The sequence below is a fragment of the Hermetia illucens genome, chromosome 3 (genome assembly GCF_905115235.1).
Source record: "Hermetia illucens chromosome 3, iHerIll2.2.curated.20191125, whole genome shotgun sequence".
NCBI classification, from domain to species: Eukaryota; Metazoa; Arthropoda; class Insecta; order Diptera; family Stratiomyidae; genus Hermetia; species Hermetia illucens.
The window spans coordinates 19,988,799-20,228,180 of record NC_051851.1 but is presented as its reverse complement, the minus strand read 5'-3'; the positions used below and the strand labels follow the sequence as shown (position 1 = coordinate 20,228,180).

The following is a 239,382-nucleotide window of genomic DNA, read 5'->3' as shown; positions in this document are numbered from 1 at the left end:
TCACTGAGGATAGTAAATTGTCCCTCTGACATTTTGCCACCATCCTTGGAGGAAACTCCCACGGAAGCAGTCAGAACAGAGGCTGCAGCTTGCGCATACGTCCTCTTCCTTCCCGCCTTCGTGTTCGAATTCCTGTGGGAGGGACCAGCTTCATTGAGATCTCTCTTGCTGATTTGATCACCTCGCGGCACACCGGTCCTAATCCCCGCGGGACGCGTGGATATAAGCCCTGGTGCGGAGCACAATAAAGCGTTGGCCACAGCAGATGTGTTGGTCTTACGTTTCTTGCGCGCAATACCGCTGACAGGAGAGTCTGGTGCGTCCAGTGTGGATCTTACCGGGGTTTCCAGTTTATCCCCAACTTCCGCTGGAGATTCCGCTTCCTTGCGTCCGATTTCTCTGGACGTTACCGCGCCTAGTGGTACAGCCACGTCCATGTTTTCATTCCCAAATTGCTTCATCTTTCTTCGCAGTGCTCTCTTCTGCCTTGGGCTTGGGGATTTCCAGGTTCACGGGGTCCGAGCCGCTTGGATCTATTTCCACATACTGGCGTTAAACCAATAGCGTCCACGTCACCAGCTTCTTGTTCTTCCGCTCTTCCCGGTAAGGATGAATGAGAAGGTTCTGACAGGCAGGATTCAGCCTGTAGACACCTAGCTCGATACCGGATCTCTTCAGATGGAGTTCAGTGTTCCTTAGATCGCCATTTGGCGGCATTTGCCAAACTGGGTGAGCAGATAATAGAGCTCTGTGGGTTCATAAAGGACAGGAAGAACATCCACCAAAATATTAGGGCTATGATCAGAGGTATCAGAATGGCGTATGGCAGAGGCCAGGAGGAGAAAGGAGCGTATAAACCAGGCAAGAAAGTCACCTAGGCATCACAGGTGACACCTCCTCTGCAAGGTTACTCGGCGAGAACGCTGAAAAAAGAAGCCGCAAGGGATGGAACCCCAACAGATCTCCAAAAGAATGAAATGCCCTGCTCCAAAGAAACCGGACCAGGCATTGAAACGAGCAAAAGATGTCAAAGAAAAGGCGGTAGCTGTGATGCCTGCAAACAAGGCAGAGCATGAAGGGCGAGGCACGAAGGCATGGAGCAAGGTTGTCTCCAAGAAGAAGATGGAGAGGAGGAGGATGCATCCAGTAGTGATTGTCATTTCCAAAAAGGGGGAAGTAACTTATGCCGACATTCTTAAGCAAGTTAAGTCGGACCCAGAGCTTAGGGATCTAGGAAACAGCGTCAATCGAATTCGGGAGTCGCAGAAGGGAGACCTCATGCTGAAACTAAAGAAGTCGAATGATAAAATAGCGGAAAAATTCCTCGGTCAGGTGGAAAAATCCCTTGGCCAGCAGGCTGAAGTAAGGGCCAGACGGCAGGAGGTAACTCTCGAGTGTAAGGACATCGATGAAGTCACTACGAAGGAGGATGTCCGCGTAGTACTGGAAAAGGTGTTCGAGCTTCCGGAACTACAGGAATTGCCAGTCAAATCGAGGCTTATGGGGGGATGCAGACTGCATTTATCAGCCTGCCAGCAGAGGCAGCGTCCAAAGCACTAGCGGCGGGCAGAGTAAAGATAGGTTGGGTCACCTGTCGATTCAGAGAGCGAGTGGACATGAAAAGATGCTTCAGGTGCCTTGATTTTGGGCACATAGCCGCAGCATACGCCAGCGCCCACGATAGATCAAAGCGGTGCACAAAGTCCGAAGGAGATGGGCATGGAGTGCACAGCTGACTCGAAATGCAGGCTGTGCGAAGGAAAGGAAGACATTGACAACCGACATATTACTGGCAGTAGCAGATGTCCAGTGTTCAGGAGAGCGTTAAATACAAGGCCCAAATGAGATTGATTCAAATCAATCTCAACAACTGTGAGTTATGCAACGAAGGTGGTTTCGTGAGAGCAAAGATGGGCGGAATTCATGTCTACAACTCTTACGCTCCTCCTAGCGCAACACGTGCGCAGTACGAGGCGATGGTGCTGGATGCAAGCAGTCATACCCCGAAAATAATAGCAGGTGACTTCAATGCCTGGACCTGTGAGTGGGGTAGCCGAAGGACAAACGAGAGAGGACGTATCCTACTCGAAACATTTCCCGAGTTGGATGTTGTACTTGCCAATGTTGGGAACTCATTTACGTTCAGAGGGAGATGCCTGGGCTCTACCGTCGACCTCACGTACGTCAGAACCGATTTAGCAAGGGGAACTACCTGGTATGTCAGTGAGCATTACATCCACACCGACTACCAGGCGATTTTTATTAAAGTGGTGGGCCAAGCGGCGGGTCGAAGGCTCGCAGAAAGCGAGTAGGGATGCCGGGCTGGACGACCAGGGCGGTCCAGCAGGATACGTTTTCTGAAGCTCTCGCGGGTTAGGATGACCAGAATGGCATGGCGGCCGAAACCGAGAATCACGCGATCGGAGGCGAAAATTTGCAAGCAAACAGCCAAACTATCGGTGGAATAGCGAAATCGCGGAGCTAAAATCGGCATGCTATCTAGCAAGAAGGAGGCAATGCGTAGACGCAAAATAGATTGCCTTAGGCGACTGTGTGTAGATGCCAACATAAACCCCTGGAGCATGACCTACAGGCTAATTATGAAGAGTTTGCAGGGGCAAAGGTCGCCTCAGGTGACCTGTCCACGGTTTATCCAAAAATATGTAACCACGCTGTTTCCTCACCATACGGGGAGCAAGTATCAAACGGAGGCCCAATTCGAAGTGGATGTAATACGTTGCGTTACCAAGGAGGAACTTCTGGGGGTCTGCGGAAGGATCGGCGATGGCAATGCTCCGGATTTAGATAGCATTCCTAATAAAGCGCTGAAGCTAGTGGTGGAGACCAGACCTGATTGGTTCATAAATACCTTCGAGGCGTGCATGGCGGAAGGCGTATTTCCTCCACAATGGAAAAGGCAAAAACTGGTGTTGTTGTCCAAACCCGGCAAGCTATCGGGGAGACCCAGCATCCTATGGGCCTATCTGTTTGTTGGACACTATGGGGAAGATGTTTGACCGCATCATCTATTATAGATTGCTCCCAATCGTGAAAGACGGGAATGGTCTTACGATGAACAATATGGGTTCGGTGTTGGGCGCTCTGCTCTGGAACGTGATGTATAACGGGGTGCTCTTGCTTCCCGTAACAGAGGACGCCACGTTGGTCGGTTTTGCAAATGACCTGGCCATAGTGATCGTTGCAAAACTCCCGGAGGATGTGGAGATCTACGCCACCGAGTCGGTCATGGCTGTAAGGTCCTGGCTTGAGGGGGCCGGACTGAGCCTAGCGGACGAAAAGACGAAGGCAATCCTCATTACAAATTGTCGGAAAAGGAATACGAATAGTCTGCATATTGGAAGGCATATTATCGTCTCAAAGCTGACCATCAAATACCTTAGCATAACTCTCGATGCCAGGCTTCAAAGTTTCAAAGGGCATATATCGTACGCCTGTGAAAAAGCTGCAGAGGCTACCACGGCCCTTGCCAGGACGATGCCGAACGTACGTGGGCCAAAACAGTGTAGCAGGCTGCTGATAGCTAGGGTCGTGCGGTACATATTGTTGTACGCGTCGCCTGTGTGGGCGGAGGCTTTGGACAACGTACAGAACTGGAGGAAGATAAATTGCCTATCGTCTGATTGAACTGAGGGTATGCAGCGCATTTTGAACTAATTCGGATGACGCGGTGTTCGTTATCGCAGGGATGGTCCCTACTGACCTGTTAACGAGATAGATGCGATGCCTGTATGGACGGAGGCAGGCGGATCCATCAAGAACGGAAGTAGATCACCGGCGAAAGGCAAGAGAGGAGTCGAATACACTCTGACAACGACGGTGGGACGAGTCGTCGAAGTGTCGGTGGACATACAAGCTTATTCCTGTTATTAGGTGTGCATGATTCCCCGAACTGGACAACTAGACTTCGGTCATCCACACAATTGTGCGGATACAAACCCAACTGCTGAAGAAGCACGCGCAAGCAGAGCGCAAAGAAATGGAGAGGATGTACCCCAAAGACAGAATGGAGCTGCTGAAGGAACCAAAGAAGCGGAACACTGCAGAGTTGGAAACATAAAGGCCTACAGAAGGCAAGCCCGCCCCGCGAAGTAATGCCTAAATGGTGGTCTCGTGGGGCAAGGGCAGGAGAGAGGTGGGGGTGCTTTTTTAGTGGGAGCGAATCCTACACTACATCCATAACATTCTAAGATTTTTCAACACCTCTGTGTATTAAAAAAAAAAAAAAGGACTAAAAAACTACTACTGGTCTCATATTTGATATCGGGTGAAGGGAGGAGGTAAAGTATGCAGAAGAAAGAGAAAAGTCCTCCCTCTCTAAGCTCGTTAAAAACTAGTAGCCACCACCTATCCTTAGATAGTTGTTTTGTTGTTAAGGCAGTTATCGACGTGGTTTAGAAGAGGGGAATTGCCGCTCTATCTCCACATCAAAAAGTCTTAAGCCTACTAATGATACGAAAATAGCATGTTTTTGGGGAATTTCAAAATCTATAACTTGATCAGTTCACTTCCTAATTCAAAAATAGCCCCAGTTCTGGCTGATGTTGACTTGTCAGCCAAAACATTATTCTCCTCGATTTTTTTATAGCTTTAATTTATGTCTAATAAGAGACATCCAGTCGTTATACTCGAATTTTATTGCAATCGATGATTTGAATGCAGCAGAATCAAGAAAACCAGGAAAAAATAAGATAAGAAATACAACACGTAAACCAATATGGTCAAAAGTGCGCTACATTTTTAGTCTGCGCTTTCCAAACTTTCTTGTTACCAAAATGTCAACAATGCCTCGGATAGGAACTTACCTCATGACTACAACCGGCTACCGAGAATAGTGTTTGGAATGTGGGCCCGCTCCTCAACGACTGTATCGAAAGCCCCCAGAATGTTTGCTTCCTCAAACTAAAGCGAGAATTCTAGCGAGATAAGGTAGACAGACATTCTGGACCCAAGATGGTAAGATGGTGGGACCATGGCAAATATTCCACCAGAGGCAACTCATCAGATGCTGCCTCACCTTTGCCTTGGGAACAGCGTGACCGTAAGTGGCAACAGATGGAAAACGCTCCTTTATATATTCGCAAAAAATCGGCAAGGGTGCAAATAATATCCCAGTGAAACCGGCAATAGTTTGAGCGTAAGCTAGGCTAAAGCTAAATTATTGTTTAGGATAATAAGGGATCCTAAGTCCACATCCACTTGAAGTTGGACCAGAGCAAACCTGTTCTGGACGAAACCGTTAGTCCCTATTTTTGAATGCTTGGGTACCATGCCCCAAACGAGGGATCCGTGGACCAAAAAACGTGAGAGTAAGTTGCTCTCCATTTGGTCTCGTCCAACATCAAGTGGATGTGAACTTAGGATCCCTCACTATCTTAAACAATTACAAAAACTGTTTCGCGCGAAACGTCTCACCATAGGGTCAAAGCTCTTACTGTACAAGACAGTCCTCATGTATTCCTCGGACACTTGGGTTCTTAGCAAACAAATTTCGAACTCTTGGCCGTGTTCGTGAGAAGAATCCTCCGAAGAATTTTTGACCCCCTACATGAGGATGGACGATTCCGTAGCCTGCATAACACCGAAATCTATGAGCGATACCACGACGGTCTGGTTGTGGATAAAATCTGGCTGAACAGGTTGTGGTGGGCGGGTCACCTAATCCGTATGGATGACGATGATCCAGCCCGGAAAATTATTAAGGTCAATATCAATGGGAGAAAAAGAAGACGAGGCAGACCCTGCCTGAGTTGGAGCGCTGGCGTAGGTCAGGACGCCAGACAGGTTTTAGGGATATTGAATTGGTGGACCTCGGCGCAAAACCGGGATGTCTGGAGTTCCTTACAAAGGCAGGCCTAGACCGAATACCGGTTGTTGCGCTGTTGATGATGATGATGAACCACATTAACCCCCATGTATTTTTTCAAACACCTTGACACCTTGATGATCTTTTTCATGGACTCTTCAAGCCTCAGGTTGCGGACAAATTGCGCTGGTTGATGGGTAGACCAATCCAGCGGCACGTTCTACTACAACGAAATGAAGGTAAGTATATCTGCATCTGTAAAAATGATGTAGAGGTGAAGATACATCGTGGAAATTTTTAAATAAAAAAAAATTAAAGTGGTGCCTAATCACATTTCTCTTCCAAAAAAATTCCAAATGTTCATAAAAAAGTCAAATATTATTTGCGTATGATTTAAACTAAAAAAATGACCATCTTAAGTAGTACAATTGAGAATGAGAACAAAAACTAAAGAAAAAATACCCACATGCTCTGAGGTCTCACAAATAAAGGTAGTCGGTTAAGTGATAATGTTTTTTACTGACTTTTGCTGATTAAATTCGTCACTGCATATATTGTACACGCGCATGTATGTATAGGAATCCTCGCTATACCGCGTCAACTATACTTCACTGATATGACCAATATTGACTGAATAACGCTGATACACTCCCTACAAATATAGAATTAATTTCAAAGTGGTTCATACCCTGATGCTGGTGTCAACGACTTTCAATTTTCAAGGCAACGCTAATTATGTACCACTGACTGAGAAAACTAATATTATTAATCTTTAGATGATTGTAAAAAACAGATATGTGGAATATTTATTTATGCGCAGATAATGCTGGGATTGGAAAAAACTTTTATGTCTAACATTCATTCATAGTTAACGCTTTTTTTTCTAAATCAACTGTAGCTGAATGATAAGGTGGCAGACGTATTTGGAATTCAGTGCGGAATCTGGATGCACTATCTTTCGCATATTTTCAAACTGAGATGAGTATCTTCAGAAAAGAGTTACTGGAAATAATCGGTTCTCTTGTAGAGAATAATCGTGGATTTTTGTATAAACATATGGGAAACATGCTGAACAAGAAATGCTGATGTCTTCGAAAGTTGATTCTGTAGTATCGAACGAAATGGAAATAGGTGTTTTAAGGGGGGAGTACAGTGTGGAGGGTCAAAAACAAATGTTTGTCTTAGAAAAATCTTCATTTCTTCCCGAACAAAACGCGGATAATCCGAGCGCTGAATTCAAAAAATTCCCGCCGCTACAGTCGTTTGTTTGCAAACGCGCCCGTCATCTGCTCTGATCTTTCTGCTTGTCAGCTGGTCCGGAAACTTTTCTGCATGGTGGAGGTTCTACTCCTTTTATAAAGCAAAACTAACCGAACTAGGTGTTCGTGCTATTTATTAAAAGGCTGCTCTTATTGTTCATTGACAACTGTTTGGTTAGGTTGTTTACGTTTGTAAAGTACCTTCGTTTTGGCAAATTTGTATTATTCCGTGAATAATAAAAATGTCCGAAGTTCGTTCGATCGATCAGAAAGGAACTAAAACAAACAATCAACACTCTGGACGCTCCAAAAAAGGAAAATTCTACTGGGATTAACATTCCAAGGACGACGAGAAGGACCACAACCAGCACTATGTCGTCAGCGTAACCCACCACTGTGGTCTCCCTCGAAAGAAGAAGATTAAATACATCGTCATACATGATGTTCCACAGTAGTGGTGCTAATATGGAGCCCTGCGGGACACCCGCGGAAACAACGTCATCAGTGTCATACCAAAGCCTCCTTTCAGTTAAATAACTATCGACGATAGCTGCGAGATAGGCGGGAATACCAACCTTCGCTAGGGATTTGCGTATTAAATTCCAATTGATCGAATTGAATGCATTCTTCACATCCAGGGTGACTACCACGCAATATTTGTTGGTGCTACCCATTCCGTGGATTGTATCTTTGGCCAAGCCAGTAACCAATTTGATGGCATCAATGGCTGAAATGGCTTTACGGAACCCATACTGCCGATCTGAAAGGCCGCCTCGACTCTCAACAACCGGGAGTAATCTATTATCTATAGATTACCCGCTCTAACATTTTCCCCGCAGTGTCCAAAAGACATATGGGTCGGTATGACGATGGTTCACCTGGAGGTTTACTAGGCTTAGGCAGAAGTACCAACTTCTGCCGCTTCCATGCCGCTAGAAATATTCCTTCGGAGATGCACGCTTCGAACAACTCAGTGAATATGTCTCTTATTCTACGCAGATCTCCAGCTGCTCGTCTCTGACGGGCGGAATTGCCGTCACATTTCGAGGTGGTTGGAATGTGTCGGTGCTCTTCTCTTGCTGCTAACGCCTGGATGATTTTCAGCAAGTGATCTGCGGAGATGAACCGCCTCTGAATCGTCCCATCATGATTCTATAAGCACTCCCCCACGGGTTTGGTCCGCTTCTGAGCGCAGCTCCTTAAAGCATTTCCCTGTTGCTTCGCTGGATAGCGAGCTTAAAGGTTTTACGGGCTGTCTTATAGGCGCACTCTTTTTGCCCCTGATCGACTCTACTTATCGCCCTCTCAACCGCACTTCTGGCTCGGTGGCAGGCTGACCGAAAGCCGGTCAGTTCGTCACCAGTAGTTTGGTTTTCTACTGGGGAATGAGCACCTCCTAGGCATGGACGCATCACACGCTTTGGCGATGCATTGAGCCACATGTACGGTTCTTCCCATAGAGGTACGTGCTTTATCAGGTTGATCTAACCATACGTCTATGAGGATCTGCTCATCCAAAGCTTTCGCAGACTAGCCTGAAATCTTTTTCGGTTTCGGGCATATCTCAAAGAAGATTGCCTGGTGATCGCTGTGGGTGTACCGTTCGCTGACGCATCAGGACATACCACGCGCCAACGCAAGACTGACAAAGGTCAAATCTACAACCGAACCTGACCCCCCCTTTCTGAAAAGTGTCTACAGCACCCTCATTAGCCAAAACTATGTCCATCTGTGCAAAAGCTTCTAATAAACTGCGCCCCCTAGCATTTCATTCTCTGCTACTCCACTCTAGAGCCCAAGCGTTGAAATCACCCGCAATCACATTTGGACTTCGTCCCCTTGCGTCGAGAACAAGATTATCAAGACCGTCCATCTGTCTGTCTGTCTGTCCGTCGTACGCATTTATGTCGGAGACTGTTACAGCCATTGACACCAAATTTGGTAGAAAGGTGGGAACTGTGGACACTCATGCATACAGTGAGCTACATCCTCTTACGTCAAAATGAAGGGAGGTCCTCATATATGCAAAAATGGAGGGTGTAAATTTTTTTCCACCAAATATAGTCATGTGGGGTATCAAATGAAAGTACTTTCCGAAGTCGGTCTTACGGTTTCAGCCTGGACAGAGAGACCGCCTTCCTGTGTCCACCGATCTCGAGCTGGAAGAAATGTTCTCCCCGCTCGAGAACGCGGTACGGGCCCTCATATAGAGACTGCAGCGGCTTCCGGACGGCATCCGTCCTGACCAGAACGTGCGTGCACGTGTCCAGTTCCTTGGGCGAACAGGCAGGTGTGGACGAGTGTCGGGTGGGTGGTGTGTCTTTTATGCGTCGGAGATTGTCTCTCAGCAGACGCACCAACCCCGACTCTGTGAGACCCGATCTCTTGTCGAAGACCGGATCGCTTGGGAGTCTCGGGTTCTCCCCGTATACCAGCTCTGCGGGGCTGGCAGCAAATTCCTCTCGTCGGGTTGTACGTAGGCCGAGTAGGACGAGAGGCAAGACTTGGGACCAGGACGGATCGTCACGTGCCATAATGGCGGCTTTCAGCGTCCGGTGTCAACGTTCTAGCATCCCATTGGATTGCGGGTGGTATGCAGTAGTCCGCTGGCGTTTAAAATCAAGGAGTTTGCCTAACTCGGAGAAAAGGGTGGACTCAAATTGCATTCCCTGGTCAGTGATGACCACTGCAGGGACGCCAAAGCGAGGTATCCACTCTCGACAGAGGGCTTCGGCACATGATTGCGCCGTAATGTCTTTCAGAGGTATTGCCTCAGGCCACCGCGTAAACCTGTCGATGATTGTGAGACAGTACCTATAACCGTGCGAGTCTCGCAAAGGCCCTACTATGTCGAGGTGTATTGTGTGGAACCGCTTGGTAGTGCGGGGGAATGAGCCCATTTCTTTCCTTACATGCCTGGAGACTTTACACTTCTGGCATGTGATGCACTCTCTGGCCCAGGAATTGACATCCTTGTTCATAGAGGGCCAGAAGTATTTCTCGGTGACTAGCCGATTTGTTGTCCTGATGCCTGGATGCGCTAAGTCGTGAACTGCGTGGAACACTTCCTTGCGATAGGTGGCCGGAATGTATGGCCGAGGTCCCTTTTCCGAGTCTTCGCAGCAGAGTGAGAGGTTTGAGCCGAAGATGGGCAACTCCCGAAATTTGTATTTGGGGCTGGATTTGAGGCTATGAAGTGCTGCGTCATCCTCCTGCGCCTTGGCAATAGCCGAGAAATCGAGTGAGGCGGGGATGTTAACCTCGGAGACACGAGACAAAGCGTCGGCAACTATGTTGTCCTTGCCGGACACGTGCTGGATGTCTGACGTAAACTGGCTTATAAAGCTCAGATGTCGAAGCTGACGAGGGGACGCTTTGTCGGGCTTCTGTTTCAAAGCATACGTGAGAGGCTTATGGTCCGTGAACACTGTGAACGGCCTGCCTTCTAGGGAGAAACGGAAGTATTTGATGCTCAAATACGCGGCGAGCAGTTCGCGATCGTAGGTACTGTAGTTCCGTTGAGCGGAATTCAACTGCTTCGAGAAGAAGCTCAACGGCTGCCAAACTTGATCCACCTTTTGGTGAAGGGCAGCACCTACTGCGATGTCAGAGGCATCAACAAAAACGACTAGGGGTGCATCTTGCAGAGGGAATGCCAAGAGTGTGGCGTCGGCCAGTTGTTGACGGGATTTGTCAAACGCGCAGATAGCCTCTTCAGACCACACGATCTCTCGTGTGTCCTTAGTTTTGGGGCCAGACCAGTACGCGTTCAAAATGGACTGGTGATGGGCGGTCTTGGGCAGGAAGCGACGGTAGAAGTTCAGCATGCCCAAGAACCTCCTCAACTCCCTCACTGTCTTTGGACGCGGGAAGCTTGTTATCGCTTGCACCTTGTCTGGGTCGGGCTGTATTCCTTCAGGGGAAATGAAATGGCCGAGGAATCTCACCTGTTTTTGGAGAAATTTGCATTTCTCAACGTTTAGGACTAAACCAGCCTCAAGGAGACGTTGAAAAATGCACTCGAGATGGGCTAAGTGCTCAGACTCAGTGGAAGAAGCGACCAAAACATCATCCAAATATACGAAACAGAACTCGAGGTTTCGCAGGACTGAGTGAATGAACCTTTGAAAGGTTTGCGCCGCATTGCACAATCCGAAAGTCATCCGGGTGAACTCGAAGAATCCAAAGGGTGTGCATATTGCCGTCTTTGGAATGTCTTCAGAAGCTACTGGGATTTGGTGATAAGCCTTGGTTAAGTCCAAGGTCGAAAAGATGCGGCAATTCGCGAGATGATGCGCAAAGTCGTGGATGAGTGGAATTGGATATCGGTCAGGAACAGTCTGTGCATTTAGCCTTCTGTAATCCCCACATGGGCGCCATTCGCCGTTTGGCTTAGGGACCATATGCAGTGGGGAAAACCAACAGCTGTTTGAGGGCCTGCAGATACCCTGTTGAACGAGTTGTTCAAACTCTTTCCGTGCAATAGCCAGTTTCTGGGATGGTAGAGGACGCACCTTCGAGAAGATCGGGGAACCAGTAGTGGTAATGTGGTGCTGCACATTGTGCTTCACTGGTTTGGAGAGACTACACTCGGTAGTAATCTGGTTGAACTTTTGGAGAAGTGCCCGAACACGAGAGTCGGTAATGTCTTCTAAAAGAACCGAAAGACTACTGCCTGGGTGAGATACCATTTGTCCCGACGAATTAAGGTTGGTCGTGGGGTCTATAAGGGACTTATTTTGCAAGTCCACCAGCAATTCATAGTGACACAAGAAGTCTGCGCCTAATATGGGGAAGCTGACATCCGCCAGGATGAAACGCCACGAAAACGTCCTACGCAAGCCAAGACTGACGTCCACTTGCCTATACCCGTATGTGTTTATGCGGGAGGAATTTGCTGCCGCAAGTTTGAGCGGTTGTGGAAAAAGTTGATGTTGCCGAGGTACGGGAAGAACCGAAACCTCCGCACCAGTATCGATGAGGTAGCTGCGCCTGCTGAGGAGGTCGAAAATAGTTAGGCGACGTGGCGCTGCGTTCTGGGTGGCCGTCGCCAAGACCCCCCGCGGACCTAGTTTTTTGTGGTAGGCGCGAATCTACACGGTAGCGTACATCTTGTCGCTTTATCCCCGAATCTGCGGTGATACCAGCAAATCCCTCGGTCCGCGGACTGTCCTGACGACCTGCTACCTGATCGCCCTTTTCGGGTGGCAGACCGTGAGCGTGCTCGCGATTTGGCGCCCGAACGCTGAGCATCCAACGTCGCCCGCAACTTGGCCACACTGGCTGTTAAAGCGGGTATCTCGCGCCTCAAGTCACCCACCTTATCCGATGGTGGTTGACCGGCCGCCAAGGTTGGGCGTACGTACACCTCCTGCACCTGGTCGGCCGTCGCTGCCAGTTCCTCCAAGGAACCGGAGACGCAAGCGAGGATCGCCTGGGTGCCCTCCGGGAGCCGTCGCAGCCAGAGCGACTTGATCAGGTCATCGCCAATCTTGCTCCCACCCAATTGCCTCATTTCGCGAAGCAATTGGCTGGGAGTTCGATCACCCAACGTTAAACCCGCCAGCAAGTGGTCTAATTTTGCCGACTCGCTTGCCGACAGGCGCCTGATCAACTCGCTCTTCAGCTGTGTGTACGATGCCGACTTCACTACGTCGGACACCAGAAGAATAGACTCCTCGTCCAGGTCGATACTGCGTAGTTGAAGCGGGTCGCGTCCGATGTGATGCCGGACATTTGGAACTGCGCTTCCAAATGCACGAACCACAGCTCCGGGTTCCGCCGCCAAAACGGAGGAACGCGTACGGCGAGGGCGGTCACTTGCGGGCCCGATGGTCCTGCCGCGTCTTTGCTGTCGAACGACATCTTGAGTAACGAAAAGTACGAGTTTGCAATGAACACGTGGTGAGTTTATAATGAAACGCGGTGAATTTTGCTCCGACACGGCAGGCCGCACCCACAAATGCACGCACGAACACAGAAATGACGACCGAAGCAGACGCTCTCCAGCGCAGACCGAAATCACCACCCAGAAACCCGCCAAGAAAAAGGAGAACCCGCGATGAGAAACACTTCAACGCCGTCTCTTGCAGCGATTTTTAATTATTATTATCTGAACTATGAATATAATATAATAATATATATTAAATATACAAATGCGGAATAAATAGTGTAGAAAACTTCTATGTGGTTTTTATAGTAAAAGGTGTGGTTGTTGTGATGAAGTCAATTGGTTGCCAAATAATCGTTCGTTTTCTAAGTTGCTGCTGCCAATGTTGAAAAGTGGTCGCGCTCGTTGAATTTCTGATGCGGCAATAATGCTGGTGTCAGCTACGTTTGAGATCGTGATGGCTGCGGCTGCGGCGGCAACGATGGTGGCTGCGGCAGTGATGCTGACGTCTGGCGCTGCGGTGTTGGCGTCTGGGGCTGCGGTGCTGATGTTTGGTTAACTTGATAAAACGCGCTCGAGATCAGAGGAACAGAACGAGTCATCTGAGGTATCGGCTGTACAGGTTGTTCAATAGTTATGTTTACAGGTGAGGGTCCAGCCACTCTTTCTTCACTTTGGATACTGATAGTACTAGGGCTTTGTGCTCTTCGGGGTCACCAATTTAACTGTAATAGTCCAATTCTTTGCAAACCACACTTTTTAGGTACACCGGAACATAGACTGGGTTTTTACAATCAATACTCGATAGATTTAACAATTAGACTTTATTAAATAATTTATTTAAAGAATGAAGAAAAAGTGAAGTGACTATTTGCTCGTTAGAGGCAGAAGAGAATTATCTCGCTTCATGTGTTTCTTTTCTGCCCCTAACTCATGGCACACTTTTCTCGCCAGTCCTCCACTCCCGTGGCGAGCTCTGCAAAGTGGATAGTTCCACGCCATCTATTTGTTCGCATTCGCAACATTCAAAATAAATTTCGAATGCTGCGAATCCTGCCGCGCCACAAGACTACCTTATCAGATTTTCCACCGTTAAACGGGTATTTAGCTGTTTTAAGCCTTCTCCTAGAGCTTTTAAATCTTGGGCAGACGAAGAAGACGTGTCCTGCATTTTCGGCTGCACCTTCACACATACGAAAATCGGGCGATTCATCTAGACCGAACCTATAGAGGTAATTCCTGCATCCACCGTCTCCGGTTAGGAACTGAGTCAGATCGTAATTCGTCCAACTGTGGTTTCGCATGGTCCACATACTTATGTCTGGGATAAGCTTGTGCGTCCAACAGCCATTCTCCGCCTGGTCCCACGCTGGTTTTTCATCAAGTATAGTCATTTGGGGTATCAAATGAAAGGTTTCGGTTAGTAGTTTTAAATCGACTTTTCTCAAAATGCCGAATCGATGTAGAGGACGAACAATCTACAGATGGTCTCTTCCTTTTTTTTTTAATCTTTGTTGATGAAGAAACAAGTAAATGTCTTTCTGTTTACATGCGGTGTCCCTGAATTGTTTGGACAAATACATCATCGAAAAGTTTGGTGCAAATCGTGCACTCATCAACAAATACAAATATGGCAAAAATTGCCATGACTGGATAAATGCATACCCAAAAATTATGGTTGCCAGTTGAAACTTGTAGCTTAGAGTATCTGATTAAGTTCTCAGTCGTAACTTAACGAAGTTAAATTTGTCATAGAAATCGGGGAATCGATTGTTCAATTGTTATGCTGCGTTTCAAACAAAAATCAGTTCCTTATTCATTTCATATCAATATTATTGAAAATCAAAGCTTATTAGAAAACGACGAAGGAAGGTCCTGAAAAAACGAATACACAAGTAACTTCCTTTCGGATTCATATCTTACTAATGAGCCATCTTTAATCTCGTGAAATTACCGCAATAAATTCCAAAAATCCAAACACGGACCTATGAAATAATCTATTCCCCATCCTTCTCATCTTCAGAGAGAAATTGCAGCGTAATGGGAACCATGAAGAAATTATTGATTAGCGAAAAAGGTTATCGTCAATTGACAGACTTATCGCTTCTATTCATTTTTGCATATTCTGTTTTGTTGTAATGACTTTTTCATGCACTTTTCACTTTTATATGAACCCAGTGATATTTTCAGGCATTTGACATTGAAAGTAAGTCCCATTAGATTCCACATTTCCGAGTACATTTGAATAATTCATGAAGCTATGCATTATTGAGATATTTAGTTGATAATGACTATTACATAGAGAATAAGTGAATCACAAAATTTGTTGTAAAGAGAAACAATATCGGTGACATAATGCAGTTTTTGGCACAAGTACTATTATATTTTTGCTGCCAGCCCCTACATCTCTGCCTAAATTATTATCGTCATTTTTCTAATTCCTCAATCGATCCTTGATCGAGTTTTCCGAGAACGCATTCGATTCGTCCTCCATTACCAATACGTCGTTGAAGACTACTAAGTCTGTAATCCCGAAAGACTCGTGATCATTTGTCGATTTTTGTTCTCTTCCGGGCGAAGGACAGGGGCTAAGGTTAGGTAGGTATCAGCAGCTGCTCCGAGGAGCCCAAGTAGCGCTCTGGTGCGCCGTTTTAATGCCAAAAATTCCTAAGACCATGACTGGTGTTATGACAACAAAAAGCAAAGAGTCAAGCTGACTGAGATCTCCAGAGCCACAATGGAAAGCAGCTCTCCCACCCTGCAGATAGAGATGGTTTACTTAGAGTCCATAGGGTGGCTGTAGCTCGAGCTGGGCAAGTGCTTGAGGGGTTCTCCCTCCTTCCCGGCTTCGGTAATATGCAGGTATGCCGAATCTGGCGGCATGGTCCCCTACGAGATAATGTCCCATGCAGACCGCCGCCGGGGTTCTGTTACAAGCGAACCAAATCCTCCTTGACTTGGCACAGGTGGTGAGTCTTTGCCATCTGTGGTCCGTGGCTGTTAATTAGTGTGGGTGGATTCCATCTTTTTTTTTGTATGGGTGGAGGTAAAAATCTTAGAAAGACGCTGCTGCGCCCGGTCGATTCTCATCCACTAAAACCACCCCCGCTTCTCCACCAATATCCCCGCGGGACCACTGTGAATTATTAATTCGCGAGGAGAGCTCAGGTTTACACAACTAACTCACGCTTCCGTCGCGCTTTCCAGGCGCGATCCAGTTCCTGTAGCTTTCTAGTATTTAGTATCGCTTACATTTCCCGATGTAAGCACTTCCTGTATCCACCGTGTCCAGTAAGGAACTGCGTTAGGTGGTAATTCAACTCTCTATGTTTCCGCTCGATCCATCTCTCAATACACGGAATCAGTGTATAGGTCCAGCGGCCTTTCTCGGAATTATCCCATCGTTGCTGCCATCTCCTTCCTAATGGCTTTCACTTCGGCCGGATTCGCCGGCCTTTTTCGGTGAAGACAGTGTGCCTGATTCGTTAGAAGATCCAATGGAATGATTCCCGCGATTACACACACTGAACACCAGATACTCTCCTATATGCACTGCACACCCTCAACGCGATTGGCTGGTTTCCCGAACTTACCCTTCTCCGGTTCACTTGTTATCCAGTGCGCACGCCCAGACCGGAGTCACCTATAGCAGGTTTGATTTGACCACCCCTGCGATAAGCAGCCGGCCCTCCAATATTAGGCACCATCTTTGCTAGAGATGAGCTAGCCTTGCCTTTTCGCGGTGCCCCTTGAAGCTGAGCTTGGCATTGATCATTACCACTAGGTATGTTATGATCGGTTTTGAAACAACCTACTGACCACTAATTCGGATTTTGACAGTTTTTTTTCCTGCGATTGGCAATGAGGGCCACCTCCGTCTTATCTTCCGCCAGGTCCAGTTTCACCATTTGGAGCTATGCCTTGATGGCATGAATGGTTTCCCTTCCATACAGTTCCACGTCCTGGGGTGTTTCGCAACTGGAGAACACCTGCTGTCACAACATATTTCATCGGCCCGTCGTCCGTCTAGTACCAAGAAGTCCTTCCGAGAGGGATTCCACCCTTGAAAGTCGCTAGCGAGACTGTACTCGCCGAAAGACTGCCAAGAGTTCCTATAACGGGAATCCAGAGGAGGGCGAACTTGAGCGTGCGCCCAGATTGTTCAGCGCGTTTTTACACAACCTTACCAGCCTTGAGGATGTCGCCGCTGACTACAAACACCCAATAGTCGATTAGCTGTCAATCAGAATAGACTACAATGGCAAAACCTAGGAGAACGTACGACCGGATACATAGTGTATAGTCGAAAAAATCCACACACAGACTCCAGAAACCATCTTTGATTATTCGGTGAAAAATACTTTGTCGTAGCCTTTCAGCACGCTACGCCACCGGTCTTCTACTCGGTCCTGGTTGGAAAGCCCATCGCAAAATTTCTCGTGAAGTTTAGCTTGCGTGTAGCGTAATCCGTGAGGAATGCCCAGATTTCCCGAAGTACTTCGTCTAGGATGTTACTATGGCGGTAGGGCTCGGCTGTCCGCCATTCGGACTCACGTAGTTTGATAGCACTGTACGGCATAACGTATTTTATGTGGAGGTCTAGGGGAATGAGGTGTAGGAGTACATTGAGAGCATCTACCGGGCAGGAGTGGAGTGCCTGGTAACACCTGCACATATGGTTCTTTAAATCCTACTAAGTTTCGTTCTATTGTCCTTTTGGCTCAAAGCCATCCACCATAAAATAGAGCCGTTAAGATGGGTCGCACCACAGCTGTATAATATAAATTCACAAAACCATCCTCGGCGGAGACCTCATTTCTTTGCAAAAATCGTTTTGCAGGCATAAAAAGCTATACAGACCTTTTTAACCCTCAATTCTATGTGCAATCTCTAGTTTAGCTTTGGATCCAGGATTAACCCAGATACTTCACATTGGAGGAAAGAACCAATCTTTGTTCATCCAGTCGCGGTAGGTGGAATTCGGGTTCCCTTGTTTTGAGAGTGAATAACATCAGTTCCGTTTTGACTGACACTAATTTCACTCTGTCGTCGGCATACGCCACCGCCTTGACCAATATTCGCTAAATTTCGTCCATGACTATTATCCTGGTTCTTAGCATGGATATTATCCAATGCGTAAGATACCCCTCCAATCCAATATCGGTTAAGGCTTCCTTGACGATGTAGATATTAACATTGTTAAATTTCAAACTTTACTAGGCTTTCAAACTGGCACTAGGTGTTAGCATACGAGATGAGTTTGTGTGACACACGGTCATAACATCGAGAAATGGAATGTAAAAAGGGTGATGCTTCTCACGGTGTTTCCCTTTGAATAACCGCGCAGCATATATTGCATCAATAGTTCCGCAGTTCTTGACAAGTCCTCATGGTATGAAATAGCAACCGGCTCGGACGGTAATTTGAAAATCCTGTTGAACTACTTTTCTTTTTCCATAATGGAACGGTGGTGCTTTCTAATCGGTGAGATAGTGTTCTTCCCTCCCATATAACCCGAATGAAGAGCTCACTGTGCCACATTGTTGGGTCCCAGCTATTTACTTTCCAGAACTCAGATGCGATGTCGTCAAATCCTGTTGCTTTCCCCAATTTCGTTCGTTTTATTGCTTCCTCGACTTCAATGGCGCTGACGCTCCAAATGTCGGCGGTATTTACAAAAGTAGAGGATGAATAAATTCTTCCGTAGAAATCTGCTCGAAATATTCCCGCCAATTGTATCTCGCGGTAAGCAAAGTACCATTCTTGCCATTATCGCAAAAGAAGTGTTCGATATCCTGTGCGCATTGATGCCGATTTTTGACAAGTCGACACGATCTTTGAAATGGACCACTCGGATAACAGCGATTGCTTTCTTTGCTTCCCGATAGTCATTCTTGTAAATTCGCCATTTGGCCCGAGAGGTAGAGGCGTTTCTTCTTACGGACCTTCATTTGGACACCGTCTTTTCAAAGTATAAAAGTTATAACCTGGCAAGATTAAACATGGTGGGATGCGCATCATGATATGATATAGGAGTTGCCATATACAAAACTCTTAAGTAATCTAACACTAAGTTCATTGCTCTAAGTGACACTTTATTATGTGCATCGTAAATTCAATCTTTCTCCGAATAGCAAAGTTTTGGGTATGGAAATCCTAAAATCGTTCTGGTACCCAATGAATGTTATTATGAACTTCAGCTCATGTCGAAATAAGTTGAGAATGTCCTTATTTCAGTAATTTAACATTTTCTTATCTCCATTTTGATTGATGGCTCTGAAGAATGGAATAAAATATGACAGGGATACGACGAACCATCTGTAATTTTATCATCAATGTGTCAAAAATGTACAGAACAGTGCCATCTTAACGAATTATTATCTCTTCTGTAATTATTCATTGAAATTCACGCCCAAATGATGATTTAATTAAAAAATTGCGCTACATTGTTGCGTTCATTATAATTTTTCTTGATCTGTAACTAAGCACTCCATTTAGGCCAATAGTTTTCACCTGCTCCATTAAAATTTTAGTTTATGCAATACACTTTTTGCATCTAATATTCACTTTCCAGCTACATACATATATACCGTAAAGATTATCATGTTTATTACTCTTAAAAGTAAACACTGACCGATATTTTTAATTGCTATCGGCCCAACAGAAAAATGATCCGTAATTCATTTTTGAAATTCATTCGCTTATTTTGATTTTGACAAGATGGTATCATCAATCATTTTGAATAAATTTTTAAATTTGGCACGTTTTTTGTACTCGTTTTTGTTGCACTTATAATATGTGTTTCAAAATAAGAGATCAATAGTTCGAAGTACTGTTATAGAACGTTATTTTGAATTATTATCTCCGATTTTATTATCAGTAGAGGTTCTCAAGGCACGAGTGCAACACGTCTTAGATGGCATCGCAATATTTACTGAATAAATTTAAGATGATTTATGGATAAATAGATGAGTTTTGGTATCACATAAGCATACGCGATTCTTTGGTCGTCATAAAGCGGAATTAATACATTTGCATTAGATAATAAAATAGTCAACCAACATATATATACCTCTTAGTGAGGTATAGCACGTTAACCATGCCTACCCGCCATCGTTCGCTGTTACTTGAAATACCCTTCAGCTCCTCCTCCCCTCATTGGCCATTGGAGCTTGGCAATGTAATTGTCACCCCTTTTTAATGTGTGACCTATCCACTGCCACTTCCGTCTTTCGATCACACTGCGTACGAGTGACAGTCCTGTGCGCGGATCAAGTTCTTCGTTTGCGGTAGTGTCAGTCCAGCGTATTCCGATGATACGACGCAGACAGGTATTGACGAAAACTTGGAACTTTTGAGTGAGTGGAGTTTACTTTTCCTGTGTTACTCTCATATAGTAACACAGAAAAAGCACTAGCACAAAACAGTTGAGATAACAGCATTTCCAGATTTTAGACAAGGCCAGCGAATCTAACACTGTTAATGTATCGGGCGACATTAAATTCGGAAGCACTTTCAGCAGAAACCACCCATCCTAGATTTACAAATTGATAGACGCCTTCGATGCTCTGGTCATTATTGCAAATAGGGAGAGTACGATGACCCGCCAAACTAAGAACCTTGGTTTTGTTGGTGTTGATTTTCAGTCCAACTTTATTTGCCTCTCTTTCCATATCCAGAGCCATTTGGCCATAGTCTATGCTCCGATGAGAGAGCAAACAGATCTCATCGGTGTAGTTGAGGTGTTTGAGGAAAGATATCATGGTCCACTAAACTCCTCTGGACAAGGCAGCATGAAACATGTCACCCATAACAAAAAGAAATAATATCGGTGATGCAACACTGCCGGAGTCCACTTTGGAGCTCAAATTCCTCTGAGATGTTATTTCGATGCAGCACGTGATATTTTGTGGCAGCATATGTCGGACTGATAATGGCTATTAGTTTCTCCGGAATGCCCTGAATAGAACACGGCAGATACACTTCCTGTCAACGCTGTCGAAAGGCGTCTCTAAATCCGCGCACTGTTTCAAAGTGATCCGTAGAGTGAAGAAAGATCTGGAGCAGAAACCAGCCTGATCTCTGTCGATCAAGCTTTTGAAATATTTTTTATGCACTCCAGGATTATTTTAGCTATTATCTTTGTGGCAGAAGGAAGCACGCAGATACCCCTCCATATGTCATATTCAGAATGGGTATCTTTGACATCTTAGTGATTATCACCTTTTTCCACTCTCTGGGAAAGGTTTCGGATTTCAGTACGAGTGGAAGCAGCAGAGTTACAGTAACTTTAGGTGCAACGATAAATAATTCTGCGGGGAGACCGTCAAGCCTGCATGTTACTTTGGCCGGCATTTCACCCACAAGAAACCTCACGGGATGAAATACGATTAAGAAATGTGGTGAAGTGTTCTTTCCACCTCTTCACTTACTCGTCATCGTGGAAGAGGAGTCAACCGTTACGTCCTTCAAAAGACCATTGAAAGATTCGCGATCACATGTAAGTTTTTTTGTGATGCCGTATACACTTCATTGTATTCTGCAACATCTTCCGCTTTCCTGATCAGCGCAATAGCAAATTCCTTTTGTCACAGCGAATTGAATTTCGAGCGCGTCACGGCCATCATCACTCGCAGGGATCAATAGAGTCTTCAACCTCTTCCGTTCATCAATCTTCTTCCGCGATCTCGTAGTCAGCCAGATCGTATGATACCCCTTCGGGGCATGGTTGATGACATGTGCAGCACGCAAGAAAAGAGCATTTTTGATGGCAACATAATGCTCACCGATATTCTCAGGTGGATCACTTAGTTTATCTGCCGTCCTATCGGCCAGAACGCTCTTTCACTATCGAGTGACAGTGACTGATACAAATGGTCGATATTGAACTTGTGGGTCACAGCATTAGCGGACGCAACAGCAAGCAAACTTAAGCGACTATCAGATGGTGATATCTTTCGAGACCGATGTCAACATCTATCTTACTACGCACATCCAGGAAACGAAGTGGTCAATCTGATTGCACGTGTGGTATTGGTCAGTTATGACCCAACCCACCTTATGTCAGGCTCTGTACTCGAACAATGTGCTATCAATGCCGAAATCCACAAACCTTCCACCATAATCGTTACGGTCATTAAGACTGTATTTCCCCATCAAATATCCAAGAAAGATCTTCTCGAAGCCACCTTGGCATTTAGGTCACCCATCATGACTACAATGTCACTTTTAGTAAGCCTGGCTGGAACTGTGTCGAATTGTTCATAGGAAGCTTCCTTCTACACTATATCGAAAGTCTCCATTGGTGTATAGCGAAGTACAATTGTGATGCTTGCAGTCAGAAGTTTATCAGAAACCGGCTCCCTGATCAAGAGAGCGTGCCTTGCGATAGCCACCAGAAAAAACTCGACACCGGATTCGCATCTGCTATCACTCGGCTTTCCAAAGTACAAAAGCACATTGCCATTAGTGTGGCAAGAGGTAAGGAATTACTCTCCAGAGTTCCGCCATCTTACCTCGCTTAGGAATGTCTAACTTATATCGTTTGAATTCCCACCAGAGTTAGAAAAAGCGAGCATTCTGAGGATTCTTCCAATTGTTGCCGAGGGACGTGTGCATATTTCAGAAACCAATCATGGTCCATCTTCGATACCCATAGGCCTATCCGAGGCCTCAATCTTCTGACAAGCAGGGAATAGTTTGAGTGTATTCTTAAGCCCCAACTCACAGGACTTTTGATTCAAGGACGGCACTTATTTCCTGGAATAAACGTACGCTTTCCGATACCATTTTTGAAAGCTCCTAGGATGTTCATTCTTTTCAGTTAAGATAAAAGTATTGGTACTATAGACTCCAAGCGAAGTAAGGTGATGAAATTCAATATATTCAGCCTTCTTATAAGTTGGAATAGGAATGAGACAAAAAAAAACCCACTTTCTAAGGATGCCCGCCTGCTTCGTGGAACAACTGCAAGATAATACATCACGGAGCGAAGTTAGATCACCCTTGCTTGATTCAATCCTCCTGTGATGCTAGCCCTCTCCGCACCAGCGTTTCTAATACTGGCAAATTTCTGTAGGTTCTTCCTTTCTTCCACGAATTTTGAACAATGAAAGAATATGTATCCTGGTTCCTCTGGAACTTCATCACTATTTGGATAATCGGGTGTGGTGTACAGTTTCTCTGCAGGTACTGACGATCTCCTCCATACCCTGTGAGAAACCGGATACGTTAAGATTATAGTTGATCTCATCATGCCGTCTTTCCATCTACTCCTTGCCGGTAAGGATCTGCCTGTGTGTCCTCCGACCTTTCCACAAACGGGATCAAATTTGACCTTTTTGGGTATTTCTGTATAGGGCAACAATAACAATAGCCTTTGGGCGAATTCGCACTTCGATTTTTCTTTTCATTATTTTGTTGGTAACCATGGTCCATTCAATGTTTTCTGTTCCCTTTGGGGCTGTTGATTCTATTTTTCTGCAAAGAAACAATTGGTAGCAATGTGAGCTGAGCTTCAGAATTCGGTGAAAATGCAAAAGGCGATCAAAGCGAGCAGAGCAAAATTCGAGGAAGATCTGTACTGCAGACCTGAACGCACCGTGCCAGACGCTGTATCTGTATTTTGTGGAATTCAAAAACCTTATTTGGATGGTCAATTTTTCACCTCACACATCGTCCAAATAATGTTTACCTTAACTTTGCGAAACTTTGTTGGAATTGAAGGGAAGCCGACGACGATTCACGACACCGCTTGCATCCGCCTCTCCACAACATCAACGCAACTTCACAGCAGGTGTGCTTCGGCACTAAACTACACTTACCCCGAATCGAAGCCAAGCTCACCCGAAGCTGCAGAATATACAGGGCATCCCCCAATTAAACGCGGTTCGCGTTCCAGTGACAATCTTGCTCCGCCGCGGGCTAAACAGCACAGAGAGAATCGCAGTCTGCACCAACATCAGCTTCGACGTGTGCCGCAGATCAAGCTGACATAACCCTGTGCAAAACTACAAAACATGTGAGGAAAGAGGTAGGAGTGTTCCCTCGGTCCACTAAGCGTTCCCACATAATCCACATCGACATCATTGGCCCTTTGCGAGACTCGCACGGCTTCAGGTATTGCCTCACAATCATCGATAGACTCACGCGGTGGCAATACCTCTGAAAGGCATCACTGCACAATCTTGTGCAGATGCCCAATTATAGTAATCGACCAGGGAATGCTATTTGAGTCCTCCGTTTTCTCAGAGCTGGGCAAACTCCTCGACTTTAAAAGTCACTAGACAAGCGCGTACCACCCACAGTCCAATGGGATGCTCGAAAGGTGGTACAGGACGCTGTAGGTCGCTATAATGCCCCAAGACGACCCTTCTTGGTTGCAAGTCTTGCCTCTCGTTCTACAGGCCACCTTGGGACAACCAACCGCGAAGAATTTGCTGCAAGTCCCGCGGAGCTGGTATACGGGGTGAGTCTGAGACTTCCCAGCGACCCTGTTCCCGACATCAGATAGGCACTCAACGTTACCGGTCTATTGCGTCTGCTCAAGCATGCAATACCAAAATTGAAGCCGCCATCATCCGCCAATCACGCGAAAACCGTCGCTGACGTGATCCTATCCTGTACACATATCCTAATTAATCCGGACGCTCCTCGGAAGCCGCCTTCAAAGTCCTCGTGGATGCCGGCATCATTTTAGCCTCAACGTTGGGCGCACAGTCAAACGGATCTCCTTGGCTCGACTAAAAACCCTTCGTCCAACATGAACGCGAATAAAGCGAGAGGCGCGCAACGCATCTGTTTTGACTTGAGGCAGCCAAATTGATGGAGCCATGCATCTGGTGCCTCGCTGAAAGTCCCCTTTGTTTTCAGCTGGGGGTGGAGTATTGTAGCGGAACGAGCAACTTGCGTGTCGAATGCACGCAAGTGTGAATCGTTACGGCCATGACATCGAAAAAAAATGTTTGATAGCGAAAATTGATTTTTGGTATCAACATTACCAAGCATCATCGTACTACCAAGCCTCATTGCATTACCAAGCATCATTGCATTACCAAGCATCATCGCATTACCAAGCATCATCGCATTACCAAACATCACTGCATTACCAAGTATCATCGAATTACCAAACATAATCTCATTACCGCGTTTCCAAGCATCATCGCATTACAAAAGTGATGTTGTAAAATAACATCACATAACATTAGGACTCTTCGTAGTACAAGTCGCGGCGGCAATTGTCGATGTCGACACCGAGTATCGGGCAGGCTTTGAGCTTGCTTTAGGTTGGCTTCGAGCTAGCTTTTGGCTTTCTTTAGGTTGACTTCGGGCTGGCTTTTGGATTCCGACTGGCTTTCGACTGGCTTTCGACTGTTTTTAGGCTGGCTTTGGGCTTGCTTTAAATTGGCTTCGGGTTGACTTTTGGACTAATTTCGGACTAAAAAATTATTTCGGATTCATGTGCATATGGGGATGCAGATTCATGGCTTTCAGTTAGTAATTTGTAATGTTACGGATTGGAATAAATGTCGGCTGCTGATTTATGTATGTATGTTCGTCTACTTAATATTTCCTAGTATAAGCAGCCGAAGCGACTATCCAGTGCTGATATCGATTATCAGTTGCGAATATTTTCTCTCAGCCAGCTTTGATGTGAAAAAGTGATTTTGATTTTGTGTGTGATAGCCAAACTTTAATTATGACAAGCAAAGATAACATCTAAATAAAGCAATGTTCGTTTGTAAAAATCATGATTTCCATTCTTTGCATGTGGATATATTTATCATTTAGTATCTTATATCCTTATGGGATCTTTTGTTTTTTTTCTTCTCTTGCATGAAGAAGTTTCATTCCTTCTACATTGATACTCATTTGACGCTGTCGTATACTTTCCGTACGTAAATACTTGGTACTATGGGCTAGTATTTTATGTTGATGATTTAACATCATATGTACGGATAAGGTAATGAAAAGTGATGCTTGTGATATTACTTTGTAATAATATCACTTATACTTAGAAAGTAATATCACCTATTTGAAAAAGTGATATGATATTACATTACCTACTAAGGTAATGTTCTAGTTCACTCCTTAATTTGCAAGAATGAGGATGATCAATCCAGAAAGTTTATAGGAGCAATATCTATGGTTGAAGAAGAAGATTTGGCAGACCTTACCGCAGATAGAACGACATCGTAGGCCAGGATTCCAGGTAATTGCTACGGGTATCGAATTAGTGCACCTCGACGCGAAATCGGGATGTTTAGAGTTCCTTATTATGGTAGGCCTTGATCTGACACCGCGCGGGGCCCCAAATCTTGCCAAAACATAGTTCAAAGATAATATTACTCATATTCAAGCTAATCCTTGATTGCCACGAAGTTCTGATCTCAATCATATTGACAATGGACCAAACAACTTTTGGTGGGGTACTGTACATTCCATGCGAGTGATAGTACGTAGAACCAATTAACGTCTTGTGGCCATCACAGTTCGTTTCGATAAAAACAATTTCGAGAAGCAATAAATTTTCAGTGATTGAAAATTCCCCTAAAACCATGGCATATTATTCATTTTATGACTCCAAAGTGTAAAAATTATGAACCAAGTGCCCGAATGGGTCATTTTTTTTCAATTATCACTTTGAACGGTTAATTGGCTAATTCGGAATCGACCTTAACTCCACCAGGCGACACCAATTAAGCGATAATCAAGTCGTCCAGATGATGAAATGACTAAAGTGAGTTACGTGATTTCTTCCAGAGAAGCAAAACAAGTGGAGATGCAAAGCAGCTTCCACCCTCACTATCGGACCAAGTGTCACAGTTCCGTCCATATTTGAAAGTGGACTCGCCAGCGCATGGTCAACGTTCCCAGATGATCCCGCGATTCCAACCAGCTGAATGTTATGACTACGCCTGTCCATAATCGCAATTGAATAACTTCAAAGTCAACTTTCCAGTGCACTGCAAGCACCATGTACTCCACATATGATAATGGAAAAAAGTCAAAGAATTCCGCGATGCTAAAAAGGCGTATCACCAAGAAAAAGCTGAGTTGCTGCACAGCGTGCCTGGTAGCAGGCAAGTAGGACCGAAGCAGTGCAACTGCTAACCAGGCCAGTTGGACTTTGGAAGATCCATTGCTGCTTCATTGGCTGGTTACTGCGATAACTGCTTAGCTAGGAAGCAGAAGCAATCAGCGATGGGCTTACTCCGATCAGTCCGCCCACGATTCCTATATACGCGGCACTATCTAGACACAATTACATAATACGATTCAGACATTAGACTTTGATTTGTTTTTAGAATTTGACATTCAAAATAACTCATGACTTTTGTACAGACGATTTTTGAAAATTTTTTACAGATACGGTTAAAAATAAATTAATTGTCAAAATATTGCCGCGGAAGAGCGATAAATTGGGTCAGCGTGTTACAGAGGAACTTTCGATTTTTTGCCGGGCCCCGGGCAGCAGAAAGGACAAATTTTGAAAAAAAAGATAACTTTGCAAAGGAACACAGCGTCCACTGATGAAAGTTTCAAAATATTGTCGGCATGATGTAAACATTCACTTGATTACTTCATGTTCGCGGTTATGGCGCTTGACCTTCTCTAAATCAGGAAAAATTAGGTGATAACAATCGTTTAATGAAGCGTGGATTGCACAGCAATGAACTACTTAACATGACTAAGTTGGACGTGCGAGAAGGAAGTTGGCAGAAGCAGTTTTAGGAGGAGCCCGAAGCGGGGATCACTGGCCATAATCTGAGGCGTCTATCTATCAGTTAATCAATTTGTTGACTTCTCAAGTTCTGAGTTACATGCATCAGGGTTATTTCAGATAGTATCTTACTTTTATTTTGTACTTTGATTGTCATATTTACTTGGAATGAATTGAACATTCAAAGTGGGGGAGGCAACAAACAACACTGTGGCTCGTGGGTTTAAAAAATGAACTCAAAGGCAATTTCGTTGCTAATCAACCAACCGCATGAATCTGGATTCCATTAAGAAAACTGGATTTTTGGTATTTTCTTTATATTCGCCAAATATAATGGCAAGCGAGTGATAATTGCAAATAATTTCTGTTTGGACATCTGTTTATTTAGTCATCTTTTAGTTTTTGCATCCAGATTTGTGCTGAACGAATACGACCTACCAGAGAAGGGACTTAACTTCAATCAAGTTTGCTTTGCCTGAAAAGCCAAGGACTCTTGTAAATAATGGCGAGGAGCCTGCTGTAGCATCGAATACAGCTATTCATCTAAAGTAAGATAGTAGACTTTGATGAGAACTGTCGAAGTCATTTGCACGAAAGTCGCCTAGATTAAGGCACGAAAAATCAATAAAGTTTCCATACTCATGTTCATTTTTATGTTCAGTAAAGCCTTGGTTAGTTTTCCGTGGAGAATATACATAAATTTATAAAAAAAGTTGACGAAACAACAGGGAAGGAGGAAGTGTGCAGTGATTAGCTAAAGAAGCAGCGAGGGCTGACATACCCGATGTGACACCGGGGCGCCCAAATAAAGAGGAAGCGTTATCAAGTGGCGCGACTGACCGTGCAGAGATGGCAACTCCAATATCTTGTAGTGCCACTGTTCCAAAAGAGACCTCAGTCAGAATCGCTAGTCCTGAGCAGATGAATTCGGACCCAATCCGAGTGCAAGTACAGTCGACTGTCCTAGCTAGAGCCGAAGATGCAGTCGGTCGGCAACGCTCCTTCAGAGGAACGCCAGCAAAGGCGTCAAAAATGGACTGATTGAACGGGAGAAACTATTGGGCCGCATGTCCTTTTATAGGCGAACGTGGAGAGCAGCGAAAGACGATCAGAGAGCAGAAACAGCCGCACTCCCCGCTGAGAACGCTACTTGCGTCAAACGGACCGCAGATAGCCCACTGCAAAGTCAACTGGGAAAAAAGTGGCAAGAAGACGCGGTGCCTGAAGGAGACTTTATCGAAGTAGTTTCCAGGCCCAAAAAAAAAGAAAGCGAAGAAGGAAAAAAGGAAACAACTGACTACGTCGCCAGAGACACTTCAATCCAAAGACAAGGAGGCTGCCAACCAAAACCCAGGAGGAGTAAGACGAGGAAACGAAGAAGGACTAGACCGTCGGCTCTGCTCATTAAGCCGAGAGCCCATGTGCTCTCTAGAAATCCGGGATCTTGACTGTCGCTTTATGCAGACACAGAAGAGCCAAAAAAAGCCTTGCATCTAGAGATATGCTCAGACCTCATCTCAATCGTTTTTCTGGCGGAGTTCCAAAGGTTTGTCGGCCACCGGGGACTTCCGAATACTGTCCGATCCGACCAACTGGATAGGCGTGTTGGAAACTTGTGGGAGGCATGGCTCAAACTGGTATCTGAGTGTGGTAGTTAAATGGTTCAGGAAAGGAATATTTGAAATAATTTAATCGCTAGAAACATCGCAAGATCACACTTAGTATTATTTGGCCTCCTAGGGCAAACTACTTTGGATGGCTAATCGAGGCCTCGTAGGAAGCCTAAACGCTATGTCAAGCGGATGCTATCGGTCACCTATTTTGTATAAGAGGAGTTCTACAAGGCTGTCTGCGCTTGGGAAGTCATATTGAACATCATCATCATCACCAACGGCACATCAACTGGTATTTGATCTAGACCTGCCTTAGTAAGGAACTCTAGACACCCCGGTTTTATGCCGAAGTCCACCAATTCGATATCCCTGAAAGCTATTTGGCATCCTGACCTACGCCATCGCTCCATCTGAGGCAGAGTCTGCCTAGTCTTCTTTTTCTACCATAGACATTGGCCTTATAGACTTTCCGGGCTGGATCATCCTCATCCATACGGACTAAGTGACCCACCCACCGCAATCTGTTGAGCTGGATTTTATGTAGGCCAAGAGTTCACAATTTTTTTTTCTCTAAAAACCCAGGTTTCCGAGGAATTCATAAGGACTGGCAAGATTATAGTTTTGTACACCCTATAGTGAGACGTTTCTCGAGCGAAACAGTTTTTTAAGCTGGAGTAGGTTCTGTTGGTAGCCAACACGGTTGTGATTTGCGACACTAGATAGGAGAAATTTTCAACGGTCTTAAAGTTGTGGTCTCCTATTTTTATTGTTTTCGTTTGGCCAGTGCGATTCGATGTTGTTGGTTCTTTGGTTTTTGGCGCTGACGTTACTACCATATACTTCATCATGCTTTCATTAATGTGCAGTCCGGGATCTCGTGCCGCCTGCTCGATCTTGATGCAGGTTGACTGTACATCTCAGATTGTGCTTCCCATAATGTCAATATCGTCAGGTTAAAGAGGACGCATGATAGAGCATCCCCTTGTCTTAGACCATTGTTGATGTTAAATGGTCTCGAGAGTGATTCTGCCGCTTTTATCTGGCCTCGCACATTAGTCAGGGTCAGCCTAGTCAGTCTAATCAATTTCTCCGGGACACCGAATTCTCTCAACCGTGTACACTTTTACCCTGGCCATGCTGTTATAGGCAGCTTTAAAGCCGAGGAAAATATGGTGCGAATGGCCATATTCGAGCAGTTTTTCCATCGCTTGCCTTCTCTCTGTGGCATTTGATCTGTTGCTGATTTGCCTGGAGTGAAGCCCCTTTGGTATGGGCGAATGATGTTCTGATCGTATGGGGCTATCCGGCCTAGCAAGATGGTGGAAATATCTTATAGATGGTACTCCACCATGTGGTACCTCTATAATTGCTGCACTGCGTGGTATCCCCCTTTTTATGTAGAGGACAGATAATGCTTCGTTGCCAGCCGTCAAGCATTGATTTGCGGCCCCACACTTTAAGCATCAGTTGTTGAACCGCTTTTTGTAGTTTTGGTCGCTTCGTATTTAATTAATTCGACTGTAATTCCATCTGCTCCTGGCGGCTTATGGTCTTCAGTTGGCGGGACCTCCAACTCGCCGATATTGTGATTGTTCAGTAGTTCATCAAAGTACTTAACCCATCGCTCCAATATGACCATTCTGTCGGAAATCAGATCTCCCTCTTTGTCTCGGCAGGATGAACATCGAGGTGTGTAACTGCTGCTGACTTGTTGATAAAACTTGTGCGCCTGGTGCCTGTACCTTTCGAGTTCACAGACCTATTGGTTCTCGCAGGCTTCCTTTTCCGTCTGTGAAGTCGCTACTCCGCTCGCCGGAGTTCGTGATAAATCTCTGCGCGTGCCCGCGTTCTTTGAGAATGCAACATTACTCGGTATGCAGCATTCTTCCGTTCCATTACTAGCTTACATTCATCGTCAAACCAGCCATTTCGACTCTTTTTGCGGCTGGGGCCTAGCATGTTTGTGGCCGTTTTCATGATAACGTTCTTTAGGTGATTGTGAAGATCATTTGTTGATGCTTCATCCCCAAGATCTCTGTTGACTGCGGTTACTGCGGCATCCATTTCTCTCTTATAGATGTTACGGAGTACTGTATTGTGAATGACTTCAGTTAACTCACTCCTGATTGTCAGAGGGGATTCTGGGTGGTGTTGTTATTCTTGTTATTCGAGCCCGGAACACCATGCCAACGAGGTAGTGATATGAGTGTATATTGGCCCCCCTATATGTTCTGACTTTCATCAAGGCTGAGAGGTGGCGGCGTTCAATCAGCATATGGTCAATTTGGTTGAAAGTGGTCCCGTCAGGAGAGGCCCACGTATATTTGTGGACCATTTCCCGTGCAGACCAGGTACTAGGTAACAAACATTTCGTGCGATACTGCTAACTGAATAATTTGCAGTGCATTATTTTTGATATCCCTATATGAGTCGACGTATCACCTGAATACGGGTTCCGTCTCTACTTTACTGTTGAAATCCCCAAGTATGATCTTGAATCATACTTGGGACAGGCCTCGAAGGACCGCTCAACTGCCTCGTAGAAAATATCCTTCTCCGACTCTGCAGTCTCCTGTCTGCAGGGGCGTGAACGTCAATGTGGCTTATATTTCTAAATTTGTTTCGCAAACGGAGACTGCATAGCTTTTCACTTCTATTTTCAAAACCGATAACAGCAAATTTCATTTTTCGACTGACCAAGAAACCTACTCCGAGCACATGGTTTACTGGATGTTCACTGTAATATATGGTGTAGTGGCTCTTCTCTAGGAAACCGGTTTCTGTCCAACGCATCTCTTGCAGTGCTACTACATCAGCCTTATATTGGGACAGGGTATCGGCTAGCTGCTGAGCAGCATTCGGTCTGTACAGGGAGCGCTAATTCCATGATAAAATGCGCAAATCGTTAATCCGTTGTCGTTGCCGGGTTCGTCGTTATAAAGTGCATTCTTTCTCCTTCTCTGGCTTCGTAACGTCGGTTTTCCGTCAACCCTACCCAACCCCTAACTTGGAGGACCAGTTGGTACAATTTGTCTCTTTTTAGGTGCGGGAGACTCGCCCTCATCCTTCTCCGACTGCATTTTTTCATTAAGAAAGAACTCCCAGCGATCACCACGAGGAGGTGGAGATAGGGTTTGGTAGTAGAGCTGTTGGTGTTGGTTCAGCAGGCGTTTCCCAAGTTTTAGGCTCCATCGTGGGTACCAATCCATGTTTCGCCCTGAGATTTATACTACCCTTTGACCGCCATATTGAACAGTCAGTCTTTATTTCCGGTAGTCAAACAGCTATGATTTCCAGATACTGACACGGCACATCTCATTATTCAGAGATCGTCACCGGTCGAGAATGAAGCAGATGGGGGATTGCCTGCCAGAAAACGGTGGCTAAAGGTTCAGGAGCTCTAGAGACAGTTTTGAAAATGATTTGTCTGCGACCATTTAAGACACTGAAAGACCCTTGATCACCAGTTAACCCATGGGGAGTTTGTGATTATCAAGGACCTAAACGTTCATCCCCTAAAATGGGAAAATCGTTCATCTACTGGAAACCCACCCACATCCCAAGAAGGGCATCGTGAGACAATTCCGACTTAAAGCAGCTGCGAAAGAAAACTTGCTCCGAGCTGTACATCAGTTTGTCTCTCTACCACCGGAGGAAGAAAAAGCGGCGGAGAACTCTAATTTCGAAGATGTCTATACTCCGAGGAAAGGACGAATCCCAGCGTTTATAAATACCTTATTGTGCTTGTACGTATTGCTAGGAAACATTTTATTGTGGTATATTGACCCGGTCCTTGAAAGTGAAATAGTCGAAGTAGGAAAAGTGCAAATGAAGGCATTCGAACTTTATCAAAGAACACCCCTGGAAGCCGTTGTCAAGTCAAGAATGAGATCCGAGAGCACTTAAAACTCGCGAATAAGGTGCTAACAGACGACCGACGTAAGTCAACATTTAACCGGCTGTTACCGCGCGAGTGCGATAGAGTTCCTTCCGATCCCACTCAACGGGGCCTTGAAGTTCGGCAAAATTCTCTACAGGAGCTGTAAACTTTTTAGGCTTCAGAGATGTCATAGCTAGGCAAGAGATAGAGGCAGCAAAGCAACAGCAAGTAAAAATTATCTCTATCATGTTAAATATAAAATATAACCGACCTAGAGTGCATCCAGGTGGAAGGACAGATTAACGAACTCATCAGCCAACAATAAATTTCAGTGCTGAAGCAAGAGATTTATGAATTTTCTATGAGGGTTGAAATCGTAATACCATCAATTGCTACTAAATACAAGCAACTTCATGACTTGCAACCTACAGCAGCACTTGCAGAATGCGTCAAACGGGTACGCAAGGGGGTCACTACCCGCACCCTGCCGGACGTAGAATCGCTAGGCATCGTTTTCGAGTTTCATCTAGTTGGTACCTGGTGGGAGAACGATTTAGTTACTTTGGAATATTTGATTTTGCTAGCCTATGAGGATAAATACCAAAAGATGGCGGTTATTTTCACCCCCAATTCCCACCGTATGACCTGGGATTTGACAAACGCGGGCCCATCTTGAGAGAGAAGAGATTCTCCCTGTGTTGTATGGATCCCAGCTGATTAGGATAGGACTATCATGTTTCCAGGAAAAGGCGCCCAGCTCTGTTAGTGGGGTGATGTCCTATATGCGCTGCACATTTTGAGCACGAATAGCCTGTATGCCGAAATCATTCACCTCTGGTTCTTCCGATCAGACAGAAGCCGCGAGATGGATTTCACCATCCCTGCGATAAGCAGCCGGCAACACGGCTTTCGCCTTCCAATATTAGGCATCATCCTTGTTGGTGATGATCTAGCCTTTGCTGCCACGGGAAAAAGCAGTCCAGATGCCCGCACAACTTGGCATCGATCATTACCCCCAGTTATCTAATAGTTGATTTTGAAATGAACTCCTGATTACCAACCCGATTTTGATAGTATTATTTTTTCTGTGGCTGGTAATAAGGACCGCTGCCGTCTTATCGTCCGCCAGGCCCAGTTTAACCATTTATAACCATGCTTTGATGGCATCAATGATTTCGCTTCCATGCAGTTCCACATTCTAGGAGTGTTTCGCAACTACTACTACCTCCAAGTCGCCTGCAAAAACGAATCAACGTTGCCTCCTTTGGCACGCAAAGGCCAAGCACTTCGTGATACATTATGTTGCACAGCAGGGGCTCCAACACGGAGCCTTGGAAAACAACTGCTGTCACAGCATATTCTTTCGACCCGTCAGTCGTCTCTTACCAAAAAAGTGTTCTCGTGAGGTAACTCTCGATTAATCGTGCTAAGTAACCAGGTATACGAAGTTTAGCTAGAGCGGTTTTATTCCAGCCCCAGTTAGCCGAATTAAGAGGCATTCCTGACATCTAGCATCTACAGATCTCTTGTAGTTCCTCCTCGGTCGTCCCGGGGACTGTTGAACCGTCGGCTGAGGTCCACTTTTCTTATTGTGAGAACAGAATTGCGATTATTCTGAACAAGAGTCGCGGGCATGTCATTTGAGGTGATTTTTTCCCACGAATCTGTTCATTAATAATAATAGTAATCGTTGGCGCAACAATCCATATGTTAGACCACTTCATTCAAGACCGTAACGAGAGGCAATGTGGTCAGCATTGCGGTCGTCCGAGATTATTACCCTGATTTGACTCAGGTACTCATTCACAGCTAAGTCGACTGGCATCCGTCGTCAAATCACGATACAAATCGATTTGAACCGCGACCTTCCGTACGATAGCCTTCTGCTCTAACCACTCAACTATCCGGACACTGTTCTGTTCATTACAATTTGTTGTTTCTTTTTCGCTGGTGTAGATATTTATTCTTGCAAATACCGATATTTTGGGAACCACTTGTTCCCTTCATCAGTGGTAACAAGTAGAGAAGGAAACAAGGGGTTCCCGAAATATCGGTATTTGCAACAACAACAAACAACAAGTTTTTTATTATTTTAAGTCTTAATTATTTCAAATAATTTAATCGCTAGAAACCCCGCGAAGTTACACATAGATAAACTCGGGTTTTGGTTTCTTGGAAGCATTTCCCTCCTGTGTCCACATAGCTCAGTGGTTAGAGCACAAGGCTGTCATACGGAAGGTGGCAGTGGGATTTGTATCGTGATTTAATGTCGGATACCAGTCGACTCAGCTATGAATGAGTAGTACCTGAGTTAAATCAAAGTAATAATCTCGGTCCAGCGCAATACTGACCACATTGCCTCCTGCAGTGTACTGTAGTGTACCGTTACGATCTTGAATGAAGTGCTCTAACACACTTCAAGGCCGTGATCCAATATGAATTGTTGCGCCAACGATTATTATTATTTCCCTCTTGCGGGCTGATTTCCGCTGCTGCCCGCTTTCTTGGCTCCGATAATGAAGGCTCAGGTCGGTCCTAAACCTTCTTAAGGTCGTCTCTGGTTTCAGGTCTTCCTTCAGATAGGGCAGATACCATTTAGTACTTGGCTGAGGCCTGTTTCCTTCCTGACATCTGATATGGTGACCTCAGATGTACCCTTGTCTGTCGGATCTTCGTTGGTTGCCGTCTTCGCAATAGGTGAATGTTGGACTTGGCTCCCCTGCTTGACATCGCAACTTCTCGCTTCCTGGATGTAATCACCTGGGTCTCAGGGTTGCGGAGTTGTGCCCCCGCCTGATGGCCCCATGTGCGGTACGGGGTTTCGCTTGTTTGTTTTTTGAGTTTTTGCTCAGTTTTACTGTAGTACTCATATAGTTCCTACGAGTATGGGGTTAGGAGATCTTCCATGCCGTAGCCCCCGTAGCACGGTAAAGTCAGGCATACTCACTGAGGCGACCGTGAAGATCCGTACGAATATAGTCACTTACGCCCAACTGCAAACTATCCAATGAGCACGGTTCACATAACACCCTGGATTGGGAGAGGTGTTTTTCGACCCCTTGGTCTAGATCCGTAGCGTTTTGTTAATAGAAGGGTCAACCCGTAAAGGGTGCGGCTGTCACCATCCACTAACGGTCTTGGTAGACGAGAGACTTGACTCTTTGAGAACCACATATGAATCCCAGAGAGAGATAGGTTGGCTCCCAAAAATCTGTATTCCGCATCAATCTATCCTGTAGTCCACTACTTGACCCACTTCAAGGACCTACTGACGCCCGCCAAGTCCTGGGGAAGCAATAACACTTACATTCCTTACAAATTTCCTTGTTTGTTCTATAACTCTTATCATGCCAATCATCTATTCACCGATTTTTTTCCTTTCTATCATGCCTTTGGGTGCTGAGGGAGTGATATTATATTAATTATTTTAGATATAATATTTGCATGAAATACTGTCAGGATGACTTCAAACTTCTAAATTTAATTAGTGATAAGTCTCGTTTCTCCCTTTCATAAAAAATAATGTATTCAAAGCGGACTCCCCTTGGCAACAATTACGGGAATTCGATAGCGTGGTTTGTTATTTGAGAACTCTACTAGTGTACGGGGTAAATTCTTCTATGGTGGCACGCAGACACCCCAATATTTTTCTACATTGAATTCTTGTTACTACTCATAGTAGAAATTTGCGAAAATATGTTTGTCTTACTAAGCTCTAGTCGTGTACATAGTTATACATACGAGTGGCTTATGTTGTTAGCACGTGAAAACGAAAAGGACCTATTTTGACTGGATATCAACAAAATGCTCGTTACCACACCAACAGTACTTCGATAAAACCTCAAGGGTTTACCTCCTCTTCGACACATCCAGGACACTAAATTGGCTTAAAATGAGTTCAGTTGCTTCTTCGATTACAACCTGAATGGAAGGTGGCCTAGGGACGTTTGAAGTGGTTTTAGTAAAGTGCCTTGAAAGACTCTTCTGTAAAGTTGACTTATTGTGGTGTGATTGAGCCTCCCTTTCTTAAAAAAAAATCCAGTTCTTTAACCGTTGCAACATTCACCTATCACCTTATCTGAGAATCGTGGAAAATGTCACGTGTAAGTAAAAGAAAAGTCGAATAAAGACACCTTTTGCGGGGCTCAAAAAAATTATTGGGTCCAAATCCATAATTACAAGATGACATTATTCAAGCTGAAATTGCTGATAGTCTCCTAGACCTTTTTTTATTGGATTGAATTTTTCTGGATTCTTAAATTTTTTTCTTTGAACTTTTTCTACGGAACATGAATATCAGCTCCTTATCTCAAACGCTGCGTGGAATGAATTCAGCCAAAAAATTGTAAAAAAAAATTATTGGTTGGAAACATCGCCGTAGTCACAATTTCCCATAAAGTGTCCTTGGTAACATTTTTTCATGATGTGGGTGATCCGTCGAGTGGTTTCCTGATATTCCTATAAAATGGATAGTGTGAAATTTGATAGCAAATGGTAAATAAAAAGTTTCGTAGTTTTCTACTGAGTAATCGCAAACCAACCAGAAAAACTTTTCAGATTCTGTTCATTAAGAAAGTGCTGACTGGTTTCCACTGGTAATAGTGTTAATGACTCCGTGCTCCCTATCTGTGTTGAAGGCCATAAATAGTTTGAAAAAAGTATTCACGTAACTTTCTTGATGGTCTCGGTTTTTGAAACTAGAAAGTAGTTTGTATCTCTTACTGAGATATTTGCTCTCAAATTTAGAGAACAAAACACCACCTACCAATTTTAAAGGACGCCAATAAGCAAGTTCTAATCCAAATTCTTTAGGCTATTAATACTTAATAAATTTCAGATACAATACCCCAGCTATACCCGTTCGCTAAAATATGTCCTAGCTCCCTCCAGGATTTTCCGAGAAGCCTACATGGTCGCTTGACGATCCTGTACCATGTAGGATCTGCTATCCGGAGATAGTGAATTCCATTGCATAGCGTTCCAGCAAAAGGGCTTTCTCAACAACTCAAAGTTGAAGACCTATGACTTGATGAAAAAACAAGCCAGTGTCATCGTCGTAGTCGAGGTATTAGAGAGACTTTACCACGATGCAGCTCGTCATATAATAGCTATTAGATTTTCTGGAATGCCTTTACTGCCTAGAGTACTTTAGAAGCACTTCCTGTTGAGAGCTATGAAAACCCTATCAAATTCGACGAAGCAGAGCAATTGCAGAGATTTGAACTCCACACACATCTCTACAATTATCCGAAGGGTATTAAAGTGGTCGGTGCGAGAGAATTCAGTGCCTCTACTCCGATGACCGACCGCTTGACATTCGTCAGTGGGAGAGTTACCTTGCTGCCCGAGAACCTGAGAAATTTTCCAGGTTTTTTTTTTTTATTTTGAAGTAGGGTAGGTGAATGCGTTTACGCACAGAGTGTCGGACTACCAACTAAACACCTCCCTGTGATCGGAGAACTAGCCTGGAACCGTTTGACATATTACTTCGGGCTAGCCCTCCCGCTCTTCCGGCTTTGGGAGCCTTCAAGTCAGGGAATTCCTTTCATCAACGAGAGGGGAGGGGAGGAAGGGAGTTGTCAGTTCAGGGAACTCCTTACCGTCCTCCGTCGGTCGAGTTCAATCTTCTTCGCAATAAGAAGAGCCCAAAACATAATGCGCAATACGATTCCAGCTGCCAGCGCTCTTCAATATCTCTCTGACAATGTTGTCTGGAGAGAGCTCCCCTGTGTCTGCATAAAGCTGCTGACGAAAGCCGTCCCACCTCCCGCAAGAGGAAAAGGTGTGTTCAGTGTCATCCGCCACTCCATTGCAGAACACACAATCAGGAGATCGCGCCTTCCCGATATTGTGCAGGTAAGACTGAAAACTTCCATGCCCACTTACAACTTGGGTAAGCAAGTAATCAATCTCATCGTGCGTTCTGTTCAACCACGGGTCTAATTTGTCGATGAGCCGCGCAGTCCATTTGCCCCTTGGCTCATTTTGCCAAAAAAGTTGCCAATCGGTAAAGGTGTGTTGACGTTCTTCACGAGCAACCACCTCTCTTAAGTTCTCGCCCTTACGACGGTAGATAGCTTGGCGCTCCTTGGCAACCCTTACCCCCCTCCCCTCCCCCAACTCCCGCGGTTCGAAGAAGGTGCGATAAGCAGACGCCACTCGCAAAGCTCCCCGCGCCTGCACTTGAGCAAGGCGTTTACAATGCACCTCCTTGTCAAGGGCATCAGCCCATACCTCCACATAGAGCAGAACCGACTGCGTTGCTATCATAAGGAGACGTCTCCTAGTTGATATAGGGCCCCCGACATTCACCATTAGCCAAGTCAAGGCTGCAACTCCAGCTGCAACCCTGTTCGTTGCTGCTTTGATTTGCTCGAAGAAGCTCATCTTCGAGTCGAGCATTAAACCAAGGTATTTAACCGCTGGTTTTGCCTCTATAGTCAACTCGCCGATCGATAGGGGACGCAGGGTCGGGATTCTCCGTCTGGTCAAGATGACTACTTCGGTTTTTTACAGCACAAGGCTGATACCGTGAGCAGTCATCCATTTGCTTACCCGTCGTATCAATATGCCAAGTCTGCTTTGCGCCTCTTCAACAGTGCGTCTGGCAACAAGTACCGCAACGTCGTTTGCATAACCAACCAGGCGCGACCCTTCGGGCATATTGAGTGTCAGTGGACTATCGTTCCGGCCTTAAGATGGATCTCTGCCCTACTCCCGACATGATTTCCATCCTCCTTTGGCCCTCTAGCGTCTCATAGAGCAGGGAGCCGTCTTTCAGATAATCCCTCAATATCCGCAAGATAGCACGTGAAATGAGTTTTCTAGTGAGCCTAACATATCTGTTCATCTTGCGGAATTGAAGGCATTTCTGACATCAAGCGTTATGGGGAGCACTATCCGTCGAGATCGGCGGCTGTGTGCCACCCAGTCTACTCCTGCTGAGCTTCTCGAGCACTTTCGCGGCCGTGTCAAGCATACATAGCGGTCGGTATGCAGACGGGAGCTCCGGGTCTCCTTTACTGATCAACGCGAGTCTGGCCACTTTCCAGCGACAAGGAAAATGCCCTCCTTCAAGCAAGCGTTGAACACTTCAAGCATCAATTCTGGCCGTTGGCGGAATACTAGTTTGTAAACTTCCGCCAGGATGCCATCAGGGCCTGGAGCCTCCTTGTTTTTCATAGTGAGAACCGCTTCTTCGAGCCCTCTCATTGTGAAAAGAGCGCAATCTGCGACGCTTTCTGCGCTATTTACATCAACCAGTACAGGGTGTCTGGGGAACAATGCCCGCACAATGCGATCCACCTGGTCGTTGTGCAAAACGGTGGAGCTTATGACACTCCCTCCGTAGGTAGGCAATTTCTGCCGTCCACCAGTATATAGAAGGGTTGTCGCGCCTGAGGTCCCTCCGGGGCATGGAAGCCTAACACGCCGTCGTTATCAGGTTTATCACTGAATTCACAACGGTGTCAGCTGCGACACTACCACCCCCCGGAGCGCCCTTCAGTGCAGTCCAAGCTCCAAGAGCTTCGACGAACTTCCCGATGTTCACCCTCGCGACATTCCACACGCAGGGGAGCGTTGCGCTGGGGCTCGCCGGCAAGTAGCGTCAACAACTTCGAACGCGATGTACTGGTGATTACTTGCTGATAAGTCTTCTAGGACTCGCCACCCGCCCACCGATGATGCCAGAGATTCCGACGCAAAACTGATGCCAGGAATGCTTCCTTCACAGCCTGGGCGCCAAAACGTTGACGTGGATCCGGTGTTTAAAACTACGAGCCCGGTTCTCGCCGCCATTTCCATAATCCGTTTCCCTCTGGAGTCTGACTGAGGCGTGCACCATTCACGAGCCCTGACTTTAAAATCACCGCCTACCAGGTAGTTGTATCTTTAACATTCCAAAAAGAGGAATAATTTTGAGTGTGACGATTAAAGGGGTGCCTCCCGGTGTCATAAAGACAATATTTAAAATCTGGAACGCTTCAAAGAATATCCCGAACAGTATGTCGAGTTCAGATATACACTTCTACTGCTCTCGATTTATCGAGGGGGGATCGATCGGGAATATGATAATAAACGCTTGGAAAACTGGCGAAACTTACCTGCCTCCAAACGCAACGGATCGCATAATGGGGTCGAGCAGAAGATCGAAAAGAGCAGAATTTGCCTAGAATGCCAAACTAACTCTGAACGATATGGTTTGGAATCGCGGGGGACTGGTAGATGAAAATTCTGCTGGCGACGAACTGGCGCTGGAGGTATGGACCAGCTTTGGGGGCAGGCTGTCAGACCTCATTATCGAGCATCCCCCTTTTCCTCTTGGCAACAGGGTTAATCTATTGCGGCTTTTATTCTGAGTTAAGAGGATGGATTTTCGGAGGGCGGTCGGAGTATTCCTAGCTAAGGTCAAAGGGAGGAAGAAATAGAAGAGCAAAACGAGTAATAACGAGAAAAGCAGGTACTCTTCCGATGGCGAGTGAGTCCAGTGAGTCCGTCTCAGTTAAGGGAAAATGTCTTGGTTACAAGCACCAGAAATGTCCCAAAGTGGAAGACGTGGAAATTTAATGAGGTGGCCGAGGGCAGCCAGATAACCGCCGAACTTGTTGGAAGAGTATGGAAAAGCAGTGCTTCATCATAAGTAATTGGTGAAGTACCAGGATGGCCGATAAAGTTGCCATGCTTAACGATGAAGTGGAAGGTCTTATGGACGCCAAACGTGGCGATATGATCCCTGACATGGCTGCTCCAGTGGAGGAGCCGCCTCATCGAAAGGTAGCTCCTGCACTGGGAGTTACGGTTCACAGTGTGAACCCATTGAAGTGTGGGGGAAGGGGACCTTTCTCCGAAAACGGGTTGGAGGTGAAGGTGCCTAAGAGGCTTGGGTCACTAGCCATAGTGTCTGACGTACATTGCTTTATTAGTACGGATGAGCTAATACAACAGGTTCTTGAGAACCATTTCGCGAAAGAAGCGATTTAAGAAAGAGGTGAAGATTCTTAACCGCCCAATAAGCTCAGGTTTAGAGGCGACCAGCAATGCTCTCATTTAGGGCACAGCCGCTACGATCGACAAGCTGACGTCCACCAAAAGTGTGTACGTCCAGTAGTTTGGTCATAGAGCCAGGTCACATGACCTGCTGCCTGCTTGCTTTAGGTGTTTAGGATTCGATCACCGAATAAGAGGCTGCTGCGCTAAAGACCATATCTGCGCTCGTTTCGCACAGTAGCCCATGGTCTTGTCTCGTAACAACGAGGTGCGCTGCAACAACTGTGCATTACGGGGACTTCCGGTTGAACATGCGCTTAGGTCGATGCTGTGCCCCATTTACGCACCAAAAGTGGTTGCTCATACTGCTGCGTTTGAGCTAAACTGACGTAATGTACGATTGTTCGACGTTGCTCGTCTGCAGTGAACGAATGGTCATAGTGGCCGTGGTGAACCGCCACCACTTATGTGTTGTCTTGTGATGTCTTATGTGTACGCAGAGTGGCAATTTACTGGTCGAAAAGTTTCGTTGCCATTCTGCGTGCCGGTCTGAGCCCAATTAACTCGTTGAGGAGTGCCATCCTCACATACTCGAAGTAGATCCGAGTTTGCAAGATTTTTGTCACGAAGCCTTACCGGAGGTTACATGTCACGGACATAGTTCATTGTGGAGCTCAAGTACGAAGTTACGCTTCACAACTAGAGCGCCGCACCCCTTAGTTGTGGCAAAGGTGTTAGATAGGCCTCGCATCTACTGATATGTTACTGACCCTGTAGGATTAGGACGAATCATCAGCGTGGTCAAACTGTAGTAAACCGAAAGAGAGAACATGTATATCTCCTTGGCTTATCTGGTTCACAATCAGAAGAATTATAATACAACATCAGCTGCTGAACGAAATTTTCTCGCGAGACCCTGGAGCGTTGCCAGGATAAGAAGGACTGTGAATCGGAACGGCGCTTGGAAGTTATGGACCCCAGTCATTTGAGAATATCAAGTCGGTAATCAGAGAGTTCCGTTTAGAGTAGAGTAGAGATTTAAGGAAATTAAAACCTAACACCGTCTTCGTCGCTAGTAGTGATTTTATTATGCAAATATCGATATATCGGGAACAACTTGTTCCCTTCTTCAGTGCGCGGGTGTATACTGTACTGTAGAGATTTATCGAAACTATATTTCGTTTACACATGTACCACATTTCTGGAGAGGTTACGGCCCAATCAGCTTCGCCTCTTTCGCGTTAAAGACCTTTGAGCACGTCCTAGACATCTACTTAAGGACAATCATGGAGAGGTTACCCTTCTCCAAATTTCATCATGCCTACCTCAAAGGCAAATCCATAGAGGCAGCTTTTCACGAAGTAATTGGTATGGTTAGCAATATTCAACCACTAAAACTATCGAAGAGGTCTCAACCAGAATAGGATTGGAAAGGTGCTTTACACAATGGATAGTATTTATGCCAAAAACCAGGATAATCCGCTCAAACCTGGAAGGTAGCCGCTTGAAAAGAGTTGTGAGTAAAAGGGTGCCCCCTGAAATTAATTGATGAAATTCATTGGAAACTGGGCAGGAGCGGGTGAAAGTAGTGGCGCATAGCGACGACTTAGTGATGTTGGTGTCAGGGAGGGAGATTATGGAGGGCGTGTTGAAAAAGGTGTGGCTGTCAGTTGCAACCAAAACGGAGCTTATTCTGTTTACCTACAAGCCAAAGATGCGTGGCTAAATGGACAGATTATGACTTTTCTCCAAGGTAAAGTATTTGGGTATGATCCCTGATCCTATATTAAATTGAAGGCAGGCCTAGACCGGATACCGGTTGTTGCGCCGTTGATGAGAAATCCTACAGTGGATTTTTCAACCGAGAAAAGTGGAAGACAGATGATGTGTTGCGGGCTTATGACAGAGTAGTAAGGGTATTCTCGGATTCCCAAAGTGAAGTCGAATCGTACAGTTTTGTAAAATATGCCGGGTAATTCCAAGCGGCCGTACTTGCCATACTGCTGGGTCATGACTCCAGCTCCAAACATAACATGCGCATTCTAACCGACAGTTAACCCGCCGTTAGTTCCTTGTATTCCATCAATTCAAGCCTTTTTGCACTTTCGTCCAGTGGCTTTTGGACCCCTGATTTGAGACCTAACCTAACGCGAGAACTCGAAATTTCTAGGTAAGCAAACCTGTATAGGAACAATGAAGTACTCCAGTTCGTAAACTCCAAAACAAAGATCCGGCCTCGACCATGGCTAGAATATGCAGTATGAGCAAGCTGGGGTGGCTTCCGGTTGAGAGTGTTGATGGCCTAAATGGTCTCTTCTGATACACGTATGCTACTATAACTGGACGTTTCATCCACAAAAGGCAGAATTTCACCTTAAGTGACACGGCTAAGAACCGAGGTGAAGCTACTCGTTATCATGGATAGAGTACACCGTTAGAATCCTTCACTGAATCATCGAAAGGTTCGTGACCACATGTAAGTTGTATCGTGGTACGAAATACAGTTCTGAAATCAATGCGATCTGTAGCATCTTTCGCTTGCTTGACCTTTTTGTCACAGGATGCACTACATTGAACATGCTCGAGCACGTCACCCTCGCCATCACTCCCTGTGGTCAATAGAGTCTTTAGTCTCTTCCGTTGATAAGACCGCTTCCACGATACCATAATGAACCGGATGTTGGGTAGGTTATTCAACGTATCTGTTGTCCAGTCAGGCAAGATAACTCCCACTGTCGAACGATAGCTAGGTAATATATACGGCTGCTGGACTTGGGGGGTCTCTACGAGAAGTGGCGGACGCAATTCCCAAACGAACGTCGGCCATCAGAGGGTGATCCCTTCCGAGGCTGACGTCAGCGACTCGCGCATCCTGAAGACAACTTCTAAATCGACTACTGAACGCAAAGTTGAAACCTAACTGACCTTATGGCAAGCTCTGTGCTCGAACAGTATGCCATCAATGACGGAACGATGAAAACTGCAGAAATCCACAGACCTCTCACCATTGAGTTAACTTCTATAAGACCGTTTTTTTCCCATCACATGTCCAAGCAATGTGGTATCAAAGCCCACCTTGTGATTTAGATCACTCTTCCTGATCATAATCACACTTTTAGGAGACCCAACCTGAATTGTATATAATTGCTCGCAGAAAGCATCTTTCTTCACTATATCGGAAATCTCGGTTGGTGCATGGAACTTATTTCACTTAGGCCCAGAATGTGCAGCTCATATTGCTGGAATTCTCCCTCCAGTTGGAGAAAGCGAGCATTCTGGAGATTCTCGATATCATTGCCGACGACATTCCAAAAGCCAATCATAATCCATTCTCGCATTCTCGATAACCAAAGGTCGTAACCTTGAGGTAAGTCCCTATTCAAGGCGTTGTTGACGTTTCGGTACGAGCAAAGTTTCGAAGTCTGCAGGTTGCTAGCCCAAAAATTTCGATCCTTTTTAGCCACCTCTATCAATTTATAGTCCACAAAGTTTATCAGAAGGACATCACTATTATTATAGTCCAACGATTTATTGTTGCAGGTGTGTGTGGAAAATTGTCTCCCCATAGTTAAGAAAATTCCATATGCAAGAATCAAGGGAGCGCCTATCTATGCATTCATATATTAGATATGCTTGTTTACATGGCTGCATGCATTTATCTGATGTACGTCTTGACAAGTATGGAACTTAATGGGTATAACTTGTGGTGAACCCAAGAAACGGTTACATATACGGAATACGTATTGTGGCTAATGTAGCGATACCTTTGAAAGGAGTTGCGTGTTATGGGCAATTATAAGCTCCACAATGGAACCCAGTGAAAACTTAATCATCGTCATTGATTTTAAACATTTATTTTCATGAGGATGAAAGCATCTCGTTTCCAATAATCATTTGCATGTATAAATGCACAGTGGGGGTTGAAATTGAACGACGACGTCCTTTTTACGAATGTTGACAAATGTACATATCTGGAGTGCTTTCAAAACTGTTTTAATATAGTGAACTGTAACTATGAAGCTTGTAATAAATATAGAACCAAAAGATATACCAGCCAGTTGATCCATAACGAGGGTTGCATTTAATCTAAATTTTTAACTAATCAAACCCCCAGGCGGAGATCAGAGTAACCTATGTAATATCCCCCGTTTCACGATTCTCAGCTCCCTAAAGTATCCGATGATTTCATGATATGTGAACTATCTTTTTTGTGTGAAACAAAACCTTATTAGATTCGACTCAATGTCTGTCTGCCCGTCTGTCTATTTGTCTTTTTTTCATCGTCGGAAGGTAGAAAGGTTCAAAAACCTATTGCTGGCTCCTGCCATGCGGTTATATAAGACTCTTACTCATTAAAAGCACCTCCTTCTCTGTCCACTCTCCCCACGGGACTGCTACAAAGTATTGCATCGCGGGGCAGGATCAGTTATTTTCTGCAACCCATTATGGTGCTCTCCCTTTCTTGTTTTCTTCGCAATTCTTCCTGCCTAAGCTAAGGACATTTGGCGCAGAACAGTAGAGGAGGAGCGCGGGCGTCTCGGGTAGTCATGGAGGTGAACTGCGATCGATGGCGCTTAGATGCAGTTGACGCGCTATACCCCACCAAGGGGTAAATGGCTAACAAATAAACTGTTGATGAATATTTTTCAAAAAACTGTTCCGCTCGAAACGTCTCACCATAGGGTCAAAGCTCTTACTGTACAAGACTATGATCTTGCCAGTCCTCATGTATTCCTCAATAGATTCAACAGGTCACGGTGGGCGGGTCACTTAATCCGTATGGATAAGGATGATCCCACCCGGAAAGTCTATAAGGGCAATATCTATGGTAGAAAAAGAAGACGAGGCAGACCCTGCCTAAGATGGAGCGATGGCGTAGGCCAGGACGCCAGACAGCTTTTAGGGATATCGAATTGGTGGGCCTCGGCGCAAAACCGAGATGTCTGGAGTTCCTTATTAAGGCAGGCCTAGACCGGATACCGGTTGTTGCGCCGTTGATGATGATGATGCATATTTTTCAGCTCCTTTACAATTTGTTTCCAAGCCTCCGTTGACTCCAGCGTGAACTCCAAAATATTTTCGGATGTGAAGCACCTGTTTGCGACTACCTCCAATCTAGTTTGGAGCTGATAAACCTGGGGCAATTAAATACAACATGCTCCGCTTTCTCGGTCACGTTACCATACCTTGAGCAGCATTGTGATTCGTCGTGACCAAATCGATGTAGCACGATCATCATCATCATCATCAACGGCGCAATAACCGATATCCGGTCTAGGCTTGCCTTAATAAGGAACTCTAGACATTCCGGTTTTGCGCTAAGCTCCACCAATTCGATATCCCTAAAAGCTGTCTGGCATCCTGACCTACGCCATCGTTACATCTCAGGCAGGGTCTGCCTCGTCTTCTTTTTCTACCATAGATATTGCCCTTATAGACTTTCCGGGCTGGATAATCCTCATCCATACGGATTAAGTGACCCGCCCACCGTAACCTATCGAGCTGGATTTTATCCACAACCAGACGGTCGTGGTATCGCTCATAGATTTCGTCGCTATGTAGCCTACGGAATCGTCTATCCTCATGTAAGAGACCAACAATTTTTCGGAGTATTCTTCTCTCGAACGCGGCCAAGAGTTCGCAGTTTTTTTTACTAAGAACCCAAGCCTCCGAGGAATACATAAGGACTGACAAGATCATTGTCTTGTACTATAAGAGCTTTGACCCTATGGTGAGACGTTTCTAGCGAAACTGTTTTTATAAGCTGAAATAGGCTCTGTTGGCTGCCAACAACCGTGCGCGGATTTCATCGTCGTAGTTATTATCGGTTGTGATTTTCGACCCTAGATAGGAGAAACAGTCTCAAAGTGGTAATTTTCCATCTTCATTGTTTTCGTGTGACCAGTGCGATTCGATGTGGTTCGTTCTTTTGGTTTTCGTGCCGACGTTGCCACCATGTACTTCGTCTTGCTTTCATTAATGTGCAGCCCAAGATCTCGCGCCGCCTGCTCGATCTGGATGAAGGCAGTTTGTACGTCGTTCTTCCCATAATGTCGATATCGTCAGCGTAGGCCAGTAGTTGGGTGGACTTGAAGAGGATGGTGCCTGACGCATTAACATCGGCATCACGTATCACTTTCTCTTGGGCCAGGTTGAAGAGGACCTATGATAGGGCATCCCCTTCTCTTAGACCGTTCTTGATGTTGAATCCTCTCGAGAGTGATTCTGGCCTCGCATATTGCTCAGGGTCAGCCTAGTCAGCCTTATCAATTTCGTCGGGATACCGAATTCTCCCATGGCCGTGTACAGTTTTACCCTGGCTATACTGTCATAGGCGGCTTTAAAGTCAATGAATAGATGGTGCAACTGATGTCCATATTCCAACAGTTTTTCCATCGTTTGCCGCAGAGAGAAAATCTGATCTGTTATTGATTTGCCTGGAGTGAAGCCTCTTTGGTATGGGCCAATGATTTTCTGAGCGTAAGGGGCTATGCGGCCTAGCTAGATACCGGAGAATATCTTATAGATGGTACTTAATCCCTCTCTCCCTTTTATGAAAGGGACATATAATGCCTCTTTGCCAATCGTCAGGCATTGATTCGCTGTCCCACACCTTGAGCACAAGTTGATGAACCACTTGGTGTAATTGGGCGCCTCCATATTTAACTAATTCGGCTGTAATTCCATCGGCTCCTGGCGACTTATGATTTTTAAACCGATGAATTGCACGGACTGTTTCTTCTATGCTTGGTGGTGGCAGCATTTGTCCGTCGTCTTCAGTTGGCGGGACCTCCAACTTGCCAATATTTTGGTTGTTAAACAGTTCATCAAAATACTCAACCCATCGCACCAATATGCCCATTCTGTTGGAAATCAGATTTCTCTCTTTGTCTCGGCAGGACGAGCATCGAGGTGTATAAGGCTTCATCCTCCTGACTTGTTGGTAAAACTTCCACGCCTTGTGCGAGGCCCACGTATGTTTGTGGACCGCTTTCAGCGCAAACCAGGTACTTCCAACAAACATTTCGTGTGATACTGCTAATTGAATAATCCGCAGTCCGTTATCATTGGTATCCCTATGTAAGCTATGGGAGCCAACGTATCACCTGAACACGGGCTCCTTCCCTATTTGGCTGTTAAAATCCCCAAGTATGATTTTGATATCATATCTGGGACAGGCTTCGAGGGTTCGTTCTACTGCCTCGTAGAAGGTATCCTTCTCCGACTCTGCAGTCTCCTCTGTAGGGGGGTGAACGTTTATGAGGCTTATATTTCTAAACTTGCCTCGCAAGCGCAGAGTGCATAGCCGTTCGCTTATGTTTTCAAAGCCGATAACAGCAGGTTTCACTTTTTGGCTGATTAAGAAACCTACTCCGAGCACATGGTTTACTGGATGACCGCTATAGTATATGGCGTAGCGGCTCTTCTTTAGGAAACCGGTCCCTGTCTATCGCCTCTCTTGCAACGCTATTATATCAGCCTTATATTTGGACAGGCTATCGGCTAACTGCTCAGTAGTATTCGGTCTGTACAGGGAGCGCACGTTCCATGAGAAAATGCACAAGTCGTTAATCCGTTGTCGTTTTCGGGTTCGTCGTTGTATTATAAAATCCATCCTGTCCGAGGCTCGTTCCGTGGCTTCGTAACATCGGTTTTCTATGTAGGGTTGTCAGCCCTACCCAACTCCCAATCTGGAAGACCAGTTGGTATATTTTGTCCCGTTTTTGGCCCAGGAGACTCGCCTTCATTGTTCTCCGTCTGCGGTTTTTCATGAAGAAAGGACTCCCAGCGATCACCACGTGGAGGTGTAGATAGGGTTTGATGGTAGAGCTATTGGTGTTGGTTCAGCAGACGTTTGCCAGGTTTTATGCTCATCGTGGGTACCAATCCACGTTTCGCGCTGGAACCTATACTACCCTTTGACTTCAAAATGTATGCCGCGAAAAATGTAACAGGTCTCCTTCTCAGAACGTATCCTATACAAAATCTAGACCTCAAAATACATGCCATTCTGATACCTGTTCAAATAAAATTCATAAATGACCGGTAAGTGCCTCCTACAGGTTCAACACTGGCAGGAGGAAGTGACAATAAAAATAAAAAATAAAAACACGTTAAAGAGGTGCGACAATTCTATTACTGGCTCTGCTATACAGTGGAATCCACTCTTCCAAGATGGCCGACGAGTGAATCGCCCCAAGAGCACTTTACACAGAACAGTATAGGAGGAGTGTGGTCATCTCGTGAAGTCCTTGGGGGAGTCAAAGCACATTTCAGTGGACCGGGTACAATGGTACGTAGGTGTGGTTAAGACGCTATACCGTACCAAGGGATGCATGTCTTATGTTTCTACGCAAAGAAAATGAATTGAAATTACTAAAATAATAATTACACATCCCTGATTGAATTTAATTTTCAATTGGTTGAAAACCGCCTTCATAATTAAATATTCTGAATAAACAAATATCTCTCTATCTTTTCGCTGTTCAAGAATGTCAAAACCTCATAACAATTATGCAAACATATTATTGACAAAATGTTTATCACATTTCGGCATATTTACTATCCAGTCCCAATCCAAATAGAAAATTCACTCCCAGAACTCCTTTCCTACGTTGCCGCGGTTTTCCCCGCGGGAATACAAGAACGACATTCCTATTCGATATATGAAACAATTTGAGTTGTACAAGAAGATGGTGACAGCCTGTACAATGCGTGCAAACTATCATTTATATGCAGACAAAAAATTCAGGAACCGTAAATATTATGCTAACGTAGCACTCGTATATCATAGCCGGAAGGATATCTGTTGTACGATGGATTTCTTCGTACAGTGGCTCTGATTGAATATTTTATTGACTTCGGATTTATACAAATACATGATTCTTATCTTTTTTGCTCTTAATGTCATGTTTCGATGGGAATAGACTACCTAACAGAAAATAAATTATGTTTTGCATGAGATACTTTTGTTAAATGGAGTATTTATTGGTGAAAGAGTTTGAATGTCCAATCCTTTCTTATTATGAAATCGCCGTTGCCGACCAAGAACGGTTCTAATTTTTATATTGATCCCAAACGTCTGCTCTAATGTTCTAGATTTATCTTTAGGATTCATAAGCACGGATAGCAGTTATTTGTAATTTTTCAGAATACCATCACATGAGGCCGGGGGCGGCCAAGAGAGAAGAATTATCCCAGAATCCCAAAAATTTGGCAAAATTGACTGTGAAGGTCCGCCCGCAAATATGGTACTGAAGTTCCACCGAAGTGTTTTGTCGACGAGGACCTTTGACCATTTCAGTCCCTCCCGTGTCATTTATCAAAACTTTACGCGTTCTGAAATCGATGCGAGGGTCCGCACCGGAAACTGAAAAACGAACAAACATGGGACATCGCGGGAACCTATCAAAATACCCTTTGGGTTTTTTCCATCCAACCTTGCCAGCCATAGGCCATTATATTGAAGGTGTGCCTTGTATTTATTGTGAACCTTGCGGGTTAGAGGGAGGTGAAGACGGAGTCCTCACATCAAAACGAATTAGCTCCGATTCATTTTATTATGATTAAAAAAAATCATTCAAAGGCAACAAAAGATTTCATGCAGAAACAACCAAAAAAATTCATGCAACGACAAAAAATGCTCGCTCAGAAATAATAACAAAGAATTCCGCCGTAGCCGGTCCCAAGTCCGGTTGTGCAAGGAGGTGTAGATAGCTTCAGTCTCAGGGGCTAAGTGAAGAAAGTGCAGGAACTTTGTAGTCTTCAAGATTACTCACTGAGGAAGCTATCATCACACCTGACAGTCAGGTATAAAATGCGTCCAATACAGATGGCCGGCCGGAGTTGTCTGACTTGGTGACTGAGTTAGGCTCTCATAATGGACAGCACGGCGTCGAAACCGTTAATTGTGGAGCCGTTCAACATTTAAGCGCCATGATGATCAGGAGCTCCGCCTGCTCCAGGTGTTCCGCCACAATCTGTAATGACCACTTCAGCTTCAGAAGATTGACTTTCGCGTTATTGGTTTGAGTGACCGAAGAGATTCACCGGGGAAAGTTCGCCTGCAATGTCAGCGCAACTCACTAAGGCATTGCTAGGCTGGCTCAAATCAGTACTAGCAATGCCGACAGACGGAAGAAGAACAAAGTGCAGAGGGTTCACCGGAACTGTGCCATCGCTAGTGAGACTGGCGCAAAGGACCAGTTGAGTTCTGTCAGATCACAACAAATCAATTGAGCAATTTCCGGTGACTGAAGCGAAAAAATATTGGGATGGGCTTTTTTGGGTTACCCGTCCACTCCGCTAAGCGTGCTGACTGATTGAAGGCATCCACCATGCACTATCCTAGACATGAATTTTGTGGAAATTACCGAAGAAGACGTTTATCGAGAGGCCCTGGTCTGAATCGGTAGAATTTCTAGTACAAAAAGTTCACCAGTACGCATGGTCGGTTGGTACATGGCGTAAACCAGGTTTTAGTCAACTGGAGGATTTTCCACCTAGAAATTTTGCAAAGAAACCATGCTCGAGCTAATGATTTGAAGGATGTTCTGCTGCCCGAACTCCTACGAGGTCTGAAAGTGGTGCTAAAATGGCATCTCTTGCACTCTATTTGCTATCCCTTCACTGGCATATGTATTTGGAATGTTGCCGTGGTAAAGATCGATCTGAAAAAAGTCCAGCGGCGGATGCGGACTACTATGTATGTCCAAATTCCCAACCTTCCTCGTGACATCGCTAGTTACTTATTTTTACAGCAAGGACCAGGCGAGTCCTTTATATTTTGCTGTTTGTAAAGCCAATTGCAGGCTGAATCCACTTGAATGGAAATCGAAGGCAATGCATGATGGACACGTGAATTGTCTCTGGCAGTCGTTTGTCAATTTGCTTTTTGTCGAACGGATAGCTGTGTGCTGGGGAGCTCTTTCCTGAGACGGAGGGGCTTATGTGTGCCGTTTCGGAGGACTTCCCCCTCCCCTGAAGTCACAAAAAGTTAATAATGAAAGAGCGGTGGAAAACGTGCAATGCAGAATACGGGATTTGGGGTTAAAGACATTGGACCATCTCATTTCTGGCTGCACTGTAATGGCTCCAGGAAAATACACGAACAGACATAATGCTGTATATAATTATTGAGACAGGCAAGTCCTGACTGATCGGCATATACCAGATAACAAGCCTGATGTGCTGTTAGTTGACAAGAAAGGTCGCTAGGCGTATATTATTGATGTTACTATCTCCCATAATAGCAACTTTAAGCGGAAATCCTTAAAGAAGAAGATGAAATATGAGGCTCGGAAAATCACAGAAATTTGACATCTCGAGAAAGTGATTGTAATTCCTATAATGTTGTCAGCTAGGGTTTTTTGTACCACCACCAGAGCCGCTATATATTTTAAGGTAGGTAGGATCGTCCGGGATTGTGACAACTCGAAAAAAAGGAAAGGAAGGAAAATACAAAAACTGAGCCCCCCCCCCCCCCTCCTTCCAGAGCTCATAAAGGAAAGGTTCTTAGAAATATACGGGATCTGTTCTGAAACTAGAAAGACTGGTTTTTACCCGGGCGTATCTTGCCCAGTACTAGAGGACGACGCTGCCTCAGCAACCCTATAACCAAAACTGGGCCACACGAAACTCTTTTCTATTCCCAAGAATAAAATTGACCCCCAAGGGGAAATATCAGGGCTCAGTAGAAGTTGCTTAACAGGCCCCCAGATTTAGGCCCGGCTGTTATATCAAAGATGCAATGCATCAAACTCTTGCTGCTTAGCCTCCGCTCGCCCCCTCCCCCTGCAGTTGGTCCTTTCACGCGCAAAGTCGTTGCTCTCAATCAACATATCACGTCATGCTCCCCGCTCGTAAAATAAAGAGAGATCACTATCGCGATCCAGGAAACTCGCGCCATCGCCAGCAATTTAAAAACCTGTCACGTCTCGGCTTTCTCAACGTGCTGTTCGATTTTTCAACTGCAGCGCTGAAGCGGCAATTTTTTTCGTACTCTTTAATTGTGGGGGAAAAACAATTCTCTTCAAGAATAACCGACGACCTCACTCTTCCAGCATTCAATCACCTATCGCCCTCGGCGTGGAAACTATACGCTTTGGGTGTCAGTAGCGAAACAGTTTCAATCTAACTTACTTCTCTCCCAAAAAAACGCAGGATGATCCTCACCACACACCAGTCTTCAGCTGTTGATCTTGTATCGATCCGGTTTTCCAACCAGACCGGGGTCTAGCTAGATCACAGCATTTGCATCAGCAATATTTCGCTTTAGCCAGAAAGAAACCGTAGAAATGCATTTCGTAATATGCAGTGTGATTAAATCCATGTGTAAAGATCATCAAAAATAGGTTAATGATCGTTTGGGGAATCTTATTCCTACATTAACTATAAAATCTTTGAATGAATTTTAGGGTTTTGTGGAAAGCTAAAATGTGTTATAAAATTGTAAAACTGAAATTTTTGATCATATATTACTATTTTAAAATAAGTGAATGTCGGAATATGGAATTGAAAGGTGATGAAAATGTTAAAGGAAGTTAAGGAGGAACAAAGAAATATGCAGCATACCAGAAAAAAACCTCTGATTTGCTTTTCACAGGACAAAGAGAACTAACTGATGCAGATGCTGGTAAATCATGAATACACGAATACAAAATTGAGAAAGATAAATCGAAGGAATTTGTCTCTTTGCCTGGTTCATTTTTAGCGATGTCAGATTGCTTTTTTTTTCGAATTCTATCTACGAATCCGCAGGTCTTAATATCTAACATGAACATTCTTACCTTGCAGGTACCATACAAAAGCACATTGAACACAAATTTGGGATCACCGACACGAGAAAAGCAAACAGTAGGAAGCAAGAAACCATTCTCACGGCCTTTTAACAAAAGTCGTATTGAGAATAGCACGTCTACACCAAGGATGTCGAGTCCGACATCTGCAGAAACATCAACGCTTCTTCGGCAAAATCAAGAACTGCGTCAACGTCTTCAGGACGAAGCTGGCAGTTACCGGCGCCGAATCGATGCCTACAAACAAGCGCAGCAGAACCAAGCTGCTCTCGTCAGTCGTTTACAGGCGAAAGTTCTGCAATATAAGCAGCGATGCAATGATTTGGAGGGAAAAATTCACGATATAAAACCCATTTCAACATGCTCTCCGAAAAAATCATCAATGGGACCGGTAATGGCAGCTGAAACAATAAAAAAAATTTCACTCTACATTGAAATATTTTCAGTGTCCATCATCTGGAATGCCATTACCACCTCCACCAACTCACCACACCCATCAGCCCACAAGTTTACCTTGCAGCTCTCCACCTTTAGACACACCCCCACCTTGTCGAGATTACGTTCACCATGATCATGATGATATTTGCCGGAATTTAGACGAGGAAAAGCACAGGTAAGGACATGGTTGCTTGCGAACTACATTTGTATCTTACTCAATAAACAGAACAACAATAATCCTGCAATTACTTTACAGATGCGAACAATTGATTGCTCAGAACAACACACTCCGTCAACAATTGATTGAATCAAATCGAACAAACGAGGCTTTGACGAATGACTTACAGAAGCTAACAAATGACTTTGCGAATCTTCGGGATGAGCTCCTCCTCAAAGAAGATGAATTCAAGGAAGAAGAACAGGTAAGGGAAGTCTGGAAGGATAAGCATTAATTGCATATAGAATAAGGAAATCTGCCTTTTTATGGTAGTTAGTCGTCTATAGTTGAGAATTATCAACTCCTATGGTATCTCCACTTTTGCCTGATGGTAGATTTCTCGCAAAGATACGTCCTTACAAGTGGGGGATGCGACTCTAGCTTGTCGGCTTGTCGACATTATCACCACAACCACCTCGAGTCCCACGCCAATGTTAAGTTTCGCAAAATGTTGCGAATGGGACACACTCAACCCCGAGAATCGTGTTTGTCCTAGATTCCTCTGAAACCGGTGCGATCTCCATTCAGCAGCGTTTGGGGCTTATTTTTGCCAACTTTGCTGCTGTGTTAACAGCCGAGCCTTTGTCAATGACCGTTTCGCGTCGCTGATCTCATCAGCACTTGACCCGACATTTTCAAATGCAGAAAAGAGCTTTTGCCTAACAAGGTCGTCCGGCTGCACTGGTCATGTTTCAAGCTCAGGCATGGTTGCATTTACCAGCCGCTGCCTTTAATCCTCGTGTACCGAACATTCATATAGCACGGAAAGTGCCGTTTCCTGAGCTCCGCAGTCACAGCAACTCCTTGTGCTGAGCTGGAATTGCGTAAAATTGAAGTCACCGTGTCCTGTAAGGAATTGACTTATTGGCTATCATCCACATCGTTTTCATCCTCCTCGCAATGTCTGGGAAGAATACCCTTGTCAATTGCCCCGTTTGACTGTTTGGCAGCCGTTGAGCTTTTTCTCTAAACAGTTGAACCCCGCTCAATAGAACGACAGCAGCTACGATCGAGAACTGCGCGCCGGGTACTTGAGCATTAAATGCTTCCATTTTCCCCTAGATGGCAGGCCATTCACAGTGTTCACAGACCATAAGCCTCTCACGTATGCTTTAAAACAAAAGCTCGACAAAGCCTCCCCTCGTCAGCTTCGACACCTGAGCTTTATAAGCCAATTCACGTCCGACATACAGCACGTTTCCGGCAAGGACAACATAGTTGCTGACGCTTTGTCATTCGACTTCTTGGCTATCGCCCAGGCGCAGGAGGATGACGCAGTGCTTCAGAGCCTCAAATCCAATCCCAAATACAAATTTCGGGAGTTGGCCATTTTCGGCTCGAAGCTCTCTCTCTGTTGCGAGTACTCGGAAAAGGGACCCCGGCCACCTTTCGCAAGGGAGTGTTCCGCGCGGTTCACGACTTAGCGCATCCAGGCATCAGGACGACAAATCGGCTAGTCACCGAAAAATACTTCTGGCCCTCCATGAACGTCAATTCCTGGGCCAGAGAGTGCATCGCATGCCAGAAGTGTAAGGTCACCAGGTATATGCCTGAAAAGAAGTGGGCTTATTCCCACGCAGTACCAAGCGATTCCGCACAATAAACCTCAACATCGTAGGCCCTTTACGAGACTCGCACGGTTTCAAGTATTGCCTCACAATCATCGACAGGTTTACGCGGTGGCCTGAGGCAATACCTCTGAAAGACATTACGGCGCAATCTTGTGCCGAAGTCTTCTGTCGAGAGTGGATCCCTCACTTTGGTGTCCCTGCAGTGATTATCACTAACCAGGGGATGCAATTTAAGTCCACCCTTTTGTCGGAGTTAGGCAAACTCCTGGGATTCAAACGCCAGCGAACTACGGCTTACCACTCGCAATCCAATGGGATGCTAGAGCGTTGGCACCAGACGCTGAAATCCGCCATTATGGCCCGCGACGATCCGTCTTGGACTCAGGTCTTTCCTCTCGTCCTACTTGGCCTTCGAACAACCCGCCGAGAGGAATTTGCTGCTAGCCTCGCGGAGCTGGTATACGGGAGAGCCCAAGACTCCCAAGTGATCGGGTCTCACAGACTCTGTATTGCTGCATACTGCCCTAACCTATTACAACCGCCTATATTCCAAACATCGGTCAACACTGGTTTATTCAGTCGCTTAATACAATAATTCACTCTTTAGAAAGGTAACTTCCCCCAGGGCCCAGATTACAAACTGAACTACGGAACTAGACGTGACCGGAGGTTTTTCACGACTTTCCTTTGTATTTTGTTCAGATAATATTTTGTTGCGTTTAGAAATATAAGCCTCATAAACGTTCAGGCCCCTACAGAGGAGGTTGCAGAGTCGGAGGAGGATACCTTCTACGAGGCAGTTGAGCGAACCCTCGAAGCCTGTCCTAAGTATGATATCAAAATCATACTTGGAGATTTCAACAGTCAAGTAGGGACAGAGCCCGTATTCAGGCGATACGTTGGCTCCCATAGCTTACACAGGCATACCAATGATAACGGATTGCGCATTATCCAGTTAGCAGCATCACACGAAATGGTTATTGGAAGTACCTGGTTTGCGCGAAAAACGGTTCACACACATACGTGGGCCTCTCCAGACGGGACCACTTTCAACCAAATCGACAACGTGCTGATTGAACGCCGCCACCTCTCAGTCTTGATGAATGTCAGAACATATAGGGGGGCCAATGTGGACTCGGATCACTATCTCGTCGGAATGGTGCTCCGAACTCGAATTACGACACCACTTACAATCCCCTGTGATAATCAGCTAAGAGTGAATACTGAAACCATCCACAACACAGCCCTCCACGACACCTATAAGAGGGAAATGGATGCCGCAATAACCGCAGTCAACAGAGGTCCTGGAGACGAAGCATCAAAAAATGATCTTCACAATCACCTGAAGAACGTTATCATTGATACGGCCACGAACATACTTAGCCCCAGCCGCAAAAGGAGTCGGAACGGCTGGTTTGACGATGAATGTAAGCTAGCAACGGAATGGAAGAATGCTGCATACCGAGTAATGTTGCATTCTCAAAGAATGCGGGCGCGCGCAGAGACTTATCACGAACTCCGTCGAGCGGAGAAGCGACTTCACAGACGAAAAAAGGAAGCCTGGGAGAACCAACAAGTCTGTGAACTTGAAAAGCACAGGGAGCAACCGCACCAGACGCGCAAGTTTTACCAACAACTAAGCAGGATGAAGCCTTTCACACCTCGATGCTCATCCTGCCGAGATAAAGAGGGAAATCTGATTTCCGACAGAATGAGCATATTGGAGCGATGGGTTGAGTACTTTGATGAATTACTGAACAACCAGAACATCGGCGAGTTGGAGGTCCCGCCAACTATAGACGACGGACAAATACAGCCGAATTAGTTAAATATGGAGGAGACCAGTTACAATAAGTGGTTCATCAACTTGTGCTCAAAGTATGGGACAGCGAATCAATGCCTGACGATTGGCAACGAGGCATTATCTGTCTCATACATTAAAACTGAGATATCACACAGTGCAGCAATTATAGAGGTATCACGTTGCTGAGTACCATCTATAAGATATTCTCCACTATCTTGCTAGGCCGGATAGCCCCATACGCCCAGAACATCATTGGCCCATACCAAAGAGGCTTCACTCCAGGCAAATCGGCAGCAGATCAAATTTTCTGTGTGCGGCAAGCGTTGGAAAAACTTGCAAGAATTACGATCCTCTTTAAGTCCACCCAACTACTGGCCTGCGCTGACGATATCGACATCATGGAAAGAACGACGCGAGACGTACAAACTGCCTTCATCCAGATCGAGCAGGCGGCGCGAGATCTTGGGCTGCAACGTCAGCATGGAAAACCAACCAAACAACAACATCAAACCGCACCGATCAAACAGGAAGAATAAAGATAGGAGACTACAACTTTGAGAATTTTTGGCCCCCTATATGAGGATGGACGATTCCGTAGCCTACATAACGACGAAATCTATGAGCGCTACCACGACCGTCTGGTTGTGGATAAAATCCGGCTCAACAGGTTACGGTGGGCGGGTCACTTAATCCGTGTGGATGAGGATGATCCCGCCCGGAAAGTCTATGGTAGAAAAAGAAAACGAGGCAGACCCTGCCTAAGATGGAGCGATGGCGTAAGTCAGGACGCCAGACAGCTTTTAGGGATATCGAATTGGTGGACCTCGGCACAAAACCGGGATGTCTGGAGTTCCTTATTAAGGTAGGCCTAGACCGGATATCGGTTGTTGCGCCGTCGATGATGATGATGAATGTTTTGTTGACACTTCACATCATTTGCAATATGGCGGCGCATTCCATTTTTATTAAAATCGGTTTACTGTCTGTCTGTCTGTCTTTTTTTTTTTAATTGGATGGAAGTAGAAATCTTAGAAAGGCACTGCCGCGCCAGGTTGCAGCAGCGTATGGGATTCTCACCCACTAAAACCACCCCCATTTTCTCCTTTTTCCTTCCCCGCGGGACCGCCGCAAACCATCACCTCGCGGGGTGGACTGCGCTTTACGCGACCACGCCTTCCGTTCTTCGCGTCCTCCTTGCGCGCTCCGCTCTTCCAAGTTCCTCTTGTATTCGTTTGATTGCGGAGTTCACCGCACACCAGTTTCCCTCCGATTTCAACATTTCCCCGACGATGTTCTGCGGGCTTAGGGTGGTTTTCAGGGAGTCTTCCAGACTCCTCCTTTCTGAGAGAAATCGTGGACAGTGGAACATAACATGCTCCGGGTCCTCAGGTGTGCAACCACATTGAGGACACAAGGGAGAATCATCCAGCCTGAATTGGTGCAGGTACTTCCTTTAACCGCCATGTCCTGACAGGAATTGCGTCAGATGGTAGTTAATCTCACCGTGTCGTCGCTGGATCCATACGGGGAATCAAAGTGTGGATCCAGCGACCCCTCTGCGAGTCGTCCCACCGTTTCTGCCACTTCTCCAACGACTCTCGCCTTGCCGCCTTTCAGTATTCTGCATCCTTTTCAAGAGGATTCATTTTCCTTGCCTCGTACAGGCAGCGTGTCTCAGTTGCCAGAATGTCTATCGGGATCATTCCCGCAATAACACACGCTGCCTCGCCTGATATTGTTCTGAAGGCGCTGCCCACCCTTAGCGCCACTAAGCGGTAAGTCATATTCACCCTCTTATGATTACTCTCACACGCTAATGCTTCCTCCCAAACTGGTGCCGCGTATACTAGTGTGGAGCGAACCACTCCGGCCACAAGTAATCTGCGACTGTACCTTGGACCTCCAATGTTAGGCATCATCCGCGCTAATGATACGATAGTATAATATTTGCCGCTTTCTCACAGGCATAGTCCAGATGTCCCCTGAAATTGATTTTAGCGTCAATCATCACCCCTAGGTATTTGATAACAGGTTTCGAAGTGATGACGTGACCACCAACGCGAATATTAACCGTATTCCTCTTCCTACGATTGGTAATCAAGACCACCTCCGTCTTTTGTTCCGCAAGGTCAAGCTGAACCATCTCCAGCCCCGCTTTTATGGCGCTAATGATTTCATTAGCGTACATTTCAACGTCTTCAGGTTCTTTCGCGACGACAACCACAGCTAGATCATCTGCGAAACCGATTATCGTGGCCTCTTTTGGCACGGAAAGGACAAGGACCCCATTGTACATGACGTTCCACAGGAGAGGACCCAACACTGAGCCCTGTGGTACTCTTGCGGTGACGTACTGCTTGGATCCCTCATCCGTGTCGTACCACAGTGTCCTCTCCGAAAGGTAACTGTTGAGAAGCTTAGTCAAGTAACTAGGAACACCCGTTTTAGCCAGTGAACTTTTTATCCACTCCCAGCTTGCGGAATTGAACGCATTTTTGATGTCCAACGTCACTACGGCACAGCATTTTTTAGACGATATCGTGTCTCGAGCCAGTTTCAAAACAACGTCTACGGCGTCGATCGTTGAGTGGGCTTGACGAAATCCAAATTGTCGCTCCGATAGTCCATCCTTATATTCGATGATAGGGAGCAGTCTGCTGTAGATGACCCTTTCGAGCATCTTTCCTGCCGTGTCGATAAGGCAAATCGGTCGGTATGATGATGGGTGTCCTGGGTGTTTATTCGGCTTCGGGAGCAAAACAAGTTTTTGCCTCTTCCACCGGTCGGGGAAAACTCCTTCTATCATGCATGTTTCAAACACGCTGATAAACCAGTCGGGTCTGGTCTTAACAGCGAATTTAAAGGGGTCTATTGGGAACAGCATCCAGACCGGATGCTTTGTTATCATCAATTCTCCGGCAAATTTGCGTAAGTTCCTCCTCAGTTACCGCAGGTATGGTGTAGACATCCAGTGCTCGCTTGTGTTGTTTGCGCTCCCCTTTATCCGGGAGGAAGAGCGCCGTCACGATATCGAGTAGAAGATGCGGGCAGGTTAATTGTGGTGTTCGCCCTCTCATCTTCTTCATAACTAGCCTGTACGCTGTTCCCCAGGGGCTTTGGTCTGCCTCTGTGCAAAGTTCCTTGAAGCATTCTCGCTTGCTGGTCCGTATAGCCTGCTTAAGCCTACCTCGAAGGTTCACATATGCTAGCCGCTTCTCGTCGAAGTCAGCACAAAACATGCATCCCGTAACACCGTGATCTCTTCATTCCACCAATAGTTTGAGCGCCTTTTTGCGAGAACTCGTCGCCCCGGTTTCCAGTCTTACGGGAACACACATCAACGCATGGCCCATATTCGATCTGGAGGAAAATCGCCTGGTGGTCGCTGTGAGTATAATGCTCACTGCCAAGCCATGTCATCCTCCTCGCCAATGTGGTGCTCACATATGTTAGATCGACTATTGAGCCCGACCCTGTCCCACGAAAAGTGGAAACGTTTCCGTGTTGGCAAGCACCAAATCTAGCTCGGCGAAAGCCTCGAGCAGGATACGGCCCCTGGTGTTCGTAGTGCGACTGCCCCATTCCACAGCGTCTGTCTGTCTGTCCGTCACACGCATTTTTCTCGGAGACGGTTGTAGCGATTGACACCAAATTTGGTAGAAAGGTGGGAACTGTGAACGCTCACGCATACAGTGAATTACATCCTTTTACGTCGAATTTAAGGGGGGGGGGGGGGGGGGAGGGGGTCCCCATACATGCAAAAGGAGGGTGTAAAATTTTTTTTCATCAAATATAGTCATGTGGGGTATCAAATTAAAGGTCTCGATTTACTTTTTAACGCCGATCTTAGTTTTGACATTCGTTGGAAGGGTGGGGAGCGCGGGGGGTTGAAAGTGATCACATCTTTAAGGGAGACATTCTCAGAAACTACCAAACCGAAAAATCTGAAAAAAATCTGGAGGCTGCCACTATATGGTGCCTGGGCTCCGAAATACCTTCCATGCCGATATCTGTTTAAATAAAGTTAATAATAGTATATTACTACAATTTTTTGTAATTGGTTAGAAACCCCCCTTAAGTTCATCCTAGTACCATGAAATTTTGTAGTGATGTAGGCTATAACATAGAACATGATCTTACCAAGTTTGGTGGAAATCGCACTATTACTAACAAAGTTATAATACCTCAAATTTGTTTCTTCTTTGAAAATTGAAGACTATGAATGTCAATATCACCCGAAAGTGGATACTCTCACATAATATATGGATATATTACGTGCTACGTACTAAGAAATACACAAAGCCTTTCGTACCTGAAGCGTCCATCTTCCCGTTTCCCGACTTGTTGGTTGTTACTTTTGAATGTAATTAATTTCAATTAATTCGTTTTGGGAACTGCGGAAAGCATTATTCGCGTTGCAATTGCTAATTATTAATGTGACTTGCATTAGTCCCGTGGCTTCCACTCATAAAAATTGAATTTAAGCCGGAGGTATGTACACTCTTAATGGCATGTAATTGTCTGAATTTCATAACATAAAATATAGGAAGATACGTACACTAATTGCATAAACTTGAAGATTTTGTGTACGGACACGTATGAACGTATTATATATTACGAAATCTCACGTTTTTATTCGGCGCTGTATTGTCGAAATTCCAGTTCCAGTCATGCTCATCAGTAGGATGTCCACCCTATTGAATGCACTGTCAGCCTCTAAAAAGGGAGGTGTGGGTGCAAGCAAGGGCCGTATCAAATTTTCCCTGAAGATACGATGGTGTCCAGGAAATCCATAATTATAATGAGTAAGATATCCAATCAGAATATTACCACGGCGCGAAGCCATGGTAGTGCCATACCTTGCATTGTCTTATTTGAATAATATTTTTGGTTGAGGTCAACGGGATCAGATGTTTCCAATTCTGCCATAATAGTCGTAACAATGGTGTTGGGCTGACAGCTTTCCAGCACCGAAGCGCGAGAATACACCCAATCGTCACTTCCCGTTTTGAACCTGCCGTCTCACTTCAACTCTAGCGTTAAATCTCACTAAAAACACGACATGACTACGAGACATATTCTACATAAATATTTTCCAAGTATTTAATTATTTCTTAATGTTCATGAAAATAATAGTCACACTGATATGTGGAAATAAATCGTTATAATATCGAAAAATTTATTAGAAAGAAAAAAAAGTAGTTTGACAACAATCACGAATAAGTGATTTTATGAAAGGAGATTTGAACACGGTGCATTTACTGTAAACGAAATCAAAAATATATTCTAATTAGCGAGTTGTGAGTCTGGCAAGGCGCCCTGCGGCAAATTTGTGTTCTGAAATGGGAATGACATGAGCCCGATGGAATTGACTAACGAAAGAAAATGTCATTCGCGATTGCCATAAAAATTTAAAGTGGCAGTTTACTTTTAGCATTCTTAGTCCTTGTCATTTCCCGTTGGTATTAGACTTAATTATTACAGATATTCGAAGTGGCAAAAGCGAATATACGTCAGTTTCTTATCTTTCGCAAGTTCTGCTTCAAATTACTAGGGCGAGTTCTAGTAATGGTATGTAATACATTAAAATGCAAAAAAAAACAAATTTTAATGGCGAAATTAGGGAGAAATTTGCATTCAAATCTGACCAATCACTTTTATTTTTGAATGTGAAATTTCGCGCAAGGGGATTTCAAATCCGCCAATGTAATGTTACAATAGAAAGTCCAAATAAATGGAATGTGAAGGAAAAAGTGAAATCCCCTTACACAAAATGAAAAATTAAAAAAATAACTTTAGTGCCAAAAGTTTGTGCAGCTTTTCCGCTCTATTCTAGACGATTCTTGCACTCAAATTTCCATCACAAGAAAGAAAATGTGCGAAATATTTTTCCAAACTAAACAAACATCATTTGAAAAAAAGGTCGAAGATGCTTGGAAGTTCATTTGTCAAAAAGTACCATCGCAGGTTAATTGCCTGAATCCACGCCAAATAACTTTAAAAATTATTTAAAATGCAGTCAAAATTAAAGTACATAAGTTGCAATAGATATAAGGACCGATTTTTTTCAAATAGAAAAGAGATGGCTAGAAGGGTCCTACGTATTTATAATTCAAGGTGGTTGCGGTCGGCCACTATTAGATTTCCAAGCAAATACTGAGGAGGAAAACAGCGCCTTTGCGTGTTGGAAATCACCCGGATGTTTTAGCTTATTATATGCAAATGCAATTGGGGGCGAGCGGTAGAAAATTTGAAGCAGATGTGGTGAAGAAACTAAGGGAAATACTAGGGTTTGCTCAAAAACATATAAAAGATAAATATGCCCAGAAGTCAACATATTTGCTAGTAACTAATGTAATAGAAGGAATGAATGCCCTGGGTCATTCGGAATATATATCGTGCATGCCTAGCACACGCTTATATTCCAATTAAATGGCGGGATGTGAAGGTGTTGTTCATTCCCAAACCAGGAAAACTCACCTACACAGACGCAAAAAGCTTTCGACCGATCAGCCTAACGTCCTTTCTGCTAAAAGGACTAGAAAGACTGGTAGATCGGTTCATAGGGGATACACACATTTCTGAGTGGCCACTTCACCATAGGCAACACGCCTAGCAGAAAGGCAAATCCACGAAGACAGCACTCCATGAACTTAGGGCAAAAATTGAAAAGGCGATGTCCGATAAAGAATACGCTTTAGGCGCATTCATGGACATCGAAGGTGCCTTCAATTATGCCTCATTCGCGGCAATTTGTGATGCGGCAAGACAGCATGGAATCGAACCGCTGCTAATCAGTTGGATTCTTCACATGCTAGAGTGGAGAAAAATCCACATACCGGTTGGCCAGAAGTCTATTGAAGCAGGATGTCTCAGGGGCTGCCCACAGGGAGGGGTTCTCTCTCCACTGTTATGGCTCTTGGTGATGGATACCCTGCTGTGGCTCCCGGAGGACTAAAAAGTCTTCGCGCAAGCATTTGCGGACGACCTAGCCGTAATAATTACCGGCAAGCTTGCGGACACAGTATGTGACCGCTTGAATGCAACTCTGCATGTAATCCACAGCTGATGCCTCCGCAATGGACTCACGGTGAACGCTAGGAAGACTGGACTAGTTATGTTCACGAGGAACGTCAGGTGGGGCAGCTATACGCTACCCACCTTAGCAGGGGCGGAAATCCAGCTGGCACAAACAGTCATGTACTTAGGAGTACATTTCGACTCCAAGTTAACGTGGAAGCATCATATCCAGGAACAATATCAGAAATCCTGCAGATTGCTTTGGTGCTGTAGGAATGCGATAGGTAAGACCTGGGGACTTTCACCTAAATGGATATACTGGATGTATACATCCATGATAAAACCCATTTCGATGTATGCATGCATCGTCTGGTGGCCAAGACTGAACTTTACTAACAGCAGGAAGCTGCTACCGCAAGATTCAGAGCCTTGGTTGCCTAAGTATTACTGGAGCAATGAGTACTACGCCGACTGCGGCACTTGAAGCTATCCTAAATTTACCCCCCATTCACTTAAAGGTGAAACGGAAAGCGGCCAACGACGCATATAGGCTCGATACCATTGGGGCGTGGAAAGGCGGCGGTCGCACCATTCGAATCTGTTCCGACAGTCGGGCGGCATTATCAGCACTAAATGGCAACAACATATCAAGCCAGTTGGTCTGGAGTTGTCATCAGGTGCTGCTGAAACTTGGCCGACTGAACAAAACATTCCTGATGAGGGTGCCGTGGCACTCTAACATCGCCAGTAATGAGGAGGCTGACAGACTGGCTCGCCGAAGGTCTGGATCCACAATGGACATTTTTGTTGTTCCTTAAGAAGTGGGACATGAAAACCCTAGTAGGGCTTTTGACGGGACACTGCCCCTTAAACTACCGTATGGAAAAGATTGGGGTAGTGGTTTCGGCTGTGTGCAGCCAATGTGAGGAGGAGGAGGAGACGGCCCTGCACTTTTTATGCAACTGCCCGGCATCCTCAGACACCTTGGCAAGGTTTTATTCAATGAAGAATCTGCACACTCTCTGCCTCTGGAAAATGTTCTAAGATTCGCTAAAGCCTGCGAACACCGTAGGCGGGAAGCCATTGAATAGGCAACTTACGGGGATAGTACGATGGGCCTAACAATGGCCTGAGTGCTCGGAGCTGCCGCTCTCCCCAGTTAACTAAACTAAACTAAGCTAAAACTGATGTCCTGTCTATGATAATTGAAACTGAATTAACCAAAAAATAATATAACGTAATCCGAAGTTATGCGCAGCAATTATTCCCGCCTTACAAATTTGTCCAAAAAGAAAAATTAAAATGTTACCCAGAAAACATTTCATTAAAAAAAAAGTGAAGCTGAGATACCATTACGATCAATTTTAGACCCTACTTCCTGTCGGCTACTGTCAGCTCAAAAAGATGTTAGTAGAAGTTTAGATCCATCGGATTCTCTAACCCTAATTTCAAAGTGGGTTTCGATGGTAATTTCAGTCATACGCAGTACAAACAAAAATTCGATGCTATTTATGCGGTGCCGTGTCTAAAGATTTTAACAACTAACAACAAATATTATCTAGAATTGTCGATGGCTTCCTGTCATTTGGTATTTCAGTGTTACACTCATGAATAAGAACATTTGAATTTTTACTGCAACTAGCATATAAATTACCGATTAAATCTTGGCGGTCTTGGGGACATTTTGGGTTGACGACATGAACCAGCGGTGTATACCTTTAAGCCAGGCTCTTATTAAAGACAAAATTAGGTCCCTGTTTGACGGCGTTAAAACGAAAGTTAAAAAATCCAAACACCATTCAATTCAAAGCAAGTCGCAACCAACGTTTACCTGAAAGCCGCTGGTGAATATATTTCCACATTTAAGATTTGGTGGACAGTCGAAACTATCTCCCTAACCTAGTTTTCAATGTGAATGAAACAAGGCTGTTTTGAAAAAAAAAAAATTACATTCGCGCACTTTCATTTGTCAAAACGGGCGCAGGCAGGCAGGGCCTTCAAAGCGGCTAAGGATTGGGTAGCCTTTTTTCGTAGGGATGATGAAAGGGGAGCAAATTTAAACCCCTTTTGGACGAGTACTCCGAAAATCAAGGAACCATCTAAATTCAGATTTGCCTTGAGTGGCAAAGAACGTATTTAATGATTGGTACCTGAAACATTCCATCTCAGCTGTAAGAAGTGTTGTGAGTAAAACAGATTAAAGTGTAAAGATGGATTAGTTTTGAGCAATGCGCCCGGACATTATACTGCCTTGAAAAACTTTGAAACTCACTTCCCTGTAAATATTATATTCCCTCCCCCCGATATGATTTCATTGCGTTTATGGGTCAAGAAACAATCGCTGATCCTGAGGTACCTGAAGGCATACAGTGAGGAGTTGCAATCACTGACTAGGAGCTAAATGAATGACATTATGAGGAGTTCGCTTGTGTCCGCCTAAGCGAATGGTTCGTTCTGCCGATTGCTCTCGCCTGTGTTCGGATCAGGCTTTTGTGCTGTTGTCAAGTTCACGAAGATCGTCATTCAGTTGTTTAGCCGTGTTTTGTTTAACGGTAAAACAGTGCCAGTTACAGTTTAAATACACGTGACTTCTCGAAAACAAAGTGAAGTCGATACCAGTTTACACTATCCCCGCCCATGGACTGGGCAATTCCAACATCACCACACAACTCCTCCATTCAGCCGACAAACCCGTTACGGCCGAAGAAATGATTAGTGACGACTGCCCTGCCATAATTATCAGAGCTTCTCTCCTGGGGATCAGCCCGACGGTCGGATCAGTGAAGCAAATTCCAAGACGAATTCAAACTTGCTTCAGGTACGTCTGTCTTCAAACGAAAACAAACGGCATCTTGGACAACGAGGTCCCGGCGAACAAAAACCGCTTTTATCTTCTCTCTGATAATGAGCATCGCCCCGAAGCGACGCATGCAGGGGCACTAGGCCTTGTCATCAAGAACATAGACAAAAATGCCAAATTTGAAATTACCAACCTACCAGCCGACAGGCTCAAAGTTCAGCTAATTTGTCCCAATATCCAAAAGGAGGGGTTCACACGCCTCCAGGGACTGCCCCCGTTCGAATGTAGAATAGAAGACAACACCCAAAATGAGTCGTCGGCGCTCCTCAAATGTGCCAATTCCTCTAAGTGCCCCCGTAGGCTGGAATCAATCCAGCGCAAGGAAAGAGCCTAAAGCATCCCGCACTCCCGATCTGCTTTATTCTTCCCCAACCTTGACAGACCTTCGTCTGTTCGTATCCCTCAGCCTAGCACTCTGCCTCATGCCAACTGGACCCCAACTCTCTCACTGACTCCGTCTTTCACCGCAGTGGCCAGGGGTCGAGCAAGACCCGAAACTCTTAGTCCTTTATCGCCCCCACATTCTATTCCCAGGGTCTTCTTCATGGAAGCCAGGTCCCTATTCAATATGTCATTCTCCTCTCTGTGGAACACAATCTCTGACTTCTATCACAACTATCTCCGTCTCCCCCCTGAAGACAAACCGGAAGCGTACTTACAATTCCTCTTCAAATTGATAGACAACCAAAATGAAGGTGCTCACACTCAGCACTAATTCGCTTATTTCTAACGACAAACGTTTCGCTCTCCACAAGCTCCTCGAGGATTTCGATCCTAACCTCGCTCTCCTAAACGAAACCAGACTGGGGGAAGCCCCCAACGTAAAACTACCTGCTCCTGGTTACAGTACTTTCCGCAACAACGTGGGCAGAGGCACAGCCATACTAGTCAAAGCGGGACTTAAGGCTAATAGCATCTCATAGGCTGCACTGGCATCAAACTGGCTGTTAGCAGTAGTCAAACTTCCTGTTAGGGGTGGTGGCGTCCTCCAAGTCCTAATCCACTCTCTCTACTCCCCGGGCGGCGCAGGTCATCACCTCACTCCCATTCTGGCCAAACTCTGAGAAATTGCGCCCTGTTTCGATGCCTTCATCCTCGGCGGTGACCTCAACTCAAGGCACATATCTTAAGGCGACTCAATTAACAACGAAAACGGCAAAGTGCTCTTCGATTGGTTTCAATCAGGGCCATTCGTTAGTGCCGACATCATTAACGCGAGAGTGCCATCTTTTCCTCGTGGGTTTTCTTTCCTAAATGGCTTTATAACCTCATCCAATCTCTTAGCATGGGTCACTAGCTGCTCCTCTTTGGCAGCCCACTCCGACCATTATGTCCTCAGCATCTCTCTACATCTACAGCAAATTCTCCCTTCACTCCACCATCCCCATAAACGCAGATCCTTCAATTTGACGAACTGGGACAATTTCCAGCGCAACTTAGCCAGTGCGCTGGGCCCTCCACTGGACAAAATAGCGCATCCACTGTAATGTTGAGATAGATACAAACATCCGGAAAGTCAACTCTGCCTTTGAAACTACAATTGACAAACACGCTCCAGTTAAAGAACCTGGTTACTACAAATACGGGTGCCCTTCCCCCTCAATCCTCCTCTTAGTCCGCGATAGAAACAGACTACTGCAGTGCAGAAAACGATTATGTCACCGGTTACGGAACAGATGCAACGCTAACTATCGTCTCCTCTCCGAGATCATCAAAGACCTGTTCAGCAAAATCAATGGAGCTATTCGGTCCGAACTGAATGCATCTTACGAGAAACTCTTCAAATCCCTCAAACCTGGCCCACAATAGTTAATCGATTGGCTGGAAAAAAAATGTTCTATTAACGTCAACCACATCCCGATAAAAATAAGTAACCTCCAGTGTCACTCCCCTGAGAAAAAAATATCCGCTTGCGTATACTATTTCGGCCACTTATTCAGAGCCAAATCGCCAGCGGATGCTATCTGAAACTCGGTGGTCGCCACTACTGTCAGCGGTAAAAGATTGAGCTTGGAAGGGTCTTACCTTTGCTGCGGCTGATATAGTCAGAACAGGTCCGTTCGCCTCCTTCTCTACCCCCTTGAAAAAATCTTCGGGCGCCGACGGCATCTCTAACTTTGTCCTACGGAAGTGTGCGCCTACCATCAGTGAACGTCTCGCCATCCTCTTCAACAACAGCCTGAACAACGGCCACTTCCCGGAATCTTAGAAATTAGCCCTCCTCATAACTATCCCTAAGAAGGGGTGCTCGAGCGATCTCAAAGATATGAGGCCTATCTCACTTCTTTCCAATATTGGGAAAATCTTCAAACGTATCCTACTAAGTCACCTTAATAGGCACTACTTCCCTATCATTCCAATTCGGTTTCGAAAACCTCAGATCCACGGAGCATGGAATCCTGTATCTGCAAGACCGTATCCTCAATCATCTGGAAAATAAGCATTGCGCCTCAGGAATCTATTCTAGGCCCCAAACATTTTAACATCTTCCTCCATTATATTCCAAATTTAAATCAATTCTCCACAACAGGCATTCAATGACTACTACAACAATGAGCACCACCGTCTTCTGAAAATGTGGCGAGAAGTCGTTGCCATGAAACGCTCATTCAAGGATATGCAAACTGCCATGAAATCTGAGCTGAGTCAAATGCGAGTTGATGTAACAGGTGCCAACCGTGAAATTTCCGGAGCTTGCAGCAATGTCCTGTTCAACTTCAAACAGTCCAGCCGAGCAGGAGAAGCTCAACTACAGCAAACCGAGCGAGAGTCCGTGGACCTGAAGAATACAATTCAATCCCTGAAATCAGACTACGACAAAGCTCGTCACGAAATCAACCAAAAGGACGCTCGGCTCCAGGATCTACTCCAACAAGTGAAGGCACTTGAAGAACGTTGTGCTGCCGCAGAGAGCCAAGCCGCCTTAGCGAATCGATTAAACGATGAGATTGAGCGTTTGAATACTGCCCTCCGTGATATCGCTCATGCTGTCGTACAAGATGCCGAAACTAGTCCCGATGGAGAAGAGCACATTGCGCCACCATCCATTCATCATATGCATTTGTCCCAAGGTGGAAGTATTCCAGCTTCCCATTCACTGCCACCGAGATCACCTCGACGAAGTTCGGCTCGAACTTCACAAGCGTTTGCTGAAGGGACCATATCAGCTGTACAGGCGGCTTTGCATAAGTATCAACTATGCCTGCATGACTTCCAAGTGAAAATACAATCAAACAACGATGTCCTTCAGGCGACGAAAAAGCAACTGGAGCAAGCCGAACAGGCTAAGGAGCTGCTAACCAATAAGGTCACACAGCTTACAGATAAGTTGGAAGCTACAAATTGTCAGCTCAGTGAGCTGTTCAAGGAGCGCGAAAGTCTGCAGAAAAGTTTGGACTCGATTCGAAATGATAAACAGAATGTGGAGAGAAGTCGTGCAGAACTGAATAGTGTGGTAAGTTGGACTTGTATCTTTTGACAAGTCTGAATTGTTAATAAATTGTTATTTCAATTCAGGTTGACAATCTCAGTGCTGATTATGAAAAACTACAAACAAACAATGGCAAACTGCAAAAATATATTGATACCCTGGAAGAAGATAAAAAAGCATTAGAACTGGAAATGCAAAGGATTCTTAAGGACAAGGACATTACCGAAATGAATTTGAGGTGAGTTTAAATAAATGAAATGACCTTAGACCCTCTAAATGAAATGACCTTAGACCCTCTAAGGTCATTTGCATCATTTCATTGGTGACTACGAACTTTTCAGCCCACTAGATGGGCTGAAAAGTTCGTAACCTAACATAGAACAAAATTTATTTTTATAGAATTTAATTATATTATTCAATATATAATAGTTGCCTTCGAGGGTGATACAATTACAGTGGTCATACAATTTCTCGAAACCTTTTTTTTTCTTTAGCCTCAAAATAGGCCCCAGTTTCGGCAATCACTTCTTCATCGGCGCTAAATTTCTTTCCAGCGAGCATTCTCTTGAGGTCTAATAACAGGGAAAAGTCCTTGGGCGTCAGATCTGGATCTGGAAAGCAATTCGAAGCCCAACCCATGCAATTTTGCCATCGTTTTCATTGATTTGTGACACGGTGTATTGTCTTGATGAAACAGCACTTTCTTTTTCCTCATATGGGGCCGTTTTTCACGATTTCATCTTTCATTCCAAAATGTAATGTAATAGGTCCCATACACTGTCAAACAAATTGCGCAACGCGGCGATGTGCAACGTTGTATTGTTATCGGAAGGGGTAGGAGGGCAAAGGAGTAGCCTCCTCTGTAGCCTCTCTTCTACATTGAGACGGTAATTACTCTAACGGCTTATTTATCATTCAAAACTAGCCGTAACTTTAACAGAAGTGGAAAGGAGGGACATTTTTTTTCTTCTATATATCCTCTTTTATTCTCCGGGGATGGTTGGCAAACCCAACTTTACCATGATGATATCAAAATACCCTCCATTATACGGAGGGAATTTGAAAGAGAGGACATTCTTTATCACTGCGGGAATAGGGCTCAAAATTAAACCTTATCGTTTAAAGGGATGGTGACCGCCGCTCGCCTTTAACGGAGTTAGAAAAAGAGAACCTTTCTCCCCATTCTGCCCTCCTCGCGGAATAACCTTGAAAATTCTACTTGGTCATGCTGATGTAAATGGAACCCCACTTTAAATGGCCATATCATTGTAAAAGCGAGCGAAGTGTATCGAGCTCCCCTTCCTCCTCCATAAACCTTTCACCCCCTTCGAGGATGAGGATGAAAATTCTACTTTTACGAAAATTATATTTCAGCCGTCGACTGAAAAATATTGGGCATCGAAGCACAATATGCCCATACACAACACATCACGTTGCGCGAACGTCTCCGTTCCGCAAAAGATTTCAATCATGTTTGAAATTCCTTAAACATTTGCGCAACGCATCAAACTTGCCCATACATTAGCAAATTATTGCGCATCAGCCTGCGTTGCGCAATTTGTTTAATAGTGTATGGGTCCTATAATAGTCACTGTTGAAGGTTTTTTCCTTCTCAAGATAATCGATGAATATTAAACTATGCGCATCCCAAAATACTGATGCCATAGCCTCGCCAGCCCACTGTTGCGTCTTTACACGCTTTGAGATGGTTCACCACGTGCACTCCACTTAGGTGACGATCGTTTTAATTCTGATGTGAAATAACATAATGAAGGCATGTTTCGTCCATTGTTAAACACACGACGCTTAAATTCGGGTTTTTATGGAGGAAAAGCTTCAAACACTACTCAGAATCAACTTTTCGATCCATTGTGAGCTCGCATATCCAAACATTCATATACGATATGTCCAACATGATCAACTTCACTTTGCGGTCATCCAAAATTATTTTGTGGACTTTTTTGATGTTTTCGTCGGTTGATTGGTTGATTCTCCTGATGCAAAGTTTATCAAGCTAAGCCTTGGCTTCAACAGTATTTTTTCCGCCAAAAAGTAATGCTTTATTATTACACGAAATTTCTTTTTATCCATTTTCTCCAAACTAATAAAAGTTGCTTCACTCAAAATGCTCTATCCCACAAACTAATATCGGACAGCTGTCAAATTCGTACACGTGTTCTTTGAGGGTACATGTAACAATTTGTTGTTCGGTAATTATTTTAGCTTCTGTTATTCCTTTAGCTTTGTGAAAGTTATGAATAGATGTAATGAAACGTTCAGCGCTATGGAAAAGGGCAAGTGTTTCTCGAAATATCGGTATATGTAATAGGAATAAATATAACTAGCCAAGTTTTTTATTCACCCGCTAAGAACACACAGCTTATCAGCACGTGCAATTTGTGACAACATCGAAAATGGTAAGTTCATTCAAAAGGATGTCTTTTAAGAAAAAGTCCGAATTATTGGCACTTTTAAAAATGATACTTATAAAAAAGAAATATTTCGTATTGTGGGAGTGGTTAAATGGAATTATGATAAAAAGTGAAGAAACTGGCAGCCATGAGAAATGAAAATGATCTCAAGCAAAGAAAACACTAGTCCAATGGGAAGCACATCATTGAAGGTGGTTATGTACGGCGAATGCTTTTAAAACAGCAAGAAAACTCAATATGGATTTGAAATAATAATAAACTTGTTTTTTCTTATTTGCTAGTGTTGATATTTTTATTTTTGCAAATACCGATATTTCGGGAACCACTTGTTTCCTTCATCGTGCTAACAAGTCCATATGGAGTTGTTGGTAACATCCTTACCGAAATCATTTCGCGTTCGTATGCTGCAAAGGACTTCGAACGAAATGGGTCTAAAGTGACGGGAGTCTGCCAGAAATCCAATAATAATAATTATCGTTGGCGCAACAATTCAATTGGATCAACGCCTTGAAGTGTGTTAGAGTACTTCATTTAAGACCATAACGGTACACTACAGGATAACAATAGCCTATAAGAGGCAATGTGGTCAGCATTCAATCAATGCTCACGCAAAAAATGAGGCCTAACCGATAAAAGGTTTTATCATTTTCTTCAGGTCATCCATTAAAGCCAGCAAACGCATTGACATCATTGACGCAGTCCTGGTGCCTACAGCAGAGGAGGTTCTGGAGGACTATGATGATGTCACATTTCAGGGCAATTCTGCCCCTTGCAATCGAGCCAGGGTTGTAAGAACTTTCCACAAAACTTTCAATTTTAGTTCTTCTTATTGAAATATTTTTATGTCCTGTCATTTGAGTTCAAAATTACATGGAAAATTTAGGGGTAAACGTCTTTCTTGGCCCGGGAATAGATCCAATTGAGAGTTTATCGCACATTATTAGCAAAAAAAAAAAAATCGAGAAAAAGAGCCTGTAACTTTAAAAAATCCGGGAGAAACAATTTTTTGAAGTGTGGTATAATGAAGGAAGATAAGAAGACTCCCATAAGGGTCAAAGGAGACGCTACGTCATTTTAACTCTTATTTTATTATAAATCAAACTTAAATTTTCATTTATTTTAGGCATTCCGTATTTTTTTAAATAAAATAAAAACGTTTCAGTTCATATTTTGACCAAAAAAGTTGAAAACTGAGGATTTAATCTGAAATCATGGCATAAGTAGAAATGCCATTTTTCATCGTTTCTAGAGTTTTTTTTGACATTATAATAAGAAAATTTATTTATTTTCATTTTTCAAATAACCTGTAACTGGTGGTTTTGCTATCAAACTTTAATATATGTCACCGGCTCGGAAAACAGAGATCTCATGCCTAAAAAGTACTTCTCGAGAAAAACGCGTTTAAAGTTGAGTAAGACTTTTACAAGACATACCATGACTTTTAAGCGAAGGTGCCTCCAGTCAACAAAATAGCTTTGTTTTGTGACAATACTGTAGGACAGAACAAGAACAATGCAGTCATTCAGTATCTAGCATGGCGTCTTCACATGAAACACAATGAGAAGATTTTCTTAAATTTTCTTTTAGTGGGACACACAAAATTCGCTTTGGGACGAATTTTTTGCTTGACCAAGCAAAAGTCTGCAAAGACGACTGTAGACACCTTCCAAGATCTCATCACATGCGTCATTAAGGCATCACCGAGTGGCAAGTTTTATGAAATGGTTCCTCTGGGACAAATTTTTGGGTCAATATTTTAAACCACTTACTCTGGGACTCTGCGTTCACTGCAAAGAATCTAAGCGGCTGTACAATATTTTACAAACAGTACCAGAATCTGCACTTCTTCCACAAGAAGTTCGCCTAGAAGGATTATCCCTGCAACAGTTGTGGTATTTATTTGAAGAAATCAGACCACTCTGTTCCAATCCGGAAAAAAGAGATGTATTCCTCAAGTAACCGAAGACTGTGTTTCCTCAACAAACAGCCAAACGTACATCGAGAGGCAGCCGAAGAACCTAATAATTGCTTATTTCTATAGGTTTTGTAATGTAGGGGTAGGTAGGTAGGTATCAGTGGTCGCTCCGAAGAGCCCAATTAGCGCTTTGGTGCGCCGTTTTGATGCCACAAACTCCTAAGGCCGTGACTGTTGTTATGGGAGCGGGAGGCAGAGTCCAGCCGGCTCGGATCTTCAAAGCCAGCCCGTAGCATTCGCGAAGGAAAGCAGCTCTCCGACCCTGCAGCTAGAAATCTCTCTTAGGTCCCCAAAGAATGGTTTACCCAGTGTCCGCAGCCTGACTCTAGCCAGAGCTGGGCAATCGCATAGAAAGTGCATGAGGGTTTCCCTTCCTTCTCCGCAGTTTCGGCAATGCAGGTTGTAGGGTATGCCGAGCCTAGCGGCATGGTCCCCTATGGGCCAGTGCCCTGTACAGACCGCCGTAATCTTGAATGCATTTGCACGCGTCTGGCGCAGTAGCTCTCGTGATCGGGCTATCTTATAAGCGGGTCAAATTCTCCTTGACTTGGCAAAGCTTGTAGGCCTTCGCCATCTAAGCCCCCCGGCTGCTAGGTACTGCGAGTAGACTCGGGCCCCTACAGCCGCCAGCGGAACACCGACCGTATTCGCCGAAGGACTGCTAAGAGCATAGCCTTGCCTGGCCAATCCTTCAGCCCGCTCATTCCCCTCTATGTTCCTATGCCCGGGAACCCAGAGTAGAGTGATCTTGAGCGTGCCGCCCAGACGGTTAAGCGCGTCTCTGCATTGCCCCACCAGCCCGGAAGATGTCGCCGTTGAGTACAATGCCTTGATGGCCGCTTGGCTGTCAGTTAGAATGGCTATGTTACGTTTGGGGCTCGAATCACGCTCCAGCCATCGACAGACTTCCAATATCGCCAGTAGTTCCGCCTGGAATACACTGGCGAAACCTGGGAGACCATACGACTTGGATACACCGTGTGTATTCGAGAAAACCCCCGCGCCAACTCCATAGGCCATCTTTGATCCGTCCGTAAAGAATACTGTGTCATAGTCTTGCAACATGCCGCCGGTCTTCCACTTTGTCCTGGTTGGAAGGTCCACAGCAAAGTTTCTCGTGAAGTTCAGCTTGCGTGTGACATAGTCCGTGGGGGATGCCCAGATTTCTCGAGGTATTTCATCTAGGATGTTGCTGTGGCCGTAGGACTTCGCTGCCCAGCATCCGGAGAGCATCTGCCGGGCAGGACTGCAGAGCTCCGCACACGCGATTCTTTGGATCCTATTAGTTCTATTGTATTTTTTCTTCAAAGCCTGCCATCATACAATAGAGCCATACGTTAGGATTGGACGCACTACAGCGGTGTACATCCAGAGAACCATCCTCGGCCGGAGACCCCATTTCTTTGCAAAGGTTCTCTTGCAGGCATAGAAGGCTATACAGACCTTCTTAACACTCAGTTCTATGTTCAACCTCCAATTGTAATGCAAGCTCGTTTTTTTTACAATTTATTACGACTTTTTTAGATTTGCGTTGTTTATTTTCAATCGTTCAAGTCACCAATTTTTTTTTAATCTTACGATGATACGGTATGTGAAAGACGAAACCCTGTAGGTATGAAAAGTGTCGAAACCTGAAAATTGATATTTTAGGCATGAGGGTCCTTTTTTTCGAGCCAGTCACATATGATGAAATTTTTTCCTTAAAAAATTTGTAAAATTTGATATATTCCAAGAACCTCAGTAGTCACATTTTTGTCGTTGGATGTATCTAAGGCATTAGATGTTCGTCTGCTACTTGTAGTCCAGTCTAAAATTAATAGACGGGGGTAGCTTTCTCCAAACTACAATTTTTGGTTTTAGACGTAAATGTATGACTTACCCCCTTCTTCAGTACAAAGCTACTAAAACCAATTGCCATTATAAGGCTTTTCCATACTTATTCACTAATTAATTAATTACTTTTAAAAATTTTAAACTAATTACCTACTAATTACCGCTGTGAGTCTTATTCATTTCGAGGGGCCCTGAATCTGTGTTTAAGAGTCGCCTCGCGTCTTCTCTCAAAATTTCTAAACTTTCCCAAGAGTCCAAGGTTGTCATTCGGTTTACATGACCCAAGAGTTCTAGATTGAATGGTATGACCTTCTTCGGCCTCACGCTGTGCGCTGCAACTGATGATCTTATCCACGACTTTTGTTTCCGGACACTACTTACCGCTTTCTTGATGTGTTCATTAAATCTAGTCGTTATCAGGCGTTTAGTCTGTTCTATATATATCTTATTACAATCGCTGCATGTTATTCGGTAGATTCGGCTATTTTCCTCCGCTGTCAAAGGATCTTTGACGCTTCCCAGAATTAGTGGATAAGAACAAGAGAATTTTATAATCGCAATTGCTTTGTACTGAAGAAAGGGGTCAGTCGCTTCCGAAATATATATTTATGTTTAAAACCAAAAACGTCTATTAACGTTGGATGTTTATTGCGAAAAATTGCGTTTTCCCTTTAAGAAAAAAAACTGGCGTCTTAAACCTAGCAAATAGTGATTTGTCCGATTTAGAAAATTCAAAAAGTTATTTTCTGCGACCGTGACAGGACTCGAACCTGCAATCTTCGGATCCGAAGTCCGACGCCTTATCCATTAGGCCACACGGTCATGTTAAAACGTTTCTTATACGTATATATGAGACAGCAAACCAGTTATTTTATCATTTAATTAAAATTATAATTAAATGAATTTAAAGAAAGTTCAAATAATATCTGAATTTCACTTCTTTTCTTCCATACAATATGAAGTTAAAATAATACAAAATCAATGGAACCCAATATATCACTTTTTCCCCGATACCAAAAGTTAAGTTTATAAATAGAATCGAGAAATTCCTCTCCACTTGCCAAAAATAGCAACAATATAGATAGTAAAACGAGCACCACCGAGTAAGTACGAATGCAGAACGAATTTCAAGTGTCTCTCTCACATTATTTCTCATCTGGAGAAATATTGCTTTTGTGTGGGCTTCGGTAGAATACAACACAAACGAAGACGAACTCACATCTCCCGTTAGCCGTGATCGTCTAGTGGTTAGGACCCTACGTTGTGGCCGTAGTAACCCAGGTTCGAATCCTGGTCACGGCAGTGTTAAAAGCACTGTCACGGAGGGAGAGCTTCTTTTTTGCGGAAAATAACAAAAAATGAACGTAGCAAAGAATTTTTTTTACCAAACCATTAAATAAAATCGTATCTAATCTATCTATCTAAATGAGAAAAACAGCGTAGAATAGCAAGACCGCCCCCATTGCCAATGGGAAATATAATAATAATAATCGTTGGAGCAACAATCCATATTGGATCAGGGCCTTGAAGTGTGTTAGAGTACTTCATTCACTTCAATGAATAATATGATACCGCATAATCTACTTCGAACGTTCTTTTTGCAACTATACATTAAATCGTAACAACCGAGGCGAAAGCATACAAAATTGCAACCCGTAAAGCCGATTATTGTCTTCGCAAAACTGAAAACCATACAATCAACGGATAACGCAAATAAAAAACGTTCTCCAGTAACTAAATTTGAATTTAACCAGAGACTTTGCTGTAGAAAAGTGACATTTGATTGACAGTTGTCTTTCAAATTCAGGCGGTAAAATTGCAAATGGCGAATTTTCGAGAACGAATTTTATGGAAGATTGGTACTTTCAATAAAATAAAGCAGATTATTTATCCGATTGCTCAGTAATCTCAATTAACCTGGAATACTTATTACGAAGAACTGCATTTTTGGTATAAAGATTTTCGTTCCGCAGAATTTTTGTAACAACCTTACGTAGCAGCAACGATTGCTATTAACGCTGTTTTTGTTGAACAAATGGTGATGATGTTTTTTTTTATACCCCGTTCGAACCCAAGCACTGAAGAAGGCCACATGTAGTCCCCGAAATATGCATATTTGCGAAACATAAATTTTAGTAAAGTAAATCCATCAACAGTGTTTTGAATTACTTTAGTTATGTAACTTTACTCAAACGCTCTAATCTAGGTTTTGTTAAAAATGCCGGTGTTTTGAATATACAGTGCGCGCAATTTCTATATACGCACCCCATATATTGCTCGGTGTGACTATATAGAAGCCTTGAGAACTATAAAGTTTATATGGTAGTAAATGTATCTTTATTTAAGTTTAGACTAGCAAAAAAAAATTAGCAAAATACATCTTCATTTTTAAGGTTTTGTGTAAAACAAAACCTTATTAAAATCGATTCAATGTCTGTCTGTCTGTCACACGCATTTTTCTCCAAAACGGCTAAACCGATTCGAACGAAATTTGGTGGACAGATGGGAACTATGAAATCCCACGCATACAGCGAGTGGCATAAATTTAGGTGGAGTTTAAAGGGGGGATTCAAAATTTTTTTTCACCGGATATAGCTGTGTAGGGTATCAAATGAAAGGTCTCGGTTTGTACTTTCCGAAACTGACATTAGTTTCGGCATAAATTGCAAAGTGCGTGAGTAAGGAGTCAAAATGTACGCACTTGAAGTGAGACAGGACTCATTTTCGGAAACTACCCAACCTAAAAGTCCGAGAAAAATCAGGGTGGTGCGTCTAGATGAAATCTAGGCCTCAAAATATGTCCCATTCCGATGTCTGCTCAAATAAACTTGGTAATAGTATATTATCAACTTTTAGAAATTGACTAAAAAACTCCCCTTAAGCTCATCCTAGGTGTACCAAATTTTGCACCGGCATAGAGGACAGTCATACATACACTTGCCAAGTTCCGTGAAAATCCAACTATTAGTGTCAAAGTTATAGAAGTTCAAACTTATCAATTTCGTGCTAATTAACAGCATTCTAAGCCATACAAATAAGATGCTGACGTCATAATTAACGAGAATAATTGAAATTCGAGTGAAATATTAAAATTCCATTCAAGAAGAATCTAATTCTCCCTAGCCCTTTTTTATATTTGATGTTGTTTAAATTGTTGGCATTTGCTAATAATATTAAACTCAGAGTGTGAAGCGTATGAGGTTGACCATTATCAACACAAATGATTTATTTAAATCGCTTTCTAGGGAATAGAGGGCAATCTTTTTCTTTTTCTTCAGCCAATCTTTTTCTTTTTCTTCAGCCTTCAGTTCACAAACGGGGTCGGCTCGTCGTGATCGGTTTCGTCATTTTATTTTATCAAATGCCTCATCAGGATGTAATCTCGAGACCTTTAAGTCCCCATCCAGCGCATCAAGCCACCATTGTTTTGACCGGCTTTTTGGTTGCTTACCATTGCTTTCGATGTTCTGACCAATACTGGTTGTTGAATTCTCGTTAGCGTGAATTACGTGACCAACACCATCGAAAACGCCTCTCTTGCAGTTTTTCCACGATCGGTGCTAACCCATATCGATCGCGGATATTCTCATTTCAGACGTGATCAAAACGTGTCACTCCACCAGTGCAATGCAACATCTTCGTCCCCATTACCGCAAGACGCCGTTCATTGTCCTTTATAGTCAACACTCAAACTATAGAGAGCGACAGACGGACGACATTGCAGTAAATTTTCGATTTGGGACGTGCGCTGATACGTCGATCACAAAGAACACCAGTTGCGGAATGCCACTTCATCCAGGTGGCGTTAATGCTTGAAACATTTCATTACGCAGTTCTCCATTGGCTGGTAGCATTGACTCGAGATATTTAAATCGCTCAGTTCTTTCAATGGCAGTAATCTGCCCCTCCAGATATTTAAATCGCTGAGTTCTGGCAATGGTGGTAACCTGCCCAGAACTGAGCGATTTAAATATCTCGGCTCAATGCTATAAGCCAATGGAGAACTACGTTATGCTCCTCACATAGGGAAACACAAAACCTTTTATACCTGAAGCGTCTAGCTTCCGGTTTCCCGACTTGTTTTTAAATTAACAAAAAATACATTTTTATTGCGCAATTTCTATATACGCACTTGCAGTTTTAAGCCTACTGAAATAAATAAACGCATAGTGATTAGTTACTAATATTTTGTTTTGCCCCCATTGGACCTTATGGCTTCGAAAATTCAACTTGGCGTTGAAGCTATTAAATTTTTAAAGTATTTTCTACGATTTGGTCCCAGCATTCTAAAATTTTTTTCTTTAACTCAAGTACGGAGCCAAATTGGCGTTCATTCGCATAGACTTTCCTTGCAAGTATCCCCCATATATTCTCTATGGGGTTAAGATCAGGACTTCGATGTGACGACTGCAAAATTTTTATTTGTTTGTCATTTAAAAATGATTTCATGTATGCGTCTAATGCGGCGTTGTCATGTTAGAAATTCCAGTCAATGTTATTATTCTCATCTAAATGCGGCATCAAAATAGCATCCAGAAGCTCAGTATAAATTACTGAGTTCATTTTGGTTGATACGATTCCCTGTCGAAGATTACCGGGAAAAGAAAATGCCCCCCAAAACATAACACTGCTGCCTCCAAAGTTGCGACTCATTCGAGGAGCTTCATTTCTTTTAGATCATGCAAAAATGCGCTAAATTCAGCTGAGCCGTAAAGGTTGAATTTCTTCTCATCCGAAAAAATTACTGCCTTCCATGCTTCTTCCCATTTCATCCACGATCTAACAAATTTGAGACGACCCTTATTATATGTCGGTGTTAAATGAGGTGCTTTAGCAAGCTTTTTATATTTAATACTGTTATCAGTATGGAAAATCTGTTGCACTCGTTTCTTTTTAATAGGAAGAAGTAATTTCGACATGATCTGGAACGAACCAAAGTTTATTTCTAGTAGCTTCCGCCTTAATCAGGGCGATTTCTCTTTTCCCGATTTTTTTATTTCCACGCGGATGCTTTGTTGTACCGTATTTTCCCTTTAATCTAAAGAAATTCTGTAAAACTCCGTCGGATCTACCAGTTTCCCTTAACATCGTTCTCATTATGCAGCCGGAATCTTCCATTCTGGCAGGTTGGCCTTTTTCTTCTTCGGTTGACACTTTTCCACGAGGCATCGTTATAATCTAAGCTAAAAAAGTTAAAATTGAGCACTGTTTTACGTAGAACACTACAAAATTTCACGCCACACCTTTCAATTACAAAAAAAAACTTTTATAGAAATTGCGCACTTGCAAATGATTGCTTTCGACCAGAAACGAAATATCATACAACATTTTTCAGCTGAGCTAAATGTCGCTGTCATAACGAATTCTCAGGAAGCCAAGGAACTTATATTCCCTTCAATTGTTTCACACAATCTTCGCATTCTATGCATTTTCTAAGAAAAAGAGAAAAAATGTGACTGCGTATATAGATATTGCGCTCACTGTACAAGTGGATATCATGTTTCATTCGACTGGGGGTTCATTTCTCAAGATTCAATATTACAAAGGACGATCTCAAATTCACATATGGTTCTTATCCACGTAAAATCCTTCTTAACTACGTAAAATCCAATCCTTTTATTAGGGTCATTCTGAGCAGCGAAGATGCGCAAATGCATCTTCGTTTATTATTTAACAACAGGACATGTTGTGAAAGAAAACATTTGACCTGAGTCGGGTATGACGAGATATGGAAAGACCGAAATATTTATGAGGGTCATACGGAGGAAAGAAGATGTGCAGATGCATCTTCGTTTATTATTATTTAGGACCAGCATTTATGCTGGTTGTTAAAAGATGCCGACGGTGCGGACGGTTCCATAACTGAAGCACACCTAGAATTAGCCAGCCAATCCGAGAAACCAGGAAAACTGATACTGGTCCCATTGGCCAGAGCCCAGGAATGTGCGAAAGTCAAAAAAAGGAGTATCAATGACGAAAAAACTAGTGGACCTATTAAGATCCCAACCGCAACCGAATAGGGCAACCAAATACTCCATTGAAACGATACCCAACTACGTCATTAATAAATCGACTGCCCGATTTACAATAGACGAATTAAAACTGCTCAATAAGGTTAGACCTGCACTGCCAATTGAAACTACAATAATGGATATTGAGGGTAAGATAAAATATTTCGAAGCAGAGACAAAATACTACATTAGGAGAGAAGTGGCCAAAGTTTTAAAATCGGTGGCCCAGTCGCTCTTCCAAGGAAATGAAGCTGGTCAAACAACTGAAACAAAAGGACGCATATTATTTAAAAGCGGATAAAGGTAACGCGTTGGAAATCTTGGACAAACAGGAATATGAGAGGCGAGTATTCGCAAAACTAGCCACAGGACCTGACGACATCGCATCTGAGCTCTGCAAAGCGAAGAGCTGGGACCCAACACTGTGGCTCAGTGAATTCTTTAATCGGGTTATTCAGGAAGGAAGAACACCATCTGACTGGCAAGAAAGTACCACTGTTCCAATATGGAAAAAGGAAGGTAGTCCAGCAGAATGTTCAAATTACCGTCCGATCCGGTTACTTTCCCATACCATGAAGATTTTTGAACACATTCTTGACAACCGTATTCGCGAAATCGTTGAAATAACCGTGAATCAAGCCGGATTTGTCAAAAATTACGGAACTACTGAGACAATACACGCTGCGCGGTTACTCATGGAGAAACACCGTGACAAGGATCGCCCTCTTTACATTGCATTTCTGGATCTAGAGAAAGCATTTGATCGTGTGCCTCACGAACTCATCTGGTGCGCTTTACGACAACACTTAGTGTCAGAAGAACTCGTGCGCTGGGTTCAATTGCTCTACCACGATCCGAAAAGTGAAGTTCGAAGTATAGCTTGTGTATCAAAACCGCTCCGTGTCTCCGTTGATGTTCATCAAGGAAGCGCCCTCTCACCACTCCTCTTTGTTCTTATTATGGACACCGTCACATGGAACATACAACGTCCAGCGCCTTACAAACTGCTTTATGCAGATGATGTTTTCCTAGCATCTGATTGGAGAAATGATCTCCAGCAACTTCTCCAAAAATGGAATGATCGCCTCAAGCAACACGGTCTCAGATTGAATCTAAACAAAACTGAATTTTCGACGACCGATCCCCATGAAACAGGCACAATCACTGTCAGCGGCAGGGATCTGCCCAGAACTGAGCGATTTAAATACCTCGGGGCAACGCTATCAGCCAATGGAGAACTGCGTTATGAAATTGCTTCATGCATTAACGCAACCTGGATGAAATGGCGTTCCACAACTGGTGTTCTTTGTGATCGACGTATCAACGAACGTCTCAAATCTAAAATTTACCGCAATGTCGTCCATCCAGTCGCTCTCTATGGTTCTGAGTGTTGGCCGACCATAAAAGACAATGAACGACGTCTTGCGGTAATGGAGACGAAGATGCTATGTTGGACTAGTGGCGTCACACGTTTAGATCACATCCGAAATGAGGATATCCGCGATCGTTATGGGGTTGCACCGATCGTGGAAAAGTTGCGAGAGAGGCGTCTTCGATGGTATGGTCACGCAATTCGTGGAAACGAGAATTCACTTGCAAAGATTGGTCTGAACATCGAAGTCGATGGTAAACGGCCGAAAAAACGGTGGCTTGATACGTTGGATGGGGATTTAAAAGCCTCGAGATTGTATCCAGATCAGGCATTTAATAGCGCGAAATGGCGAAATCGTTTACGATGAGACGACCCCGCTTGTGAACGGGACAAAGGCTGAAGAAAAAGAAGAAGCTTGCGAATCCTGGGGAAAAAATTACAAGGAAGAATTTTTTGAAAAGTTTAGCTCAGAAGCTCTTCAAACCTAATGTTGAACGACGTCTCAGCAAGAACTTGCCATGTAAACTCACTGAAAATATTACGTAGTATCTCGGGAAAAAACGACGACTAGAAGAAGCAGAAACGCAGAACTACCCTGCGAAATTACAATAACAATCCACATAACATTGTTCTCAGAAATAAACATAGAAAAGTCAAAACGGCCTGCACAAAATGCGGGAAACCTGCGTGCAGTGATCATTGCAAAGAGGTGTGCACAAACTGCTTCAGCAATCAAGAGTTTTACCGAAACAACACGTATTAATCATGTTTTCATAATTTAATGATTTAACTGTAAATAAGCGCATAAACAAAAAAAAGCAAGTTTTATTTACTTAATTACTCCTTGGGGTGAGGTATCACCCCATGTTACCTACCCCAGTTAGAAAAATCATGTTACCAGCGGAAGGTTAACTATAAAAAAAACATGGATATAAATTTCAACCTATTGGTATCCGCGGATCATTCGATTCTATACGGTACCAATTAGATGCCAAATAGATATCGAATTGAAACCGAAACATCGTTTCACACTTATTATTTTTTTTGCGAAGTGTGGGGTCCTAAGTCCAGATCAACTTAACGCCGGACCGGACCAAATGGGGAGCAACTTACTCCCTTTTTTTTGTCCACGAACCCCTCTTTTAGGGCTTAACACTCAAACTTTAAAAAAATGTGAGGCGATGACGGTTTTACGGTTTCTTACCAGGGCAGAGGCAAATCGTCAGGCGGCAACGTCTGGTGCTAAGCCCTAAACGAGGGGTCCGTGAACCTCCCAGGGCAGAGGTGAGGCAACGTCTGACGATTTGCCTCTGTCCTGGTAAGAAACCGTAAAGCCGGCATCGCCTGACATTGTTTCACACTTGTCGGCAGCGACCAAAACTGAACCTAAAATAAGTTGAACCGAATGAGACCGTATACTTGTGAAACGAACCCTAACAACTTAGGCAAAAAGAAGTCAGTCGAAGAGCAAAGGAGAGAGTTATGAACACGGAAACAAGAAAAATTCTGATCCTGCCCCGGACTTAATTCCATATGGAACTCCCGCGGGAGAGTGGAAAGAAAACACGTAAGCGTCCCTCAGAACCGACTGGAAGAAGCCAATGGTAGACTTTGAAGCTTTCCATCTTCCATTAAAAAAGGAAGGTTGACGAACCGCTTGTGTTTTACCCAAAACTTCAAAAAGGTCTCCGCCCAGAAAGGCGAAGTTGCTCTATTTTTTAGACCTGTAGAAGGTTATCAGTTTTCCGTTTCTTTGTACATCAAAACAACCATATTCACTCTGAAAAAAATCGTAAAATTAGTGCACCAATCCAGAATGTAAGCGACGAAGGCATTGCTTTTTGCGCCATCGATATCTCAAAGATTTGAAAGGTTTAAAATGTTAACTTGCAATCGACAAATAGAAGCGTAATTATTAGAAATATATAAGTCGAGTCATTAAATTAAATTAAATACAAAATTCATTTTTTCAATGATATCTTTATTAAAAAATAATGTCAAATGAGACAACGATAACCTCTGCAATGCCCAATATTACCTAATTTGTTTCATGCGAATGAGTTTAAATTCAATTCTTATGTGCATTAAGATAACCGACTAAGGTTCATTAAAATCGAAAAACCGCAATCTTCGAGTGATTAGCTTACCACAGAAGTATCACGTGTCAGTTTAATGTTATTGTGTTTTTTGTTAAATATATTTCAGAGCCGAAGAAGAAAGGGGAAGCCGACTAAGGGAAGAAACTATCACTTTGAGGGAGGAGCTAAATAAATTGTATCTTTCGCGGGATTTACTTGAACAACAACGGATGGAATCCGATAATTTAATATCCATACTAGAAAAACAGAAGACCGATCTCCAGTTCGATTTAGAAAAAGTTCTGATGGAAAAGTCAAACCTGCAAAATCGAATAGAGCGTGTTAGCTCTACTTGTGATACCACCTCTGACGAGTTAAAAGCCTTAAAGGAAGGCCTCATGGAATGCGAAAACGAGCGCAATAAACTTCGAGTCCAAACAAATGACCAAGCGGCTGATATTGCCTCTTTGAAAAAGGAGCTGATATCTGCCGAGCAAGTTAGGCTGGAGCTTGAATCAGAACGTGTAAGCCTCACTGAGAAACAAAAATGCATAGAATGTGAAAAAGAAAAGATTGAACAGGAGCTGGCCCATGTTACTCGCGATAGAGCCGATATACACAACCAGTTAACTGCTGTGAGTAGAAAGAAAGAAGCACTCAATGAAGAACTGTTGAGAACCCGGCAGAAATTGGAGCAAGCTAACGAAACAAACAATCGTTTGAACCGAAGCATGGAAGACCTAGTTAAGGACAATGAGGAGCGTCAGGTTATAATTGAAGGCCATTTGAAGGAAATCCAAAGATTGCAGGTAAGTTGGTCAGCTCTCTAGACACGTATGCCACTTTCGGTCAGGCTACTCCCAGGGCAGGGGTGAGACAGCGTCTGAAGAGTTGCCTCTGCCCTGGACGAAACCGTTAGTCCTTGCTTTTTGAACGCTTGGGTGCTATGCTCCAAACGAAGGGTCCGTGGACCAAAAAACGTGGGAGTAAGTTGCTCTCCATTTGGTCCGGTCCAACATCGTGTGGATGTGGACTTAGGATCCTACATATCCAAAAAAAATTACATACGCTATCTTTCACTCAAAATACTTCCCTTTTCCAGGAAATCATTGCTTCCTTACGGAGTGAAAAAGAGAGTCTCGAAGGAGTTCTTTTCGATACAAACACAACACTTGAAGGTACTGAAGAAAGGAGGGCTCAGCTAGAACGTGACTTCCAAGACTTACGTGTAAAGGAAGAAGGCCTTAAAAATCAGGTCAATCGCCTCAACAAAGAACTGGATGCATTAAATCGGCGATCACAAGAGATGAAAACCCAATTGGTTAACGCTGCTCGAGCACAGGAGGAAGAGTTCCAGCAGAAAATGGCACAGATCCAGGGAGCCAATGAGGACAATGTACGCAAGCTTAACGACGAGAAAGAAAACTTACGAGCCGGCTTAGAAAAACGAATGCAACAAGCATTGCAAGCATTGCAAACTAATAAGGACGAAGAAATTGAAAAACTCCAGGAACGTATTGAGGCACTTGAAAATCATTTGGAGAATATTTGTCAGCAACACAAAGAAAACATGATTCGTGCTGAGAGCGAGAAGCAGCAGGCTCTACTCATGGGTAGGCAAATGAATTATTCGTTTTCCAAGGACTAGCATGATCGAGTTTATTTACAGCTCATCAGGATAAACAGGCTGTTGCGGAGAGGCTGGATGGCGTTAGCAGAGAATTGAAGGCAGAAGCTGAAGGCAGTGAACGGCTTCGTCGTGAAGGCGAGGCCAGAGCTGAAAAGGATCGAAATTTGATTTGTCACCTCAAAGACGATTTAGCGAAGCTAAGAATGAAGAGCGAAGAAATAAAGTAAGTTTGAAATATTTTAAGGACCAAAATGAAGACGTATTTCTTTCAACAGAACGCATCTTGAAGAAGAAGTCAGTAAGCTGAATATCCAGATTAATTCTCTAGAAGAAGAAAGGGACAATGCTTGTCGAATGATAGAAGAGTTAAAAATGGAGATTCGGCTGAAAGAAGACCGAGCGGAAAGCCTTAACAACCAATTGCAGGATACTTTAAGAAAGCTTAAAGAAAGTAAGTGATACATATATAATGAAATATCGTTTCTTTTAACTATGCTGAACTTTGAATTCAGGTGAAAATGCAAGTGACGCTGTCCGTAAAGAACTAACAGACACCCGTCGAGTGCTCGGCGACAGCAACATCGAACGCGACAAGTATGCCAATAGCAACAAAGAACTTCGGGACCACATTAAACGTGTAGAAGCATCTAAACGCGAACAGGGTCGTGGAATGGAGGAAGCCTTGCAGAAAATATCAAGTCTTGAAGAGACCCGAAATTGCCTTGAAAATGAGAAAACACGCCTCGAAACACTTTTGAAAGAAACTGAAAATAATTTGGCCAAGGCAACACATGACCTTAATACCACGCGAAATTGTTTGCATAAATCACAGCTGGATTCTACACAAAAAGATGCATGCGAAAAGGAGTTGCAGGCAAGGCTCAATAATGAAATGGAGGAAAGGGAGAGGGTACAGCAGGAGCTGTGTCAAACGAAAAAACAGGTGAGTAGGCTTAATCAATTTAAGTAAGTGATTCTAGGCACTAAGGCGTAAAGTTTCATAAGATACCTTCAAATTAGTTTTGGGTGGAATCTTCTATTCCAAGGAAAGCAGCTCTCCCAGCCTCCAGCTATAAATCTCTCTGGAGTCCCCAAAGAATGGTTTACCCAGTGCCCCGTGCAGACCACCGTAATCTTGAATGCATTTGCATGCATCTGGCGCAGGAGCTCTCGTGATCGGGCTATGTTTTATATAAGCGGGCCAAATTGTCCTTGATTTGGCCAAGCTCGTAAGCCTTCGCTATCTAAGGCCCGAGGCTACTAGGTAATGCGAGTAAACTCCGCCCCTGACAGTCGCCAGCGAAACACTGACTGTATTCACCGAAGGGCTGCCAAGAGCAGAGCCTCGCCTGGGCTATCCGTCAGCCCGCTCATTCCCCTCTATATTCCTATACCCAGAAATCCAGAGGGGGGTGACCTTGATCGTGGCGCCCAGGCGGTTCTCTGCACTGCCCCACCAGCCTGGAAGATTTCGTCGCTGAGTACAAGGCCTTGATGTCTGCTCGACTGCCGGCCGGCTATGTTACGCTTGTGGCTCGAATTTCGCTCCAGCCATCGACAGACTTCCAATATGGCCAGTGCTTCCGCTTGGGATACACTGGCGAAACCTGGGAGACCATACGACTTGGATACATTGTGTGTGTTCGGGAAAACCCCGCGCCGATTCCACAGGCCATCTTTGATCCATCGGGAAAGAATACTGCGTCATAACCTTACAACACGCCACCGGTCTTCCACTTTGCCCTGGTTGGAAAGTCCACAGCATAGTTTGTCGTGAAGTTCAACTTGCGTGTGGCGTAGTCCGTAGGGAATGCCCAGATTTCCGTCAAGCATGTCACTGTGGCCGTAGAACTTTGCTGCTCAGCATCCGGGCTCACGTAATCTGACGGCACTACATGCTGCAACATATTTAATTTGAATGTCTAGAAGGAGGAAATGCAGGAGTACATTGAGAGCATCTGTCGAGCAGGACTGCAGAGCCCCAATAGCACCTGCACACGCGGTTCTTTGAATCCTATTGTATTTTTTGCTCAAAGCCTTCCACCATACAATAGAGCCGTACGTTAGGATCGGACGCAATACACTGGTGTATAACCAGAGAACAATCCTCGGTCGGGGACTGGCATTTCTTTCCAAAGGTTCTCTTGCAAGCATAGAAGGCTATACAGGCCTTCTTAACCCTCAGTTCTATGTTCAATCTCCAATTTAGCTTTGGATCCAAGATTACACCCAGATACTTTACATTAGAGGAAAGAACCAATCTTTGTTCATTCAGCCGTGGTAGGTGGAATTCAGGTATTCTTGTCTTGGTGGTGAATAGCATCAGTTGCGTTTTGGTTGGGTTTATTCCGAGTCCGCATCTTGCGACCCACAGGCCCACCTTTCGCAACGCTCCTTCCATGATGTCGCTCATAATAGACAGAAACATCCCTGACACTAATATCACCAAGTCGTCGGCATACGCCACCACCTTCACCCCGCTGCTGTCCAATGTACGTAAAATTTCGTCCATTACTATTAACCAGAGCACCGGAGAAATGACGCCACCCTGGGGCGTGCCTCTGTTCACAGTTCTGGTCAAGTGGTTGCCTCCCAGATCCGACTGGATTATCCTGGTACTTAGCATGGATATAATCCAATGCGTAAGTACCCCTATGTATGAAAACCACTCGTGCGCGTCTCCAGGACTGTGGTGCGTATCCTAAAGAGATGCAGTTCCGGTAAATCTCAACAAGCCACGGCACAACCCTTTTCTGCTGCTTCTGTAGCATGACTGGCATTATGCCATCTGGGCCTGGAGATTTATATGCGAAAAACCTGTTTATAGCCCAAGCGATCTTATCCTCGGTAATTACCGATTTAATAGTCTCGCACAGCTGGGGTGGCCGCCTCTTGGGGGTCCTGGTGGCCGACTTGTACTTCTTCAGGCAGTCCTTGTATGACTGCCAATATTTATGCTTGTAGCAGATGTTGAAGATTTCTCTGGTCAGCTTCTTGAGACTGGAGAGATCTTCATTCCACGACGATGGCAGTGTCTTTTTGCTTTACTTAGTAGGGCACGAGACTTTAAAGGCGGTATCGAATACCTTTTCCAGAGTCCCGACCTTTGACTCCAGTTCGTCTACCGTGCCAATCTTGTTCTTAATTACTTGATCAAACTTTCTCCAGCTGATCCTCCTGGGGTCTTTGAAGGGTTTGAAGACCTCTGCGGCGAGATCTTGATTGAAAAATATCCAACTGTGATCCGAGAAGGAAGGATTTCAGGTCAGACACTCTCCAGTCCTCCACCCTAAGAATCCCATTGTCGGTTATTAGAGTGATATCAAGGACCTCCTCTCAACGGTCACACTTCTCCGAGCTGGAGGAATGGAAGGTCGGTGTACTGGCCCTGTTACCCACCAATGGGTTTGAAGTAATAATAAAATCAAAGAATGACTCACCTCTCTCGTTGATTTCCGAGTTGCCCCAAAGCGTATGCCTTGCATTGGCGTCGCAGTTTATCAACACGTTGGCATTCTTTGTTGCTATGGTGTTCATCAGATGTTGTAATTCCTTTGGCGGAGCTGGTCGGTCGTGAGCCATGTAAGCCGAGGAAATATACATGTTCTCTGCCCCCGCCTGCTCCAGCTTGACCACGACTAGGTCGCTGGAACTCAGGTCCGGTCACAGAAAAGCGTGCAGACTCTTCCTCGGAAGAATACATGCTCCAGGTCTGTCCTGACCAGCGTCTCCTGTGTTGTGGAATAAATTAAAATATTTGCTTTGCAGCCATTTGATGGTTCGGTCGCCTCCGACCCAGGGCGCCTGTATTAGTGTCATGTCGATGTCTTCCTCTAGGAGGAAGACATCGACAGATTAGCCGGGGCGCACTTCGAGTGCTCCAGATTTATCTGCGTTACCCTCAGCATGATCTGCTTGCGTAGGGGGTTCGTCAGTTCCCGTCGGACCGTCGATCGTCATCTCCTCCAACAGCTCTTTAGCGGCGTCGATTGGATTTAGGTCGTCGTTCGGTTTTGCAGAGCGGAACACTTTTACCTTTGCATTCCTGACTCCGAATCGCACTTTATAGTCGACCTTTTCCAGTGCCTCCAGGCACTCTTCGTTTATACGGAGTAAACAAGATTAGCTGTTTGTCTGGGGTTCCTCCTCCTTGATAACAACCCAGTCGTCCATGGGAATCCTGGGGTTTTGAAGGCCAAGAAATTAGACGAGCTTGTCCTTATCCATGCGGATTTTCGGCAACCAGATGCGAACGACTGGTCTCATGGGAATCTCTCTCCCAGGCGTCGCTGTTCTTAACGACGCACGAACCAAGAAAGTCCCTAGAGAATTGGTCCTTGTAAGCTATAACGTGGAATCCACGGACCGCCTGAGAGGAATCAAAGCAGGGGATGAATCCCATGTGTTTGCCCTCGGTGTCCAGGAGATGCTCAAAGAACATCTCCGACAGCCTGGTCTCAACACTAGTCCTCCGGCGCTAGTTTGCCGCTAGCAGAATTACCATCCGCCAGCGCTACGTCGCTGAAGGGTTTCGCAGTTCGTGGCCCGTCGGCTGACTGTTGCTACGCACTTTTCTTCGGATGTTGCTTAGCGTCTGAGCTCTTACCCACTCTGGTCCGCTTGTGATCTTGCTCGACCTCGTCTTGAAATCAATTGCGTTTCAGACCGATGGTCTTCGCCCTCTGCTCGTCTGCCAGGCGCATGCTATTGTATTCCTTAACAATCGCCTGATATTTAACAAGGTCGTTTTCATCCCGCTCGTCGACAGTACCGACCTCCTTACTCTTAGCAATCTTGCTGAGAATATGCATGGCCTTCTGGTACTGACTCTTGGCAGGACACCAGTGGACCTTCGCTTCTTAGTCGACTTCCAACAACCGACGTTCTTCTCAGTTTTCACTTTCGAAGGACCCCCCGACGTGGAGGGTTTCGGGTTAGGAGTACTATGTCTGGTACTCGCTATACCCAGTTTGACGACAGTGGATTCCAGACTGGAAGCCACTAGTCCGTCTGCCTCCCGGAGCGAGGTCCGTGCGGTTGGTTTCAGCACAGCGGTGCTATGGCTTGCACCGAGTGTATTGCTCTCGATGGCTACTGTCCCCTGGTTCTCACGAGTAGTCTGGGAAGAATGTCCACCCTGGCTGGCCCGGCCCCCAGAGCAAGAGTCTTATTTGAAACTGAAGGTGCCCAAGGTATTCAGAGTTCGCATACTAAAGACCAAGCTCCCCATTGGCCAGGCAGCTCTCCGCGTATGCTGTTCCACCTTGGCTTGGGGTCCTATTAGCACCTTCTCCAGTGCAGGGAGGACGATCCCCGATAGTTGTTAAAAACATTTCTTTCCAAAAACTCATTTTTAATTCTTTACATTTTTTCATCTTTCAGCTTGCAGAGCTCGAAACAAGTTTATGTAACACAAGACAAGAGATGGGTCGTCTTCGCTGTCACCTTAACCAAGAGGAACATCGCTGGCATGATCGTGAACAAGAGCTCTTGGCCCGACTTGAAGATAGTCGTGGTCGTGAAAAACGTCTTGAGGATCAAAAACACAACTTGGAAGTATGCCTAGCTGATGCAACCCAACAAATCCAAGAGCTCAAAGCACGTCTCGGCGGTGCCGAAGGACGGGTTCGGGCGCTCGATGAACAACTCATGAACACTGAAGCGTTGAAAAAGGAATCTGAAAACAAACTAAGCTCCATTGCTCATACTTTGCGTCGAATAGCTGGTATCCAATTCGATGGTTCTGTAAACCTTCCATACCGTCTAATGAGTCCATCGCGGCGATATAGCCCAGTGCGTAGTGGCTGTGGACATGACTACGATAACCGCAGTATGAGTGGTGGTGGTGATGGTCCAGTTGATGTCGATCCGGAGTTGGTACGAAAAGGTATTCGTACTCTAATGCATCAAGTCGCTCAGATCGAACGGGAGAAGGACGATTATAAAGTTCAACTGGCAACTGCTAAGAAGCAGATACACGACGCTTGCGATTTGCAAGAAAGAAGCGATGGTAAGATTGCAAAACTGCAAAATCTTCTACGAGGTTGCCAGGAGGAGAAAAGTACTGTGGAATCACAACTGGATTCGAAGATTTCATCCTTGCACGCTTTAGAAGAAGCATTGAAACAGAAGACGAATGAAGTAATAGCACTGCGGGATAGAGTGGCAAATCTGGAAATGCAACTGGGAACAGGCGTTGAAGAGAAAGGTCAATGCGAGGTAAGTTTTTGTCATATTTTCTGTATCTAAAATTTAGATCCTTAAAAGCCAGTATAATATTTTAAATAGTAGTCCAAAAAGCTTTATCATATTCCTTTGTTTGGTGTACCTAGCGGAGCCACAAATAGTATTCAAAATATTAAATATGGTTCCCATCAAACATACATACACGCTATCGTTGTCGGTTTCTGGCAATGTGCTTCAATTTACTCCGGGATTTTCCGAGCAGCATGCACTTCTCCTCCACTGATCTGTTCTAGGGCGACCCACTTACGGCCGGCTTGAAATAATGGGTTCCATTGCGAGATATAACCCGCAATGGAATTGTCGCTCTTTCTCAATGTGTGACCTGTCTACTGCCACTTTCACCACCGCGCCCGCCAACATCTGGCCGCACGTCGGTGAAATTTTCCGTTTACTGTTGTTTCAAGTCATAGTACTTCGATTGAAAAGTGAATATTACTGGTGAGAGAGGTAGCAGAAAGATAAAATCATCCATAGAACCCCTCCACGTACACTGGGCAAGGCAACTTGAACAATGGTACTGGCAGACCCCGGTTTGGATTTCAAATTGCTCTGAAATTTTACTTCGATGTAGTAGACGTAATTTTACTTCATCGTATGTCGCTCTGATAATATCTATTAGTTTAATAGACCATTAGCTTAATCCCAACTACAATTTTATTTTATTATGTATATATATATTTCGGGAGCAACTTACTCCCTTCATCAGTACAAAGCTTGTACTGATGAAGGGAGTAAGTTGCTCCCGAAATATATATATACATAATAAAATAAAATTGTAGTTGGGATTAAGCTAATGGTCTATTAATTTTGGACTTAACTACAAACTGAAGGCGATATCTAACATGTTATCTATTAGTTTCCCTGCGATACAGAGATCTTGAAATCGATGAAGAGCAAATGGAGTAGTGGTCTAAACTCCCTGCACTACCTGCTCTCTGTCAATCTGCCGACCAATATTTTGAGGTATTTTTTGATACGTTCCGGGATGATTTTAGCTAGGAAGCATACAAGTACCCTTCCAATTATCATATCCAAGACGGGTGACCTTTTTTGGAAACTTAATTTCAAATATTAGGAACTGTGCTAAAAATGTGGCCAACCCTGTACTGGAAATTATTTCTGAAGAGCCAGAATAAAACTGTACACGGCCATTTGTTATCTCGACGAAATTGATAAGACTAATTAGGTTGACCCTGACCAATATGCGTGTCCAGATAAAAAGCAGCAGGATCACTTTCGAGACCATTCAACGTCAACAACAGTCTAAGATAAAGGGATACCCTGTCATGCGTCCTCTTTAACCTGGCCCTGGAAAAAGTGATCCGCAATGCAGATGTTAATGCGAGAGGCACCATCCTCTTCAAGTCCACCCAACTACTAGCCTACACTGATATTGACATTATCATCATCAACGACGCAACAAGCGGTATCCGGTCTAGGCCTGCCTTAATAAGGGACTCCAGACATCCCAGTTTTGCTCCGAGGTCCACCAATTCAATATCGCTAAAAGCTGTTTGGCATCCTGAGGTACGCCATCGCTCCATCTCACGCAGGGTCTGTCTCGTCTCCTTTTTCTTTTGATATTGACATTATGGGAAGAACAACCCGAGATGTACAGTCTACCTTCTTTCAGATTAAGCAGGCGACGCGAGATTTTTTGCTACACATTAATGAAGGCAAGATGAAGTACATAGTGACAACGTCAGTGCCAAAAATCAAAGAACGAACAACATCGAATTCCATTGGCCAAACGAAAACAATGGAGATAGGAGACTACAACTGTAAGACCGTTGATCATTTCTCCTATCTAGGGTCGAAAATCATGACCGATAACAGCTATGACGATGAAATTCGCGCACTCCAACGAAGCATATTTCAGCTTGCAAAAACTATTCCACTCGAAACGTCTCACCATAGGGTCGAAGCTCTTACTACACAAGACTATGATCTTGCCAGTCTTTATGTATTCCTCGGAGACCTGGGTTCTTATCAAGAAAAATTATGAACTCTTAGCCGTGTTCGAGAGAAGAAGCCTCCCAAAAATGTTTGGCCCCTGCATAAATATGGACTGTGTCATCGGCTCCGAAATCCAATTGACCATATCTGTATTAATTGCCATCGTCGTAGTTCTCTGTCGTTATCTGGTACTGTTGCCTGGTAACTGACTACCCTTTTTTCAACATTTAGATCACGGGTACGAACGTTCGAGCTTGCATTATTTTTATGCACGTTGTACTACTTGGTCGTAGTTATGAACTCTCTAAGATCAGGACAGCTATGTAATGGACGGAATTTAGACAGCTCAGATCTCCAGAGACAACCCGTAACATGTATAAAGGATAGCAGCATCGCTATCCTGCAACTAGAGGCTTTATTGAGGTAGTCAAAGAAATGTTTACTTAGCGTCCACAGCCTGACTTTTGTTAGAGCTAGGCAATCGGAAAAAAAGGTTTCTCTCAGTAAGTTCGACAATGCGAATTATAGGGTATACCAAGTCTGCCGACATGGTTCCCTAAAGGTTTGTGTCTCGTTCAAAAGCTCTCCCGATCGAGCCTTGTTATAGGAGGACCATCTAAAACCAGCAGCTATCAAGTAATGCGAATAGATTCCCCTCTTACCAGTCACCACCGGAAGAGAGACTGCGCCCAATAAAGGACTGCAAAAGCAGAGCCCCGCCTAGCCAGTCCGTCAGCCTGTTCATTCCTCTCTAAATTTCATTATGCTGAGTGTAGTGTCACGCTACATAGCGTGGATGTGGTCGTACCTCTAGTTTTCGGTTAGAGCCCTAGAACCCTAGTCCTAATTGGCACCTGGATGTCGGTCAGAATTTTGGGTCTCGGACCATTCTCTCTGCATCGACAACACCACCTCCACAGACAATCTTTCTCTGTTGGTGAAGGATTACATCCTGTACTGTTGGTCCTAACATCAATGAATCTTTTTGCTGATGCATTAAAGGCAACAAACTCGTTAGTCGTTGCATTGAATGCCTGGAGAACCACATGATCTCCATAGGCCCGCAGTTTAGATATTCTTGCAAGTAATCGTTGTAATCTCAAACAGGTTTGGATTGCTTCGTGTCCTCTTTTCGTGCACTTTATATTTCAGAATCACGACCTTACTTAATACTGGTTTGTCTTGAGGTTAGACTTGAATGGGAGCTGCACTTCGAACCTTCTAGTATGCAGTGGCTACTTTATAGTATGCTTTGCACCGTTTTTCTCCTTTTTTGCTAAGCATCCTGCTGGGTACTATCTCTTCCTGTTTTCCAAATTGTGTTGATGATTAGGGCAATGGTGCTAATTTCACACTCCAACCATTTTTCTTTCATAGTTTTTCGATACTTGTTCTCTACATTTCCTGGTTGTGCTTCCAATTCCTGATATGACCGCTGTGGTAGATTCTTTGTTTCAATCTCAATCGATTTGATGCGTTATGTCATGTTATCAAGAAATTCTGCGAGTCTTAAGAAGACTTTGATGACGTTGTACTGCAGGCTAGCGCAAAAGTTTCTAGGTCTAGGTATTTTTTGTATACCATAAAATTTCAATGAAAAGAGGAAGCTATTTTTTATAATTTTATCAGAAACAACACATATTGGGCTACATAAAATGGAATTAATGAGAAACGTGCTGTCCGCCTTTTTTACGCGATCAAAAATTCGCTATCTAAAACTTTCTCCCAAATTTTTCAGATCTTTCGCCAACATTGCTTCTGATTCAGCCCGTATTCGTTCAATCAACGGTTACTTATTTTTGATTCTGGGCTACGTAAACACTCTCTCCTTCAACATGAACCATACATTTTCTATGGGATTTAAATCAGAAGAATTGCAAGGTCAATCTCTCCAAAGAATCACGAAGTTCTTGTAAATCACTTTGTAAGTCTATGCGGCCGAGCTTCATTCTGCTTCGAAATCGCCCCCTTTTCTATCTCCGTTGATGTATCCCTATATGTATTTTCCATTAACAGATGCTGCTTCCTTAACAAAATGTAGTTGACTTTTTCCACGTTTTTCCACTCCGCCAGTTTTTACGTTGAATTTCTGGCCCTACATTGTGGAACCGTTCGCTCTCACTGTTCTATTCGTGAGATACAAATATATCCACTATTCAAGGTCATCCATTTTGAAATTGTTGGATGGTTAAATCTTCTCTTCCGATAACTTTCGCAATGTTTTTGCAGCTTTTTCCCTTCTTCCATAATTTAATAATGATTTTTCTCTCGCTAACAGCAATTTCTTTTCATTCTCTGTCATTCTAAGTTTACAAATCTTATTCCATATTAACACGGCCATTAATTCAACGTGAAAGTTTTTATCACTCTTTCCTTATTTGGAAAGTTTTTCCTTCTTTTGAATGTCGAAATTCATTTAGAAGATTTATCAATATGGAGGGAGTACTATGACGTCTGACGCTATGAAAAATTGGGTGAATGTGTGCTGCGTAGCCGTGATCGTCTAGTGGTTAGGACCCTACGTTGTGGCCGTAGTAACCCAGGTTCGAATCCTGGTCACGGCAGTGTCAAACACTGTCACGGGTGGCACTTTTTTGTTATATTTTATTTAAAAAAGATATACTTGGTACACAATTTCATATGCGAAACTACATTACCAAATGAAAATAATAAATATATTTTGAATTATGATATTAAAACTAAATTCAAGATGTTATCCAATTGAATAATGAATTCCCCGCGTTAGAAAATAACTGTATAGTTTTTACGCCGAAATAGGTCTTTCACCTGACCAACAAGTAACATATCTATTGAAAAAAAAACAAATTCAAATGCTCATTTATTAATTATAATGGTTTGAAAATCGAATTTTTACAAGATGGGAAAGAAAATGCGATGATTGACTGTCACTTCCTGTTATGTCATTGGACGAGTAGTTTGAATCTTAATTACGTCAAAGCATACGGTCCAGCATCTGTTACTTCCGACTTTTGAAGTAATCAATCAGTTTTTAACAAAAAAGAGGGATGGTTACATATAAAGGCAATCCCACAATGTAACTTACGTTTTGGCAGTAATGGTAATTAGCCATATCGAAACTCGTGACTAATATAACGTTCCCTAAAAGAAAAGTATAAAAATGGAAAGGTTTAACGCATATTAATTGCAATAATTAGAATAATAATGTTGTAATGCTGACACCAATATCTGTCTCCAGCAATGGCTTCAAACATATTTTCTATTTTACAAATGTAGAGAAGTTAATTTAATGTGAATCTTCGACATATTGCTACATAATCGATTTGCAGGTCCAAGTGTCAAAGTCATCGAAACAATGTAGTGGGGAGAGTGCAGTTAATGCACAAGGACAACGTTTGCACGGGTTTGATGAAAATAACTCCCGAAAACACGTGCACAAAAAATAGTTGCGCTTACTTTGCGATCAAATGCAGGTTCATTTGTAAAATTTGCAGGCCGATGACAAAAAATGTATTTGCACTGAACGGGATTCGAACCTTCAGCAGGTTGAATATTTTGGGGCATCTCTTTTGCGACTTGATTTGTATTAGGCTCATTTATCTTGCTTTGCAATTTTACAGCTATAGGTCGAATATCCCCAGGGTGATCCGTCTGAGACTTTGGAAGTGGAAAATAAATAACAGTGACACAAATTTCTATATTATCCGTGTTGTTACAATCTGGGCAGATGCCGAATTTTACCTAATATTAGCACTAAGTGCCAAGCATTTAGGCTCGGACGATCCTACCTACTTAAATTATATTATTAAGATTGAAATTTGAGTTTATGGAAAATTAACTCGCATTGAAATGATCCTCACAACAATGTAAAGCTGATTGCAAAGAAACCGGAGTTTGGTGGATGATGGCGATCGATTTCTTACGAATATTTCCTTCGGAACAAGGTTTAGTACTTCACCGTCCTTCTGGTCATTTTCCCTTCGAAATTAACTTTGATACTTGGTATTTTGATGAGCAACTGCCAACTGCTGGTCTACTGAAGATTCTTGACTTGATTGACTTGATTTGAGACGTCAGATAACATGGCACAAGATTTTTAACGCGTTTGAATTTGGCTGAAATTTAAAATATTGATAATTAAAAAACCAGTTGTTTTTTCAAAATAGTCTTTTAGAGTTTTGTTAGTCTGCATTGTAGCAATGATAATCCGTTATTAGTGAAAATAAGGCAGGGAGTCTGTTATAATACGCATTCATTTGTTTTGTTCGTAGTTTTAGTCTCCTTAAAGAAGAACTAACGACTTACTTAGTACTTTTGCCTTCGTAAGCACGCAAATGCTTTAAAAAGTTAAGAAAAATCTTTAAATATTATATGATAAAATAATTTTGAGGTTCCATACATCGGCATAGTTGTACAGAATAAGGGATTCAAATTTCAACTAAATCGGTTAAGGAGGGAAACCAAATTATAAAGCCCTTTTTTCAAGCACTTTTTTGAGATTTTTTAGCGGGAAGAACACTAACTGAAATTCAATTAAATTCGGACATTGAGATTTTTTTGTGACTTACGTAGTTGCCTTTAAGGTATGAAATCTTTTCTCACTCTTAATTACAAAAAAAAATATAGTTACAACAAATACAAGTACGCTCATAGACGGCTACGTCAAGACTGACTCCAAGTATTTATAATATATATACGCTGTTTACATAGCGCTACAAAATTACATGAAGACATAAAGCGACTTCCTCTTGGACCTGCACCCGATAAACGCTAGGTTCTACGCTCAAAAAATCTAAAGGAGCACGGATTTCACCTTTTAATTTTTTGATAACCGATGTTACGTACGCAACAACTATGACCCCACGTTGGGCGCCAACTCTGTTACAATGAGAGTTCATTACCTTGGCACCAGCACGGTCACCAAGGCTGTCGACCAACCAAACTCCCTTAACAGGTTTGCCAGTCGTGAACGCCGACTACGCGAGATAATATATGGAACCGGACGACAGAGCTAACCCGAATGCTAGCAGTTCGGGGAGATGTGTGCCGGGGTTCTTAGTTCTCACATATTATCTCCCTGTCAGAACACAGAGATTTTATCACGTGCCTTGACTCAGGAGTCAACAAAACAAAACCCAACCGGGAACCACTTTATAAGAGACGTGAAGTCTCATCACCGAGGATTACAATCCCAAAGGAGCTAAAATGGCTAACAACCTGATAGGGGAAAGGACTATCTCACAAAAAAAAACACAAGCGAAGAGTAGATGGGGAAGGATCAGCTCTGAGGCGATTCGAACATGTATTCTTTTCTCCTTGATGGGGGGCCATGTGATATGATGACCCTACGGCGTTCCACTCCAACCTAATAAATCTGACTAAAGTCCAACTGATTGCTATGGTGTCCAACCGATAATGTGCTTGCAAAACCTTTACTTAAGCGATCGTTTCCCTTTTTTTTCATTTCCATTAATAGAAACACGCATATGCATAGCTCATACTTCTTCAATAAATATCCTCCCTTATCCTTTGCTTATTTAACAATCATTTTTTAATAATTTAACTATTTTATTGACCTTGGACGCCTTTTTACATTGTGTTCTTATTTTAATAATCTCAGTTTCGCACGCCGCAGATGATCAGCAATACACTGAAATCGTAGGTCGTTCCGAAGCCAGAAACAAAATCGAAACTTTTTTATTAAACCTTCATCAAGATGTTTGTGGCAAATGAAAACTTTGAATCTGTCCAGGGAATTGAAGTGACTGGAATGAACAGAACTGTAATAATCAAATACATGTGCGTGTGATTTGGCCCTGGTGGGCAAGTAAAAAAAACAAACCCAACAATAAAATTAAGATTTGGATCGCGACCTCGCGCTTACCAAAGATGTCAACACACTGTCCACGACCATCGTTCTGTCCCTCCTCCTTTCATCCCAGAACCCAATCTCCCAGTCATATAGCGCAGCAAAGCAGAGAAGGGCAGCCACAGCGATAAACTTCCCTTCCGTGGCTGAAGCATGAAGATTTAAATTTGAAATTTCAAATTTGAAACAATTTAGTGGACATCAACCTCAGACCAAGCATTGTTTAGGAGTTCAAGAAGGTTGGTCGTCTTCCCCATACTCCTTGCTCCCATTCACACACAGCGCTTTGTTGTTTCTGATCGTTTTAAGAGAACCCTTCATCTCTTCGAGTGTAGTGGTGCGGCCGTCCCCCTCCTCTTTTCCTTCCGTCCTCTTTTCCTTCGATGTGCAAAGATTGTGTCGTGGCATTTAGTAGTAAAATAAAGGGTTTTTTTCTCTCTTCATGCCTTCAATGAAATTCTCCGCTCCGAACCTGCAAAATATAGTTTTTCTTCAGCCTTTGTCCCGTTCAAAAGCGTAGTCGACTTGATCGGTTGCGCCATTTTGCTCGGTCAAATATCAGCATCAGCGTATCAAGTCATCGTTATTTCGGCCGTTTTTTTGGTTATTTCTATCAACTTTGATGTTCAGACCAATCTTGGCAAGTGAATTATTGGTATCGCGCATTGCATGTCTATACCGTCGAAGACGCCTTTCTCAGATTTTTTCCACAATCGATGCAGCCCCATATTGATCGCGGGTATCCTCATTTCGGAGGTGTTACGCCACTAATCCAACACATCTTCATCTCGATTACCGCGAGGCGCCGTTCATTGCCTTTTATAGTCGGCTAACACTCAGAACCATAGAGGGCGACAGGGCGAACGACACTCATTAAATTTTGGATTTGAGATCAGTTTATCTAGGTTGCGCTAGTGTGCGAAGCAATTTCATAACTCACTAATAGCGTTGATCCGAGATACTTAAAACGCTAAGTTCTCGGCCAGTCGATGTCACTGGCAATGATAGTGCCTGTTTTATTGGGATCGATCGGCAAAAAATCTATTTTATTCAGATTCAATATGAGATTGCATGAAGCGACCATTCCACTTTTGAATTAGTTGTTCGAGATCGTCTTTGCTGTGAGACGCTAGGAAAAATTAAATTGCATAGACCAGGGGCGCTAGTTGATCGGATGGTTGGATGTCCCATGGAACAGTGTCTATAACAAAAACAAAGAAGAGTGGTGAAAGAGCGCTTCGTTGATAAACATCGAAAGGAACACGAGACGATTTACACACTCACCACGCTTCGAACGTGATAGAGCAATTTACCTAAGCGCACGAGTTCTTCTGACACTAGATGCTGTCGCAGAGCATACCAGAAAATTCCTGTGGCCCACGATCAAACGACTTCTCTAGATCCAGAAATGCAAAATAGAGTTCTGGACTAGTTCTTCATATATACAATCCCCGTTGACCCACAAACTATTCAAATCCTTTGAATATCTGAACTTTACTGAATTTTTATTTATTCAATATTCTAGGATCGCTTGGAAAAGACGCGACAGCATGCAAGCCGTTTGGAGTCCGAAAAACGACAACTACAGGAAGAACTTTCTCGTACCGAAAGTAGACTATCCAAACTCGATCTTCAAAAGGTTGCACTTGAAGGTGATATAACTCGTCTGCAGATGGCTTTAACTGAGAAGGAGAGCACAGTCCGAGCACTACAAGAACGTCTTGAAAACCAGGGACGCAGCTCAACACAACTCGAAGATCGTTGCATGTCCTTAAAGACGACAATCGACCAATTGAAGGAACGCTTGCAAAAGGCTGCGGTACTTGAAACGGAGCTAAGAGGTGAGGTGAATGCACTTCATAAGGAGCGAACCGAACAAGGACACTGTGTGCAGGCCAGTCAAGATAAACTTAAACAAATTCAAAAGGCTCTGTCCAGTTGCGAAAATGAAAAACGGATTCTTGCTGAACGGCTCGATGCGGCTCAGAATAATATTAATGAATTGCGACGCGGCCAACAGGCCCAACAAGATTTGGCCCAACGTCTTCAAGAGCAGGTTGCTGATTTGGAAGTGCAGAAATCCAATGTAGAATCGCAACTACGCATTGCTAAATGGAACCAAGAAAACTCAGATCAGATGAACCTGGGCGGGGGCGACGGTGGTGATGGTGACATGACGCGGCAACTATTAAACGCGCAACGTGAGAAGACAGAGCTCAAAGGAAAGCTGGAAGCACTCAAAGAAAAAGTGAAGCTCCTAGAAAATGAACGTCATGGAAGCAAATTTTCAGGACATGCGGCATTTGATCGCTCGGAGAAAAGTTTGTATGGTGGGGACGGCGGTGAGTTAGATTCGAACCGGATGGAAACGGATGGTTACCTATCGCGTCACGGGCGTGGGAAACCTTTCAACTGTGGTCTTGACCATACCATGATCGAACATGAAAACCGCGACTTACGGCTGAAAGTTCGTCGTTTGGAAACCCTTTTGGCTGAAAAGGAGACCGAACTGGCGCGGGCAAAGGCTCGATTAGTTGAAAGTCAGAAATGTCTTCCAGGCGATTCAGAACGATATCGCAGTGCCCAGTTGCAGGCCGAGAAGTTGTTGGATGCACGTGAACAGGCTCATCGACAACAGGTGACGCGGCTTGAAAATCAGGTTTGTTGGATTTCATTTTTTTCTGCTCAGCTATTTTTTATTAATTTGCATTTGCATTGCAGATCTCGATGTTGCGCGAACAATTGGCTTTGGAAAGTAAACGAAGACAACAGTACATCCTTCGAAGCTCGAGAGCTAACCGAGAAATGCAGCAACTTCGCAATACATTGGGGGATTCACTGCGCCACGTGTCGCAGGATCCGTTTGATACTAATTTGTTGGAGAATGAAACAAGACGGTTTGTTTGCTCTTATCTAAATGCAAAATTTTAGATAATCCTGTTTTGTGATTGCATTCCAGACTTGATACTGCAGTTTCACTTAGTCTACCTCCATCCACATGCCACGACTATGATCGAAGTATGAGCCCGCCATGTAGTCGCAAGTAAAGCGGTTGAAATCGGTAAGAAGTCACCAGTATTACTTGTCCCCTCAGCCATGAATTATGCGTTCCCAATCTATTGTTACAGGTCCACGGGAGCATTTGAAATTATCGAAATTTTTAACGACTGCACGGGGGTGGCACGAGATTGTTTCCTGATAAGAAATTAATAAAAAAAAGCTCAAGGCATCGTATAGGCAAACCGTGCTTCACTCTGTTGTCTTCCCGTCCATCCAATGCAGTCTCAAAGTTTGGTACAAAATTATCTTTTGCTATTTATTTCTATTCGTAAAATAAGCATAAACTATGAATATATGTGTACGTCGAAAACCTAGAAATGAGTCGTAGTTGAAAAGGTAATGGAAAAAGAAAGAAGAAATCAAAAGTAGGAAATGCTTTGAAAGTTATCACTGCCATTTACAATTAGTGTTAGATTTACTCGACTATTTTCGAGAGTCTTTTCTCCTTTTGCACGTCGGAAAGTTCTCCGAAATTTTATCGAAGACGTTTACCTTTTTATGGGTCACGTTTTCAAAGTATATAGCCCTAAGCAGGCAAATAGTAAAGTGAAAATGAAATAAAATGAAATTCTAGTCATCGGGAGTTAACCTAATTCTAGCATACGCTAACTGATTTAAACATTATTTATTCCGTTTATTCCGTTTATACCGCAGATTTTTAATAGTTTATAATTATATAAATATTAGCCCAACCTTCCACATTCCAAAAGTATTCAAAAACCAGTAGACCTGTATTTGATCAACTACTTTTAATCTTTTTATCAACAGAAAAGAGAAAGGCAACATTGTCCTTTCTATTTTCCTTTTTAGAGGCGTTTTAATTTGCATCTATCTAATATTGGAGAACCAAGTTTTTTGTAGGATCTGTAAAGTAGCACATGAAGGATATGATGCGAATAAAGGAAAAGTTACACATTTGAGTGAAAAAGAAATTTTCATATTCGTCCTGGAACGACGTTCGAATGCTCTTCAATATGAATACAGTATACAATAAGAAGAATACTTGGCTTCATATGAAAGGTAAGTTAGTATACTCACTGGTATTATTTATCTGCCACGGAAATCCCTTTAACTTGTTTGTTCTTTTTCTTCAGTCTTTGTCCCGTTCACAAGCGGGGTCGGCTCGTCGTGATCGGTTTCGCCATTTGGCTCTATCAAATGCCTGATGCAATCGAAAGGTTTTTAAGTCCCCATCCAACCATCAAGCCACCGTTGTTTCGGCCAGCATTTTGGTCGCTTACCGTCGACTTTGATGTTCAGACCAATCTTGGCGAGTGAATTCTCGTTAGCGCGAATTACGTGACCATACCATCGAAGACGCCTCTCTCGCAATTTTTCCACGATCGGTACAACTCCATATCGATCGCGGATATCCTCATTTCGAATGTGATCAAAACGTATCACGCCACTGGTCTAACGCAACACCTTCGTCTCCATAACCACAAAGCGCCGTTCATTGTTTTTTATAGTCAGCCAAAACTCAGAACCATGGAGAGCGACGGTACGGACGATATTGCGGTAAATTTTGGATGCTTGCATTAGTGGTCAAAAACATTTTATTTTTGTTTGGACGAGCAATCCGTATCCACATATTGCGGTGACTAGTCATTTCACTCATCAGAGGTGGAACCTCACTAGATGTTATACGGTTGGGAACCGTGGTGAAATGTGTCCTCCACCTCTTAAATTGCTCGTCATCATCGAAGCACTTGCGACCTCTGCAGGTTCTTTCGCGATGCGTTATTCGGTAACGAAATCGTTATTTGAGGCAGTTTCTACCTTCCTGAATAGCGCAATAATAAACTTCCTTCTATCACGGCGGAAGCTACGTTGTATTAGAACTCAAACGTTGATTTTTGCTGCCTTGGCATTCATATCCCTGGTCTCTTGTGATGTCACCTTTAGGAAGCCTCTCCTGAACTGTGAAAATCTTTTTCTCCGCGAGATGTTCCTCATGCTGAACGGTTTCCGGAACGGATACCGGTTTCCAAGACTTGAAGACGCACCTAGCGGATGCGGTAAACATTAATCCGATAATCGGATTAAAACCACTTCCAGCCAGAGCACAATAGCACAGCGCCGCAAGAGGGAGAGGAGTGCTCCCCAGAGTCCCGCAATGTTATCTCCCTTACCCCCAAAATGTCTAACCTAGATCGCTGAATTTGGAGCAAGCAAACTCTCGGGAACCTTTGATACCGCCGCCGTACATTCCAAAATCCAATCATAAACCGCTGGCGAACGCAAAGTATCGTAGCCGAAAGATTGATTCTTATTGAAGGGATGGTATCCATTTCCGAAGCGTTTGGTTTGTGTGGTCGACAACTTGCATTCTACATTGCAACTATCAACCTCTGACCATTTTGTGGATTATTATATCAGTTCTCGTGAAGAGATATCCACGAACTTCAACAGCTGTTACTCTCTTACAAGGTCCCGCTCACTCACAGTACCGGGTCCTCGTCGTCGGCAAGCACTTTTCTGTTGTGTTCTGGCTACAAAACTCATCTTATAATTTGTTGCTATCAATGTCTGCCATAAGACTGGTGTAGCAATCTTTAATGCGTATCTGGTTTACCATATTACTACCAGATATTCATATTGTAGGGTGTAATTGCACAGTAGGTGACTGAGACTATTCGTATGGGAGCAGCCGCCCCTCTCACCCGGATATCGTAAGAAAGTCCAATGTTGAGGCGCAGCTGCATTTCACTAGAGGCAGCCCGATGTTAAGGGATTAAATAGAGTTTCCAAAAAACTACAAACAACATAAGAAGGAAGCCTCAAAGAAGTCCCTTGAAAACTTAAAAAAAGTTGAAGGAGATTCCAAGAGGATCCACAGACATCATCTGAATAAATCTTGGAAAATCTTAAGAGTTCGGGAGCCCGACTACTTTCAGAAGGGCTGCCTTACATAGTCTGTAAGGCCCACGACTCTAGGTAAATTACGGAGGAGGAGTAGACAACCCCAGTAGGACATCAGCCTCTCTGCGCCTGATGACTTCATGATTACGGTCTCAATGTTATGAGTAGAAACCAATGTTAAAAGCTCAGAAAATGAACCAACACCGAGAATCCAACCCACAACCTGCAGAAACTTTCACCATGATTCTCAGTGAATTCTCAACAAGAAGAAAAACGTAAGATTGCCGTTTAAGCAAAAATAGGAAAAACAGGCATATGGCTAATATGACCACGATCTATCATGCTACAATGATGAAGGTCATTGCCATGAGGAAAGTTAATAAGGGGAGGTTGTACTCCCGGTATTATATTGGAGTACCCCAGGGGGAAACAGGTCCCAACTAACGACTCAAAACAATATGTTCTCATCGACCGTAAAGGTAAATCATCATAAAATTATGTCCTGGTAAACAGTGTAATTTCCCGACGCCTCCGACTTGGAGCCAGACAGACAACCCCACAAGACAAATGACAAAGAAAGGAAACTATCCCAATGGATAGGAATAGTAAGACTACTTCGGACATAAGTAATAAGCTCATGATGAAAAGCAGGAAGATGGCAAATTATCAACAAAAAGGAGTGATGATCAGCCATGAACTAAAAAATGCAAGGAGAGTAATGGTGGTAGAGAATACTCTATCTTGCTAAATCGTACGGGATAAAAAAGACCAAAAAATTCGAAAGGTGGTATTTAAGGGAATCACTAGGTATTCATTTTTGCCATACAATGTAGCAGCCACACTCTCACTGAACAACCACCAAGTGTAAGAAGGGGGAATTATTTTATACAAACAGTCATCAGTAACAAGATCTTGGATGCAGGTAGGAGGCAATGTAGTCAGCATTGCGCTCGCCCGAGATTATTACCCTGATTTGACTCAGGTACTCATTCACAGCTGAGTCGACTGGTGTGCGACGTCAAATCACGATGTAAATTCCATTGCCACCAGAGAGATTTGAAATGGTTGTCGAAAATGATAAAAGTGTGAGACACAATTAAAAAAAACATTAAAAATCAGTCGCTTTTAGAATTTATGCACTATTTTTCAATATTTTATTTAAATTCACTTTTTCTTTTATTATATGTATATGGTTGCCCTTCACCTCTTGGTGGGGTATGGCACGTCAACCACACCTACGCGGCATCGCTCGCGGTTACCTGAAATGCCCTTCAGCACTCCCATGACTTCCCGACACTCGCACTCATTCTCTGTTGTTCTGTGCCAAGTGCGCTTAAGGCGACCCACTCATGGGCCATCCTACGAAAGTGGTTTTCACTGCATGGGGTAGCCAGCAATGCGATTTCGCCCCTTTTTAATGTGTCATCTACCGACTGCGACTTCCGTCTTTCTGTCAGAATACGTACGAGTGGCAGGTCTGTACGCCAACCAAGTTCTCCGTTCGAGATAGTATCAGACCAGCGTACTTCGATGATAAGACGCAGACAAATATTGACGAAAGATTGGAGCTTTAGGATAACACTTCACTTTCCAAGTGTTACTCCCACATAGCAACACTGAAAGAACACTAGCACAGAACAGTCTCAACTTGAGCTTGATGAGATAACTGAATTTCTAGATGTTGAACAGGGCAGCGAAAGCGGATCTAGTGCAGCTAATGCTTCGGGCGACATCCGGTTCAGTTCGGTGCCCCCGTCGGCAGAAACCACGCTTCCTAAATATGCAAACTGATCGATGCCTTCGATTCTCTCCCCATTAATGCAGATAGAGAGAGTGCCATGACCCGTCAAACTGAGAACCTTAGTTTTGTTGGTGTTTATCTTCAGTCTAACTTTACTTGCCTCTCATCCCGAATCCAGAGCCATTTGGCCAAGGTCCATGACCCAGTGGGAGAGCAAACAGATGTAATCAGCGCAATCCATTGAGTACATCCACATTCTCCAGACAAAGCAGCATCAATAACGTTATCCATAAAAAGAAGAAACAATATCGTTAACAAGATGCAACGCTGGCGGACTCGGAGAACACTCCCTGTTCTCGAATCCATCCGAAGAATTGACAATGAGCATTCAGTTCAAAGTGTTCCGTGATGCTGAGGTAAATGCAAGAGGTACGATCCTCTTTAAGTCCACCCAATTACTGGCCTATGCTGACATCATGGGAAGAACCACCCGAGACGTACAAACTGCCTTCATCCAGATCGAACAGGCGGCGCGAGATCTCGGGCTGCATATCAATGAAGGTAAGACAAAGTATATGGTGGCAACGTCAGCATCGAAAACCAACCAACCAACAACATCAAACCAACACTGGTCAAACAGGAAGAATAAGGATAGGAGAATACAACTTTGAAACCGTTGATAATTTCTCCTATCTAGGGTCGAAAATCACAACCGATAGCAGCTACGATGATGAAATCCGCGCACGGTTGTTGTCAGCCAGCAGAGCCTATTTCAGCTTACAAAAACTGTTCCGCTCGAAACGTCTCACCAGGTTCAAAGCTCTTACTGTACAAGACTATGATCTTGCCAGTCCTCATGTATTTCTCGGAAACTTGGGTTCTTAACAAGAAAAATTGCGAACAGTGTTCGAGAGAAGAATTCTCCGAAGAATTTTTGGCCCCCTACATGAGGATGGACGATTCCGTAGCCTACACGATGACGAAATCTATGAGCGATACCATGACCGTCCGGTTGTGGATAAAATCCGGCTCAATAGGTTACGGTGGGCGGGTCACTTAATCCGTATGGAAGAGGATGATTCAGCCGGAAAGCCTATAAGGGCAATATCTATGGTAGAAAAAGAAGACGAGCCAGACCCTGCCTAAGATGAAGCGATGGCGTAGGTCAGGACGCCAGACAACTTTTAGGGATATCGAATTGATGGGCCTCGGCGCGAAACCGGGATGTCTGGAGTTCCTTATTAAGGCAGGCCTAGACCAGATACCGGTTGTTGCGCCGTTGATGATGATGATGAAGTCAATGGGAATACAGGGTTTCCCGCTGCCATTAGGGGGAAATTCTCCTCGCCCACTTGGTTTTGATTCGGACGGAAAAGTTGTGAAAAGATACTAGACCCCAATAAAACTGGAACATGAGATGCATGTTCCGTTACGGGGTCCGCCAACTTCTTCCCTTGAAACAACACCTTTACTTGCTGCGGTACCTGTGGAAGGGAACCTTTAGTTATCCGTCTGACTACCAGCGCTTTAGTGCTGACCTCGGAACCATCGTCCAATTTAAGGGTGAGACACAAAACCGCTGATACTTTTCCTGCTGGCACACCACCTACTCCCGAAATTTCGATGTTGCCTTTTTTTCTTTTTTAATCGTTTCTGTACTAGATATTCGGTTATATAGCTGCTCTGACTGCCTCGATCGATCAAACACCGAACTGGAACGGCATGTCCTTCTCTTGCCTCTAGCTTAACGATAGCTGCTGGAAGAACGGTTCCCGACTATTTTTCGTCATGATAAACAGCAGAAAACGGACTATCCCCTTTGCATGGATGCATGGCAGTAAGATGTTGCCCTTCGCATATTTCGCATTGGAGATTCTTGCGTTTATTGCACGCTTCCCCCTGATATATTTGTAGGAGATACAGTAAATGCAAACATGATAGCGGCGAAGTAGTTTCTCCTCGTCGGTACTATCAATGAATTGAGGACACTGGGCTGTGAAGTGCTTCCCCATAAATAAGAAGCATTTAGTCCAGGTTCTCTTTTCACCATCCGGCTTGGAGAGCAAGGTTATCTCCTTCTGGGCTTTTCTCTTATTCCCAAGATCCTCCGCCTTGGATATCCCACTTAGACAATCCCAACCGGGGGATATGACCACATATATATTTTCTAGAAACTGTTCGATGTCATTAATCGTAACGGGCATTCTTGGATCTCGCAACGTTAAGTCGAACTCCCTCCGAGTTTTCATATCCATTTTCCCCGTCAGGACGAATGGAATGAATGGAATACCTTCATCTGCATTGAATCCTGCTTTCCGTAGGTTCTGAACTGCGGAACGCATAGTATCGAATGCTCTTCCCAGCAATCTAGGAAGGAACCAAAATTAGATGTACGCGATTATCTCTCCACGTTGAGTAATTTCGTCTATCTGTACCACAGGCCCCCCACGCCCCTCCGAACGCAACTTCACACCTGCTTGAACTCCTGGGTCGTTGACGTCTAGGCCCAAGTCTCGTTCTAATGACTCTATTTCAACATGTCTTGGGACGCCCCCCCCCCTATTCGAACTTCCCTCACCGAGATCTATATAATTTTGATTCCTTTGCGGGAGCTTAAGGACTTATTCCCTAGCTGGCCCCAAAGGTAACGTGTCGGCCTCTGTTTGCCTCTCCTCAGGAATAAAAGAGGGATGTTCTGCAATGAACTCTGAATAGATCTGCCGGACCTCACTCCACGCGGTTTCAAAGCGCTCCTTAGTTCGCTTCTCCTGCCGCAGTTTGCACAGCGTCTGCCAAACTTCTTCAACTTTTAATACCCGGTTCTGCTGGGCTTCAATGTTCTTCTGGATCTCCATTTTTATTATACCAATCTCTTTCAACTTGCGATCAATTATTTAATTTTAATATTTCCGTTTCGCACGGACAATATATATGAACGGCACACAGAAAACGTGGGAGGCGCAACACTATAAGGACCTTGCCTTGAGTCTGAACTCGCCCACGTATCAACAACAACACAGAATTACACCACCGATATTAGAGGATTTTTATACGTGCCGTTCAAGTGTCGTTTAATATTGTGTAGGCGGAACAGAATCAATACTTTTAATTTGATCACTATATGTTCCCGCACTTTATTTTTCAAGAGAAATTATTTTATAGGATTAATTTGTATAAAAACTTACGTGATGGATCATAGCATCCGGCTCAAAGGACCAGGTGTTTCGGCGATATCCTAGACGACCTCGTCCAGAGGCTATTCTGCTTGTGCGTTGGCCCAGCTCGCGCACTAGCTCCTGGATTTTACTTTGATGGCCGTGGTTGTTCTGGTTCCGCGCTGCCGAAACTTAGCTCCGGAACGATAGGGTATTCGAATTCCTGAAAAGGAAAAGCTAAAAGATTTAATACTAACGTCGTTGCTCAACTCTTGAACCCTTGAACTTATTACAAACACCCGCGTTTCACTTTCAAAAACTTACTTTATTTTCAAAAAAACAATCTTATACTTTGACTGCTCTATTTCTAAATTTCTTATATAATTTTCACTTCTTTCTTACTAAAGTGTTCTCGATTAGAACATTATTTATTGTTCATATTTTCTTTAAGTACAGTTACATATTTATATTTCAGCATGTTTTTCTCTTTTCTGCGTATTGTGCACTTAAGCGTGGTACATCTGTTAGTAATCAAGTTACTCGGAAGCGATTAGGGGTGGGTATTAAAAGAGCTGATTTCCATGATACAGGGAAGTGTCCGTCATGTAGGCAATTGTTGAAGAGGATGGTGAGACGTTTGCTAATGACAGGCGCACACTTCCGCAGGACAAAGTTAGAGATATTATCAGGCCCCATGATTTTTTATTGTTGGACCGGATGATTGCAAGTTGAACTTCTTCTAGGGAGATAAAGAAGGAGGCGAACGGGTCGATTCTGACTATATCAGCCGGGCGGCTGGGGGAAAACGGGCAAAGGCAAGATCCTTCCAAGCTCAACCTTTTATCGTTGACAGTAGTGGCGATCACCGAGTTCCAGATGGAGTCCACGGGCGATTTGGCTCTGAATAAGTTGTTCAGGTGGTATACGCAGGCGGGTATTTTTTCCTCAGAGGAGTGGAACTGGAGGTTACCTATTTTTATCGAGGAGTAGTTGAGAGAAGATTTTTCCTCCCAGCCAATCGGATGCCAGGATGCGTTCAGTTTGGACCTAATAGCTCCATTGATTTTGTGGGACAGATTTTTAGTGATCTCGGAGAGAAGACGGTAGTCGACGTTGCATCTGCTCCATAGCCGGTGAAACAATCGTTTCCTCCGCGGCAGTAGACTGTTTCTGTCGCGGACAAAGAGGAGGGTTGAGGAGGCACCCGTATTTGTAGTAACCAAGCTCTTTAACTGGAGCATGTTTATCGATTGTAGTTTCGAAGGCAGAGTTGAATTTCCAGATAAGTAAGTTTCTAGCTTTTCATTTATGAGGATGGTGGCGGGAGGGTAGAATTTGCTGTAGCTGCAGAGAAAGCGAGAGCATGGTGGTCGGAGTAAGTTACCAAAGAGGCGCAGCTAGTGACACATGCTGAGAGATTGGACGAGACTATAAAGCCGTCTAGGAAGGAAAACATTCGAGGAAAGGATGGTAATGCAGCGTTAATGATGTCCGCGTTAAGGAATATGGAATCGAAGAGCACTTTGCCCTTTTCATTGTTAACTGAGTTGCCCCAAGTTACGTGCCTGGCGTTGAGGTCACCGCCGAGGAGGGAAGCGTCGAAACTGGCCGCGATTACCCAAAGTTCGGACAGAATGAGAGTGAAGTGGCGACCTGTAACGCCCGGGAAGTAGAGAGAGCCGATTTTGACCACTACTAAAATTCAGTTTGGTACAAGTGCAGCCGATGGGATGGTATTTGCTCTAAGTCCCGATCTGACTAGGATGGCTATGCCTCTGCCCGCGTCATTGTGGAAAGTAATGAAATCGGGAACATGTAGTTTTACGTTGGGGCTTCCCCCAGTCTGGTTTCGTTTAGGAAAGCGAGATTGGGATCGGTTTCCTCGAGACGCTTGTGGAAAGCGAAACGTTTGTCGTTAGATATGAGCGAATTAGTGTTGAGTGTGAATACTTTCATTTTGGTTGCCCAGCAATTTGAAGAGTAATTGTATTATACCATAAGTATGCTTCGGGTTTGTCTTCAAGGGGGAGACAGAGGTAGCCGTGGTAGAAGCCAGGGATTGTGTTCCAGAGGGAGGAGAATGAAATGTTGAAAAGGGACCTGGCTTCCATGAAGAAGCCCCTGGGAATGGAAGAATGTGGGACTGATGAAGAGCTGAGGGTTTCGGGTCTTACTCGGCCCCTAGTCACTATGACGAAAGAAGGGGTAAGTGAGGGAAGGGTAGTCCAGTTGGAATGAGGCAGAGGGCCAGGCTGGGAGTCACGAACAGCAGAGAATCTATCTATTAGGTTGTTGCACATGAAATGGCCGATTTGGCAATCAAGTGAAGTTAGTTGCGATTTTGCTGTATGAAGCCACCACCAGTTGGCGCTGTTGGTGTCGGATAATGAAGTATAAATACTCCTACATTTAATCAAGGAGTAATTTCAGTTTTGACCATCGTTGTGATAACAGTGAATAAAAAGGGGAAAAGGATGGAAAAGAGCCAAGAACGTATCCTTCTTCTTTATGAGTTCAAACTCGGTCATAAAGCAGCGGAGGCGGCCAGGAACATTAACAACGCATTTGGAGCTAATATGTACGCTAAGCGAACGAACCACACGGCGGTGCTTCGAAAAATTCCGGTCAGGCGACGTAAACCTTCAAAGTGAGCCACGTGAACATCCAGGACCATTGATTAACAATGACGAGCTGCGTTTGTTAGTCGAATCTGACACACGTCAGTCTGTGAGAGACATTGCAGAGAAACTGGGCGTGCACTATTCGATAGTTTCCCGGCACTTGCAACAACTTGGAAAGGTGAAAGAGCTCGACAAATGGTTTTCGCATGCCCTTACGGAGTTCAGTTGCAGTCCTTTACTCTCCCGCAACAGATGCGATCTCTTTTTGGACAGAATAGTAACATGTGATGAAAAGTGGATACTATACGACAATCGTCACCGATCAGCACAATGGCTAGATGCTGATGAGCCACCGAAGCATATGGCGAAACCGAGCTTCCATCCGAAGAAGGTAATGGTGACTGTTTGGTGGTCTACAGCTGGAGTTATCCACTATTCTTTTTTGGCACCTGGAGAAACGATAAATGCACAGAAATACTGTGCCCAACTCAAGGAAGTATTCAACGGCCGAGATTAGTCAACAGAGATGATGTGATACTCCTTCACAACAATACACGACCTCATGTATCCAGAACAATGGTTCAAAAGTTGACCGAACTGCAGTGTGAGACTCTACCTCATCCACCATATTCACCGGACCTTTCGCCAACCGAATACCACTTTTTTAAGCATTTGCATCATTTTTCGGCGGAAAAACAATGTAGGAATGAAGAGGCCATCAAAATTGCCTTCGACGAGTTTATCAACCCCCACCCGAAAATTGGACTTCTGCGAAACTGGCATAAATGCTCTTTTATTTCGCTGGGAAAAGTGTTTTGAATCGACTGGCATCTACTTTGATTAATTAAATAAATTTTTGTAAACTTTACAGTCGTTTCAAATTTTAGTACCAAATCGGGCATTTCATATGCAACAACCGAATAGTAGGGTGTGATGCTCCTTAATCTGGACCGAAATCTTGCAATTAAAACTCTAACAGAAACCGACTCCCAGGTCAAGAGAGCGCGCCTTGCGGTAGAAGTGAGAAGCAACCCGACACCGGATTCGCGTCTGCTACACACAAATTTCTATCCTTTTTAGTCGCTTCTTACGACAAACAGGGAAGACTTTGAGTCCTAACTCTCGGGGCGGAAGCAAGCTATGTAGGAGTGGAAAAATGTGCATAGAAAGTTCCTCCTCCTCGCTTTCGGTATTCCCACTTGTTTGAGGTCACAGCCACGAACCCGTTTAAGATTCCACAGGATTCTGGCCCGTGTAGAGGCGTCCCTACTCCCTTCCTGGCCAGTTCATTCACTGCATCATTGCCTTCTAATCCGATATGGCCCCATGAAACCCAGAGTATCCACACCTTATTGTGCGAAGCGTATTCAGATCTACCAGGCATTCCCACGCTAGCCAACACATGGATACAACTGAAGTAAAAAAATTACTGCCTCCTTTTGTATATATAGGCAGCCTCTTTTAAACTCCGCGTAAATTCACGAACTAACCAAAAATTTCCTTTGGATCGATGTAGCTTTGTTCCATTTAATTGCGTGTGACATACACAAAGCCAAACTCATGTTGTTTAGCTGATTCATTTTTTTTGTGCTGCTCTATTCCGGTAATTAGGCAAAACGAAGCTCTTAATCGACAACACTCCCCCGTCCCCCTTCCAAAATTCCGGCGCTAAATGTTGGGGAAAGATGGTCTCTACAAGACAGTCTGAAACAGTTTAATATTAGGTTGGGGAAAAAGTAATGTCGTATTTTGTTAATAGATGGCGACACTTAAACATATCTTGTGTTGTACCATGCATCGGGTCATACTATACGGCGATTTGAAGACGACAATCTGGGCTACAGGCGTCTCTTTGTCAGTTTTATGATCGTACGTTTCAGTCTCAAGTTATAGCGCGTCAAAGATGGAATCCACCAAGGAAGAAATTCGTCATATTTTACATTTTCACTACCTGAGAGGTAAAAATGCAACGAAGGCGGCCAAAAAAATTTGTGCAGTTTATGGGTCCGATACTGTAACAATTCGCACAGCACAGCGTTGATTCGATCGATTTCGTTCTGGTGTAGTGGATGTCGAAGATATTCCCCGTACTGGTAGGCCAATCGTCGTAGAAACCGATAAAATCGTCGAAATCATTCAAGTAGACCGGCATGTGAGCATTCGCTCGATTGGCCAGGAACTGGGCAAGGACCATAAAACCGTTTGGAACCATTTGCATAAGATTGGATTCCAAAAAAAGCTGGATTTTTGGGTGCCACACGAGTTGACACAAAAAAAATCTCTTGGACCGAATCAACGCCTGCGATGCACTGCTGAAACGAAACGAATTCGACCCATTTTTCAAGCGGATGGTGACTGGTGATGAAAATCTCAAGCGAAAAAGATCGTGGTCGAGGCCCGGCGAGCCGGCCCAAACCATCGCCAAGCCCGGATTGCCAGCCAGGAAGGTTTTGCTGTGTGTGTGTGGTGGGATTGGAAGGGAGTCATCCACTATGAGCTGCTCAACTATGACAGGACCCTCAATTCGGTCCTCTACTGTGCGCAACTCGACCGTTTGAAGCAGGCGATTGACCAGAAGCGCCCAAGATTGGTCAATAGAAATGGTGTTCTGTTCCACCAGGAAAACGCTCGGCCTCACACATCTTTCATGACCCGCCAGAAACTACGGGAGCTCGGATGGGATGTCCTATCGCACCCACCGTATAGTCCGGACCTGGCACCAAGTGATTACCATCCCTTCCGGTCGATGCAAAACGCTCTTGGTGCTACTAAGTTGGCCTTCTAAATGGCAACAAGTTTGCGAACAAAACGGCACATATTTGACTTAAATCGGACAATTCTAAGTATGTTAAATAAAGCGTTAAAATTCGATCACAAATACGACATTACTTTCTCCCCAACCCAATATTTTCTAAATGTTAGAGCCTCTCAAGTAAAAGATATATCGATTTACTCGGGCTACCCTATTCTTTGCAAGCTTTGTTATTGCCGGATTCGCCCCTTCAAACTTTACCCTCGCGAACCTTTTTGAGTTTTTCTTCGCCATCTATATTCACTTCCTCTTCCGAAATGTTAACAGAAAACACGCCAACATTCCATAATTTAAAAATGCTATATTCATCAATAGTTCAACAAAAAAAAACATTGCATTAATGTACATTAATCTCGTATTTCTCCATGAACTTCCTTCAAATCATATTTCTGAAAATATCCACTAACATCCGTCCACACTTTTGCAACACCAATACTATGCAGAATTACACTATTCAACTTTAACCTAGAGAAAGGACTAATTTCATGCTTTAATCGCGCAATAAATTGGAACTAAGCCGTATTTATCCTCTTTCCTTTAATTGAGTGCGCAAAGTCGGTCGAGTTAGGGTTCACATTGAGCTGAGACGTCTAGTCGAAGGGTGCAATACCAGAAAAGCACCAGGTTAAATGCCGAAAGTAAAATCAAATAAAACTGAAGTTAACTTTTGTCCCTGCTCAATTTGTAACTATTTTCTTAACTCCTTCCTTTAATTCCCAATTCAACCGCCAACACAGCAAACGTAAATGACCTCATTGCACGAAAAATCCAAATTGATGAGATTATGAAGCGTATTTGCCAGTCTATTAAGAATTCTCGTCTCCTTTCTCATATCCAGTAATATTCATCAAATAATGCTAAACGATCACAATTATTTTACTTCTTATTTCCTACATCAACTTCTTGTAGCCACGAACCTTTCAGAATATTTGAATAAACTGTGTTGTCTGGCCATCAAGCCACGACATGTCCTCGGCCACTTTAGCTCGACACATGGGACATGTGGTCTCAGTTCGAAACCATGACCCAATGCAATTCTCGCAGAAGATATGATTGCATTTTAATAGAACGGGAGTGGTGTATGTATCGTGGCAAATTGCGCATTGATCCCCAGTTTTTTCAATATCTTCCTTTGTCGGTATCGATCCATATTTCTGCAAGACAGAACAGAAGAAAGCCATTGTCAGGTACTCTCAAAGGAAACCCATGTTCAAAAGCAGCTGAACAAGCAGAGAAGATTCGAGTCCCACACACTTAAGCATACAAATTAAAAACAACAAATTCCGAATACTTACGACTTTTCGCGGAAACATAACAATAGCGTTTTTCAAGAACTCCAAATGGTGCAAAAGGAATATTGATTTCAGGAAGAAGTAAGTCATTCCGCATAGTATCTGTGAGTAAATGAAAGCTGCATTTACCAACCCGACAACCTCGGAAAATGCCAAAATTTACCTGAACTGCAACTGAATGTCTTGCCGTCAAATATACGACCCACAGCTCCACTGGAGCCAAATATCGATACAGCTGGGAAGCCGACTCAATCAGAATATAGAACCGTCCCTGCAGTACATACCCACTAAATCAAACAACCTCATCATTCCGTCATAGCAACTTACCCGCCTACTGTAAGGTAGAATCCTCGATGGTAGCGCAGCGATTACGTTCTTGATCAGAACTGTAATTATTTTCAGAATGCCATCCGTAATGCAGACTGAATAAAACAGCGTCGAAAACGAAATTGTCCATTTAACATTCTTAATCAACAGCAAATTGTAATAGTCCTTGCGCTCCTTGATCCAATATAACAAACACAGCATCATAATCCCTATATCGCGCAGGCAGATCCATTTTTTCGATTGTGCTTGCCGAGCGACTTGTTTTTGCAACGAAGAGTCCATGAAATAGAATATACTGAAGAGAGTCACCACGTCGGTGACGGCTTCGAAGTGATCAAACACGGATTTTACCAGTAGGAATAAAATGAAAGGAATGTACCGTGTGGCAGCTTTGATAAATCGACGGAACAGGGGATACGGTGCCAGCATTTCTGCAAGAACTCCATCCAAATCAGGGCGACCTGGCCTCCCAACCAAGTCAGGTGGATCGTCTCGAGTGAGCGCTGCAACTCGATCCAAAAACGGATGCTCTGATCTGGATCGTAGCGGTGATGAATTACCTCCTGATGATGTCGAGGTTTCCGCTCGACTCGCAGAGTTACTAATACTACTAGTACTACCACTGGTCCCCGCACTTATCGTAGTTGGAGGAGCAGCATTTTCGTCACTATTCAAACTTATCCTGACAGTCACACCCTCTAAATTACTATTGGAATGATTAGCGTTGCCGTGCAGTATGTGGATTCGATTTGTCGGATCCGGAGGCAATATTCTTGTCGAAACTGCTTCGGTTCGGTTGATGTCGTTATTTGGTATCGCTGCGAGCGGATGGGGAATGAGCGGCGGACGTTGGACCCCCTGAAGCATCGCATCAATCTGTAATCCCCACATTCTAGTTTGGCTGGTTCGTCGTTCTATCTCATTGCGTGCCTGATTTAAGATCGACGAAATGTTCTGTTGAACGGCTCCTGTTGCATTGCGAATCGAATAGAATTCTGATGCAGACACTGGACGCAGATTTGTTGGTAATTGCATTTCATTGTCTTCAATTTGTATGCGCATTTCATGTCCGGGGGTATGAGATGATGGCATTGGACTGTGCTGAGTCGACTGATAGCCGTTGCTTGAGTGAGAAGACGGTCGGTTATTACTAGCCATTTTTTAGGTGTCTGAAAAAGGAAATAGTATTTTTTTTATTTGTTGATCCATTGTATTCTGAATGTGTGTTGAATTTGTCTCGCTGGCTTCCCGCCTACAGCGTTTGCAGGCCTTAGCGAATCTAAGAACACTCTCCAGGGGCAAAGAGTGTGCACATTCTTCATTGAAGAAAACCTTGCCAAGGTGTCTTCGTCTGAGATCTGAGGTTGCCGGCCAGCTGCATAAAAAGTGCTGAGCCGTCTCCTCCTCCTCCTCCTCACATTGGCTGCACATAGCCCAAACCACTACCCCAATCTTTTCCCTATGGTAGTTTAAGGAGCAGTGTCCCGTTAAACGCCCTACTAGCGTGTTCATGTCCCACTTCTTAAGGGACAACAGAAATTCCGCTCTAGTTGCCCTAGGCTCTTTCACAAGGATTTTCGCCTGCCGGCAAGAGTGCAAATTTCTCCACTCGTTTGCGTGAATCCTTGCAATTTCACCCTTCAGAGTAGACTTGACAATAGATGGTCGGATTCCAAGGGCCGGTTCTGGCCCCACCATTGTGGATCCCTCAGACCTTCAGCGAGCCAGTCTGTCAGCCTCCTCATTACGGGCGATGTTAGAGTGCCCCGGCACCCACATCAGGAATGTTTCGTTCAGTCGGCCAAGCTTCAGCAGCACCTAATGACAACTCCATACCAACTGGCTTGATATGTCGTTGTCATTTAGTGCTGATGTCGGAACAGATTCGAATGGTGCGACCCCTCCACTTTTGTCGCAGACATTCTTCTGCTGCCAATGAAATGGCAAGGAACTAGGATTACTCTCATCTTCCTCTGGTGACTTCAAGAGCACAACCACCGTGGCATTTGTCCAGAATGAAGGAAAATAACCCTCCCGTAGACACTCATTCAGACTCTGGATTTCAGGTGGGAAGACCCACGATTGTCTGCCAAAGCGATAGATGAACAGACATTCATGGAGGTGTGGCTAGACTTGCCTAGTAAAGCAGGCACATCCACGGATAGAGCTCTCCATGTCACACAGAGCCTCTCTAAAGCATGTGACGCGTCGATGCCTAGGAGATGCTCATTCCCCACTAGAAGACCCAATTATTGGTGGAATAGTGAACTTGCCAGCCTTCGATCGATTTGCCACAGAGGGCAATAGATAGGGATCGATCAGGGGCAAAAGGAGCATGCCTCTAGGGAAGCTGCCAAAACCTCAACCTCGCCATCCAGCGGAGTAAAAGGAAATGTTTTAAGGAGCTCTGTTCGGAAGCGGACATAAATTCGTGGGGTAGCGCCTATAAAATCGGGACAGGACGATTCAGAGGCCGATCGTCTCCGCAGATCACGTGCCCTATACTCTTGTTGAAAATAATCCAGTGACTATTTCCCCAGCAAGAGGGAGGACTGATACCTTCCAGCGCCCCCTGAATGTGACGCCGATTCCACCAGTCACCAGGGACGAGATGATGGAGCTCTACAGTCGAATACGCAACAGTAAAGCCCCGTGTCTTGACGGCATACCGAATAAGGCCCTCAAACTTGCCGTCAAATGTAGATCGGATATGTTCGCGGAGCTGTTCGAAACGTGCATGTCGGAGGATATCTTTCCTGCACCATGGAAGGGGCAGAAGCTGGTGCTGTTGCCTAAGGCTGGCAAACCTCCGGGAGAACCGTCCTCCTATAGACCCATATGTCTTCTAGACACTATGGGGAAAATGTTGGAGCGGGTCATTTATAATAGATTACTTCCAGTCATCGAGAGCCAAGGGGGCCTTTCAGATAGGCAGTATTGGTTCCGTAAAGCCAGATCAACCATTGATGCCATCAAAATGGTTACTGGCTTGGCCGAAAATGCAATTCACGAAAGGGGTTGTACCAGCAAATATTGCATGGTGGTGACCCTGGATGTAAGGAATGCATTTAACTCGGCCAATTGGAACCTTATACGAAAGTCTCTGGCAACGATTGGTGTTTCCACCTACCTCGCCGCTATTATCGATAGCTACATGAAAGAGCGCACACTCTGGTATGATACCGATGATAGACCCAAAGAGTACGTTGTCTCCGCGGGTGTCCCACAGGGCTCTGCACTGGGCCCACTACTGTGGAACATCATGTATTATGATGTACCCAATCTTCCGATTCCGGAGGAGGCCACGGTGGTGGGTCACGCCGATGATATAGCACTGGTTGTGATCACAAAGCATCTCGACCATGCTGAGTTGTACTCAAGCGAAGCAATCAGTGTTGTTAAGGCTTGGTTCAAGAGTGCTGGACTGGCACTCGCGGAGGAAAAAACGGAAGCGGTCCTTATCACTAAGCGCCGTAAAAGAAATTACGCCTGCATTAGAATCGGCAATCGTATCATCACTTCCGAGCCGGCCATTAAATACTTGGGGGTGATGATAGACGGAGGACTTAATTTTAAGCAGCACATAGAGCATAGTTGTAAAAGAGCATCCACCACAAGTATTGCTCTGGCAAGGATGATGCCAAACGTAGGAGGCCCGCGGCATACTTGCAGGCTGCTTATAGCCAGGGTGGTGACCTCTATCATGCTGAATGCAGTCCCAGTTTGGGGAAAAGCAGTGAAGCTTTTAGGCAATACACATAAACTGAATACGATTTACAGAAGAACATCCCTAAGGGTGTGTTCTGCCTTCAGGATCGCCTCCCGAGATGATTGCCGATTGACATCCTGGCAACCGAAATGATGAACATTTATAACACCAGGTCCAGCTCTCTCTTATCTCAGGTGAAAAAAGCCGAAAGGGAGAGATCCATGAGCAGATGGCAACAGCAATGGGACCAGTCAGAAAAGGGTCGTTGGACTTACAGGTTGATCCGTTCCATCGGGGAGTGGCTGGAGAGAAAGCATGATGAGATCAATTATAATCTCACCCAGTTTCTCACCGGCCATGGAGGATACCATCAATACCTGTACAGGTTTAAATTGGACACCTCGCCTAATTGTCCAAACTGTGGGGTCCCAGAGGATCCAGCGCACGTTTTCTTCCAGTGTCCTAAGTTCGTGGAAGAAAGGAGGAACCCAGAGGAAACTCTAGGTGAAGTGCTAACACCGGAAAATTTTGTCCGGGGAATGGTAGCCTGTCAGGAAGACTGGGATGCGATCAACTCCATGATCGCAATAATCCAGGATAAACTGCGAAAAGCGGAAGAAGTGAGGAAGACGCGGTTACAAACCCCGCGGGTAGACGAAAGGAGACCTAGCTAAAGTAAGCTAACTCCGCCCCGTGATGTAATACCTAAAGGTGGTTCCACGGTGTAGGGGGGAGTCGGGAGTGGTTTTAGTGGGTAAAAATCCCACACTCTGGCGTGCCCAGGCAAGAGTCTTTTGAAGATTTCCATCTCCACAAAAAACAAAAAAAATGAGAAGACCCACAAGATTGTTTGCACATTTCACCAGTCGTCCCATCTCAGCAGATCCGAGACCTGAGCCTCGGTCTCACAACACTGTAAATGAAGAAAGAATTTCTTCCTCTCCCTCCTTCGGCGCGATCACCAGGACACACCAAAGGCTTTGATCTCGGAAACAGTTGACCAAGCAAGGCACAAACGCCATGTCAGCATAGGCTCTTCCTTCGCGTTTCCCCAAGGATCATTGCTATGCTCACCAAGGATTTATGTGGAGTACAGGAAATACCAATAAAGAAGTTGAAAATGCGGCACAACAGCCAATTGCTTCCAATAACAAACACGTAGGCGACAAGCCTATTGTCCTTTTATCAAGGCTATATTGATAGCCAACCTATCAACGTGGAGTCATTGGAAAGAGCTTGCCTTCTATTTACCCGGAAGTATCGTGAGCCATATGAGCTGATAGCTTGCTGGGATTTCAGAGAACAAAGACACACAAAAACATGAAATACCCAACTGTTGAGGAGTGTCCTATCTTTTTGCAGGGCAGTGTAAACGCCAAGTTCACATCGAAGGACCAGTTCCTCCTAACAGTTGAATACGACTTAACTTCCATATTCCTTCCTTCCAAAGACAATAATGTTCTTTAATTTGCCCAACAGGATTTCAAATTCCGACCGCAAAAAGCCTTACTCACCGACTCTGTTGCATCATCGAAATATCGGTTTCGCCATAAAATTTCTGGTTCGTCCTTCTGCAATCAATCGTTCATGCATTACACATGCGGGCGTTCCAACATCAGCGACTCCCTTGCAAAAACGTTCCGTGAGTGTGGCTGTCAATGAACAATCGCTAACTCTAAAGCGCTTCTGGAAATTACAGAGTTTAACAAATGCATACCAAATAGCGAAATACAGCAAAGTAAACTTCCGAACTTTCAACACAAAACACCCTCCCGATAGCAAATAGTTCAACTTGACAAATTTCTTAATTCACAATAGAGACACAGCTGCTTGTCAAATTGCTGATAATGGACTTCGAATGGGATGAAACACAATTTCGAAATATATTTGAATAAGTTTTTAAGGCCTGATAATTTCAGATAAGTTGTAAGCTTTTGCAGAATATAAAAAAAAATCTTTAAAATTCGTGAAGGAAAACATGTTTTTCTATCATGTAGTGTGTAACTTAGCAATGGTAATTTTCGAACTCCCAAGCCTGCATAATCGACGAAACACTATGGAAACCGGTACAACGCCGCCATATTAGAACTTATCGAGCTGCACTGCCTTCAAGCTGATGAGTGCGACTGAAATAGGCGACAGTCAACTTGTAGTGAATTCGCTCGGGAAAAGTACCGAACAATAAACAACAATTTTAATTAAATTACGGCCGCTGCAAGTGCGTGATTGACTGTAAATTGTCGTGAAGTGACCATAGTGTGAAATTAGATAGGCGAGCGTGCGTGAGAATACGAATTTACATTGAATTTGGAAAGTTTCAGCCACGTCATGTTGGCTGAGGGTGAAACTTCGTAGACGCCTTCGGTTGCCCTGCACCCCGCGCGCGGAACGGACTAGTTCACGGCGAATTGAAACAACAAGACGACGAGTGAGACGGCGACACCGCGAGAACGGCGACTTTCCGACTTTCATTGAAATACGGCAACGACTTTGATAGAATCTCCGCTCGTCCTCTGTTCGGCTTCCGTGCAATTTCTAGTGAGTTACGGACATAAAACGACCCGGGACAAAGGCGCCCGTCCGCGAAGCGTCTGGACGCCGTAGTTTTTATATAATTTAGGTCCGCGACGTTCGCCAGCGCCTGCAAGCGAGTCGCAATCGCATTCACTTTCGCTGTGGAAGCAGAGTAAGCTGTCGCCGCACGTACTCGCAATTGGTAAGTTTGCTGGCCGACTGGGCCCGTATTTACACTTGGATCTTTAACCTCTTTTGGCATCCCGTGCAGATCGTTGCAGTGCGCCCAGCTCGCATATTACCGACTGTGATCTCAACCGAAAACCCGGCCATTAGTGTTTTTCCCGCCCGTAGACCTCACATTTATGACTAGAAATGGATGAGACGCAACCGAAAACCCTTTACGTGGGGAACCTCGACCATGTCATCAACGAGGACTTCCTCATTACCCTGTTCAACACTTTAGGTGCTGTTAAGAGCTGTAAGATTATCAGGGAGCCCGGCAACGACCCCTACGCCTTCATCGAGTTCACTTCCCACCAATCGGCCGCTACTGCTCTGACTGCAATGAACAAACGAGTTCTGTCCAACAAAGAAATTAAGGTGAGTTTGAGAAAGTTGGCGTTTTTGCCAAAATATTGACCCGCTCGTGTTCGCAGGTTAACTGGGCCACGAGCCCCGGCAACCAGCCAAAGACAGACACCAGCTCACATCACCACATATTCGTGGGAGACCTAAGTCCCGAAATCGAGACGGAAACCCTTCGCGAGGCATTCGCTCCGTTCGGCGAAATCTCAAATTGCAGAATCGTCCGCGATCCACAGACAATGAAGTCGAAAGGCTACGCGTTCGTGTCATTTGTGAAGAAAGCCGAGGCAGAGAACGCGATCCAGGCCATGAACGGCCAGTGGCTGGGCTCGCGTTCAATCCGAACAAACTGGTCGACACGAAAACCGCCACAACCTCGCGAACAGAACAAATCGGGCCAAAAGCTCGGCCGCCCCACATACGAGGAGGTGTACAATCAAACTAGCCCAACAAATACGACAGTTTACTGCGGCGGCTTCCCGCCGAATGTGATTAGCGAAGATCTTATGCACAAACATTTCGGGCAGTTCGGCACAATCCAGGACGTGCGGGTATTCAAGGACAAGGGATACGCGTTCATCAAGTTCACAACGAAAGAATCGGCTGCTCACGCCATAGAAGTAACACACAATACCGAGGTGCACGGCTATCCAGTGAAGTGCTTTTGGGGCAAGGAAAATGGCGGGGATATGGTAATGGGTGGCAATGCAGGCGGTGCAGCTGCCGGTGTTGTATTCAGCCCAACTGTGCCAAATGCACAGACCATAGGCGGACAAATAATTTCACCCCAAGGTGCCCAGTATCCGTACGCTTATCAGCAAATGGGGTATTGGTACGCTCCGACGGTAAGTTCGATATCGAGCAGAATTCATGGAAGATAGGTCTGATTTAATCAAGTCATTGTTTGCTTCAATTTTCAGGGTTATCCTGCGCAAATGTCGGCACAATATATGCAACAAGGCTACTATCCATACGCCTACGCTGCAGCTCAACAAGGAGCCGGAGGTAATATTGGTAATGTCCCCAGATTTTGTTTTTTTTGCCTTTCAATTTTGATATGAATTTTCTGGACGCGAAACGAGAATTGCATCTGATCTCATAGAAACTAAGTAATCAGAGCTTCAGGTTTGGGTATCAATTCCAACCGACGCCACGTTGGAGTTTGGAACAGTTGCAATATCAACTCTAATTTTTCAAGACAACATTCAATTTTTTTGAAGGAATAGCAGATGAATGAAACCTATCGACTAAGGTCAGAACCTGGTATCAATCTTTTGAGATTCTTCATTTTCAATCTGTTCAGTTCGGCTCTTCTCCCTTCCACTAGAGTAGAGCATTCTCGGTAAATGTGGATGCTTCCATTCAGTCCTTCAAGCGATTCTTCTTTTTCTTTAATCTTTGTCCCGTTCCCAAGGGAGGTCTGTTTATCGTGGTCGGTTTCGCCATTTTGTTTTATCAAAAGGCTGATCTGGATGCAATCACGAGGCTTTCAAGTCCCCATCTGCAGTTACGTCACCGGGGTTAACATGAGTACCTGTCTCGTGGACTTAATCCCACGGTCTTCTTAAGACACGGATGGATTTTGTGACTACAATCAGAGTCCTGCCGCACCAAGCTATGACGGTACCAGTCTATACCGAGTGCATGGCTCAGCACTCATACTGGTGGATGCAAGACCTACCAAAATCTCTACCGAACTAAGGAGTACGGCACCTGTGTTGAAATGCAACACCGCGCTGAGACCCGAAGGTCTCTGTTCGCTTAAACGCAACCACAACGCCAACCCTCATAAAGCTTCCACTAGGGGGCCAACCACAAATAACAGAGCTGAACGCACATACAACAGGAGTTCACCTGAAGTATGTGGATTCAGGGGCTATCTCGGTTCCCATGGTACCAGTATACTCCTGGTAAGGTTTCGTGACTATTGCCACTTCAGATGAGTCCCCGTGCAGACTCGGCTCTGATCGCCCTAATTATGCCTTTGGGGCATTCGCCTACTGCATCACGGCCGGCAAGCCAATGCGATACAGCGTCTTCCGGTGCCACCACTATGGAGGTTCTTCTCGGCGACTTCGTTTTGGTTCAGCCGACAGGATTGCCGCTCCGTCTTGCTCCCCGCCACCTCTGAGCACCAGTCCCCATCTACAGTGTCAAGCCACCGTTGTTGCGGTAAATTTTAGATTTGAAACGTTCGTTGATACGTCGATCACAAAGTACACCAGTTGTAGAACGCCATGTCATCCAGTTTGCATTAATGCATAAAGCAACTTCACAATTCGAGTTCTCCATTGGCTGATAGCATTAACCCGAAATATTTAAATCGCTCAGTTCTGGGCAAGTCTCTGCCATTGACAGTGATTGTTCCTGTTTCATCGGGATCGGTCGTCGAAAATTCAGTTTTATTTAGATTCAATCTGAGACCGTGTTGCATGAAGCGATCATTCAATTTTTGGACAAGTTGCTCAAGATCATTTTTGCTATTAGGCATTAGAAAAAAATCATCGGCGGCAGAAAGCAGTGTTACGACGCTGGATGTTGGATGTCCCGTGTGACAATGTCCTTCAAGTGATTCGAATTTATAAATCCATAGAGTTATTATTGTCTTTAATATTTCATTTATCTCTAGCAAGGACAAGATAATTGCTAAAATTCTCCCTAAGGACATGGGAACACCTTTCGAATACGACGACAAGATGTCCTCTGTTCTAGAACTTAGACGAGATCTATTGTGGGTGGCAATAATTTCGTAGCATTCTTTTGCCAAGTTGACGATTCACTACCACTGTCATTACTCAAAGTGTTGTCCATTGCTTTCCTCTATTTTGTACTATTTTCCTGGCAAAGCATGGATATCTCGAAAGAATTCTTTGTTTTAGATTCGATTAATCAATCAATCTAATTCTTGGTACTTTCCTTGTTATCGAAGTACTTTTCTGTCAAGCCATGCGCCGTGAGACGGAAAAGTGGAAATCAGATGGAGCGATGTTTACTGAATATGCCAGATGAGAAAGAAGTCTCTATTCCAGCATTTCATGTTGATTTTTGCAACATGAAATCTGGTGTTGTGCTGGAGCAAAATCATCTTGTGTTGGTCCTCAAATTGCGAATGCTTTCCCTTTAATTTTCCATTAAAACATCAATTGGCATCTGTAGCAGTCCCGCAACAAGATGGTTGGTTAGGCTCGGTTGGAGCAGCTCATAATAAATTTCGCGCACTTAATCTCACCGCGTATACAGCATGATCCTGACATGAATATTTTACTTGGACGATGCGTAACCGGGCAAGCTCCACGAATTATTTGTCCTTATGGTTTGAGCATTTTTTATTAAGGTTTTTTGTAAAATCGGTTCACTATCTGTCCGTCACACGCATTTTTCTCAGAGACGGTTATAGCGATTGATACCAAATTTGTTAGAAAGGTGGGAACTGTGAACGCTCACGCATATCGAAAAGGTTACGCTACTTTGCAAACTCGTCCATTGATATCTGACATGTTCCCGTGATCAGCCCATGGTTGTATGCAAGTATTTGATGGATAACCTTACATACAGCATTATGTCTGGTAATATATTGCACCGGTGCCATAACAGTACAGCCAGAAATGAGATTGTCCAACGTCTCTAACGCCGAATCACACATTCTACACTGGTCGTTCTCCACCCGTTCCTTCATTATAAGCTCGGGTGGCGGCCACGCCGTCCTGAATGAGACACATGAACCCTCCGTTTCAGGAAAAAGCTGCCCAACACACAGTCACCCCGATTTCACCCCGCTCAGAGGATTGAAAGATCGATCCTTCAAGTTAAGTGGAGTCAGCCTACAGACAGCCGCATGCTGCAAGGGACTCGCCTGCTCTTTACTGTAAAAATAAGCGCGCAGCGAGTCGACTGCCAGGCGTATTGGTATGGCGGTTGGGCGGGTAACCCGCAAAGTCCACCCCAGCATTGTTTCGCTTCCGTTGCCGAAAACTGCACTGTCTGGACGCTCTGTTTGGATTCGTTGAGAGATCTGAAAAAGCTCCGCTGGTTCCTCGCGTATGTTGTATTTTGGACACGTCTGGAATAACTTTCGCCCTACCGTCGTAACCGACTGCATATGACAGAAAGTTTCTTCTTTATTGTGTCTAGAATTTCAACTACGGGTGTCTCACTGGAGTTGGCATAGTTTCTGTAAACTCTCTGCACTTTATTTCTCACTCGTTTACTGGCATTGCCAGTGTTAATCTGAATCAGTCTAGCAATGTCCTGCCTTAGTGAGTCCCGCCGACGTTCCAGACGAATTTTCCATGGTGGATCTCTTCGGTCACACAAACCAATGACACGAAAACGAATCTTCTGACCGTGCAATCTGACAGCCATAACTTCACCACAATACACAAGTGATTGTAGTTGCAGTAGCGGCAAACAAACGAGATGCAATCTCATCATTGATTTGAGATAGAATTCCCCGAGTTTCTGGAGATGCACAGAGCCTGGGAATACCTGGTCTATGCAAAGAATCCATTTCCGAGAATTTTATACACGCCCTGAAACTGTTGCCTGCAGTGCGGCGTGGTGTTGTTGAATACCGCCGCCTCTGCCCCCATCGACCGTCGGTCACCAGTTTCCGCGGTGATCTCAAGTCGAACACGCTCCCTGATGATGGCCAGGATTGTGCCGCTGCGAGTTATAAAGCGGTACTAGTCTGTGACTCGCTGCAGAGTCACGTGCGTGAATTGCGGGAAACGCTGGACGAACCTCTCGTACAACAAGGGGCGGTAAGATGTACCCGGTCCCGCCGTTATTTCGTAGTAAGAGCGGATGATGAAAAGGTTCATTTCTTTAGTCCAGTTCATCCGCTGCCTACGCGACCCTGCTGTAGTGGTCGCCACAGATTTTGGCGAGACAGCTGCAGCACGCGGAGCAATGCTCCTGGTCGTCGTGGCGCCTAGACGTTGAACCGCTTCACAGCGGTTATTAATTTTCTCTCATGGCGAGGTAGTTTTACTCTGACTTTGTTGAATTAGTTGAAAAGATGGTGGGTGTCACAGACCGGTTTTGCCGTATGTGATGAAGCATTCGTATTCTGGTCGTATTTCAAGCAGTGAACGGTTCAAATCATTCAACTGTTGCTAGTAACCAGTAGACTAGTACCAACCGTTACGCAAAGTTTTAAGTGGCCACAATAGGCCATTCCCTTCCAGTTCCAAAAGAACACAGTAAATCGTCGTCCTGCGACAGCGATTCGGTCTTACGATCATGTCAACAGGACGCCTTTTTCTGCATATAACTTTTTTCGCCTGGGACCCTCAAAAAGAATCCACTTTTCATCACCAGTAATGATTCGACGCAAAATCCTATAAGCAAAATTTCACAGGTGGTTTTTCGCCTCCATCTCTCTTGTTCAATTCATATGGTACCTATTTGCGATCTTCTGAATCTTCCTCATCTTTCGTAAACTTTTGATCTTTTAAAAACATCTTGTTGACTTACGGTCGATTGATCTGCGAATTCTTGTGTTTGCGAATCATCTTTGTTCAATAATGTCTGCAATTTAATATCTTCGCATTTTTTTTTTCGCGGTCCTTTTCGAAATCACCACTTTCAAAACGTTTTCTCTCACGTATCTTGCATTTTGAAGTAATTGGTTCCGTTTCCTTTTTGCTTCTGACGAATGCCGAATCATGCCTCCTTTAGTCTGTTTTTCAACTCCCGACTCCTCTTGGCTTAACGCACTCATTCATCGGCCTTTGGTCCATTACTGATTCTCATGCCTTGCGTAAATGTTAGTAAAATAAAGAACCAGAAGAAATATTGCCTTGGAAAATATTTTTCCGTTTTATTGGCTAAAAGTATCTTATTTAAACAAATATGTATTTGGGGAACCAACTGTCCCCTTCTTCAGTGTTTTATCTTCTGAAAAATTTGTTTCCCCCATTTGGGTTTTTCTAGTTGTTCTTGTGATTATGATATGTTAATTAGTCCTCCCTAAAAGTTACACCACGGTAGAAAAATTGTTGCCCATGTCGGCGTTTAACCTGTTCTCCCGGGGAATTTTCGGGATGTGGAGACTCTCGTAGGAATCCCGTCTCCTAATTTCAAGATATTGGCGTTGTCCACCGACATATGTTGTCCCTGCTCTATTATATGCCTGGCAAGCGCGAACCTTATGTGTGGGTTATTCTTATTTTTAGTTGATTCGGCCTTCTTTAAATGTTCTAACACCCGTTTTGTTTGCCCTGCGTAAATTTTGTCGCAGTTTGGGCAGGAGATCTTCTAAATGCCATTTGTTTTGACCGATTGTAAACGGGTCCTATCGTCTGCAGGTCGAGGTGACCCGGAATCCACGTTTATGTAGCCGCCTTTTGATGTTCTGCGTCCGATCCGAGTAGGTTAGTGTTATCCATTGCCTAGATTCTGTGTTCACCTCCTGGAAGAGTGTTGAAAGTTGTTTTCTTGAGGTCTGGGGTAGATTCTTTTTGATCAGCTCTTCGATGAGATTTCCGTTGTATTCGTTTTTCTTGGTTGTTTCCACGATGTAATTCATATCTTTACGCACCATCCTGTGAATCATAAAGTTGTATGCCGCCATCTTATGTTGGAAATCGTGGTTTGAGGTGTATGTGATGGTTCGTTGTGTCTGGGTTGATTTCCTGTAGATGTCGAATTCAAAATCCCTTCTTTCCCGGATTATCTTTGAGTCTAGAAACGGTAACTCCCCTTCCTTTTCGATCTCCATAATAATAATAATAATCGTTGGCGCAACAATCCATGTTGGATCAGGGCTTTGAAGTGTGTTAGAGACTTCATTCAAGACCGTAACGGTACACTAGGAGGCAATGTGGTCAGCATTGCGCTCGAACGATCTCCATGGTGAACGAAAATGTTCCAATATCCCCGGTTGAGTTTCTCTCTGCTTCTTCCCTTTTGATAATTGCTAATACGTCATCCACGTATCTACTCCAGAATCCCGAGAGTGCTCCAGCTTCCTCGAGTTCATCCTCCAGGTTCTCCATAAATACCTCGCATGGCAGCGGTGAGAGGAGGTTGCCCAAAATCAAAGAACCTTCATTGAAGACACAGACTGACACATAAACTTCTCAACGATGACAGAGGATCCACTCATGTGCTCTAGTTAGATTTTCCAAATAAGTTGGTTCGACTTCTCATTGTTGTTCTGCGTAAAAACTCCGACCCATCGTCCCAGGAGGTCATCTTGGCACAGGTCTTCATAGATAGGCTTGCTGGCTTCCAAAGCATTCTTGGGAAGAGCACTAGCGCCTGCAGCTTTTTGTCATTCGAACAACGTGTTCGCGCTGTCATGTATGAGACGTGGTTGCTTAAATCTGCCGGAGATTTCTTTGAGATACCTGGTGTCCCTAGAGTAGTTCTAGCTAGACCTAGATAATCGCAAAGAAGTGCCTGAGGCCTAATCTCTACGAGTCTGACCTCATTTATACGTGCTTGGCCCAAAAACGCTCATGATCAAATTTTGCTGGAGGAAAGATAGAACCTCCTTGACTTAGCGCAGGTGGTAAGCTTTGTCATCTAGAAACAGCAATAGTCAAGCAGTGTAATTCCATCCTTCATAATTGCTAGCGAGGCGCAGATTACGCACATCGAGAGACGGCCAAGATCAGATCACCGGCTGGCCAAACTGCTTGTTCTCTTCTGGACTCATATAACCGGGAACCCAGATAAAACTGTCTAAACCTGCCCCGCAAAATGTTCAACACATCCCTCTACTACTCTCCCAACCTGGAGGATGTCGTCAATGAGTGCAAAGCCTTAATGTGTATTGCTATCGGTCAGAATGACAAGGTTACGCTTAGCTCTCAGATCATGCCCCAGGTATCGGCAGACCATCAATATCGCCAGTACTTCTGCTTGGAATTGACTAGGGTGAAGTTTCCTAGCCATAATCTGAAGACGTCTATTATTTTGAACCTCGAGCGCTGGATGGCGGTGATCGTGTAATAATCGGACTTCTACTAAAAACTTCGATCCAATACAATAAAAGTTCCTCAGCAGAGAGTGTTCACGTTTGTGCACTACCCGGCTGTCTAATGGTTATGGTTAGGTCTACCACTGGGAGGTCGATTTGATTCAGTAATGGACGAGAACCGTTACTGGTTTTCCTGAGTTAAAGGCAATTTGAATTTGATTTTTCATTATTTGATATGCCAAAAAGATACCGTTGAATTCCATGAAGGAAGGTAGGTAGGTAGGTATCAGTGGCCGCTCCGAGGAGCCCAATTAGCGCTTTTGATGCCACAAACTCCTAAAACCGTGACTGTTGTTATAGGAACAGGGAAGCAGAGTCCAGCTGGCTCGGATCTTCAGAGCCAGCCCGTAGCATTCACGAAGGAAAGCAGCTCTCCGACCATGCAGCTAGAAATCTCACTGAGGTCCCCAAAGAATGGTTTACCCAGTGTCTGCAGCCTGACTCGAGCCAGAGCTGGGCAATCGCAGAGAAAGTGCATGAGGGTTTCCATTCCTTCTCCGCAGCTTCGGCAATGCGAGTTGTAGGGTAAGCCGAGCCTAGCGGCATGGTCCCCTATGGGCCAGTGCCCCGTGCAGACCGCCGTAATCTTGAATGCATTTGCACGCGTCTGGCACAGGAGCTCTCGTGACCGGGCTATGTTATAAGCGGGCCAAATTCTCCTTGATTTGGCACAGCTTGTAAGCCTTCGCCATCTCAGGCCCGCGGCTGCTAGGTAGTGCGAGTAGACTCAGCCCCCGACACCGACTGTATTCCCCGAGGGACTGCCAAGAGCAGAGCCTTGCCTGGCCAATCCGTCAGCCCGCTCATTCCCCTCTATGTTCCTATGCCCGGGAACCCAGAGGAGAGTGATCTTGAGCGTGCCGCCCAGATGGTTGAGCGTGTCTCTGCACTGCCCCACCAACCGGGAAGATGTCGTTTTTGAATACAAGGCCTTGATGGCCGCTTGGCTGTCGGTCAGAATGACTATGTTACGCTTAGGGCTCGAATCACGCTCCAGCCATCGAGAGACTTCCAATATCGCCAGTACTTCCGCCTGGAATACACTGGCGAAACCTGGGAGACCATACGACTTGGATACACCGTGTGTATTCGAGAAAACCCCTGCGCCGACTCCATAGGCCATCTTTGATCCGTCCGTAAAGAATACCGTGTCATAGTCTTGCAACACGCCGCCGGTCTTCCCATGAAGGAAGAATACACAAAAAACGCATTCAAAACGTTTTGTATCCTTACACATTTTGTATTTATATTTTCCTTCAAATTCAGCAATTTAATTTGTCCCTTCTCTCCAACAGGATATCGTATGGTACAGCCAAATGTTGCATGGGGTGTACCGGGGGGCGTGCCCGGCGTGACCACCGCAGCTGGAGCTGCAACGAATGGTAGTGCCACACAGCCACAAATGATGTACAGTGCGGCTATGCCGCAATACCAGACACAATGAATTCATCGATAGTCCGCCTAAACCTTACTGATAAAAAAAAATGATTTATAAAACAAAATAAAAAATACACAAGCAAAAGAGAGAGGGTTTAAGATGAAACGTTCCGGAGTAGGGCAAGACCATCATGAAGAGCGCGGCGGGATAACCCCGTACCAACCGACCGAGAGTAAAATATATTTAGAGTTACAAACAATATTGTAAAATATTGATACAGACATAAAATACAATAAAGCGTTTGTAAGAAAAGCATAGGGCGTCATGTGGAAGCGACAAGAGCGAATAATTAGTGAGAAATGTAATTTATATAAAGAAGTTTAACAATTTTACGATGTTAAAGGGAAGAGGAGAGAATAAAACAAATCGTAAAGAGCGTTATTACAGAATATTTTTAATTAATTAGTGATATTTTTTAAGATGTAGCGATTGAAATTATTCCAAATCAAATTCGAAACTCCAACAAAAAGACTTGACATTCGTCCTCGTACACACTCGAGAGATTAAGAAAGATTTTTATAACAAAGAAAACCGTTCGTGATAACTAACTTCTTGTTCGGAAAGAAGGACAAAGCAAAAAGCCGAGCTCTCGATTGCATTTAACAGATGTGGTCCGGGAATTTGAGTGAGCTTGTAGTAAATGTGAGTCTGCAAAATTGACCGATGTGGCAAACACTCATTACTCTCCGTGGTTTTGGAAATTCAAAGAGACGCTCAACGGACAACCGAGCGGAACTGTTGCGATCCAGGCGACAAGTGCAATTTCCAAAATCGCAACATATTCAATGAAACACCAAAAAAGACTTTTCTCTCTCAACTGTTACGAAACGAAAGCAATTTATTAGTAACATTACATTAATTTGAGCTGATATATAAAATCGAGAAAATTATTGTAAGTGAATGGAGAATTTGAATAAGCAAAAGAAAACGGAAGGTAATGAACTATTAAGGAAATTGCAAGATTAGAAGTAACTGCTTGACGTGAGCGCGATTGTATATCTGATTGTGAGCCGAATGCGATTTATTTTTTGTTTTGTTTTATTCTTTTTAGTTTTCTGATTGTGTGATATGATTAACTAATAAAAAACAGAAGCAGACTTGAAAAATGAGATGCTAAGCGGAAGCAAGCAAAACAGCTAAGAGAAAAAATTGACTAAGGAAAGCATAATGTTAACCGGATTTTAAAGAAACAAGAAAAGAACAATTTTTTCCATGAAAAAGGCGAAACCATTGAAGCAAATTTATACATTTGTTGTAAATTAAATGAATTTCTACGCGAAGACAGACAAAATTGTAAGAAAAAGGCCCACACGTGGTTTATATGAAAAAAAAAGAAAAACGATGGAAATGCCATGCAATATAACACTTGATTATTATTAGTCGTGTCATCCGAAAAGTTCTAATGGATCGTCGCCAATCAAATTGATCTTGCGGAAGATACTTTTTAAATCAAATTTCTGCGCTTATACGAGAGAACGTGCTAATATTCCTTTTTCTAGGTCCTTTTCTTTTTGAATGTCTCGGAAAAAATGCAAGTTTCATCGTATATAGTTTAGCATGCGGGGAATTTGAAAGGATGATAATCTTAAATTGAAAACACGAAAGCGGGAAAAGAAAGATGGGAAAGAATTATTGAACAAAAAAGAAAATCATATTTTTTTGTCACATACATAATTATTGATAGGGAATAGTAAAACTATTTGTTGATGGGCATAAAAATGTACCCGAGATTGTATCTATTGAATGAAAGTGAAACGGTTTTAAGATGGAAATCGACAAGAAATAAATTGATTTTTTTTTAAAAGTTGTGTTTCTTTTTCAACTTAAATGATGTTTTTTTTTGTTCTGCGATGGCTTTGGATGTTTCATGTATGTTGTGGTGGAGAAATGGATACCTAAACGTGGCGCCGGAGGAGAATTGAGCCTTTTTAGCCCTCCGTGACGTTACACCATCATCGCTGGCTTCAATTTGTCATGACCACATCCATGGGATGGCCGATCTGGCTGAAGCCTCAGCTTGGAATCTTTGATCTGTTGCGTCGGTTTACAACTCAACCACGGCTATGAAAGATTGTGATTTTCTAAACACGTATAGCACAATGGGCAATGGAACTATCGTTCGTCCTTCAAAAAAACTGTCCGGAGTAGTAGGGATGGTTCTACATGTCGGAACTTTACAAATCCTGCAGACGCCGAACTGATATTAGGAACCCCTGATAGCATTGGCGGGAAGTGGAGTCAGCTAAAAAACGCAGAAAGAAACCATCGGACATGAACCTCGGCGCGAAAGAAATAAATGGTTGAAGGTCGTTAATCGAAGTCGATGGTAAACGACCAAAAGGCAGGCCGAAACAACGATGGCTTGATACGCTGGATAGGGTTTTAAAAGCCTCAAGATTGCACCCAGATCAGGCATTCGATAGAGCCAACTGGCGAAACCGATCACGACGAACCGACCCCGCTTGTGAACGGGAGAAAGGCTGAATAAAAAGAAGAGGTCGTTAATACGAAAAACGTAGTTAATATCTGAGGAATGAAAAAAAAGAAACCTTAGCGAGCAAATGACATAATATAGAGTATCTAAGTGTAATCTGGCGGTGTTTCTAGCGATTAAATAATTTCAAATAATCAATGTAATGAATGTAATGAACTTATAGGAAATAGGAGAATCAGACGATCATCCTAATAGGCCGAGAACGACCTAGAAGAAAGAGCTATCCCAGAAACTTAAAAAATTGGTGAAATTGACTGTGAAGGTCCGCCCGTAAAGGTTGAGCTCCATCAAAGTGCTCGGTTGACACGTTCTTGCACGCCTCTGTGCTAGCCAGGCTCGGAGGGTCCTTTGAGCACTTTGATCCCTCACGTGTCATTAATAATTAGCGTGCCTATACCGATGTGTAGGTCCGCACCGGACTTAAAAATAGTCAACAAACGAGAGAATTCGCGGCGGCCTAGCGAAGAAAAACCAGTGCAACAATCCATATTGGATAAGCGCCTCGAAGTACGTTAGAGCACTTCATTCAAGGCCGTAACTGTACACTATAGGATTGCAGTAACCTATAGAAGAGAAAATGTGGTCAGCATTGCGCTCGCCCGAGGTTATTACCCTGATTTGACTCAGGTACTCATGCAGCTGAATCGACTGGTATCCGACCTCAAAACACGATATAAATCCCACTGCGACTAGTGAGATTTGAACTCCGACCTTCCGTAAGACAGCCTTGTGCTCTAACTAGTCAGCAATCCGGACAGAAAAACCAGAATGCGAGCTAAAACTGGAAAATAAAAAAAAAACGGCTGAACCGCACGCGTGGAGCCGTAAGTCTCCGGACCCGAGTGCCGCGATCGGTAGGGAAGATCCACGACGGATCACAATCCCGATCATGGTTTCTTCTACCTTAGATTGTTATTGAGGCGCAGGTTTCTTTCCTTCCTTGACATCCTTAGGCCATTATTTAGAGGATGTCCCTATTAAAGTTTTGCGGGGTTAAGGAAACTCATTCAATATTCATAAGATCACAAAAAATGTATAAACGAAAAAGGAAAATGAGAAATTAAAAAAAAAAGAAGAGAAAAAATGCAATTAAATAAAAAAGAAATCAAATCGAAATAGAAAAAAAATCAAATCAAAAAAAAAGAAAAGAAATCTAATCAAAATAGAATTCACGCGATGTTTCACTCCGAGGTCGGCTTGGCGTGTAGTTGTGCTTGACTCGTTTGATTCTGTGAATAAAACATTGAGGTAACCACTAATTGCTTTGTTAACTTCCGTTATTCTGAAATTTCATCATGCAGAATGCAAAAATGTATTTAATCTACTTTAAATGGTACCACAGTTTTTCCTCGAATAGCGACTCGGTTGCAATCACCCACAACAAGAAATCCAGCATCCGATCCTCCTACTCCAACGTTAACAAAAACGTTGGTCCAATATTAAAAAATTAGTAAACGTTTTCTCAAATTTTATAACGCAGCAATCCAATCCATCATTGCGCGCCCTTTTCCACAGACTTTCTTTTAGGAAGAAAAAAAAAACGAAACAATCTCGAACACACAATCATTGATTAAGAAATGAAATTAACCATTGGTAAAGTATAAAACCCGTCGAATTCCCCGACAAAACATTTGTGTCAATAAAATTTCATTCCGTGATTGAAACCATGGGTCTCTCGTTTTCCAATCGTACATTTTTTGTTAATCACTGTTAATTACAGCAGTTTTCGACCGTTGTAGCGATAATTTTAAAAAGTTCCTAAACGTAGACCATTTTAATGAATGTAAACTCATTTTTATAATTAAACCTTCTATGAGATTATTAGAACCGTCGAAAATTCACTTGGTTTGCGTTTTAGCCTCTTTTTCCGCAAATAAAGAAACTGCACTATCGGACCGTTAACCGCCTCGAGTGATTTTTCTCCTCGCCAATTAATTTTCCTTCTTTAGAAACTTTTTTAAATATATTTTTATCGCTTTTGGCAAACACACAGCACGACAAAAACCCTGCGAACTCGGGATTTTCAAATTTTGATTGCTCGAATCAAAGGGCGGACGAGATTCACGAATTCATAATACTTCACTTAATTGAACTTTTGGAAACGTTTTAAAAAGGAATCCTTAATCTCCCCGCGATGCCTAGCAATCCTCCTCAAAGGAAACTCCTAAAATCGTTCCCAGTGTCACTTCACGGCTGTTCGCGGTGCCAATCAAAACCTTTCTCCTCATTTCACCGGACGTTGCACAGCTGGAATCGTTTTAAGGTTTTGTGTAAAACAAAACCTTATTAAAATCGATTCAATGTCTGTCTGTCTGTCTGTCTGTCACACGCATTTTTCTCCAAAACGGCTAAACCAATTCGAACGAAATTCGGTGGACAGATGGGAACTATGAAATCCCATGCATACAGTGAGTGGCATAAATTTAGGTGGAGTTTAAAGGGGGACTCCCCATACATGCAAAGGGGGGATTCAAAAATTTTTTTCACCGGATATAGTTGTGTAGGGTATCAAATGAAAGGTCTCGATTTGTACTTTCCGAAACTGATATTAGTTTTGGCATAAATTGCAAAGTGCGTGAGTAATGAGTCAAAATGTACGCACTTGAAGTGAGACAGGACTCATTTTCGGAAACTACCCAACCCAAAAATCCGAAAAAAATCAGGGTGGTGCGCCTAGGTGAAATCTAGGCCTCAAAATATGTCCCATTCCGATATCTGCTCAAATAAACTTAGTAATAGTATATTACTACTTTTTAGAAATTTACTGAAAAACCCCCCTTAGATTCATCCTAGGTCTTCCGAATTTTGTACCAGTATAGGGGACAATATTTCGTATATATGTGCTAAATTTCATGGAAATCAGGCAATTAACGCCAAAGTTATAGCAATTCAAACTTAGCAATTTCGCCGAGTTTACTGCTTCCAAAGCCATGCGAATCAGATGCTGACGTCATAATTACCCGGAATAATTGACATTCGCGTGGAATATTAAAGTCACATTTATGAAGAATATATTTTTCTGCAGCCCCTTTTAAGGTTTTGTGTAAAACACTTATGTGAAATCTAATCTTCGAGAGATGTCCTATTCCGGTATCTGCTCAAAAAATTTACTAATAGTATATTATCAACTTTCAGAAATTGACTAAAAAACTCCCCTTAAGTTCATCCTGAGTGTATTAAATTTTGCACCGACATAGAGGACAGCCTCGTGCATACACATGCCAAGTTTCATGAAAATCCAACTATTAGTGGGAAAGTTATAGCAGTTCAAACTTATCAATTTCGTGCTAATTAACAGCATCCTAAGCCATACAAATAAGATGCTGACGTCATAATTAATGAGAATAATTGAAATTCGAGTGAAATATTAAAATTCCATTCAAGAAGAATCTAATTCTCCCTAGCCCTTTTTTATATTTGATGTTGGTTAAATTGTTGGCATTTGCTAATAATATTAAACTCAGAGTGTGAAGCGTATGAGGTTGACTATTTCAATACAGGGCTTTCCATCAAATGATTATTTAAATTACTTTCTCAAAATAGATGCCAAAAGAATTTTTAACTATGTGACACGGAACTGTCAGGCTCACCGCTCCTCACATCTTTTTCAGCCTTCAGTTCACAAGCGGGGTCGGCTCGTCGTGATCGGTTTCGTCATTTTATTTTATCAAATGCCTGATCAGGATGTAATCGCGAGACCTTCAAATCCCCATCCAGTGTATCATGCGACCATTGTTTTGGCCGGCTTTTTGGTTGCTTACAATTGACTTCGATGTTCGGACCAATACTGGTTGTTGAATTCTCGTTAGCGTGAATTACGTGACCACACCATCGAAAACGCCTCTCTTGCAGTTTTTCCACGATCGGTGCAAACCCATATCGATCGCGGATATTCTCATTTCAGACGTGATCAAAACGTGTCACGCCACCAGTGCAATGCAACATCTTCGTCCCCATTACCGCAAGACGCCGTTCATTGTCCTTTATAGTCAACACTCAAACTATAGAGAGGGACAGACGGACAACATTGCAGTAAATTTTAGATTAGGGACGTGCGCTGATATGTCGATCACAAAGAACACCAGTTGCGGAATGTCACTTCATCCAGGTGGCGTTAATGCTTGAAACATTTCATTACGCAGCTCTCCATTGGCTGGTAGCATTGACTCGAGATATTTAAATCGCTTAGTTGTTTCAATGGCAGTAATCTGCCTCTCCAGATATTTAAATCGCTGAGTTCTGGCAATGGTGGTAACCTGCCCAGAACTGAGCGATTTAAATATCTCAGGTCAATGCTATAAGCCAATGGAGAACTACGTTATGCTCCTCCTTTAGGGAAACACAAAACCTTTTATACCTGAAGCGTCAAGCTTCCGGTTTCCCGACTTGTTCTTACTACTTTGGGTTAACAATCCCGCTCTTAGCGAGCCTTCAAGGCAGGGAATTCCTTTCACCAACGAGAGGGGAGAGGAGAAAAGGAGCTGTTAGTTCAAGAAATCTTCTGTCATCCGACCTCTCCACCGTCGGGCTCTACTTTGCAACAAGAATGACCCGAACGTAATGCAAAACGCGGCTCCGTCTGTCAGCGCTCCTTAATATGTCTCTGACAATGTTGATTGGAGAGAGCTCCTCTGTGTTTGAATAAAGTTGTTGATGAATCCTACCTCTATGTCATCCGCATCGTCCATAACCCCATTGCAAAACACACAGTCAGGAGATAATGCCTTCCCATTCTTGTGAGGTGAGACTGAAAACTTATGTGCTCAATTATGCTTTCGATTCAGCCAGGTACCTTAGTTGCCATTGAACCGTACATTCCATTTGCCCCTTGTCCCGCTTTACGAAAAGGGATCCCACTCATGTACGTTGCCATTCTTCACGAGCAACCAACTACCCTGAATCTTTTCCCTTGTGCTTGTATATGGTTTTGCGCTCCTTAGCAGGAAGGGCAACGGGAATCACTCGTGTGATCACCATCGCGGCCGGTTCAGAGACAGTGCGGTAGGCAGACGAGACCTACAGAACTCCTCGTCAATGTACTTAAACATACGATATATCTCCTTGCCAAAAGTATCAGCTCTTACCTCCACGCCATATTTCAGAACAGACTGTGCTACCCCGACGTGATTTCCATTTTCCTCTAGCCCTCTAGCTTTCAGCATCTCATGAGGGAGGGAGCGGTTTCTCAAATAATCCCTCAATATCCATAAGAAATAACTTGGCACGGGAAATGAATTGTTTAGTGTGCTTAGAATGTCTTTCCATCTTACGGAATTAAAGGCATTTCTGACATCAATTGTTACGAGGAGCAGGAGAGCTGTGCACCTCAGCTTAATGAACCGCATCCACGACTTGCACTGAAATTGCCTGCCCTAAAGCCGAACTCTCTTGGGGATAAGTCTCGGGCAGCACATATCGTTTCAGCAAGTCTACTCCTGATGAGCTTTTCACAGCAGCTCAGGGTCGCATTTGCTTTTCCTAATCAACGTAAGTCTCATCATCTTCTAGTGGGAAAGAAAAATTGCCCTCTTTCAGGCAAGCATTGAATGCATACTGGGATACCATTGGGTTCTTCTTGTTTTTCATAACAAGGACTGCCTCTTCCAACTCAATTATAAAGAATAGATGGCAATCCTCAGCACCTTCTACGCTGCTGTCATCACTCCACGGATGTGCAGTTAAGTCCTTGAGGGTTTAACGTGAGCACCTGTCTTGCGACTTAATCCCATGGTATTCTTAAGACACGGATTGATTTTGTGACCACAATAAGAGCCCCGCTGAGACAAGCAAAAACGTCTATACCAAGTGTATGGCTTAGCATTCATACTGGTGGATGCAAGACATACCTAACCACGGATGTGCAGCGAACAGTGCCCGTACAATAATGTCAATCTGCTCGTCCTTAAGTAAACAGGGTTTCAACAGAGTCCCGATTTTTCGGGTTGCCAGTACTTTTTCCTTAGACTAATGGCTCCTGCAATCGCTTCCTCTATTGTGAGGGACCCGTCAGTATCAGTAATCGAGGTGCCACCTTCTTTTTCGGTTTAGTCAGTTCTCCGCATCGTTGATTCCCTCAGACGTTCTGCAGGGTGATTTTTACGCTTGTATCTGCGCAAACGGCACTCTCTCATCCTCAAGATGAAGAGCAGTTAATCCGATGGGCATGTTGTTGTTCCCAGTGTGATTTTGTCCGGCCAGATTACCGCACCACAGGTGAATCACTGGCCATACTATTGTGACTAATTTTTGGGGTGCACCTATATGCGTATGTAAAATAATTACAAAATATAGTCAAGAATGTTCATCACTTTTTTTATTATGAAACACTTGAAATTTTGTGTACAACTAATATTGAATAACACGAAAACACATTCTTTTTCTAAACAACGCAAAAATACCTAAGTAGGGACTGTTTTAAGTGTATAAATTTGTGTAACGATATCATTTCTGTCCTTAAAACAACTGGAAGTGGAGCATACTTGGCAATATTTATAGATCGCTTAAGTGGCAATTCCCTGCACAAAATACAATGTGATTTTGTTAGTACGTAATATTGTGAATCAATTTCAAGCATTGTCGCGTAATTCAATGACAATGAAGACACTGTACGATGGGCCATGATGTATTTTCGCGTGCAACTTAAACGATTGACTTCAATTTAAAACTTAATCACCTACGCTAAGACTATGAATAAATACATTACAAGGACTAGGCACACAAAAATAATATCGAAGAAAAATTATCTCTCCAGAGTGTTAACAAAACATCATTATTCTATCGCCCCACCCTCCATACTAGCCCCCGTCAACCTAATTTTTCTGTTAACATTCATTTGAAATTTTACTTTACATTCTTGCGCTCACAATCTCGCTCACATTACAATGAATGGATCACATAGCACAGCGACACGACTACACTACAGGAGAAATTAACTTGAGTTATCCGTAATGATTACATATTACAATAGTTATTATTAAATTTTAACTTCTAATTGTTGTTTGTTTTATAAAAGTAGCAAATGTTTCTCTTAAGTTCACTGAACATATTTACCGCATGGAATGTGCATATTTAAAGCAGCAAAACGAATGCAATTTTGTGCTTCGCTTCAAGTCCGTTTCTTAATTAATTCTCAAGATTGATATTTCACAATTTTTCAACTAAAACTACTTAGAAATCAAGTGCAATTTAGGAAGCATTGAAACGTAATGACTATAACTCATCAATAATGGTACCCGAGGTTCGTTGTGTGTGAATGAATACAATCAAAACAACTCAAAAAAAAAAAACATGTGTAACCGTAAAATGACGAAACAAGGTCCATTGAACAATAAAATGCGGCATTAAGCGAGCGCGATAAAAACGGCTTATTTACATTGTAATATCACCATAATCTTGTGACCATTTCTCATAAGATATTAGACTTTGTGGCGCGACTGATCGGCGAATGCGTTTTAATGAATTGTAGAAATCCTGTTCTGTAATACTGCGCACTGCACTCACATCCAAACGCTTAACTTGTTCAACATTCAATTCCCGAATCGGCTCTAAAGCAGCATCTTTGGCTAACGCCGTCAGATCAGAGCCTGAATATCCTTCAGTGGCCATGGCTAAGCGCTTCAATGCTTCCGCCCCCAGTGGGCTTCCCTGTTTTTCTAACAATTTCTTTAATAATAATTCTCGTGTATCCCTGTCAGGTAATGAGACGTATACTCGCTTCGTGAAGCGCCTTAGAGCCGCTTCATCAAGCTCCTGTGGTCGATTTGTCGCTGCCAGCACAACAATACGATCACTGTCCGGATTTCCCGGTAAACCGTCGAATTCGACTAGAAATTCAGTTTTCAAACGACGCGAAGCCTCATGCTCCCCCGTGCTACGCTCCGAAAGCAGCGAGTCGACTTCGTCTATAAATATTATTGAGGGTTGCATTTCTCGAGCAACAGCGAATAATGCCCGAACTAGCTTTTCCCCATCGCCTACATACTTGCTGGTTAACGATGCTGCTGAAATGTTGAAAAACGTTGCACTGCATTCGGTGGCTACAGCGCGAGCAAGCAGTGTTTTTCCGTTGCCTGGTGGACCAAACAGCAGCAAGCCTTTGGCAGGGGCACGTAAACCTGAAAGAAGTAATGATCGAAAAATTACTGAATGAAATGGAAACGTTTTAGCAGAATTCAATAGAGCGCAAGAGATAGTAGAGGATAAAGGATTAACATTACCAACCAGCTCAAATGTTCTTATTGACTCTTGTGATTTAGTATCACAGTCGTAGACGCACACTCAAATTACGAATTAGTTCGGCCAAATAAGGCTAGCAAACTGCAAATCTAAAATATAATTCTACTTCAGAAACGGCTAAGATGCCTCGGAGGCGGACTGATTATTCGACCACTTTTTGCTTTCGTCGTCGGTTTATAATTGAATTTTGCAAGGTACATGTCTCCATTGTTCCAATTCCGGATTAAGGCTTACTGCATCCGTAGACATAATATTAACTGCAAGTCTAATCCAGAATGAGGAACATCTCAATAATTTAGTACTTCCGATACAAAAGAGGAGCGGGCTTGCTGTGATAAACTGAATGCAGTCCAGTAGAGGCTTCGTAAAATTTTGATATTGTAATCATGATGGGTAATCTGAATACCAAGTTAGACTCTGATAGCACCTTGCTCGGAGGTGTGATGAGAAGACACAGTCTTGGGTACCGCAATGGCAAAGTTGAGGATTTTGCGGTTTTCATTTCCACCGGCTCGTCATTGGCGGCAGAGTGTTCTAGCATAGAGCATGCCCAAAAGTCAGTTGGGTTTACCGACCGGTAACATACATCTTATTAGATCCAACGCAACGCAATTAGCGCTAGGTTTAGAAGTTACTTTCTGGTTGTACGAAACAAGAGCTTGAACTACGACACCACGGCAAATTTCGATAAGTGGTGTGTGGCGTGCAACATAACAAAAGCATCACGGAACAGCTCTCAGGTGATTGCAAGCCTTTCAATGGTCCAGTCAGGGACGTTAACGGTAGTTTCCACATCCACGATAACGAGCAGTCTAAGAGGTGAAAGGAGTATGTCACCACGGTTCTCAACATTTGGGTAAGTTCCACCTCTTTTGAATGAAATGACTAATCACCGTAATATGGAGATGCAAACTGCTTCTCCAAAAAGAAGTGCAATTATTTTTGCCACCAACGCATTCAGCAAGGCAAAGCTACTGGACTTGATCGCCTCTCTACGGAACTGTTCCTTGTAGAATCTGCAGTTTCCAAGAATTGATATTTCTTCTCATTCGAAAATTTTGGGAATATAAGATCTTCCCCAATAAGCGAAAGAAGAGGTTGACGGTTAAAACACCAAAAAGTGGCACTCGACATGTGTGCGACAATTGGAGGGGTATTTCTTGACACCACCAAAATCAGTCGACATCAGTCGCCATTGTTGGATAGTAAAGTAATTTCCAGATTGAAGCTTCACCTGCTGTTCACCTATTTTGAGAAGACTTTCATCAGCGTGAACCGGGAGTGTATCTGGAATGCTCTACGCACCAGGGGCATTTCCGAGATACAAATAGTTATTACCAGAGCGGCATCTGATGTAGAACGTGCTACGTCGATTTAAAATTTCAAACGAATTTGAAGTCTAAAGTGCTATCCGCCAGAGATACATAGTGACAAAAATATTAATTCCTCTCATTATCGGTGGCGCTCTTCATCCTGCCGTGCTTGCTCTCTCATAGGGTCATGGGCCTTGGCCAAATGGCTCGGGATTTGGGAAAAGGAATTTGCTTGAAGGTTCATCACACTTCTCTTATCTGCACTGAAGGTTTCGATAAATTTGTCCCATTAACAGCGCTAGATCCCCCTTCGCAGTTTGGCTACAATATGGAAATGCAGAGACATCAATGCTAGCATCTAATGCTACAAGAGATCTTAGTGGAGTCGAAATGAGATCTACACCGGATGCTTTTCAAAAAAGCTCAAAATTTGAGGTCACCACTGAAGGCAACTTTACCCCTAGGCAATTGAGATTCATCGAGGAACTCGGAAAGGAACTTGGAAAGTCCCCGGACTGACATAACTATCGATGCTGTAAAAGGCGATTGTGGAAGGCAGCAAACTGCAACAGCGTTTGTTTCATTGGGGACGCATAAATGAACTCTGTGAGTTCATTAAGGAGAGGCGGAATATCCACCAAAATATCAGGGCTCTGATACGTGGTATTAAGCTGTCCTATATTAGGGCGGTGGAGGATAAAAACGCCCAAGCGTCATGTGGCAGAGTCCCACGGGAGACGCAGGTGACGCCACTTCAGCGTAAGATAGGCGAGAACGCGGGCAAACGGAGTAGAGATGGAATAAGTGAATCTCTTGGTGTCCAACAAGCGGTCAGGAAGAAAAAAGCTTCATCGCCATAGAAAGCTGCACCGGCGAAAGTTCCGGGTAGTTCTTCGATTACGAGTCCAACTGTGACAAAAGGGGAGCAGCCTACAGCTCGTAAACCCGAAGAATGGACAAAGGTGGACGACAAAAAGCTGCACAAGGAGAAAAAGAAGACTCCTCCGGAAGTAGTCATTATTTCCAAGAAAGGAGATATGTCCTACGCCGACATCCTTCGGAAAGTCAAAGCCGATCTGGAACTGACAGACCTGGGTGGCAGTGTGAGCCGTATCAGGCGTACGCAGAAGGGGAATCTGTTGCTGGAACTAAAGAAATCTAGCGAGAAGATAGTGGAAAGCTTTTGCAGCCAGGTGGAGAATGTGCTAGGTGAGCAAGGCAAGCTGACGTGAAAGCTCGGAAGCAACAAATAGTGATCAAGTGCAAAGACCTAGACGAGGTCACATCACCAGAGGATATCTGTGCTGCCCTAAGGGAACAATTCAACCTTAGTGACCTAGAAGACAGTGCCATCAAAAGGATGAAGAAGGCATATGGAGATACACAGACTATTATTAGCTTGCCGGTGGAATCAGGAATTAAACTGATTACCGGGGGCAAGGTAAGAATAGGTTGGGTCATGTGTCGACTTAGGGAGCAGAAATCTCTGAAGAGACGCTTTAGATGCCTCGATTTCGGTCACTTTGCAGCAGCATGTACTAGCGAGTACGATAGGTCGAAAAGGTGCACAAAGTGTGGTGAAGAGGGCCACCTTATGAAAGACTGCACTGAAGATCCGCAATGCATATTATGCAAAGGGAGAACGGAAGTAGATGATCGGCACGTTGCAGGTGGTGACAGGGGCCCGGCGTATAGGAGCGATCTGAACCGTAAGACTTAATGAGGTTGATACAAATCAACCTCAACCATTGCGAGGTAGCTCAAGACTTGCTCTCGCAAACCATTCGAGGGTCGAATGTGGACGTGGCGAAAATATGTGAACCGTACCGAAATTACGCTAGTGCTACGTGGGTGAAAGACTCATTATTTCCCAGCCATTCCAGAAACAATGGCATTCCCGGAAACCGGCTTTGTACGGGCGAAAGACAACGGCGTCCATATCTACAGCTGCTATGCTCCTAGTGCAACATTAGCGCAATATGTCGAGATGCTGGATGGCAATCATTGCCGGCGATTTCAACGCGTGGGCTTTAGACTGGGGAAGTCGAGTGACGAACACTAGGGGCCAAATCTTGCTTCAAACCTTCGCGGAGTTGGACATCGTGCTGACCAACGTTGCATGCGGCAAAGGACTAGGCTCAATTGTGGATCTAACCTACCTCGTTGACGAGAAGGATGGTCTGGTGGGTGAGTGAACACCATACCCACAGTGATGGTCACTGTGGGTATATTGCTGCTGGCCATCTTTCTCAACATCAGGAACGGGGGAGGCGACAGTCGAGTGAGCATCAAAAGTGGAAAAATCAGGATAGCTGGGTAATCCACTGGAGCTTTCAAGGAAGAGATTTTCCTGACGGTATTTAGAAGGAGGTTACGACCCGAAGGGAACGGCGCTGGAAAAAGTGAGCCAGTTATTTCAACGGATAATTGAGGACTGCGACTCTACAATGACGCGACGCAAGTTCCATTACAGTAGGAAACCAAACTACGGGCGGAACCAAAAAATCACGCTACTGAGAGCATCTTGATGCCAAATATTGGAGGACCGAAATCTAATCGCCGGCTGCTTATCGCAGGGGTGGTGAAATCCATCCTGCTATCCCCGGCTTCTGTCTGGGCGTGCGCACTGGATAACACAGTGAACTAGAGAAGGGTAAGCTCGGCATACCGGCCAATCGCGCTGAGGGTGTGCAGTGCAAATAGAACGATATCAGGTGAAGCAGGGTGTGTCATCACGGGAATGATTCCCTTGGATCTTCTGGCAAACGAGACACACTGTCTCTACCGGAGAAGGAGGGTGAATCCGGCCGAAGTGACTGTGGGCTTCCTAAAAGGTACTAGGAAGGAGCTATACAAGAGATTGCAGCAACGGTGAGATAATTGCGAAAAGAGCTGCTGGACGCATACACTGATCCCGTGTATTGAGAGATGGGTTGAGCGCAAGCATGGAGAATTAAATTACCACCACCAGGAACTGCGTTATCCTTGCGGGACACGGTGGAGACAGGAAGTACTTGCATCTCTTCGGATTGGAAGGCTGCCCCGAATGCGCCGCTACACCCGAGGATCCGGAGCATGTTATGTTCCACTGTCCGAGGAGGGGATGCTGAGGTCCGCAGCAAACTGGAGTAATAAGCGGAACAGTAACTGCGATATAAGAGAAGCTGAAGGAACTGGAACGAGCTCGGAAAGCGCGACGGACGCTCGACTTACATGCAAAAGGGGGATGTAAATTTTTTTTTCTCCAAATATAGTCATATTGGGTATCAAATGAAAAGTTTCGATTAGTACTTTCCAAAGCTGGTCTTAGATTTGGCATTTGTTGGGAGGGCGGGGAGTTCGGGGGGTCGAAAGTGATCATTTATTTAACGGGGCCATTCTCAGAAACTGCTTAACCGAAAAATCTGAACAAAATCAAAAGGCCGCCACTATATGGTGGCTAACCTCCGAAATACCTTCCATACCGATATCCCGTCAAATAAAGTTAATAATAGTATATTACTATAATTTTCAGTAATTGACTGCAGGCCTTGTTCAAGACAACGCGTTATCCATCTAATCTTAAAGATGCTGAATATACTTAAAAGAATATGTTTAACTGATGTGGGAGTCCAACTAGGTTTTCAAGAGAAATATTCGCAAACATTTTGTTAAACAAAACAGAGACTAGGCAACGCGAAGTTATTTCTTTTCGCTTGTGAAAATTTCTTCAGAGTGAAGCTCAAGGTTGTTTTGCAACAAAAGAAACTTTTTAGTGGTTTACCCTTTTCTATTTCGCAGGCACATTTTTTCAAATATGACAATATTTGGAGTTCGTTTGTTGATTGCACACTAACCTGTAAATAATTCTGGACGCACCGATGGCAATATAACCATCTCTTGTAACGCCTGTTTAGCTGTTTCCTGGCCTGCAATATCCGACCATTCAACTTTTGCTCCTCCCTCTACAATTTCATCTAGAATGATTTGAACCAACTTCGGCTCAACACCTTTCACATTAATCGACGGAATCGGTGTACCACTAGACGATGTACCAAGCGGAGTTTTCGATCGAGGTGATGTATTTCGACCCGTCTTCAAGGAAAAATATCGGTTAAACCAACGTATATAGTGAAACTTCAATATAAATACCGATAGTTGTCTCCTAACGGCTGGTGGAGTAGCGGCCGTTCTCATTGGTTGTCGTGAGGTTCCATTACTGTTCCCATTTGTAACTGCTTTTGATCCTAAATTACGTGGAAGCGTTTGTGATTTATTGAAAACACCTAAATTACCCGGTCTCTTACTTCCCACGGTGAGTTTGCGACCAGAAGCTAAAATGTAATGTTTTTCGATAATGATATCATTTTAAAAGTCAATGGCGTTTCCAATCGAATCACAGTCGTGCATTTAATGTATGGGTTTTAAGATAAACGAATAATCCAAGAGTTTACGTGAAAGTACAATACATTGCTTGAATTAGATATCTCAAAATTGAACTCCATTTAGCTTAGAATCATTAAAGTGTAGAAATATTAACTGCGAAAACGAAAAGGCAAATCTTTACTTCAAATTCGTGATTTGATTGGAAAAGATAAAACTTATTTCGGGTCGAATCAAGTTACTCAAAGTTAGTTTTGCTAAAATTTCTTACAACTACCAATTATCAAATAAAATTAACATTTGGCGATGACATGCAAGCCTAGTTCGAAAAACTGAAATAATGATACGCAATGGTGAGGCAAATTCATTAAAATATACTCCCACACGCAACAAACTGTTTAAGTACATACATTTCCGTGGCATTAATGTGTACACTAACTATTCTATTCGATTACTTCTATGATGTTGTTCATCATTCCGTCATCCTCAACGAGCCTTACCTGCTTCTTTTTGTTGAGTATTTGTCGTCCGCATTGCACTAACGTTTTTAGACGTTCCTACATTTTTCTGATTGGCACTTGGACTATTATTGCTAACTTTGGTGGTAGACAACATTTGTGTTGGTCTCGACGTGGTGATCGTCATTTTACCATTTGTTTGTTTGTTTGTCTGTATTTTAGTTTTCTTATCATTAACAAGAGGACTCACCGCCTGAACTTTGGTCGTTCTGGGCGATGAAGATTGTTTGCTGAGAATTTCATTTCTCAGATTCCTTGTTGCGGCAGTTTTCGCTCTTGGAGATTCGTATGTACGATTACTATTTATTTCAAGCATTTCTAATCGAGTTGCCTCCATTTTTAGCTCTATAATGTAATATTTAACACCAGGAATATATGAAAACAGGTGGAATAAAAATAAAAAATCATAAATAGAAAATTAAACAGATTCAAATTATAATAAAGTATGTGGCAACACATTCATGTCTAACGAACTCAATTTTTGTACACAAATCGGATGCAAATTTTATATACGACAAATATGTAACACACAATCTAACGTGCTGCGTAACGAATATTGAACTCACCTAAGAAATGCAACCGATCCCGTGCCATAGATAGGTTCGTTTGCATTTTCTCGTGCAAGCGTTGTGCCCGATCCCAAACTTCACCTCGACCGCTCCAACAATCAACAGCTATCCCATCCTCTAATTCTTTAATTCCCTTACGATATAACTCTATTGCTAATTCTTTGTGTCCTGAAAGGAAAGAAAAAATATGATTTATTCACGCAATACTTTAGGCTCTGAAAGCTATTATTAGAGACATGCGGAGAAAGGTTGGAAAAATGTTATATCTTGGCTTCTGGTTAGCTACGTTCGCATTTAAGAAATCAGAACAATCGAGCAATATACGAAACAAACGTCAGAAGACGATGTCTCCTCTCTGTCCCGTGAGGAAGTTCCATGTCGCCATAGTGTCGGCGGAGTGCTGGAGTCATGGAACTAGCACTTCTGTGATCTCTGAACAAAAAAGCCCTGCAGAGATCCTTGGGAAAAGAGGATGTAAGAAACTTCCCTGCTAAGCTGCTTCAGTCACCAAAGATATTGGAAGATAACATCTCGAGAGATTGATAACTCTGGATTCCTCTCGTTAGTTTCTGGCAGCGGAGGTCAGAATTAATCCTTTGGGCAGGCTGAGGTAGTTCATAATGAATGATTCCCTTCTAAGTCCACCAGCAACATAGAATCATCTTCTTGTTCGTCAATTTTGTCTTTGTAATCATTTCTAGAGCTTTATATCGTTCTACCACACGCATTTTCACTCAAAACTGCCGTACTTTACCACTGAAGTACTTTTTTCCTTACATTCACCTCATTGACTTTTCTAAATGAGCATGAATTTTATTTGAAATCCATTTTTCAAGTCAAATAACTTTTAACAGCATAGAAAAAATGCGCATCGAAGGCTCATTCATTAATATAGAATTTGTAATGTCAAGAGCATGCAATCGCAATGGAACGATCACACATTTATGATGCACATAATGAGAAGCCACTGAATTCAACGAACTTAGTGTAAGACGACTTAAGAGTTTATGATATGACTACTGAAAAAAAAAACATTAAAACAGTAAGAAAGAATGACTTTCGCCATCCAATCCACCTCACCTCGTGCAACAAATTTGCTTTCAACCTGCCAAAATAATGTCAAGTCAGACACCGAAGGTTGATTGTGGAAAGCCTTTGTTAATGGGAGATCTCTTTCTCAAGAGGACATTTAGACAGGGTTATGCGGGGGATAGAGTCAGCATGGTTCGGACTCGCCAAGGACTTGAAAAACGTGGGCTGATCTTTGTTTAGGAGACGGAAATTGAAGCTTCCAACAGTGCCCTCAAAAGCGCGGCCCTGGGAGGAAATATAGAAGTCTCTGGATTATTATGTTGTGAGTCTGGATGTTGCACAAAAGACAGGCTGCCTTTGACAGGCCATGTCACATTTACCATCCTTTCCATAATTAAGACATCTCTCGATATTTGGCTTACAGAATTGGGAGGTGTAGCTTAGACCCACACTTGTAGCACTGCCTAGGCTCGGGGACGAAATATTTGACGCGTGTCCGGGTATACCCATGATGTGACATGATGTGTTGCAGCAGTTCAGCTCCAAAGAAAGCCACTTTAACGGTCGTGAAAGGAGGGAAATCCTGTGGATTCTCAGGATTTCTTCTATTTAGGCGCATAACACTAGCAATCTTTAGGTCAGAGATTGCATCCCTGAGGATCTAATCTTCGGTAAAGACCATCGAGGCTCTTTAATAATATCAAAGGATAGATCGTTAATAATACCAAAAGACCCTCGCGAAACCAATCTTTTTGACATCCAGAACTTTAAGACCCCTAATCAACTCGAAAAACTTCTCCGTTCGTCTTCAAGAATAGTTTTACCCGCCAGCCCCAGTTAGTTTTTCCTAGGGGCTTCATCATAGAGAACAGCGTCAGGTTGGTGATTTTCCGGAAGCTTTGGGAACTATACTTTCAATAGTGGGTATTCTTTTTTTGTGCAGATTTTGTTAGGTTGGTCTGCTTATGGATATGAAATATATATATATATATATATATGAACCTCTTATTAATTGATCTGCAGTTCTTTTTGGCCAGCTTACTTTTGAATTTAATGATAACGAAATCGAATTCTAGCGAACTTCCCCGACGAGGGGTCTCGCCTTCCGCGCCCCCCATATCGCCGGTTGTACAGGCTGACAGACTCCGCCGGCTAGAGTCTGTGTGAGCCACGAAGATAAAGGGGACGAAGAGACTCGTGGGAGGCACAGGGAACAAAAAATAGCGCGCAGGAGTGGAGAGACAAAAAACGAATTCTGATATTCAGTGTGATAGGGAAATGTAAAAGTGCGCCGGCAAAATAGCCTAACTACGCAAATATTTAATGAAAAAGCACAAGGAGAAGGTGAAATAAATCAAAAAGAGGACGCGATTTCCGCACAAACTTGTGTTCAAGCATTCCATTATCCTCCACTGACCCACTGGCTTGGTAATAACGAAACACGCTGAAACAGGAACGTACTAGGTCGAATGTTAGACACTCACCAGAAGGGCAATCTTTCAAGACATTCTCAGGAAGCCTTACTTCCAAAATATCCCCCTCAGTATAGGGGATGTGAAAACTCTCAATATCGATCGATAAGATTGGGGCGTTTCCTGGTCTGTGACCGCTGTAGATTTGATGAGACAATTGACCATATCATCTTTCAATGTGATAAGTTCTCGGGACAGAGGCTGCTCTTGATTGAACTAATTCCTACAGTTATTTACAAGAGTTCGCAATTCTTTTTGCTAAGAACCCAAGTCTCCGAGGAATACATGAGGACTGGTAAGATCATTGTCTTGTTCAGTACGAGCTTTGACCCTATGGTGAGACGTTTCGAGCGGAACAGTTTTTGTAAGCTGAAATAGGCTCTGTTGGTTGACAACAACCGTGCGCGAATTTCATCATCGTAGCTGTTATCAGTTGTGATTTTCGACCCTAGATAGGAGAAATTATCAACGGTCTCAAAGTTGTATTCTCCTATCTTTATTCTTCCTGTTTGACCAGCGCGGTTTGATGTGGTTGGTTGGTTGGTTTTCGGTGCTGACGTTGCGACCATATATTTTGTCTTGCCTTCATTGATGTGCAGGCCAAGATCGCGCTGCCTGCTCGATCTGATTGAAGGCAGTTTGTATGTCTCGGGTCGTTCTTCCCATGATGTCGATATCATCAGCACAGGTCAGTAGTTGGGTGGACTTAAAGAGGCTCGTATCCCTTGCATTTACCTCAGCATAACGGATCACTTTCTCGAGGGCCAGGTTAAAGAGGACGCATGATAGGGCATCCCCTTGTCGTAGACCATTGTTGATGTGGAATGGTCTTGAGAGTGATCCTGCTGCTTTTACCTGGCCTTGCACATTGGTCAGGGTCAGCCTAGTCAGTCTAGAATTGCGAACTCTTGGCCGCGTTCGAGAGAAGAATCCTGTGAAGAATTTCTGGCCCTTTACATGAGCATGGACGATTACGTAGCCTACATAAAGACGAAATCTATGAGCGATACCATGACCGTCAGGTTGTGGATAAAATCCGACTCAATAGGTTACGGTAGGCGGGTCACTTAATCCGTATGGAAGAGGATGATCCAGCCCGGAAAGTCTATAAGGGCAATATCTATGGTAGAAAAAGAAGACGAGGCAGAGCGTGCCTAGGATGGAGCGATAGCGTAGGTCAGGACGCCAGACAGCTTTTAGGGATATGGAATTGGTGGACCTCAGCGCAAAACCGGGATGTCTGGAGTTCCTTATTAAGACAGTCCTAGACGGGATACCGGTTGTTGCGCAGTTGATGATGATGAAGCAGTCAACACCTTCTATACCATTTTATCTGATCTTCTTCGTTGTTACGTTCCTCCCTCTCCTAAGTGCTTACCCTCTTACCCCGTCTGGTTCACCACTGAAGTTCACAAAAAACTACGTCGAAAATAGACTACGAAGAAGTTTCTGTCTTTTAGAAACTATGCTGACTTAGTTTTTTTTCAAATCTCTACGTTCCTCGATCAAATCCTTAATATGTAAGTCCAGAAACGGATATTTGACCAGTGTGGAAGATTTACTAAAGCGCGGAAACCTGAAACCTTTCTGGTCCCACATTCGGAACTCCCGCTTTCCTGCCCAGTTATCCCATCCGTCCATTAAATTTTCTAGCTTCTTAGCTAACTCCCCCAACTATCTTGTGATTTACTCTGCCGTTACTTTTCCTCAGTCTATATTCCCTCTCCTTCCTCCGAATCCCTCCCGATAGTGAATTTAGTCTGCCCCGCATCGTCTACCATTCCCCTTCTTACCCCTATCCTTGCCGAGTTGCTCATTGGCCAACTTGATGCCAATGTCGGACTTGGCTACGATGGTCTTCCAAACTTCTTTTTGCTCAAAACTCGTATGTCCATCTCCCTTCTCCTATCTCTTATTTTCAACAAAAGCCTCGAAGAAAATCATTTTCCCGGCTTGTGGAAAGAGGCTCTCATCATCCCGATACACAAACGTGGCGATCGTACGCTTGCCGAGAATTACTGTCACATTTCCCTCCTCTCCTCCTGTTCCAAAATCCTGGAAAGATATGTCACCGACTGGTTGTCCGCCCACTTCGGCCACCACATAGTGAAAGGACAACACGGCTTCGTTAAGCGTAGGTCCACTGCCTCCAACCTGCTTGACTTTACCAACTTTGTCGCCAAATGTCTAAATTGACGGCAAGAAGTACATACCATTTACACTGATTTCGCTGAAGCGTTCGACACTGTAAATCAAAGATATTTCTATCCAAACTCTCGTCTCTAAGCGTTTTTAAACTTTCCTCGGGTCTGATGGACTGCTCCGCCGCTAACGACATCACCTGCCGTCCTTATAACACACGTAGCGCAGACATTTTCAGCATGCCCTTCGCAGAGCTCGAAGTCTACTTTCATTCCCCGATTCCTAGGCTTTTCCGAAATTACCACGCACGTCAGCTTGGGCCTTTTAACTTCTCTACTTCAAGTAGTTTTAAGGATAGGATAAGATTATTGCTTTCTCCTCCTCCTGAGGACAATATGTAATTGGAGTTTACTGTTTGTTGTCCGTTAAATTAAATAAATAAATAAATCTACGTCAGAGTTGGGAAATCATATGAACTCATTATCATTTAACAACTTTTGACCTGGTTCTCAAAGGGACTATTTCTATTCTCAAGGAATATTGAACTATTTAAAATTTCATTAAATATTCTAGACAATATAATTAGAAAATAATGGGGAAAACCCGGCATTCAAACCACGTTAACAATTCATGAGGACCACCTTCATATACTGTTCCTCTTTCTTTTCCTTAAATGAATAAGTTTCCTGCGCTTTTCCTTCGCCCTAATTTATCCACTTTCACTGATGATATCACTCATGTGTCGCGTCAGCCCTTCACATGTTTACTTGCTGATTATCGATTCCCCCCTCAAAAGACCATAAGAACTAGAGCAAAAATCGTTCGCTTGCATTAAGTAGTAAATAATTTTCAGATTGTTTTCCTCTTTCAGATATCAACCAAAAACAAAGAGTGCAATTGCTTTGATAATCAAAAATTATTCATGATGGCGACAGGAGAGCTAGCAAAGAATCAGCGGATAGCAAACACAAAGACCGGTTCTGATTGCTTTTTGTTGTTAACAATGAAACTCTGGAAATGGAAATGATATTCACAAGCCGTTTCTGAGGCAGACAAGTATAGTTGATTTGCAATTGATAAACTTGGCTAAACTATAAAAGTTAAGTGAGATAATTCTCATTCCAGTTTATTTTGTACGCTACGAAATTCATTCATATTTTTGCGGCTTCTTTAGCAGTCACTGCAAGCATAACAGAACGGGCAATGCATATGATTTGAAATATAGCACCAAGCAACCCCCACACGAAGCGAGTTATATAATGTAACAAAACACTATATACGCTTTCCCTTTTCAATTTGGGGATTTCCTTATCTTTTATGAACACAAAAAGCGAATGGAAAGGACTCCTTCACTCCGAGAATACCCTTTCCCACTTTCCCAGCGGAAAGCTTGAACCCCTCTTGAGTGTTTGGACGATGTTTTTATAACAACCATCATCGCCAAACTCAACCCAAATAGAGCTCTTCAATTCACACATTAAAAATTCAGAGATGTGTCTCGACTCGCTCGGTCCATAGATGGGCACTTAAGGAGTTTCCATAACATGAAGATATTTCGCCGTCTTGATTCTTCAATATTGAACTTATAGCCACATTGTCTGCTGTGGATTTGCAGTCATATGGAAATTGTATAAAGTTCACCAACCCCCAATCCACTTGCTGCTAAGTCTTACATGTGCTCATGTATCTATTATTATATGAAAAAACATTGAGTGTCACCCCCTCTCTATCCTACAACATGACACTCACTGCAGAGTCCTTCAGTGAATCACTTGCTGTATTTATGATTGTATATGTATATGCATAGATACAGTCAGTTAGTCCTATTTTGCTTGTTACTTGTTTGCCTGAAAAAAAGACACCAACAATAACAGGAATTGTGGTGGAAATTCCATAATGGTTGCAACAAATCCTTCATTCAGCGGCTGATTCTCCGCCACCAACTCTCCCTGCTTGTTCGAATCTATTTTAGAAAAAAACTGAAAGATTAATTCTTTTCGAGGCACTGAATGCGCTTCGGAGGGAAATGAATGAAGGATATTATTGATTTTTTTCTCGCGAGAATAGTTGCACAGTATGTTAAAGATTGCAGGAATTCATTTAGAACGAAGTAGCTCATAAAATGAATATGCATGACTGTCTTTCTTTAATTTTTTTTACAAGAAGAAAACACGCAACGAGCTCGCGTTTCTAATAAACCTGACCCAATGTCACAAAAGGAGAACAGACAGCCAAGAGCTAAATTTGTGCGGATATCAAATGTTGCTGTGTATACGTACATAGAAGTCGACATTTCTTTTAAGGCAGACAATGGTAAGACGGTGTATGTGATTTCCGACAGAATGGGCATATTGAAGCGATGGGTTGAGTATTTTGGTGAACTGCTCAACAACTAAAATATCGACGAGATGAAGTTCCCTCCAACTGAAGACGACGGACAAATACTGCCACCACCAAGCATAGAAGAAACAGTTCGTGCAATTCATTGGTTTAAAAACCATAAGTCCCCAGGAGCCGATGGAATTACAGCCGAATTGATTAAATATGGAGGCGACCAATTACAAAAAGCGATTCATCAACTGATGCTCAAAGTATGGGACAGCGGATCAATGCCTGACCACTGGCAACGAGGCATTATCTGCCTCATACATAAAAAGGGAGATATCGCGCAGCGCAGCAATTATAGAGGTATCACGCTGTTGAGTACCATCTATAAGACATTTTCCGCTATCTTGAAAGGTCGGATACCCTTAGAATCTCATTGGCCCAAACAAAAGAGGCTTCATTCCAGGCAAATCAAAAACAGACTAGATTTTCTCTCTGCGCCAATTGTTGGAATATGGCCACCAATTGCACCATCTTTTCATCGATTTTAAAGCCGCCTATGATAGCATAGTCAGTGTAAAACTGTACACGGCCAAGAGAGAATTCGGTATCCCAACGAAATTGATAAGACTGACTATGCTGACCCTGACCAATGTGCGAGGCCACATAAAAGCAGCAGGATCATTCTCGAGACCATTCAACATCAACAAAGGTCTAAGACAAGGGAATGCCCTATCATGCGTCCTCTTTAACCTGGCCCTGGAGAAAGTGATTCGCGATGTAGACGTAAATGCGAGATGCACCATCCTCTTCAAGTCCACCCAACTACTGGCCTACGTTGACGATATCGACATCATGGGAAGAAAACCGGAGGTATACAGTCTACCTTCATCCAGATCGAGCAGGCGGCGCCAGATCTTAGGCTGCACATTAATGAAGGTAAGACGAAGTACATGATGGTAACGCCAGCGCTGAAACCAAAACCAGAAGAACGAACATCACCGAATCGCACTGGTCAAACGAAAACAATAAAGATAGATATCTAGGGTCGAACATCACAATCGATAACAGCTATGACGATGAAATCCGCGCACGGTTGTTGGCAGCAAACAGAGCCTATTTCAGCTCACAAAAACTGTTTCACTCGAAACGTCTCACCATAGGGTCAAAACTCTTACTGTACAAGACTATGATCTTCCCAGTCCTTATGTAATCCTCGGAAACTTGGGTTCTTAGCAAGAAAAATTGCGAACTCTTGGCCGCGTTCGAGAGAAGAATCCTCCCAAGGATTTTTGACCCCCTACATGAGGTTGGACGATTCCGTAGCCTACATAACGATGAAATCTATGAGCGATACTACGACCGTCTGGTTATGGATAAAATCCGGTTCAACAGGTTGCGGTGGGCGGGTCACTTAATCCGTATGGATGCGGATGATCCAGTCCGAAAAATCTATAAGGGCAATATCTATGGTAGAAAAAGAAGACGAGGTAGACCCTGCCTGAGATGAAGCGATGGCGTAGGTCAGGACGCCAGACAGCTTTTAGGGATATCGAATTGGTGGTCCTCGGCGCAAAACCGGGGTGTCTGGAGTTCCTTATTAAGGCAGGCCTAGACCTAGATATTAGCTACCGGAGTAATCGATATTGATATTAATATCAGATATTAAGGAAAAAAAAGTCGAGAAGTTCAATTCATCTGTAGAATGCATACTTAGGAACGGGGAGCAAGAACAGCAAGAAAAGAGCTGAGAATTGCATGTTCCCAATATTAAACAAGTCGGGAAACCGGAAGCTGGGGGCTTCAGGTATAAAAGGTTTCGTTTGCTTCTTTTGTGAGTATATTTGAGAGCAGAACTATCCCATCTGTACATAGCCCATTATGTATATGCACTTAGCATGTCACACTACTCTATTTAGTGTGATATTGATATTTAATTGCAGTAAATTTACACGGTAAAGTCGATTCTGAGCTACTGTAACTTTGCTATTAGGTTGTTGCACATGAAATGGCCGATTTGGCTATCAAGTAAAGTTAGTTGCGATTTTGCTGTATCAAACCACCACCAGGTGGCGCTGTTGGTATCGGATAATGAAGTATATAGACTCCTACATTTAATCAAGGAATCATTTCAGTTTTGACCATCGTTGTGATAACAGTGAAAAAAGGAAAAAAGGATGGAAAAGAGCCAAAAAAATATACTTTTTTGGCATGAGTTCAAACGTGATCATAAAGCAGCGGAGGCGACCAGGAACATTAACAGCGCATTTGGAGCTGATTGGGTAAGCGAACGAACCACACGGCGGTGGTTTGGAAAATTCCAGTCAGGCGCCGTAAACCTTCAAAGTGAGCCAATTGGACATTCAGGACCATCGATTGACAACGACGAGCTACGTTTGCTAGTTGAATGTAACACACGTCAGTCTGGGAGAGACATTGCAGAGAAACTGGACATACATTATTCGACAGCTTCCTGGTACTCGCAATAACTTGAAAAGGTGAAAAAGCTCGACAAATGGGTTCCGCATGACCTTACGGAGCAAAACTTCGAATAGAAGTTTGCAGTTCTTTACTCTTCCGCAACAGAAGCGATCCCTTTTTGCAGAATAGTGACATGTGATGAAAAGTGGATATCATACGACAATCGCTGCCGATCAGCACAATGGCTAGATGCCGATAAGCCACCGAAGCATATGCCGAAACCGAGCCTCCATCCGAAGAAGGTAATAGGGACTGTTTGGTGGCCTACAGCTGGAGTTGTCCACTATTCTTTTTTGGCACCTGGCGAAACGATAAATGCACAGAAATGCTGTGCCCAACTCGAGGAAGTGCACCAAAAATTGAGTATACAGCGGCCGAAATTAGTCAACAAAGATGGTGTGATACTCCTTAACGACAACGTTCAAAAGTTGAACGAATTGCAGTATGAGACTCTGCCTAGTCCACCATATTCACCGGACCTTTCGCCAACCGACTACCACTTTTTTAAGCATTTGGATCATTTTTTGGCTCAAAAACAATTTAGGAACGAAGAGGCTGTCAAAATTGCCTTCGACGAATTTATCAACACCCGACAGTTGGACTTCTACGAAACTGGCATACATGCTCTTGAATCTCGCTGGAAGAAGTGTTTTGAATCGATTGGCACCTATTTTGATTAAATATAATTTTTTCTAAGCTTTACAGGCGTTTCAAATTTTAGTATCAAAACGGCCATTTCATCTGCAACAACCTAACAGTAATAGTATGATTTTGGTCAAACTTGGGAATAACATGCTTCATATTATATTCTATACTACTACAAACCCTTATAAATCTAGGATAAAATTAAGGGAGGCTTCTACTCAACTTCCCCAAAAATAAGGTAATATAATATTATTAACTTAATTTGAGTAGATATCAATATGGAGAGTACTTTGAGGCCTGGGCACCATATAGAGGTAGCTTCATATTTTTGTTTTCAGATTTTTTGGTCGGGTACTTTCTGAGAATGGGTCCATTAGAGAAATCATCATTGTCCATCCCTCCCACTCCTCGCCTTGGTTATAAATATCAAGACTAGAACGGATTCGAAAAGTACTAATGGAGACCTTTCATTTGATACACAACATGACTATATTCGGTGTTTTGCAAACAAACCCTTAAAAAACAAATTTTATTTTTTAGATGCAGAACAGTGAGTTTTTTATTGCTCATATTCCGGTATTTCAAGGACCAGTTGTCCTCCTCAATGAGTTTTTATCTGCTGACGGTATATGAGGAATAAACGAAATCACTATTCGGCATTTAAAAAATAAAATTTGTCTTTTTAAGGTTTTGTGTGAAACAAAACTTTATTAGAATCGAGACGGTGTCTGTCTGTCCGTCTGTCTTTCTGTCTGTTTGTCACCCCCGATTTATTCGGAAACGGCTAGACCGATTGCAACGAAAATTGGTGAGAGTATGTAATCTGGTGTTCCCTTTACATGTAGTAAGTGGCACCATCTTGTGTTAAGTTTAAGGCGGGCCCCCATACATGTGAATGGAGGGTGCAACTTTTTTTTTCACACAATGTAGCCATGTGGGGTATCAGATGAAAGGTCTCAATTAGTACTTTTCGAAACTGGTTCAATATTTGATGTTGGGTGCAATATAGGGGAGTGAGGGCTCAAAATATGACCATCAAAAAGTGTAACAGGTCTCGTTCTCAGAACCTATCCTACCGAAAAATCTGAAAAAAATCATAGTGGTGCACATCTACGAAATCTAGTCCTCAAAATATATCCGGTTCCGATATCTGCACAAATAAAGTTAATAATAGTATATTTCCACATTTTAGAACTTTACCCGGCACCCCCCTTATGTTCATCCCAGAAGTATGCATGTAATGAAGAACATAATGCACAGTTTGGTCAAGTTTGAAAAAAATCCAACCATTATTAACAAAGTTATAGGGGGTCAAACTTTACAATTTTTTGTGAATTTCGTGCACTCTACAACCTGCATGACGTCATCATCACATATCAATTCGTCAATACCACAACGAAATGAGTTCTTATGAATTGGGTCGCAGAGAATTATTTTGTTTTTTTTAGTTTTTTAGTTATTTGTCAGCCAGACATGTGTGTATGTAGTGCTAATGAACTTTGCGGGTAGTGCCTAATTCAAATAGATATAAGAAGTAAATCGGAAATATGGGTACGATCAATTTATATACGCATATATGTGTACAGTATTCGGTAATAGGCAGTTTGTTTGTTTAGGGTGAGCGTGATATCTATGGCTGTAATATGTACGTATGTCTCGTAGTTTGGAAAAATATGAAGGATTATGTTGGATTTGTAGCTATATACGGACAGAAAAATGTGCGTTGAAGTTTCTCACATAAGATGAACACAAAATCTTTATACCCGAAGCGCGAGCTTCCGGTATTCCGACTTGTTTCATTATAAAATAAGCCATAACCGGAAAAAAATAAATAAATGATCAAAAAAGTAAAACGAAATGTTTTCCTGCGACATCCTCTTTATGTAATTGATATGTTATGATGACGTCATACACATTTTAGAATGAATCACACAAAATATAAAAATTTCACCTTCTATAACTTTGTTAATAATAGTTGGATTTCCTTCAAACTTCCCATGCTTCCTGTTATCCCTTATGCAAATGCCAAGTTTTGTAGTTCTAACATGAACTTAAGGCAGGTTTCCGGCTAAATTTCTAAAATATGCTAATATCCTATCATTAATTTTATTTGTGGAGATATGGGAACGATTTCGTTTAGATACACAACTTTGAATTTTTTTTCAGATTTTTCGGTTGGATAGGTTCTGAGAACGAGGTCTGTTACACTTTTTGAGGGTCATATGTGATGCATCTATATGAAATCTAGGTCTCAAAATGCATCTCATTCCGATATATGCACAAATAAAGTTAATAATAATATATTACCATGTTTTAGAATTTTACCGGAAAACCCCGCTTAAGTTCATCCCAGAAATACAATACAAATACAATTTGGCAGCAGCATAGCATAGCATAGGTCCGGATAGCTGAGTGGTTAGAGCACAAAGCTATCGTACGGAAGGTTGCGGTTCAAATCTCACTGGTAGCAGTGGGATTTGTATCGTGATTTGACGTCGGATATCAGTCGACTCAGCTGTGAATGAGTCAAATCAGGGTAATAATCTCAGGCGAGCGCAATGCTGACAACATTGCCTCCAACAGTATACTGTAGTGCACCGTTACGATCTTGAATGAAGTCTCCAACACACTTCAAGGCCCAATATGGATTGTTGTGCCAACGATTATTATTATTATTATATGAACGGCGGGGTCCATGGGGAAGTTTTAGTTTTCCTTTTTTGGCTTTTTTTATTTATCTGCATATCAGTGTCAATTAATTGACCGAGACATGTGCGATCAGATTAATCAATTTATTAATCCGGTAATAGACAACATTTGTTGATTTAGGATGAAGACAGTATCTGTGTCTTTGATATGTATGTACATATGTATATCTTAGAGTTTAGAAAAATATTGCGGAATATTTTGTATTCTTAGCTATGTACGAATGGAAAATCGTGCATAGAGAATTGTGTGCATAAGATGAACACAAAACCTTTTACCTGAAGCGCTGAGCTTCCGGTATTCCGACTTGTTTTTTATTGCTACGGAAGATTTATGTTTGAACTTTTTTACTCAACTGCATAATCGGCAATTATGGATTTTTGCCGATTTTAGAATACACAAAATTAAAATAAAAGGCGATTCGAGGAATGAAAAGGTGCCTGTCTTAGTTACTACACTAAATAAGTAGGTCACTAATTGGCTCCAAATCGATTCTAAGGATAGAGTTTTGCTGGATGCATGCTGGAGACTCTATATTATGAAAGGCGTAGCAACTCCAAGGGGTAGGCATGAAGTGCATGATATCTATGCTGGCTCGCTTCGGGAAAGTACTACTGCTACATACCAAAAGTGCCTTTGACGTGAAGTTCATAATCTGGGTCGGCTCGATTGAAAGCATTACATAAAATGTACATTCAAGAAGATTTGTTCCTGTCGACAGTGGCATCGAATTCGGTAGATCACACATTGAACCCTTAAGGGGGTCATCCCGTGTGTCGGGTTGTAGAAATCGGTGCATGAATTGCATTTATATATAGTGGAGAATATGTGGACAAAGAGATTTTTTGATATTCCGAGTCGTTCAGAAATTACAGTGTTAAACAAGTAAGGAGTTTGCAGTCGGGGCTAGAGTACTCGATGAGAAAGAGCATCGAATCTTTTTTTACCTGGTTGTTTTTTACCTGAGCCTTATAAATTCGAACACAGGTATAAATATAAAAAGATGGAAAACCAATCAATTATTTGCTTTTGCTTATTTGCTGTTTGGAATAAAAAGGATAATCCAGTCTAGAGTGAGCACTGAACGGCTTTCAAGCTATACTCAGTTATATTTTGTTGTAAGTATTTTACTGTTTGTGTGTTCAGTGATTTTTTTAAATGGATCGTACGAAGGGAGATCGCTCTAACGTTCAACGTCATGCTCGCACTAAAAAACGAGTATTTCCTGGGAATCGATACTTATCAGAGAAGAAAAAGAAATTCGCATCAACATCAGCAAAGAAACGTTTAGCAAACATGAAAATGGATGTTCCAATTGCGACAAATTTTGTATATTGTATATTGGATTTTGCTGGAGTTCAAATTTCTGCAAATAATAAAATATACGTAGTAGTAAAAAAGGAATGCGTAGGACATGTCGAGAAAAGAATGGGAACGCGGCTTAGAAATGAAAAGAAGAATCATAAAGGCATTGGTGGAAAATAAATGTTCTACAGACGAAAATCCTCAGCATCAAAATTGTCCAGCAGCCGAGGACAGTTGGTGCAAATGGCGCAAAGCGGAAGCTAAAGGAGAACTGGATAGTTTCCACCACGAGAAGGTACCTTTGACTGAAGAAGTTCAAATAGTTATCATACCAATCTACGAAAAGTTGTCACGAGATGATCTCTTGAACAGATGTTTAGGAGCAGAGACCCAAAATAACAATGAGTCGTTAAATGCATTGATCTGGACTTTCGCTCCTAAACACCTTCATTCTGGGGCCAAGGTCGTAGAAATAGCCACTTTTCTGGTTGTAATTATTTTCAATGAAAGATTCAATGGCATTCTCAAAATCCTAGTGACAATGGGATATCAAGTTGGTCACATATGTCAGGTTTATGTCGACCGCCGTAATGAAGCGCGAATTTGGCGGTCCGAACGACGATCGACTGACCTTGCTAAAAGAGCCAGAATTGAAACCAGAGAGCAACAATCGACTTTACAAGACTTTTTTGAAGAAACGGAGGGTGCTCTCTATGGACCAGGTATAGCAGATTAATGGCGAATTAAAATTTTACTGTTGATAATCACATTTAAATTTTCAAATGCGTTTTTCTCGAAACTGCATCTTGAAAATCGGCTGCCACCATAGCTCAAAATCTGTCCAACCAAATTCTTTGAAATTTTCACGACTTCTTTAAAACATATTTCTACGGTCCGCAAACTAGGATAATTGCAATTGGACGGGTCGTTTTTTCTTTATTCATAAAAAAGCCGTAAAAAAAAACACCAAAATCTAAAAAATTAAGTTTAAAAGTCCACCAAAAATTTATCTTTTCATATTTTCTAATTATCCTAGTTTGCGGACAGTGGAATATTGTCCACATTAAAATGCCGTTTAGTTTTTTTTCCTCAGATGAACACAGCGCGCTCCTGCGTGGCGGCAGAAAAACACCTTTTTTTGGAGATGGGTGCATAAATTGACACGTATTCCGAAAATTGGCTACGATATCAAGATGAAATTTATCACATATACTAGAGATATCAATAAACATATGGTGAAAAAATCACGTTTCTATCTTTATTCAGTCCTCCAAAATAAATTTTCCAAAAAAGGCAAAAAACGGCCTTCACACGGGATGACCCCCTTAAACTTTCCAGTAGGCCCGAGACGCGCATGCAGAGGCAAGTTGTGCAAAACAAGATGACACTAAAGAAGGTAGAAGTAAGAGTAAAATTCGTCTTATGCAATGTAACTTACACTGGATTGCTTCTGATGTTTTTCAGTGACGAAAACAAGTGCTCACTAGAGGTCCAGAGACCTTCAATCATTACTGGCGGATATGAGAAGCACCCTCAGTCATTTCGTCCCGCGATTCAAGCAATGGTTTTGTAATGGTGTGTGCCTGCCATACTTAAGGCGACCTGTCCGTTGCACCTGAACAGTTTCCAGTCCATCCGGCCGCCTGTTGGAGTGAAAACATCATACACATACCGGCACCATCAATTCAACTCTCGCCACTCACGTTACCGCCGCTGATTAATTGCAAGCTGTGTAGCAAACATTACAAGCCGACTGTTGCCTTTTATTCGACATTTTTTACGTATTCAATTTCAGCAGGACAATGCCTTCGTCCATCTAAGTCGGAGCACGTGAGATTGGTTTAACGTACAACGAATCGAGATCCCAACTCGATGGAGAACATTTGGTCATTATTATCTGGAGAGAACGCCTTTCTCTAAGTCCCAGCATGCTTACCTCAAAGGTAAATCCACAGAAACCGCCCTCCACGAGGTAATTGGCACGGTTGAGCGGTCGCTGCAGTACAAGCAGTATACCTTGCTGCCTTCTTGGATATAGAGGGACCTTTCAACAACGTCATTACAACGCCATCAAGGAAGCCTTGACCGGTATCGGATTGGAGGGGTATCTCACGCATTGGATTATATCCATGCTGAGTACCAGGATAATCCAGTCCGATCTGAGAGGCAACCATTTCACCAGAGCTGTGAACAAGGATCTCATGGAAGGAGCGTTGCGAAAGGTGTGCCTGTGGGCCGCAAGATGCGGACTCAGCATAAACCCAACCTGAATTCCATCTACCACGGCTGAATGAACAAAGATTGGTTCTTTTCTCTAATGTAAAGTATCTGGGTGTAACCCTGGATCGTAAGCTAAATTGGTGGTTGAACATAGAACTGAGGGTTAAGAAGGCCTGTATAGCCTGTAAGAGAACCTTTGCAAAGAAATGGGGTCTCCGGCCGAGGATGGTTATCTGAATGTACACCGCTGTAGTGCGTCCGATCCTGACGTACGGCTCTATTGTATGGTGGCAGGCTTTGAACAAGAAATCCAATAGAACGAAGGTTAATAGGATTCAAAGAACCGTGTGTGCAGGTGCTACAGGGGCTCTGAAGTCCTGCCCGGCAGGTGCTCTCAATGTACTCCTGCATCTCCTCCCCCTAGACCTCCACATCAAATATGTTGCAGCGTACAGTGCCGTCAGACTACGTGAGTCCGGATGCTGGACAGCGAAGCCCTACGGCCACAGCAACATCCTAGATGAAATACCTCGAGAAATCTGAGCATCCCCCACGGACTATGTCACACGCAAGCTGAACTTCGCGAGAAACTTTGCTGTGGACCTTCCAACCAGGGCAAAGTGGAAGACCGGCGGCGTGTTGCAAGACTATGACATGGTATTCTTTACGGACGAATCAAAGATGGCCTATGGAGTCGGCGCGGGGGTTTTCTCGAATACACACGGTGTATCCAAGTCGTATGGTCTCCCAGGTTTCGCCAGTGTATTCCAGGCGGAAGTACTGGCGATATTGGAAGTCTGTCGATGGCTGGAGCGTGATTCGAACCCCAAGCGTAACATAGCCATTCTGACCGACAGCCAAGCGGCCATCAAGGCCTTGTACTCAACGACGACATCTTCCCGGCTGGTGGGGCACGCTCAAGGTCACTCTCCTCTGGGTTCCCGGGCATAGGAACATAGAGGGGAATGAGCGGGCTGACGGATTGGCCAGGCAAGGTTCTGCTCTTGGCAATCCCTCGGCGAATACAGTCGGTGTTCCGCTGGCGGCTGTCGGGGGCGGAGTATACTCGCACTACCTAGCAGCCGCGGGCCTGAGATGACGAAGGCTTACAAGCTGTGCCAAGTCAAGGAGAATTTGGCCCGCTTATAACATAGCCCGATAACGAGAGCTCCTGTGCCAGACGCGTGCAACTGCATTCAAGATTACGGCGGTCTACACGGGGCACTGGCCCATAGAAGACCATGCCGCTAGGCTCGGCATACCGTACAACTCGCATTGCCGAAGCTGCGGAGAAGAAAGGGAAACCCTCATGCACTTTCTCTGCGATTGCCCAGCTCTGGCTAGAGTCAGGCTGCGGACACTGGGTAAACCATTCTTTGGGGACCTCAGAGAGATTTCTAGCTGCAGGGTCGGAGAGCTGTTTTCCTTTGTGAATGCTACGGGCTGAAGATCCGAGCCGGCTGGACTCTGCTTCCCTGCTCCCATAACAACAGTCACGGTCTTAGGAGTTTGTAGCATCAAAACGGCGGACCAAAGCGCTAATTGGGCTCCTCAGAGCGGCCACTAATACCTACCCTACCCTACCCTACCCATTATCTGTAGTGTATACGCCGATAATATACAATATCGTTCCACGGAAGAGAGTAGCACGAAATCGACAATACAATAGTAAACAACCTTGTAAATTCCATATTCAATCGTATTTTAGATGTGATAAATAGAATGGGGAATCCCATTAATTATTGAAATCACGCTGTTTGTGTTCCTGCTTTAGAAAACTTAATAAAATGTAAATTTTGGCGAGTGGAGTTAAATGCATTGAAACTATCAAAACGATAATTTTGGGCAAACAATGTTTTCTCAGCAATGAGGCTGGTTTGTGGTAGAAATACTTTCTGTTCAGCGTTCTTCCATTGGTTCTTAAGAAATGACCAAAAATGGGGTGGAACTGAAAGCATTTGTAGCATTGTATCCAAGAAACGAACAGTTCTTGGCCATATTCTAGCTAAAAATAATTTCTGTTGACTTCATCCGGATTTTGTATAAATCTACATTTATACTTCTCTATTGTCTGAGAACACGACTGATCATAAAGAACCTAATTTTCAATTCAAAATCGAGCTATAACCCCCAAAAACGGTATTGCAATCCGGTCATTGTGTGAACAGCTGATATCAATCACACTTTCAGCTTTACTTCTCCATAGGAAAGCACTGACAAAATTGCTAAGTACGTCCAGCAATAAGCCACAAAGTGCCAAGGCTAGCAGGTTTCCTTCTTTGTCGAGAGCGAGACCATCCATTGTGCAAAGCATCAGCCGACACCAAGCAAAAAGACATTGGAAAATTTCGTAATTATAATAAATCGCTTACCTTCGTTCTCCTCATCAATTTTCAATGCTTTCGAGATGTACTCGAACGCTCGGCGATGATGGTGTTTCTGCTTGGCTAGTAGCGGATCTCCAGGACCCGGTCCGCTCGATCCAGCTCCCTGTTTGTTCGTGGACATCTCTAATTCCCGATTTTTGTGATGACTGTGATGTCGCACGTACGTACTACGCAACAATTGCTGATGCTGTTGCAAAGTATCAACGTTCCCGACCACAATTTCGAGACTGCAATCACGCTTTTTTGCAGGTCGATAGACAACACGCGTGGTTGCACTGTACAGATAGCGAAAAATGCAAAATAACTGATAGATCAGCGATCGTAAAATGTTAAATAAAAAAATTATGGGGAAGGAGACAACGTAGAGGTTTTGTTTGTGAACGGAACCGCGCGAACGTCCCGAACTTGCATCATCCGTCACGCTCGATTCTTCGCAGCTACTGTCGCTCTTTCGATGCGTTTTTTTAGCTGGTGATTTGCCACTGCTCGAGCTACTTGTGCTGCTACCATTGCCCGACGATTGTGAAGACTGTGCGTTCTTGTTACGCACCATAGACTAGCGATCGTTATGAGCCGGATTTTTCGATTGATTTTCAAGTGCTTTTTATGTAATATCGATATACTATTTTTAACTATTTCAGCTGGAAACGGACTAATTATTTATTTACAACAAAAACACAACACAAAACAAAGACCCCCGACGACGTGAGAACGATGACACTTGACGTCTACTTCGCGAGTGGTATTCTCGTTAGAAAAGCTGACAAGTCCCAATTTGTTGAAACAATTGACTAGGGTCGGCCAAGAGGTATTGTCATTGTGGTTTGCGCACTAGATAGCATGAGGTTGTTTTGAGCTTCTTTGAGCGGTTAAACAAATTAAACACATAAAAGTAGGTATGAGTAAATAATTTCATCAACATAAACTTAGAAGAATTAGAAATATATACTCCAGTCAAGTTTATGTAAAATATTTTGTTTTTGGTTGAAGTTGTCTGTGCAGCTCTTCTCAAAGTACTCCAACGTCAAACCTATTCCATCCAATAAACATAACCTTCCCAAGATAATTTTCTAATTTTTGTTCGTTCCTGCGTGTCGTGAAGTAAAAAACTCTCAAAAATGTCGAAAGCGGCGGGACGATTGAAAACTATGAAGAAGATGACTGACAAAATCGTTCATACGAAGAAACTTCGCACAAATATTCCAGCAGGAATGGCTGCTGCCGGTCCCCCGCTCGGACCACAACTCGGTCAAGTAAGGATTTATAAATTCTCTGTGGATCTCAAAATATTGCTAGGTTGCAATTGGAAGCAGATTTTATTCGTTTCAATTTCTTACTAAACTTTGCTACATTTAACCCATTTCAAGCAATTTATTATTCTTCCCAGCGAGGCATCAACATCGCAGCTTTCTGCAAGGATTTCAACGAACGAACCAAAGACATCAAGGAAGGCATTCCGCTTCCATGTCGCATTTCCGTCAACTCCGATCGATCCTACGAACTAGTCATCCATCAGCCACCTGCAACATTCTTCCTAAAACAAGCAGCTGGGATTCAACGGGCTGCCATGTACCCTGGGAAGGAAACATCGGGAATGATCACTCTCAAGCATCTCTATGAAATAGCGAAAATCAAACATCAAGACCCGCCAAATGCCCTGATGACGCTGGAGGTGAGTTAGATCCCGTGCACTTGACTCAGCTGGTGAATTCAAATTTCTTCTGTTTGCAGCAAATGTGTAACATGTTGATCGGTGTAGCGAGAACTTGTGGGATTAAAATCGTCCGAGAATTGAATGCGGAGGACTACACGCAATTCCTAGACGAGCGCAAAACTGTTGTGGAGGAGCAAAGAAAGGAACTCCAGGAGAAGCGGGAAGCAAAGATGCTGCGTACGGGATAGAAACTCAATCTGTTTGGATAGAATAGGTTTTATTAGACTTAAATATAAAATGAAAAGAATCGTTAGATCCCGGACTTGAATTTCTTCCGGTCCTTGGAGGCATTCTTTTTCCTCCTTTTCTCCAGATGTTTCACCAATCTGCCGGATTTCTTCAGGTCCTCGTATTGTTTTACCAGCTCTGTCAGCTGCCGCTCCTCTACAGATAAAAGATGTCAAGTTACAGAGGAAATTAAACGTGACACAACCTCGGAACTTACTCTTCGTCTTGTACCATGGAGTGCGGCCCTCCTCCTTTGCTTTCTTGATTTCTTCCTTTTCCTCCTTCAGTACTTCCTCTCGTATCTTTCGTTTCTTCTCCTCTCGCATTTGGTTCTGTAATCTTTGCATGACAAGCTTCATTTCCTTCCTCTTCTCCTCATCCTCCACCTTCCTCATCTTCTTTTTCAAACTGTGCACTTCCTTCTCGCGAATGTCGTTCACAAACTCATAGTTGGTTTTGAATATTTTACTATCGTATTCGCCGCAATTCTCGTCGAAACGCGGATCACGGGAACTTGTTTGCTCCGCTCGTTGTCTTTCTTCCCCTCCAAGGAAGGGCACGGGACGTTTGGAGCTCATTTCTCGGGGACGGTTCTTGTTGGCTCGCTTGAAATCAGTTTTGGTTTTCTCACGCGATGATGATTTGGAGCCTTTTCCGAAGATTGCTTCGTTGTAAACTTTTGTTCCAAGCTCTTCTTTCAGCTTCATAAGCTGGACAAAGGACATAGTGCTGAGATCACTTCGAATTTCGTTCTGCAAATAGAAAAGTTCACGGGACTTCCAAGAATATTGTAACAACACAAACCCTTTCCGTATCGTCGGAGCTTTCTTGATTTTGCTCTTCATTACTTTGCTCATCAGCTTCGGAATCATCTGAGTCGTCACTTGTTTCTACATCTCGATCTTCCTTTAAGGATTTTCCCATTTTCACTTTCGCCGACGACATCGCAATGTTTTGATCTTTTTTTGACAATTGACTTCACGTGTTGATAAACTTCTAAATAGATAGGGGAGAAGTATGCAAATTGTCCGGTGTAATGGAAAACATAGGCTAGTACCTTTTCTATTTTCTTTCATATTTCACTAATCTAAAGTACTTTAAAGAATTTTCATTGATTATTCCAACTCTACTGTAATTACGAAAATAACTTTTATCGCTAAAATATACTGTAATGACTTAAAAATTTAATTACATTTTGTGATTAAAATATACGACTTCTAGTACTACAAATACACAGTCGACTACAAACTGCATCATACATAAGTATCCGCATCTCTAGCTTGAGTTGACATTCGTATCAAAACAAACTAAGTGACGACGTCGAGATGGAACCTGCCTTGTTTTTGTGTGGGAATAAAGTTGCGGTTCTAGAGACCAGTTCAACGTTACTAGATGCTATCGAAATTCTAACCAACCAATTCGGAGTCTGTACCTCAGACGTTTACTTCACCAGCAATGGCAAGCTCGTCAACAATGCAACTTCCCCACTGTCCCATAACATCCATGCAAACATTCGCTGCAATGGAGGTAAAGGCGGTTTTGGATCAATGCTCCGTGCTATTGGGGCACAAATTGAAAAGACAACAAATCGTGAAGCCTGCCGGGACCTAAGTGGACGTCGCTTGCGGGATATCAACGAGGAGAAACGCCTGAAAGCGTGGCTGGACAAACAGAAAGATCGAGAAGCTGAAGCGGAGGAGAAAAAGCGAAAGAAGTTGGAAAAACTGATGGCTGTGCCAAAGCATGACTTCAAGGATGCTGAGTATGAAAGTGCCCGCTCTGATCTAACAGAGAAAGTCAGTGAAGCAGTGGAGGAAGGTTTTAAGAAAGCGATGGCCAAGGGTGGCGGCGGCCCGTCTACTGCGGGCGTGAAAAGGAAAGCCGCCGAGGATTTAGCGAAAGAAAAGAAAAAGAAACCAGCACTTTGGATCGATGATGATTTGAGTTCCTCGACCGACACAAGCGATTCAGACGACGACGATGGAGGCAGCAGCCAAAATGAGGGGCGACATGGTTCCAGCGAAGACTCAAACAGAAATTCAGATAAACCAGAGACTTCCAACGCACCACAAAGTATCAAACCCGATGGCAATAAAACAGAAACTACTGAATCGACGGGCCAGAAACTTCCATCAGGGGATCTAGCCGGTAGCAACGGTTCGACCGAATGCAGTGAAAATGAAGCGGACAAATCTGAAGATACTCCTCAGAGCTCCAGTATGGGTGCAGTTGCAAGTGGATAGCTATAGATACACATGTAGATATCAGAGAACATCTAATTAAGTTACATGTTAAATTAAAAATTTAAATAAATACTCTTAGGACGACATATTTTTCGCCTTGTTAATCGTTTTCTAGCCGGTGTAACGAATCCCTGCTCTTTGTTGTAATCTGTTCACTTGCTAGGGTGTTCTTAGGTTTCGTTTTGTTGTTAATTGCAATGCGCACAGGTGGGCAACCTGATTGCCAAACTATGTAAGTTTGGCATGGACCGTGCAACTTCTTTTTCTTCAGCCTTTGTCCCGTTCACAAGCGGGGTCGGCTCGTAAATCCGATCATCATGTTTGTAACGACATTGTATGCATTTTCTTGGTCGACCTGTCGCGGAGCCTGTCACCAAGAGAGATAAGGTAGGATTTAGCATAGTGGAATAACTCCAACTATACTCTATTTATCTCTTTCCTTGATCTCAGCATTTTATTTTTGTTTTACTGAGGATAGTACAGAGTACGTATGTTAATAGCATGGCGGAGTTTGGCATGGACCGTGCAACTAAACTAGCAATTTCATTCTAAGATCGTGTGATGGGACTTTCTAATCTTTGCTTGACTATGCTAAGGTTGGAGACCACTCTACAATCTAAGGTTCCGCTTACAAATATCATTTTTTTAATATTTTGCACCTTGAGCGAGCAACCTCAACTTGTCCATAAACTCGCACATGAAAAGAATATCCCTTCAGTCAGATGATAACATGGAATTACCTAAAACTACCGGAAATGCATTTGTGTTTGGCACTGAAGCTACAGCTATCAAGATGATATCTAGTTGTAGTAACTCCAATAAACCTTATTGAAAGGAAATAAAGACTTCCACGAACTATCTGGCCTTCCCAAAACAACAATTTCGTGAGCTTCTTCGAGTAATCGAACACCCTTTTAACTCAAAAAGTAACCCAATTTCACTAACTTGCCAACAGATTTACTCATCAGTCCTGAGAACACATTCCAAACATTGCCGAAGAGGTGGTTTAAAAAGAGGGAAAAAAATTAAGTTCGGCTGGCTTCACTTTCGTAAAATAAGCAAAAATTTCAACATCGTTGACATCATTGAAATCGAACGTAATGGTTATGGTAGGGCCAGGTATCTTGTCAAATGGCTTTATTCAAACTGCGTTAATCCCGACTACGGGACTGAGGCGCTTCACCATTCAAAGCTTTTATTTAAATTTGGCATAATCAGGGAAATCCCTTGGAATTTTACCGAAAATGAAATCCGGAGAAATTTATTCCCTAGCAAAACATAAAGATAGCCTCTTAGTGAATGCATATTCCTAGCTATTTTTTTTTTCTTGGATACACTAGGGTTCTAGCCGAATACTATCGAGTCACACCCAAGCCACTTAGGTCTAACCAGGCGAACCGTAAATTGTTATAATGAAGCCTTAATAAGGTAAATATGCATGGCTCGCACAATAAGATCTAGAAACTACGGGTTCTAGACTACATTGGGTTAGAAATCAATGAGGCAGCGGATGAGTTGGCCGGAAAAGGAGTAGAGACACTACTATACGGGCCAGAACCTCTGTGAGGAATTAGAACCTTCTTAGGATCATAGTAATTCATCACTCGTAGATCGTGTAGATTAAATTATCACCTGGTGAAGCTGAGGATATTTGCAGATTCTATAAGGGGAGTGACGAAATCTTCTGATATCTTTTGAGGCAGTGTCCGGCACTTGTCCAAATTAGGCTAAGACGCTTGGGAGAAGGCGGGGTGCCAGGCTGAAGTTGCTGGAAGATGGGAGCATATTAAAAACTATGTCGGTTATAGGCTTGATGCGAAAGTATGCACCATTTCAAATGACAAGTCGAAGCAATGCAGCAGTTGCGGAGTTGAAGGCCCTATCAGCAAGGGCTGCCGGACTGATCTAAATTGCTTACTGTGCAAAGTGATGGAGGTTGTGGCCATTGACACATTGCAGGGAGCAGACGTGACCAGAATATGGGAGAGCCTTCAACACAAATCGCAGATTAGGTCGATACAAATCAACCACTGCCAGGCAGGGCAGGACTTACTTTCGCAAACCAGTCACGAGAAAAACATTGATGTGGCTTCAATTAGCCAGCTATATCGAAATCACGGTGGTGGCATGAAGATGAAAAGCCTAAGAGGCTAAGCAGTGTTATGCGCTTGCGGAGAACTGGCCTTCCAGGAAAGAATGGGGCGTCTGGTATATGGATTCGTCAGAACAAAAGTGAAAGAAATCCACATAAATAAGTGCCATGCTCCACCCAACGCTGTACTTGACGAGTACGAGCAGATGCTGAGCACTCTAGATCTGGACGCAAGAGGACAGACATTGGGCGAAAATCTTAGCGGGAGATTTTATCGCGTGGACTCTTGGATGGAGCAGCAGGACAACGAATAGTAGAGGACGTGTTCCTTTCAAACCAGTCGCGGAACTAGACGTGAGACTTGCGAATGCCGGAACCTCATAAACTTTTAGAGTAAGGAGCCTGGGGTCTATAGACTCGACATATGCGAGCGTCGCCTTAACAAGTGGAGTGACCACACACACTGGATGAAGCATTGAACTCGAAAAAGAGTTTTTGCAGAATGGCGGCTGATTTACTTGAGTAGATGGCGAAAGCTTTTGAGGGGGACATATCCCTGGTTGGTACGGTCAGAAAAAAGTCTATTAAATCAACCGATGGGTGACGTATGCACACGATGCTACTATGTCCAGAAGGCAACTACTCCCACAAGAAAACACAAGTTTGCCAGCAGCATACTTTCGGGCAGGGAAGTTTTACCAGAAGCTTAAGGGAAAGCCCGGTAGCGATGGCCTAGAGAAGACAATTACGTGGCCGCTTAAAAGAGGCTGTAATGAAAAGGCTACGAAGATCATCCCATGTGCCCGCGTTTCCGTTTCTTCATCACGAAAACAGCGAATGGCGAATGGTGGTTCAGCTCAATGAGCGCATAATGTGCAGTAACTGAGGAAGAGCTACGGAAAACATGTGGTCGAATCGGTGACAACAAGGCCCCATGTTTCGATAGCAACCCTATTAGAGTTTTAAAGCTGGTAGTAAAGACTACCATCACACGGGATATCCAACGTCCAGCGCCCTACACACTGCTTTATGCAGATGATGTTTTCCTAGCATCTGATAGCAAAAATGATCTCGAACAACTTGTTCAAAAATGGAATGATCGCCTCATGCAACACGGTCTCAGATTGAATTTAAACAAAACTGAATTTTTGACCACCGATCCCCATGAAACAGGCACAATCACTGTCAGCGGCAGTGATCTGCCCAGAACTGAGCGATTTAAATACCTCGGGTCAACGCTATCAGCCAATGGAGAGCTGCGTTATGAAATTGCTTCACGCATTAACGCAACCTGGTTGAAGTGGCGTTCCACAACTGGTGTCCTTTGTGATCAACGTATCAACGAACGTCTCAAATCTAAAATTTACCGCAATTTCGTCCGTCCAGTCGCTCTCTATGGTTCTGAGTGTTGGCCGACCATAAAAGACAATGAACGGCGTCTCGCGGTAATGGAGACGAAGATGCTACGTTGGACTAGTGGCGTCACACGTTTAGATCACATCCGAAATGAGGATATCCGCGATCGTTATGGGGTTGCACCGATCGTGGAAAAGTTGCGAGAGAGGCGTCTTCGATGGTATGGTCACGCAATTCGTGCAAACGAGAATTCACTTGCAAAGATTGGTCTGAACATCGAAGTCGATGGTAAACGACCAAAAGGCAGACCTAAGCAACGGTGGCTTGATACGCTGGATGGGGATTTGAAAGCCTCGAGATTGCACCCAGATCAGGCATTCGATAGAGCCAAATGGCGAAGCCGATCACGACGAGCCGACCCCGCTTGTGAACGGGACAAAGGCTGAAGAAAAAGAAGAAGTAAAGACTAAGCTCAACATTTTCGCTAACACCTACGAAGCGTGTTTAAAAGAATAAATATTCTCTAGTCAGTAGAAAAAGGTTGTTGTTGCCTCCTAAACTCAATAAGCCAACTGGAGATCCAGCATCATATCGTCTGACCTGTCGGTTAGATACAATAGGGAACGTGAAGGAGATTGCTACTCATCGTCGAAAGGATCAATGGATTGCCGGAGCGCCAGTATAGTCTTCAGCGCACCCGTTCTACCTCGAATGCAATAAGTATAATGAAAATCTGGCCAAAGATCTGCTGGTTTCCAGCCGTTGCTGTACTGTGTTGTGAATAATCCGACCGGTGGCGTTAACGTGGATGAAGTGCAATTGTCTGTCAATTCTGATTGTTCTGACAGCCGTTGATCGAATGACAAATGATTCGGCTAACCGGCCAAATATGTTTGTTTAGACTGTGAGCGAGAATTTTAAGGGTATCTTTATCGCCAATGAACATTTTTGATAAATGTTCACACACAAAAATATCTCAAACCCTCGTCTCAATTATTTCCACGTTCAGAATTGAACGAATACCGGTTTGCCGGTACGTGGATGGTGCATTCAGTTCAACTGGTGGGAGGGTGCATTGCGGGCCCTTCCGGCGTAACCGATAGTTCGAACTGTACGTAGATGGCGGGCTTAAGGTCACTGAAATATTGATCCGTACAAGCCCTTTTTGGGGAGAATAGGTGCGTTAGGCCCGCCCCGATCAGTATCTCTTGTGTTGTGGAATAAATTGTAATATTTGCTCTAAAGCGCTTTGATGATTTCTTCTCCTCGGATCTAAGGCAACCGTATTAGTACGATGCCGACATTTTCCTTCTAAAGGAAGACCAGCGGGTTAGCCAAAATGCAACTTGAGGACTACAGACTTATCTGCGCTTAGGCGGACCACCGGTTCCCGTTAGACCGTCGTTTTGCATTTTCTTCAACACCTCATTGGCAAATGGCAGCCATTCATGACCGGAATTCAGGGATCATTAAACCATTGAAATCGATGAAACAAAAATCACATCAGATTTTATATAAAAATAAATTTTATTGCTAAATATTTCTTGTGCATATAAATAAACTAAACAACTTAATGTAAAAATAATAACTAATGAAATGGAAATTTATTTGTTATCCTCGACGTTTAGCATTAAAATACACGTTGGCTTCAATTTAAACATAATCCTAACGAGAATGCAGCATACGAAAACGGATGTTCAAATGAAATTCTCCAATTTGATTAAAAAACATAACTTCCACGTGAAATTTGTTCTCCAAATTGTATTTGTCTTTCGTTTCCAATTGTAATTATGTGTGATAATAAACTTTCTACTTGGATGTATAAGATGACAAGCGAATATACAAGTTCAATAAGAAATTAAACTGAGCTAAACTTAATTTTCTCCCGACAAATTATAATAAACAGTTTTGTCCAATAAAATGAAATTATGACAAAGCATTCAATAAAGCTTTTCACGTTGCTGATCGGAACATTTAACTGAAATTAATGTAGTTTGTAGTGAATAAATTACATTTTACTACCTAAACAAAACTATTTCGTAAACAAAACTTAAAAAATATATAAATCAAGAACTTAACAGATATATGTATGTTTAAGAATATATACGATTCAGGGTGATATTCCGATAGTTGTTGTTCTTCTGGATAAACATTCATTTTATGCCGCCTCAGAAATCATATCGCTTGGATTGAATTTCAAGTTTAGCTCCTTGCACTTCTCCACGACAAACCGTTCAAGAGATGCTCCAGCTCTGTAGAAAACAAAAGAAATAATGTAAAAAGTTTGCGAATAGTTTAATTGATAACGAATTTATTCTATAAATTAAGAAAAGAACTAGGTATTTTTCCTTATACTGTAAATATTTTTATTTTCATCCTGTGCGCAGGATGAAGCCTACAAACCTCGATGTTCACCTTGCCGAGATAAAGAGGGAAATCTGATTTCCGAGAGAATGGGCATATTGGAGCGATGGGTTAAGTACTTTGATGAGCTACTGAACAACCAGAATATCAGCGAGTTGGAAGTTCCGCTAACTGAAGACGACGGGCATATACTGCCACCACCAAGGATAGAAGAAACAATTCGTGCAATTCATCGGCTTAAAAATCATAAACCACCAGGAGCCGATGGAATTATAGCCGAATTGGTTAAATATGGAGGCGACCAATTACACCAAGTGGTTCATCAACTTGTGCTCAAGGTGTGGGACAGCGAATCAATGCCTGACGACTGGCAGAGAGGCATTATCTGTCTCATACACAAAAAGGGAGATATCACACAGTGCAGCAATTGTAGAGGTATCACGTTGCTGAGTACCATCTATAAGATATTCTCCGCTATCTTGCTAGGCCGGATAGCCGCATACGCCCACAACATCATTAGCCCATACTGAAGAGGCTTCGCTCCAGGCAAATCAGCAACAGATCCGGTTTTCTATCTGCGGCAAACGATGGAAAAACTGTTGGAATATGGACATCAGTTGCACCATCTCTTCATCGACTTTAAAGCCGCCTATGATAGCATAGTCAGGGTAAAACTGTACACGGCCAAGAAAGAATTCGGTATCCCAACGAAATTGATAAGACTGACTAGGCTGACCCTGACCAATGTGCGAGGCCACATAAAAGCAGCAAACTCAGTCTCGAGACCATTCAGCATCAACAAAGGTCTAAGACAAGGGAATGTCCTATCATGCGTCCTCTTTAACCTGGCCCTGGAGAAAGTGATTCGCGATGCAGACGTAAATGCGAGATGCACCATCCTCTTCAAGTCCACCCAACTACTGGCCTACGCTGACGATATTGACATCATGGGAAGAAAACCGGAGATATACAGTCTACCTTCATCCAGATCGAGCAGGCGGCGCGAGATCTTAGGCTGCACATTAATGAAGGCAAGACGAAGTACATGATGGCAATGTTAGCGCTAAAACCAAAACCACGGTCATGAAAGAATTCGGTATCCCGACGAAATTGATAAGACTGACTCTGATCAATGTGCGAGGCCAGATAAAAGCAGTAGGATCACTCTCAAGACCATTCGACATCAACAACGGTCTACGACAGGGGGATGCCTATCATGCGTCCTCTTTAACCTGGCCCTCGAGAAAGTGATCCGTGATGCTGAGGTAAATGCAAGAGGTACGATCCTCTTTAAGTCCACCCAACTAGTGGCATATGCTGATGATATCGACATCATGGGAAGACCGACCCGATATGTACAAAATGCCTTCATCTTTCTCATCTGATTTCTTTCGTAAGCCACTTTGCAATTTTATAGGTTAGAGAGTTGGTGTCCGCTATGATTTCTCGTGTCTCATTACCTTGCTTATGGATTTTCGGCTGGATCCTCATTCTCGCTAAAAACGGGTTCGGCATCCTCAGGTCTGCAATGTTTCCTACTTTCGTTGAGCGCCTTGTCTACCCTTTTTATAGAATCGGGAAGAGGATTGTTTTTCGACTTAAAAAAATTCCCATTTTTCAATTTTTTTTCTAGGGCACTGTTGTATTCATTCTTATCCATTATTATAACCTCGTTTCCTTTGTTGGCTCTCGTGTAGAAAACATCCTTTTCTCGTAATTTCTTAACTACCGGGTCATATCGGTATGTTTTTTCACTTGTTCTCTTGTCCAGAATATCCCCCACTTCTTTATGAACGATTTCCTTTGATTCGGAGTCTAGATGCCGTATGACTCCTTCTATGTCGATGACAACGTCTTCAATTCGTGACTTTGTATCGATTGCGAAATTGAACCCGTTGTTGAGTAGTTCCAGCTCGCATTTTGTAAATGTTTCCGATGATTTGTTGATGACAAACTTCGGAATTTTCGAGTAAATCCCGATTTCGCGTTTTTTTCGTATTCAAATGCTCTATCCATTTTAAATATCTTTGGTTCTAGCTGAGTCCCTTCCATTGTTAGATATTTTACTAGCCTCAGGTGTGCATTGTAGGCGACTAGGTTGAATTTGTACAATTTTTTGTACTTTTGACCGATACTATCCTTCAGAAGCAATCGCTCCATTTTGGCTGTTTGAGTCTTTAAGTTATATAATCCTGTGTGTAGTTTTACCCGGTGTGATAGCGGTGTAAGCTTCTCTTTTAAACATTTTTTCAGGAACCTTATTATGTTTATATTTATATACAGGGTGCGGCAGCATAACTTCCTTTTTTAAAATGCACGCCACTCAGTTAGTTGATGTCATAGCGGAGCGCTAGTGGTCTCGTTCAAGAGGGGATACTGTAAAGTTTTGTCCCGACACGGTTCAGTCGCCATCATGCGTTGGAATAATGAGGAGCGTGCCTTTGCCGTTGAGGTTTACTTTTCAAGCGGATGTTCGGTTATTGCAACACAGCGTGCATTTCGGAATCGCTTTAATTTAGCCCCGTTGGCTCCCGTCCCAGACCGCAAATCAATTGTTACATAGGTCACTACATTCAGACAAACTGCAAGTGCGACAAAAGGAAGAACTGGAGTCCCTCGGCCCGTTAGATCACCTGAGAACATTGAAGCAGTGAGAGCGTCGACTATCCGATCGTTCTGTGAGAAGAATTCTTCGTGATGATCTTCATTTTCATCCCTATAAGATGGCGATAGTGCAGGAACTTTCAGAACGTGACTTCAATTCTCGGATGAACGCATGTGAGCTTCTTCTTGATGTCGTTCCCGAGGGTGCTATTGTTTTTTTAGCGATGAAGCCCATTTTCATTTGTGTGGGTCGGTTAACAAACAAAACATGCGCTACTGGGCTGACACCAACCCTCGAGAATTGCATCAAAAGCCTGTGCATTCACCCAAAGTCACAGTGTGGTGTGAAATTTCCTCAGCTGGAATTATTGGTCCCTGGTTTTTTGAGGAAAATGAGGTTACAGTGACAGTGAATTCGGACCGGTATGTAAACATGCTACAGAATTTTTTTTCCCACGGCTAGAAAATTTGGATTTGGGGGACACTTGGTTCCAACAAGACGGTGCAACAGCACACACTTCAAGAGCATCGATGGCTGTTTTGAGGGAACACTTTCCAGAGCGCCTTATCTCAATTAGAGGCGATTTGGAATGGCCGGCACGCTCTCCCGATCTGTCCCCTTGTGATTTTTTTCTATGGGTTTTTTTGGAATCCCGTGTTTATGTGAACCGTCCAAGAACCCTACAAGATTTGGAGACCAACATCCAAGAAGAAAATGCCAACATAACACCTGCTATGCTAACAAGAGTCATGACAAACGCCAGAAATAGGTTTACGCAATGTATGGAGAATGGGGGACGTCACCTAACAGATTTTATCTTCAAAACAATGTAAATAAAAACTTTAGACATGTACCTACATTATAAAAAATTAATAAATATTTTCCAATGCATACAATAGTTTTTATTGAGTTTTGAAAAAAGGAAGTTATGCTGCCGCACCCTGTATTTATTCTCTTAAATGCAGATTTCCTTATAATTTTTAAAAGTAGCTTCATCATATTATAATTAACTTGCTTTTCGAGGTGTTTGAGTTTTCCACGATTCTTTATGGGCACACACCAATTATGTTAACACATTACGGATATAAATAGTTTTCTTATTGAACCTGATGACACGTTTGCCGCATTTGTATGTATTTGTATTTTGCAGATCATTGCTCCCGTACGAGTTTTCGATCTTTATGTCTGAAGCGGAATTGTTATCCAAGTTATCCAAAGGACGTACTTATCGGAATGCTTAACACCCACGACGAGTTCGGCGTTACAGCAACTGTGTTCATACTAGCCATCTTGTAAGCTATCGCGTTTGTCCAGATTATAGAGAAATGGCAGAAATGACGGGAGGATACATTGACAAGACCGAGTAGTCAGTCCATCCTCAACTACTTTTTGCTGGCTGTCGATCCCCATTTTGAACTCCCAACTTTCCTCGTCCTCTAAACTCCCAAAAGGGAATCTAAGCCACTATCGGATTATTTACAGAGACAGATTGGAACAAATTCAGGTTAAACCTAGCCCCTAAACTGAACTGGAAAAAAGCAAGCCGAAACTTGTAACTTGTCGGGCAAAGAAATCAACAAAGCTATTTTGGTTACCGACGCCATCAACGATGGTACCGCATTCCCGTAGGTTATTAATCTTTTCGGCTACGAGCACCGAATTCAAACTAGCGACTTCATGACATTTTCTGCGTTTTTGAGGAAACCAAAGAAAATCTAGTTGTAATAGGCATCCATCAAAATATAAACTTCAATGATCTTTCTGTTAGAGGTTATGTATAGGTGCCGTCAACACAATAAGTAACGTAATCTATAGCAGTGAATATTCTACCTAATCATACCCAATTCATTTACAACTAAACAAAAGCAATACAAAATAGATAACTTACCTGTAAATGTCATTTCCTTGGGTATTATAAGTATCACAATTGCGGAATACTAACTGGATATCGCTCATCACTTCATCGTTCGTCCTATATCGACACATGTTCAATTTTGATTTGATCCTCGCGAAATCCATTGGATTCTTGATTATTGTATGATAATCAGGTACTTCACTTTGTGATACTGGACGCAAGAATGGCCAGGCATCTTCATGTTTCATAACTTGATCGAGAAGATCGTACAGAGCAATTGTGTCCAATTTCAGGAATTCATCGGTACGTCGTATTCGTCTTGAATTGTTATTATTCTTATTAACGTCATCGTTTGATGAAGAAATATTGTTGTCTTTCGCTTTGCTTCGGCGCTGCCGTTTCGCTTTTGGTGCTCGGGTGCTTTCCGTCTCTTCATATTCTTCGTCGTTGCTTGATTCTGATTCTATGAAAAAAAGATACCCAAAAGTAAGATAGCGGCTAGTGCAAGTGTAAAAATTTGTGTATTGCTTACCTGAATCGACGATAACTTTTCGCTTTTTATCTTCTTGAGATTTGCAGGAGGAGCATAGCCAGTTGCCACGAGGCATTCGTCGCAGTCCGGTGCATTCTAAATGATAGCAATCTTTGCAGGAGCAACATGAAAGATCAGTAGCGTCGGTATTACATGTCTTGCAAACGTCTCTGTGTTAACAATCAAATTTAAAATTGATTCCTTTGTTAAAGCAATACTAAACTCACCCATCCGCGTCTGAATCTTCCGATGTGATCTCCTCATTTTCAACGTGGTTTTCTTTGACGGTTTTTTCCTCAATTTTTTTCTGTTCAATTTTTTTCGCATACCCGTTTGTGATTAATGGTAGATTATCCTCTTCATCACTGGTGGTCGAAGTGTTTTTCTCATCTTCACTATCGCTAAATGTCTTGCCCTTAACTTTCCTTTTTTGTCTCTTTTTGTTTGGTTTCTCATAATCACTACCAGATTCAGACTCGTTCTGTTTCTTACATTTTTCATCCTCATCGTCTTCCATCGAAAATATTTTTCGAGCTTTCTTCTTCGGTTTTCCTGGTTTCGATATGCCAAGTTTTAGTTCACAACGGAAACAATACCAATTGCCCTCGGGTATTTTCTGCATAAAAGAATGTAAACGATTAAAAAATATGTTTCAATGTTAAATAGGATTATTTCAGAATCATGTCTGCCAATGATCTTCTTTTGGAATTCAATATATATATATGAATCTACATTTCTGTTGTTGCGTAGTTTTTGTGAAAAGTTTAAGGGGCTATTTAACTATTTTCCAATTCCTCTTCACCACGCTTGAGTCAAACTCGAAACCTTAAGCCCCAATTACACCTATCAAGTACTCGCCCTGGTAAATCCTCGTGTAAGCAGTCCAGACAGTACTCGACCTAGTGAAGAGCGGGTAATTTTGAGCGAGTCAGTGAATCAAACCATATTCTATTTCTCTCTTCTCAGCAGAGTTGTGATCCCCAGCTACTTATCCACTCCGCTAGCGTAATTTTGTTTCTGGATTTCAAAATGTCCAAGCAGTCAAGTGAAATTGACGAATACAGAACCACGGGTGTTTGTGGAATTTCAAATCGGCAGCTTATAGGGACAAGCGCAGACCGGATGCTGCTTATCTTAAGTTGGTTGAAGTAATGAATTTACCCAGCTTCGGTTTTTTCCAACCTCATAAAAAATTTGTATTCTTCGAGGTCTTCGCTTTCAAATTTAAAATAGTTACAGTTCCTTCCTTCATCTCTCTTCTCTGTTCTTTTGTCCATAGCCGTTTTCCTCCTTTGAGAATATCCTATTCAATTTCTTCCAATAATGCAGGTACGAGTTCATTACAATAGCGTTTAAAAACTTTTGACTGTCTCGTCTCAACCCGGCACAAATGTAATCTTCTATCCACCCCATCTAAGTAAAGCGGAAAACATAATTACCATGCGTGCGGAATGCGGACGAGAGAAGCTGCGGACCGCACGCAGTTTCAATGTACAATGAACATTTCAGGTCGGCAAAGTTCGCTCTACACGTCGGCAAGGTTCGTTCTGTTGACAGATTACGCCATTTGCAATTTGCCGGCGCTTAGTGGCATTTAATTGTATGATTTTCATAAAATATGAACGCAGTCTTCAAGTTTATGATCATCCTGTACTTTATGTTACGAAATTCATTAATTAAATGCCACTGAGAGTGCACATACCTCCGGCTTAAAGTCAATTTTAAGAATGGAAGCCACAGGACTAATGCAAGTGATATTAATAATTAGCACTTGCAACACAAATAGTGCCTTCCGCAGCTTTCAAAACCAATTCATTCCAATTAATTAAAAATAAACTTTTGAAATTTATTTCATGATCATTAGCATCAACGGCGCAACAACCGGTATAAGGCCTGCGAGTTTGGGCTGGGGTCTGTCTATTCAATATTTCTAAAAGCTATCTGGCGTCCTGGCCTACGCCATTACATCATCTCTGGCAGAGTCTGCCACATCGTCTTTTTCTACTATAGACTTCTCCGGGCTGGAGCATTCTAATCCATATGAATTAAATTTCATTGTTATATAGGCTACGGAATAGTCCATCTTCATATAAGGGTCAAAAATTCTTCAGAGGATTCTTCTCTCGGAGGGTTCTTTCACAACTCTTGCATCAAAATCACGAAATCCAATATTACACTATTCACATTAATTTACTCGTCCGTATTAGATCAACATAGGTCCAAAAACGTTTCCTTTCTTCCTATCTATTACAATAGTCGTGACACAATCATGTCAGCCCGCTTCTATTGAGAGGACACCTCCAATATGATGGGAACATTTACATACTTGGTGAAAAACAATCCTCTGGTTGTCAAAAACGGTGTCGTTCTAGGCTCGTGACAATTCTGGCAAGAAATATTTCGTCGAATTCTTTGAGACCACAATCCCAAGCGAGGTTCATTATTTTTCAATTGGCTCGAGGACTCCAACTGGTCTTCGTAAGGATTGGCGCAAACACGCATATTCGCTCATTTGGGAGGGTACACGTTTTCCTAGAATCGCTGCACTCTATATTTATATTCGGGCTGAACGCAGTTTCAGTCGCCGTATTTGCATTGACTTCATCTAGCAAGTCCATCGTTTGGAGTACTGACATGCATCGATATTCTCCTCAGCGCAAACGTCTGGGGGAACATCGCAGAATGCAGGCTTCTCAACGGACAACAGAGTCATTTTTCCATAGGCGACTTGATTTGGTTGGATAGCCTTTGAATTGTAGACTTTTTTCAATACCGTTGGCTTTGTGGCATCAATGACCGTTCGAAACAAGGATTTTTCAGTTGCTCTTCGAGCAGTAGTCCCGGTCGGTGATACGATCCGCAGCTTAGATCAGTGAGGGTTATTGGTTTTGTCATTTGACGATTTGCATTAAGCACTTTCTGTTATGTTTGTCTCGTGTACACTACAGAGTAGGGCTATGTCCTGAGAAAACTCCAGGCCTTCACTTAACAAACACTATCTCTAGCATAGCTTAACTACGCTAAACTTAGGAAAAGGCTCCATTCTTCGTAACGTCGTCGATCAGTTCAGTCAGCTTCGCCGCTTGCTGGCAATCGAGATCAGCCAGTTTTTGGCAGCACCCCATTCGGATCTCTCTTCAACTCATACCTAGACGACCTGACCTCGCTTTGTATGGGATGATGATTGCAACATGACGAGCTCGCGTATGACCTGAGTTTCGCGATTATCTTGCCATGGACTCGAGCTTTGTATTCAAGACTTATCTATCAAATCGTCATATTGAGACGCTTCTTAGGCTCCAGATGTTACAAGCTCGCTACTATACGCAGTATGTTTGATTAACCACATTATCTTAAGTCATTTTGAGGATGATATCAACTCTTAGAATAATGGAGAAGTTTATCTTTAAGCCTAGCAGACATAGCTTTAACGATCATCCAACTTTTAGTATGCTTTGAGAGGTCGGCGCATACGCATTTCGGTAAATTACAGAACTTGATATTTTTAGTTAAATGCTCAATATGGGAGATGTCACGTTACCATGAATGGGCGATACTCTGTAGCAAATCAGGTGGATCGTTTATGCACCACAAAGAGATGGCCATTGAAGTGGCGTTCGTGGCTAGGGTTGTGTCCTATCAGGTGTTACGTTTTACTACGTTTCCAACCGGGATACCACAATACAAAGAGTGAGAGGACTCAGTTTCGTGCAAGACATACATTGCGCACTCGAAATTTGGATATTATTTTCATTATGCATATACGAGTATCGCTTCTCCTAGCCAATCCGCGTAGCTCTGAACCCTAGTGTTTTATCTCACGAAAATAAATGATACAAAATGCAATAACAGCAGGTTGAGATGCACATTATTACTGACTGAACTAGATGATCAACACATTAATCCCATTATAGCTACCAGAATTCATTACTTCTAAGAATAAAACAAGTTTCTTACCTTCATAGGAGGTTTCATGCAGAACATATGTGTCCCAGCATTACATTCATCGCAGAGCAGCAGTTTGTCAGCATCGCCCTTTCGTCGACATATAAGACAACTTGATTTCATGCTAGATTTAAACCATTTTACAGCATCTGACAATATGTTCAAGTGAAGGAAAATCTAAAGTCGAAATAACAAAAATCAATTATTTTACCAACTAATCAAATCAAACCAATTTCTTTTGTCACCTGTGAATAGCTAGTTGAATTCATCAATGAAACTTCCCACGCTTGTAGTCGTGCCTTGCCTTGCGCCAATTTAGCCTCCATTTCTTGACGATCTTTCAATTCATTTCGCAGTCCGAATGGTTCTTTCAAAAATTTCTGTTCAATACACTGTTCAATTTGCAAAAGGGCCGTGGCCAAATTCGTCACATTTTGACGTAAAGTGGGCGAATCATGCACTGAAACACATTCATCCGAACTATCCTCAGACTCAATGTCGAGTGTGTCACCCAAGTCATTGCCAGGATCCACAACAACATGTGCATCTTCTCCATTTTTCGTTTCTGCCGGGCCGTATTTTAGCTTTTTACATTGACTATTAAACGAATTTGCGCCAAGGTCACTTCGCCACTTTTCTAAATCGGGAACTTTCATTTTACCCAAGTTACCATCAGTGATTTCGGCTTCAAATTCGAGGATTTGTTGTGTAAGTGTGGTATGCATTACTTCATTTATGTCAGCATTCTCAGGGAAACCGAAATTCGAATTGGCGTATTTTTTCTGTGTTTCTGTAAGCATCTGGGACATGCTTTGTTCACGTTCCATTAAATCAACACTTAAAATCTGTATAGGACACTTTTCCATATGGGGCAGGATATTTTTCTTCATTTTAATCAAGGTTTCTTTCAACTGGCTTTCTCGGATACCGAAGTTATTCAAGGAATCTACCAAGGCATCGAACTCCTCTTTGGTGTTAATAAAAGACCATTTGCATCGAGATGGATGTTTAGGATCGTGTACTATGCAATTTTTCTTGTCCCCAGAACACATATACAAATCCACCGCTGTGTTTGGTTCCTGCCCTACCAAGTTTGTTGTTTTTAAAGATCCATTTAGTTTATTTGCATCCCCGTTCACTAGCACAACCGGTGTGGAAGCAGAGATTTCATTAGTCTTGATAACATTTTCCTTATCATTTTGTTTGTAACGATTCAGGAGGAATGATTTTAATTTTTGTCTTTCTTTCGGAATTAATACCATTTCGTCATCATTTTTAGGTGGATTTTCCATGCACGGCACTTCTTCATCTATTTGATGTTCAATGAACAGTCCAGGCAACGACTCAAAGACGTAGTAATTGCGATAAGCCCGATCCGTACCCAACAGCGTTAAATAATCAAATAATTCGGCATTCATGAGATTGAGCTCGTATTCGAAATTTCCCTTCTCCCTAGCATCCTGCTCCTCTACTTCTTTCAATTTTCGCTGCATTCCTCGTTCTAATTCAGCTTTCTTCTCAGCATCATCTTTGTGTTCAGCGATCTGTGCAAGCGCCTCCGCTTGAATTGTCTTTTTCATATTTTGCACATTCTGCGCACGTTTATTCTCGCGAGCTAACAACATACGTATGTTGAAACGAACTTTGCCTAATTTCTCGTGACGTTCTTCTAGGCAAGTTATAGTTGCGTTGTACGTTAGAATTTGCTCAATCAGGCAGTTCAAAACTTTGAGGATGTCTTTGAATGGTAACTGATAGATTGTATACATTTTCAGAGCTCGGAGAATGTGAGGATACTGGACGCGGAGTAAGAGTCCAGGGTCTTCGGTGACCGAGTAGCCATTGCGGTATTGATACCGGTATGCTTCTGATCTCTCATCGCTTGGAGCGCCAGACGAAAGTAGATGTAGACGAAGAATCTCCGTTAAACTCTGCGCATCGATAGGTAGCTCAAACATGTCAAAAGAAAAATAATTTTTCACATACATGTGGGAAGCCACAGCACTGTTAGCTGCATTCCACAAGAACCCTTCCCTTCTACTTTTCATATATCGCACTGGACAATCGTTATTCTCTTCAATTTGCAGTGTGAATATTGTGCTCAGCAAAACTTGCAAAATATCGCTGAGTGGTCCAGCCACTTCACGAATTAAAAATGCTCGACACATTTGTTGGAAGGAAATGTTTGTACGGAATACGTCAGATGCGGATAGAATTGGAGCAAACGAGTGTAAAAATTCTTGGATCATAAGAAACTCACTGAAGTATTTTGACGCTACCAATGTTTTCACTGGCTTGTAACGGGGCATTGGTTTCTGGTCAACTCGCTCAAGATCGTCAGTTTTCCGCAGAATTAAATTCAAATCTTCCTCTATTTTTGCCATCATTTCGGCACGTTTCCGCTCAATTTCGGCATGCTTTTCTTCCTTTTCGCGACGCATTCGCTCCATTGACTCTTTCAAGGTCTCTAGCTCTTTTTGTGAGCTTTCAGCATCCTTTACTACATAATTTCCCATCGAAGCTTGTACCAAATCTCTTTGAATTTTTCTTCCCGTTTTCCATTTGGGCATGTTGCCCACGTAGACTGATGCGAATGTCAATTTTTTACTTGTTACATATTTCTCATACGCTTCTGGTTTCACGCGAATATATTCATCGGTCATTTGCAGATTCTCTTTTAAGAACGACTTTAGCATCTCTAAAGTCATTACATTTCTACGTCGGTGTGCTTGTGTTATGGTATTCACCCATGTTTCAGATGCATATTGTATTCTTTGAACTTGATATTTCACTGTTTTTGGATCATACACCCCATCTTCGGGCACTTCTTTTGGTGCAATTACTTCCACAACTTTACATGGAACATAATTGTGTTTAGTCCTAGTAGCGACTACTTCTTCACCTTTGAATAGTCGCTCCTTCATAAAACTAAATACTTTGCTTGTGAGAGTAACAAAAGATCTTTGCTGTTGTGCTTCAACAGTCATCAAGGCAATGCCTTTCAAAAATTCCGGTACATTTTCACCAGTTTTTCGTGCTCTACGTTCACTTTTCAATGCTTCACTGTAGGTTAGATTCTGTTTACCAGTTTCGGCGCAAGACCATATTGTGGAGTTCAACAGCATAACACGTTGAAAATAATCCCTGTAAATTCGAAAAATAAATTTGATTATTAGAAGCCAATATTCACTCAAATTGAATTGATTAATTACTAACTGCAGCGCCTTGGTACATGAGAGATCTGCAACATGCATTTATTAAATCTATTTCAAGTTGCAGATTTTACCACATACCATTGAGTGAAAATCGAAGATTATTAAAAAGTAGGACGATAACTGTCATTTACATAACATGCTGCTCCCAAGCTCAGTTAAAGGAGAAAAGTTTGATGCAATGTATTTAGTTCATCCTCAGTAGAATGAAAACAAAATGTTAAGATCTGAGAAAGTGATAAATATACCAGAAGTAACTCCACCATGCTAGATTCTCCCTGATCGCTCTTAGTGGCAGGTCCCCCAACAGGTAGATAAAAAAAGCATTCAATATCGTTACAAAATCTCATCATCACTCAGTCGACGCCGTAGGGCCATCCCCGATCCCAAGAATCAAGAAATGAGCAAGGGTTCTCTGCATGGCCGGTGTCAAGACGTAAGCAAATTAATCCGAGCCACACAAATAGGTGTTTGTACCCGAAATACTGACACCTTTGCTGGATAGATAGAAGATCTTAAGAGTCCTTCGGAAGAATCGAATGGACATCAGTGCAACGGTAAAAATGACTCTGCATGGCCGGTGTCAAGACGTAAGCAAATTAATCCGAGCCACACAAATAGGTGTTTGTACCCGAAATACTGACACCTTTGCTGGATAGATAGAAGATCTTAAGAGTCCTTCGGAAGAATCGAATGGACATCAGTGCAACGGTAAAAATGACTACACCAGTTCCTACTTTGGTAGTGTAGGTAGTCTCTCTCTGCTCTCAGGGTAGAGGTGAGGCAGCGTCTAATGAGTTGAGAGAGAGGAAGTAAGTTGCTTCCCAAGTGGTGCGGTCCATCATCAGGTGGATGCGGACTCAGGACTCCCAACATCCTGAACGAAAAAGTCCACTTCGGTCTGCTTTAGGTTTGAACTTAGGACGGATTTCACTTCAATATAATTCGCACTCATGTCGTGTTTGCGATTATATATAAATGGAACGATTACCAGCGTGCTTCCAGGGCAGAGGTGAGGTAGCGTCTGATGAGTTGCCTCTGCCCTGGACGAAACCGTCAGTTAAGATTTTTTCTTTTCTATTAGTAAGTTTATTTGAGTAGATATCGGAGTGGGACATATTTTGAGGTCTAGATTTGATATAAACGTTATAAGTTATATCTTAGAAGTAGACGTTTCATAAAGGACATTAGTATTTGATGCGAATGTCAGCTATTCTCGCTAATTGTGTCGTCAGCATCTTATTTGCATGGCGTAAGCTGCAGTAAATTTGTGTGAAATTAATATGTTTGGTGGTTCAAAAACAAATTAAATCCCCCCTTTGTATGTATGGGGAGTACCCCTTTAAACTTGATGGTAATTTATGTCACTGAATGCATGGGTTTTCATAGTTCCTATATGACCACCAAGTTTCGTTCAGATCGGATTAGCCGTTTTGGAGAAAAGTGTTGACAGTGAACCGATTTTAACAATTTAGGTTAAGTGAGGGATCCTAAGTCCACAACCACTTGTTGTTAGACCGGACCAAATGGAGAGCAACTTACTCCCACGTCTCTTTGGTCCGCGGATCCCTCATTTGGGGCATGACACCCAACCATTAAAAAATTATAGGACAAACGGTTTCGTCCAGGGCAGAGGCAACTCGTCAGACGAGTTTTCCATCTGATGCCACTCACGGTCACGCTGCTCCCAGGGCAGAGGTGAGGCAGCGTCTGACGAGTTGCCTCAGCACTGGACGAAACTGTTTGTCCTACGATTTTAATAAGTTTTTGTTTTACACAAAAAAATAAGCTTAAAAAAATTAATGAAGTTCAAAAAATACTACTAATACTACAGGGGGCCTAAGTCCCCATGTCGAGGTCTGTTTGCACAGCCCATGAGCTGTCAGAGCTCGTTTCATCTTTACCTCTATATGTTTGTTCCAAAGAAGTTTTTTATCTATAGTGGCTCCCAGAGTTGAAGGGTAGTACCCCTCATCTCAGAGATGCAAAGTCCATCTGAGACCCTTTTGGAAGTACACCACCCGGGAGAACGGGTGAGAGAAGTGGCTGGGCGAGAGTTGACGGTTGTTGCAACTCCTTCAGCACTCAAGTGCTGCAAGGGGAACTGGAACACTACGAAAGCAGATGTGTATTTCTGAGGAACGCATCTCATACATACATACATACAGTCATGCAAATTATTATCTTATTAAATAGACAGATTAGGCAATTTCGACTGAAAATACAAATATCCGTTCCATCGGGGAGACGAGTAATCAGGAGGAAAGTGTGAATGGGATTTTAATTACCCCCGGGAAACCAAGGAGAGTAAGTATAAATAAATCTAAATCCTTGTCCAAGTGTGCATTTTCTGATGAATTTGAAGAGTCAGGAGTAATCGTTGGCTTGATGCCTGTTGAGAAGTTCATCTTTCGGTGTTTTATATTTGATTTCTAGACTTTCGTCCACGTCTTGTATCCCTTATATAGTTCTCCAACCTTAGGTCCTCTCTTGAAACCATGTGTTTATTTAGGACAATATGCTCCGATACCTTTATCTGAAAACAGTCGCTCCTTTTTTCCGACAATTCTGCTTATTTTAGGTATTTGATATTTCCACGTTCCTTCTGGTTTTTCTGAAGACATACATGGATCGGGAGGCCCACTCGTGGACAAAATGATAATATCCATCACATCGGCGAGACGAGTAATCAGGAGGAAAGAATAAAGTTTTAGTTAATCCCGCGATACTAAGGAGAGTAAATATGAATAAATCCAAACCTAAACACTGAGGAAAGCGATTAGTAGTCGCCTAAATATCCGTTTTTTTGCAAATAAATAATTCTAGTGAAGCTAAAGGAGACGCTTTTGGATTTTTTATTTGTATTATAAACCTAAACGCGAGTTTTTTTCTTTTTTTAAAGATTATTATTACCCGATTATGGCTGATTACAATCGTGATCATGAAATTTAAATCATTGATTACAATTCCGACGATAGACATGAGAACAAATGACGTCGCTTATGCGACTGCCAATTATTACTCACTTCGAAGAAAGATGGAAACAAACGAAACGATTCTCGGTATCACCAAGCCCGACAACCGGTTTATAAACCGAAGTACTTGGTTTTGGAATGACGATATCCGTATGGAGGTGAGGTGAGGAGGCCTTCACAAGTTTCTTGCGGATAAAATCATTTTGAATTGGTAAATTTTTAGGAAATGCGAACTGCTAATCAAAGTCTGCTGTCACCCGAACAGCCTAATACAAAAACCTTTAGAATAAACTGAACTCTCGGGATGTCAGGAGGAGTATATACTGACTTATCAAAAGCCGACAGAAGCGCGCACAAGATATGGTACACCGCTAACCGTGACGTACAGGTAATTGGAATATTCTAGATGTGAATGGAAGAACTTACTCAACCAGCATTTCCGCAAGCATTATCGACATTGATGAAATTCCACTTGTCAACGAACGAGAAAAAAAACTTCCTTTTTTAAAATGCACGCCACTCAGTTAGTTGATGTCATAGCGGAGCGCTAGTGGTCTCGTTCAAGAGGGGATACTGTAAAGTTTTCTCCCGACACGGTTCAGTCGCCATCATGCGTTGGAATAGTGAGGAGCGTGCCTTTGCCGTTGAGGTTTACTTTTCAAGCGGATGTTCGGTTATTGCAACACAGCGTGCATTTCGGAATCGCTTTAATTTAGCCCCGTTGGCTCCCGTCCCAGGCCGCAAATCAATTGTTACATGGGTCACTCATTCAGACAAACTGCAAGTGCGACAAAAGGAAGAACTGGAGTCCCTCGGCCCGTTAGATCACCTGAGAACATTGAAGCAGTGAGAGCGTCAATGTTGCGATCGCCAAGGCGTTCTGCTCGCAAACACGCATCTGCCCTTGGACTATCCGATCGTTCTGTGAGAAGAATTCTTCGTGATGATCTTCATTTTCATCCCCATAAGATGGCGATAGTACAGAAACTTTCAGAACGTGATTTCAATTCTCGGATGAACGCGTGTGAGCTTCTTCTTGATGTCGTTCCCGAGGGTGCTATTGTTTTTTTTAGCAATGAAGCCCATTTTCATTTGTGTGGGTCGGTTAACAAACAAAACATGCGCTACTGGGCTGACACCAACCCTCGAGAATTGCATCAAAAGCCTTTGCATTCACCCAAAGTCACAGTGTGGTGTGCAATTTCCTCAGCTGGAATTATTGGTCCCTGGTTTTTTGAGGAAAATGAGGTTACAGTGACAGTGAATTCGGACCGGTATGTAAACATGCTACAGAATTTTTTTTTCCCAAGGCTAGAAAATTTGGATTTGGGTAACACTTGGTTCCAACAAGACGGTGCAACAGCACAAACTTCAAGAGCATCGATGGCTGTTTTGAGGGAACACTTTCCAGAGCGCTTTATCTCAATTAGAGGCGATTTGGAATGGCCGGCACGCTCTGCCGATCTGTCCCCTTGTGATTTTTTTCTATGGGGTTTTTTTTTTGAAATCCCGTGTTTATGTGAACCGTCCAAGAACCCTACAAGATTTGAAGACTAACATCCAAGAAGAAATTGCCAACATAACACCTGCTATGCTAACAAGAGTCATGACAAACGCCAGAAATCGGTTTACGCAATGTATGGAGAATGGGGGACGTCACCTAACAGATTTGATCTTCAAAACAATGTAAATAAAAACTTTAGACATGTACCTACATTATAAAAAATAAATATTTTCCGATGCATACAATAGTTTTTATTGAGTTGAGGAAGTTATGCTGCCGCACCCTGTACCAGAGAAAGTAACAAGTCGGTGTGATATTGCAGTTGAGTTCTCCAAAGGGAAGAGCTGATACCCACTATTCTGACCCAAGCGTTCTTTTATCACATTATTGGAGAGATAAATCACCATGCCACTCACACTTTGAGTTGCACCCATCGTAGAGAAATTACGAGGTGTCGCCGATTGTATGATTATGTAACCCATTTCCTTGAGAACTCACTTGCTAATAATAATCAGCGTTGGCGCAACAATCCATATTGGATCAGGGCCTTAAAGTGTGTTAGAGCACTTCATTCAAGACTGTAACGGTATAAGACATGCGGTTCATGCTGTCTCGAAATCGATGAAGAACAGATGCAGCGAAGATCTAAATTCCGCACACTGTTCCAAAATGATCCATAGGGTATTCATGTAGTCGATGCAGGATCCCGAGCGAAAACCATCCCGCTTTCAAGCCCAAGTAAAAAAAAAAACAAAGCTTTAGGTGAAGCACTATCCTCAGTATAAATAAAAGTAAAATGCTAGAATCAAAAGATTGTAGCCCAAGTACTAAATATGATGTCAGCATTGCCATTTTTTGAAGTTTCCACAACGTCATAGAGAAGTTGATGATGATCACTATTATTCCAACTGATCAAACGAATCATTTCTTTGCTGGTTATATCTCACAAACAGGTCGACCCTTCGCCGAGAAATATGCTTTCTGGAAACTACGTAAAAATACGAATCGTTAAACAAAACAAATGATCGCTGTTGCTTGAGAAGCCCACTACAAGGAACTTAACGATAAGCTGCACTTTCGGAACGAAGAGTACGGTCTATATGAAATTCCAAGGATATTGAATACGTCTATCGACTGACGAGCTACGATGGACAGATGGCAGGAAAACTTTGCATAGATATCAACAGAAGAATTTGCTCATCCACCACCTCTGCAAGCAGTCTACATGTAAAGTTATTTTCATAAGGCAGCGCCACAGAAGTGAAAGTAGCACTCATGGGAAAGAAGCCACGAAACAGAAAGAAGTCCTGAAATTATTGCAGCTAAACTATGGAAAGCAAGAGCTGAGACCCAATACTCTGACTCCGTGGGCTTTGAGGGGAACACCATGTAATTGGCAGCAAAGCACAATCGTTCCAATATGAGAAAAAGACAATTAAGCGGAATGTTCAGATTACTATCCTATTCGGTTGTCATCCCACACTATGAAGATCTTCAGTCGTATTCTAGACAACCGATATCGCGACACCTTTCAAATGGCCCTGAACGAACCCAAACTTGTCAAGAATTGCGAAACTATTTACGCAATGCACAGCACCCGGGTACTCACAGGGAAATATTGTGAACTGCCGCCCGTCCTATACTGCACTCTAGAATCTAGATAAGGCCATCCTACCAAACAAACTTATCTGGTATGCACTGCAACAACACCAGACACCAGAAAAATTCAAGCGACTAGCCAAATTGCTTTTTTCTGTAAAAAAAACTGCAGGATGGTCGTTGGCATCAAGGGGTACATATAATCTCATTGAGTTTTTCCCTAGGCACTGGTTAATGCACCTGGATAGGATTGAATCATGATTTTTTGTCTTATCGATTTTTTTTTGAAATCATGATTTTGTTATTTCGTTTATATTTATAGCAAATTTGTCATAATTAAAAGATAAGTATTTGAATTTTATCTTTATTAATTGCTACTCTCTAAGACAGCATTAGTAACACTCAAATCAACGTTGTAGGCAATGCTTTCGCAACGAAGAGAAAACAAGTCGGGAAACCGGAAGCTGGACGCTTCAGGTACGAAAGGTTTTGTGTATTTCTTAGTACGTAGCACGTAATATATCCATATATTATGTGAGAGTATCCACTTTCGGGTGATATTGACATTCATAGTCTTCAATTTTCAAAGAAGCAACAAATTTGAGGTATTATAACTTTGTTAGTAATAGTGCGATTTCCACCAAACTTGGTAACATCATGCTCTATATTATAGCCTATATCACTACAAAATTTCATGGTACTAGGATGAACTTAAGGGGAGTTTCTAACCAATTACAAAAAAATGTAGTAATATACTATTATTAACTTTATTTAAACAGATATCGGCATGGAAGGTATTTCGGAGCCCAGGTCCCATATAGTGGCAGCCTCCTGATTTTTTCAGATTTTTCGGTTTGGTAGTTTCTGAGAATGGCCCCCTTAAAGAAGTGATCACTTTCAACCCCCCGCGCTTCCCACCCTTCCAACGAATGTCAAAACTAAGATCGGCTTTGAAAAGTACTAATCGAGACCTTTAATTTGATACACCCTCCTTTTGCATGTATGGGGACCCCCCCTTAAATTCGACGTAAAAGGATGTAATTCACTGTATGCGTGAGCGTTCACAGTTCCCACCTTTCTACCAAATTTGGTGTCAATCGCTATAACCGTCTCCGAGAAAAATGCGTGTGACGGACAGACAGACAGTAAACCGATTTTAATAACCTTAAAAAGAAGCAATCAAACGAATGATACCGAGAAAGTAACAGGACAGCCTGATATTACAGCTGAGTTCTTCAAAGGGAAGAGCTGATACCCACTATTCTGACTCAAGCGTTCTTTTATCGCATTATTGGAGAGATAGATCACCATGGCACTCACACTTTGAGTTGCACCCATTGTAGAGGAATTACGTGTCGTCGATTGTCTGATTATGTAATCTATCCCCATGAGAACTCACTTGCTAATAATAGTCATCATTGGCACAATCCATATTGGATCAGGGTCTTAAAGTGTGTTAGAGCACTTCATTCGAGACCGTAACGGTACAAGACAGTACCTTGTAGGAGACCATGTGGTTAGCATTGTGCTCCCACGAAATTATTACGCTGATTTGACTCAGGTTTTCAACATACAATCGCGATTACAAATCCCTCTGCCAGTGAGATTTGAATTGCGATCTACCGCTACGACAGTCCAGGGCTCTAATCACTTGGGCCATGAACTGCTAAGGTGGGCCTAAATATCGAAGTCGATGGGAGACGACCAAAAGGCCGACCGAAACAACGACGAATGTTGATTTAAGAGCCTTCCGAATCTTCTCAGACCAAGCCAACAGCCGAGAAACCAGCTGATCCGATCCCGCTACCGATCGGGAAGAAGGCTAAAGAAGAACTCGGTCTTCAACTGTAACCACCAAAATCATCCGAGAAATATAACGAAGTGTGTAAAAGGCCTTCTACATGCCAAATCCAACAAATGTGACTCGTGGACTACAGCAAGTCAGCTAAGTTGTATCTATTGCTCTTACTTGCTTGGACTAAGTGCCACAAGGCAAGACTTCTGGACAATGTTATTATTCACTACAAAATTCCTCTAAAATACATTGACAGCCATATCCTAAATATTCTTTGTAGTGATACACCAGATCTAGCTTCCTAGGCGTTTACAATACATAAGCTGTAAACCGCGTGCAACTTGCCGTTTTGGCTGAGTACCCAGTGATAGGCGATTTTTTTATAACAATATGCGTCAATTGTTTCTAGAGCCACAGCACGGGAAAGTTTAATCCAATGTCAAAGCGTAATTATCGTAGAACCGGTAAATATATCAAAAACAAAATCTCCCCAAAAATGTGAACATGGTCAAAATCCCATCGAAGTCATTTGAATCTCCCAATTTTGCCTGCAATTTTTATGAATATCTAAAAAATCTTAAAGTGCTTCGATTGGTCACCAGACATTATTATACTTGAGCTGTCAATCATCACATCATCGAGACTAGTTCCTTCCCCATCTTCCCTCAGTTCGATCTATTGCAAAGTCATCATCGTCACCAGAACCTCTTCGACATCAATGACGGTTTCAAACTTTGCGCCAAACGCATTCGGCTGGCATCAGCTCCTACCAGCCGAGATCGTCGACCAACTGACGTCTCGCCCGTGAGAGCTGTCGTCGGAGAGTTCAAAAGCCCTCACCAGCCGCTCGCTGAGCGCGCTACAAAGTCACATTCCAACAAGAAACTTGGATTTTCGACGGCGCAATGTCGTTACAGCATGCCCTGCACGCCGCCAGCCTAGCCAATACCAATAAACGCGGCAAAACATTACTTCAGCATCGAAAACGCTGTAAACCACTCGCACTTACTCATAATTTCGGAAGATTTCCTTGGTCAGTTCACAAAAGAACACTTTCTCGTTGTCCTGAAATTGTTCCACAGGATCGGCCTTTTTGTCCAGGCCAGTGCGCGTACAAATCGGCATCTTGGGGGTTTTCAGGTGATCCGGCTACGGTGACTCCACGTTTGAAATCTCTTCCGGCTCGCAAGCTCAATCAAATCGAAATGCGGCGTTCACGGCCGGTTGTATGATGCTGGGCGGTCGGAAGGTTCGTCTCCGCCGCAAAAGCCTCTTCACACTCGAAATTCACTGGTTCGCGCGCACACCAATCACACAAAATGGGCAAATGTCTGTGCGTCGTCTATGCCGCCAGCAGGACCTTCTGCTCGTCCAGATCCCAATTTGCACTTTGCCTCGCGACCACGGGGCCAGATTCCTGTCCGGCTGACCGTTCAACTTTTTGGAGGGAAACGCGTTCCTTTCGGCACCAGTCTCGAGATTTCTTCTCGTCTAAGCTTCGTCGGATTTTCCTTCGCAGTTGTGGGAACACTTGAAAACGACGACGACGACCCAATGGTTGATCGCAGATTTCCACTTTGTCAAGTATTCGTCGATTGTATACTACTCGAACCTGAACCGTGCATATGTTTCCGCAGAACACAAAACCAATTCACTACTTAACACACTACAGATATTTTTTAACATAATTTTCCGCTTTTGCGGTGTTTTTCCTCAAAAAAAGCGTAAGAAAATTTCTCCGCTAAATCGTCCAAGCACACGGGCCAACTTTTCTGAGAGAATTGTTAAAAGGCGGCTTCGGGTCCACGAACTGAACGAGTCGGATATTGTCGTTTTGTGGAATGTGGGATGTATGAAGAGAAACTTGGTTTGCGAGCGGATGAGCGCTGATGTTTGGAAATTCAACAAATCAGCTGACTTGAAGAAAACTACGTTTTTCGAGAAATTCATTCATTTTTTAAACATAATAATAGCCATAACGAATGAGGCCTTGAAATTAAGGTTATTTGTATCTTTAAATTCAATATAAGAGCGAGAATAAGTTGACAGTATATTTCAAAATGCTGTGGATTGACAGTCGTATGAAAAAAAAATCCGTTGCGCGGGCTTCCTCATCAACAGTCGTACCAATTACTAAGAAGCAAAGTATTTCCACTCTGAATAAAATACGTCGCATATTTTCAAAACCAATTATAAATGATGTCATCTTTGTTAAAAAGATCTGCCGCAAAACTTTGAATAAGCATTTTCCTCAATGTTTGCACAATTTAATTAAAGATTCAATATAATTTACTACTACCAAAACTTTGGTGCCAAGTCTAACCATTGAACGTTCACAAAGCAGGTGTCATATAGCTTATTCCCGCTGACAGTTTTTGGCGGTAAAATTATTGTTTATGCATTGAGTGACGTCTCGTGGTTATCATACATTTCGTCAGTCTGTGTAACAGGTTTGAAGGAGGAAATCTTGCGAATATTTATATTTTTATTGAAACTGCAAAATGAATGACACATGTAAGTTTATGAGTATTTTATGTGGACAATACTTAATCCAGTTGTACCATTTTTCCAGTTGGAGACCAATTCAATACAACGGCGAGCGCCGGACAAGCTCAACCGGAACAAAAGTCGGAGGTGTGTATTGTTATCAGATGAAAAATATAGGACGAATCGCAATATGGCAAGGAAGAATAAATCTTGCTTAAAGTTCACGTTCTGATTCACTGCAATCTGTTCATTTTGCACCCAGCAAAAAAAAAAACCAATTGGCTCCCTTTTGACCTCAGAAACTGCGTTTTTATGATTAGTCTTTTAAGGAGTTATTCTTATACACAGAATGAGCAAAAGTACTGAGCAAGAACGTAACGTACAGTATTTTTTTTGAGAATTGCGGGGTTCTAAGTCTGCATCAACTTGATGCCGGACCGGACCAAATGGGGAGCAACTTACTCCCTCTTTTTTTAGTCCACGGACCCCTTTTTAGGGCTTATCACCCAAACTTTAAAAATATTAGGCGGTGACGGCTTTACGGTTTCTTACCAAGGCAGAGGCAAATCGTCAGACTCTGCCTCACCTCTGCCCTGGAAACAGTGTGATTGAAGCGCTGCTAGGGCAGAGATGAGGTAGCGTCTGACGATTTGCCACTGTCCTGGTAAGAAACCCTAAAGACGTCATCGCCTAATATTTGTAACGGATAGTCTGTTGAATATAATGCAAGCGCAGTTAACGAAAAAGGATAGAATAAAACCCTTGACCGGAGTTAAAAACAAAAGAAACTCGAAACTCGTAATGACACTAAAAACTTAGAAAAGTTACTAGTTAATATTCTGTATGGAGGAGTTTAGCATCATATCCCTTCTTGACGGATTCGACCAAACGTTGGACGTTGGACGGGTAGGATTTGCCTCCAGTATTCGAGAAGATGTTCCATCAAGTACTTTCCCGAAATATGGATCTTTTACGATACATATCGTCAACATAATCCTGCAGGTTTTGAATAATATTATGTTCGAGTAGCTTCCGATAATTGAAAACTACCTCATACGTGTTTTTCACGCTTTAGGTCGGATCACTGTTTTGACAGAAACTGAATGTTTGACAAATACCCGATATCTCTGCGCGAGTCCCAGTCATCCTGGGTAGATAGGTAGGTATCAGTGCCCGCTTCGAGGAGCCTAATTAACGCTGTGGTGTATCGTTTGAGCCCAAAAACTCCAAAGGCCGCCAATGCTGTTATGAGAGCAAGGAGGCAGAATCCAGCCGTCTCAAATTTTCAGAGCCAGCCCATAACATTCACGAAGGAAAGCAGCTCTCCCATCTTGCAGCTAGAAATCTACCTGAGGTCCCCGAAGAATGGTTTGTCCAGTCTTCTTAGCCTGACTTTAGCTAGAGCTGGGCAAGCGCAGACGAAGTGCCTGAGGGTTCCCCCCTTCTCCGCAGCTTCGGCAGTGCGAATTGTAAGGTATGCCGAGCCTAGCGGCATGGTACCCTATGGACCAGTGCCACAGGAGGTCTCATGGTCGCTTATATGTTCTAAGTGGGCCAAATCCTCCTTGACTTAGCACAGGTGGTATGCCTTCGCTATCTAAGGCCCGCGGCTGCTAAGTAGTGCGAGTAGAACCCACCCTTGACAGTCGCTAGTCACCAACGGTACCCGCCGAAGGACTGCCAAAAGCAGAGCCCCTCCTGACCAATCCGTCAGCCCGCTCATTCTGCCTACGTTCCTATCCCCGGGAACTCACAGGAGGGTGACCTTAAGCGTGCCGCCCAGACTGTTCAGTGCGTTTATACACTGGCCCACCAGCCTTAATGGTCGCTTGGTTGTTGGTCGGAATGGCTATGTTACGCTTGGGGCTCGAATCACGTTCGACAGACTCCCAGTGTCGTCAGTACTTCCGCTTGGAATAGACTGGCGAAACCTGGGAGACCATACGGCTTGGATATACTGTGTGTTTCGAGAAAAACCCCGCGCGCCGACTGCACAAATCATCTTTGATCCATCGGTGAAGAATACTGTGTCATAACCTTGCAACATTCCAACGGTTTTCCACTCTGCCCTGGTTGGAAAGTTCACAGGAAAGTTTCTCGTGAAGTTCAGCTTGCGTGTGGCATTATCCCGAGGCAATACCCAGATTTTCAAAGGTATTTCGTCTAGGATGTTACTGTGGCCGTAGGGCTTCGCTGTTCAGTATGGACTCACGTATTCTGACGGCAATGCACGCTACAACGTATTTAAAGTGTAGGTCTAGAGGGGGGGGGGGGGGGGGGGGGGATGCAGGAGTACACTGAGAGCATCTACTGTAGAGCCCCAGTAGCATCTCCACACGCGGTTCTTCCATTCATATATTTTTTTTTCTTAGTCTGGTTTTTGAATGCATTTACGCACACAGTGTTGGACTCCCGATTCGGTACGTCGTCGGACTACCAACTAAACACCTCCCCATCGTCAGAGAGCTAGCCTGGAACCGTTTGTCACATTACTTCGGGCTAGTCCCCGAACTCTCCCGCCTTGGGGAGCCTTCAAAATAAGGGAATTGCTTTCACCAACGGGAGGAGAGAGGATGAAGGGAACTGTCAATTCAAGGAACCCCCTGCCATCCGGCTCCTCCACTGGTCGAGTTCTATCTTCTTAGCAACGAGTAGGGCCCGAACGTAATGGGCAACACGGTTCCACCTGTCAGCAGTCCTCAGCATCTCCTCGACAATGTTGGCTGGAGAGAGATCCCCTGTGTTTAAATAGAGCTGCTGACGAACCCCATCCCACCTTCCACAAGAAAAAAAAGTGTGGTGGGCATCGTCCACAACTCCATTGTAAAACACACAATCCGAAGAACGCGCCTTTCCAATCTTGTGCAGGTAAGACTGAAAACTTCCATGCCCACTTAAAAATTGAGTAAGGAAATAGTCAGTCTCACCATGCTTCTGATTCAGCCACGCACCTAAGTTGGCGATGAGCCGCGCAGTCCATCTGCCTCTAGTTTCATTTTGCCAAGAGAGCTGCCACTCGTCTAGAGTGTGTTGCCGTTCTTCGCGAGCAACTACCTCCCTTGCGCTTGTATATGGCCTGACGCTCCTTAGCAAGGAGGGCAACGGGGATCACTCCTGCGATCACCATCACGGCCGGTTTAGAGACAGTGCGGTACGCAGACGCGACCGTTCTTCGATTCATATTAAGCTTGTTCTATTGTACTTTTTGCTCAAAGATTGAAACCATAAAATAGAGCCATACGTTACACCATAGCAGTGAACATTCAGAGAACCATCCTCGGCCAGAGATCCCATTTCTTTTTAAGATTCTCTTGCAGGCATAGAAGGTTGTACATGCCTTCTTAGACTTCAGTTGTATGCTCAATTTTGTTTTGTTTTCATCCAGGATTACAGCCATTACATTGGAGGAAAGAACCAATCTTTGTCCATTCAACCGTGGTAGGTGGAATTCAGGTACTCTTGTTTCGGTGGTGAATAGCATCAGTTCCGTTTTGGTTGGGTTTATGCCGAGTCTTTGCGGCCTACAGGCACACTTTTCGCAACGCTCCTTCCAGATCAACCAGATTATCCTGGTACTTAGCGTGAATATAATCCAATGTGTGACACCCCTCCAATCCAATATTGGTCAAGGGTGTCTTGATGGCCTTTGTTCTAACGTTGCTGAATGCTCCCTATATATCCAAGAAGGCAGCTAGGGTGTACTGCTTGTACTGCAGTGACTGCTCAACCGTGCCAATTACCTCGTGGAGAGCAGTTTCTGTGGATTTGCCTTTAAGGTAGGCGTGTCGGGACTTAGATAAAGACGTTCTCTCCATAATCACCCTTAAGTGGAAGTCTAGGACGCGTTCTAAGTCCTTCATCACGAAAAAGGTGAGGCTGATTGGTCGAAAGTTCTTTGCGGGCTCATGGCCACGCCTGCCCGCCTTTGGTATGAAAATTAGTCCTGCACGTCTCAAGGACTGTGGTACGTATCCCAAAGAGATATAGCTCCGGCAAATCTCAACAAGCCACGGCACGACCCTTTCCTGCTGCTTCTGTATCATGACTGACATTATGCCATCTGGGCCTGGAATTTATATGCGGAGAAACTGTTTATAGCCCAGTCGATCTTATCCCCGATAATTACTGATTTGATAGTCTCCCACGGCTAGGGTTGCCGCAAACCCTCCAAACAAGGCTTTGACTCACAGTCCTCCTCGCTGGCGGGAAAGTGTGTCTGAGCCAGCACCTCCAAGGGTTTACCAGAAGATTCTGTTGAGGAGCCTTCCCATTTTTTAAGAAAGGATGGACTCTTATGTTCCTTGGACAGAATCTTACTGAGCCTCGCCTCAACCTACCATAGCACTTCTTCCGCTATGCTTTTCACGTATCGCCATTCAGCTAAGTAAGGCGATTTTAGTTTGCTCAGAACTATCTTTTTGAAAATCAAACGTTTTGGGGTAATGTATCCTTTCCCGGCAAATCTAAATTTAATGTATTCTCCAGGTATTATCTGCTTCCTGCGTCGTTTCCGCGAGCAAAGCAAATGGAGTAGCAGATGCTCCATTTTTCCTAGAGCACACTGAAACTGTTGGTAGTCCTTCCGCAGTTTCCTTGCGACGCGTCGGACAAACTACGGCATTAACCAGCCGTAGTTTTGTCATTGTTAGAAACTACCCACATGAAAAATTTGAAAAAAATCATAAAGCTGCCCCTATACGGTGTCCAAGCATCAAAATACTCTTCATATCGATATCTACTCAAATTAAGTTTATCCTATAATCATAAAAATTTGCGGTAATTTAGTATGAAGCATGATATTATCAAGTTACTGATGAAGCTACAGTAGCTCAAAATTAAGCTTACCATGTAAATTTACTGCAACCCAAAATACTAAATATCAATATCATACGAAACACACGACAAGTAGTCTGACATGCTAAATATACATATACATAGTATAGCCATAAGTTCTGTCAGTCGATGCGTATAGCGAGAAACGTTAGGCCGCCGAAACAGGTAACACTGTGCACGGAGAGTACCTAGCCATATCCCACTTCTGTCAGTCTCTCAGGTTTCGAAGGTCGTCAGCAGCGCGTGAACGATAACACGATGAAGTTCGGTAGCTACGAAAAAAGAATCGCGATGATTGCGTTGCACCAATGTGGGAATACGCCGAAAAAGATTCATAGTTTGTTAAAAAAGTTGTCGGTAAACGAACGTTTCGTTTTTAGGATATTAGCTCGATACCGCGAAACAGCTGATGTGGTTGACAGGCGACCGTACATCGCATGAATGTCATGCATGCTGTGCGTGAGAGTGTTCGTCGCAATCCTCTCTGCAAGCAGAAACAAATGACGGCGCAAATGGGCGTTTCAACTCGAAGTATGAGTCGTATTTTACGAAAGTTCTGGGGATTTAACGTGAGTACCTGCCGTGAAGGCTTAATCCCACGGTCCTCTTCGGACACGGATTGATTTTGGGACTACAATCAGAGCCTCGCCATGCAAGCACAGCAGTCCTGGTTTATACTGAGTACAGGCTCAGCATTCATACAAGTGAATGCGAGGCCTATCTAACACCTCTGCCGCAACTAAGGGGTACGGCAGCCGAGTTGTACAGCGCAACTCCACGCTTGAACTCCGAGGAGCTCTGCCCGCGATGTAGGCATAACCACAACCACCATGAAACTCCCACTAGGGGGCCAACCGCAAATAACCGGGCCGAGACCACATCTTCCAGGATTTCTCCTGGAGCATATGCTCTCAGAGGGCCATCCCGGTTCCCATGGTCCCAGATAACCTCCGGTGAGGCTTCGTGGCAGAGCCACTTCAGATGAGTTCCTTGCAGACTCGGGTCTGATCGCCCTCCTCGAGTACGTGGAGTCGTATTTTACGAGAAGATCTCGATCTCGGTGCGTACCGGCGGTGTGTTAGCCATATGTTAACGCCAAAACTGAAGGAAATACGGCGAACGCGGTCTGCTGTTCTTCTGTACCGATTTCTCGGTGAAAAATATCGCAAAATTCTATTTTCTGATGAAAAAATGTTTACCATCTAGGAAAAACCGACAAAATGATCGAGTATATGTTCACAATTGTTATGAAGCTAAAGAAAATGCTCCGCGAATCCAACGTCGTCACGTTGTGTTGGTGTCTCATATCACGGAGTAACTGATATTCATTTCTACGCGGCCGGGGTCAAAACCAATGCAAGCGTGCACGAAAAGATGTAGTCGAGCCATTGAGTGAATTGCTATTCGCTGGAAAGCCGTGGTGCTTCCAACAGGACTCGGCCCCCGCTCACAAAGCCAAGATAATTTAGCAGTGGTTAGCGGTGCGTGTTCCTGACTTCATAACCGCGGATGAATGGGCCTAAGGCAGCTCAGATTTGAATCTGTGGCGCGGCAGGATTCGCGGCATTCGAAATTTATTTCGAATGTTGTGAATGCAAGCGGACAGATGACGCCACCGGCGCTCTCCACTCAGTTTAGAGCTCGCCACAGGAGTGGAGAGCAGAGTGCCATCACTTGACGGCAGGACGTAAAAAAAAGAAAAGAGAGTTTTCTGTCTTCGAGATTGGCCATTGCGGCAATTAATATTAATTTAATTTCATGTTGTATAATAATTGAAGAGCCTCGAGAAATGCCGCTTCATATCGTGTGTGAAGCAATCGATGCATGGCCTCACAGATTTCGGGTCTGTATAGCTGCTAGTAGCGGCCATTTTGAATATTTTTTTCCTTTCGAAAGCTCTGTTTCCCTTTTCTAATGGTGTACTTTTCGATTGATTTGGTTTATTCATTCGTGAGAAATAAAGATTTGTTTGACTGACAGAACTTATGGCTATACTATGTGCACAAGAAATCAAAAAAACCTCTCATACCTGAAGCGTGGAGCTTCGGTTTTCCACTTGTTTAAAATGTCGCTATCGTCCGACTGCAATTTAGCCCCCTATTATGCTGTTACTCATCTTCTATTTCGATTCGAAGTTTAATTTTGAAGTCAACTTGGAGGAAGTTGGAGAATTAAACGAGTTGTCTCCAAACTTAAACTTCAAATCGAAATAGAAGATAAGAAACTCAAGCCATAAAGACTGAATGAAGTAAAAAATCCCCTGCTAACTTGCTCCAACAGAATCTATCGCAGACATCCGGACTAGCATTATCTTGCACTCGTTAAATTCGAATCGCGAGTGCGCGGAAAGTCATGCATTAATATTATATAAAAATAAAACGTATTTAATCAGTAATTCAAGATAGTGAATTATCTACTCGTTGTTCAAGTTCGTATTACTGGGCCCCTTTGTACTATCATTATCCTCATCAGGAGGTGGGCTTGGCATTTATTCCGAGCTGTTTATATAAAGTTCAAGCTATCAACTTTGCTACCTAACGGCAAAAGGCAGACTCTAGTTCTATCAAACAGAATTTGCATTAGCATAGTGTGGCGATGGAGCCCAAGGTGTGGTTATTATTCAAACAGAGACGATAATATAATAATTAGGCAGCCTTTTTGTTATTTCAATTAAATAACAAATGACATAAATCGTACGCTCTTCAAAGCCAAGCGATGCGATGATCCATCGCAGCAGTACAATTTCCATCGAAAGAATATTTCTCAACATATTTTTCTCATTTTTCATAGGGAATTGTTCCAGTTTTCGTTCAACAAGTTATGTGCGCCGAAGAAGGTAACTTCCAAATGTGGGGAATGACTTTCAACATGGTGACTATAGTGGGAATTGTGCGACATATGGAAACTTCTTCAACAAAAATCACATACACCCTGGAAGACCACACGGGCCAGATAGAAGCTCACTACTGGCTTGAGGAAGACAATCCATCTAAGTCGCCTGATGTAATGGTAAATTGCTATGCACGAATTTACGGATCGCTCCGCCAACATAGTGGCAAGAAGACCGTAATGATTTTCCGAATGTTTTCACTTTCTGGAGCCAATGAATTGACGACTCATTTACTAGAAGTCTATACAGCACGCTATAAGGCTGAGCGCTTATCGCAGGTAAAATTCTCAAATAAGCGAATTGAAAGAGTTATACGTGAAATTAAATTGTTTGCAGAAGAGACCTAGTGATTTCATGCCAATGCATCAGGAGCACACTGATAACAGCAATACAGCGGGACTTACTCCGCATCAATCAGCTGTCCTTCAGGCTATTAGGAACTACATGGATACAGAATCTGGTATCAGCATGACACAACTTCACAAGAGCTTGAGTTACATCCCTGGCAATGAATTACGGTAAATTTAAACTATGCGGAATATTTTCACGATGTTTACATGAATGTTTTTTTTTTCAGAGAGATAATCGAGTTTCTGGTAACTGAAGGGATCATCTACACTTCCATTGACGCTGAGCATTTCCTGAGCACATAAACTGATATGGTGATGTTTGAATTGTATTCGACGTCATTAGAGTAAGGCGTTATTAAGTTTGTGCGTTACGTGTAAGTTCTTATTGAATACAGAGAGATATATTACAAGCGAGCATTTTTCAAGTGCTACCAATCCTACATATCCCAATTAGATTGTTCTTTTCAGTTTTTTTTGAAGATTTTAATGTTAAAAATGGGGAAGAGAATTTTCTGTTGAGTTTTCTGATATATTTTACCTTTTGCCAAATATAGATTTTAATGGAATCGCCATCGTTTCGAAGGTGGGAGAAAAGATGTTAAAATGTCTTCTATGGGCTTTCAATTGGTATTTATTCTTTAATGTGAACTGTCCCTTAGGTTGAGGGTTGTATCTACAGGTTTATACTAGTTAATATCCTTTTCAAGCTTTTCAGGCGGGATTTTTATCCTGTCCCATCAGAATTCCTATCTGCTACTAACTACTTCGATGTACAGGCCAAGTATTGGTAGACGTTTTGATTAGCATGTGGAAGTGGTAGATTACGATTACGAGATTAATTGCGGAAACTTCCTTGTCGGCTAGGTAAACACTGAAATCCACTATTCCAGGATGACCGATTAGTGTTTCAGAGCGGTAGAGTAGTGTGAGAATATCTGGAGGGGGCTGAAGCATGTCCTTGGAAACTAACAACGATCACTCTTAGTCTCTGAATAAATTGTACGGTGTAGCATATAGCTGGAGAGATAGCGGCAAGCAAATTGTCAATGTGGGAGAAAAAGCTTCTTCCTAATTCGTCCAGTCCGTTATCAAGTGGAAGCGGATTCAGGACGTCTAAATTCTTAAACCAAATAATATCTTGCTTTGGTCAAATCTTGGTCTGAACAATGCGATTTTCGCCTTATAAGGAAGTTAGAGCCGCAGGAAAAAAATCGGGGCCGAGAAGAAAATTATTGGCCAAACCTTGAAGTGAAAATTCGACTGGCCCCTATTATCCCTTTTTTATTGAAATTTCTATTTAAGTGCTAAGGTTTTTCAAGCTACCCTCCGATTTGGGCTCGACAGACCGTATCGATGTCGCGAAGGTTTCGATAGATAAGGCCTGATAATATTATGGATGGTGTTGTTCTGCCCGTGACCGTTGCCTTCTGCAACAGTAGGGCGGAGTGCATAACTTCCAGTAAGTTTTTGTGGGCGGTCTGAGTATAGGCAACGGTGTCTGTCTTTAAAGTGCCTGGCATCGAGGTAGATAATGAACTGCCAAATCACCAGGTATCGGGAAGTTACCGTAAATTTCGTGTTTCGGGTAGTCTTTCCTTTGAGCCTTCGCCAATTTGACGTTTAAATGCACTATAAATTTGAAGTGTCCGACTTGAGACATTGATTGTTTCTCTAATGGCTGGTTTGGCGCAATGACTGGTAGTGGTGGTTGGAAACTTTTCTACGATATAATATAATCCAGGTAGGTTACTTGCGGTTGGCTGTTGGCGCGGCTGGATCATATGTGTTTGCCCATCAGAGACAATAGCAGCAGTGCGCGGAACACGTAACATTGATGACAGGGGGGGGGGGGAGCTTTGAGCGCTTTGATCCCTCACGTGTCTATACCGATGCGTGGGCCCGCACCGGGTTTCAAAATAGGGACATCCTCTGAAATACTGAGGCTGTAAAGGAAGAGAGGGAACCTCAGGTTCTGAGGCAGAAGAAACCATGATCGGGATTGCGATCCGTCGTGGATCTTTCCTCTCGATCGCGGCACTCGGGTCCGGAGACTTACGGCGGTCGAGGCTATCGTTGTTTCTTGCCCAAGGACGCCCACCGTCAATCAATTTTTAACGCCTTCTTGTCTGCGGCGAAATCTCAAAGACTCCCTTTGAAATGTGTGGTTTTTAGAGGCTGTCCAGGCGATTGAAACTACTAAACAACAACTGATGGATGCTACATTTCTGGCATTCCCTCAGCAATACGCACCCCTAGTCGTATTCGTCGATGCCTCAGACATTGGCGTAGGTGCTGCTCTTCACCAAAAAGTGAATCAAATCTCAATGCCGCTCAACGGAACTACAGCACCTATGATCGTGAGTTACTGACCGCATACTTCGCAAATAAATACTTCCGGTATTCCCTTGAAGGTAGGCTATTCACATTATTTACTAACCATAAGCCACTCACTTTTGCTTTAAAATAAAAGCCCGACGAAGTGTCCCATCGTCAGCTTCGGCACTTGAGCTTTATCATCCAATTCAATTCCAACATTCAACACGTGTCTGGAAAAAATAACGTGTTTGCTGACGGTCAAGATTCCCGCCACCGTCGATTTGCCGGCAATTGGCAAGGCCCAGAAGGACGGCGTAGTTTTCCAGAATTTGAGAACCAACTCCAAATACACATCTAGGGAGTTTCCTCCCTTCGGCTCAACATCCAGCATATACTGCGAGACCTCAGGCAAGGGACCATGGCCATATATTCCGGCTGATTTCCGAAAGGAAGTATTTTATAGCGTTTACGATCTTCGAGCAATGAATTGGCTAGTCACCGCGTAGTATCTCTGACCGTCCATAAGCAAGGTCATTATTTGTTGGGCCAGACGGTGCGTCGCATGCCAGATGTGGAAAGCTACAAAGCGTGTGAAGGGGTGTTCCCTCGGTCCACCAAGCCTTTCCATACAATCCACTTTAACATCATTGGCCCTTTGGGAGGCTCGCACAGTTTCAGATACTGCCTAGCAATCATCGATAGATAGGTGCACGCGATGACTCGAGACGATACCTCTGAAAGACATTACTGCACAATTTGGTGCAGAGGCCCTCTCTTTTTCTCAGAGTTGGGCAAACTTCTCGGCTTTAAGGGCCATAAGACAACCGCGTACCACCCGCAGTCCAATGGGATGCTCGAAAGGTGGCCCAGGATGCTGAAGGCCGCTGCAATGGCGCAAGACGACCCTTCTAGGTCGCAGATGTTGCCACTCGTTCTACTTGGCCTCCGGACAGCCAAAGGAGAAGAGTTTGGTTCGTCTTCCTGTGGCAATCATCCTCCGCCGCGGGCTAACCAGCACAGCAACAATTGCAGTCTGCATCAGCATCAGCTACGACGCTTGGTGCAGATCAAGCTGACATAACTCCACAGAAGTGCGCAACTACAAAATATGTGAGGAAAGATGCAGGTGTGTTCCCTCGGTTCACCAAGCGTTTTCCAACAACCCACCCCGGCATCATTGGTCCTTTGTGAAACTCGCAGGGTTTCAGGTATTGCCTCACAATCATCGATAGGTTCACGCGGGGGCCTGAGGATCACAATCTTGTGCAGAAGCCCAATTATAATCACCGACCAAGGAATGTATAATAGTTTGAGTCCTCCCTTTTCCCAAAGCTAGCAGGGCTCAGACAAACTCCTCGGTTTTAAACGCCACCAGACAACCGTGTACTACCCGCAGCCAATGGGATGCTCGAAATGTGGTACAGGACGCTGTTGGTCGCTATAATGCCCAAGGCGACCCTTCTTGGTCGTAGGTCCTGCCTCTCGTTCTACCCGCCACCTTCGGACAGCCAACTGCGAAGAATTTGCTGCAAGTCTCGCGGAGCTGGTATAGGGCGAGAACCTGAGATTCTCCAGCGACCCTGTTCTCGACATCAGGTTGGGACTAAACGCTACCAGTTTGTTGCGTCTGCTCAAGAACGCAATGCCCTTTCAAGCTAAAAAAGGTACTTCTTGTTAAATGTGCTTGTTCGATGAGAACGATCCTTTCTACACCTATTTATTATGCAATCACCGTCATCCCCCCAAAATAAACACAATTTAAATATTATGAATGCATGTACTCTTCTTTTACATTAAATTTCGTGTATTAATCTTCTGATTACATTAACATTACTGTGTACTTAACGAGTTCCTAGTTTACAAATTAACAAAACGAAATGAATGGAGCGAAAAAAATGAAATCATTTTGAGCGTTCTTTGCAACGCGATCATTTCTCGCGGCCCACAGAACTGAAAACGATGTATGGAGAGTAGATTAAGCACTAGCGAACTTAAATTTATCAGGCTCGTTTGATAATTTGCAGAACTTCGGGTTCATCAAGACCGTTCCCAGTATCCTAACCATCTATTACAGCCGCACTTATAATACCAACTTAATGCAATTTCATAATTTATCCAAATGATTGCTTTCAAATATCTTTTCGTTTTTCATTACTTTCTATCCTCAAATAGTCTATTCATTTCGCATGAGTTCAATGGGAAAATGAAAAGGAAAAGAAGCTTAAAACTGAAAAGAAAAGTTGATGTTAATCTAGAAAACACTTAGGGTAGACAAAAACAGAATCAAGAGAAACGTAAAACGGTAAAATGATGACGGTGTTTAGTTGTATCACCATTTCAGTTACATTCCTCCTAATCACTTTCAGAATCATCGCCGAACTTATTCCGATAGTTCCGGCGGACGCGTGCCACCTTCTGGTGGAATAGTTTTAACGAGAATTTATCGTTATTTGTGGACAAGCTGTTATTGTTGTTGTTGTGATTGATATTGCTACTGCTGTGGTTGTTGTTGCTGTTGGTGGTTTGGCTTGCAACACTTCCCGACGAACTGCATCCAGCTGCGTTATTACTAATTCCACTATCTGGCGTATAATTAAAACTAGCGGTTATCTTACAATTACTAGAATTATTTGGAGTCTTGACTTCATTTATGTCCAATCCTATTGCGGCTGTTGTTGCGTTGTCCTGCGATCGAGTGCCATTCGCACCGCTATTGTTGTTCTTGCTGTTGTTGTTGTTATTATTAGGAACAATTTTTCGTTTTTTCATATAACAGTTTAAGCTCTCGTCGGTACTTGAGTCGTCGCGATCAAGGCAGCTACTGTTTGAAAGTCTTGAGTTTGAGTGGCTTGAATAAACGTCGTAGTCGGCGATTGTGTTTGTGTGATGTCGCCGACGAACGTTCGGAGAATTTGAGTAGCGATCCTCATCCACATCCGACGAGACATGATTTCTTGGTGGTGTTTCAACGTTTGTGTGATTTGTTGCTGCTGTGTTCGCTATGGCAGGTTTATTGTTTCCGTGGAAGCCGTTGATGGGCGTTTTGGGACCATCGCGGGATTGTAGACTAGGTCGCTCGGGTTCATTGTCACTATTGACAGGCGTGTTGTCGTCATCTGAATCAACTTGCTGCTGCCTTAGACAGTATATAATATCTAAAGTGAAGCTCAAGTTAGTTCTACTCAGGCGAAATACCAGACAGTCATACCTTTCCCATTAGATGTGATGCCAGTACTGGTGCTCGGTACTGCAATGGCCGACGATGAAGAAGTTCCACCGTTGCTATTTGCATTGGCCATCCCATCTTCATCTCGTGCGGGTGATACGTCATCGTCGGAAGAGCTCTCAAACCGATCTTCAAGAGAATGCATTGTATGTAGATGTGCCTTAGAGGAAAATCACTAGCTTCAACTTACCTAGTGAACGGTTATTGCGACTGCTTTTCCGTCTCGCCGATCTGAAGTGACTGTGCTGCGCCTTGTGTCTTGTTGGTAATGTGAAACGTCCCATTCGCTTCAAACCAGTCCCGCTACGTGTGGTTCGTGGAACTGAACGATGACTATGTGCTTTCCTTTTCGTACCTTTAAGGGTGCTTTGACGGCGCCGATTCGACTGAGATGCTCCTTTCAATGCCAAACGCCGCAATGTATTACGTTTTGTAGCTATCAAATATGCAATGCGGTTAGCATATTTATTTCTTTGGGGCTTCATAGTATTCAGTTTCAGTCCGCGGCGATGACGATCTATTTAAAAAATAAGTAAATTTAATTATATTACCTCAATCCAATCTCTGAGCACTGAATTCACCTCGAGTATTTACGAAGTAGTTTACTTCATCGGAACTTTCTGTTGAACTTTGTCGTGTGCTGTTTTCCGAGCTACGATTACTCCACTCGTCTGTCTCTGATGAATTATTTGAATTCCAGCCTTCTATCTCCTGTTGAATGAGCGAATCGAAAAATGCCATCATACGCGGGTCCTCTCGTGTGTTTTGATTACTGTAGTCGTGCGTCATGTCATTCCAGTTTAAATGAATCAAAGAATAATAAGCATCATGTGTGAAAACTTCTCTTGGGTTTTCTGGTCCCGTGGCTTCTTCAGTCAGATTTCCAGCCCAATCTTTCTGCTCAAACGGGCTCCACAGCTATAAATATAAAGTAATTCGTCACTCTTTTCCGGTGGAAAATTACCCCTTCTCATAATACCTTCACTATTTTTTCCACACCTGACGATGCCAACAGGCATTTCTGCGGGTTGTATCGCACCTGGTTAACTATCGACCGATGACCGTAAAGAACCATTTGCGTCTGCTCGATCCATTGGTTTGTTATATCGGCTAAACGATAAACGCCTGCTTGAGTCTTACATGAAATCTCTTTATTCCGAATTCAACAACTTACGATGCACATCTCCAACTCGCCACACGTACAGGTTGAAGTCATCTGATCCCGATAGCACAAATTCATCATCCTCGCCCGCAAAACAACAACTTTTCATGGTGCATGAATTATAGTAGTCAGGATGGTAGAATTGGCAAATTGGCTCCTGAGAAAATGTGTTATACAAAATTGGAGGCAGGCGTCGCCTCAAAACTAGAACTTGGCTGCCATGCGTGTTGAAGCGGATACTCATACAGCTTTGTGGGTTTTCTTCTCCGCCGTATTGGATCAGTGGACTGAAAATACATTTTAGACCGAAAAAGAATCGTATTTATGACTGAACTCAACCTACTTTTGAGGTTTGCGAATATCCCAGAATGCTGCGCCTTTCTTTGAATTCGCTGTGACTAAGAAGTTCCCATCTTGGGGGTGAAACTGAACAGCATGAAATGGACCTCGATATTTTCCCAGTGACATCATGACTGCGCTGCTCCGCTGATCGAACAATAAAACGTGACCGTCTTCCCCGGCGGTCGCTAGTATGTTGTCGTTTGTTGAGTCGACCGACAGTCCATAAACTGGTTTTGCATGTAAAAATACGTCAGAAACGGAACCTCTGAAAAACGACAACACATTAACCAACAATAAGGATATCGTTAGACTCCAAAGCTACTTACGTTGCTACATCATGAACTATAACTACATCGTCATTTCCCCCTGAGAAAATTTTCGAGTTGTTATTGTTAAAACTGAGGCAGAATATATTGCTTTGATGTTCCTTCTCCATGGCCACTGGCTGGCTTTTTTTAGCTATTGCTTTTTCGATGTTCCATAGCAAAACGCGTTTGTCATCACCCCCTACAAGATAAAAAGAAAGTTGATGTTCGTACAAGAAACCATTTTAAAATAATAACCCGAAAATCATAAGCTCATTGCTTCAGATATGAAAGGTTTTGTGGATAAAGAAATTCAATTATAGACGGGGTTTCCGTGGCTAGTAATATGTGCGATAATAAAAAATTGACATAGTAGCCGTGCTTCAACAATTTTGCGAAATTGTGTTCTGGTAATTTAGATGTCAACGATGCCTCGATGACCTCGGTCTTAGGGAAAAACAAAGAAAGCGCATTGAATGTGTTCGCTATGCTTTCACTGGTGGTGCCATTTATCCCTTGGAAGGGTATAGCGTGTCAATCACACTTAAGCAGCATCGTTCGCGATTCACTGAAATACGCCCCAGCTCTTCCTCTCCTCCCCAAGGCTTCCGGAGGCGCCCGCACTCCTCTATTATTCGCCAAGTGTTCATCGGGCTACCTACTCGTCGGCCATTTGGAGGGACTGGGTTCCATTGCAAAGGGTAACCATCAATATAATTGCCGACCCTTCTTAGTGTGTGTCCTGTCCATTGCCACTTCCGCCTGGGGCGATGACCGAGTTCTTCGTTTGAAATAATATCAGGCCAGTATACTCCGATGGTACGTGGCAGGCAGGTGTTGATGAAGGGGTGATCACTATACTTCCATAGTGTAACACAGAATACTCTCAATTTGATCTTGGTTTTGTAATAACTGCATTTCCAAATTTTAGGCAAGGCTGTTAATGTCGAGCGACATCCACCTCGAACCACGCTTCCTAGATATACAAATTGATCGACGCTTTCCATGCCCTGCTGATGCTGATTTGGGAAGTGCCATAGCCATTTGGCCAAGATCCTTGACCCGGCAAGAGACCAAGCAGCGTAGTCGTGCTGCTTGAGGAAAGATGTCATCGTCCATTAACTTTCTCCCCGTCCTTCGGACAGGGAAACACAAAGAATATAAGAGTTTAAATCGGTGCAGCACGTGACATTTTGGGCCATCATATACCGCTCCGGTAATAGCTATTAATTTGTCTAGAATACCCCTCCTGGGTAGAGCACTCCAGATATACTCCTTGTTCACACTGCAGGGAGCACGCAAATAACTCACCAATTGTCACACTCAAAACGGATCCCCTTCTTTGAAATCTTGACGGTCATCCCCTTCTTCCATCTCCGGGGACGACCTCGGATTCCTAATGCCCGAGATGATTTCACTTCTGCTTGGAGGAACAGTCCGCGTCCGCATTTTACGATGACTAAACATTTCATCCACAAAAGACAGGACTTGAAGTGAATTTCTCTTCCATCTCTTCAGCTGCTCGTTAATATGGATTAGGAGTCGACCGTTAACGTCCTTCATAGGACCATCGAAAGGTTTGCGATCACATTTATGATGCGTTATACCCTTCTGAAATCATTGCGTTCTGCGGCATCCTCAGCTTCCCTGACTAGCGCAGTAGCAAATTCCCTTTTGTCACTACAACACACTAAATTGAACTTCCAGTTCCGTCATCATGCATAGCGGCGACTGGTACATGTATTACGAATATTGCACACAAATTCTGCCGTGAAACGGATGAATCTGCTTCGTAACATTGAGGGAAAGGACGAGTTTGATGTCGACTCGTGTTACTTTTACAATAAGCAGCAATCGAGTCTTTTGCGGGCTGACCCTACTTAACTTGATAGGAGTTATTTGTAAATCCTCTGAGTGAGCGATTCAGTACGGCGTGGTCGCCATCCGTGTCAATTCACGTCTAGTTGGTTGAATGCTCTTACCAATCCTATTGTTTGGAAGAGCTTTCCCGGTAAGAAATCTTGGGAAAAACCACAACATTTGACATTCATCATCGCAGATGACCTGTTGCTAGGGTGCGACACCAATGCAAGTCATACGCTTTAGGATAGTTTGAAAATCAACGAAAGAGGTAGGTTTTTGGTTTTATTAGTAGCACAAATTTATCGATGCGTAACAATGGCAGTACACCTATCTTTCATTTTCTCAGTTTGGAGAACTATAAAGGTTGGGAGGATGTCCTTGATATTACCCTACTAAACGAAAGTCCAGATCTCGCTGTAAAGGTTTCCAAACCTTCCAGAAACCCTAGAAAGATCTACTGGAGGAAATAGAGAGTGCAGCCTAAAGACCATTTGGCGGACGCCGTAATCCTAGCTGAATTTTTTTCGAGATATTCAACTAGAGCATGTTATTTTCAGAAACTCGAACAGGGCGTCATGATACGAAATTATAACAATTGTCCTGATGGTTGGTATTGTATATTCTTCCTCTGCTTGATATATAAACTGTAATAGATTTGGAAAAAAATTGTGGTGCAGCACACACAGCAAATGCACTCCGAGTATCATATGTAGTATCATATCGTCCGTCGTCCCCAGTTGGAAGACCTTTAACTCGCCGATATTCCATCGCTCCAATATGCCCGGTAAATCGGAGCTCCCTCTTTGTCTCGACAGAATGTGTATCGAAGTGTATCCTGTTAGCTTTGTTGATGAAACTTGGCCACCTGGTGCGATTGCTCCCTGTACTTTTCGAGTTCACAAACTTGTTTGATCCCCCATACTTCCTTTTTTTGTGAAGTTGTTTCTCCACTCGACGAAGTTCGTGATAGATCGCGTGCAGGCGTTCTTTGAAAGGGCAACATTACCCGATATGCAGCATTTTTCCGTTCCGTTGCTCGTTTATATTAATCGTCAAACTAGCCGCTCCGATTTTTTTGCGACTAGGGCCAAGTATGCTTGTGGTCGTATCAACGATAACGTTCTTCAGGTGGTTGTGATTGGTCAATCTCGAGTACATTTTTCAGCGTCTCCTTGAGGCCCGGCTCGTTCTAAACGTTGAAAAATGTAAATTCCTACAGAATCGGCTGAAATTTTTCGGCCACATGCAGGTACTCCCTTTGAGGGTAAGCGTAATATAGCCACTCTGAACGACAGCGAGGCAGCCATTAGGGTATGTATTCAGTGACGTCATTCTCCAGGCTCCGACTGAATAATCCGGGTGGTACGCTCAGAGTAATTCTCTACTAATTCACAGTCATACAAACATAAAGGGGAATGGGAAGGCTGACGTACTTGACAGTTCCTCGGTGGGCGCAGTCTGGAATCTACTTGCGCTACTTAACAGCCGCTGACTTCAGATGGCGAAGGCTCACCATCTGCTCCAAGTCGAGTAGGGTTTGGCCCATCTATAACAAGACCCGATCTCGAGAGCTGTTGGACTAAGCACGCGTAAATGCGAACAAGATGATTGTCTGCACGGGACACTGCCCTATATGGGGACTATGCCGCCGGATTCGGCATATACTACAATTCGCATTGCTGAAGCTGCGGAGAGGAAGTAAAACTGCGGAGGCTAGGGAAACAATTTTTGCATTATCTCAAAGAAATCTCTCGGGCAGGGGAGCAGCTGCTATCCTTCGTGAATGCTATACGTTTTCTCTGAAGATCTGAGCGGGCTGTTCTTTGTTCCTTTTGCTCTTCCCACATCATTAATGGCTTTAGGGAATTTGTGGCATCAAAACGACGCACCACTGTGTTAATTCGACTTCTCGGAGAGACCTCTCATACTTACCTACCAACCATAATTGACCATTCCCAGTGGTATTGGAAATCATGTAACTTGCTATTAGGTTGTTGCACATGAAATGGCCCATTTGGCAATCAAGTGAAGTTAGTTGCGATTTTGGTGTATCAAACCACCACCAGTTAACACTGTTGGTGTCGGATAATGTAGTGTAAATACTCCTACATTTAATCAAGGAGTTTTTTCAGTTTTCACTATCGTTGTGATAACAGTGAATAAAAAGGAAAAAAGGATGGAAAAGAGCCAAGAACGCATACTTTTTCTTTATGAGTTCAAACTCGGTCATAAAGCAGCGAAAGCGACCAGGAACATGAACAGTGCATTTGGAGCTGATATAGTAAGCAAACGAACCACACGGCGGTGGTTCGAAAAATTCCAGTCAGGCGACGTGAACCCTCAAAGTGAGCCACGTAGAATAGCGACATGTGATGAAAAGTGGATATTATACGACAATCATCGCCGATCAGCACAATGGCTAGATGCTGATGAGCCACCGAAGCATATGCCGAAACCGAGTCTCCATCCGAAGAAGATAATGATGACTGTCGAAAATCAACCAGATCCAGACAAGGTTGAAGCGGTCAAATACTTTCATCTGCCAACGAAGGTTTTTGGTCATGTTAAACTTCTATCGTCGTTTTCTGCCCAAGACCGCTCATCACCAAGCGATCCTCAACGTTTACTTGTCTGGGCCGAAAACGAAAGACTACCGCGATGTTGCGTGGTCTACTGAGGCTGTTCACGCGTTTGAAACACTACTGACATTTCCTCGGTCAGATGCATCCCTAGCCGTGTTTGTCGATGTCTTAGACAGAGCGTTAGGCGCTGTTCTTCACTAACGGGTGAAACAAACCTGACAACCGTTGAGCTTCTTTTCGAAACAACTCAATCCAGCTTGACGCCGCGTACCTATCCATTAAATTCTTTCGCTTTACCCCTGAGGGAAAAACAAAAAACAAAAGCCCGAAAAAGCGTCTCCTCGCCAACTTCAGCAACTGAGCTTAAACAGTCAGTTTACTTCCGACATTTAACAAGTGTCTGGAAAAGATAACTTCATTGTGGACACTTTATCATAAATCTCGAAGGTCACAGTCCCCACCACAGGGGAAGCAGAGCCTGAGGGAAAACTTCAAATACAAGTTCCAGGAACTTCCTATCTTCAGCTCGAACACCTACTTACTCTGCGAGACAACAGATAAGGGACCTAGTCCATTTGTTACGGCCGGTTTTCGCAAGGAAGTATTCAACGCAGTACACGATCTTGTGCACCCAGGCATCAAGGCGGCGAACCGGTTAGTCACCGGAAAATACTTCTGTCCGTCTATGAACAAGGCCGCAAAGTCTTGGGCCAGACAGTGCATCGCGTAACAAAAAGGAGGTAGGCGCATTCCCTCGGTCGACCAAGCGCTTCCACAACATTCATCTCGACATCATTGGCCCTTTGCGAGACTCGCACGGATACAAGCATGGCCTCACAACCATCGACAGGTTTACGAGGTGGCCCGAACCAATACCTACGGCAGAATCATGTGCCGGGACCCTTTGTCGAGAATGGATACTCGTAATCATCGCGGACCAGGGAATGCAGTTTGAGTCTACTCATTTGTCAGAGGTAGGCAAGCTCCTTGGTTTCAAATGTCACAGAACTGCTGCATACCATCGGAGAGTCCAATGGGATGCTGGAACGTTGGCACCGGACACTAAAGGCCACGACGAGACCGCCGTAGTCGCAGTCCTTGCCTTTCGGTCTCCTTGTCCTTTGCACAGCCCACCGAGAGGATTTCACGGCTAGCCCCGCGGAGATGGTATACGGAGGGAATTTGCGACTCTCCGCCGACCCTGTGTTGGATATCAGAGCAGGGTTAAGCGACGTCAGAATGATGCGTCTGCCCAAGGACGCGGTTTCGAATGTGCCGACTTCATCTTCCCCACATACGACGCCTCCAGGGACCTCAAGACATGTTCGCAGGTCCTCATTAGGGTGGACGGAAGGTTTTGGAGAGGTCCGGAGCATTCTTCAAGCTCGACGTTCGCGGCGGGCTAAAATGGGTCTCCTTGTCGAGGCTGAATGCCTTCTTCGAACCGGGGGGTGCTTCAAAAAAGCATCCGCGGAGTGTCAGATTGGCTCCCTAACCCCATTGGCGGGATCACGTCCCGGGTTCCTCCGGTGAACCCGCGCGGTTTCAGCTGGGGGCGGAGTGATGTGGCAGTACAACGGAGGCAAGAACCACTGACTGCATTGCCGGCGAAGAAGAACACCTCCGTCGACTCACTGGATTGCCGCCGACACCAGCCGGTGGCACGTATTCCATTTCCACTTTCTTCTGCTTCTGTTCGCCGACGAGTGCGGACGTATTCTTCTTCTACTAGTTGACTGTAATTGTTTAGAATTTTTTTTCCTTTGTTACTCGGAATAGTGGGCTTTTTAAGTGTGCGCATTTGATTGTGATTTTAATCACTAAAAATAAAGAGAAAATTTAAATCAAAATTCATCCATATTTTCACTATCAATTTGGTCATGTCGGCCATATGAACATTTAGCAGCAAAAACGCTAAAATCATCTCCAAGGTCTCTGTTGACTGTGCGCTGGTGTTGTTATTCGAGCTCGGAATACCATGCCAACGAGAGTCTATATTGGCCCTCCTATATGCTCTGACATTCATCAAGGCTGGGAGCTGGCGACGTTCGATCAACACGTGGTCAGTTTAAAAGTGGTCATTTATTTGTGGACTACTTTCCGCGCAAATCAGGTGCTTCCCACAACCATTTCGTGCGACTAATAGAATTATCCACAGCCCGTTATCGTTGATATTTTTATGTAAGCTATGGGAGGCAATGAATCGCCTGAATACGGGCTCCGTGTCTGCTTGGTTGTTGAAATCTCCAAGTATGGTTTTGATGTAATACCTGAGACAGGCTCTGAGGGTTCGTTCTACTGCCTCGAAGAAGGCATCCTTCTTCGACTCTGCAGCCTCTTCTGTATTTGCCTTTCACTTATGTTTTCAAAGTCAAACAGCAGATTTCATTTTTTTGGTTGACTAAGAAACCTACTCAATCCGAGGCTGTATCCTATTGTGAACACGTATCACAAACTAAGGCGATATGCTAAAATCTGCAGACGAGAACAATGAAAATTCAATAAAAGCATAATTTGAACGCTTGCCGACAGCTTATCGAAGAGCAACGTACGAGTAGCATTTAGTATAGTGAAAGAGATGAAGATAGGTTTTAAGCCGCGAACCACCTCTTTAACTTGATTCTTGAATACGTCGTCAGAAAGGTGGCCTGAGTTGATACCAGAAGTACGTTAATGGTAAAATTTGCACAACTGGTGACACGCGCAGACGACGTGGATATTTTTGCCCTATTGATTCTTTATGCGAAGGAAGTTTTCGAGCAGTTTGAGTCTGCGGCGGGTGAAAGTAAGGAACTGGTAGGAAAAAAGGGGCTTAAACGCAACGAGGAAAGTTCAATGCAATATAGTCTCCAAGTTCTTCTCCTCCAAACCTCGGCAAGCGCTTGAAAATTTTGAATGCTTATTTCCCTATAAGCAGATTTGAAGAAAGAACTTATAGCCCTCACATCCATACTCGAACTGAACCGGTTTTACTCCTTTCGTCGTATATATTAACACTGAAGGCAGATTAAGTCCATTTTATTTGCAGCAAGAGTGACATTTCAAAAGTCCTGCACCTCAAACCTCCTGGAATTTCGCAACAATGAGTTAAATCCTTCTCAAAAAAACTGGTGACGGGCAATCTCTGAATCGTCTCTTACAGGATTTCGCCTTCTGAACGACTAAATAGGCTATATCTGTACCACATGCTACACAATGTATATGCAGAGGTCAACAAAAGCAATGAAGCGGAAATTTGACTGGTACTTGGCGATTTAGAAACCAAATTCAAATAAATTGCTCGCGGAAAAATGTCACGTAGTTGATTCGGGCATTTTCTTCTGCTGCATTTGAGGAGTATTCCCATCAAATTCAATTTTTGGGATGCAATGCTGGAATTTTCTGTATCCTAGGAATAATCGCTTTAAAGTTTGCGGTATCAATTCGATACTTTTAAGACTACGTCTGACCAAGGTGGTTATATTCACTTCCCATTCAATTTTATCGAGAGACCCAGAAAACTGAGGTACGTCGTACACTTCCAATACCTTTGGCTCCTAAATTATTTCCATGTTGAGAAGAACGAACACTCCAAACAGCGATCGAACGGCAAATATCCGGGGGCAAGTGTTCAGCAGATTAACATATTTTCTGGATAGTGACGACTGTGTGCCCTCGTGTATGCGTAGAGGATTAACCCAAACTCACTCTGTAGGTACTTTGGGTGCAGGTAACTGCAGCGGGTACTCTGAAAAGGACCCAATCGACGCAGAAACAGCTCGATGTCAACTGCGAAATGGCGTCTCAGGCGAGTGAGAAATGCGTAAGCCGTGAATGTCAAACTTATCCATATTTTCCTTTTTTCCCTTAAATCCCCGAACCCCTGAGTGAAACGAGTTGCCACGACTGATTGCCCTGGAGTTCACCTATAACTGGACAAATACTGATGAATGTCCCGCTGCTCCCCGAGGACACCGGAATATAAATTCTAACACGCTCCAGCCATCACCAGCCCCAAGTTCGAGTTCTTAAAACTTCTCTGACCAATTTTGCAGGACTGGCTACCACGATCAAGGTAACGTCGGAAATTTTCAATCTTGCAAAAATCTCAGAACATGAAAAATTGACCACTCACCTGAGATAAGGAATTCACCTCCATTGGAAAACTCGATGGCATTCACACACCCATAATGCGAGACCAGATCGTATTTGTAAAGATTTCTGGCGATGCGAAACCGTTCACGGAACAAATTCGAACGGAACTTGTTGATGTTGGAGTCGGATTGCCGCTGGAACAGCTGCGGAACCAAGTTGGGGCCCCGCGAGGCGGACATCATCGATTTGTGTTTTTCTAGGCTTTTGTCGTGCGACTGCCAGACCCAGACGTCGTCGGAGCTGTCGTCGCTGTCGATGTCAAATCAATTCCACTGCCTTTGGCCTGGTCGCCGTCTCCCGCACGAAATTTCACTTTTGTAATTGTCCTAGACGCCAAATTGCGTCCGCACCGCGCACTAAAGCCTTTCTAGCACTTTTCCAGTGTTTCTGGCCGCCGTCGTTTTCACTTTTCACAGAAGAACCGTCACCGCCGCCGACATTGAGAAAATCGAAAAACTTCTGACGTTGCGCTCGGTCCCGTCTTCTGGGATTGTCCCTTTCATCTGTCAACCGATCTCAGGTCTGCCTGTGGCTGTTGCACCGTTTCTTCGCTCGTCGCGGCTGGTGCAGGATTATCTGACCCTTCTCACTTTCCTCTTGCGCCGTGTCCTTTGCGAGCTCGCACACACCTCTCGTGAATGATGTTTGAACAGATCCCCGTCTCGAAGACCCACTACCAATCGTGGTTGAACCGAAAGCTAACATTCAACATCGCTCGAGATTGAATGCCTGAGATCTGAGCGCAGAGCGATAATGCGATTGAATAGGTTGCTTGGTGTGGGTGCGTACGTGTGCGGTTTGTTTTCATATTTTATGTGACTGTAGTGGAGGATGCATGCTAATCAGCTGTTTTTAGTTTTGACAGTCGAGTGGACTTGGACAATGCCCAACGCGTAACAACGCCTATTCTCGTATCTCTGTATCAGCTGAGATTGCATAGTAAAAGGAGATAAGATTATTGTACATATACAGTGTCGTTAGAAAGTTGGATTGTATTTCAAAATTCTAAATTTCATGTTATCAAAGGGTTCGGTTCACCCACTCATCACGTCCTGTTCCTTTGTAACCTAGGAAGTTTATTCAACCCTTGTATTGCCATTCAAAGAAACCTACGTTCACCATTTGGGTATCCATGCACGGATTTATTTAAACTATTGTACTGTACCTTAAAATACGTTCATGTATTAGATAGATATTAGCTAATTATGGTTCATGAATGCATTTAATGAATATAATAACGTACGGTCACTTTGGTAATATATTGTTAAATTGCATATAGTGTTTCTAATCCTAAGACAGGTACAATACGCAGGTATTATTTATTGAATTTAACGGACAACAAACAGAATAAACTCCAATTACCTATTGTCTTCAGGAGGAGGAGAAAGCAATAATCTTTTTTTATGCTTAAAACTACTTAAAATAGAGAAGTTAAAAGGGCGAAGCTGTTGTAATTTCGACAAAGCCTAGGAGTCGGGAAATGAAAGTAGATTTCGAGCTCTGCGGAGTGCACGTTGAAAATGTCTGCGTTACGTGTGTTATAAGACGCAGGATGGCAGGTGATGTCGTCAGCGGCGGAGCAGTCCATCAGAGCCGAGGAAAATGTGCATAGATCCAGATAGGATCTACGCTGTTACAGGAAAGGAAGTTTCAAAAAGCGGAAGCGGGAGGAGTAGTCCACACGAGGGAAGCTTTTCTTAAAGAAAAGGGAACGGGTTAATTTACGTTGCACATTTTCGAGAGCAAGACAATCGCAATTACGGGAGGGTGACTAGATTACGGAGCAGTACTCGAGGGAATTGAAGAGAGCTAAGGAGGATTGGATGGAGTCAAAATCAGAGGAGGAGCGAGGTCTTGAGTGGATTTTAAGCAGGATAAGGAATGTCCGGATAGCTGAGTGGTTAGAGCACAAGGCTGTCGTACACAAGGTCGCGGTTCAAATCTCACTGATGGCAGTGGAATCGTAATCGTAACTTGACGTCGGATACCAGCCAACTCAGCTGTGAATGAGTACCTGAGTCAAATCAGGGTAATAATCTTGGGCGAGCGCAACGTTGACGACAGTAGGTCTACTATAGGCAGTACCCACACTGAAATGACCCGACTTTCGAATGCGCTGCAGAAGCTTATCTGTACACATCATAGACGCTAAACAAGGAAAAGGCATAATCTTCGTCAAATCGTATTGGTAAGAGAGAGATCGGTGAGCTTTTGTTATTCTGGTACTACTGCCGTGCTCACCCATGTAGCAAAAAGTTGTTTCACGTATTCACTTACACGTAAGCAAAAACTTGCCGATTTCACCAATCCATTGGCAAGTCCGGGCGGTATGTCGAACACAGCTGATCGGATTTTCGTTATAGCGTTCACACACGGTAAACCAAGTTGGTGACCAAGTTTGCGGGTCGTTTGCCACAGACGCAGCAACCGACCGGCAACTTCATTTCATTGCGAGATCTCGACGAGTGCACATCGTCGCGCCGTAATGGTCATTACGATGCGAAATATCGAACAGTGCATGTCGTTGCGTCGTGAGCTTCGCTATGTTGCGCGCTCTCTTTTAGTGTGGCGAGATATATGTTTTCTTGAAAGTGAAAACGCACGATTTATTTATTAAGATGATTTTATTTCCAATCGTCAAACCCAACTCTAACAACTCAACTGCTCGTTACATGTCTTTTTCGTGTCGCTCTCTGGATTTTTACCAACATTTGATCCAGCGGGGCTCCAATTGATGTTGCTTCTCTGGCTAATTTTAAATGGGTGCTATATGCCTTTAAGTTTTGATTTGCTTATTGCGCGTAGAGACCCGAGATTGTAATATTCAGGGCCTGTAATTCCATGCGTTTTTTGACCTCCCCGGTTATACTACAATTAGATTTTATATGGATTTGATGGGATTTTGGTATTATATTATTATAAAATCGAATCGTAGTATAACCTGGATATATACCCCCTAAACAAGGATGGATTCAATAAAGAAAGAATGTTCATTCTTGATACAGCCATCAAGAATGGTTACACGGTCGAAATAATCAAAAAACTGATTAAGAGAAAGCAAGACCAGATATGGAAGAACCAACATTCAACATTCTTCGAGCAAGAAACCACTCTAGCTGATACAAAATGGGTGAGCATACCATTATCCAAAGACTTTTATAAAATAAAATCCTTCCTAGGAAAATACAATATAAAAGTGGTCGGATCAAGCAAAGACGCAACCCTCAAAAGACAATTAGGGAGCGAAAAGGACCAATTAACGGAAGAGGAAAAAAGTGGGATTTACAAGATCAGCTGCAATGATTGCGATATGGTCTACATTGGCCAAACAAAACGCCTCATCACGACTAGGTTCCAAGAACACCTAAAGGAAGTAGAGAAGGGAGAAAGACAAGGAGCCAACACGGTGTGTTCTTCGGTTGATGCATTGAATGATGGAAATTGAATGATGGATTACTTAACATTCCACACTCACAAGCTATACCTGAATTTTCTGAAGTAGATATGCCCTTTGTTTTTGTGGGGGATGACGCCTTTCCATTATTGAGGAATTTGATGAAACCGTACAGCCGCAATAATCTATCAATAGAAGAAAGGGTATACGATTACAGGGTGTCAAGGGCTAGAAGGATTGTGGAAAATGCTTTTGGAATTGTGGCAACGCGATTCCGCATACTTATAAACCGCATGAATTCGAACCCTAAAAAAGCTAGCATAATAGTTCTAGCATGTTGTTATCTCCACAATTTTTTAAGGACAACCAACCCCTCGGTCTACTTAAGAGGAAGTGTTGATATTGAACATATAAATAATGGTGATATTCAATTGGGTGCTTGGAGGCAAGACAGCCAGCAGCTTTCTGAACTTCAACCAACTGCATCGAGAAATGCAGCTTCAATAGCAAAAGAAACAAGAATGAAATACACAAGGTATTTTAATGGAGTTGGAGCAGTGCCTTGGCAAAGTTTGTTTATAAATGAAAACAACAATTAGGATTTTTCATCTTATAAGCATGTATTTATATGTAACTATATGATTAAATAATAACAGGAAGAAAGGAGGGAAGAAATTTGAAATAATAAAACTTGTTGTTTCTTTTTCGTTGGTGTGGATATTTATTCTTGCAAATACCGATATTTCGGGAATCACTTGTTCCCTTCATCAGTGTATAATTTCACTCAGAAGAACGGAAGGTTATTCACCGCTATGCTCACTTGAAGTTGCTAAGGCTTCAGTAATATTGACTGTAGTCAAACGTAGGGCTCCCAATTGCCCCAGCGTGAAAACATCTTCTATCGTATTCGGTATGGCGAAGTCACCATCTATTAAAGGGCCATTTTTTAATCATTACCGAGCGCGAAGTATATATTAAAAATATGTTTCCCCTTGAACATGTATTAAGAATTTTCCTTTCATTTTTAAACTAGACTTACTTTTTATTGCCTATCATAATCCTCATATTTGGGATTAGCCAGCTCACCCCGCCGGAAAATACTTACGCCATAAATATTCTATAATATAATAATATAATATACTGATCCTGCAGAAGGCAAATACTTGCAAAACAATAAAAACAATGGAAACTTCGTACAGCTACCTATTCCTCAATTGAAGCTGTCCTTCCTGAAATGCAAGCCATAATTCTCAAAGGCGCCGTGCATATTTAAAAAAGGTTCCCAACAAAATATATGCGTCCCATCCCAACATTTATTAGACTTCAATTTTTATTGGCCATCATTATTTCCATTGTCGGCATTTTCCACCTCACTCAACCAACAATCTTTTATAAAACATGATAAAGAGGTAAACCTGACTATGGATATATGGTACTTGTGAACATTCACTAATTGCGTTCCTCTCCTTTTTTACACATATTTGAAATTTTGTCTCCAACCTAATTACCATGATTGCCATTGTCGGTCTTACTTTCCATTTTGCAGGCAAACTAATTAAGTTAGCCGACGATCCGTTGCAAGGGAAATGATTGCTAAACAGCAAAACTGGGAAAACTATGGTAAATAATGTGCTTATTTACAAAAGCAAAATGAGGAAATGTATGTGCCACCTTTGAACATTGCATTTAATGCTTTGTTTTTCTTGTGATATACATTTATATTTATTCTGAAAAATTAATAAATGCTTCCAAACAATTAAATTATATGTATAGAAGTAGCTATTCCGCTTATAGAAGGTCATTTTACCTATAGATTAAGTACAAATGTAAACATACGAAAATGTATATCTGCGTCATCTTTCACCAATTAATTAGAATTTGATGGATCAACTTTTTATTTTTCAGTGCCCATAATTTAATTTAATTTCATGTTTATAAATACAAAGAAATTAACGGTATATTAAGCGAATTGCTGATTATTGTATCTTAAATGATTTTCCTGTGATTACCTGTTGCATCTTAATTAACGAGTTAATTTCAAGATAAAGCAAAGGACAAGCGTCACTATAATTTCTCGTTTTCAGAAAATCGTAAGCAAAGTTACAGAGTACAGGTACATCGCAAACCCATTTTTATCACGAACGAAATTCCTATTTGAACAATACCCAAACGCGGTATTTAGCTTTCGTTAATACAGAACATAATTATTAATTACGAGGCATGTGCCTCACGGGAATTCAACCTACACAGCCATTCGTCGCCTACTTGCAATTAAACAACCTAATAAAAGGATTAAGGTAGACCAGAGGGATCATTCCTTCGTAATTTCTTTCTTTAAGAGTTGATGTAAACATATACAAATAATTAACGGGGGGATTTAGCCGTACGAAACAACAACTCCGTCTTTTTTATAAGAAAGTACATCCAGTATAAATCGGCTTCTGTTGCTCAACTCATAGAATCTAATTCACTACCCTAAACACCTGTTCAAACGAGAATTATGAACCATTCAATTGAACGATAAGAAATAAGTGCATCCGAAGCGTCATAAACCAATAATGAAATGTATGAAGTATCAAATGTTCATCTGTTTGAATATTCAAGGATAAGGAACATCATAAGATACCACAGAACATGTCTTTACATTCCAAATAAGCTAAATGGATTTTACGAAAAGCATATGAGCGAACAAAAAAGAAGAAAACTAAGACATTATCGTAATTAACTTATAGCGACCGGGTAATTAAAAGTCTTGCACTTTAATTTTACATAGTGGCAATCTAATCTCCATTTCCCATCCTATCCAGAAAACACGTCTCAAGCGTTCGCATCACATTAAAATCGCTCGAAAGCTTTTCAAATGATCAAGCACACACCGAACCGATTCGTAACCGATTCACATTTAGAGGCCACGCCCACAAAATATCAAAGCATTTTGATGTTCGCGCAACCGTTGCTGCAACCGTTGCTCCAACCTGACTTTGTATGGAGAATTTCTCCACAGACGTCCAACCGCACTGCAACCGCCAACTTGGTCACCAACTTGGTTTGTCGTCTGTGGCCGCTATTACATCACGCTCATGCTCAAGAGCAAAAAAATTTGAAATCGTGCGTACTCGCATTGATTTCCCTCATTGAGGGGCAAGGGGGAGTGTGGTAGCTGTCTAGCATCTAACATTTGCTTCCTACAGTATACTCTAGTGTATCGTTACGGTCACAGTTAGATACTAGACAGCTACCTCACTCCCCCTTGCCCCTCAAGGGGGGAAATCAGTGCGAATACACACGATTTCCAATTGTTTTGCCCTTGAGCATGAGCGAGATGTTTCGAAAACCCGATCAGCTGTGTTTGACATACCGCCCGGACTTGCCAATGCATTGGTGAGATTGGCAAGTTTTTGCTTATGTATAAGTGAATACGTGAAACAACTTTTTGCTATATGGGTGAGCACGCCGTAGTACCAGAATAGCAAAAGCTCACCGATCTCTCTCTTACCAATACGATTTGACGAAGATTATGCCTTTTCCTTGTTTAGCGTCTCTGATGTGTACAGATAAGCTTCTGCAAGCACATTTGCAAGTGGGGTCATTTTTGTAAGGGTACTGCCTATAGTATATCTACTGTGGTTACGGTCTTGAATGAAGTGCTCTAACTCACTTCAAGGCCCTGACCCAGAGGAGGAGGAGAAGGAGCGGGAAGTGCAGCCGTCAAAAGAGACGCGGCAAGATCGGTTGGGAAGGTAAGAGGCAAGCCATAAAGAAAGTGGTATGGGAACACTTAGGACGAGAGTTTGGATAGAGGTATCTTGTGGTTTACAGTGTCGAAGGCTTTAGCGAAATCACTGTAAATCGTATGTACTTCTTGCCGTGAATTTAGACATTTGGCACCAAAGTTGGTAAAATCAAACAGGTTGGAGGCAGTGGAGCTACGCTTAACGAAGCTGTGTTGCTCTTTCACTATGTGGTGGCCAAAGTGGCCGGACAACCAATCGCTGACATATCTTTCCAGGATTTTTGGAATAGGTGGAGAGGAGGGAAATGGGACGGTAATTCTCGGCAAGCGTACGATCGCTACTTTTGTGTATTGCGATGATGAGGGCCTCTTTCCACAAACCGGGAAAATGATTCTCTTCGAGGCTTTTGTTGGAAATAAGAGATAGGGGAAGGGAGATGGACTTACGAGTTTTGAGCAAAAAGAGGCCATCGTAGCCAGGTCCGACATTGGCATCAAGTTTGCCAATGAGGAACTCGACAAGGATAGGGGTAAGGAGGGTAGATGGTAGATGGTAGGCGATGCGGGGCAGGCTACATCCACTATCGGGAGGGATTCGGAGGCAGCAGCGGCTTAGTGAGTCTTCCACAATGGTCAAACATTCGTTTCTGGACTTAGGGTTGCACCAATCGTCGAAAAATTGCGAGAGAGGCGTCTTTGATTCGCAATTCGAGCTAACGAGAATTCATTTGCCAATATTGGTTTGAACATCGAAGTCGATGGTAAACGACCAAAAGGCAGGCCAAAACAACGGTGGTTTGATATGCTGGATGGGGATTGAAAAGTCTCGAGATTGCACCCAGATTAGACATTCGATAGAGCCAAATGGCGAAACTGATCACGACGAGCCGACCCCGCTTGGGAACGGGACAAAGGCTGAAGAAAAAGAAGAAGGGTTGGTCCTAATCAAAAAACAATTTTTTCGTTTAATTAATTAACTGTCAGTGAGTAAAAGGGTTATCCTGGTGGGCAGACCTCGAATGAAAGTTTTAAAAAGATTACGGAACAGCGTTCGTTAAAATATGGCTGATTTATGGCAGACAAGAGAATGGTTCTTCCACTGCGACAATGCACCTGCACATACATCCCTCTCTACGTACCTTACCTTACCTTTCGACGAGATAAGGTTGTTTTGTAAAGATTTGGAAAATAAATAACCTTTAAAAATTAATACATTTTTTGGTACCTTCTCGTAACGACTTTGACCTTATGGTGAGACCTTTCGAGCGGAACAGTTCCTGTAAACTGAAATAAGCTCTGTTGACCAACAACAACCATGTGCAAATTTTGGCGTCATAGCTGTTATTAGTTGTGACTTTCGAAGAGAGAAATTATGAACATTTGACCAGAACCGTTTGATGTTGTTGGTTCCTCCGTTTTGATGCTGACGTTGCCACCATGTACTTTGTCTTTATTAATATGCAGCCCCACATCACGCGCCGCCTGCTCGATCTGGATGAAGGTAGAATGTACCTTTCGGGTTGCTTTTCCCATAATGTCAATATCAGCAGCATAGGCCAGCAGTTGGGACGACTTGCTGAGGACGGTTCCTCTCACTCAGCTTCGCCGATCATTTTTTCTAAGGCCAGGTTAAAGAGGATGCATGGTAGGGCATCCCTTTGTCCTAGATCGTGGTTAATGGCGAAAGGTCTGGAAAGTAATTCTGCTGTTTTCAGTTGACATCGCACATTGGTTAGGGTC

At 43.4% G+C, this 239,382-nt stretch overlaps 10 protein-coding genes and 3 non-coding genes across 18 annotated transcripts; 7 read left to right on the top strand and 6 right to left on the bottom strand.

Moving 5' to 3' along the window:
- Positions 1 to 37,135: 37,135 nt before the first annotated feature.
- LOC119650982 (rootletin) lies at positions 37,136 to 107,666 on the top strand. The gene is made up of 16 exons (XM_038054245.1): positions 37,136 to 37,291; positions 54,972 to 55,364; positions 55,420 to 55,586; positions 55,668 to 55,833; positions 71,414 to 72,337; positions 72,400 to 72,551; positions 88,142 to 88,823; positions 89,117 to 89,627; positions 89,684 to 89,867; positions 89,920 to 90,095; positions 90,157 to 90,587; positions 95,027 to 95,863; positions 105,220 to 106,353; positions 106,416 to 106,591; positions 106,654 to 106,755; positions 106,823 to 107,666. The coding sequence occupies exons 1-15, from the start codon at positions 37,283 to 37,285 to the stop codon at positions 106,739 to 106,741; spliced, it is 6,030 nt and encodes a 2,009-aa protein (XP_037910173.1). The 5' UTR covers positions 37,136 to 37,282; the 3' UTR covers positions 106,742 to 106,755; positions 106,823 to 107,666.
- Trnar-ucg lies at positions 79,303 to 79,375 on the bottom strand. The gene has a single exon. It is a non-coding gene; the product is annotated as a tRNA-Arg (tRNA).
- Positions 79,784 to 79,855, top strand: Trnah-gug. The gene has a single exon. It is a non-coding gene; the product is annotated as a tRNA-His (tRNA).
- Positions 100,339 to 100,410, top strand: Trnah-gug. Its single transcript has one exon. It is a non-coding gene; the product is annotated as a tRNA-His (tRNA).
- Positions 107,667 to 120,226: 12,560 nt separating the features above from the next.
- Positions 120,227 to 127,077, bottom strand: LOC119651763 (E3 ubiquitin-protein ligase RNFT1). Of its 2 annotated transcripts, XM_038055503.1 has the most exons (6): positions 126,991 to 127,077; positions 126,788 to 126,925; positions 121,565 to 122,733; positions 121,401 to 121,508; positions 121,241 to 121,339; positions 120,227 to 121,099 (listed from the first exon to the last, which is right to left on the bottom strand). In XM_038055503.1, exons 3-6 carry the CDS (start codon positions 122,720 to 122,722, stop codon positions 120,866 to 120,868), a joined length of 1,599 nt encoding a protein of 532 aa, XP_037911431.1. In that variant the 5' UTR covers positions 122,723 to 122,733; positions 126,788 to 126,925; positions 126,991 to 127,077; the 3' UTR covers positions 120,227 to 120,865. The 2 variants fall into 2 exon arrangements, with proteins under 2 accessions (XP_037911431.1, XP_037911430.1); XM_038055502.1 differs by having other exon boundaries at positions 126,788 to 127,070.
- A 301-nt stretch (positions 127,078 to 127,378) lies between these two features.
- On the top strand, positions 127,379 to 138,189 carry LOC119650715 (nucleolysin TIAR). 2 transcript variants are annotated; one of them, XM_038053727.1, is made up of 5 exons: positions 127,379 to 127,989; positions 128,059 to 128,390; positions 128,447 to 129,220; positions 129,296 to 129,380; positions 137,658 to 138,189. In XM_038053727.1, the coding sequence occupies exons 2-5, from the start codon at positions 128,163 to 128,165 to the stop codon at positions 137,804 to 137,806; spliced, it is 1,236 nt and encodes a 411-aa protein (XP_037909655.1). In that variant the 5' UTR covers positions 127,379 to 127,989; positions 128,059 to 128,162; the 3' UTR covers positions 137,807 to 138,189. The 2 variants fall into 2 exon arrangements, with proteins under 2 accessions (XP_037909655.1, XP_037909654.1); XM_038053726.1 differs by having other exon boundaries at positions 127,380 to 127,989; positions 129,296 to 129,389.
- An 8,405-nt stretch (positions 138,190 to 146,594) lies between these two features.
- LOC119651944 (spastin) lies at positions 146,595 to 174,847 on the bottom strand. 2 transcript variants are annotated; one of them, XM_038055796.1, is made up of 6 exons: positions 173,992 to 174,847; positions 155,289 to 155,459; positions 154,705 to 155,067; positions 153,974 to 154,155; positions 153,679 to 153,916; positions 146,595 to 148,408 (listed from the first exon to the last, which is right to left on the bottom strand). In XM_038055796.1, the coding sequence occupies exons 1-6, from the start codon at positions 174,557 to 174,559 to the stop codon at positions 147,663 to 147,665; spliced, it is 2,268 nt and encodes a 755-aa protein (XP_037911724.1). In that variant the 5' UTR covers positions 174,560 to 174,847; the 3' UTR covers positions 146,595 to 147,662. The 2 variants fall into 2 exon arrangements, with proteins under 2 accessions (XP_037911724.1, XP_037911725.1); XM_038055797.1 differs by lacking the exon at positions 154,705 to 155,067 and having other exon boundaries at positions 173,992 to 174,846.
- A 175-nt stretch (positions 174,848 to 175,022) lies between these two features.
- On the top strand, positions 175,023 to 175,973 carry LOC119651947 (39S ribosomal protein L11, mitochondrial). Its single transcript, XM_038055801.1, has 3 exons — positions 175,023 to 175,259; positions 175,394 to 175,678; positions 175,738 to 175,973. The coding sequence occupies exons 1-3, from the start codon at positions 175,125 to 175,127 to the stop codon at positions 175,906 to 175,908; spliced, it is 591 nt and encodes a 196-aa protein (XP_037911729.1). The 5' UTR covers positions 175,023 to 175,124; the 3' UTR covers positions 175,909 to 175,973.
- On the bottom strand, positions 175,921 to 176,930 carry LOC119651946 (ribosomal RNA processing protein 36 homolog). Its single transcript, XM_038055800.1, has 3 exons — positions 176,753 to 176,930; positions 176,166 to 176,700; positions 175,921 to 176,104 (listed from the first exon to the last, which is right to left on the bottom strand). The coding sequence occupies exons 1-3, from the start codon at positions 176,891 to 176,893 to the stop codon at positions 175,971 to 175,973; spliced, it is 810 nt and encodes a 269-aa protein (XP_037911728.1). The 5' UTR covers positions 176,894 to 176,930; the 3' UTR covers positions 175,921 to 175,970.
- Positions 176,931 to 177,232: 302 nt separating this feature from the next.
- Positions 177,233 to 178,277, top strand: LOC119651945 (replication stress response regulator SDE2). Its single transcript, XM_038055798.1, has one exon. It carries the CDS (start codon positions 177,274 to 177,276, stop codon positions 178,189 to 178,191), a length of 918 nt encoding a protein of 305 aa, XP_037911726.1. The 5' UTR covers positions 177,233 to 177,273; the 3' UTR covers positions 178,192 to 178,277.
- Positions 178,278 to 183,145: 4,868 nt separating this feature from the next.
- LOC119651942 (bromodomain adjacent to zinc finger domain protein 1A) lies at positions 183,146 to 205,793 on the bottom strand. The gene is made up of 7 exons (XM_038055795.1): positions 205,035 to 205,793; positions 193,186 to 196,084; positions 192,953 to 193,117; positions 189,223 to 189,611; positions 188,996 to 189,165; positions 188,497 to 188,926; positions 183,146 to 183,891 (listed from the first exon to the last, which is right to left on the bottom strand). The coding sequence occupies exons 1-7, from the start codon at positions 205,148 to 205,150 to the stop codon at positions 183,798 to 183,800; spliced, it is 4,263 nt and encodes a 1,420-aa protein (XP_037911723.1). The 5' UTR covers positions 205,151 to 205,793; the 3' UTR covers positions 183,146 to 183,797.
- Positions 205,794 to 206,290: 497 nt separating this feature from the next.
- Positions 206,291 to 214,995, top strand: LOC119651327 (replication protein A 32 kDa subunit). Of its 2 annotated transcripts, XM_038054866.1 has the most exons (5): positions 206,291 to 206,539; positions 206,598 to 206,659; positions 214,136 to 214,513; positions 214,572 to 214,753; positions 214,813 to 214,995. In XM_038054866.1, exons 1-5 carry the CDS (start codon positions 206,527 to 206,529, stop codon positions 214,886 to 214,888), a joined length of 711 nt encoding a protein of 236 aa, XP_037910794.1. In that variant the 5' UTR covers positions 206,291 to 206,526; the 3' UTR covers positions 214,889 to 214,995. The 2 variants fall into 2 exon arrangements, with proteins under 2 accessions (XP_037910794.1, XP_037910795.1); XM_038054867.1 differs by lacking the exons at positions 206,291 to 206,539; positions 206,598 to 206,659 and adding an exon at positions 213,746 to 213,952.
- Positions 214,996 to 218,658: 3,663 nt separating this feature from the next.
- Positions 218,659 to 231,225, bottom strand: LOC119651711 (DDB1- and CUL4-associated factor 5). 2 transcript variants are annotated; one of them, XM_038055424.1, is made up of 9 exons: positions 230,496 to 231,225; positions 221,958 to 222,138; positions 221,633 to 221,896; positions 221,302 to 221,576; positions 221,107 to 221,252; positions 220,709 to 221,045; positions 220,318 to 220,644; positions 220,110 to 220,256; positions 218,659 to 220,056 (listed from the first exon to the last, which is right to left on the bottom strand). In XM_038055424.1, exons 1-9 carry the CDS (start codon positions 230,695 to 230,697, stop codon positions 219,254 to 219,256), a joined length of 2,682 nt encoding a protein of 893 aa, XP_037911352.1. In that variant the 5' UTR covers positions 230,698 to 231,225; the 3' UTR covers positions 218,659 to 219,253. The 2 variants fall into 2 exon arrangements, with proteins under 2 accessions (XP_037911352.1, XP_037911353.1); XM_038055425.1 differs by having other exon boundaries at positions 221,107 to 221,237; positions 230,496 to 231,224.
- Positions 231,226 to 239,382: the final 8,157 nt, after the last annotated feature.

Excerpts from the sequence above, each read along its gene's own strand:
- LOC119651327 (XM_038054866.1), top strand. Across the intron at positions 206,660-214,135 it reads AACCGGAACAAAAGTCGGAG|GGAATTGTTCCAGTTTTCGT; the intron begins GTGTGTATTGTT and ends CATTTTTCATAG. Across the intron at positions 214,514-214,571 it reads AGGCTGAGCGCTTATCGCAG|AAGAGACCTAGTGATTTCAT; the intron begins GTAAAATTCTCA and ends AATTGTTTGCAG.
- LOC119651942 (XM_038055795.1), bottom strand. The coding sequence starts at position 205,150 with ATGCCGATTTGTACGCGCACTGGCCTGGACAAAAAGGCCGATCCTGTG. Across the intron at positions 189,166-189,222 it reads GAAGATTCAGACGCGGATGG|AGACGTTTGCAAGACATGTA; the intron begins GTGAGTTTAGTA and ends TTGTTAACACAG. Across the intron at positions 183,892-188,496 it reads CAAGGAAATGACATTTACAG|AGCTGGAGCATCTCTTGAAC; the intron begins GTAAGTTATCTA and ends TGTTTTCTACAG.
- LOC119650982 (XM_038054245.1), top strand. Across the intron at positions 89,868-89,919 it reads ATGAAGAGCGAAGAAATAAA|AACGCATCTTGAAGAAGAAG; the intron begins GTAAGTTTGAAA and ends TTCTTTCAACAG. Across the intron at positions 95,864-105,219 it reads AAGAGAAAGGTCAATGCGAG|GATCGCTTGGAAAAGACGCG; the intron begins GTAAGTTTTTGT and ends TCAATATTCTAG.
- LOC119651711 (XM_038055424.1), bottom strand. The coding sequence starts at position 230,697 with ATGATGTCCGCCTCGCGGGGCCCCAACTTGGTTCCGCAGCTGTTCCAG. Across the intron at positions 222,139-230,495 it reads AGGTGAATTCCTTATCTCAG|GGGGTGATGACAAACGCGTT; the intron begins GTGAGTGGTCAA and ends TTTATCTTGTAG. Across the intron at positions 220,057-220,109 it reads CATCACATCTAATGGGAAAG|ATATTATATACTGTCTAAGG; the intron begins GTATGACTGTCT and ends GCTTCACTTTAG.
- LOC119650715 (XM_038053726.1), top strand. The coding sequence starts at position 128,163 with ATGGATGAGACGCAACCGAAAACCCTTTACGTGGGGAACCTCGACCAT. Across the intron at positions 128,391-128,446 it reads TGTCCAACAAAGAAATTAAG|GTTAACTGGGCCACGAGCCC; the intron begins GTGAGTTTGAGA and ends TCGTGTTCGCAG. Across the intron at positions 129,390-137,657 it reads AGGAGCCGGAGGTAATATTG|GATATCGTATGGTACAGCCA; the intron begins GTAATGTCCCCA and ends TCTCTCCAACAG.
- LOC119651763 (XM_038055503.1), bottom strand. The coding sequence starts at position 122,722 with ATGGCTAGTAATAACCGACCGTCTTCTCACTCAAGCAACGGCTATCAG. Across the intron at positions 121,340-121,400 it reads GACATTCAGTTGCAGTTCAG|ATACTATGCGGAATGACTTA; the intron begins GTAAATTTTGGC and ends ATTTACTCACAG. Across the intron at positions 121,100-121,240 it reads TTATGTTTCCGCGAAAAGTC|AAATATGGATCGATACCGAC; the intron begins GTAAGTATTCGG and ends TCTGTCTTGCAG.
- LOC119651944 (XM_038055796.1), bottom strand. The coding sequence starts at position 174,559 with ATGGTGCGTAACAAGAACGCACAGTCTTCACAATCGTCGGGCAATGGT. Across the intron at positions 155,460-173,991 it reads AATTGATGAGGAGAACGAAG|GACACAAAGAATTAGCAATA; the intron begins GTAAGCGATTTA and ends CTTTCCTTTCAG. Across the intron at positions 154,156-154,704 it reads TACTCAACAAAAAGAAGCAG|CTTCTGGTCGCAAACTCACC; the intron begins GTAAGGCTCGTT and ends ATTACATTTTAG.
- LOC119651947 (XM_038055801.1), top strand. The coding sequence starts at position 175,125 with ATGTCGAAAGCGGCGGGACGATTGAAAACTATGAAGAAGATGACTGAC. Across the intron at positions 175,260-175,393 it reads TCGGACCACAACTCGGTCAA|CGAGGCATCAACATCGCAGC; the intron begins GTAAGGATTTAT and ends TATTCTTCCCAG. Across the intron at positions 175,679-175,737 it reads ATGCCCTGATGACGCTGGAG|CAAATGTGTAACATGTTGAT; the intron begins GTGAGTTAGATC and ends TTCTGTTTGCAG.
- LOC119651946 (XM_038055800.1), bottom strand. The coding sequence starts at position 176,893 with ATGTCGTCGGCGAAAGTGAAAATGGGAAAATCCTTAAAGGAAGATCGA. Across the intron at positions 176,701-176,752 it reads GCTCCGACGATACGGAAAGG|AACGAAATTCGAAGTGATCT; the intron begins GTTTGTGTTGTT and ends TTCTATTTGCAG. Across the intron at positions 176,105-176,165 it reads TCCATGGTACAAGACGAAGA|AGGAGCGGCAGCTGACAGAG; the intron begins GTAAGTTCCGAG and ends TTTTATCTGTAG.
- LOC119651945 (XM_038055798.1), top strand. The coding sequence starts at position 177,274 with ATGGAACCTGCCTTGTTTTTGTGTGGGAATAAAGTTGCGGTTCTAGAG.